This window comes from Bombina bombina, chromosome 3 (genome assembly GCF_027579735.1).
Source record: "Bombina bombina isolate aBomBom1 chromosome 3, aBomBom1.pri, whole genome shotgun sequence".
Lineage (NCBI taxonomy): Eukaryota > Metazoa > Chordata > Amphibia > Anura > Bombinatoridae > Bombina > Bombina bombina.
The window spans coordinates 451844696-452133053 of record NC_069501.1 but is presented as its reverse complement, the minus strand read 5'-3'; the positions used below and the strand labels follow the sequence as shown (position 1 = coordinate 452133053).

General features: G+C 38.6%; 1 protein-coding gene and 1 long non-coding RNA gene across 2 annotated transcripts in view; both read right to left on the bottom strand.

Annotated features, from left to right (window-relative positions):
• The window catches only part of LOC128653419 (myb-related transcription factor, partner of profilin-like), a 16667-nt gene extending 11763 nt beyond the window's left edge, over positions 1–4904 (bottom strand). The window contains exon 1 of the mRNA XM_053706689.1: positions 4858–4904. The gene's annotated coding sequence lies outside the window, so the exon portion shown is untranslated. The remainder of the gene's footprint in view (positions 1–4857) is intronic.
• Positions 4905–63451: 58547 nt separating this feature from the next.
• On the bottom strand, positions 63452–161973 carry LOC128653421 (uncharacterized). Its single transcript, XR_008401352.1, has 3 exons — positions 161639–161973; positions 98909–99001; positions 63452–63465 (listed from the first exon to the last, which is right to left on the bottom strand). It is a non-coding gene; the product is annotated as an uncharacterized LOC128653421 (long non-coding RNA).
• Between the last annotated feature and the right edge of the window lie 126385 nt (positions 161974–288358).

Sequence of the window (288358 nt, the reverse complement as noted above, 5' to 3'; positions counted from 1 at the left end):
GTAATATTTTTCTAATGTTTGTTTTTATTTTTTGTACTTAAGTTAGTTTATTTCATTGTATTTATTTGTAGATATTGTATTTAATTAATTTATTGATAGTGTAGTGTTAGGTTTAATTGTAGATAATTGTAGGTATTTTATTTAATTAATTTATTGATAGGGTAGTGTTAGGTTTAATTGTAACTTAGGTTAGGATTTATTTTACAGGTAATTTTGTAATTATTTTAACTATTTTAGCTATTAAATAGTTCTTAACTATTTAATAGCTATTGTACCTGGTTAATATAATTACAAAGTTGCCTGTAAAATAAATATTAATCCTAAAATAGCTACAATATAATTATAATTTATATTGTAGCTATATTAGGGTTTATTTTACAGGTAAGTATTTAGCTTTAAATAGGAATAATTTATTTAATAAGAGTTAATTTATTTCGTTAGATTTAAATTATATTTAATTTAGGGGGGTGTTAGTGTTAGGGTTAGACTTAGCTTTAGGGGTTAATCCATTTATTACAGTAGCATTGAGATTCGGTCGGCAGATTAGGGGTTAATACTTGAAGTTAGGTGTCGGCGATGTTAGGGAGGGCAGATTAGGGGTTAATACTATTTATTATAGGGTTATTGAGGCGGGAGTGAGGCGGATTAGGGGTTAATAACTTTATTATAGTAGCGGTGCGGTCCGCTCGGCAGATTAGGGGTTAATAAGTGTAGGCAGGTGGAGGTGACGTTGAGGGGGGCAGATTAGGGGTTAATAAATATAATATAGGGGTCGGCTGTGTTAGGGGCAGCAGATTAGGGGTACATAAGGATAACATAGTTGGCAGCGCTTTGCGGTCGGCAGATTAGGGGTTAATTATTGTAGGTAGCTGGCGGCGACGTTGTGGGGGGCAGGTTAGGGGTTAATAAATATAATATAGGGGTCGGCGGTGTTAGGGGCAGCAGATTAGGGGTACATAAGTATAACGTAGGTGGCGGTCGGCAGATTAGGGGTTAAAAAAATTTAATCGAGTGGCAGCGATGTGGGGGGACCTCGGTTTAGGGGTACATAGGTAGTTTATGGGTGTTAGTGTACTTTAGAGCACAGTAGTTAAGAGCTTTATAAACCGGTGTTAGCCCAGAAAGCTCTTAACTACTGACTTTTTTCTGCGGCAGGAGTTTTGTCGTAAGATTTCTAACGCTCACTTCAGCCACGACTCTAAATACCGGCGTTAGAAAGATCCCATTGAAAAGATAGGATACGCAAATGACGTAAGGGGATCTGCGGAATGGAAAAGTCACGGCTGGAAAGTGAGCGTTAGACCCTTTAATGACTGACTCTAAATACCGGTGGTAGCCCAAAACCAACGTTAGGAGCCTCTAACGCTGGTTTTCACGGCTACCGCCCAACTCTAAATCTAGGCCATAGTTCTCTAAGTGGTCAATTATAGAAGTGGTTCTGTTTTTGGAAAATGTAGGTACTGCATCCTTTAAGAAAGTAATTATTTTAGGGGTGTCATATACCTTATTAGACATATCTTGGGCTTTCCTAGGGACCTTATTTTTGGGTCTGGAGTGCCCCCTATCTGCCCTATATTTACTATGGGGAGACCCCCTACGTACATTAGTACTATGTGGGCTATTTGGATAGCTTGCTCTGCCCTCTGGCTCACTAATAGAGCTTTCCCCCTCATCTGAAGTATAGCAGTTCCCTGAATTTATAACATGAGGTGACTGTCTATTTGGGAAGTGTATTTCTTTGTTTAAATTCTTCCCTCATGTTCTGCAGTTCATTTCTCATCAATTCTTTAAGGGATTTAAAATGATCTGCATTTTCCTCATTGCTAATAGAGGGGTTTTCATTATTACAATATGGCCCTTTTAAACCACTTAACTCTCTTTGGCTTTGTGCAAGTTGTTTATGCAAATCTTCTATTTGAGCTATTAAACTCTGGTTATATTTTTGTAAGGTGGCCACGTTTTGGGCAAACTCATCCACTTTATCCTGGACTCGTTCTGCCTCTTCCTCATCTAACCTTAAGGAATAATTTTCACCCCTCAGTTGCTAAAACTATGAGTTTTGTACTTCAATCTTATTGTACATGTCATCGTTCACATAGAGGAGCAGACCCCAAGTTTTGAAAATTATTTTATCTTGTTTGCTCGGCTTTTGAGGTTGGCTAAATTTTAACAGCCCTTAAAATATTTCACTTTCGCCACACCATATATTTTACCTTAGTCTTCAGTATCTTAATGTAAGCACCTAATTCTCCCTTAATACTTAATCTATTTTTAAGGTGAGTAATGGCTTCTGTTTTAAGTGTTTCTGCCTGACTAACGGGTTATTTGGGGAACATATTTCAATACTATGTATAGATTCATTGGATTCACTTCTAGTAACAGACATTATTATTTTGGCTTAGTATTTAGTTAAATAAAAATGCTAATACAATTTTGACCAATAAGAGAAAAAAAAAATGAATATTAATTTTGAAAATTAATTTAAAAAAAAATTTATAATCTCTATTTACTACAAATATATTATATAAATGCGATAAATATTATAATCTCTTGAAGTGGCTCCAGATAATATGTCAGTATATAGCAGGGTTATAATGCCATCTATTTATTATTATTATTTAAAATAATTCCCAATTAAAATGTATATACGAAACAATTGAAATTAATATTTATTCCTAAATTCTTTAGATTAGTTAAAATGTATAAACACATTGAAATATATTAAGTAGAGACTAGCTTTGAATCAACTATGCACGCTTATTCCGTTACAATATTCTATACGGCAGATCATAAAAATTATACCTTTAAAATTAACCTTACTCACATTAAATCACATTAAAATACCACAATAAAATACCAGAATATGGATGTAACATATGCCTGCCTGATATCACTGTCCCTTAAAGACTACCTTCCCTGCTACTGACAATCATGCTGGTTTGGGCAGTATCTGCATTCAATTTACCTGCCTAATTAATCATTCATGTACCTGATTCCCTCAGCCTCTTTTTAAACCATCTCAGGCCTAATGTGCATTGCATTAGCATTAAAGTTGTGTTCCAGAACAACAGAGGTCTGTGACTGTCACTGCATGGATTTTACCAGCATATTCAAGCTACAGCCTTTCCTTTTAGCTATGCTTAAAATCATCTAATCGCAAGTATCCATATAATACCATTTTGTTTCCTGGATACTGCTACTTAACAAACTGTGAACTTTATTTTAAATTACAAATATGCATTTGGTTATAATCACTCACTAATTACTACAACAGAATCTTACTTAGAACTTTATAACTATTCTCTGTTACAAGTTTTGTCATAGCTGAATTATCCTCCTCCAAATATGTTAATATATTCAGAACTCTGCATCTATGTGTTCCGTTAAAAGCTTTCATGTGATTCTCCAATATATGCACAAACAGTATTTAATGCCTTAAACTTGCAACTTGTCTATCACCTGTGCTGCTCTTCCTATTACTGACATACAGCTCTATATAATATTATGTACTGTGAACCTGCAACAAACCTTAGTTTGCATCTATGAGTCAATCTTCTACCAGTTTACTCTGAAGCCTGAACAACCTACATTGCTATATTTTTCTCTCATGAATCCTGCAGCTACTCCTATTAACTAACTGTAAGTCGCAGTGAAGCCAGAATATATTGTATACATATGTTGCACTCTCCATGAATTCTACAATAACTTCTTGTAACTATGAATCACAGAATATAATCTATCCATGTCCAGGATACTCTTCCTTGGGTCAGGGTTTGGGGTCTCCAAATCCCTACCACTGCCCCAAGGATCTGTGTCCTGAGCGCATGTACACCGGAGCATGACAATGGACCGCTAACTTCACAGTGTTTAGGTAAACAATATACCAAGATACTTCACACAAATCTTACTGGGTCTCAATAGATTTAAGATAACTTTCAAACAAGTAAAATTAAGCAACATAACACACAAATAATTCTATATAACTTCAATTAAAAACACCAGAAATTATATATATTATGAATGCGAACCGCCAATTTATATGCCAATTCGGCTGACCTGAATTAACTTCTTATTTAGCTACAATAAGGAAAATTCTAATATATATATATATATATATATATATATATATATATATATATATATATAGCAATAACTGTAATTAATTTATGATATTAAAATACAAAATTATTTCTAAACATTAATATTTAATACCAGTATACCTACTACAATCTAACTAAAGCTTTAGAATATCTTTTATTTAAATATAAAAGTATGAAATAACCATATACATCACTTGTAAAGCCAATTTAAATGTTTCAGCTTTTTCACAAAGATCCAGGTCACCTAATATGAAGAAAGGTATTGCAATATGGATAAGGAAGTTAGGCACAGATTTGCTTTATAGAGACCGGATTCCATTGCAACAGTTTGTCAGTCAAAATTCAGCAGCAAAGCCCCTTCTTTCTCCTTGCATGAGGTTATATCATGTGATATACCCCACACATTTTTATTCTAATCTTTGGTGAATATGGGATGCACCCTTACTGAAACTTGTCTGCTAGGCCCTTTGGAGCTTGTCTCTTAATAGGTTTACTGGGAAAATATGGTCATTTGACACTATAATTCCCTTTGGTTGCAACTCTCGTACAAACCACCAGATGCCAGCAGACAACCAGAAAAACAGTTTTGCTATCAATTATTGTTACAGTTTATACAGTTTACTATATATCTTTTAATTGTATATTTAATATACTATAATTTATTGTATTAATAAATGTATCTGGTCAACATATATGTGTCCCATCTAATACAATTTAGCATGTATTTATAGAGACTAAACATGAGTATATTACTTACAGTATATTACAATATTTTAGAAGATGCCTTCAAAGCTACACTTGATCATTATCCCAAATTAATACAAATACAGAATATGTAGCATACATATCTCTTGCTGAGTGCACAAAAAATATGACACAATTTATGGGACAACCACACATGCATTTGTCAGATGCCTGAAAAATAAAAAAAAACAGGTTATTACATTTGAAATAAATTGGACATTTTAAATTGACTGTATAGCTACTTATTAAATTCAGCAAATATTCATATTTAATGTTATACAAATAGACAATCTCATATCTATTTATTTGTACCTATTATTTGGACAGTCTGAGGCACATATTTAATGTTTGAAAACTATATATATGATTTGTCCAAATTTCGAATCCTTAAGACTTCTATGTTTACAAAAATACATAGGTTAAGACATGTTGAAATCTTGATTCTTAGGCTTTCAGCTTCCCATATTATAATTCTTAGGCATAGACAATATCCCAGATTCATATGTTCATATTTAATATGTGTCTGAATATATATATATTCATTTGAGTATCTCAACCTACATGAAAATTAGGCACAATTCCTTTATCTGAGATCTAGTTTCTCATGTCATACAGAGACATGAAATGCCAGCTTGTCTAGGAGATGCATATTGGGGGCTCAGAATGGGACAACGTACACCTATATGCTAAGGGCTATTTCCTCTGAGTATGTTTGTATATTCCACTATTCTTACAGACGGACCGTCTGTTCCTTACAGGGGACCTGTAAGTTTTATTTCTCATCTTGGGCAGGAAACCCATATACGGGCATACATATCTGAGGGCTCCATAATGCTAATATTTACTTTGAAGTGGCCCATCTGTCTTATCTATACAAAGGTCTAAATCCTTTGTTCTCTCCTGTGTAACCAAGAAGAAGGGGGAGGATAGAATTTTGATGTGTAGTCGGCTTGCATCTCATATCTGACCTCAGAATTGCAATACACAGAATGTATTATATACAGTTGTATACAAAAGTTTAGGCACCCCTGACAATTTCCATGATTTTCATTTATAAATAATTGGGTGTTTGGATCAGCAATTTCATTTTGCTCTATCAAAAACCTGAAGGACACAGTAATAATTCAGTAGTGAAATGAGGTTTATTGGATTAACAGAAAATGTGTAATATGCATCAAAATGAAATTAGACAGGTGCAAAAATTTGGGCACCCCAACAGAAATATTGCATCACTATTTAGTAGAGCCTCCTTTAGCAGAAATAACAGCCTCTAGACTCTTCCTATAGCCTGTAATTAGTGTCTGGATTCTGGATGAAGGTATTTTGGACCATTTCTCCTTGCAAAACATCTCCAGTTCAATTAGGTTTGATGGTTGCCGAGCATGGACAGCCCACTTCAAATCACCCCACAGATGTTTAATCATATTCAGGTCTGGGGACTGGGATGACTATTCCAGAACATTGTACTTGTTTCTCTGCATAAATGCCAGAGTAGATTTTGAGCAGTGTTTTGGGTCGTTGTCTTGTTGAAATATCTAGCTCTGGCGTAACTTCAACTTTGTGACTGATTCCTCAACATTATTCTCAAGTATCTGCTGATATTGAGTGGCATCCATGCGACCCTCAACTTTAACAAGATTCCCAGTACCAGCACTGGCCACACAGCCCCACAGCATGATATAACATCCACCACATTTTACTGTGGCTAGCAAGTGTTGTCTTGGATTGCTGTGTTCTTTTGTCCCCATGCATAATGCCCCTTGTTATGACCAAATAACTCAATCTTTGTTTCATCTGTCCACAGCACCTTCTTCCAAAATGAAGCTGGCTTGTCCAAACGTGTGTTTGCATACCTCAAGCAACTCTGGTTGTGGCATGTGCAGAAAAGGCTTTTTCCCACATCACTCTCCCATATGCTGAATTGTTGAATGATGCACAGTGACACCATCTGCAGCAAGATGATGTTGTAGGTCTTTGGAGGTGGTCTGTGGGATGTTTTTGACCGTTCTCACCATCCTTTGCCTCTCCGATATTTTACTTCTGGCCTTAACAAGAACTGTGCCTGTGGTATTCCATTTCCTCACTATGTTCCTCACAGTGGACACTGACAGCTTAAATCTCTGTGATAGATTTTTGTAGCCTTACCCTAAACCATAATGTGAACAATCTTTGTTTTCAGGTCATTTGAGAGCTGTTTTGAGGCCTACATGTTGCCACTCTTCAGAGGAGATTCAAAGAGAACAACAACTTGCAATTGGCCACCTTAAATACCTTTTCTCATGATTGGACGCACTTTTCTATGAAGTTCAAGGCTTAATGGGCTCACCAAACCAATTGTATGTTTGAATCAATCAGTGCTAGGTAGTTACAGGCATTCAAATCAACAAAATGACAAGGGTGCCCAAATGTATGCACCTGTCTAATTTTGTTTTAATGCATATTGCACATTTTCTGTTAATCCAATAAACCTCATTTCACTACTGAAATATTACTGTGGCCTTCAGTTATTTGATAGATCAAAAACAAATTGCTGATCCAAACACCCAATTATTTATAAATGAAAATCATGGAAATTCTCAGGGGTGCCTAAACTTTTGCATACAACTGTATATATGTATTGTCTACAAACATTAACAGGTACCCTGACAGCTGGTTATTAAGGGTGTGTAACTCATAGACTAAGGTCTAATGTGGACATATAACTGACCGAGTGATCTTTAGTCTTATGTGGGTATATACCTGACAGGGTCAGCAGGATCATGGCTCTAGTTTGATATCTGTTGTGGGCATATAACAGATAGTGGCTACTGGGCAGAACAATGTGAATTTTCTAAAGTCTAATGTTGGCATAGTCATATATGACTAACAATGGGTATGATCTGAGGTCCAGAATAAGCCCTTGGCTTACATGAGCTGTAAGGCTATAGGGACCATTTCGGGATCCACTTATCTTAATCACTCACTAACCATCCAGTATTTTTGTGAAGGACAGGTGGCAAATTGCACACAAGTTGAAATAGTCTTTGAATTTTAGACTTGGCTCCAAAATCTGTTTTTTTCTGCTGCTCTCTAACATTACATTGCATTTTTTTCTTCACATTTGTTGTTTTCTTGAGTTTTTTTGTTGTTGTTTTTTTAATCATGAATAGAGGGCCCTTGGCAAAGTTTTGTCTACTTGATTTCTTCCCGTTTCCTGCACGCTGTTTCATAGGCTCAAGGGTAACCGTTTTCTTGAGAAGTTCAAGCCTCTAGACTAGTTAATGCTTCAGACTTTGGGCCTCATGATCTAAAGCTCTCCGCTCAGGCGAGATGATCTAAAGCATCTAGTCAGTACGGTGAGGTCCCTCTAACAATTTTGAAAACACAAACTTTACATTGAGAGATGTTTATCTCACTATGAAGGGTTTTGTATGTGAAGGAGAGCATCCTACTTTACAATCAGCAAGATTACGAGTTTTGTGGTAACAGGGTTGCGGTGCTAACGTGCAGTTTATTCTCACCGCTCACTTCCCTGCAGTGCTGGTATTACAGGTTTTTACAAACCCGGCAAGAAGTGAGCGTAGAGCAAAATTTTGCTCCATACCACACTCCAATACCAGCGCTGCTGAAGTGAGCGGTGAGCAGGTCGTACGTGCTCGTGCACGATTTCCCCATAGACATCAATGGGGAGAGCTAGCAGAGAAAAAGGCTAACACCTGCCAAAAAGCAGCGTAAAGCTCAGTAACGCAGCCCTATTGATTCTTATGGGGAAACACATTTTATGTTTTCACCTAACACCCTAACATGAACCCCGAGTCTAAACACCCCTAATCTTTCACTTATTAACCCCTAATCTGCCACCCCGACATCGCTGACTCCTACATTATACTTATTAACCCCTAATCTGCCGCTCTGGACATTGCCACCACTTACATTATACTTATTAACCCCTAATCTGCTGCCCCCAACATCGCTGACAACTACATTATATTTATTAACCCCTAATCTGCTGCACCCAATGTCGCCGCAACCTACCTACACTTATTAACTCCTAATCCGCCGCCCCCAACGTCGCCACCACTATATTACATTTATTAACTCATAAACCTAAGTCTAACCCTGACACCCCCTAACTTAAATATAATTTAAATAAATCAAAATAAAATTACTATCATTAACTAAATTATTCCTATTTAAAACTAAATACTTACCTGGGAGAAGTCTTCTCCCGGTAAGTGAATCTTCAGGGGTTAGTGTTATGATTTTTTTAAGGGTGTATTGGGTGGGATTATTTTTTAGGTTAGGGCTTTGGGCCTGCAATAGGGCTAAATGTCCTTTTAAGGGCAATGCCCATCCAAATGCCCTTTTTAGGGCAATGGGGAGCTTAGGTTTTAATAGTTAGTATTTTATTTGGGGGGTTGGTTGTGTGGGTGGTAGGTTTTACTGTTGGGGGAATGTTTGTATTTTTTTTACAGGAAAAAGAGCTGATTTCTTTGGGGCAATGTCTCGCAAAAGGCCCTTTTTTTGGGGGTGGGCTTTTTTATTTTGATAGGGCTATTAGATTAGGTGTAATTAGTTTAAAGATCTGTAATTTGTTTTTTATTTTCTGTAATTTAGTGGGGGGGTGATTAAGCTAATTTAATTTAATTTATTTAATTGTATTTAATGTAGGGAATTTATTTAATTGTAGTGTAAGGTTAGGTGTTATTGTAACTTGGGTTAGTTTTTATTTTACAGGTAAATTTGGATTTATTTTAGCTAGGTAGTTATTAAATAGTTAATAACTATTTAATAACTATTCTACCTAGTTAAAATAAATACAAACTTACCTGTAAAATAAAAAAAAACCCTAAGCTAGATACAATTTAACTATTAGTTATATTGTAGCTACCTTAGGGTTTATTTTATAGGTAAGTATTTAGTTTTAAATATGAATAATTTAGTTAATGATAGTAATTTTATTTAGATTTATTTAAATTATATTTAAGTTAGGGGGGGTTAGGGTTAGACTTAGGTTTAGGGGTTAATAAATTTAATATAGTGGCGGCGACATTGGGGGCGGCAGATTAGGGGTTAATAAATATAATGTAGGTGGCGGCGATGTTAGGGGCGGAAGATTATGGGTTAATATTATTTAACTAGTGTTTGCAAGGCAGGAGTGTGGCAGTTTAGAGGTTAATATGTCTATTCTAGATGTCCGGAGCGGCAGATTAGGGGTTAAAATTTTTATTATAGTGTTTGCGATGCGGGAAGGCCTCGGTTTAGGGGTTAATAGGTAGTTTATGGGTGTTAGTGTACTTTTTAGCACTTTAGTTATGAGTTTTATGCTACGGCTCTGTAGTGTAAAACTCATAACTACTGACTTTAGAATGCGTTAGTAATCTTGACGGGGTAGGGTGTACCGCTCACTTTTTGGCCTCCCAGGACAGACTCGTAATACCAGCACTACGGAAATCCCATAGAAAAAAGGGTTTACAAAGTTTACGTAAGTCGGTTTCCGGTAAGGCCAAAAAAAGTGTGCGGTGAACCTAATCCTGCAAGACTCATAATACCAGCGGTAGTGAAAAAGCACCGTTAGGACCTGTTAACGCTGCTTTTTCAGCTTACCGCAAAACTCGTAATCTAGCATGATATAAGGTCTAAGAACAAATCTCAAAGATTTTGTGTGATTTCACTCAATGGCGACAAGTTTTTGATCATTATGCCCGTTAAGCTAACAAAAAAGGCTGTAATGTTAGCTTTGTATTGTTCAAGGGTTTAAAGGTACACTGTACTCAAAAATTTTCTTTTGTGATTCACATAGAGCATGCATTTTTAAGCAACTTTCTAATTTACTCCTATTATCAAATTTTCTTCATTCTCTTGGTATGTTTATTTGAAAAGCAAGAATGTAAGTTTAGATGCCGGCCCATTTTTGGTGAACAACCTGGGTTGTCCTTGCTGATTGGTCAGCACCAATAAACAAGTGCTGTCCATGGTCCTGAAGCAAACATTTGCTGGCTCCTTAGCTGAGATGCCTTCTTTTTCAAATAAAGATAGCAAGAGAATGAATTAAAATTGATAATAGAAGTAAATTAGAAAGTTGCTTAAAATTGCATGCTCTATCTGAATCATGAAAGAAAAAAATTGGGTTCAGTATCCCATTAATAAAAAAAAATGATCCCTTACTTGTATACTTACTACTTGTATACTTACTTGGTGGAGCAGAATAAAGTACGTACCTTTAACACCATAGCTACATTTTAGATGCCAGCTTCACTGTAACAAGCAAAATTCTCTCATAACCATGTAATTTTGAGACATGGCTTTTAAATCTTTTTTCAATTTTTTTTATTTTTATCACTTTTAATCAACAGCAAATCTGTATACTTGAAGCAGAGCAAGCAGTTAAACGTAGATTACAAATTTGTGCTGCAATGTTTATGAGCCTTATTTATTTGCCAGCGATAGTTTCCAAGTAGTTAACTAGTATAAGATCAAGCTGATATATATTTGTTGCAACATATTCCAATTTTATTTAGGTGCTATAGTGCAGGCTTTAACCACATAGGGCCCGATTATCTAAAGGTCTCTGGGCTGTTGTGATTCCATAAGAATTCTCACCAGTGCTTCTATTTCCGAGGTGGAATTATCTAAATACACTCTTTACTCTGAAAACAGGGTGTCCCACTAAGGGGCGTACACTGCATTTTCTTATGGTACGGAGATGCAAACATAATTTAAAAATCATACAAAATAAATAATTAAACCATTTAGAGATAAATATGCAGGAATTTTTTTTTTTTTTTAAAGGTGCATCAAAAATCATAACAAAATTATTCACCAACAATCATATTTTATCAAAACCTTAAAATTTGTATGTAAAATACACAAGAATAAATTGTATTAAATATGCACAGCATAAATTGTAATTTAAGTACTCTGGATGTGCAAAACACACATAGAAATCTGTTCTGATATGTACAAAATACAAAGCTTAAAGGGGCAATATACACCAATTTTCATTTAACTGCATGTAATAGACACTACTATAAAGAATAATATGTACAGATACTGATATAAAAAATCCAGTATAAAACCTTTTTTAAAAAACTTACTTAGAAGCTCCCAATTTAGCACTGTTGTTGAGATTAGACTGGGACACCCACTGAAAGGGGCTGATAGCAGAACCTATCCCCCTCCCCTGCATATGAAAAGACCCATTATACAAACAGAAACAATATGAAGTCTGTATGCATCTACAATTTTGGGGCTTGGTTAGGAGTGTGAAAATCAGCACAATGCTATTTAAAAATAAGCAAAACTATACATTTTTACAAAAAAACAAACTCAGATGGGCTATACAAATGGATCATCTACAAAACATTTATGCAATTGTTGTTTTATCAAAAGAAAATGGGTGTTCCATGGGTGTGCATGAAATTTTCTCTCAAATCCAAGAGTACATATTTAAACATATCCACCCTACAACCTCACTGTTTTTTTCTCACAAACTAAAACTTGGAGAGGCTGTGACAAAATAAGCAAAATACTACAAGCTTACAAAAATAGAAGCAAATGTAAGATGCTATACGGAGAAAGCAGCACAATGTGTTTATTTTTTGATGCAGGATTTCATTTTTAAAGCGCAGGCCCCTGCTCACTGCTAACTTCACTCTACCCCGCAAAATTTCCCTTTCCAGCAAGCTCCATTACTTTCTATAGAAACTGCCCCTTTTTAAGATTATTCCACCATGGCAGCCCTTGTGAGCATTGTCATAAAAAAACATGTCAGAACCAGTGAAGTTTAGATAGTCTGGCCCATAGAGTAAAAGAGTCACTAATGCTAAAATGTCATACTCTAATATAATGTAATTTTTCCACTATAATGGCACTTTAATCTCACATGATCGGTCTGTCTAACTGTCTGATCAATATCCAAACTATGCAATAAAATCAAATTGGATATACAAAGTCGACATATCTTCCAAAATTAACATAAAATATACAGAAAGTAATTTCAATCTGGAATTAGAAATGGGAACTTTGCATGCTTGGCATGCTTGACAAATTTAAAGAGACATACAAGGAAAATAATAAAAGTATCTAATTTATTAGAGCATGGTAAAGGTCCAAAGCAGCAACGCACTACTTGTTTGGAGCTGGACACAGCCACTGAGCCAATCATGGTTGGCTTTTGTAAGTGCTCACCAATTATCATGTTCAGCTCAGGATCATCACAGCATTGCCAGTCTGAAGATAATTTTAATGATGTATTTAACCCGTGTAGGTGGCTTCAATTGATAAGAAACTGAATTTTTTTTATATTTTGTGATTCAAAGTGTAAACATTTTACAAATATTTTCCAATTAAATACTATTATCAAATTTGCTTACTTCCCATAGTATTCTTTGTGTAAGAGATACCTAGATAGGTGTGTTTAGCACTACATGGCAGGAAATAGTGCTGACGTCTAGTGGTCTTGCAAATGGATAATATTATTGTAAAACTGCTGCCATTAAGTACTCTACACACGTGCATGCTCCTGAGCTTACGTCCCTGCTTTTTAGCAAACGATACCAAGAGAGCATATAATTAAGTAAAAAAGTTATTTAAATTTCCATGCTCTATCCAAATCATGAAAAAAAAAATTGAGGTTTCATGTCAATTTAAACATATCGGGGGGGTTTTGCGCACGTCAAAAATATTGTGCTTGTTACAAGTTCGAAGTAAACAAAATCACATTTTACATTTGTTGGATTAGCACGACTGAAACCTTTGCTTAAAGGACTATCCTTAAAATATAATTGCAGTAAACACAACATAAATGCATTCAAAACATTGTCCTACGAAAGGTATTGAGACAGAGGTGTATCGGAAACCCATATCAGGCAACTCTCTCCTACATACCTCCAGCTGTCACCCACAAAGAGTATTTAAGGGTGAAGCGATAGGTCAGTTCATACGCATCAAAAGAAACTGTACCAGCAAAGCAATGTATGAAAAACAAGCCGAATGCCTGTCGGAGAGACTCAAGGAGAGGGGGTACAAACCTGCTACCATTTCTGAAGCCAGGTCAAGTCAATAGACCGGAATAATCTTTTGAGTGAGATTCGAAGGCAGAAAAAGATTTGTGAGGGTTTTAACAACAAAGTTGTATTTATTACAGAATACTCACAGCAATATTCCCAGATATGTAAAATCATAAGAAAACATTTTCCTCTACTCTCAGCCGATGATGGGCTACAGACCATGGTAGAGAGGGGTATAAAATTTGCTTACAAGAGAGGCAGGACAGTGGGTAATGTAGTGGCCCCTACCAGGCTCAAAACAAGGACAGTGAATGATTCTTCATGGCTAAGATTCAAGGGCATGTATCGATGCAACTATATGGCCTGTGTGGCATGTGCAAAGGCTAGGACTGGAGACAGCTTCAGTTCAATGGCTGCAGGAGAAATGTTTCAAATAAATTCATGCCTTAACTGTAGATCCACATATATAGTATATTTGATCACCTGCACATAATGTGCATTACAGTATGTGGGACTCAGTACAAGAGAGGCTCGAGTACGCATCAAGGAACATCTTTCAGACATTAGGGCAGGTACACTCACCACGTCACTAATAAGACATTTTTCTCATTTCCATGACAAGGATGTAAGTAGTTTGAGTTGGAGTATTATAGAAAAGGTGTTACCGGTTAGCAAGGGGGGGGGGATAGAGCTAGGAAACTAGCGGAGAGAGAGGCCTTCTGGATATTCAGGTGTAAGACCAGAATACCAGGGGCCTGAATTTGGAGTTTGATCTCATAAATTCTCTTGGAGGTGTCCACACAATACAAAATATAAAACATTGAATATTTAAAGTTAAAATACTGGCTCTCATATGTTTGTCCATTTTAACAAATAAGTATATCAGGTAGATCACTGGCCCTTTAAGAGTATTTTTATTGTGAGTCATTTGTTAATCTTTATATGTATATTAGATTATACATATATTAACACAAGAATGTGAGCTAATTTATAACACACTTTTTAAGCTACTTGACTCCTCACCTAGTTGGCTCTAGTTTGGTTAGTTCACTTTTTTTCACTAGTGAGGTTAGGTGCATCTCTTTGTTGGAATAGTAATTATATTCATTCACCCCTGCCCTTTATGACTGGTATATAATAAAGGGGACTAACATGACCTAAGTCTTTACAATATTATGGTCAAATATATCGTGAGTCAGGGATCTAACCAATCAAGGCTAGGAAACGCTTGGAGTTTGTGCACATACCACACTGCACCGTGGACAGAGGGGGGAAGTACCTCAGAGCGGAGCGCAGGAGGTTTTTTGTTATGCACAGACATTATAGCCTTTATCATCACTATGAGCCATCCATTCCTCAGTACTGGGTTTGACATTTGTAGCATTCATGTAATTTGTTAAATATAGGTCCCGGGAATCCTTCTCCTTCCCTTATCTTTATTTATCTCTATAGTTAACGCATTCCCCCTCCTAGGACAGTTCTTATGTGCAATGCAACTCTAGGGAAGCAGTACTTACACCAAATTATATGTGTGTTAATTAGCCCCGGATGGAAGGAGTGTTTATTATTACTGTTACTTTTTATATGTTAAGTAGTAAACTGTAGCCCTTTCTGAACCGCTTGCAACTAAAGGGTACAATATGATTGCAGCACACTCTCAGCAGTGCTTTGGGCAGAGGGAGTTTTAAGGCTGTAACACACTGCAAGCAGAGCGGTGCGAGTCGAAGCAGCTGCTTCGCTGCGCGTCGCATCGCTTCTGAAGTTCAAATATTTCATCTCTGAGCGCTCAGCTACGCGTCCTGAAGCAGCAGAGTGCTCAGAGATGAAAAGGCAGGACACACTGTTGCATGTACACGCTGCGTGTCGCTCCGCTTGCAGTGTGTCACAGCCTTTATTCTAGCGGTGTTTGAGAAAGTATCGCATTGTATATGAGCTACGGTTAACTACACACATTAGGAATGGGGAAGGCTTGTATGTTTACTCATTCGCAGTGGTGTGTGTTTGAGCGATAGTGCTCCCAATTGGTCTGTCTACTTTGTGGGGGTGTAATAACGTACCAATGGTAATGCAGTTGTTGCTTTTAAAAGTATGCTAACAATCGTTGTTTTTATGAGGCTAAGAGTACAGATGTATTAACGTATTTATGTGTTTTACTATATATTTGCTGCACATATTTAACATTCCAATGTTCCTCACATACAGGATAATGTCAATTTTATTGTAAATATATATTTATTTTTATATATATATATATATATATATATATATATATATATATATATATATGTTTAATAAAGAAAGGGAGAATGAGGTAATGTGGGAAATTCAGGAAGGCGCGACACTCTGAGTGAAGGACCCTAAATTGGAAGTACTAGGATCGATTGGTTTAAAAAACCAATTGGGCTGGAAAAGAACAACTGGTAGATAAATACAAAAGGGATATCAAATAATAGATATATTATAATTTAGAAAGAAAGGCAATTCTAATAGTTACTATATATCCTTCTAAGCTGTTGATTGTTAATTGATAGATGTCAAACAGTGACAGGAGATAATGTATACAGTATACATACAATAGACTAGATGGAATACAAGTAGTAATGTTAGTCAAAAAGCATAACTAGTGTGGTGCCCGCTGAATAATATGTGACAGATTATGTGCATACAGACATATAGCAAAATGCAGCCACCTATATATATATATATATATATATATACAGGAGCGGAACTTCCAATGTCGCAACGGTCGCGGCTGAGACCGGGCCCTGGGAGATCCGCCATTCTGGTGGCCGCCACCAGCCAGATTAGCTATCTGGGACTGCCAGCCTCAAGCAGCCACAGCTCTTAGCCAGAGGAGCAATGGAACAGCCACCTTAACTTTGCTAACTTTTAAGCAACAGTGTGTAGCAACACTGACCCTGGTGAGTGCTGCAGCTTGATTGGCAATGTAGCGTCATTGCCAATCAAGCTGCCGCACTCACCAGGGCCAGTGTTGCTACGCACTGTGGCTTACAAGTTAGCAAAGTTAAGGCAGCTGTTTTATCCATTGCTCCTCACAGTGATATCCTAGACTCCATCGCATCTGTGCAGAAAATCTCAGGACTAGGAGAGGTTGAGAGAATGGGTGCCGCTTGAGAAGAACTCTCTCCTTCTCAGTAGTTGTCAAGAGCTGTGCTTTTTACGTCTGTGTGAGCACACAGAGGACTCGGGAGTGATTTTACTCAAGGATATCTGCACTAGAGACGCTTGTAGTCTGTGTGAGATGCTACTTTCCAGAGAGCACCATCACTTTAAGGGAAGAAACTTTCAGTACTTTACAGATACCGCTGTTTAATGCATAAAGCCTTTGTAAGGTAAATTAATAGTTTGCTTTTTCCCAGAGCTTTAACACATTTGGGTAACTGAGTATCCTTGTACAATATAACTAAAAGCTGTTTAAATGTATTAAAAACTGGCATAAAGCTTGATCTTGCAGTCTATCACCAATATGGATGTGTCTTGATGATTGTGTAGAATTGGTGAAAATGAAAAAGTTCTTGTTAACAAGCATTGGGATGAGGCGTATGAAAGACAGCTTGTTTATTAGGCTTGACGTGCTTTGTGAGGGTGTTTTTATTTCTAGAAGCTTTGGGATATTATTTCAGTTAGATATATCATCAGTTGAATTGTAATAGTTTCATTGGCTTCCTATATTGTGGGTTTGAGACCCCAAATGTGGTTCCAGTTAATGTTATTTATTTTTTATTGTATTTTTAATTATGCTATTAATTTCTATTTTTAAGGCTCCTTTTATGAAAATATCTTAACAGCCCTCCGGGTGAAAAGTAAATTTAGATGCCCCTTGTCTAGAACACATATTCATAAAATTAGCATACTCTGACAGAAATGCAGACAGGGGCCGGTTGATAATAGCTTGACAGCTATATGATTTTGTTGTAAAACCAGCAAGTGAAAGCGGTAGCTGTGTACCTATAAAAGAGCACTTTGATTGGTTGTAGCAAATTTGGCTTGTTATGCCTGATGAAAATTGGTAAATATACACACACTTTGGAGCCCTTTCCACTCAAACACCTTTAAACATGAAAAATACTTTTTATTCATTTTTTACATATTGCAATGTTTTTAATAGAAATATTTAACATTCCACTGTTCTTCACTTCGAAGAAAATGTTAATTTTATTTTTTTACATGTATGTGTGTATGTATGTATGTATATATATATATATATATATATATATATATATATATATGTGTGTGTGTATGTATGTATGTGTGTATATATATATATATATATATATATATATATATCATACTGTTTAACCCCTTAATGACCACAGCACTTTTCCATTTTCTGTCCGTTTGGGACCAAGGCTATTTTAACATTTTTGCGGTGTTTGTGTTTAGCTGTAATTTTCCTCTTACTCATTTACTGTACCCACACATATTATATACTGTTTTTCTCGCCATTAAATGGACTTTCTAAAGATATCATTATTTTCATCATATCTTATAATTTACTATAAAAAAGATTATAAAATATGAGGAAAAATTGAAAAAAAACACACTTTTTCTAACTTTGACCCCCAAAATCTGTTACACATCTACAACCACCAAATAACACCTATGCTAAATAGTTGCTAAATTTTGTCCTGAGTTTATAAATACCCAATGTTTACATCTTCTTTGCTTTTTTTTGTAAGTTATAGGGCCATAAATACAAGTAGTACTTTGCTATTTCCAAACCATTTTTTTCAAAATTAGCGCTAGTTACATTAGAATACTAATATCTTTCAGGAATCCCTGAATATCCATTGACATGTATATATTTTTGTTTAGTAGACAACCCAAAGTATTGATCAAGGCCAATTTTGGTATATTTCATGCCACCATTTCACCGCCAAATGCGATCAAATACAAAAAATCGTTCACTTTTCACAAATTTTTTCACAAACTTTTGGTTTCTCACTGAAATTATTTACAAACAGCTTGTGCAATTATGGCATAAATGGTTGTAAATTCTTCTCTGGGATCCCCTTTGTTCAGAAATAGCAGACATAAATGGCTTTGGCGTTGCTTTTTAGTAATTAGTAGGCCGCTAAATGCCACTGTGCACTACACGTGTATTATGCCCAGCAGTGAAGGGGTTAATTAAGGAGCATGTAGGGAGCTTTTTGGGGTAATTTTAGCTTTAGTGTAGTGTAGTGTAGTAGAGAACCCCAAGTATTGATCTTGGCCAATTTTGGTATATTTCATGCCACCATTTCACCGCCAAATGCGATCACATTAAAAAAAAAAACGTTACATTTTTCACAATTTTAGGTTTCTCACTGAAATCATTTACAAACAGCTTGTGCAATTATGCTTTTTGGTAATTAGAATGCCGCCAAATGCCGCTGCGCATCATACGTGTATTATGGCTAGCAGTGAAGGGGTTAATTATGTAGCTTGTAGGGAGCTTGCAGGGTTAATTTTAGCTTTAGTGTAGAGCTCAGCCTCCCACCTGAAACATCAGACCCCCTGATCCCTCCTAAACAGCTCTCTTCCCTCCCCCACCCCACAATTGTCCCCGCCATCTTAAATACTGGCAGAAACTCTGCCAGTACTAAAATAAAAGCTATATTTGGGCTTTTTTTTTTTGTTTTTTAGCATATTTACATATGCTGCTTTGTAGGATCCCCCCTTAGTCCCCAACCTCACTGATTCCCCATCAAACAGCTCTCTAACCCCCCCCCCCCCCCCTCTGCCTTAATGGGCGCCATCTTGGGTACTGGCAGCTGTCTGCCAGTACCCAGTTTAGTAAAAAAAAAGTATGCTTTTTTTTAAAAAATTGCCCTTTTCTGTAGTTTAGCTTCCCCCCCCCAAGACCAACCCCCCACCCCTTCCAGATCCCTTAGATGCTTATTTAAATTTTAAAATAACTTTTTTTTGTACTTTTATCAACATGTTTTTCTGTAGTGTAGAGGTTCCCGCCCGCTCCCGCCCCGTGCACGCACCCGCCCGCCGCCCCATGCAAGCGTGCGTGCCCGTGCGTGCCCCCGTCTGTCCTGCCCACAATCCCACCCCCCTCCACTCCACTCGGCCCATCGATGGCCGCCCACCTCCCAGACTGGCACCCACCCACCAACGATACCGGCCATCGATGTCCGGTGCAGAGAGGGCCACAGAGTGGCTCTCTCTGCATCGGATGGCCCAGGGGGGTTATTGCAGGATGCCTCAATATCGAGGCATCACTGCAATAACCGGAAAACAGCTGGAAGCGAGCTGGATCGCTTCCAGCTGCTTTCCAGACCAAGGACGTACGCCATATGTCCTCAGGCGTTAAGTGTATTTTTTTTGAGGACGTATGGCGTACGTCCTTGGTCGTTAAGGGGTTAAAAAATATATATATTCTATGGGTTATTTAGAATTTTTTACAGTATGTATTACAATTTTTAATATTTTTTAATATTTAATATTTAATATTTCAATACCACGCATTGAAGTTATCAATTCTTCATGTGTGCTTACCCGGCATCACGTTAGACCTAAATAGTGAACCCTGATGCACATTACACATACATTACACATTGTGTGTAGTATGAGTAGCCGTATCCTCTGCTGGTTAAGCCTTAGTGCTGGCGGAAATTGCCACACCCAGATTCCTCCTTAGAGTGATGTCAGTGAGGCACGGAAGGTAGGTAGGTGAGGAGATTGTTGGGGGGTGCAGAAAAGTAGCACTGCTGGGAACAAAGCTGGGTGCTCGTTGCAAGGTTCCAATCCTCTGGGCTGCTCAGCCATACACATATACAAGAAAATAGGAAATCGAGGATACACAGGAACAGGTAACCAACGTGGTTTATTCAAGCAAACAAGTAGGACACTATACAGTGTACAAGGCAGGTGCACAGGATCTAATGCGTTTCGCGCATGTTCACATGTGCTTCATCAGAGAAAAAGAAGTAAAAAGAAGTAAAAGATTACTTCTAGCGAAGTTTACATTTGAGCAAAATTGCTAATTAACGCGCCACTTGTAATCTTCCCATAGTTCTCTGCAAGCAAAAGTGCCACAATAAAATGCTTTAACACATTAGTATATTTTATTATTGCATTATGTCCCTTTAATTCTGTCTGTTTTTAAACATATGCATTTTTGAAGCTGTATAGTTCCAGTCTTTCATCAAATAAAGCTAGGAATTCACTACCAGTACAATATAACACCTATCCCATCCCTGCCAAATATTTTCACATCTTAGTAACTCAAAAAGCACTGCACAATTATTTTCAGGGTTTTATGTCAACTTCCAAATTCAACAAAAGTACAGAGAAATGTGTATTTCCATTCAAAAGTTATAAGCATGTAAAACTCAATGTTTAACATGAAATGCAAAGGGTTTTTTTCCAATTCTGCTGCAGTTGCTTATTTTTTTTAAGATGACTGACTGACGTTGTGCTAAGACACTGGCAATGTTCCTATTTGCTTAGTGTTTTAGTAAATGCTTTTTCTTTTTTCTTGTTTTTTTTTTTTTCGTTTTTTTTTTAAACATCTCCAGGGCCTGTCATGCCCAATTTGTAAGCCGGGCATTGATTTTCTTAAATAGCATTTGCTATGCATTCGTTGCGTAGAGGATTTTTTTTTTCTTTTCTTGTTTTGATCCTCTGAGGTTATTCATTTGAAGTAAAGCATCCTTCCTGTAAGATCTTGATGTATTTGGTGAATAACTCTCTCCTGATGATTCAATTAGGAACCAAGAGGAAATCAGTGACTCGTTAACCTGGCCCTGGAGGTTAACTAATGAAAGACCAATGAGAATGAGCTTGCTAAAATAAGGTGAAACTAATCACTTTTATCTAATCAGTGCAGCTATGAGCAGCACATCTAAATGATATTAGAGAATAAGAGAATGAAAAGTGTATACGGTATTTTATCATAAACTGTGTAGAATTGTTCCTCTCATTTTTTTTATTCGAGAGAGTCATAACATTAAAGGGAGCCTTGGGGTCTCAAAATGCTTTGGTTTTATTTTAAGCCTGAACTAAGAACTAGATTACAAGTGATGCTCTAAATTTATTGCACGCGTGATATAGCAATATCGTGTCCACGTTAATTTGCCTGCATATTACTAGTTAAAAGTAAACATGATTCCTTGAGTGCAGTTTTATTTAACCTGCGTTGGGTTAACGTGACTGAAGACCTCGCGTAAAGGGTTAGGGCTAAAATAATAGTTGCACCAAACACAACATAAATACATTAAAATAAACATTTACACTCATAAAAACACTATCTGATAAAAAAAATATTAATATAAATATGAATAAAAATGATTTATAAGTGTTCAAAGGTATATGGTATATTAAAGTTACTGTAAATAATATTATCTTTTGATTGTTTAGAATATTAATTATTAATTAATATTAATTATTTACATTCATTATTAATAGTGCAAAATGAAATTCCCCATAAAAGGCCAGAATTAAAGTTGAGAGCAAAAATGCAAGCTTTGTGTCTATCAAAGAGAATTATTCTTAATTGTAGACTGGGCTGTCAACAATGGTATTATAACACAGAAAAAGGTGGATTTTTTTGATGATAAAACATCCTAAAATGGCAATATTTCATTACCTGCCCAAAATACATAAGAGTCTTCAAAACCCCCCCGGTCACCCTATTATGGCAGGGATAGGATCATTAACTGAACCTCTGTCAGAGTTGATTGATTGTTACTTACAGCCACTGGTCTTAAATCTTAAAAGCTACATCAGGGATACCAGTGATGTCATTAGACAGATTGAAACCTTAGAATGGCAAGATGGTTTTTCATTTGTATACGTTGATGTTGTTTCTTTGTATACTTCTATACCCCATGATAAAGGTATCAAGGTCATTGAGTTTTTCTTATATCGGTTTTCTGACTACAGTGAGGTATTAAAAGAATTCATCTTAAGATCAATAGATTTTTTGTTGACACACAATTTTTTCATGTTTGAGGAGGGCTACTATCTCAAGAGGCGCGGAACTGCTATGGGAGCAAAATTTGCTCCCTCTTATGCCAACCTGTATTTAGGTTGGTGGGAGCTTTTCCGCGTCTTTGGAGATAGTAGTCCTTTCCGTGAGAACATCCTCTTTTTTGGTCGCTATTTGTTTGGAAGAGCCCTGAGGAACTGATCCCTTCATTTATGAGTCATCTACAAGAGAATGACCTAAATCTTGCATTTACCTATACACATAGCAAAGATTGTATCGCCTATTTGGATATCTTGTTGAAATCAAATGTGAATAAGAAGCAAGTTGAGGTGGAATTGTATAGGAAAGATGTGGCCAGTAATACCGTTTTAAATGCTGAATCTTGTCATCCCAAGCATACTGTAAACGCAATCCCTAAGAGTCAGTACATGCGGATAAAGATAAATTGTACTACCACAGACAAATATGAAGTACATGCCAGTGAACTTACAGAAAGGTTTGTGAATAGGGGTTACAGGAAGGAAACTTTGTTAGAAACTAAAAAGCAAGTAGATCTTCTGGAGAGAAGTTCTCTCTTCATCCACAGAAAAAAAAGTCACAAGATGTGAGAAATCAACCTAAATTTATCACCACCTACAGTAGTGAATACCACATAATATGTGGAATTATCAGAGATTCACTATCTATTCTGGAAACTGATGATAGACTTAGGGAAATTGTGAACAATGGTTGCTGCTTTGTGTCTAGAAAGGCTAAAACCTTAGGGAATACCTTATCTCCATCTATGCTACCAGGGCAAAAAAAATCCCAACTGGCTCTCTTTGAAACCAGGTTTTTTCAAATGTAACAGCATGAGATGTAAGTCCTGCTCATATGCCATTTTTGGCACTGAATTTACTTCACAGGTTACTGGTAAGAAGTATCAAATGCAACAACATTCCATGTAAAATTCTTGCTTTGTAGTGTACCTTTTGACCTGCAGGGGGTGCTGTAAGCAGTACGTGGGTTTAACTACACAAGCTCTCAAGGATCGGTTTCTTGAACATTTGAGAGCTATTGATGACCCTGAGTCAACTACAATGATCTCCCTGCATTTCAAAAGGGAACACAATGCTGATAGTTCACTTTTGGCATTCCAATGCATACAAGTCATTCCAAGACACCCCAGAGGTAGGAATAGGGAAGAAGTCCTAAGACAACGTGAGGTCTTTTGGATCTTTCACTTGGATACACGAATGCTAAAAGGTTTGAATTCTGAGTGGGATGTCATACTTTTTGTATAGTGCATGTATAATATTAGCACTTACATTATTTCTATAACACAAATGTGTAAAGAAATGTATTGTTCCCTTCCTATTAGATTTTCAGATTTTTGATAGAAATGTATCCTTTTGCAACTATGCATTTAACATATGTACTATCATTTTGTAATTCATTTTTGTATTCCCTTATACTTTCTTTTTTTCCCCTTCCCCTTTCTAATTCATTTATGATAGATTCTATTTTACTCAGGTGTATGGGATAATGGTAACTAATTAGTGCTGGGGGAGGGATGTTTTAGATTATAAATTGAGAGAGCCAACAATTGTTAGATACAGGTCACTGGTGAAGTGCTATATGTGATAACCACGAAACATGTTTGACCTTTTTCCTTGATGTACTCTGTCAAATGGGTGCACATTAAATTTTGCATTTTTCTTTGAAGAGTCTGCTGAGTCTTTTGGATTTACGACTGCTGTTCCTTGTTCGTGTTACACATTTTGTGTCGCATTAATATTGGTCTAGCTGTAACTAGTACTAAAATGACAAGTAATTGGGATAATATTTCTTGCAACACTTTAAAGGGACACTGAGCCCAAATTTTTTCTTTCGTGATTCAGATAGATGTTTATAAATGGGTTGGTTGTTAGTGTAAGACAGGTTAGGTTTTATTTTACAGGTAAATTTGTATTTATTTTAGCTAGGTAGTTATTAAATAGTTAATAACTATTTACTAACTAGTCTACCTAGTTAAAATAAATACAAACTTGCCTGTGAAATAAAAATAAAACCTTAGATAGCTACAATATAACTATTAGTTATAAAACCTTAGATAGCTACAATATAACTATTAGTTATATTGTAACTAGCTTAGGTTTTATTTTATAGGTAAGTATTAAGTTTTAAATAGGAATTATTTAGGCATTAATTGTAATTTTTATTTAGATTTATTTTAATTATGTTAAAGTTAGTGGTGTTAGGGTTAGGGTAACGTTAGGGTTAGACTTAGGGTTAGGTTTAGGTGTTAATAACTTTAGTATAGTGGCGGCGACGTTGGGGGCGGCAGATTAGGGGTTAAAAAGTGTGGGCAGGTGTTGGCGATGTCGGGGGTGGCAGATTAGGGGTTAATAAGTGTAATGTAGGTGTCAGTGATGTCCGGGGCAGCAGATTAGGGGTGTTTAGACTTGGGGTTTATGTTAGGGTGTTAGGTGTAAACATAACTGTTCTTTCCCTATAGGAATCAACGGGGCTGTATTACGGAGCTTTACGCTCATTTATTGCAGGTGTTAGGCTTTTTTTTAGCTGGCTCTCCCCATTGATGTCTATGGGGAAATCATGCACAAGCACGTAAAACCAGCTCAAAGCAGCGCTGGTATTTGAGTGCGGTATGGAGCTCAACGCTGCCATATTGCCTGCTAACGCCGGGTTTTTGCAAACCTGTAATAGCAGCGTTATAGGGAGGTGAGCAGTGGAAATAACTTGCAAGTTAGTACCGAGCCGCTCATAACGCAAAACTCGTAATCTAGCAGTTTGAAAGTAAGTCCATCACACCAACATACGTATGGCATATGGAGTGTTGACCTCGTTTCCCAATTCAGTCAGAAATCAAAAAGTGTTTTCAGGAGCAGATCGCTGATAGCTTGTGATTAACGCCATAATGTCTAATGTTGGAACAAAAACATTAAAAAAAAAACTGCTCTCACCTGCTGAAACCTCCACAACTGAGCTATTATCCCATAAACTACCATAATCCCATTTGCATTAAACCTTTAAATAGCCCACCACAATTAACCACTAATCTGCTATAAACCCCACTGCAATAAATTCCCACAACACTGGGACCCTCACCACTATTAAATCTCTAACTACCATAACTCCCATCACAATAAATCTGCTCCACACTGCTAGGACCCTAACTATTAGCCTAACCTCTATTAATCCACTAACCACCATAAACCCCATTGAAAATAACCCTCACTCCTAGGTCCTACTAAACACTAAAGACTTGCTCAATGAGGAAAAAAAAGACAAGACCACCAAAATCCTTAAACCCTTTAAATAACAAAAAAAATATAAAATGAACAAAAAAACTATAAAATTTACAAAAAATATAAAAGAATGACACAAAAAATCTATTTTTTAAAAAAGCAACCCAATATACTTAACATCATAGCGGCTAGATTACGAGTTGTGCGTTAGGCTGAAAAAGCAGCGTTAACAGGTCCTAACGCTGCTTTTTCCCTACCGCTGCTATTACGAGTCTTGCAGGTTTAGGGGCACCGCACACTTCTTTGGCCTTACCGCAAAATGACTTACGTAAACTTCGTAAAGTCTTTTTTCCATGGGACTTCCATTTTTTGTCCTGGGAGGCCAAAAAGTGAGCGGTACACCCTCTACCTCCAAGATTCCTAACGCATTTAAAAGTCAGTAGCTAAGAGTTTTATGGTACAACGCTGTAACATAAAACATAACTAAAGTGCTAAAAAGTACACTAACACCCATAAATTACCTATTAACCCCTAAACTGAAGCCCTTCCACATCGCAAAAGCTAAAATAAAATTTGTAACCCCTAATCTGCCGCTCCGGACATTGCCGCAACTATAATAAACATATTAACCCCTAAACCGCTGCACTCCCGCCTCGCAAATATTAGTTAAATATTATTAACCCCTAATCTGCCGTCCCTAACATTGCTGCCACCTACCTACATTTATTAACCCCTAATCTGCCGTCCCCAATATCGCCTCCACTATACTAAATATATTAACCCCGAACACCCCCTAACTTAAATAAAATTACAATAAATCTAAATAAAAATTACTATCATTACCTAACTAATTCCTATTTAAAACTAAATACTTACCTATAAAATAAACCCTAAGCTAGCTAGAATATAACTAATAGTTACATTGTATCTAGCTTAGGGTTTATTTTTATTTTACAGGCAAGTTTGTATTTATTTTAACTAGGTAAAATAATTACTAAATAGTTATTAACTATTTAATAACTACCTAGCTAAAATAAATACAAAAGTACCTGTAAAATAAAACCTAACCTAAGTTACAATAACACCTAACACTACACTATAATTAAATAAATTAACTAAATTAACAACAATTAAATAAATTAAATTAAATTAGCTAAAGTACAAAAAAAACAACACTAAATTACAAAAAATAATAAACAAATTACAAGATATTTAAACTAATTACACCTAATCTAATAGCACTATCAAAATAAAAAAAAGCCTCCCCCCCCAAAATAAAAAAAACCCTAGCCTAAACTAAACTATCAATAGCCCTTAAAAGGGCCTTTTGCGGGGCATTGCCCCAAAGTAATCAGCTCTTTTACCTGTAAAAAAAAATACAAACAACCCCCCAACAGTAAAACCCACCACCCACACAACTAACCCCCCAAATAAAATACTATCTAAAAAACCTAAGCTCCCCATTGCCCTGAAAAGGGCATTTGGATGGGCATTGCCCTTAAAAGGGCAGTTAGCTCTTTTGCAGGCCCAAACCCTAACCTAAAAATAAAACCCACCCAATACACCATTAAAAAAACCTAACACTAACCCCCTGAAGATCGACTTACTGTTCTGAAGACTGGACATCCATCCTCAAGGAAGCGGCAGAAGTCTTCATCCAACTGGGCCGAAGTCCTCATCGAAGCCAGCAGAAGTCTTCATCCAGACGGCATCTTCTATCTTCATCCATCCAACGCGGAGTGGCTCCATCTTCAAGACATCCAATGCGGAGCATCCTCTTCAAACAAAGTCTTCTTACTGAATGACGGTTCCTTTAAGTGACGTCATCCAAGATGGCGTCCCTTAGATTCCGATTGGCTGATAGAATTCCATCAGCCAATCGGAATTAAGGTAGAAAAAATCCTATTGGCTGATGCAATCAGTCAATAGGATTGAAGTTCAATCCTATTGGCTGATCCAATCAGCCAATAGGATTGAGCTTGCATTCTATTGGCTGATTGGAACAGCCAATAGGATTTTTTCTACCTTAATTCCGATTGGCTGATAGAATTCTATCAGCCAATCAGAATCTAAGGGACGCCATCTTGGAGTTCATAAGTATAATGTAGGTGGCGGCGGTGTCCGGAGCAGCAGATTAGGGGTTAATAAATATAATGCAGGTGTCGGCAATGTCGGGGGCGGCAGATTAGGGGTTAATAAGTGTAAGATTAGGGGTGTTTAGACTTGGGGTTCATGTAAGGGTGTTAGGTGTAGACATAAATTGTATTTCCCCATAGGAATCAATGGGGCTGCGTTACTGAGTTTTACGCTGCTTTTTTGCAGGTTTTAGACTTTTTCTCAGTTGGCTCTCCCCGTTGATTCCTATGGAGAAATCGTGCACGAGCACGTACGACCAGCTCACCGCTGATTATTGGAGTGCGGTAAGGAGTATAATTTTGCTCAACGCTCACTTCTTGCCTTTTAAAGCCGGGTTTGTAAAAACCTGTAATACCAGCGCTGCATGTAAGTGAGCAGTGAGAGAAAACTGCTCGTTAGCACCGCATAGACTCTAACGCACAACTCGTAATCTCGCTATTAAAATATCATTTTTAAGATGGAAATAACAAAGAGAGATTCTTACTTATCTGAGCTATATGGCTGAGGTATTTTACATGAAAGGGATGAGACACAGGAATCAGCACTGTATATGGACTGAATGAGTCAGTCCCCCAAAATATGTTCTAGAAACAGATAAATCAAAACAGACAGAATCATTATACAAGTAAATTTATTAAAACAAGATAAATGTGTCTGTAATACAGCCATATGCAAGTAGCAGTATATGAATGGCTGCCTGTGTGTAAAGTGTATGTGTAGAGATGCTTGTGTATAGTGTGTAAGTATGTGTGTAAAGTATGCATAGATCGTGTGTGCAGTGTGTAATGTGTGTTTAGTGTGTGTGTGTACTCTATGAGGCCCATTTATCAAGCTCCGTATGGAGTTTGTGGGCCCGTGTTTCTGGCGAGTCTTCAGACTCGCCAGAAACACCAGTTATGAAGCAGCGGTCTAAAGACCGCAGCTCCATAACCCTGTCCGCCTGCTCTAAGCAGGCGGACAGAAATCGCCACAATTCAACCCGATCGAGTACCGCGAGTCTGCAGGGGGCGGTGTTGCACCAGCAGCATTCAGTGAGGTCTTGCGGACTTGATCCGCACTGTCGGATCAGGTCCGCAAGACCTTTAATAAATAAGCCTCTATATATTAAGAGTGTAGTGTGAGTGTGGTGTGTATATTGTGTGTGTGTGTGTGTGTGTAGTGTGAAGTGTAGTGTGCATATTATGTGTGTGTAGTTTAAGTTAAGTGTGTGTGTGTATTCTATATATTGTTAGTGTAGTGTGTTTATTATGTGTGTGTAGTATGTATATTATGTATGTGTAGTGTGAGTGTAGTGTGTATATTATGTGTGTGTAGTGAGAGTGTAGTGTGTATATTGTGTGTGTAGTGTATGTGAGAGTGTAGAGTACGTGTGTGTGAGTGTACTGTGTATATTTTGTGTGTAGTGTGAGTTTAATGTGGGTGCGTGTGTGAGAATAGTGTGTGTTTGTATTGTACGTAATGTCAGTGTAGTATGCATATCGTGTGAGTGAAGTGTGTATATCGTGTGAGTGTAGTGTGTATATCGTGTGAGTGTAGTGTGTATATTGTGTGTGTGCAGCATGTATTGTGTGTATAGTATAAGTTTAGTGTGTATTGTATATATATTGTGAGTGTAGTGTGTATATTGTGTGTGTGTTTTGTATATATTGGATGTGGAGTGTACTTTGTATATTGTGTGTGTGTGTGTGTGTGTGTCTTGTATATATTGGGTGTGGAGTGTACTGTGTATATTGTGTGTGTGTGTTGTATATATTGTGAGTGAAGTGTAGTGTGTATGTTGTATATATTGTGAGTGTAGTGCAGTGTGTATATTGTCTGTGTGTGTTGTACATATTGGGTGTGGAGTGTACTGTGTATACTGTGTGTGTGTGTGTGTGTGTTGTATATATCGTGAGTGTAGTGCAGTGTGAATATTATGTGTGTGTGTTATACATATTGGGTGTGGAGTGTACTGTGTATATTGTGTGTGTGTTGTGTATATATTGTGAGTGTAGTGTAGTGTGTATATTGTGTGTGTTTGATGTACATATTGTGAGTGGAGTGTACTGTGTATATTGAGTGTGTATTGTATATATTGGGTGTGGAGTGTACTGTGTATATTGTGTGTGTGTGTTGTATATATTGGGTGTGGAGTGTACTGTGTGTATTGTGAGTGTTATGTGTGTGTGTAGTGTAGAGTTAGAGTAATAATGTGTGTGTGTAGTGTAGAGTTAGAGTATAAGTGCATAGGATGGCTTTCACATTGGTCTAATGTTTTAAAGCATTTTGGAATGGATCATAATCCCTTAGAAAAACCTATCAAATGATTTATCTACAAAAATCCCTATAGACTTTAATGGTGTTTTTCTGTTGATATTAGATACATTTTTCTAGAGGATTGTGATCGACCCCTTTATTATGACACTGCTGCTTGCCTATAACTATGGGGGTGATTGCAATCCTTTAGAAAGATGTATCCGGGGGGTGGGTTGTTATAAGTATACCTTTATAATCTATATTATCAGCGACAGAAAAATGAAAAATTATCATCTAAAAAATGTGTCAGTGCTGCACTAAAGGGTGAAGCATTTGGATTAAAATGTTCTCTTAATAATTCTGTAATTTTTTTCTGAACTTGTAATCATAAGAGATCATAGATCATTCAAATAAGTTAATCACACATTGTCATTTAAATTCATTTGAGAAGATTCTCTACACAATGCAGTTTCATAACTGCATAGAAAGTGAATCATACAGGTCATGCTTAAACAAGTGAGCAGTAAATGTTCCTTGATTAAAAGAAGGGCACTGTATACTCAAACTTCAATGCCTTTTCATCCTTTATACTAAAAGAATCTGTGGTTTTCCAACTTTCTGTTCAATTTACTTTGATGCTTCAATTTAGTGAGTGTATCTCAGCATTAAAGACATACACCGTGTAATGTTGTGCTTTTGTAGACTTTGATGTCCAAATAACTAAAGCTGAGACTGAGAGCATTTTTTTACAAGAATAAAAAAATAACACAACAATAGGTCATGATCTTAAGATGGAGGGCATTAGGTTCAGTGGCAAGTGATCGACACACTTCATTATAAAAAAGGGTTGTTGTTGTTGTTCATGGAACAGAAGTACAACTCAAAAAACAAACAGATTCCTTCCTTAAAAGGACATGAAACCCAAAATGCAATTTTAAACAACTTTCTAATTTACTTCTATTAACAAATTTTCTTTGTTTTTTTGTAGTTTTTTGTTGAAAAGCAGGAACATAACCTTGGGAGCGCGCATATGAACGACTATATGGCAACAGTGTTGCAAGAGCACTAGATGACAGCACGATTTCCTGCCAAGCAGTGCTCGAGACACCAACCAATGTATCTATTCTACAAAGACTACCATGGGAACAAAGCAGATTTAATAATAGAAGTATACTGGAAAGTTTAATTGTATACTCTGTCTAAATCATAAAATAAATTGTTTGGGTTTTATATCCATTTAAGGTTTCCACTTCTTTTTCAGTCTATACTTGTTCCAATGTGTACAAAATCCCTTCTGTAAAAATGATGATAGTATACTGAGTACAACTTACCATTAAAGGCACGGTATACACCTATTTTCCTATAACTGCATGTAACAGACACTTCTATAAAGAAGAATATACGCAGATACTGATCTAAAAATCCAGTATACAATCTTTTAAAAATTCAATATAAAATCTTTTAAAAACTTACTTAGAAGCTCCCAGCTAAGCACTGTTGATGAGATTAGCCTGGGACACCCTCTGAAAGGGGCAGAGAAAGCAGACACTCCCCCTTCCCTGCATATGAAAAGACAGATAACATCAACAGGAGTCTGTAAACGCGTGTATACATGTTGAACTATGGGGCTTGGTTAGGAGTCTGAAAATCAGTTATTAAAAATTAAGCAAAAGCATAAATTATGCTTACCAGATAATTTAATTTCGTTCTGTATAAGGAGAGTCCATTCCTTACTGTTGGGAAAAACTGAACCTGGCCACCAGGAGGAGGCAAAGACAACCCGGCCAAAGGTTTAAATATCTCTCCCACTTGCCCCATCCCCCAGTCATTCTGCCGAGGGAACAAGGAACAGTAGGAGAAATATCAGGATATAAATGGTGCCAGAAGAAAAATATAATTTAGAGGGCCGCCCATCAGAGAACACGGTTGGGGGCCGTGGACTCTCCTTATACAGAAGGAAATAAAATTATCTGGTAAGCATAATTAATGTTTTCATTCTTAATATAAGGAGAGTCCACGGCATCATTCCTTACTGTTGGGAAACATACCCAAGCTCTAGAGGACACTGAATGAAAACGGGAGGGACAAAAAGAGAGGCAGACCCTAATCTGAGGGCATCTGAGGGCACCACAGCCTGCAAAACCTTTCTCCTGAAAGCTGCTTCAGCCAAAGCAAAAACATCAAACTTGTAAAATTTAGAAAAAGTATGTAAGGAGGACCAGGTAGCCGCCTTACAAATCTGATCCATAGAGGCCTCATTGTTAAAGGCCCAAGAGGAAGCCACTGCTCTAGTAGAATGAGCCGTAATCCTATGAGGAGGTTTATGTCCTGCTGTCTCATAAGCAAAGCGTATAACATTCCCTTACCAAAAAGATAAGGAAGTCGAAGAGACCTTCTGTCCCTTACGCTTCCCAGAATAGACAACAAAAAAGGACGAGGTTTGTCTAAAATCCTTAGTAGCCTGAAGGTAGCTTGGTATTGAGACGAAATGCCATGAGATCTATCTCTGGCAACCCCCACTTGTTGCATATCTCCGCAAACACTTCGGGATGGAGAGACCATTCCTCCGGATGAAAGGATTTTCTGCTGAGAAAATCCGCTTCCCAGTTGTCCACACCCGGAATCTGGATCACTGACAGCGAACAGCTTTTGGCCTCCGCCCACTCCAGAATTCGAGATACCTCCCTCATTGCTAGGGAGCTTCTCGTTACCCCCTGATGGTTGATGTAAGCTACCAAGGTTATATTGTCTCATTGGAATCTGATAAAGCAGGATGAACCCAGAAGGGGCCAGGCCTTCAGAGCATTGAAGATTGCTCGAAGTTCCAAAATGTTGATTGAGAGGGTGCATTCCTCCTGAGACTACAGACCCTGTGCCTTCTTGGCACCCCAAACAGCTCCCCATCCTGATAGACTTGTGTCCGTAGTAACAATCTCCCAGGATGGTCTTAAGAAGGATGTCCCTCAGGACAGATGACCTGGATAGAGCCACCAAGAGAGCGATTGGCTTTGTATTATATTCAATATTATGGTTGGCTTTGTATTATATTCAATATTCAAATTCGATATCTATATTTCACATTCGATTACGAAATGTAATATTTGAATTTGATTCAATATATCACATTCAATTTCGAAATGTAATATTCGAATTCGATTCCAATATATCAAATTTGATTTTGTTATGTAATATTCTAATTCGATTTTAATTTCAAAATAGTATTTCTAAGCTACTATTTTCTTTTGTAATGTAATATTCAAATTCAAATTAGTTTTTATAATTCAGTTATCTTATAAATATTAGAATTATTTAATATTCAAATTTAAATATTCAAATGAACTTATTCGCTCCCATATGTAAATGTTGTAGTTGTTAAAATTTCATTTGACAGGTTTAGTTTTGGAGAAAAGGGACGTACTGGTTTGGTGTTCATGTTGGAATATTTTGATACTGATTTTTTTCTATATACTACTATTATCTATCTATTTTCTCCTGTGGCATCTTTTATTTTTTATTTTTGTGTGGACACAACTGTGGAGGGTGGACTGCACACCATGAGAAGACACATTTTTTATCTTCATCTTCAATCAATTTCATATATTTTTTGAGAGGTACTATGTCTATTATTTTTTATAGGCAAAAATTAAGGTGATGATAGTGATAGGTGGCTACCTGCTTTTACTTTGTGCATTTATTTAGTTGTTTTTTTTCTAAGAATTTAATTTGAAAAAGTATTCATCTTTATATTCATTGTAATATTCTACATTAGTGTTTCTTAACCAGAAGTTGCCCTAACAGGCCATATTTTCATGATGTCTTAACTAGAGCACCGGTAAAATAATCAGTACCTATGGTGAGAGACAGGTTAGTTACCATGATTACTGATTATTTTACCTGTGCTCCAGTTAAGACGTTCTGAAAATATTGCCTACTAGCCTAGGTTTACTTGAAGACTATGGTTTAGAAGTACTGATGTTCATCATAGAGATGTTTTACTTGTAATGTAGTATGGGTTGTGTTTTACTGTGCTAGTCCTGCCTTGTATCTGGGTACTATTGAATGGGCATTGGCAGACAGTGATGCTGACTGACTAGGTTCTAATTTATATTTGTAGACTAGATTTTCTTTTAGATTTGTGAAGTATATGTTAAAAAGATACATTTTGATACATTTTGTATATTCGATTTCAATCAAATGTTATATTCGATTTTCAGAGTCATATTCGAAATAATGCAATACATTTTGATTTCAAATGTTCATAAAAAATCAAATATATACATTCGAATTTCGAATGTGTATATTCAATATTTTATGTACATTCGAAATAAAAAATGACAATCAAAATCTATATACACATTCGAAATCAAAAGTGACAATCGAAAACTGTAAATAACATTCGAAAATAGAATTTTTAAGAATATTCGTTCTTATCAACATTCGAATTTGTCATTCGAATTTCGGTAATAACATTCGTTCTAACATTCGAATTCAAAAATTTACACATTCGCCCATCCCTAGCAATGGCTAGAATAGCCCCTAGAACCTTCGTAAAAATTCTTGGAGCAGTAGCTAGACCAAACGAAAGTGCAATGAACTGGAAGTGCTGGTCAAGGAACGCAAACCTTAGGTACTGGAAGTGATCCTTGTGGATTGGAATGTGAAGGTGTCCTTCCTGAACTAAGGGAAGGATGGAGCTTATCGTCTCCATCTTGAAAGAGGGGACATTTAGAAATTTGTTTAAGCAATTTAGGTCCAGAATCGGGCGAAAAGTTCCCTCCTTCTTTGGGACCAGGAAAAGGTTTGAATAGTATCCCAAACCTCTTTCAGCGATAGATACCGGGACAATGACCCCTAAGGAGGAAAGATCCTGCACGCACCCCAAAAAGGCTTTCCTATTTTCTGGTCTGGAAGACAGGCTTGAGAGGAGAAATCTGCCTTTGGGTGGATGAGACTTGAAACCTATCTTGTATCCCTGAACTATGACCTCCAGAACCCATGGATCCTGCCCATCCCTGAACCAAGCTTCTGAAAACAGCGACAGTCTGCTTCCTACACGATCCAGCGCCAGATCGGGGACCGCCCCTTCATGCCAATTTAGTCTTGGCGGGCTTCTTGCTCTGCTTGGATTATTCCAGGACTGAGCCGGCTTCCAAGTACTCTTGGTTTGCTTGGGCTTAGCAGAGGGCTGCTGTCATTGGGATTTATCAGAACGAAAGGAACAAAAATTAGAACTTTGTCCCTCTTTTTATCTTGCGGTAGGAAGCCACCCTTGCCCCCGGTAACCATGGAGATAATGGGGTCCAGGCCTGGACCAAATAAAATCTTTCCTTTAAAGGGAAGGGAAAGAAGTCTGGACTTAGAAGTCATATCCGCAGATCAGAACTTCAGCCTGAGCGCCCGACGGGCCTGAATTAAAAAGCCAGAAACCTTAGCATTTAGGCGAATAACCTGCATGTTTGCATCACAGATAAAAGAATTAGCAATTCTCAAGGCTTTAATTCTTTCCTGGATAACATCGAGGGGACCCTCCACCTCGATCAATTCCGATAAGGATTTGCACCAGTAGGTAGCTGCTCCAGCCACCGTGGCAACGGCCACTGCTCGCCATCTTTACAGGCACAGGAAAAGTTAAAGGCACTACCCTGTCCTCGTAAACTCTGTCTAATTTAGGAATCAAAGGTTCATCAGGCAACTTGGCCTCTGGAACCTATAATGTAGACAGGACTTCCTTTAGAAGAAAACGTAAGTCTAATCTAAAATCTAAAGGCTGGTTCCTCCACAGCAGGAGGCTTAGAGGCAGCAGACTCCATCCCAGAAAGTTCACCCTCTGAAGCCTTAGAGTGCGACTCATCCTCGAATAACTGCGACAAAGCAGAGAAATCCAATAAATTGCATAATGACCCCTGGGCAGGAGAGCTATGTTTAACCTTCCGCTTGCATTTAGCAGGGTGAGGTACAGCACTGAGGGCCTCAGACACCACCATTTTTAACTGTGCTGTAAAATCTGATGGTTAAAGGCCCCCTCCAGATGGAGGATCAAGCGTGCTATGGGAAGCTGTGTGTGTAGAAGGAGATGACTGTTGGGTATGCACCTCACAGGATGGCAAGTCCTAAGAGGTGGATGGCTCAATGGTACTAAAGGAGTTAACCTTCTTTGACCTAATAACATTGTCAAGGCATGTGGAACATAGTTGAGAGGGCAGGCATACCAAGGCCTCCTCACAATATAAACAAGTATTACTATTTGGAAAAGAGGGAGTACCCTCTAGTATCTCAGAATCCTCCTAGACCCAGACAATACAGAGAAATAGCTCGGTCAGGAAAGAGGAAATGAAAGTGAGACCACTCTCGGTCACATGGTGTGCAAAGCAGGACCGCCCTTGCTATGGGAAAAAGCGCGTCAAGCTACAAGCTGCGCAGCACTCAAAGTAAAAGTAAAAACCTGTGCATTCCAGCCCTATAACAAACAGCCTATGAGCCCAATGAAATCTCACACATAAAGCAGCATAAAATCAAAGCATCATATTTGATTAAACCCCACTGTTCAGTAATCCCCCTCAGGAGATATTAACCCATGATTCTATTAAGATAAAAGGAGCCACACCGTGACCCTGTCTTCTAACGTTTTCAACATATGTAAAAATTTAAACGATCTTACCAGAATCCATGCTGTGGAACAGAAACACAGTCTCTCAAGTGTGACAATCTTGTAGCATCCCTCCTGACATGGACTTGAGTGAGAAAGACAAGCAGGCAGTGAAACTCATCAACACTGATTGCTTAGGAGTTGTTAGCAGGCAGTCTGGATGGGTTCGCAGAAAGACTCTCCCTGCATCTCCAGACTCAAACTTTCGTCAATGCTCTCACTGAGAGGCTGACAAGACTACTTAAAACTCCAGTCTCATATCGAAGGACAGATACCCCTCCTAAGGAACTACTCCGAAATCTTCTGACACTTCTCTGCCATCCTCCTGTGGCGTAAGGCAAAGAATGACTGGGGGATGGGGGAAGTGGGAGAAGTATTTAAGCCTTTGGCTGGGGTGTCTTTGCTTCCTCCTCATGGCCAGGTTCAGTATTTCCCAACAGTAAGGAATAATGCCGTGGACTCTCCTTATATTAAGAAGGAAACTATACATTGTTTCAAAAACACTCCCAGGTGGACTATATAAATGGATCATCTACAAAACATTTATGCAAAGAAAAATCTAGTGTAAAATGTCCCTTTAAAACAGCATTCTGCCACTCACCTGTCATCCGGTAATGGGAAAACAATAAAACACCAAGTTTGTCTCTGCCTGGTCCGCAGAAGGGTGAGATGTATATCAATCACCTGAAGTAATGATTGCTATGCAACAGTAAGGCCTCCATCTTCTTCAATCTGACTCTCTCTTTTCCTCCCTCTTTTGGACTACTCTAATGTGTATTGATTGCTGACATCATCCACAGTGCGGTATGGTGATTGGCTGGGCTTTAATTCAGGGAAAAATGACACTGGTGATCTGTGCACTTGTAAAATGAGCCTGATATGTATCTCCTGCTCTGTGCTCAACTCTTAAGCCACATATTCCAAAAGAAAAGAAACAATAGAGGTGCACAGGAGTTATGGATAAATGAAACTTCTCTTTTATTCATACTTGTGTTAAAAACACACAATGGTAGTGCTAGATTGCAAATTGGAAAGTGCCCACTCACCAACTATACAGCTGACGCATTTCGCTAGGTCTGTACTCTTAGCTGACAGCCCTAGTCGAAATGCGTCAGCTGTATAGGTAGTTAGTGGGCACTTTCCAAATTTGCTATATAGCACTACTATTATGTGTTTGTAACATAAGCATGAATAAAGATGAAGTTTTATTTATTTACTGCTCCAGTGCTCCTCTATTGTTTATTTTCTATTCCAATAACGGTTACAATGAACTTAAAGGGAAATGAAACTCAAATAATATATACTTTTTCTAGCTAAATCACAGTGTCTTAGACTATATCATCTTGCTTTTTTTTTTGCAAATTAGATGGTGATGTGCTGAACGAAACTAATGTTTTCTTTGTGAGTTGTCCCTATTAGCACCCAAATGTACACAATCTTGCACTTCCTGTTAGCTTTGCCATTAAAGGGACAATAAACACTAAATAAATGCTAGATAGAATGATGCATTCAAAGAAAAGATTGGTCTGAGAATAACATGTAGAGGTATTTTTTAAAATTCATTAGCTGTTTAAATATAGAAAAAATAAGTGTAAAGTTTTAGAGTCTATAAAACAATAGGAACCGCCATGTTGTAACTTAGGTTACCTGCTCTGCTGTGGCCAATTAGAGGCGGTTTTAAATAGGTTACTACGGTGTGCAGCCAATGGCTGTGTGGGATATAACAGTGTTCTTCCCTTCCTTTTATAACAGGTGCTGAAAAGCTCACAGTTTCAGAATGGAATTACAAGAAAAGGGGAAAAAATAAATAATGAAACTATATTGCAGATTTATTTTTATATATACAATTTGTCATTTTATATTGTCACCTCAAAGTGTTTAATGTCCCTTTAAAGTTAAACAGCTTTTATTTAACCATTTGAAGTGTCATGTTCTTTTAATAATGCCAGGCATTTTTTAGATATAATATACAGGCCTAGATTAGGAGTGGGTCGCAAAATTGCACATTCGTAAGCACGATATTTGCACTCGTATTACAAGTTGAGCGCAATGCGAACGTGACCTGGCATTCGCATTGAAAGGAAACTTTGCGCTTATGAGAGCACTCTCCACTAGGCTCCTATGGGAGCCTCGTTCTGATGCCGTCAGACATGGCAAAGAACCTAGCACAGCGCAGGAGGTAAGTTGCGCAGCATTAGGCAGCAAATTTAAAATATATATGTATATGAATATATGTTTGTAGAAAGGGTGTTTCTAACAGCGCTTTCACAGCAGGAATTCATATTTAAAAAAATATATATATATATATATTTCTATGTTATTAAAATTGTGAAAAAATGCCAATAAATCTATTAAAATACGTAGCTATTAAAATTCCATATTATTACAATTTCATACTATTATTAAAAAATGCGAAATACTGAGAAATAATTGATAATATATAATAAATATTTGCTATAGAGACAAGCCTCTGAGGAAGTGAGCTGAGACGCTCACGAAACGCATAAGGCATGTGACGCACGTTCGTGATGTCACATCCGGATATCTGATCACGCTGCTGGGCTCCAACTCGCTAGCGGTTAGTACAGCAGCTTTCTGCTCTGTTTTTTTGGGTACACCTTTTTTCCTAGAAGGATCATTCTCATGTTTATGATTATCACATGTGATCATAGCAATCATTTATTACATATTATTAATTATTTCTCAGTATTTCGCATTTGCATTTTTTAATAATAGTATGAAATTTTAATAATATGGAATTTTAATAGCTACGTATTTAATAGTTTTTTTTTTTATATAGTCTTTATTTACAACCAACAATATGTACAGAATACAAAAAAGAAAGAATTAGGTTTTTTTAGCCTTGTACATGGGACCACCAAACAAAAGTAGAAAAGTACTTAGCATGTATAAATAATCCACATACATATTTAGTTAATCAGAGGCGCATGTGTTTCCCATTTTGACTACTCCTTGTTGGGTTTTTATATTTTATAAAGGAAAGGGAAAGAAAAAAAAAAAAAGGGAAGGGAGAAGGAGGAAGAAAAAAAAAAAAAAAAAAAGGGGAAAGCCTTCACCATCTCCCCAGCAGAACTAGTTCAGAGTTACGTAGGGGATATATCAAATATTCAATCTCCGTGGGAGAAAGAAGTTTTATAAATGCTGACCATTTAAGAAAGAATTTAACAACCTGGACATCATTATCAACACTAATATTATATTGTTCAAGAATGCATTGTTTTTTTAAACAATTTTTAATTTCTGATATACTAGGGACCGTAAACGTTTTCCATTTTTTAAAAATAAGATATCTGACAGCCAATATAGTTATATTAATAAACTTCACATTGAGTTGTCTATCTTCTGGGTCAGAAAAAAGAAAAATTATATGTTTGCCTATCCAATTTAATGATGAGAGCTTTAGTATCTTACAAAGCCAAAATTGGACTTTGGACCATACGTTTTTAATTTTAGGGCAGGTCCATAACATGTGCAGGAGGTTTGCAGAGGGAAACGAGCATTTAGGGCATGTAATAAAATTCATGCTGCCGCATCTCGCTCCTTTTTCTGGTGTAAAATATGTCATATGTAACAACTTCAAATGAGATTCTCTCCATGTGGCAGAAAGGGTTGTTTGAGTAACCTTTCGAATTGAGAGAGAAGATATTTTAGATTCTACTTCCTGAGATATCAATGTGGCCCAGTTAATAGCAATTTTATCAAGATTAATTGTGCCCCTATCGGAGACAATAATCAAATAGCATGGAGAAATTGACATGAGTCTATTTTTTGCCAGAATGAACCAGTTTTCTATGCGCCCCAATGACCAATTCCAGCCATACTCGTTCACTAACTTCATGGCATAATGTCTAGCCTGAAGGTAGGCAAAGAAGTTTCTCTGGGAGATATTGAATTCCACCCTCAGAGCGTCAAATGATTTCACACATCTTTTTTCTATGTCAAGTATCTGAAGAACATTAGCAAGCCCTTGGGTCTTCCACTCTAAAAAGATTGAAGATGGTGTTCCTAGCTGAAATTGTGGGTTCCCCAAAAAACCTAGAAAGCTCGACACCCGATGTTCTATTCCTAACAAAGTACATATCTTCCTCCAAGCTAGAATTATATTATAAATAGATCTATAGCGTTTAACTTGGGGTGGGATATGAATAGTGTCGAGATGAATCAACGCAATTGGTGAATAAGGATACAAAATACTGCTCTCTAAGTCATTGTTTGTAACATAATTATGAGCAAAAAATTTTTTTAATATTAATAGTTTTAATAGTATGATATTTTATTAGCTATGTTTTTTAATAGATTTATTGGCATTTTTTCACAATTTTAATAAAATAGAAATAAAATTGTTTTTTTTTAAATAAACAAACACTAGCTCATATTAAAACAGAATACCCCTTCTATCTACCCTCTGTACATTTATACGGAGTGCAACCAGAAGGGGAGTCCCACAATACCCCTTCAGTCTTTAATTAGACTGTCTAGGCATCCTATTCCACCTGCGAAGGAAGATATATCTGGATGGGAATCTCCTAACCTTATTACATCATTGATCACTGGGCCCTGTGATCCTACAGGTGAGCAAATTAAGTGCACTATCACAACTGACTAAACACAGTTTAACTCATTTGGATATATATATTTTTTTGTATTCATATCTCCACATGCACATGAGGAATTCCTGCTGTGAAAGCGCTGTTAGAAACACCCTTTCTACAACCAGCAAAACACCCTTTTTTCTCACTAAGGAGGAAGTGAGATACCACTAACAGCAGCCTCCAGAAGGGTTCACTCATAGTGATTCTCTCTCCAAGGTTTCTCCTAAATTTAGGCGCAATGCCCAAAAACAAACAGACTGTATATGAATATATACATATATATTTATGTGTTTATATGTGTTTAAATACATATTAACACATAAATATATATGTATATTAGCATACACATATACTGTATATTTATAGTAATCACACAACGCAGTCCCCATAGACCGCAATGTAAAGGCACTTTTCAGTGCCGTTTTGTTTCTAACATCCCACATCCCCTCAGTTTGCAGTTATTTTTAATTTAAAAATGCTAATTTTTTTATTAATAAATTAACTGCATGGTTTATTTTTGGGGGAAATGGGGGACATTTCTTTCATTAACCAGAGATCTGATCTCTGGTTAAGGAGTTCTAGCGCAAAGTGCTAAATTAACCAGCCACTGTAATGGCTGGTTACTTAACATGCGCCCGTAAACGGGGAATTTTGCCCCTTTATGGGGCGCATTTTAAAATAGTGCTCCACTTGTAATCTAGTCCACAATTTATAACACTGTTACAAATAATGACAGAGTTTAAAAACTTGCCGATAACTAATTTTCGTAAGTCATTAACAGTCATAAGTGCTGTTTCCACCATTACCTTCTATTTTCTGTAGCGCTTACTAAATATTGGCAATCGATTAGTATTATCAGCGCCCACTGACATCAATGAAAACCGATAAATGATAATTTGCACCAAGTTTACAATGCACAAATTATAATTTTAAGGCTGCATATTTTGGCCAAAAATGTTGCACAATTGTGGTAAAAAAATTTAGTAAAACAAAATATAAATTATTAATGAATGAAAAGACATGATCCTCTCTGACATTTCACACATTAAATGATGGTAAATTTTAACTTTTTTAGTTACAATTTTGTTTTAATCATAAACTAGAAGATGGGGACTTTCACTCACAAAAGGCTTTGGAAACGCTTAATTTTTTTATTAATTACCCTTTCATATGTTCTTACATGTCGCCGTTCCTTCACCCGTAACGGATAGTCTATTTACTACTTCACTAACGATTCGTGCTGTAGAAAATCGTATCACGCCCCCTTTGGCATCCAGCAAAGGAAAATGCAGCACTTCACCAACTGGCACCTGTATAGGGTTAAGAAATGGAACTGCAAACACAAGAGGAAAAAGTATAGCACTGTAACCATTCTTATGAATTTATGTCCAACAGTTTCATGTCTCTTTAAATTCTCTTCTACCATAGCTATATTTGATGCTTATAAACAGATTTATGAATTTGTGTGACAGCTAAGTACATTTAACTGTCTGCAATGAATAATCATATTGTTTTGTAATGATATATAATGATATATACACTGCTATAACTCTAAATACTAATTTATGTCCTTTTAGAAAATAACTGGGAAGAAATCAGTACTAGGGGTCAGACTTATGTATCATCTCTTCATTGGTCTGAAGAAGACATTAACGCTTACTAGAAAGGCCCCAGGTGAGCTCATTCCCAACAACCACGATTTATCACCTTTTATTCTTGGCGCAATAAAAAGTTATCATATTTTACTTTAAGAAAGCAAAGTACAGACTGAGTTGGAACGTGTCTCATTGTTCTCTGCTTCCAAATCTTAATGTTCGCCGCCTTCCAAGAATATATGGGTCCATCTGTTATCTGTCGTGTTGGCAAAGTCTTCGTTCTCTTGCCATTTGTTTCTTTCCATCTCGTTAATGAACTTGTTCTCTGGCGTCCTGTCATCCCTGCTGATTTTGTCTCTTGTAAGAATGCAAAGAATTTTACTGTGTATTCAGCACTGAACAAGCAACGGAAGTATAGCTGTAAATCCACAGGTAATGTTAATTATGAGATTTTATTTTTAAAGGCACATGAAACTCAAAAAAATGTATTTTTGTGATTCAGATTTACAAGTTTCCAATTTACTTCTATTATCAAATCCGTTCTCATGGTATTCTTTTTTAGAAGAGCATACCTAGATAGGTACGTGAATGTTACCGGAGCACTACTTGGCAAAAAACACTGCAGCCATCTAGTTCTCCTGCAAATGTACAATATTATTAAAAGCGTTTTTTATTTGTACTATATCAAAATAAGGAGCTATATTGGGGTGTCTTCACGTCATGTAATACAACTTTAGAATTATCTTGAGCTTCTAATTGGTTTTTTTTGCACACTATGGTCCCCGTGAATTAATTTGTCTTAATGCCTTCACTGCATAGGGGCAGCGGATCTGTTTGTCAGCTGGCCCGTGTGCATCATTACATACTCCAGTGAGTGTCTAATGACCACCCCTTCTCTCACACGACCAATCGAGCAAGAGAAGGGTCTGTCAATCAACCTGAGCGAGTTTGGGGCGATTTATCTTCACCACCTCAGAGATGGTGAAGAATGTAAGAAGCAGCAATCTAATGACAGCTGCTCTTACATTGTGGGAAGCAGGATTGCATGTGCGTACCTATCCAGCATGGGCTCTGGAGCAGCTTATGCTGTTTCTTTCATGGAGCCCTCTGTCTCAGCCAATCAGAGCCAGCAGAACACATTAAAGGCTATCCCTAGCTAAAAATAAGTTTATCTTAAAGGCTAAAGACAGAAATGATGGCTTTGGACATAAATGATGGTTCTGGTGGAATTTGAGAATCATTTGTCTGGAACGGCCTACATTACAAATAATATTTTATTGTTTTGACTTAGTATTATTAATATTAATAATGCAATGATCTAGTGGTGAAGTGTATAGACCTTTCCATTGTTGCCCATACTAAAGATTCAAGGCAGAGGGTGATGCAAATTCTATTATATATATAAGGCTGAAAAAGACCTCCTGAGTGGTTTTCAAAAAGTCACGCCATAGCGTATTATTTCAAAAGTACCATGCACAGCCCAAATAGGAGTCAACAGTTTAAAAGTTCATAATTTATTTGCAATCAATAATAAAAACGGAACACTCACATAGCGGTTAACGGTGGCAGGTAGTAGGGTGGCTATGTCAGCTGACGTGTTTTGTGCGTGACTTGCGCTTTCTCAAAGATCTTTGAGAAAGCGCAAGTCACTCAGGAATTCTTTTTCAGCCTTATTGACCCTCACCTGCCTGTAACCAATGTGAAGGATCTCGTGCAGCTACAGGAGGTGAGTTTGGCGTGCAAGGACGAAACGCCTACTCTGATTAAACAAGGTATTTCCCTTGATGTACTTTAACTTCTTTTTGCTATACTCAGTGCAGCATAGTTGCACATTTTGCCATATATACAGTATATATATATATATATATATATATATATATACATATATACACACACATACATATACACATATATACACATATACACACACTATATTGCCAAAAGTTTGTGGACACCGTTACTAATTATTGTGATCAGGTGTTTCAGCCACACTGTTAAATTGTTATTGTCATTGTTAAAAGGTGCCTAAAATCTAACACTTAGCCATGATATCTCCATAGACAAAACATTGGCAGTACTCACTCACGCACAGATGATATTCACGCTCAAGAAAAAAAAACACTTTACTTTCAACTTGTAAAATGAGTGCACAGATGTTTATGGTATCAATTTCACACAATCTACACTATCTACACTATAAATCTTGCACTCCTCTTGTAATCTAGGCTCTTTTGGGGAATGACATTTTAAGTTCATTCAGCTAGATTACGAGTTTTGGGTTATGAGTGAAAAAGCAGTTATGCTTCGTAACGTTGCTTTTTCCCTAACGCCGCAATTACAAGTCTTGCAAGTATAGGTGTACCGCACACCTTTTTTGCCGTCACTTAACGTCATTACCGCACTTTTTAAAAAGTCCTTTTTCAATGGGTCTTCCATATCGCCGGTTTTACGAGTTTGCCTGGGAGGCCAAAAAGTGAGCAGTACACTTTATACTGACAAGATTCGTACCACCATCTAAAGTCAGTAGTTATGAGTTTTACGTTACAAATCTGTAACATTAAACTCATAACTAAACTGCTACAAAGTACACTAAACACCCATAAACTACCTATTAACCCCAAAACTGAGGCCCTCCCCCATCGCAAATACTAAAATAAAATTATTAACCCCTAATCTGCCGCTCCGGACATCGCCGCCACTATTAAAATGTATTAACCCCTCTTCCGCCACTCCCCAAAATCGTCGCCACTATAATAAACCTAATAACCCCTAAACCGCCGCCTCCCGCACAGCAAACACTACTTAAATCTTATTAACCCCTAATCTGCCGTCCGCCCACACCGCTGCTATAATAAACCTATTAACCACTAAACCGCAAGCCCCCCACTACGAAATATACTAAATTAAACTATTAAACCCATAACCTCTGGTCTCCCACATCACTACATAAATATATTAACCCCTAAACCTAACCCTAACGTAACCCTAAGCTCAAGTCTAACCCTAACACCCCCTAACTTAAATATAATTAAAATAAATCTAAATAAACCTTACAATTATTACCTAAATAATTAATATTTAAAAATAAAAAAAATAAAAAAAATAAGCAAGCTACAATATTACTAATAGTTATATTGTAGCTAGCTTAGGTTTTATTTTTATTTCAGAGGTAAGTTTTTATTTATTTTAACTAGATAGACTAGTTAGTAAATAGTTATTAACTATTTACTAACTACCTAGTTAAAATAAATACAAATTTAACTGTAAAATAAAACCTAACCTGCCTTACACTAAAACCTACCATTACAATCAAATCAAATAAATTAAATTAATCAAATACAATTATCTAAATTACAAAAAAAACACTAAATTACACAAAATAAAAAACGAAATTATCAAAAAAAATGAATGACTCCTAATCTAATAGCCCTAGCAAAATAAAAAAGCCGCCCCAAAATAATAAAACCCCTAACCTACACTAAACTGCCAATAGCCCTTAAAATCCAAGATGGCGCCCCTTACATTCCGATTGGCTGATAGAATTCTATCAGCCAATAGGAATTAAAGGGGAAAAAATCCTATTGGCTGATTCAATCAGCCAATAGGATTGAGCTCGCATTCTATTGGCTGATTGGAATAGCCAATAGAATGCAAGCTCAATCCTATTGGCTGATTGGATAAGCCAATACAATTAAAGCTCAATCCTATTGGCTGATTGGATCAGCCAATAGGATTTTTTTCCCATTTAATTCCTATTGGCTGATAGAATACTATCAGCCAATCGTAATGTAAGGGACACCATCTTGGATGACGACACTTAAAGTGAACTTCATTTTCCAGCGACGATCGGAAGAAGAGGATGCTCCGCGCCAGATGTCTTGAAGATGGACCCGCTCAACGCCGGATGGATGAAGATAGAAGATGCCGTCTGGATGAAGACTTCTGCCCGCTTGGATGAAGACTTCTGGCCGCTTGGATGAAGACTTCTGCCCGCTTGGATGAAGACTTCTGACAGCTTCGATGAGGACTTCTGCCCGCTTGGATGAGGACTTCTCCCGGCTGGATGAGGATGGATGTCCAGTCTTCGAAAACTGTAAGTGGATCGTAGGAGGTTAGTGTTATTTTTTTTTAAGGGTTTATTGGGTACGTTTTATTTTTAGCTTAGGGTTTGGGCCCCGTAAAAGGGCTAAATGTCCTTTTAAGGGCAATGCCCATCCAAATGCCCTTTTCAGGGCAATGGTTAGCTTAGGTTTATTTAGATAGAGTTTTATTTGGGGGGTTGGTTGGGTGGGTGGTGGGTTTTACTGTTGGGGGGGTGTTTGTAATTCTGCCCCGCAAAAGGCCCTTTTAAGGGCTATTGGCAGTTTAGTGTAGGCTAGGTGTATTATTATTTTGGGGGGCTTTTTATTTTGATAGGGCTATTAGATTAGGAGTAATTTGTTTTGTTTTTTTGATAATTTCCTTTTTTTATTTTGTGTAATTTAGTGGGGGGGTTTGTAATTTAGATAATTGTATTTGATTAATTTAATCATTTATTATTTGATTGTAATGGTAGGTTTTAGTGTAAGGCAGGTAAGGTTTTATTTTACAGGTAAATTTGTATTTATTTTAGCTAGGTAGTTAGTAAATAGTTAATAACTATTTACTAACTAGTCTACCTAGTTAAAATAAATACAAACTTACAAGTGAAAAAAAAATAAAACCTAAAAAAACTACAATATAACTATTAGTTATATTGTAGCTCGCTTAGGTTTTTTTTACAGGTAAGTTTGTATTTAGTTTTAAATAGGAATTATTTAGGTAATAATTGTAAGGTTTATTTAGCTTTATTTTAATTATATTTAAGTTAGGGGGTGTTAGGGTTAGGGTTAGACTTATGCTTAAGGTTACTTTAGGGTTATGGTTAGGTTTAGGGGTTAATATATTTATGCAGTGTTAGTGATGTGGGAGGCCAGAGGTTTAGGGGTTAATAACTTTAGTATAGTGGCGGCTACATTGGGAGCAGCAGATTAGGGGTTAATAAGTGTAGGTAGGTGGTGGCGATGTTAGGGGCGGCAGATTAGGAGTTAATAACTGTAATGTAGGTGGCGGCGATGTTAGGGGCAACAAATTAGGGGTTAATAACTATATAACTGTAATGTAGGTGGCGGTGATGTTAAGGGCAGCAGATTAGGGCTTAATAACTGTATGTAGGTGGTAGCGATGTTAGGGGCAGCAGATTAGGGGTTAATAACTGTATGTAGGTGGCGGCGATGTTAAGGGTGGCATATTAGGGGTTAATAACATTATGTAGGTTGCGGCGATGTCGGGGGAGGCAGATTAGGGGTGTTTAGATGTGGTTTTTATGTTAGGGTGTAAGGTTTAAGCATAACTTTTTCTTTCCTCATAGACATCAATAGGGCTGCGTTACGGAGCTTTTGTTTCCGTGATCGCAGGTGTTAGGCTTCTTTTTTGCCGGCTCTCCCCATTGATGTCTATGGGGAAATCGTGCACGAGCACGTCAAAGCAGCGCTTGTATTTTGATGCGGTATGGTGCTCAACGCCACCATATCGCCCGCACAAGCCTGCTTTTTACAAACTTGTAATAGCAACGCTATAGGGAGGTGAATTAACTCTGCTTTTGTGGCGGTCGTTAATTTCCCTATAGCACTCAAAACTCGTAATCTAGCTGATTGTACTTTAAAAACTGATAGCTCACTGACTCATAAGCAGATTTCCCACTGCTATTGAACAGTGACATAACCATCAAAATATTTCCTCCTCAGTGCAAGAACATTTATCCTATTAAAAAAAAAAAATTACTTTGCATTAGTGTTCCCTCTAAAGCCACATTTTATGAGCGCCCCAGCAGTAAAATAGTTAGGACTAGATTACGAGTGCACTCAACTGTGGCTTTTTGCACGCATTGGGTGGCTTGCGTACTACAAGTTGTAAGTAAAAATGTTTTGCTCGCGCGCTAACCCAACAAATGGAAAAAGCCACAGTTAGAATATCGTTACCGCATTAATATATTCCCACTATAGACTTCAGTGGAGCACAAAAATTGGATAAAAACCTAATACATAGAATTCTTTCACATATAATTATACATAGGTATTGATATTTAAAGCAATATCTATTTAAAATACTTAGAACGTATTAATCTATGTGAAGAACATTGGCATGTGAAATATTTACAGTACATATACAGTTAAACACTTTATTAAAAATTAACACCTAGATTACGAGTTTTGCGTTAGAGGCTATGCGGTGCTAACAAGCAGTTTTGTCTCACCGCTCACTTACCTGCAGCGCTGGTATTACGAGTTTTCAGAAACCCGTCGTTAAAAGACAAGAAGTGAGCGTTGAGCAAAATTTTGCTCATTAACGCACTCCAATACCAGCACTGCTTAAGTCAGCGGTGAGCTGGTTGTACGTGCTCGTGCACGATTTCCCCATAGGAATCAACGGGGAGAGCCGGCTGAAAAAAAGTCTAACACCTGCAAAAAAGCAGCGTAAAACTCAGTAACGCAGCCCCATTGATTCCTATGGGGAAATAAAAGTTATGTCTACACTTAACACCCTTACATGAACCCCGAGTCTAAACACCCCTAATCTTACACTTATTAACCCCTAATCTGCCGCCCCAACATCGCCGACACCTACATTATATTATTACCCCTAATCTGCCGCTCCGGACACCACCGCCACCTACACTATAGTTATGAACCCCTAATCTTCTGCCCCCAACATCGCCGACACCTACATTATATTTATTAAACCCTAATCTGCCGCACCCAATGTAGCCGCAACCTACCTACATTTGTTAACCCCTAATCCCAATGTCGCTGCCACTATATTAAAGTTATTAACCCCTAAACCTAAGTCTAACCCTAAACCTAACACCCACTAACTTAAATATAATTTAAATAAATCTAAAAAAATATTCCTATCATTAACTAAATTATTCCTATTTAAAACTAAATACTTACCTGTAAAATAAACCCTAAGCTAGCTACAATATAACTAATAGTTACATTGTAGCTAGCTTAGGGTTTATTTTTATTTTACAGGCAAGTTTGTATTTATTTTAACTAGGTAGAATAGTTATTAAATAGTTATTAACTATTTAATAACTAACTAGCTAAAATAAAGACAAATTTACCTGTAAAATAAAACCTAACCTAAGTTACACTAACACCTAACACTACAATATAATTAAATAAATTAACTAAATTAAATACAATTACCTAAATTAAATTAGCTAAAGTACAAAAAAAAAACCACTAAATTACAGAAAATAATAAACAAATTACAGCTATTTAAACTAATTACACCTAATCTAATAGCCCTATTAAAATAAAAAAGCACCCCCAAAATAAAAAAAACCCTAGCCTAAACTAAACTACCAATAGCCCTTAAAAGGGCCTTTTGCAGGGCATTGCCCCAAAGTAATCAGCTCTTTTACCTGTAAAAAAAAATACAAACAACCCCCCCAACAGTAAAACCCACCACCCACACAACCAACCCCCCAAATAAAATCCTAACTAAAAAAACCTAAGCTCCCCATTGCCCTGAAAAGGGCATTTGGATGGGCATTGCCCTTAAAAGGGCAGTTAGCTGTTTTGCCGCCCAAACCCTAACTTAAAAATAAAACCCACCAATACACCCTTAAAAAACCTAACACTAACCCCCTGAAGATCGACTTACCGGGAGACGTCTTCATCAAAGCCGGGCCAAAGTCCTCAACGAAGCCGGGAGAAGTGGTCCTCCAGATGGGCAGAAGTCTTCATCCAGATGGCATCTTCTATCTTCATCCATCCGCTGCGGAGCGGGTCCATCTTCAAGACATCCGATTCGGAGCATTCTATTGGCTGTTCCAATCAGCCAATAGAATGTGAGCTCAATCCTATTGGCTGATTGGATCAGCCAATAGGATTGAACTTCAATCCAATTGGCTGATTGCATCAGCCAATAGGATTTTTTCTACCTTCATTCCGATTGGCTGATAGAATTCTATCAGCCAATCGGAATCTAAGGGACGCCATCTTGGATGACGTCACTTAAAGGTACCTTCATTCAGTAAGAAGACTCCGGATGAAGAGGATGCTCCGCGTCAGATGTCTTGAAGATGGACCCGCTCCACGCCGGATGGATGAAGATAGAAGATGCCGTCTGGATGAAGACTTCTGCCCATCTGGAGGACCACTTCGCCCGTCTTGGATGAAGACTTCTCCCGGCTTCGTTGAGGACTTCGGCCCGGCTTGGATGAAGACGTCTCCCGGTAAGTCGATCTTCAGGGGGTTAGTGTTAGGTTTTTTTAAGGGTGTATTGGGTGGGTTTTATTTTTAGGTTAGGGTTTGGGCGGCAAAAGAGCTAACTGCCCTTTTAAGGGCAATGCCCATCCAAATGCCCTTTTCAGGGCAGTGGGGAGCTTAGGTTTTTTTAGATAGGATTTTATTTGGGGGGTTGGTTGTGTGGGTGGTGGGTTTTACTGTTGGGGGGGTTGTTTGTATCTTTTTTTTACAGGTAAAAGAGCTGATTACTTTAGGGCAATGCCCAGCAAAAGGCCCTTTTAAGGGCTATTGATAGTTTAGTTTAGGCTAGGGTTTTTTTTATTTTGGGTTTTTTTTTTATTTTAATAGGGCTATTAGATTAGGTGTAATAATTAGTTTAAATATCTGTAATTTGTTTATTATTTTCTGTAATTTAGTGTTTGTTTTTTATGTACTTTAGCTAATTTAATTTAATTTAGGTAATTGTATTTAATTTAGTTAATTTATTTAATTATATTGTATTGTTTGGTGTTAGTGTAACTTAGGTTAGGTTTTATTTTACAGGTAAATTTGTCTTTATTTTAACTAGGTAGTTATTAAATAGTTAATAACTATTTAATAACTATTCTACCTAGTTAAAATAAATACAAACTTGCCTTAAAATAAAAATAAACCGTAAGATAGCTACAATGTAACTATTAGTTATATTGTTGCTATCTTAGGGTTTATTTTATAGGTAAGTATTTAGTTTTAAATAGGAATAATTTAGTTAATGATAGGAATATTTGTTTAGATTTATTAAAATTATATTTAAGTTAGTGGGTGTTAGGTTTAGGGTTAGACTTAGGTTTAGGGGTTAATAACTTTAATATAATGGCGGCGACGTTGGGGGGCGGCAGATTAGGGGTTAATAATATTTAACTAATGTTTGCGAGGTGGGAGTGCGGTGGTTTAGGGGTTGATATGTTTATTATAGTGGCGGCAGATTAGGGGTTAAAAAGTGTAGGAAGGTTGCGGCGACATTGGGGGTGGCAGATTAGGGGTTAATAAATATAATGTAGGCGTCAGCGATGTTGGGGGCAGCAGATTAGGGGTTAATAAATATAATGTAGGTGGCGGCGGTGTCCGGAGCGGCAGATTAGGGGTTAAAATTTTTATTATAGTGTTTGTGAATGCGGGAGGGCCTCGGTTTAGGGGTTAATAGGTAGTTTATGGGTGTTAGTGTACTTTTTAGCACTTTAGCTATGAGTTTTATGTTACGGCATTGTACCATAAAACTCTTAACTACTGACTTTTAAATGCGTTAGGGATCTTGACAGGGTAGGGTGTACCGCTCACTTTTTGGCCTCCCAGGATAGACTTGTAATACAGGCGCTATGGAAGTCCCATAGAAAAAAGACTTTACAAAGTTTACGTAAGTCGTTTTGCGGTAAGGCCAAAGAAGTGTGTGGTGCCCCTAAACCTGCAAGACTCGTAATACCAGCGGGCGTAAAAAAGCAGTGTTAGGACCTCTTAATGCTGCTTTTTTACCCTAATGCACAACTCGTAATCTAGCCGTAATATTGCATAAATATGATTTTTCATGTTTTCAGCCATTTGACTGCAAAGGGCTTCAATGCACTTTTATATATGTCTATATATGTATACATATGTATTTATGTGTTTATATGTGTATAGAAGTCTGTAAATACATACAATATATACACATATAAATACATACGTACACACATATATACACACATATATACATGTATATACATATTTAGACATGTGTATGTATGTATTTATATGTTAAAGCCCTTTGCCTGCCTGGAAACCTCATATCTTGGAGCCCGTATAACTTTTTTATGCAATATTTGTTTCAATAATTTTTATTCGATTGTGTTATTATGATTGTAACTGTACTTTTCAATCTATTTTTATATCTTTTGTGCAACTTTTTAGTCAAGCGTAGCACTGCACCAGAGCTCTGAAGTCGCGATATCATGACGGTCGTAAAATTCAATTGCAATCAAGCGAACGTGTTTACTTGCAACTTGTAATACGCATGCTAGTTCCGACGTGCTCAAACACACACGATAAACCCCTTATTGCTGGTGCACTCAACTGTCAACTTGTAATCTAGCCTTAATTAGGGAACTACGCCCTGCAGTTAGCAAACACTACGCAATGCAGACCACAAGGTATAGTTCACTGCTGGGCTGCTCACAAAATGTGGCCTTAGAGAGAACACTCTTTTGCATCCCTTTAAGATAATGAACAGTTCTAGAAAAGCAGCAACCTATAATCTGACTTTTAATGGCACCTTGAGGGTTACAGCTCAGTAACCCTGCCCTAGTCTAACTAATATCACTAAAGGCTTACAATATAAAATAATAGTTAAAATAATGTAATCTACCAATTTATAACTTGCATATAAACCACAGCATAAATAATAAACTCTTGTGGTTCCACCTTTCACCCTTGGTAAATCATAGATTGGCAAAGGAAACCAACAAAAAAAAAATTCTGGTTGAGCTAAGAGAAATCTATCAGCTGCATTTAATTATCTTATAGAGAAGGATGCTTGAAAACTGTTTCTAGATGTATAGCTGAGCTTGAATTTATTTAATGCATTAAAAAAATGCATTAAACCCTTGTTTGCTGTAACTGCACCCACTACTTGGAGGAGCCAATCTGGAATTGTTACTAGCTAATTGTTCAGTGTTGTGGCCTTCATAAAGTTATAGGGGCATATTTATCAAATACCAGTTATGAAGCAGCGTTCTTTAGACAGACATCGCCGGAAATCAACCCGATCCAATACGATCGGGTTGATTGACACCCCCTGCTAGCGGCCGATTGGCTGCGAATCTGCAGGGGGCGGTATTGCACCAGCAGTTCCCAAGAACTGCTGGTGCAATGATAAATGCTGAGAGCATATGCTGTCTGCATTTATTAATGTGCAGCGGACATGATCCGCAATATCATATTATGTCCGCTCGCACGTTCTTAAATAGGCCCCATTGTCTCTGCTAATTCAATTAGGGATAAATATGTAGCTGGTTAGTGAAATCTACAATATGTTCAATTCAAATTCTCAGGACTGGAAAACCCACAATTTTCAGACTTAAATTACAGGGGCAAAATAAATAATGAAAGTTTGTTGCAAAGTTTTAACTACACATATAACTAGAAATGAGATATTACATTGTTTACTGTCCCTTTAAATTATATAGCTTCTATTTGTTTATGTGTACAGCAACCTTCTCACCTAAAGGGCCTCATTACAAGTTTTGTAAATTTGACCACAGAGAAAATGTTACACATAGCTTATATATATATATATATATATATATATATATATATATATATATATATATATATATATATATGTGTGTGTGTATTAGCAAACCACATATCAAAATATATCTGATAATCTAGATCATCTAGTATTGGCCAGTAATGAGGTGTAGTGTTTTATCTATAGTTGTATAGGCAGACTCATAGATGAGTTTCTATAATGTACATCCAGTTACAAGCACATTAAATCCCAAGCTAGACCGATCCTACTATAGCCCCTGAGAGCACGTACCAGACCCCAGAAAAAAGCAATGTCCCAGTAGTGCACTTATGTTAATGATAAACACACATGCAAGAAGTATGGAGAAGACAAGACTTGCTGTTATTATGTTAAAGGGACAGTCTACACCAGAATTTTTATTGTTTTAAAAGATAGATAATCCCTTTATTACCCATTTCCCAGTTTTGCATAACCAACACAGTTATAATAATATACTTTTAACCTCTGTGATTATCTTGTATCTAAGCCTCTGCAAACTGTCCCTTTTTTCAGTTCTTTTGACAGACTTGCAGTCTAGCCAATCAGTGCCTGCTCACAGATAACTTCTCGTGCACGAGCACAGTGTTATCTATATGAAATATGTGAACTAACACCCTCTAGTGGTGAAAAACTGTTAAAATGCAATCTGAAAGAGGTGGGCTTCAAGGTCTAAGAAATTAGCATATGAACCTCCTAGGTAAAGCTTTCAACTAAGAATACCAAGAAAACAAAGCAAAATTGGTGATAAAAGTAAATTGGAAAATTGTTTAAAATTACATGCTCTATCTGAATCATGAAAGTTTATTTTGGCCTAGACTGTCCCTTTAACAAACTCTCCATTGTTTGGCCTCAGCAAAAATGATAAGATAACAGCAAGCTGCAAAGTAGAGAAATACCCTACATGGCAAAAAGTATGTGGGTACCCCTGCTAATTATTGAGTTCTTGTGTTTTAGCCACAGCCATTGCTAACCTTTGCATAAAATACAGCACATAGCCATGAAATCTCCATACACAAACATTAGCAGTACAATGCGTAGTAATGAAGAACTTAGTGACTTTAAATGTGGCACTGTTATAGGATGCCACCTTTGTCACAATTTCTGCCCAAGTGGATTTCCCCAGTCAACTGTAACTGCTCTTGTGAGGTGGAAGCATCAACAACGGCCCTGCCAGGAAGTGTTAGACTGTAAGTGCTGAAACAGGTAGCAAGTAAAAATCTCCTATCATCTGTTGCATCATTCTCTACAGAGTTCCAAACTGCCAACATCAGGACATGAACTGTGCATCAGGAGCTTTATAAAATGGTTTTCCATGGTTACATAAATATACACAATGTCACGCATTGGCTGGAGTGATGTAAAGCATTCTGCCACTGGACTCTAAGAGCAGTGAAGAAATGCTTCACTATCTGGCAAGCTAATGGAAGAATCTGGATGTACAGATTAATAGAGATTAGGAAGCACCTAGGAAAAAGCCTCTGTCGCTCTAATATAAGGGTGTCTTAGCCCACCCTAGTAAAATAACCAAACAACAACAGAATATCAAAGCGCCTAAGAAGCTTAAACCATATTCATACAATATAAATAAAAAAAAAACAATATTTATTAAAACAATAATAAGATAGAGATCTCTATATATCAGTGAAAGTAAATCCTAGCGTTTTACAAACACTAGGATTGACTTTTGAAACAAATAAAGGGGACTTTTATTCATGAAGTATAAGATACTTCATGTAGAAAGCTACTTTATTTGTTTTAACCTATCGCCGTTTTTAGCTGCTACAGCAGCCCACGGCTAAAAAAAAATTCTGCTAAGAGGTGACGTTTTCACCTCGTAGCCAATAGCTGTGCAGTAAATCTGGCTTGGCGCCCATGGGAGCCGTATTTACCGCACGGCTATTGGCTAAGAGGTGAAAACGTCACCTCTTAGCAAAAAATTTTTTAGCCGTGGGCTGCTGTAGCAGCTAAAAACGGCGATCGGTTAAAACAAATAAAGGAGCTTTCTACATGAAGTATCTTATACTTCATGAATGAAAGTCCCCTTTATTTGTTTCAAAAGTCAATCCTAGCATTTGTTAAAAGCTAGGATTTACTTTCACTTTAAGAACAATGATGAATTTAAAAACATTAGAGACAACTGTATGTCTATTACGGCCCTCTAAGGCCAATCAGTACTAAGTGTTAGAAATCCCCAGTAGGGCGTAACTAAATGTCCAATCTCTAGGTGCACCTAAATAATAGTCACAGATAAAATCCAAATGAATTGGTAGGTGAATCTGTACCACAGGACAAAAGACAATGATTGTCTGTTATATTGATCCTAGCCTGGTGCGATGCAGTGAAGATGGTGATCCAGTGATTCCAATCTCAATTATAATAAAAAAAATATTAAAAAACGTGGATTGGTGAAAAAAAGGTCACAAATGAAAAATGTAAAAATGTGAAAATAAAAAATAATAAAATAGGTTAAAAGGAGAAGTATACGACTAAAAAGCACCTGAAAAAATGACCAGATGGGAGCAAAATATAAAGTTTGTGATCCTTAGTGCCTCGGTGTGATGTATGCACTCCTAAGGTAATGATTATTTAGGTGCACATAGAGATTGGATATTTAGTTACGCCCCACTGGGGATTTCTAACACTTAGTACTGATTGGCCTTAGAGGGCCGTAAGAGACATACAGTTGTCTCTAATATTTTTAAATTCATCATTGTTCTTAACTGATATCTAGGGGCCCATTTATCAAACTCCGAATGGAGCTAGAGGGCCGCTGCTCCATAACCTGTCCGCCTGCTCTGAGCAGGCGGACAGACATCGCCGCAATTCAACCCGTTCGAGTACGATCAGGTTGATTGACACCCCCCTGCTGGGGAATCTGCGGGGGCGGCGCTGCATCAGCAACTCACAAAAGCTGCTGGTGCAATGCTGAATACAGAGAGCGTATTGCTCTCCGCATTCAGCGAGGTCTGTCGGATCAGGTCCGCACTGTCGGATCAGGTCCGACAGACCTTTGTTAAATAGGCCCCATAGAGATCTCTATCTTATTATTGTTTTAATAAATATTGATTTATTTTATTTATATTGTATAAATATGGTTTAAGCTTCTTGGAAGAATCTGGATGTTGCAGATGATAGGAGAGGTCTACTATTTTTTCTTTCATGATTCAGATAGAGAATACAATTTTAAACAACTTTCTATTTGACTATCTAATTAGTTTCATTCTCTTGGTATCATTTGTTGAAGAAGCAGCTTTGCACTACTGGTTTCTAACTGAACACATGGGTGAGCCAATGACAATCAGTATATATATGCAGCCACCAATCAGCAGCTAGAACCTAGGTTATTTGCTGCTCCTGAGCTTGCCTAGATGGGTTTCATGTCACTTTAATGATGTAGGATGCAGAGACATTTTAGACAATTAGGGGCGCGATCTGATATACGGCGTAGTTCTCGGTGCAAGCGAGGGAACCCGCGCCGCCCGTAATTTCACCTCGCACATCGGGGTATTACATATACTGCGCCATTAGATGCTTAACTGGCGTAAGTAGGACAAACTGGCGATCTTCCGAAAAGTGCGCAAATACACATTTTAGTTGTCGCAAGTCACTTACGCCTGTATTTTGTCCACGTAAAGTCTCAATAAAGAGTAGTTATATGCAAATTAGGATAACACTCATAAAAATGAACCGCGATTTCAAATAAATGCGCCACGTAATTACGCTATTCAAAATTCATATATAAACCCATGCGCAGCCGCCATTTTCTTCAGTGTGTTTGGATGGTTCGTTGAGCTACAGCACACTACACTGGAGTGGAGGATTAGTCAGAGTAGAGAGAGAGGCACAAACAGAGGAGTTAGTTAGGTCGCATTGTTGGTTGTTTAAGCTTGTACACTTACACATATTTTTACATATTGCACACATTTTGCATACATACATATACAAATACACAACACTTTTTTTTATAACACCTCACACATTTTATTTAAATTTTACAGTGAGATAGGCTGAGTGTTTGGTTGTGATTGTGTGTGATTGAACTGGGAGTGAGTGTGAGTGTGTGAGTGTGTGTAGTGTGAGGATGGCAGGGAGAGGTAGGGCGGAGGGGAAGAGGGGAGAGGAGTATTGTAGAGGACAGAAGGAGCAGTGGGGTCCCTGTCAGGGAGTAAGTGGAGTGGGGAGAGGGAGAGCTAGAAGGGATGATGGGAGGGGAGATACCCGAGAGCCCCAGAGATAAGGCACATCTAGAAGAGGGACAGGGGGTGCACATGGGGACAGAAGGGGGGAGGAGGGAGAGGATAGGGAGGAACCCACACCAGGGACATCACAGGGAGCAAGCCAGCTGTCCACAGAGGATGAGAGGATGAGATGTCCAAACTTCTCATTCGATGAGAATGTTGCCCTTGTCCAGGCCATCATGGACAATCACAGTGCCCTCTTTGGCCAGGAGAAGGGCAAAGGCGTTGTCAAAAGGCGTAAAACAGCATGGTTGGTGGTAGAGGATGCCGTCAACAGTGTGGCCCCGCAGAGGAGGACTGTTGAGGGCCTTAAAAAAGGTGGAATGACTGTAAGAGGCGGGTGAAAGAAAAGATGGGCAGGAAGCCATGCACCAGAGGGGAACAGGTGGTGGTCCACCCCTGGACACAGAATACAACACCTGGCAGGAGATGATACGCAGGTCCCTGAGTATCACCGCAGTCCGTGGACTTCCAGGGGCTCATGACTCATGGGCTGCAACCACAGCACATCATGCTGGTGAGTAACATCCCACACACCAGTATGATATGTATTTGAGATATAACATCCTTTAATGTCACACATTCATGTACACAATGAGGAGCATGATATTTGGCCTACTAACAAAAACATCTACAATTATATTTGACATTAATGCTACTTAACACAATGCAATTCATCATATGAGGTGGAATAGTGCAATACTAACATGTCTCAGAGTAACACAGGCCACAAGCCACATGTAGAGTTTTCAGTAAATGGACACTATAGACATCACAATACTTGTAGCTCAGAAAGCAGGTTCTGTGCCTACATCAGGCTAAAGTAAATTGTGTGACCATAGTGTCACTTAAAGAACACATTTTTTCCATCATTGACATGTACACATAACTATTGTATGAAACACATACCTGTATACTGTGCAGATAAAAATCCCTCATATCACAAATCACAATGTGCACATGCATGTTTTAGAGTTTGACATGAGAATGAGTATAGGCCCTAGCATGTATCAATGTACATTGTATGCCCACATGGACATATATATGGCTGTACTAATCCCTCTCATCATTTGACTCCTCCACAGAACCTCCTGTCACGAGGATGCAAACAGGCATGCCGCCACCTCCACCACCACCACCAGTCACAGGCATGCAGCCACCTCCACCACCACCACCAGTCACAGGCATGCAGCCACCTCCACCACCACCACCAGTCACAGGCATGCAGCCACCTCCACCAATCTTCAGGCAACCATGTGAACATTATGCTCCCAGGCATGAGCAGGGTTGGATGGATTCAGTTGAGGACCCAGAAGTGATGCCACCACCATTGACATATGACCCTTGGCAAGATTCCTGGCCAGAGGAATATTCTTCTTTTGGCTTTGAGGGGGAGCCACGTCAGCCACAAAGGGTCCATGTCTTTACCCCCCAACACAATCTCAGGGCAGTCATGGCTTTTACACACAGGGTATGTCACAAGAAGTGCCAACTGGACAGGCTGAGTGGTCACACACTGGACATCCGTGGGACTATCAATCCACCCTGAGAGCTCCACCATCCTCTTCCCTTGGGAGAGCTCCACCATCCTCTTCACTTGGGAGAGCTCCACCATCCTCTTCCCTTGGGAGAGCTCCACCATCTGCAGATGAGCATATAGCTGAAAGTACTCAAGCACCAGCAGATGCAGCTGAAGATGTCCCACAAGCACCAGCAGATGCAGTTGAAGATGTCCCACAAGCACCAGCAGATGCAGCTGAACCTGCACCTCAAGCACCTAGAAGCCCTGCTGCTCAAGAGCCTGTGGATGCACTGTATTCTCCCCTGGGTGAGGAATACATTTCACTCCAGAGGAGGCTCATAACAAGCTGCGAGAGCAGACAAAGAGGCCAACAGAGGTTTCACAGGAGCCAAGAGAGGTTACACAAACGTAGCATAGAGCTGCATAGGGACATGGCAGCATGATTAAGTGGAATTGTTCAAAACCAGTCGCAGATGATGAGAATTCTGTCTGATATGCAGATGGACAATAGATGGCGGGAACAAAATCAACTCTTGGGTGTGTTGGTTGAGCACTTTACACACCAGCAGGACACTGCCTCCAGCCTATCATCTGTGGCCAGCACTCCAGCAGAAACATCTGAATCTTCACAAACCAGGAGAACAAGGAAATCCACTACAGTCACCTCAGCCCCCTCATCCAAGAAGCCTAAAAAGAAATAAATATTCTTATAGTTCACCATAAATCTTGTCCTCTGTTATTTACCATATAATTGTCATCCACATCCATGTGAGGGGTGTTTTAGTACACTAATATTGTTAAAACATATAATAAGGCCTGTGTGTAAATGGCCCAAAAAAGGTAATATTATCATGTTTATGACATATTCATGTTCTATAAACCACATCACATAGTTGTGTATGAAGGGTACATATAGTAATATTCACTTATAAGATGTAAATCAAGGTTTCTCACATCCAGTAGAAATTGACACATGGCTGGGTATATATATATATATATATATATATATATATATATATATATATATATATATATATATATATATATATATATATATATATATATATATATATATATATATATTAATGTATTTACAGAAGGTGTGAACATAAGGTATAAACATCCATTTTCATTCTTCTTAATGATAGTCAATAAATCATAGTGACCTAAACATGAATTAAACAAATGAGATATTTTCAGTAAATAGGGTGGTTAAGGGAAGGGGGGTGGGATGTAGTAGTTTCACTTACATGCAGTGGAAATCCACAGTATGTAATTCTATGACCAGCTGCAGCAGGGGCAGCACCATGACCAGGGACCTCAGCAGCAACTATAGATTCAGAATGTATAGATGGAATAACAGGGATTTGTAGGGCTTCCAGCACCCCTTGCGCCGCATGATGCACCCTTTTTTGTGCCCCATGATGCTGCCTCCCTATGGAAAGCAGGGGAAACATGGTGGCTAATGAGGTTCTGTGCCTACATCAGGCTAAAGTAAATTGTGTGACCATAGTGTCACTTAAAGAACACATTTTTTCCATCATTGACATGTACACATAACTATTGTATGAAACACATACCTGTATACTGTGCAGATAAAAATCCCTCATATCACAAATCACAATGTGCACATGCATGTTTTAGAGTTTGACATGAGAATGAGTATAGGCCCTAGCATGTATCAATGTACATTGTATGCCCACATGGACATATATATGGCTTTACTAATCCCTCTCATCATTTGACTCCTCCACAGAACCTCCTGTCGCGAGGATGCAAACAGGCATGCCGCCACCTCCACCACCACCACCAGTCACAGGCATGCAGCCACCTCCACCACCACCACCAGTCACAGGCATGCAGCCACCTCCACCACCACCACCAGTCACAGGCATGCAGCCACCTCCACCAATCTTCAGGCAACCATGTGAACATTATGCTCCCAGGCATGAGCAGGGTTGGATGGATTCAGTTGAGGACCCAGAAGTGATACCACCACCATTGACATATGAACCTTGGCAAGATTCCTGGCCAGAGGAATATTCTTCTTTTGGCTTTGAGGGGGAGCCACGTCAGCCACAAAGGGTCCATGTCTTTACCCCCCAACATAATCTCAGGGCAGTCATGGCTTTTACACACAGGGTATGTCACAAGAAGTGCCAACTGGACAGGCTGAGTGGTCACACACTGGACATCCGTGGGACTATCAATCCACCCTGAGAGCTCCACCATCCTCTTCCCTTGGGAGAGCTCCACCATCTTCTTCACTTGGGAGAGCTCCACCATCCTCTTCCCTTGGGAGAGCTCCACCATCTGCAGATGAGCATATAGCTGAAAGTACTCAAGCACCAGCAGATGCAGCTGAAGATGTCCCACAAGCACCAGCAGATGCAGTTGAAGATGTCCCACAAGCACCAGCAGATGCAGCTGAACCTGCACCTCAAGCACCTAGAAGCCCTGCTGCTCAAGAGCCTGTGGATGCACTGTATTCTCCCCTGGGTGAGGAATACATTTCACTCCAGAGGAGGCTCATAACAAGCTGCGAGAGCAGACAAAGAGGCCAACAGAGGTTTCACAGGAGCCAAGAGAGGTTACACAAGCGTAGCATAGAGCTGCAGAGGGACATGGCAGCATGATTAAGTGGAATTGTTCAAAACCAGTCGCAGATGATGAGAATTCTGTCTGATATGCAGATGGACAATAGATGGCGGGAACAAAATCAACTCTTGGGTGTGTTGGTTGAGCACTTTACACACCAGCAGGACACTGCCTCCAGCCTATCATCTGTGGCCAGCACTCCAGCAGAAACATCTGAATCTTCACAAACCAGGAGAACAAGGAAATCCACTACAGTCACCTCAGCCCCCTCATCCAAGAAGCCTAAAAAGAAATAAATATTCTTATAGTTCACCATAAATCTTGTCCTCTGTTATTTACCATATAATTGTCATCCACATCCATGTGAGGGGTGTTTTAGTACACTAATATTGTTAAAACATATAATAAGGCCTGTGTGTAAATGGCCCAAAAAAGGTAATATTATCATGTTTATGACATATTCATGTTCTATAAACCACATCACATAGTTGTGTATGAAGGGTACATATAGTAATATTCACTTATAAGATGTAAATCAAGGTTTCTCACATCCAGTAGAAATTGACACATGGCTGGGTATATATATATATATATATATATATATATATATATATAATAATGTATTTACAGAAGGTGTGAACATAAGGTATAAACATCCATTTTCATTCTTCTTAATGATAGTCAATAAATCATAGTGACCTAAACATGAATTAAACAAATGAGATATTTTCAGTAAATAGGGTGGTTAAGGGAAGGGGGGTGGGATGTAGTAGTTTCACTTACATGCAGTGGAAATCCGCAGTATGTAATTCTATGACCAGCTGCAGCAGGGGCAGCACCATGACCAGGGACCTCAGCAGCAACTATAGATTCAGAATGTATAGATGGAATAACAGGGGTTTGTAGGGCTTCCAGCACCCCTTGCGCCGCATGATGCACCCTTTTTTGTGCCCCATGATGCTGCCTCCCTATGGAAAGCAGGGGAAACATGGTGGCTAATGAGGATGTGCATTGGCGGGTTTTTTAGGCTTCATGTTGAGAGGTTGTGCTGTTTGTGATTGGTTTGACACACTTGCAGGGGCAGGAATAATAAATGCTTGGAAGAGGTTTAACTGTTTGAGATCATGCGGCTGATATGTATGTTATTGAGCATGCATTTGTTAGGCCTTCAGAGAGTTACGTTGTTTTTTTAGTCAGTGCAAGGGTTACTGCACCTGCAATTTGTGGCAAGATGAGAATGGAGTAGATTTTCTGAATTCAGCATGCGTAAGTCCTTACGCTGTGTATTGGATACCAAATTGCGCGTCTTTCTATGTCAGTCTATGGGTAAAAAAAATATGGGCAAAGGCTGAAATATACGCGCGTAACTTGTATGCTACGCCGTATATGTAATACCAAAATCGCGCAAAATCTGGCGTCGCCGGCTTTTGCAGGTGACGCTGCATATCGGATCGTGCCCCACGTGCTTCCAGCTTTGTTGCAAAAGTTTGGGGAAGGCCATTTCATGTTTCAGCATGACTGTGCCCCTATTAACAAAGCAACATACATGAAGACATGGTTTGTCGAGTTTGGTGTGGAGGATCTCAAGTGGCCTGCACAGAGCTCTGACCTCAACCCCACTAGACACATTTGAGATTAATTGGCATGATTACTGTAAGTCAGACCTTCTCATCCAACATTAGTCCCTGACCTCACAAATGTTATTTTATAAAGTTGTGAGGTGAGTCAGGAACCGCTCTATACTCACCCGGTGTCGAGTGCTGCAGTGCTCTGGAAGCCACACTGTTTTGGATAATGGAGCCGTCTAGCACGCTAGGAGTGGAGAGACTGCTCATGTGAGGGCCAGGGGCCCTGTTAAGGGAGTTTGGGCTTACCAAAGGCAGCTTTCAGAAGTGACCCTGACATTGTTTCTGGCACCAGGTCTGAATGGGGAGGTGTTAAAAGGTAATTTCAGACTAGGATTCAGGACTTAGTTATTTCACATGTAGACTGAAGCAATCTGGTTCCTGGCATGTCCTCCTGGTTTTGACCTTGGTAAAATTTCAGTCACATGCTACCTTTCTGATACCTTTATAAAGTTATATTACTTACAGATTGATTTACTGGGTAAAGACCCTTGGAACTGCTTTCTGGTTAGAGCTTGCCTACTAGTTTTATCCTGATGCCTAGTTTTGGTTGGTTCTTCTGTGGCTGACCTTTTGCCTTTTTACAGACTATTCTACAGCTTCACAGATAAGAATCTGCAGACCAATCTCTGACCATTTGGTTCCCAACACAAAATCAAGTAATTTTCTAATTTCCTTATAAATCTTTTGATTGAATGGGCACTTCAAAAAGAGAAAATCCTCCCCAGAAGAATTGCAGCTGTTATAGCCACAAAGGGAGGGGAAACTCCATAGTAATGCCCATGGTTTTGGAATGGGATGTCCAAAAAGCTCATATAGGTGTGATGGTCAGGTGTCCACATACTTTAGGCCACATAGTATATATGTTGCTGGGTCAGGTTTTGTGCTCTTCCAGATTACAGGACTGGAAAAATTACAATTTCAGACTTAATTCAAAAATGTTTACTGTCGGGGGGAACTTCCGGGTGGCGGCCATGATAGGTCGCAAGATTATCTACTTCTTCAAACCTTAACACTAATTTGCACACTACCTTCTATCTTACACCCCATAGAATACTGATTCTTGCAAAATATTGTGTGGCAAATGCAGCACTCACGAATACTACCACTTATCCTAGGTTTGACATCAGAACCAGCTCACCGGATTGCTTTGAAGGTTGCGGCCTATTAACTAACCCCCCGGCGGGACACTTATGTGTTCCTGTCGTTAAAAGGCAGTGTTATTCCGCAAGACACTGCAGGACCTTTTTCCTAGCTACATTACCTGCACAGACACTACCACAGAAGTTTAAAATGGAGGCTGTCAAGTTTATCTTGCTGGAAGTACGCGGTCTGCTTGACAACTACCAAGTTGAGTTTGACAAGAAGCTACGCATGGCATTTACTTACACTGGCGATTGTACTTCTACACAGCTTGCTCATGTGGAGCACACTCAGCTATCTGGCATGGAGGAGGACATAACGCTGGCTGAACAGGCACCGTACAGTGCTACTAATGCTCAATGGGACCCTGAGATAGCTCTAGTAGAACATGAAGAGAGGGGGAACAAAGTTAATCACAAGTCCTTCAGAAGCAGGGTGGAGAGATCTACTGTCTTACCGATGGCTTGCGACTGCTGGATGGAGACAAGCCTACCCACTCCCTCTCCTAAACAGGTACTTGTAGCGGCTGCTGCAAATGAGAGCGAAGAAAAAGCTGCTCCCCAAACTGCAGGCAAACAACTATCAACGTTAGCCACGACGGAGTCTAAGACAGCTCTAATCAGTAAGCGGCTTTTAACAGATGCAGTGTACATCGTGCAGCTAGATGCTGCTCTGCTATATGTGGACTCTGGGACCCGGTCTCTGGGCTTTGCAAGTGCACTATATTATTGGACGATGATGTCTGAGGGTGAGAGTGTTTGGAGCACTTTATGACTTACCAAAACCCACTACACCCCACTATGGTCTGTGCCGGAAGATCACCTTGGTACTTCGCATTGGAGTGGGTTAGATTTGCTGTAGTGTGAGGTGGAGGCCACTGAGCCTGCTTGCTATTTTCCAATGTGACTTTGCTTTCACCCGCATGACAAACAGACCTTGTAGTTTGCCTAAACATGCAGACCTAATCTGAAGTTTGATAGCTATGTTTTAACAAGTTGTGTTCATTTCCCTGTTAACCCATTGTTGATGGCCTGGTTAGTTGATTGCTGTTTCTTACCCACAGCATTATAGGAGATTAATGTTGGGTCATCTTTGATGATAGCTATATATAAAGTGGTTTTTGCACTATAGTATTCTACAGATCAGCTTTAATCTAGCTGGGAAAGACCACTTTTACGTACCCTTTATTCTATACTAGCCTGATCCAAGCATGCACTACCACTAGATAGTTTATGTGACCTCTAGTAATATATAGAATATAGTGAATTTAGCATTCCCTGAGATGGCAGGTTTCTGTCTCACCCTATATTGTAAAGGTTCCCATTTAGAGGCTTCATTAATATCTCAACAAGTGGTCCTCACTCTCCCCTTATCTTTAAACACTTAACGTGCAATTTATTTATTTTATAAGTTTACTTGTAAACAACCATGTACAATTATCTATGTACCCCCTTGATTTATAACTACAGTTTGTATTATATTGTCTCATATGTGGTCACCATATGCCAACTCAATATTTTTTTCTGTTTTCCTTTTATCACTCATAATGTTCTGTATTATCCCCAATTAACTCTGCTATTTTCTCATAAGGTAGTTGCCCAGGGTCGGCGGCCGAGACAGCTGGACTTATCTTGTTTATCCTCCCCCGGATGTATATAGCGGTTAAAAGATAGTGGAAATATGAGTAAATCTATACTTTTTGAGGAGAAACATATTTGCCCCTCTATTTATTATAAGTTTATTCTAATTTATATTATATTTTCAATGATGGGGCACTGGGCACCAGCGAACCACTAGATACAGGGGTTGCTAGGCTTAGAATTAATACAACTCACAAGGTTGTATATTAAACTGAAAAATAGAGATGGGCCCAGCACTCACCATCCAATTTGGGGTGCACGCTACAGGGGTTTCTGCACTAACCCCCGAAGTAGACAAATTGTAGAAAAGAGCAGCAGCACCACACTTTATGAACTTTTAACTGCTTTTAATGATGAAACATACAGGAAAGCAACAACGTTTCGGTCATCAACTGACCTTAATCATGTTGTATACAAAAGTAACTAAACACACTACTTAAATAGCTATATGGGGAGGGGTCACAGATACCTGTGTGGGTGTGAACCCATATAGTTAACAAATTACTGCAATCTGTGAACAGTAATATTGCAGAAATGAAGAAGGTCATTGAGGCACGAAAACGCCAAAAGTTCCAGAGGGACGAAGATGACTACCGCAGTGGTATGGTGTATCGATGGGCAACGGATCCCAATTACGATGATAGGAGGCGACAAGGGTCGACCAATTGGAGACGGCAACGTCGGATGCGCGACACAGGCGCATCTTCTACGTCATCCACAAGCGACACGTCGGGGGACTCCAAAGGAGACGCAGGGGCGGTCGGAAGCACCGCCGGAAAAACAATGGATACCAAAACGAAAGAAGCCAGGCCACAGAGGACGGCACGGAACAAGAACAAGCAGAACTGATGGTGAATATTTCCAAACATACTCTAACAGACATAGAGAAACAGGTAGTCAACAAAGGACTGTCATTCTGTCCCATACCGAAATGTGACTTTTTTCAGCTACAAAGAGAATTACATACTTTATTCCGCAATATTAAACTAAAGGCATATTTTGGACAATTACAGGGTGTTCAAGGACATAATACTAATGCGGACTTTGAGTATGGTAATAAACCTTTGTCTCTCAAAAATTTGGGTCTTAGATGTAAAAGTAATTTTAATCCTCAGGTGCATAACAACAGCATAGAAACTTTTATACAGCTAGTTCTGAGGGATATAGATGTACTTAAACAAAAACAGCTAGTCACAGATAGGGACAGGAAAACCCTACAGAGTAATTTCTCTAGATCTGAAAACGATGCACTATTAAGTTTGAAAAACAATAGTGAGATTATTTGCAAGCCAGCAGATAAGGGCGGAGCCACCGTCATTCTTGATAAGAAATACTATATTCAAGAGATTAGGGGCCAATTACAAGATAACACTGTGTATAAATTACTAGACAGAGACCCAACATTTGAGGTACAACGTGAGTTGGCTAAATATATTAATAAAGCAATGTGTAATGGGGTGATAACTGAAAAAGAACAAAAATTTCTGTTGATTGAAGAATTTGTTACACCTGTATTTTATACATTACCCAAAATACACAAGAACAGAGAGGCCCCCCCTGGCCGTCTAATTGTTGCCAGTACTAACTCGATCATGACAAATGTATCCAAATACCTTGACAAACTACTTAGACCATTAGCTATGGAATCTATGTCCTATATTAAGGACACAGGTGACTTCCTTGTGAAATTAGAGGAATTAAGTGTGTCAAGTGAGAAATTTATCCTTTTTACCCTTGATGTGAATAGTCTTTACACATCCATTACACATACAAGTGGCTTAGGGGCTATTGGACAGGCTATTCAGAGTAATGATAGATTTTCTAACATTCATTGTGAATTTATTTTAGGATTATTACAACTCATCCTCTACTGCAATTTTTTCCTTTTTCAGGATCAATTTTACCTACAATGTCAAGGTACCGCTATGGGGTCATATGTCGCCCCCACATATGCCAACATCTTTATGAATGTATATGAGGAGAGATTTGTATACACTAACCAGTTGTTTCAACAATATGGACTATGTTGGTTCAGATATATCGATGATGTGTTTGGCATATGGGGGGGCGACATTGACTCCCTACAGGAATTTGTGGCTGATTTGAACGTGTCTACTAGACACATCAAATTTAAGTTGACCTTCAGTGAAGAGTCAGTGGCTTTTCTAGATACTAAGGTAATCAAAGATGGGAGGACATTAAAAATTGACCTATATAGGAAAGAGAGTGACAGAAATAGTCTTCTGAGGTACGAAAGTGCCCACCCCCCTCATTTGATTAATAGCCTTCCTAGAAGCCAACTCCTGAGGGTCAAGAAAATTGTCTCAGATGACAGTATAGCACATACTAGATTACTTGAAATGGGTAAACTGTTTATTGAGAGAGGTTTTCCCAAACAACTTATCCAGAAACAGATAGAAGAAGTCAGTGAAATTCCTAGACATTCTATCCTGAGAGGCAATACAATGAGGCAGAAAAAAGATAATAAACGTATGGTCTTTGTCTCACAATTCAACCCACTTAGCAAAAATATTAACAACATTATTAGGAAACACTGGTCTGTTATTAAAGATCTTAACCCTCAAATTAAAGAATTTGAATTACCACCTATGCCAGCTTATAGAAAGTGTAAAAACCTAAGGGATAAACTAGTAAGAGCAGATTTAGGCTCTGGTAAAAAACAGACACAAACATATATATCTAAACCAAAATTCGGTTGTTTCCCATGCCTAGGGTGTTGTAATTGCAATAATGTAATTAGAGGTGACTATTTCCTACATCCCCTGACCGGTAAGAAATATAAAATCCCTGGTTACTTTACATGTAACTCAGAGTATGTGATTTATTTAATCAAATGTCCATGCTCAAAGATTTATATAGGTGAGTCTACACGTAGGATAAGGGATAGGATTGTTGAACACAAATCCAATATAAGATGTGGGAATAGGGACGCTTCAGTCTCTAACCATTTCTTACAGGCAGGCCACACTATCTCCCAATTGAGATTCCAGGTCATAGAACAGATTAAGAGGCCTAGGAGAGGTGGAGACAGGCAATCTATTCTCAAAAGCAGAGAGACATTTTGGATTTATACATTACAAACTCTTGCCCCTCTAGGAATGAATAAGGAAATAGACTGGCAAGTAACACTGTGAATATACTACATTAAGGTGTTATCTGGATATATTGTTATAAGTGTGGTAACTATGCACATACTTTGTTTTTGTAATATTTGCTTTTTGAGAAGTCAGAATATCTTAAATTGATATTTGTATAATATATATATATTTATATCTTGTCTTATAGGTCACTATAGAAGCTTAAAATGAAGTACCTCTATCCACTAGTGGGAGCTTGAGAACAATATTATGTTTGATATATGAAAGTGTTAACTATATGGGTTCACACCCACACAGGTATCTGTGACCCCTCCCCATATAGCTATTTAAGTAGTGTGTTTAGTTACTTTTGTATACAACATGATTAAGGTCAGTTGATGACCGAAACGTCGTTGCTTTCCTGTATGTTTCATCATTAAAAGCAGTTAAAAGTTCATAAAGTGTGGTGCTGCTGCTCTTTTCTACAATTTATATATTAAACTGCACATCATATGGTTGCTGCTTACCTACACTACACACAGATTATTACATTCTTAGGGGAGCTCTAACTCAGAACAGCATGTCACTTACACTTAGCACTTCTAGCCCCCACCTTAATGATCACCCAGTGAGTCTCTCACACCCGAGTATTAGAATTAGGTTTGCAACCCATTGAGTTACATGACTAGCCTATAAGAATGTGGTATTAGATCCCCCTATATTTCAGAACTCATCATAAGCTAGATATCCATACTACTTTTTTATTAGACAGCCTTATACAGCAGTCTCCTATTTTTTTCCTAGCAGGGGTTTGTGTTCTTTCAATTTAACAATAAAGGTATAAAACTCAAAATAGAGGTTTACCAGTTGGGACCCAAAAGTGGTCCCCTATTATTTATGATTGTCTTCTGTAGCTCCTTGTCCTATGTAACACAGTGAGGCCCAAAAGTGGCCTCTGGTGTCATTTAGAAGGCATACCATCATATAAATAAGCTTGATATGTACTGATCTCATCCAAAGAATGCCATATAGCTATTTTTTGTATATTATGGTTCTATTACTTCTGACTGTATTACTTGAAACAATTGTATTGAAAGGCATTGATTCTGTATTTTGAACTAAACCTCAATAAAAATTATTAAAAAAAAAACATAATTTATGTAAGAACTTACCTGATAAATTCATTTCTTTCATATTAGCAAGAGTCCATGAGCTAGTGACGTATGGGATATACATTCCTACCAGGAGGGGCAAAGTTTCCCAAACCTCAAAATGCCTATAAATACACCCCTCACCACACCCACAATTCAGTTTAACGAATAGCCAAGAAGTGGGGTGATAAAAAAGTGCGAAAGCATATAAAATAAGGAATTGGAATAATTGTGCTTTATACAAAAATCATAACCACCCCAAAAAAAAGGGCGGGCCTCATGGACTCTTGCTAATATGAAAGAAATGAATTTATCAGGTAAGTTCTTACATAAATTATGTTTTCTTTCATGTAATTAGCAAGAGTCCATGAGCTAGTGACGTATGGGATAATGATTACCCAAGATGTGGATCTTTCCACGCAAGAGTCACTAGAGAGGGAGGGATAAAATAAAGACAGCCAATTCCTGCTGAAAATAATCCACACCCAAAATAAAGTTTAATGAAAAACATAAGCAGAAGATTCAAACTGAAACCGCTGCCTGAAGTACTTTTCTACCAAAAACTGCTTCAGAAGAAGAAAATACATCAAAATGGTAGAATTTAGTAAAAGTATGCAAAGAGGACCAAGTTGCTGCTTTGCAAATCTGATCAATCGAAGCTTCATTCCTAAATGCCCAGGAAGTAGAAACTGACCTAGTAGAATGAGCTGTAATCCTTTGAGGCGGAGTTTTACCCGACTCAACATAGGCAAGATGAATTAAAGATTTCAACCAAGATGCCAAAGAAATGGCAGAAGCTTTCTGGCCTTTTCTAGAACCGGAAAAGATAACAAATAAACTAGAAGTCTTTCGGAAAGACTTAGTAGCTTCAACATAATATTTCAAAGCTCTAACAACATCCAAAGAATGCAATGATTTCTCCTTAGAATTCTTAGGATTAGGACATAATGAAGGAACCACAATTTCTCTACTAATGTTGTTAGAATTCACAACTTTAGGTAAAAATTCAAAAGAAGTTCGCAACACTGCCTTATCCTGATGAAAAATCAGAAAAGGAGACTCACAAGAAAGAGCAGATAATTCAGAAACTCTTCAGGCAGAAGAGATTGCCAAAAGGAACAAAACTTTCCAAGAAAGTAATTTAATGTCCAATGAATGCATAGGTTCAAACGGAGGAGCTTGAAGAGCCCCCAGAACCAAATTCAAACTCCAAGGAGGAGAAATTGACTTAATGACAGGTTTTATACGAACCAAAGCTTGTACAAAACAATGAATATCAGGAAGATTAGCAATCTTTCTGTGAAAAAGAACAGAAAGAGCAGAGATTTGTCCTTTCAAAGAACTTGCGGATAAACCTTTATCTAAACCATCCTGAAGAAACTGTAAAATTCTCGGAATTCTAAAAGAATGCCAAGAAAAATGATGAGAAAGACACCAAGAAATATAAGTCTTCCAGACCCTATAATATATCTCTCTGGATACAGATTTACGAGCCTGCGAGCCTGTAACATAGTATTAATCACAGAGTCAGAGAAACCTCTTTGACCAAGAATCAAGCGTTCAATCTCCATACCTTTAAATTTAAGGATTTGAGATCCTGATGGAAAAAAGGACCTTGCGACAGAAGGTCTGGTCGTAGCGGAAGAGTCCACGGATGGCAAGAGGCCATCCGGACAAGATCCGCATACCAAAACCTGTGAGGCCATGCCGGAGCTACCAGCAGAACAAACGAGCATTCCTTCAGAATCTTGGAGATTACTCTTGGAAGAAGAACTAGAGGCGGAAAGATATAAGCAGGATGATACTTCCAAGGAAGTGATAATGCATCCACTGCTTCCGCCTGAGGATCCCGGGATCTGGACAGATACCTGGGAAGTTTCTTGTTTAGATGAGACGCCATCAGATCTATTTCTGGAAGCTCCCACATTTGAACAATCTGAAGAAATACCTCTGGGTGAAGAGACCATTCGCCCGGATGCAACGTTTGGCGACTGAGATAATCCGCTTCCCAATTGTCTATACCTGGGATATGAACCGCAGATATTAGACAGGAGCTGGATTCCGCCCAAACCAGAATTCGAGATACTTCTTTCATAGCCAGAGGACTGTGAGTCCCTCCTTGATGATTGATGTATGCCACAGTAGTGACATTGTCTGTCTGAAAACAAATGAACGATTCTCTCTTCAGAAGAGGCCAAGACTGAAGAGCTCTGAAAATTGCACGGAGTTCCAAAATATTGATCGGTAATCTCACCTCCTGAGATTCCCAAACTCCTTGTGCCGTCAGAGATCCCCACACAGCTCCCCAACCTGTGATACTTGCATCTGTTGAAATTACAGTCCAGGTCGGAAGCACAAAAGAAGCCCCCTGAATTAAACGATGGTGATCTGTCCACCACGTTAGAGAGTGTCGTACAATCGGTTTTAAAGATATTAATTGAGATATCTTTGTGTAATCCTTGCACCATTGATTCAGCATACAGAGCTGAAGAGGTCGCATGTGAAAACGAGCAAAGGGGATCGCGTCCGATGCAGCAGTCATAAGACCTAGAATTTCCATGCATAAGGCTACCGAAGGGAATGATTGTGACTGAAGGTTTCGACAAGCTGAAATCAATTTTAGACGTCTCTTGTCTGTTAAAGACAGAGTCATGGACACTGAATCCATCTGGAAACCCAGAAAGGTTACCCTTGTCTGAGGAATCAATGAACTTTTTGGTGAATTGATCCTCCAACCATGATCTTGAAGAAACAACACAAGTCGATTCGTATGAGATTCTGCTAAATGTAAAGACTGAGCAAGTACCAAGATATCGTCCAAATAAGGAAATACCACAATACCCTGTTCTCTGATTACAGACAGAAGGGCACCGAGAACCTTTGTAAAAATTCTTGGAGCTGTAGCTAGGCCAAACGGCAGAGCCACAAACTGGTAATGCTTGTCCAGAAAAGAGAATCTCAGGAACTGATAATGATCTGGATGAATCGGAATATGCAGATATGCATCCTGTAAATCTATTGTGGACATATAATGCCCTTGCTGAACAAAAGGCAAGATAGTCCTTACAGTTACCATTTTGAACGTTGGTATCCTTACATAACGATTCAATATTTTTAGATCCAGAACTGGTCTGAAGGAATTCTCCTTCTTTGGTACAATGAAGAGATTTGAATAAAACCCCATCCCCTGTTCCAGAACTGGAACTGGCATAATTACTCCAGCCAACTCTAGATCTGAAACACAATTCAGAAATGCTTGAGCTTTCACTGGATTTACTGGGACACGGGAAAGAAAAAATCTCTTTGCAGGAGGTCTCATCTTGAAACCAATTCTGTACCCTTCTGAAACAATGTTCTGAATCCAAAGATTGTGAACAGAATTGATCCAAATTTCTTTGAAAAAACGTAACCTGCCCCCTACCAGCTGAGCTGGAATGAGGGCCGCACCTTCATGTGGACTTAGAAGCAGGCTTTGCCTTTCTAGAAGGCTTGGATTTATTCCAGACTGGAGATGGTTTCCAAACTGAAACTGCTCCTGAGGATGAAGGATCAGGCTTTTGTTCTTTGTTGAAACGAAAGGAACGAAAACGATTATTAGCCCTGTTTTTACCCTTAGATTTTTTATCCTGTGGTAAAAAAGTTCCTTTCCCACCAGTAACAGTTGAGATAATAGAATCCAACTGAGAACCAAATAATTTGTTACCCTGGAAAGAAATGGAAAGTAGAGTTGATTTAGAAGCCATATCAGCATTCCAAGTTTTAAGCCATAAAGCTCTTCTAGCTAAAATAGCTAGAGACATAAACCTGACATCAACTCTGATAATATCAAAAATGGCATCACAGATAAAATTATTAGCATGCTGAAGAAGAATAATAATATTATGAGAATCATGATCTGTTACTTGTTGCGCTAAAGTCTGCAACCAAAAAGTTGAAGCTGCAGCAACATCAGCCAATGATATAGCAGGTCTAAGAAGATTACCTGAACACAGATAAGCTTTTCTTAGAAAGGATTCCATTTTCCTATCTAAAGGATCTTTAAACGAAGTACCATCTGACGTAGGAATAGTAGTACGTTTAGCAAGGGTAGAAATAGCCCCATCGACTTTAGGGATTTTGTCCCAAAATTCTAATCTGTCAGACGGCACAGGATATAATTGCTTAAAACGCTTAGAAGGAGTAAATGAATTACCCAATTTATCCCATTCTCTGGAAATTACTTCAGAAATAGCATTAGGAACAGGAAAAACTTCTGGAATAACCACAGGAGATTTAAATACCTTATCTAAACGTTTAGAATTAGTATCAAGAGGACCAGAATCCTCTATTTCTAAAGCAATTAGTACTTCTTTAAGTAAAGAACGAATAAATTCCATTTTAAATAAATATGAAGATTTATCAGCATCAATCTCTGAGACAGAATCCTCTGAACCAGAAGAGTCATCAGAATCAGAATGATGATGTTCATTTAAAAATTCATCTGTAGAGAGAGAAGTTTTAAAAGATTTTTTATGTTTACTAGAAGGAGAAATAACAGACATAGCCTTCTTGATGGATTCAGAAACAAAATCTCTTATGTTATCAGGAACATTCTGCACCTTAGATGTTGAAGGAACTGCAACAGGCAATGGTACATTACTAGAAGGAGAAATAACAGACATAGCCTTCTTGATGGATTCAGAAACAAAATCTCTTATGTTATCAGGAACATTCTGCACCTTAGATGTTGAAGGAACTGCAACAGGCAATGGTACATTACTAAAGGAAATATTATCTGCTTTAACAAGTTTGTCATGACAATTAATACAAACAACAGCCGGAGGAATAGCTACCAAAAGTTTACAGCAGATACACTTAGCTTTGGTAGTTCCAGCACTAGACAGCGATTTTCCTGAAGTATCTTCTGACTCAGATGCAACGTGAGACATCTTGCAATATGTAAGAGAAAAAACAACATATAAAGCAAAATTGATCAAATTCCTTAAATGACAGTTTCAGGAATGGGAAAAATGCCAATAAACAAGCTTCTAGTAACCAGAAGCAAAGAAAAAATGAGACTGAAATAATGTGGAGACAAAAGCGACGCCCATATTTTTTGGCGCCAAATAAGACGCCCACATTATTTGGCGCCTAAATGCTTTTTGGCGCCAAAAATGACGCCACATCCGGAACGCCAACATTTTTGGCGCAAAAGGACGTCAAAAAATGACGCAACTTCCGGCGACACGTATGACGCCGGAAACAAAAAAGATTTTTTGCGCCAAAAAAGTCCGCGCCAAGAATGACGCAATAAAATGAAGCATTTTCAGCCCCCGCGAGCCTAACAGCCCACAGGGAAAAAAGAGTCAAATTTTAAGGTAAGAAAAAAATTGATTCAAATGCATTATCCCAAATATGAAACTGACTGTCTGAAAATAAGGAATGTTGAACATCCTGAGTCAAGGCAAATAAATGTTTGAATACATATATTTAGAACTTTATAAATAAAGTGCCCAACCATAGCTTAGAGTGTCACAGAAAATAAGATTTACTTACCCCAGGACACTCATCTACATGTTTGTAGAAACCCAAACCAGTACTGAAACGAAAATCAGTAGAGGTAATGGTATATAAATAAGAGTATATCGTCGATCTGAAAAGGGAGGTAAGAGATGAATCTCTACGACCGATAACAGAGAACCTATGAAATAGATCCCGTAGAAGGAGATCACTGCATTCAAATAGGCAATACTCTCCTCACATCCCTCTGACATTCACTGCACGCTGAGAGGAAAACCGGGCTCCAACTTGCTGCGGAGCGCATATCAACGTAGAATCTAGCACAAACTTACTTCACCACCTCCATAGGAGGCAAAGTTTGTAAAACTGAATTGTGGGTGTGGTGAGGGGTGTATTTATAGGCATTTTGAGGTTTGGGAAACTTTGCCCCTCCTGGTAGGAATGTATATCCCATACGTCACTAGCTTATGGACTCTTGCTAATTACATGAAAGAAAAAATGTTTACTGTCCCTTTAATTAACAATTTTTACCCACTGAAAAAATGAGAGCAGAATGCTTCACATGCAACACAATATACCTTTGCATGGCCAACTGTGGGTTCATTTAGCAGAGAAGCCTCTATCTGTGTGTGAAGCTGGTTGCAATGTCAGTCCACTAGTTTGCAGAGGTGTATGTGTATGTTAGCAATATTTGTGTATTAACACATTGCTTGGAAAAGGCGGCCACAACAAATTGCTATGTAGTACATTAAAGCTCTTTCTGTCGTCCAAAGGAATGATGTAGCAGATGAGTGGGTGAATGTACTTGGTTGGTTATGAGCGTGGATGATTTTCCTGTGTTAACCTATTGTTTGCTTAAGAGAGCAGTTCAATGTTATGGACTGCAAATCTCTCTGTAGACAAAGCATTTATTTAGCAGGGTTTGTGTGTTTGTTTGAACTCACTTTTAAAGAAGAGGGATAGATGATTACAGCCTTCTAGTATGAATTACTAGAACACAGAGTAATGCAGAAAAACAGAAAAAACAGAGGCAATTATAATATACAAGCCATTTTGTACTGTTCTGATGAATAGCTGTTTACATTGATGCATTATGTCACTATATATATATATATATATATATATATATATATATATATATATATATATATATACAGGTAGCCCTCAGTTTACGCCGGGGTTAGGTTCCAGAAGGAATGGTTGTAAATTGAAACCGTTGTAAATTGAAACCCAGTTTATAATGTAAGTCAATGGGAAGTGAGGGAGATAGATTCCAGGTCCCTCTCAAAATTGTCATAAGTAACACCTAATACATTATTTTTAAAGCTTTGAAATGAGGACTTTAAATGCTAAACAGCATTATAAACCTAATAAAATAACCACACAACACAGAATATATAATTAAAGTAAGTTAAATGAACAAAAACATTTGCTAAACAGCATTATAAACCTAATAAAATAATCACACAACACAGACTTCACTTGCATTTTTCTGCAAACAGTTCTTTCGATGCATTCCAATCTGGACTGATTTATAGACAGGAAGATCTTGTTCCTTTGAAATCTGCTCGATAGCTCAGGTCTGGTTAAACTGATTAATTTCAGCTTGCTTGGCTTTGCTGCAACACAAGCTGACAGCTCCACCTATTGGCTATTTTAATCAATGCACTGCTTCTCAATGCTTTTCAATAGCAGTCACATGACTGGAAAAAAAGGTTGTTATTCTGAAACGGTTCAAATTGAACTGTTGTAAATCGAGGGCCACCTGTATATATATTATATATTGTTTCAGTGTGAAATATATGCATGATTTTTTTAAATTCATTCTGATTTTAGCTTCATATGAAAGATCAATGTTTTATTGTGTGTAAATATACTGTATATATAAACTGAATATAAATCTTTATACTTGGTCATTTGTGACAGAAGTCCTCTCCTTTTTTCCTAAGATATTGCCAGAGGGGCATATTTATCAAGCTCTGTATGGAGCTTGAGGCCTCTTGTTTCTGGCGAGTTATCAAGAAGTTATGAAACTGCGGTCTAAAGACCGCTGCTCCATAACTTGTCCACCTGCTCTGAGTCGGGGGACAGAAATCAACCCAATCGAATTTGATTGGGTTGATTGGCACCCCCTGCTAGTGGCCAATTGGCCGCGAATCTGCAGGGGGTGGCATTGCAAGAACTGCTGGTGCAATGATAAAAGTCGACAGCGTATGCTGTCGGCATTTATCAATGGGCAGCGATGGGCAGCGGACATGATATGCTACTTTGTATCATGTCCGCTCGCACATTATTAAATATGCCCCAAAGGCTGTATTGTCCTAGCCATTATGGTACATGGCAAGCACATCCTGCATGTCGACTGGAGGAAACTTTAGCTGAAACATGATCTGTTAAAGGGATAGTAAAGCCCAAATTAAACTTTCATGAATCAGATAGGGCATGTAATTTTAAACAACTTTCTAATTTACTTTTATCATCAAATTTGCTTTGTTCTCTTGGTATTCTTAGTTGAAAGCTAACACTAAGTAAGTTTATTTGCTAATTTCTAAGCCCTTGAAGACCGCCTCTTATCTGAATGCATTTGACAGTTTTTCACAGATAGAGGGCATTAGTTCATGTGTTTCATACAGATAACAATGTGCTCAAACACATGGAGTTATTTATGAGTCAGCACTAATTGCCTGAAATACAAGTCTGTCAAAAGATCTGAGATAAGGAGGCAGTCAGCAGAAGCTTAGATGCAAGGTAATTACAGAGGTAAAAAGTATATTAATATAACGTATCGGTTATGCAAAACTGGAGAATGGTAAATAAAGGGATTATCTATCTTTTTAAACAATAAAATTTTTGGTGTTTACTACCTCTAAGTTTTATTATTATATAAGAGACAAATAATAAGAAAAAAAAATACAAACTATTCTCAAACCTAACTTGGTGCAGAGTCCTCAAACATTTCAGTCATCTGAAAGATTATTTTTTTTCTATGATAACTTTGTGTGTACAAATGTGGGAATATTTCAAGATTCAGTATATACAATTTGCATTTTGAATACTGAATATTTCACACCTTGCCTGTTACATCTAGATAATTACATGCAACATGTGAAGCCTGTTACACACAGAGGTCATTCATTTAAACCCTTGTGAGCTAAGTATAATATATCATGCAATGCTTTTACCATGTTTGAGCTATTAACCTTTTAACGCCGTTATGCCGTTCTATTCCGTCATATTTACACTGGGCTTTAAAGCCGTTATGACGGAATAGAACGTCATAACAAACGGCTGTCCTGAAGCCTTCTGTGCTTCAAGGACTTGATCGCGGTCTGGAGGGCGTTCCTAGGGTTGTAGGGACGCCCCCCAGATGCGATCCAATAATTGAATTCTCGCGATCGTATGCACGATTGCGTAGTTTCAATTTGTCTACATCGGAACAGGTGTTCCGATGTAGACACTTTAACCCTGTCATGAAAGGGTTAAGATATATATATAGTATATATAAATAGTGATATTTTTTACCCAGAAACACCCTCACATACACAATTACAACCCTTTTTGAGTCAGTAATACTGAGTGGTAATTCATCTTTTAATGATCTTGCAACAGATGTACAGTTTTTGCACCCATAATTTTTGTAGATAGGATTATTTCACCTGGCTTGTATCTCCATAAATGAACAGGAAAGTTTAAAATATTAAAGGGACACTGAACCCAAATTTTTTCTTTTGTGATTCAGATACAGCATGCAATTCTAAGCAACTTTCTAATTTACTCCTATTATCAAATTGTCTTCATTCTCTTGGTATCTTTATTTTAAATGCAAGAATGTAAGTTTAGATGCCGGCCCATTTTTAGTGAACAACCTGGGTGTTGTTCTTGCTGATCGGTGGATAAATTCATTCACCAATGAACAGGTGCTTTCCAGTGTCTGAACCAAATAGCTTAGATGCCTTCTTTTTCAAATAAAGATAGCAAGAAAACGAAGAAAAATTGATAATAGGAGTAAATTAGAAAGCTGCTTAAAATTGCATGCTCTATCTGAATCACGAAAAAATTGGGTTCAGTGTCCCTTTAAATGTGCTGATTTAGACAGAGCATACAATTTCAAGACACTTTAAAATTCAATTGTATTCCATTTTTCCTTGTTCTCTTGGTATCTTTTGTTAAAAGGCAGGGGTGTAAGCTTAGCAGCCGGACCATTTCTGGAGCACTATATAGCAGCAGCTTTGCAAGAATGTTACCCATTTGCAAGACCACTAGATGGCCAGCACTATTTCCTACCTAGGTATCTCTTCAACACAGAATATCATAAGAACAAAGCCAATTTGATTATAGAATTAAATTAAAAACTTTTTTTAAATGGAATGCTCTGTCTGAATCACAAAAGAAATTGTTGGGGTTTCATATCACATTAAGGAACATTTCATGTATATGCATAGTTTATTTATATCAGCAATTCAACAATATGTTACAAGATATATTTGTAAAAAGCATTTAAAACACTAAAATGTCCTACTTTCAACTTAAAGGGACATGAAACCCCATTTTTTTCTTTTGTGATTCAGAAAGAGCATGCCATTTTAAACAACTTTACTTCTAATATCTAATTTGCTTCATTCTCTTGATATCACTTGCTGAAAGGCATATCTAGATATGCTCAGAAGCTGCTGATTGGTTGCTGCACATAGTGGCCTTGTGTGATTGGCTCACACATGTGCATTGCTATTTTTTCAACAAAGGATATCTAAAGAATTGAGCAAATTAGATAATAGAAGTAAATTGGAAAGTTGTTTAAAATTGCATGCCCTAGCTGAATCATGAAAGTTTAATTTTCACTAGATTGTTCCTTTAACCATCACTTTAAGTTTCTAGAATACATCAAGCAAGCTTAAAACTAGGAATGTTCCTATATATTTCAGGGTCTGTCTATATTTGTTTCTGTCTATGGCTGTGGAAATGTATAAAGATTCTGTTTATGTCTGCTCTGCGTATGTAGAAGTTTATCTGTACTCCGTTTAAATAACGTACACAGAGCAGGCTAAAATCATTTTATCAGTCGCGAACTCTCATTTCCGCTGTGGAATAAATGTATATATTTGGGATGAATTAAATACTTCTGCTTCATTAAACCTTCAAGCTGGGAGAACTGAAATCATCACGCATTATAGCAATTAAAATATGACCTTAACAGCTCAGCATCTCAATGATGAAAGCATGAAATCATGTTCTTCTCGGATAAATAGGAGAGATACATTATTTTCCTAGTTTAATTGAATTAATTCAGACTTTAATTTCCTTCATCAGGCGTGAGTGATGAGAGGCAGATTCACCTGTCTATGCTATCATACTGCAGCAGTGAGATTGGTTGATGCTCCTTAGATTAATCACAGCGCTTTGCTACAAGATGCTGCCAAGAAGTTACAGGGATCAGATAGAAATCTTCTCTCTCATGATAAAATACCTCTAGAGAGGGCTGCTTCTCCTCGTTTTGGTAATAAGCTCAACATCTTTCAATGTCAACGTATTTTTTATCTTATATTCTAATAACCTATAGATCACAGCTTTGAAGTATACTTTAACTCATATTCATCTAGAAAGTTTACAAATATAAATACAATGATAACTCTGTGTAACAGTTAAAGTACTATGGAAAAAAAAACACACATTCACACGAGCACACTGACACACATATCAATATATCTATATAAATCAAATCAGGGGACACTTGTCCCCCAGGATGCAGATGATCACCATTATAATTGATGATCACCTGCCGCATTAGAAACCAGGTAGTTTCTAGTGGTATGAGATGAGGGCTACTACAGAGCTCCTATCTCCGCCTCTTATATAATTAGAGAGGTATTTGATCCCTTATGTGAAAGTGGGGATTCCCCTCTTTTAAATGAGAGGGTCACACCCACTTCCAATTTTCAGTTGATTACCTGCCTCAAGTGTATACTTGGCAGGTAGCTGCCATAAAAATGTCATTCATCTACCTAATATATTTACAGTATGGGGCCCTTATCCCCTGAAGACAGTATACAACATACACAGACAATAGCCCTAAAATTAAAAAGGGGTTCATCTGTTTTCAAATGAGAGGTCTTATGCCCTTTAGAAATGGCAATTACCTGTGTACTAGGTGAATTTTTACGGTCCGTCCGGCTTTAAAATGTACCTTAGCACCCCAAACTAAACATTGCAACCGGTCAAGTGTCCCCTATTTTCAAAGAAAGCCTGTTTCAAATGTGAGGTCACATGCCTAAGCATATGGAAAAACATTGGCTGTTTTCCCTAGGCATATGGAACAACATGGGGTTATGCCCTAGGCATATGGAACAACATCTAGAAAGGGGGAAATAACAGGGGGAGATATGCCCTATGCCAATGTTTTTCAACCAGTGTGCCGTGGCACACTAGTGTGCCGTGAGAGATCCTCAGGTGTGCCACGGCAGACTGACAACAGTGTGACATATTTTTTAAACTTTGCTTGTTTTTTACTCCCAGTGCAGGGGTAGTTTGTAGGACGCATGGCATAACAGCACAATACATACAGTATGTGTGTGTTTGTGTGTATGTGTATATATATATATATATATATATATATATATATATATATATATATATATATATATGCTGTATTAGGCTACAATGTGTGATTTTTTTAAAATTTTGGGATGGTGGTGTGCCACAGGATTTTTTTAATGTAAAAAAGTGTGCCACGGCAAAAAAAAGGTTAAAAATCACTGCCCTATGCTATACATATATTTTGCAATGCATTGATTCGTCTCTAAAGCATATATAAAAAATATTGCTTTGCTATTCCTTTAAAGGGACAGTCTAGTCAAAATAAAACTTTCATGATTCAGATAGAGCATGCAATTTTACACAAATTTCCAATTTACTTTTAACATTAAATTTGCTTTGTTTTCTTGGTGTTCTTTGTTAAAAGCTAAACCTAGGTAGGCTCATATGCTAATTTCTAAGCCCTTAAAGGCCACCTCTTAGAATTTTGACAGTTTTTCACAGCTAGACATCACTAGTTTATGTGATTCATATAGATAACTTTATGCTCACTTGCCTGGAGTTACCTAGGAGTCAGCACTGATTGGCTAAAATGCATGTCAAAAGAACTGAAATAAGGGGGTGGTCTGCAGAGGCTTAGAAATAAGGTAATCACAGAGGTAAAAAGTATATTAATATAACGGTGTTGGTTATGCAAAACTGAGGAATGGATAATAAAGGGATTATCTATCTTTCTAAACAATAACAATTCTGGAGTAGACTGTCCCTTAAATGGAATAGAAGGGTGCTTAAGATATTTTCTTCCAAAACAAAAATTGAGAATGAACTATATTATGATATCAGATTGTCTCAAAGCTTAATCCAATAAACAGGATGCAGAGCTGTTCATGGGGCTTTGAGACTGATTTCCAGATCTTGTTTGCTGAAGGTATGTTAAATTAAAGGGAAGTGCAAGGTGACATTGCAATAAATTGAATAAAGTCTGTAGATTATGAATTACAGTGAGCTGGGAATCCTATTGAGCTAATGACTCTCAGTCACTCTAAGATTCATAAAATAATGGGGCTAAAACCCCAGATCAACAGTGGGTTGTAAGGTCTGTATCACTGAAATGTGTTGACGTATTTTTAATCTATTTAAAACTCACTTGCCATTTTAGGTTGTGACATCAAACGATGTGTCTTTAAAATTTAAATATTAATTTTTAGTGCCATTAAATATTCATTATAAAATTTGATATTGCTTTAATAGTCTTTTGTTTAAGTAGTTTATACTTATAGATATTTAAAAGAACTTACCTTGCCAGTTTCTTTAAAGACCACTAAATACAATAGAATAGCAAAATGCACATGTGCATAATAAAAAGACAATGTTATAACACAATTTGAATTTCAAATAAGCAATAGATTTCTTTCTGACAAATGTATTTTTTTCCTTGATTTGCTGGCATCATGTGACAGACATCAACCAATCACAGACTAGTATACGTACACACTGGGAATTTGTGTATAGTAGTATAACTGGTGCCTCACAGTGCTCATATAAAAACACTGAGCACAATTTGATAATGGAAGCTAATTGGAAAGTATCTTAAAACTGCATGCTCTATCTGAATCATGACAGTTTAATTTTTACTTTAGTGTCCCTTTAATCGCCAATCCGCAAACCAACTTTTTCGTCAACACCTACATGTATATAATACGAGGTTTTTTCTGGGACCCAGTGATTTCTAATATCACCCCCTGCTGGTGACATTATTTTGAACATTACTGCTAGCACTTCACACACACTTGACTTACGTTCTACCAGTCATGGTCAATTTTTAAAGTTTTCCCTAAATTTTTTGCAACTGAAAGCACAATGAACTTTGCTTTAAATTTAAAATACACAGCAATGCTTCCTCGTGTACTGATACTGTGTTATGATCACAGGCAAAGTTGCAAGGTGTACAGTATTGAGCTGAACAGTCGAGTATCAGTATTTCCACAAAAAGGTCCACGGTATATTTGTGGACAATAGCTGGCTATCCTAAGCACAACTTCCTGAAGGCAATTGTGCAGTGCAACCCTCTCACTATCTCTATGAATGTAAAGCTGAAGGACAATTTAGAGGAGTGGCTGTATTTGTGTGTGCTGTAAAACAGCTAGTAACCATTTCTTTTTTTTAAGATTTGCTTTTTTAGTTATCTAGAAAAATGGAGCTACCACTAACCACTTAATTTTCATTTTTCAGGAAGGTCCCGGTTTAATACCTCTAAACATTTCTAGAAGGATTTTCGCTATAGGGGGCGTTATGGAATTTGTGAGCAATCGCCAAATAACATTTTGTGGGCACGGCCATGATAAGAGGGGTGAGGTTGCAGCAATGGTACTTTGCTCCATTTAACTCTTTCCTTGTCATGTTAGAAAAAAGGAACGGAAGTGCACGTGTGAGACTTTGTACTGCAACAGTAAGGATTGGTGATGCCTATCATCCTACAACACCCCCTAGAACTGCCTCTGCTACCTATCTCCTATGCTCTAGTATATATAATGCTTCCCCTCATAGGCCTAGATTGCAAGTGGAGCACAAATATATTAGCGCTATTGAGCGCTAACATCATACAACTTAAATCAATAGTGCTCCTATTTTTGCGCTCGTATTACAAGTTAAAAGCAAATATTTTGCACCTGAGGAAAGTCTCAGGCACGGTAACAACTGGCTGAATATCGCAACCCTTGTGCAAGGAATTATTTTGTTCTTTTGTTTATGTTAAAACTGTATTCCTGCAAATTGTCTGTGAATAACCGGGCTAAGGCTTTTACATCTAATTCAGTGTGTTTGAAGTGTTTCTCTGTTCTGAAGACTGTGGGGCATATTTAACAATGTGTGAGCGGACATCATACGAAGAAGCGTATCATGTCCGCCGCACATCGATAAATGCCGACAGCATACGCTGTTGGCATTTATCATTGCACCAGCAGTTCTTGTGAATCGGCCGCTAGCAGGGGGTGTCAATCAACCCAATCAAATTTGTTCAGGTTGATTTCTGTCCGCCGCCTCAGAGCAGGCAGATAACTTATGGAGCAGTCTTTAGACCACTGCTTCATAACTTCTTGATAACTTCTGTTAGGGGCCTCAAGCTCTATACGGAGCTTGATAAATATGCCCCTGTGTGTGAAGGCTGTGTCGTCACAGAGTTTCTCACTCTGGTGCTAATGACGGCTCAGAGCCGTCATGAGCACTCTCCCACCTTGAGGGAGATCTGGGGGCTCCTAACAGCTCCTACCCCTGCGATTGTTGCCTGTAGAGTGACAGGCATCGCCGGGGCTTCACGTGATGCACGGTGATGTCACGCACAATAACGTGATGATGTCACCATGCAACTTTATTTATACTTAACAATGTTAAAGGGCCACTAAACCCAAAATCTTTCTTTCATGATTCAGATAGAGAATAGAAATTTAAACATTACAATTTACTTCCATTATTTTTTTTGCTTCATTTTTTAACTATCCTTAGTTGAAGAAAAAGCAATGCACATGGTGAGCCAATCACACAAGGTTTCTATGTGCAGCAAACAATCAGCAGCTAGTGAGCATATCTAGATATGCTTTTTGTCAAATAATATCAAGAGAATAAAACAAATTAGATAATATAAGTAAATTAGAAAGATGTTTAAAATTGCATTCTCTTTCTAAATCAAAAAAGGAAAAATGTGGGTGGCATGTCCCTTCAAGTATAGGAGGAGGGGGCATGCTGTTTAGAAGCCTGTATCTCAGGCATCTAAGCAGCTACAGACCCCCAAGACCCACTGTTGGAAAGGGAATCGCCTAACCTTTCCAACAGTGTAAGTCCTGGGGGTCTGTAAAAACAATAAAAAAGTTAAAAAATGTTTCTTCAAAAATTAAATAAATTAAAAAAACCTTAGAAAATATTAGCACCCAGGTGGGAAAGTGCTTAGCACTCAAAGGGTTAATATTGTTTTATACACACACGTTTACACACACGCACTGTATTTGTATATATATATATAATTTATACACTTTGGTTAATGAAAGCAAATTAAAACTAATGAAGGGTTAAATAGTTGCCATTGGGCCTGAGACTCCTCCTCTGTCACAGAGTCTCACCCATTTAAAGGGACAGTGAATACAATTTTTTTCTTTCATGATTCAGATAGAGCATGCAATTTTAAGCAACTTTCTTATTTACTCCTATTATTATAAAAAAAATCTTCATTCTCTTGCTATCTTTATTTGAAAAGCTAGAATGTAAGTTTAGAAGCCGGCCCATTTTTGGTTCACAACCTGGGTTGTGCTTGCTGATTGGTGGCTAAATGCACCTACCAATAAACAAGTGCCGCCCAGAGTCCTGGACCAAAAATTGTCTGGCTCTTTAGCTTAAATGCCTCCTTTTTCAAATAAAGATAGCAAGAGAAAGAAGAAAAATTGATAATAGGAGTAAATTAGAAAGTTGCTTAAAATTGTGGACTGGCTATTTCAGCGTAACTATGTTACAAATAATGACCTTGAGATTAGCATTATGTATCCCACTTTACCGGTGGCACTCATACATATGGATACGACCGATATTCGATCTCAAATTAGAAAATATAAAACTATATACAATATAGTTCTGGCTTGGAAAAAAATATGTAATCTGTTAGGATTAGATCATCATGTATCACGATATTTGCCATTTTTAGGGAATCCACAATTTCAAGAGGGTACACCTTCATTAATTTTTTCAAAATGGAATACTCGAGGGCTTGCTAATGCCTTCCAGTTGCTTGATATAGAAGAAGGCTGTATCAAATCATTTGATACGCTTAGATTGCAATTTAATCTCCCACATAGAAATTTCTATGCCTATCTCCAAGCCAGACATTACGTCATGAAATTAGTGAATGAGCATAGTTGGAACTGGTCACTAGGGCAGTTGGACAAGTGGCTTATCTTGGCAAAAAATGGAATTATGTCAATCTCCCCTTGTTATACGATTCTGGTGTCAGATAGAGGTACAATTAATCTCGATAAAATTGCGGGTAGCTGGGCTAAACTGTTATCTAAAGAAGTTGATTCTAAAATACCCTCTCTCTCAATTCAAGAGGTTGCTCGGACAACTCTTTCGTCTACATGGAGAGAATCACATGTTAAGCTTCTACATAGGACATATTTCACACCAGAAAAGGGAACAAGATGTGGGAAAACAAATTTTACTATTTGTCCTAAATGTTCACTCCCTTCTGCAGATCTTCTGCATATGCTATGGACCTGTCCGAAAATCAGGAACGTTTGGTTTAAAGTTCAATTTTGGCTTTGTAAAATACTTGATCTCCCCTCGCTAAATCTCTCAGATATGAATGTAATTTTTCTTTTTGCCAAACCAGAAGACAAGCAGCTTAATATTAAATTGATAAATATAACTATACTGGCTGTTAGATACCTCATTTTTAAAAAATGGAAAATGAGCGTGGTTCCCAGTATTCCTGAAGTTAAAAATTGTTTAAAAAAGCAATGTATTCTTGAACAATATAATGTTAATATCGATAATGACAATGATATTACTAGGTTTTTCCTCAAATGGTCAGCATTTGTAAAAACATTTCCTCCTGCTGAAAGGGAGTGTTTGATATATCATTTACGTAACTCTGAATTAGTCCTCTTAGAGAGGTGGTGATGGGTTTTTTTTTTTCTTGGTTTTTTTTTTGTTTTTTCTTCTTTCTCTCTTCCGTCTTGTATTATTGTGTCTCGATTTATGTTGTTTTTGTTCGTTTTGTTTAGTCTTATTTTGTGGTAATTTGTGTGTCTAGTCTACGTCTGGGTTAAAATATTATAAAATAATCCAACAAGGTATAGATTATAAATGTAAAGAAGGAAATCTACCCTATTTTCTGGGCAGGCTTCAGCTAATAAATGTTATATATTGACATTGTTTGTTTGTTTTTTAAGCTGTAAAGGTCTGAGATTTCTATGTTCATGTATATTTTATGTTTTCTATTATGATGCTTAGACATAGGTGAATTATCTGAAACTTGCATAATTAGAACATAGAGCTGATTGTTTTTGTTTTTTTTTTCTTCTTTTTCTTGTTCTTACTTGTCAGTTTACTCTGTTGGATATAAATAAATACTTATAACAAAAAAAATTGTGGGCTCTATCGAATCATGAATGAAAAAAATTGGGTTTAGTCTTCTTTTAACCCTTTAAGGACCACAGCACTTTTCCATTTTCTGACTGTTTGGGACCAAGGCTATTTTTACATTTCTGCCTGTGTTTCTGTTTAGCTGCAATTTTCCTCTTACTCGTTTACTGTATTAACACATATTATATACCGTTTTTCTCGCCATTAAATGGACTTTCTAAAGATACCATTATTTTCATCATATCTTATAATTTAGTAAAAAAAAAAATAAAAAAAAAAGGAAAAAATGGAAAAAACACACTTTTTCTAACTTTGACCCCCAAAATCTGTTACACATCTACAACCACCAAAAAACACCCATGCTAAACAGTTTCTAAATTTTGTCCTGAATTTAGAAATATCCAATGTTTACATGTTCTTTGCTTTTTTTTTGCAAGTTATAGGGCAATAAATACAAGTAGCACTTTTCTATTTCCAAACCACTTTTTTTCAAAATTAGCGATAGTTACATTGGAAAACTGATATCTATAAGGAATCCCTAAATATCCCTTGACATGTATATATTTTATTTAGAAGACATCCCAAAGTATTGATCTAGGCCCATTTTGGTATATTTCATGCCACCATTTCACCGCCAAATGTGATCAAATAAAAAAATCGTTCACTTTTTTACAATTTTTTCACAAACTTTAGGTTTCTCACTGAAATTATTTACAAACAGCTTGTGCAATTATGGCACAAATGGTTGTATATGCTTCTTTGGGATCCTCTTTGTTCATAAATAGCAGACTTATATGGATTTGGCGTTGCTTTTTGGTAATTAGAAGGCTGCTAAATGCCACTGCGCACCACACGTGTATTACTCCCAGCAGTGAATGGGTTAATTATGGAGCATGTAGTAGACAACCCAAAGTATTGATCTAGGCCCATTTTGGTATATTTCATGCCACCATTTCACCGCCAAATGCGATCAAATAAAAAAAAAAACGTTACATTTTTCACAAACTTTTTCACAAATTTTAGGTTTCTCACTGAAATGAATTACAAACAGCTTGTGCAATTATGGCATAAATGGTTGTAAATGTTTCTCTGGGATCCCCTTTGTTCAGAAATAGCAGACATATATGGCTTTGGCGTTGCTTTTTGGTAATTAGAAGGCTGCTAAATGCCGCTGTGCATCACACGTGTATTATGTCTAGCAGTGAAGGGGTTAATTAGGTAGCTTGTAGGGAGCTTGTAGGGTTAATTTTAGCTTTAGTCTAGAGATCAGCCTCCCACCTGACACATCACACCCCCTGATCCCTCCCAAACAGCTCTCTTCCCTTTTCCACCCAACAATTGACCCTGCCATCTTAAGTACTGGCACAAAGTCTGCCAGTACTAAAATAAAAGGGTTTTTTTTTGTTTGTTTTTTTTAAAAAAAAACATAATTCTGTTGTGTAGGATCCCCCTTAGCCCCCAACCTCCCTGATCCCCTCCCAAACAGCTCTCTAACCCTCCCCCTCTACATTATTGTGCGTCATCTTGTGTATGTTTTATTAAAAAATAATTTAATGTTTTCTGTAGTGTAGCTGCCCCTCAACATCCAACCCCCCACCCTCTCCCAGCTGACAAACGCGTTGCATATTTTAAAATAAAACTGTGATTTTAAGTAGTTTGCCTTTTAACTACTTTTTCACTTTGGAGCACTTTACACCACTTACTCAAACCGTTTGAAAGAACAATCCAGGGAGACCTGATTCAGAGAGCTGGTGTCTGTAACATCCAGCCTGTCTTGTTTGCACGATTTCATTGTACAAACTGGAATGCTACAACATCCAGTATCCAGTCTATTATAATCTGAGGGCGACCTTGCCCCAAACAGTCAGCTGGAGACTACAAAGTCCAGCCTGCACATATTGCACTTTATTATGGCACACTCCCTTGAAGTACAAATCAAGACTACATACTCCAAGAGGTGGCTGGCATATATATATATCCTGGGAGAAAATCATTGGATGAAACTCTCTACATACTCCAAGAGGTGGATGAGACTCTAGAAGCATATACTGGCATCTTAGTTCTACCAACATCAGCAACTGAGTACCCCTTCCAGTGCGTCAACTTACCTCATATGATTGAGGTAAATTCTGGTAAGGGGATTTACTTTACTAAAGATCATTTAATGGGTTTCTTGGGACATTTTCCATACTAATGAGAAAATTGGTTCTCTACATTTAATCACTGTTTTGTATTGAAACAACATACAGATTAATTGCTTAATTTCACTATTTCATATTCTTCAATAGATATAAGGATTTGTTAACGCTGTTATCCCCTTGCACATTTGTCTTAACTTTTACATCACTGGGGGTAACCCTTTGAAGCATTTGTTTTTTACAGCTGCCCTCTATTTCCTTCCTTTTGACTAGCGCAAATCTGAGTACCGCTTGTTTGCAGATCAGTGTCCCCGAGCTGCTGCATTCTACTTGCTTGCTCCATATATATATATATATATAAATATATATAAAATGAAGATGAAGAGCGCACTCCCACTCGCTTTTGGAATAAGGACCAAAGTGCAATAGAATCCTAATACCACAGTCCAATGATTGCACTCTCTGGATTTAACTCAAAACTCTAAACCTATAGACTGTGAGCTCCTAAACCTATAGACTGTGAGCTCTCCGGAGCAGGGCCCTTTTCCTCCTTTACTAGATTTGTTTCGTTTTGTTATATTTTGTATTTTATCACCAATCTTTGTCATTGTATACCCCTATCACTGTACCCAGCGCTACGGAATTTGGCGGCGCTATACAAATTAATGATAATAATAATAATAAAACAAACTTTAGAACATATTCCTCTATGTGAAGAACATTGGTATATAAATATATATAATTATATATATGTACAAAAATACCATCAGATATATGTACTTATGAAAAAATAGAACAAATTCTTCTATGTGAAGAACATAGGAATGTGAAATATTAATATTTCATGTCGTGTTTGCGCACTTGAGAAAATGCAACGGGTTTGCGTGAGTAAGGATGTTAGGTTTCTGATTTTTCACTTTTCGCGCTCCTATGTGAGTCCATGTGGGAATACGTTAACACAGTCGCAAAATTCGGTCTTCAGCTTTTTGCACGTGTCAGGTTAGCACGCAAGTGAAATCCTTTTGCTTTAAACTTTAAACTTGTAATATGTGCAATACCCGACGCGCGCAAAAAGCAAAAACTAGCAGAGTTAATGCGCAAGTGATAGAGCAAACAACTGCTCCACTTGTTATCTAGCCCTTAATTAAAGGGACTTTATACACTCAAATTTTCTTTGCATAAATGTTTTGCAGATGATCCATTTATATAGCCCATACGGGGTTTGTTTGTTTTTTAAATGTATAGTTTTGCTTATTTTTAAATAACATTGCTCTGATTTTCAGACTCCTAACCAAGCCCCAAAGTTTTAGAAGAATATCGTCGTATACCTACGCCAGCTTGATACTGTGTAAAGAGTCTCTTTCATATGCAGAGGAAGGGGGAGGGGGGAGTGTCTGTTTTTCCCACTTGCAGTGGGTGTTCCAGCTAACCTTTTTAACAGAGCTAAATTGTGAGCTTCTAAGTAAGTTTTTAAATGGTTTTGTACTGGATTTTTATATCAGTATCTGTGCATATTATTCTTTATAGTAGTGTCTATTACATGCAGTAATATGAAAATTGGTGTATACTGTCCCTTTAAAGCCTGTTCTATTCCTGAGATGAACACAGGTGGTGAGACAATAAGGAGAGGCATATGTGCATAGTCCTCAGTCACCCACTTTATCCTGCTCAGGAGTAGATGTGCATTGCTACAGTATAGTGGATTTTAACTATGTGTTTAACCCCTCTGTACAGGTTAAACACACAGTATTGCAACAATAAAATGTTTTAATACATTCAAGCATCTTTAGAATTACACTATTACTACCCTATAACACCATTTTTTATCATAGCATATATAAGTAAATAAGCACAATGTTGTAAAGATTAGTTCATGAGAAATGTATAATCTTTTAAAATTGTAATCAGGATTTCAAGGTTACACCCCTTGAAATCCATGGTGGAATTCATGTCCCTGGTCTCCATTGTTGCGGCCATTTAGAGCAGATACATTGCCTTGCAAAAGTATTCACCCCCCTTGGCATTTTTCGTGTTTTGTTGCCTCACAACCTGAAATTAACATGGATTGTTTGAGGATTTGCATCATTTAATTTACAGAACATGCCCACAACTTTGAAGATGCTTTTTATTTTTTTTTATTTTGAAGAAAACAACAAATAGGACAAAATAACAGAAAAAGTCAATGTGCATAAGTATTCACCCCCCTAAAGTCAATACTTTGTAGAGCCACCTTTTGCAGCAATCACACCTCCAAGTCGCTTTGGATAAGTCACTATGAGGTTGCCACATCTTACCACTGGGATTTTTGCCCATTCCTCCTTGCAAAACTGCTCCAGCTCCTTCAAGTGTGTGTTTTGCGCTTGTGAACAGCAATCTTTAAGTCTGACCACAGATTTTCTATTGGATTGAGGTCTGGGCTTTGACTAGGCCATTCCAACACATTTACATGTTTCCCCTTAAACCACTCAAGTGTTGCTTTAGCAGTGTGTTTGGGGTCATTGTCCTGCTGGAAGGTAAACCTCCGTTCTAGCCTCAAATCACGCACAGAGTGGTACAGGTTTTGTTTAAGAATACCCCTGTATTTAGCTCCATCCATCTTTCCCTCAACTCTGACCAGTTTCCCAGTCCCGGCTGCTGAAAAACATCCCCACAGCATGATGCTGCCACCACCATGTTTCACTGTGGGGATGTTGTTCTTTGGGTGATTTGATGTGTTGGGTTTGCGCCAGACATAGCGTTTTCTTTGATGGCCGAAAAGTTCAATTTTAGTCTTATCAGACCAGAGCACCTTCCTCCATACATTTTGGAAGTCTCCCACATGCCTTTTCGCAAACTCAAAACGTGCCATTTTGTTTTTTTGCTGAAAGTAATGGCTTTCTTCTGGCCAGTCTGCCATAAAGCCCAACTCTATGGAGCATACGGCTTAATGTCGTCCTATGTACAGATACTCCAGTCTCTGCTGTGGAACTCTGCAGCTCCTCCAGGGTTACCCTAGGTCTCTGTGCTGCCTCTCTGATTAATGCCCTCCTTGCCCGGTCCGTGAGTTTTGGTGGGCGGCCGACTCTTGGCAGGTTATGATAGATTTGATGGTGCTCCTGGGGATCATCAAAGATTTGGATATGTTTTTATAACCTAACCCTGACTTGTACTTCTCAACAACATTCTCCCTTACTTGTTTGGAGAGTTCCTTGGTCTTCATGGCAGTGTTTGGTTAGTGGTACCTCTTGCTTAGGTGTTGCAGCCTCTGGGGCCTTTCAAAAAAGGTGTGTATATGTAATGACAGATCATGTGACACTTAGATTGCACACAGGTGGACATCATTTCACTAATTATGTGACTTCTGAAGGCAATTGATTGCACCAGAGCTTTTTATGGGCTTCATAACAAAGGTGGTGAATTTATACGCACATGCCAATTTTATGTTTTTTATTTCTAAAAATAGTTTTATGTATATATTTTTCTCATTTCACTTCACCAACTTAGACTATTGTGTTCTGATCCCTCACATAAAATTCAGATTAATAAAACATTGAACTTAAGGCTGTAATGTAACAACATAGGTAAAAAGTCAAGGGGGGTGAATACTTTTGCAAGGCATAGTATATATTACTTTGAGCCTTAATCTAACCAATCAATATATAGCATGTTACAGGGTTTGGTTCAGTGTACCATGCTTATGATGGAGAGAAACACCGTATTTTAGAACAAAATCAGGCAAAATAAGTCAGGAATCTATATTGTAATGTTGTTTAATTTCTCCAACTTCTAATGAATGTCCCTTTAATACATTATGCTGTATCTACTATATGCACTATAATGTCCCTTTAAATATAGAAAAGTATCCAATTATAAAATCAATCACCTGAGATAAAATATTAATATAAAAATTAGATTTTAGTGGATTTTCAAGCATTATTACCAATTCTAATTTTTACTTAATGAACAAAAAATATGGACTGTAAAATAAATGTAGATTAAGCTGATGGTTGATTGATTTGATTAGATATAAAATAACTATAAAATGTTGATGCTTATTATAGAAATGTGTCCTTTTGTGTGCAGGGAAGACATAGTCAACAAAATCTGTGTGTTAACATAAAAATAAAGCTGAGATCATTTTTAACAAATTAATCTGACTGCTCATTAACATTAGTGATGCGCAGACTCTGCCTTCAAATGTCAGAATCTGTAAAAGTTAAAAAGTTCAGTACACAAAAAAAGCTAACATGCAGTAATTATCTTGAGGGGAAAAAAGTACATGCTACTTTAAACTATATATTCCAAAACATTTAGATGTGAAGTAACGTTAGTTGATGTACAGTGTGTGACAAAAAATTTAAATATCCTTAACATGTTTTGGAACTACATTTCCCCTCTTTAAGCTGATTGAGCATCATGGGAAATGTAGTTTCAAAACATCTGGGGGCCCAAGGTTGCTGATCCCTGCTATAAAGTACATAATGCTCTGGTTTTTGGCAGGTAACAAATTCTGGCATTTTCAGCATGTTTTTCCAGTGATCACAATCAAAAATATTTCTGTAGATAATCAATCCCTTAAAAGGGACATAAAAAACCCACATTTTTCTTTCATGATTCAGACAGAGCAAGTGATTTTAAACAACTTTCCAAATGGCTTCTGCTATCTAAATTGCTTTATTCTCTTGGTATCCTTAGTTGAAAAACATATCTAGATAGGCTCAGGAGCAGAAATGCATTACTGGGAGCTAGATGCTGATTATTGGCTGCACAAAAATGTCTCTTTTCAATGGTTCACCAGATGTCTTGTGATAGCTCCCAGTAGTGCATAGCTGTTCCTTCAAAAAAAGACACAAAGAGAATGAAGCAAATTGGATAAAAAAAAGTAAATTGGAGAGTTGTTTAAAATCATATGCTCTATTTGAATCATGAAAAATAGGAAAAAAATGTGGGTTTCATGTCCTTTAAGTTTAAAATTGTTAACTCTTGAAAACAACACAAAATCATTAGTTGCATTGTTAAAGGATTATTAAATACAGTCAAATTGTAAAATCAACAAGTGCATAATGAAAAAAAACATTGCACTTTTTGAATATTAAATGAGCATATTTTTTCTGCTAAATTTCATAATTTATTTAAATTTGACAACCTCCTGTATCATTTGGCAGCCATCAGCCTACCACCAACCTATATACCTATAAACGTTTGCACATGCTCAGTAGGAACTAGTGCCCCAGAAAGCGTGCATATAAAAAGGCTGCACAATTTGATAATAGACGTAAAATTGGAAGTCTGTTAAAACTGCATGCTCTATCTGAATCATGAAAGTTTAATTTTTTTTCTTTAGTGTCCTTTTAATCTTGTGAAAATTAAGAAAAACAGATGTATATGATAATATACATTTTGGCAATATTGGGGGTTTATCGATTTCCTCACAGGATAAAGGGCCTGTATGTTGATTAATACCTTTCATTAGTGTGTAGCGATGTTAATACGTGACATGTGTGAAATTAACCTCTTATACTCCAAAACCAGAGCTATATGTGTATGTCTCTTTAAGGGATTTAAATATTTTTTGTATAATTGCATTTGTTTGTTGGTTTATTTATTTTACTAATTGTATTATTCATTTTTTGTTGATTGAGCATATATTGTTTATATCTGGTGACAGTGGGATTATATCAGTGTATCTAGTGCATGCCAAAAACCAGTGTTATATTCTAAAGCTTTTCGGGGTACCCAATTGTAACTAGAAAAGTGTCTGGGGGTATAAGACCTTTTAGCTGTGGAAATTGAAAAGTGAAAAAAGGGCCCTCTAAACTTGCTGTTAAGTACTGAAAATTTGGATTGTGATCAGAATATGTTAATTAAATGGCTATTTTTTACAAAACCAGTGATGCAATAATTGCTGCCGATAAAGGTCCCGATTATAAGTGGAGCGCTATTTAATGCTCTGATTCATGCGTTTATTACATGTTGAAAATAAAATGTTTTCGCTCCAGCACTAACCCGACGCGTGCAAAAAGCCAAACTAAGAATATTGTTAATTTATTCCCCCAAAGACTTCAATGGAGGGCGAAAAGTGGAAAAAACTAAGACCCTACTAACCTAATCGCATATTCTCAAGTGCCTCAACCCAACATGAAAATATGAATATTTTGCATTACGACGTTCATCACATAGCAGGATATGTTATATTTTTCCATAAATAAATATTTCTACATATATCTGATAGTATTTTCGTACTATATATATATATATATATATATATATATATATATATATATGTATAGATATTTACAGATATATATATATAGGAATATCTATTTAGAAATACTTAGAACATATTTCACTATGTTAAGAACATTGTAATGGGAAATATTAGTAAAGACATAGTTAAACTCTTTATTAAATATGAATATTGCATAAATATGATTTTCCATATTTTCATCTGCTTGACTGCAAAGGACTCCAATGAACTTCTATATATGTCTATATATGTGTACATACTGTATGTATTTATGTGTTTAGATGTGTATATATGTCTGCAAATACATAAATACACATATAAATACATATGTACACACACACACACATATATATATATATATATATATATATATACATATACATACATATATATATATATATATATATATATATATATATATCTATACCAATAATACCAAAGAAGGCACTCTCCATTTACAAAGCCGTTTAATGGTAAACGTTTTCGGGGTCTCCCCCGTCCTCAGACCACTTACAGACATTAACAACACATCACCTTAAATAACTACTTACCCCCACCGTGAGATACCGCCATCAGTCTCCCAGCCTCCGTGTAGCGCAACTGCGCATGCGCGCCCGGAAATAGGGAGAGCCAACGGGGACAAACTGAAAAGCAAAAGTGAAAATAGTAATCCTAATCACATACAAGTAAAACAATGCAGCCATCGATACATAACTATAGAACTAATGTCAGTGCTGATCAACATATTAGTTTTCCTGCCTTAGGCTAGACACACTGTCACTTATACTAATCGTCATTACACCCCTGCACTGGCTAATATACTAAACGTTTACTAATTACCTAAACCCCATCCTGCTAGCCAAAATGTTTTAAAGGGGTTGACCACATGTATTCAAATAACTACATATGTAGTAATCTATTACCACCGTCTGTAATTAAGCACATAGTTCAAGCTGTCATATAAGTAAGCATCATACAAAGTTAAACACATAGTTAGCACAAACAGACCTGATATGTCATCTTTTGAAACCTATATTCAGACCATCGACACTACTTGGTTAGACATATTCAATTCATGACACCTGATAACCTGCTCCTTAGATTGACATAAACATTACTGTTAGGAGCCCTAGGTTGAAGAGTACCCCAACTAGTGTCAGAAACTCAATAACTGGGATGGCCGACTAAAACTGTGCCCAAACATACTAAATAAACAATATCCCTATCATCTAGACTAAACGATAGGAGTCAGAGAGCATATATCTACCACAACCCTTATAGAAAGCACTGATAGTCCAACTGGACATTGAGTCCCTTTGGATACATGGTATCCAAATTAAAAATCCACTGGGACTCCCGTTGTAGTAGACGTCTGCCCCTGTCGCCACCTCTAGAGTTTTTTGGTATATGATCTATGATGATATAACGAAGATCAGACACAGCATGGCCACTGGTACAAAAATGGCGAGCCACCGGTTGGTCTGAATCACCATTCTTAATTGCCAGTCGAATTGCTGACCGGTGGTTCGCCATCCTCGTCCTGAGATCATCCTGGGTCTTGCCCACGTAGAACCTGTCACACGGACAATGCAATAAATAGACAATGTACGTGGTTGTGCAAGTAACCCTATGTTGAATGTAGTACTTTTTGTTAGACCATGGATGTAGAAATGTGTTGTTCTGGGTTAAACCACCACAGGTAGTACATCCACTGCAGCGGAAGCAACCCTTTTTGGTGGTGCTTAACCATGTACTTGGCATGTAACTCTCAGTATTATCAGGTCTTAGCAGCATATCCTTAAGTGATCTCCCACATTTGAAGCCAACAAGTGGTGTCACACAGGATGCAAAGGGTAAGGATTTATCACTCTCAAGAATGTCCCAATGTTCCTTCAAGATCTGGGAGAATTGTAGTTTTTCAGGTGAGAAAGTGGTGGGGAAAATCATTTTATTCTCACTCTTATCCCTCTCCACCTTAATAGGTGCTTGTTCCTGCGTAAGTCCCGATGCCTCCAATAATGACTGATCAAGATATTTAGATCCATACCCACGATCTTTAAATTTCTTATACATATCATGTAATTGTTGTTCCTTTTTCTGCTGATTGCTGTTATTACGTACCACTCTCTTAAACTGTGACCTCGATAGTGATTTCTTCAAGCTTGTAGGGTGACAGCTTGTGGCGTCCAGTAGCGAATTTCTGTCGGTTTCTTTATGGTACAGGGTGGTGCTGATACCTGTACCCTCTTTGTAAATCCTTAGGTCTAGGAAATCAATGGTGCTTACATTGTAGGTCATCTTAAATTGCATTTGTGGATTTACACCATTCAATTCGGAATACCACACCAACAGGGCGACATGGGTCGCAGAACAAGGGGGAGACCTCCCCGGCAGTGGCGCAAGTAGAGAAATCTGATGAGACTGATAATATCATTATGAATTTAAGCTCCTATATCTTGACTAAGTCTGAAGAATCGCTACTGCAGAAAGGTTTGAAATTTATACCAACTTTATATGCCAATTAATTTTTCCTCAATGTTGATCTCTTTAAGTTCCAGAGATCCCTGAGGTTGAAGGAACACTTTGGGATTTCCAAAGAAGATCCAGGATGTCTTCATAAAAAAGGCAAATTTGATCCAAAAAGCACGAACGCAAGTATTGCGACATACTCAAGAATGATCAGGGGGGACATGAAGAAAATGATTTTCCCCACCACTTTCTCACCTGAAAAACTACAATTCTCCCAGATCTTGAAGGAACATTGGGACATTCTTGAGAGTGATAAATCCTTACCCTTTGCATCCTGTGTGACACCACTTGTTGGCTTCAAACGTGGGAGATCACTTAAGCATATGCTGCTAAGACCTGATAATACTGAGAGTTACATGCCAAGTACATGGTTAAGCACCACCAAAAAGGCTTGCTTCCGCTGCAGTGGATGTACTACCTGTGGTGGTTTAACCCAGAGCAACACATTTCTACATCATGGTCCAGGATGGGGTTTAGGTAATTAGTAGACGTTTAGTATATTAGCCAGTGCAGGGGTGTAATGACGATTAGTATAAGTGACAGTGTGTCTAGCCTAAGGCAGGAAAACTAATATGTTGATCAGCACTGACATTAGTTCTATAGTTATGTATCGATGGCTGCATTGTTTTACTTGTATGTGATTAGGATTACTATTTTCACTTTTGCTTTTCAATTTGTCCCCGTTGGCTCTCCCTATTTCCGGGCGCGCATGCACAGTTGCGCTACACGGAGGCTGGGAGACTGATGGCGGTATCTCACGGTGGGGGTAAGTAGTTATTTAAGGTGATGTGTTGTTAATGTCTGTAAGTGGTCTAAGGACGGGGGAGACCCCGAAAACGTTTACCATTAAACGGCTTTGTAAACGGAGAGTGCCTTCTTTGGTATTATTGGTATTTGACTATTTGGAAGCGCACCCCGGCAGCTGAATGAGAAAGTGTGCTTGTTCCCTGCTTGTGCTTGTATATATATATATATATATAAAATAGAAAAAGAATACCAGCTGTGGGTGACACTAGTGTATGTATCTCCCACAGATGGTTTAAGTATACCCTTATCTGGCACTTAACCTTAGAATAGTCCTAATTATAAATAATCTGAGGTCACAACCTATAAATGCATTCAACCAAATTTTTAATTTTACAGTGATATACAAAAAATAATAATAAATTAAAGAAAAAGCCACAAAAGCGGTAACTCATACAATAGTCCAGACAGGAAAAAATAAATAAGGGTACCCTTAATAAAGAATTCTGGGAGCTCCCTAAGTAGTATAGCACCAGTTATGGGTTATTTCCATCCGTTATGCATTATGCAGTCCCTTGGTTAATAAGCATTGTACATTTGAGGGTTATTTCCCCCCAATATGTAGTCCCTTGATTAAAAAGCAACATACAAGCATTCAGGTCTATTGCTTCTTGCGGTGTGTGTATATATATATATATATATATATATATATATATATATACAGGAAGTGCAGAATTATTAGGCAAGTTGTATTTTTGAGGATTAATTTTATTACTGAACAACAACCATGTTCTCAATAAACCCAAAAAACTCATTAATATCAAAGCTGAATAGTTTAGGAAGTAGTTTTTAGTTTGTTTTTAGTTATAGCTATTTTAGGGGGATATCTGTGTGTGCAGGTGACTATTACTGTGCATAATTATTAGGCAACTTAACAAAAAACAAATATATACTCATTTCAATTATTTATTTTTACCAGTGAAACCAATATAACATCTCAACATTCACAAATATACATTTCTGACATTCAAAAACAAAACAAAAACAAATCAGTGACCAATATAGCCACCTTTCTTTGCAAGGACACTCAAAAGCCTGCCATCCATGGATTCTGTCAGTGTTTTGATCTGTTCACCATCAACATTGCGTGCAGCAGCAACCACAGCCTCCCAGACACTGTTCAGAGAGGTGTACTGTTTTCCCTCCTTGTAAATCTCACATTTGATGATGGACCACAGGTTCTCAATGGGGTTCAGATCAGGTGAACAAGGAGGCCATGTCATTAGATTTTCTTCTTTTATACCCTTTCTTGCCAGCCACGCTGTGGAGTACTTGGACGCGTGTGATGGAGCATTGTCCTGCATGAAAATCATGTTTTTCTTGAAGGATGCAGACTTCTTCCTGTACCACTGCTTGAAGAAGGTGTCTTCCAGAAACTGGCAGTAGGACTGGGAGTTGAGCTTGACTCCATCCTCAACCCGAAAAGGCCCCACAAGCTCATCTTTGATGATACCAGCCCAAACCAGTACTCCACCTCCACCTTGCTGGCGTCTGAGTCGGACTGGAGCTCTCTGCCCTTTACCAATCCAGCCACGGGCCCATCCATCTGGCCCATCAAGACTCACTCTCATTTCATCAGTCCATAAAACCTTAGAAAAATCAGTCTTGAGATATTTCTTGGCCCAGTCTTGACGTTTCAGCTTGTGTGTCTTGTTCAGTGGTGGTCGTCTTTCAGCCTTTCTTACCTTGGCCATGTCTCTGAGTATTGCACACCTTGTGCTTTTGGGCACTCCAGTGATGTTGCAGCTCTGAAATATGGCCAAACTGGTGGCAGGTGGCATCTTGGCAGCTGCACGCTTGACTTTTCTCAGTTCATGGGCAGTTATTTTGCGCCTTGGTTTTTCCACACGCTTCTTGCGACCCTGTTGACTATTTTGAATGAAACGCTTGATTGTTCGATGATCACGCTTCAGAAGCTTTGCAATTTTAAGAGTGCTGCATCCCTCTGCAAGATATCTCACTATTTTTGACTTTTCTGAGCCTGTCAAGTCCTTCTTTTGACCCATTTTGCCACAGGAAAGGAAGTTGCCTAATAATTATGCACACCTGATATAGGGTGTTGATGTCATTAGACCACACCCCTTCTCATTACAGAGATGCACATCACCTAATATGCTTAATTGGTAGTAGGCTTTCGAGCTTATACAGCTTGGAGTAAGACAACATGCATAAAGAGGATGATGTGGTCAAAATACTCATTTGCCTAATAATTCTGCACTCCCTGTATATATATATATACACACATACATATTTAGACATGTATATGTATGTATCTTTGTATCTTTATGTTAAAGACTTTTGCCTGCCTGAGACCTCAGATCTTTGAGCCCTTATAACTTTTTTATGCAATTTTTAAAATATTTTTATTAGATGGTGTTATTATAAATGTAACTGTACTTTAAAATGTATTTTTGATGTGTTTTGTGACACTCGCGTAACAGTTAATCATAGCTCCGAAGTCGCGCTAAATTCAATTGGGCTCAAGCAATCACGTTTAATTTCAACTCGTAATACACGCATTACTTATGGTGCAGGCAAACAGATGTTATAAACCCGATATTGGTCGTGCGTAGCAGTTATCGCGCCATTCATAATTTAGCCCAAACAATGAAAATGCCTGATTGTGATCACATTGACACTGAAATGGATTCATCTGCAGCCATTAATAAAACAATAATTATCAAATGATATTCTGTGATCAACCTATTGTTAGTAATAAATAGTAGAGGTAAGCAAACACAAAACCACATATTTAACTCCTTAATGACAGCCAACATACTCAGTACTTCAGCTTATTGTTTCACTTCAAGGGTATAAGAGTGGGGGTCTTACCAACAGTGCGGTCTCAATGTTTTCTGCGAGGCCCGTGCAATTACAATCCCGGAAACTCCTTGTGACAGGCGACATTCAGGGTATGTCAATGTCATTAAGGGTTTCATTAAATTATGACAATAATAATAGTATTAATAACAACAATAATAACATTAATAAAATACTAAATAATCGTATAACAATAATAATAGTATTAATAACAACAATAATAATAATATACTAAATAATCGTTTAACAATAATAATAAAAATATATTAAAGAATCTATGTATATATTGTAGTATTCACAATTCAATCTATAAAATAGTTTGCTTCAACTCACATATAATGGAGCAAGGACAACCTACTCAATGTTTATCACGACACATTAAAAGGATAATCATTGTTTCACAGCTTCTGGTTGCTTGTTAAAGGGACAGTAAAATCCTTGTAATTGCAAGACACTGCAATGTGTGTTGTTATAAAATAAAATATCAGCCAAGTGTTATTGTTTTTAAAACAAATTAAAGGGACAGTCTACTCCATAATGTGTATTGTTTAAAAATATAGATGATCCTTTTATTACGCAACCCCCCAGTTTTGCATAACCAACACTGTTATATTAATACATTTTTATCTCTGTGATTACCTTGTATCTAAGCCTCTGCATCTGCAGACTGCTCTCTTAACTCATTTCTCTTGACAGACTTGCATTTTTATCAGTGCTGACTCATAAATAACTCCACAGGAGTGAGCACAATGTTATCTATAAGGCACACATGAACTAGAGCTTTCTAGCTGTGGAAGAAACTGTCAAAATGCACTGAGATAAGAGGCAGCCTTCAAGGGCTTAGAAATTAGCATATGATCCTATCTAGGTGTAGGTTTCAACAAAGAATACAAAGAGAACAAAGCAAATTTGATGATAAAAGTAAATTGGAAAATTGTTTAAAATTGCATGTCCTGTCTAAAACATGAAAGTTTCATTTTGACTTGACTGTCCCTTTAACATCCTTTTTACTGCAATTAGTTTTCAACAGCCAAACTCCATCAAGCATTTGCCTTATTTGGAGGAGCAGTTATTATCTGATAAAGCCAATAAGGGACATGCATGTAGCAGGGCTATCCTTGAAAAGTTATCAGGGTGCATTTTAAGCTCTGAGAATTAGAAATTGCTAAGATATAAATCACATGAAATACATAATGAAAACGGATTGCAAAGGTGCTTAATTATGTATAACAAAATATTTTATATAAAAAAAATTCTGTCCCTTTAAATCTTTTACATAGAAGCCACACTAAAAGGCAAATATTTTCAACATTTCACAAGATGAAAGTTCAGTCTTAAATTCTAGTTCTGATATGAGTCACTGGTTCTGTGTTTCAGCATTTGGACAGCTCCAGTTCACTATATTTCGGCTGCCTATAGGAGGCGATGCCACCAATGCATTTTAAAGTATATTGTCAGGATCTGTTTCGAAAATTACAGTGACAGTAAGAAGATGTAATTGTAAAACATAATGTTGCTATGCAATCTTATTTGAAACATACCATATTGCTTTGTAACTACAAGATACAAAACAAAACATAATTAATAAATCAATATATACAACACAGATAACCCAACATTAATAAAGGCAAATTGTTTATTTTAAAATTCTAAATATTAATAGCAACATTTTGTAAATAATTGTTAAAGCTTCATCTGCAATGTACTAATGTTATGCAAAAATGTCAATGTTTAAACTTCATATTTTAATGGTAAAGGGACAGAATTTGTTCCCCATGACTGCAGCGTATTAAATGTATAAGAAATGGCACATGTATGCTCCATTTTTGCAAAAGAAATAGCTGGATTTGCCCATCGAAACTACAGCCCATCAAAATAGGCTTGGCTTGCTGACAGATCAGATCTTGTTATCTTATCAATTAAATGCTTCCCTTTCTTATCTCTGTCTCTGTACAATACCTAGAAAGAGCAAATGAAAATTAACATTTTAGAGCTTCATCTCTTCCACCTCCCACTGTGAGAGGAATTTCTTCTTCTGGCTGTGTTTACATAGTTTATCAATAGCCTAAACCTAGGCTAAATCAACTATTTCAAGTGCCAATATAAAGGCTAAGGAGCTATTTATAAATAATTTAATGCAGTACAACAGGTAAAATGGATCATTGAGAACAATTTAAAGTAGAGAAAGTTTTTGGGTAAACTTTCCCTTTAATGCATTCAGCTTTAAAAAAAAAAATCTCACTCTGTTTCTAAATCTTCCACATTATTATGTTATTTCAGCTATGTGTATCATATCCTATAAAATTAAAATATTTATGGTAGTGTTTTTTATAGAGGTTGTGTTCCACAACTATAGGCTGGCAATGCTGTAGAGAACTGGCATGGAACAAGAAAAGGGTGCCCCAAATAGGATTGTTTTACATATATTATAGAGACATTAAACTACATACAAAATGATGGAGCATCAATTAAACATGTCAATGTATTTGAACCAAATAAGTTTTGGTTTAAGCGAGTTAAACAAATATTGAAATCAATGGGAAATGCTTGTTAGTACCCTGAGAAATCAAGTGCTCACTGGCTAGTAAGGATGATTCCCAAAGTTATTTTGGTGGAAAGGAGTTAGCCTTCACTGGCATAAAAACTGGAATGGGGACGGTGCATGTTGGGGAGGATGGCAGGGAGACCGAGACCCTCCTGAATAGATCTTTAGGACTACTTATAGTAGACACAAATGTCATTCTTTTTTTCTTTTCAATATGGCTGTATGATTATATATGTATGCCTCCCAATCGTTAACTCTGTATCCTTGCATCTTGTTAATTAAAGTTTTTGTATGTCAATCTATACTAAAAAAAAAAAAATTGGAGAGAAACAAAACTGGCATAAGAAGCACAGAAACATCAATTAAAAAACGAATACATTTTAAAATGCTACCTTAAAGGGACAGTCAACCATAGAATTGTTATTGTTTTAAAAGATAGATAATATCTTTATTACCCATTCCCCAGTTTTGCATAACCAACACTGTTATATTAATATACTAGGAACCTTCTTCCAGCCCCCTGATCACATGACTGTGACTGTTCATTATCTATTGTCTTAAAATTAGCATTGTATTGTGCTAGATCTTAAATAACCCCCTGTGCCTGAACACAGTGTTATCTATATAGCCCACGTGTACTTTCTGTCTCTTTGTGTTGAAAAGAGATTTTAAAAGCATGTGATAAGAGGCAGCCCTCAAAGGCTTAGAAATTAGCATATGAGCCTACCTATGTTTAGTTTAAACTAAGAATACCAAGAGAAAAAAGCAAATTTGATGATAAAAGTAAATTGGAAAGTTGATTAAAATGAAAAGTCCTATATGAATAATATAAGTTTAATTTATACTTGACTGTCCCTTTAATAGCTATTTCGATATTACAGGATAATGTATAAAAAAAAATCATAAAACCAGAGGTGCAGCCATTTCCTATGTACCCATAGAGGAATTTGGTTGCTCCTCACTGAACAGGTACACATTAGGCCAAAACTTACTTCTGGGGTCTCTTGTTTATAAAGGGATTGTCTGGACAGTACTTTCTAGACAAGAGCAGACTGATATACAACAGGAAAGCTTTTCTCTGTAAAAGGCACATGCTGGGCAAAAAGTGTCTGATCCTGAGGTGGAACAAGCTATTATGCTATTGTTTGTTACCTGGTTTGAGCATTCTCTCTTTGTTGTGTATTATATACATAAAACTGCACCATCATTCGATCTGGTTGATTGACACCCCCTGCTAGCGGCCGATTGGCCGCGAATCTGCAGGGGGCGGCATTGCACAAGCAGTTCACCAGAACTGCTTGTGCAATGTTAAATGCCGACAGCGTATGCTGTTGGCATATAGCGATGTCTGTCGGACATGATAAGATACAGTGTATCATGTTGGACAGACATTAATAAATTAGCCCCTAAGGATACATTCCAGTTAAGCTCTATTTTCCTACAAGTACAATGCCAAATTATGAAACATAACTGTGTTTGGTTTGGGCAAGAGTGGGGTGTTAGGTTTTTTTCCACTTTTTTTCTCCATTGACTTCTATGGGGGAATACGTGAGTGCACACGATATTGTAAGTTCAGAATTTTGTCTTGGGTTAGTATGCAGGCGACAACGGTTTACTTTCAACTCATAATACTAGCGCAACCCGAAGAGTGTAAAAACCTTACTTCTATCACAATTAACACTCGAGCGGGAACTTTATCTAGCACTCCTTTGGTAATTTGGCCCCTTGTCATAGTGTTGAATGTCCCTTTAAGTATTGGCCAGAAGTTTAGCTATGCTTTAAAATTCGAGTAAAATCAAAACAACTTGGGCCACCATAACGGAGTGAAATTTAACAGCCACAAACAAACAGAAATGTGTTTTGTATTCAACAAAAAAATATAACTGTTTAACTTCTACAAAGTTCTTTAAAACTGACTTGAAAACAAATTTAAGGCCAGATTACGAGTGGCGCGCTGTTACGTACAAGCGGAAAGGGGTTTATTGCTCGTGTTTGCGAGCATCAGGTTACCGCGCAAGCTAACACTTTTTACTTTAAACTTGTAATACAAGCTCTACCCGTCACAGGAATTTTTTTTACTTCTAGTGGAGTTAAAGTGAAAGTAAAGTTTTCCTCATTTCAAAATATCCTAATACTCTATATGTTCAATATATAATTTTCGCCTGTTTTGTTTGGTCTTTACTTAGATCTAATCATTTATATTTACCTTATTTATTTCCCTACCGTTATTGGCTTTACTCCTCCCACCCTCCTCTTCCTGGATTTTGTAGTCATTTCGTATAGAGCGGTCCCACCCGCTCTACACATAGTCTTCAAAGCTCGTTCCCGATATTGCTAACAAATGCGCATGCGCTAATCGGCTATCGGCGTCCAAATGCGCATGCGAAGTTTCTCATTCCCCTATCGAGTGGCAGAAGCCGTCTTGGACGCTGAAAATCTTGGCAGCAAATGATCGTCTGGAATACGCATACGGGAATTGTGAACGTGCGACTGACATCAATGAGCTTTTATTGGACTCCGCGCATGCGCATTCGATTCAAGCAGGCTGTGACGTAGCTTTCTGGCCACCGATCAGCCAGAAAGTCTATTGGTAAATACAAACAACGTGACCAGGAAATAAAGTGACTGAGCAGAGACGGGCTGAATTGAAGAGGACAAAAATATGCAGCTACATGCGGCGAAAAGGGTATTTAGGTGCACAATATAAAAAACTCATGAATGAAACTGCTAATGATTTTTAATCATTTATGTCAATCTGCATAGCTGAAGAGATAAGTTTACTTTCACTTTAAGGCAAGAGTGGTAGCGTTAAATACCGCTCCACTTGTAATCTGGCCCTTAGTATACAGCACACAGCTAAAACCCAATTACATTTTAAATAACATGATAATATTTTATTAAAATAATAATAATAAATTCAAAATGCAATTATATTGAATTATAAACTAGATAAACATAATATGACATGTTTAAATCTCATATCATTTTACATATTTTATTTCAATATAATTTATTTGATTAATAATGTAGTATTACATTATAAAATGAATATTATATATCTATAACAATTGTAGGTTGATGTTTACATTTTATTAATTCTGTTTAATTAGCTCCTACTTTTCAAATTGCCTAATGATAGCTGACATCTTTATTTGTTAACACCTAACAATAATAAATGTTGATTGATAAAGATATTGTGACTGGTTCAGTCTAGTTATACGTCTGTGCTTTGTGGAGAAGCACCCTTTCAAATGGCTGGGCTCTATTTCGCCTACTACCTCCTACCTCCACCCCCTCCACAGGGCTTTTATTTCTGCTGCTGCCTCTTCTTTATATAGGTATTCTATAGCCAATACAGTAGAACTGCTATTTTAAGTATAAATGGTGGTTTCAACAGGCAAAATGGTTTGATGTGGATATAGGCTGTCACATGGGCTGCATGGCCTTTTGGATAATATGAGGTCTGATGTGAGTATGGACTGCATGGCCTTTCGGCTAACATGAGGTCTGATGTGAGTATGGGCTACATGAAATCTTGACTATTATGAGGTTACAGGTGGGTATGGGCTGCATGGCCTTGTGGCTAAAATGAGGTCTGATGTGGGTATAGGCTGCATAACCTTTTGGCTAAAATTAGGTCTGATGTGGGTATGGACTGCATAGCCTTTTGGCTAATATGAGGTCTGGTGTGGGTATGGGCTGCATGGCCTTTTGGCTAATATCAGGTCTGGTGTGGGTATGGACTGCATAGACTTTTGACTAATATGAGGTCTGATGTGGGTATGGGCTACATAGCCTTTTGACTAATATGAGGTCTGGTGTGGGTATGGGCTGCATGGACTTTTGGCTATTAGGTCTGGTGTGGGTATGGGCTGCATGGACTTTTGGCTAATATTAGGTCTGGTGGGGGTATGGGCTGCATGCACTTTTGGCTAATATGAGGTTTGGTGTGGATATGGACTACATGGACTTTTGACTAATATGAGGTCTAGAGTGTGTATGGGCTACATGGCCTTTTGACTAATATGAGGTCCAGTGTGGGTATGGGCTGCATGGACTTTTGGCTAATATCAGGTCTGGTGTGGATATGGACTGCATGGACTTTTAGCTAATATGAGGTCTGGTGTGGGTATGGGCTGCATGGACCTTTGGCTAATATCAGGTCTGGTGTGGGTATGGATTGCATGGACTTTTGACTAATATGAAGTCTGATGTGGGTATGGGCTACATGGCCTTTTGACTAATATGAGGTCTGGTGTGGGTATGGGCTGCATGGACTTTTGGCTAATATTAGGTCTGGTGTGGGTATGGGCTGCATGGACTTTTGGATAATATTAGGTCTGGTGTGGGTATGGACTGCATGGACTTTTGACTAATATAAGGTCTGATGTGGGTATGGGCTACATGGCCTTTTGACTAATATGAGGTCTGGTGTGGCTATGGACTGCATGGACCTTTGACTAATATGAGGTCTGATGTGGGTATGGACTGCAAGGCCTTTTGACTAATATGAGGTCTGATGTGGGTATGGACTACAAAGCCTTTTGACTAATATGAGGTCTGGTGTGGGTATGGACTGCATGGACTTTTGGCTAATATGTGGTCTGATGTTAGTATGGACTGCATGGCCTTTTGACTAATATGAAGTCTGATGTGGGTATGGACTGCAAGGCCTTTTGACTAATATAAGGTCTGGTGTGGGTATGGGCTGCATGGACTTTTGACTAATATTAGGTCTGATGTGGGTATGGGTTAAATGGCCTTTTGGCTAATATGTGGTCTGATGTGAGTATGGACTGCATAGCCTTTTGACTAATATGAGGTCTGGTGTGGCTATGGACTGCATGGACCTTTGACTATTATGAGGTCTGATGTGGGTATGGACTGCAAGGCCTTTTGACTAATATGAGGTCTGATGTGGGTATGGACTGCAAAGCCTTTTGACTAATACAGGGAGTGCAGAATTATTAGGCAAATGAGTATTTTGACCACATCATCCTCTTTATGCATGTTGTCTTACTCCAAGCTGTATAGGCTTGAAAGCCTACTACCAATTAAGCATATTAGGTGATGTGCATCTCTGTTAGGTGATGTGCATCTCTGTAATGAGAAGGGGTGTTGTCTAATGACATCAACACCCTATATCAGGTGTGCATAATTATTAGGCAACTTCCTTTCCTTTGGCAAAATGGGTCAAAAGAAGGACTTGACAGGCTCAGAAAAGTCAAAAATAGTGAGATATCTTGCAGAGGGATGCAGCACTCTTAAAATTGCAAAGCTTCTGAAGCGTGATCATCGAACAATCAAGCGTTTCATTCAAAATAGTCAACAGGGTCGCAAGAAGCGTGTGGAAAAACCAAGGCGCAAAATAACTGCCCATGAACTGAGAAAAGTCAAGCGTGCAGCTGCCAAGATGCCACTTGCCACCAGTTTGGCCATATTTCAGAGCTGCAACATCACTGGAGTGCCCAAAAGCACAAGGTGTGCAATACTCAGAGACATGGCCAAGGTAAGAAAGGCTGAAAGACGACCACCACTGAACAAGACACACAAGCTGAAACGTCAAGACTGGGCCAAGAAATATCTCAAGACTGATTTTTCTAAGGTTTTATGGACTGATGAAATGAGAGTGAGTCTTGATGGGCCAGATGGATGGGCCCGTGGCTGGATTGGTAAAGGGCAGAGAGCTCCAGTCCGACTCAGACGCCAGCAAGGTGGAGGTGGAGTACTGGTTTGGGCTGGTATCATCAAAGATGAGCTTGTGGGGCTTTTCGGGTTGAGGATGGAGTCAAGCACAACTCCCAGTCCTACTGCCAGTTTCTGGAAGTCACCTTCTTCAAGCAGTGGTACAGGAAGAAGTCTGCATCCTTCAAGAAAAACATGATTTTCATGCAGGACAATGCTCCATCACACGCGTCCAAGTACTCCACAGCGTGGCTGGCAAGAAAGGGTATAAAAGAAGAAAATCTAATGACATGGCCTCCTTGTTCACCTGATCTGAACCCCATTGAGAACCTGTGGTCCATCATCAAATGTGAGATTTACAAGGAGGGAAAACAGTACACCTCTCTGAACAGTGTCTGGGAGGCTGTGGTTGCTGCTGCACGCAATGTTGATGGTGAACAGATCAAAACACTGACAGAATCCATGGATGGCAGGCTTTTGAGTGTCCTTGCAAAGAAAGGTGGCTATATTGTCACTGATTTATTTTTGTTTTGTTTTTGAATGTCAGAAATGTATATTTGTGAATGTTGAGATGTTATATTGGTTTTACTGGTAAAAATAAATAATTGAAATGGGTATATATTTGTTTTTTGTTAAGTTGCCTAATAATTATGCACAGTAATAGTCACCTGCACACACAGATATCCGCCTAAAATATCTATAACTAAAAACAAACTAAAAACTACTTCCAAAAATATTCAGCTTTGATATTAATGAGTTTTTTGGGTTCATTGAGAACATGGTTGTTGTTCAATAATAAAATTAATCCTCAAAAATACAACTTGCCTAATAATTCTGCACTCCCTGTATGAGGTCTGATGTGGGTATGGACTGCATGGACTTTTGACTAATATGTGGTCTGATGTGAGTATGGGCTGCATGGACTTTTGACTAATATGAGGTCTGATGTGAGTATGGACTGCAAGGCCTTTTGACTAATATTAGGTCTGATGTGGGTATGGGTTACATGGCCTTTTGACTAATATGAAGTCTGATGTGGGTATGGACTGCAAGGCCTTTTGACTAATATTAGGTCTGATGTGGGTATGGGTTACATGGACTTTTGACTAATATGAGGTCTGATGTGAGTATGGGCTGCATGGACTTTTGACTAATATTAGCTATGGTGTGGGTATGGGCTACATGGCCTTTTGACTAATATGAGGTCTGATGTGGGTATGGGCTGCATGGCCTTTTGACTAATATTAGCTATGATGTGGGTATGGGCTACATGGCCTTTTGACTAATATGAGGTCTGATGTGGGTATGGGCTGCATGGCCTTTTGACTAATATTAGCTATGATGTGGGTATGGGCTGCATGGCCTTTTGACTAATATGAGGTCTGATGTGGGTATGTAGTTGACAGAGGGGCTGCTGAGCCAGGCTACTGGTCTGAGGTCAGATGTGGACATGTAGCTACTAGTGTCTGAGGTCTCATGTCTGTTTGTGGTTGACAAATGGGTTGTGTAGGGCAAGATTCTGATCTGAAATATCAACATATTTGCACTTTTTTCTATTATTAATAATAATATACACCTTCACTTTCATAACTATACATGTTTTATTAATTATCAAATGAGATGTGTGTTACATATTATTCATTTGGCACAGCCAGTTAGCCAGTATCCTCTTAAAAAAAATCTTTCCTATGAAACAGCTTGTTGATGAATGACACAGAGCATGTGTGCACACTCACAAAGTAAGATGGTTTTCAAGTGAGATTTATTTTATAGGTAATTCTGACATCAGACAACAACAGATATTTGCAGAATGAGATGTAATTTTCCAGTAAGTGACACTGTAAAATAAAGATTGCCATCCAATAAGTTTCAAGAACCATGTTTACTATGGCAAAGAAGAAGTTAATCAGGGGTTCCTTACTGCTTTGCCCGTGGCTCTAAATGAATTTTACCCCAGGGTGACATAAATGCCTTTATATTGTTATTTCCAATATGAGTTTGTTGTTCTCTGGCGGAAACTGATTTATATGAAATGTTATTAGTCGCAACCTCCTAATCTCTTTGTAATAATTCATATAGTGGAGATTACAGCTTTGGAGCACTGCCCAGCTCCGTTCAAATCCTATTTATGGATTAAAGGATTTAAACAGTCTTTCCAGACCCAGCTCTAAATGATTGGATAATATGAACGTGGTTCCATGTGAAATACTTTACCACCAGTATAGATATCCTGTTTAACTCTTTAAATGATGTATCACTGTTACAGGTAGTGTAGCACCTGTGATAATCTAAAAGTCAGCCATGTATACCTTTCATGCCTATAAGAGAATAAACTACATTCCCTCAAGCAGCATAAACACTGTCTTTTAGTGTAAAGGTAAATTTACATCAACAGCTTTAAAGAGACAAAATTCTCAAAATTAAAATGTGGATAAGCACAGATACATTTTAAACAGGATCGTTTGCAATCTACTGGAATGAGTAAAAATGATTTTAGTAAAATCTATTATTGCTTCCATATACAGAGCTGGTGTTTGAATGTATCATGTTAGCAATTACTTAGACCAAGATTACGAGTGGAGCGCATAATTGAGCTTTCGCGAGCGTGATATTTGTGCTCCACTCAATAATACTCAAATGTGTGCTGGTATTACAAGTCAGGCACAATGCGAACACGACCTTGCTTTCAGATTGCCTTGAAGCCCGCCCAATGGGAGCTTCGTTTTCATGCCGAGAGACATGGCAAACCACCTAGCGCAGCTCCTGGGGCACATCACGCAGCATTCGGAAGCAAAATAATAATATATATATATGCATATGAAAATATACATATATATGTGTTTATTTGTGTATATAGACATGTAAACACATACATATATATGTATATAAGCATATACATATATATTTACAGTAAAAACACAGTCACCCATTCACCTCAATGTAAAGGCACTTTCAGTGCACTTCCCACATGCCCTCACTTTAACCCCTTATAACTGCTTTGTGCATTTTTTATTTTTTTTTAACTAAAGATGCACATATTTTTATTTTATTTCGGGGGATTTGTGGCAATTTTCTGACCTCTGATTAATTGTACTAAGCGCAAAGTAAAACCACAAGCTTGCGGAAGCATTATCAAGCCACTTGTAATGGCTGGTTATATAGCTTGCGCTTGTAAAGGGGAAAATTTGTCCCTTTATGGGCGCACGTTTAAATAGCGCTCCACTCATAATCTAGCCCTTAATTTGCATCATAGAAACCAAAACATCTGAGCAGAAGGTGTTTTTAATTTGCGTATACTGGCTACATACCACATATGTACATATGCCCCAGAAACAGTTATAATCTCTACTAAGATTTTTGTTAAAGGGCCAGTCAACATAGTATATTTGCATAATTAACAAATGCAAGATAACAAGACAATGCAATAGCACTTAGTCTGAACTTCAAAAGAGCAGTAGATTTTTTTTTCTGACAATTTTAAAAGTTATGTCTATTTCCACTCCCTCTGTACCATGTGATAGCCATCAGCCAATCACAAATGCATACACGTACCATGTGACAGCCATCAGCCAATCACAAATGCATATACGTTTATTCTGTGAATTCTTGCACATGCTCAGTAGGAGCTGGTGATGCAAAAAGTTTAAATATAAAAAGACTGCACTTTTTTTTTAATAGAAGTAAATGGGAAGGTTGTTTAAAATTGCTGCTCTATCTGAATAATGAAAGTTTAATTTTGACTTGAGTGTCCCTTTAATACAGAAATGTTGCAAAAGCACGTCTTTTCAATATTGCAATTGCTCATGCAATTTTTGATTTTGACTATATTCCTATAAGATCCATTCAAAAACAATAGAATATGACTGGTATTGATAGTATTATTGAGAAAAAAATACTGCTGTAAGGATTTCTTCTTAGTGTGATAAAGGAGGGAAATACTTCTGATGTAGTGGTTTATGGTTAAATAATTTCAATATTTGCAGCAACATAAAATTTCAGCACATTTGATTTGAATGAAAGGGAAATAGAATGTATTTGGCTGCTTTTCTTCAGGCCTGGTTCAATATGCTGTAAATCCTGTGTTCTGCATTGGGTGAGATTGTGATCTCTTTCATTCTAATAGAGCTAATCTCTTTTTTCAGCATGTAAAATACAACTAAAGAGTATAAAGAGGTCCCTATCATACCCATACCTCCCAACATTTCAAAATTCAAAAGAGGGACACCCCCCCCCCACCGCGGCAAAAAAATGATGGTGGGCGGGGCTTAAAAATCATAAGACCAAAGTAATATAAATAAAATTCTTAATAAAGTCATAGGTTTTAATACACTTAGGCAGCAAATCAAACACAAGCTCAAACCACTGGTATGGCTATGTGAGCTATGTATTTAATGTCCTTTGCAAAGACATTGCTATATATTTTCATCTTAATTGGACATTTAATAATAAATTCTTTAAAACTGCTCTCTGCATTCCCCATTAATATTCTAAATGTTGGCCTTTAAAGTCAGCAAAAATGCACAGTAGCACACTACATAGCATACACTTACACATGCAGATACACACACTACATAGCATACACTTATACATGCAGATATACACACACTACATAGCATACACTTACACATGCAGATACACACACACTACATAGCATACACTTACACATGCAGATACACACACACACACTACATAGCATACACTTACACATGCAGATACACACACACTACATAGCATACACTTACACATGCAGATACACACACACACTACATAGCATACACTTACACATGCAGATACACACACACTACATAGCATACACTTACACATGCAGATACACACACACTACATAGCATACACTTACACATGCAGATACACACACACTACATAGCATACACTTACACATGCAGATACACACACACTACATAGCATACACTTACACATGCAGATACACACACACTACATAGCATACACTTATACATGCAGATACACACACACTACATATTATACACTTATACATGCAGATACACACACACACTACATAGCATACACTTACACATGCAGATACACACACACTACATAGCATACACTTACACATGCAGATACACACACACACTACATAGCATACACATGAAGATACACACACACTACATAGCATACACTTACACATGAAGATACATACACACTACATAGCATACACTTATAAAGGCAGATACACGCACACACACATTACATAGCATAAACTTATACATGCAGCATACACTTATACATGCAGATACACAGACACTACATAGTATATACTTATACATGCAGACACACACACACTACATAGCATAAACTTATACATGCAGATACACATACACACACACTACATAGCATACACTTATACATGCAGATACACATACACACACACTACATAGCATACACTTATACATGCAGATACATATACACACACTACATAGCTTACATTTATACATGCAGACACACACACACACACACACACTACATAGCATACACTTACACATGCAGACACACACACACATTACATAGCATACACTTATACATGCAGATACACAGACACTACATAGTATACACTTATACATGCAGATACACACACTACATAGCTTACATTTATACATGCAGACACACACACACACACACACTACATAGCATAAACTTATACATACAGATACACACACACAGTTATGGATACAGATAGACACACACACACTACATCATATATGGGTATCTGTAATTCATTGTATGGGGTCCTGGGATTTGCAAGCACATTAGCTGGCAGTCTGCGGCTGCCACTGTTTGTTACCCTGGTATTAGCACTGCTCATTGTATAAAACTGAAGGCATGCTACTATTATCATCAGGAGTTAGACATCATCACTACCAGAGGTAGGTTAGAGAGGTCACCATTACCCGTGGTCAGAGTGTATACAGCCTTCTTACTCCTGCTTACCCTACACACCATTCCTTTTCCACAGGGAATCTAACAGGTATCTAACCCTGTGAGAGCAAAGCCAGCTGCTTCTGAGTATGGGCCCAACAGAATTTAAAAAAAAAAAAAAAAAAAAAAATTTTAATGCCTACGGCAAATCGGGACAGATGCCTAGCAACCCGGGACAGCGGGACAGACCCCTAAAATCGGGACTGTCCCGCGAAAATCGGGACAGTTGGGGGGTATGCATACCATTTATAAGCATTGACATAGCAGACAGTATATAGAAATATATCAATAATATTAAATTAATGTTTAGTAGTAACTAATGGGTTTTTTTTGCTTAAAGTATTTATATTTTTATATGGATTGTGATTGATTTTGTGGGTTTTATTAAAACAATTTTTTTCTTTATTTTTTACTAAATAAATTGTCTAGATATGGGCAATCTTAATGTGTTATATTTGTTATGGGTTAAAGCCCAGAGTGTGTTTGCAGTTGGTCTTAAAGGGACAGTAGTATACAACAATTTTCATTTAACTATATGTAATAGATACTACTATAAAAAATAATATGCACAGATACTGATCTAAAAATCCAGTATAAAACCTTTTAAAAACTTACTTAGAAGCTCCCAGTTTAGCATTGTTGAAAAGGTTAGCTGGAACACCCACTGCAAGCGGTACTATAGCAAAAAAAGCAGACCCTCCCCCTTCCTCTGTATATGAAAAAACTCTATACACAAACAGGAGCAAGCTGGAATAGGTATACATCAGTATTCTCCTAAAACCTTGGGGCTTGGTTAGGAGACTGAAAATCAATGCAGTGTTATTTAAAAATAAGAAAAACTATACTTTAAAAAAAAAAGCTGTATAAGCTATATAAATGGATCTACAAAACATTTATGCAAATACAAATCCAGTGCATAATGTCCCTTTAAATGTATTTAGGACTTTTCCATTGTAAAATCCAATTTATCCAGGGAGGTACCATGTCACACAGAGGAAGGAGCATAGTGTGTGGCACAGAACAATATATTTTTTGGGGGGGAAAGTTAAAGTAAAGGTTTTACTTCAAACTTAAAAGAGATCCATCTCTAAAAAAATATATCAGAAAGCTTTATTAAGACAAAAATAAATATATGCCACTGAGGTTATAAACAGCTATCAAGCTACTTGGGTGTCTGACGTATTTTGGCTTGATGGGCTGTAATCATAGACAGTGGGTGGCATAGATTAGTATTTAAAAAAAATGAAATACATGTTCTTTACTTTTACATTGGGAATGGTAAAAGTGGTGCTTGAGAATAAATTATAACGGTACTGGCTTGTCTGATTTGTACTGCATGTGCATTTCAAATGGAAATTAAATACCAAGGTCTGGTGTGTGTGTGTGTGTAAATGCATCTGTATGCATGTGTGCATGTATATGTGTGTGTGTGTGTGTGAATGTGCCTGTATGCATGTATATGTGTGTGTGTCTGTGTGTGTGAATGTGCCTGTATGCATATGTGCATGTATATGTGTGTGTGTGTCTGTGTGTGTGAATGCGCTTGTATGCATATGTGCATGTATATGTGTGTGTGAATGTGCCTGTATGCATGTGTGCATGTATCTGTGTTTGTGTGCGTAAATACGTCTGTATGCATGTGTCCATGTGTGTGTGTGTGTGTGTGTGTAAATGCGTCTGTATGCATGTGTGCATGTATGTGTGTGTGTAAATGTGTCTGTGTGTGTGTGTGTGAATGCACCTGTATGCATGTGTGCATGTATGTGTGTGTGTGTGAATGCACCTGTATGCATGTGTGCATGTATGTGTGTGTAAGCACCTATATGCATGTGTGCATGTAAATGTGTGTGTATGTGCCTGTATGCATGTGTGCGTGTGTGTGTGTGTGTATATGTGCCTGTATGCATGTGTGCATGTATGGGTGTGCGTGAATGTGCCTGTATGCATGCATGTGTGTACACATTTTTGTATATCTCTATTATTAGATAGGAATACCTGTTTTATTCTAAAAGCATAGGCGGTTATATGTAGCCAACGTTTTGCAGCATTTTAAAATGTTTTTGTCTATATTTGTATGTGGATGTGGCTAATACCCCCTGTTTTGTGTAACTATTTGATTTTATTGCCAGCACTCCTGAATATGTATTTAAACTCTTTTACTAACTAACTCTTAATTTTATGCTTTTATTCAAAATATGTGCATCTAAGTGAGTGCTGGCTCTCCTGAGAGCTGTGTATGATATTTATAATTGATTTCTCAATGCACTATGCACCTAGGCATGTCTGGGTTAATGGTCTCGATCAATGTGAGTGCCAGATGAGCACCTAGAGCTGTGAGTTTTGCCAGTGGCATGGGATAAGGGCCAATCTAAGCATTTGTGGGGCCCTGGGCAATATACATATGTGGGGCACCTTAGCCCGGTGCCCTTATTCCCGTCCCTTGTATGCCCACCCCTGTGCCAACATACAGTGATACCTATATAAAGAATATAACAAAATATTAGACCTCCTGAAACCAAAAACACTGCATAAACTAAATACAACATATGATTGCATCATCTCATAACTTCACCACTGACATTCCGGGGCCCCCAAAGAGCGGGGCTCTGGGCGGTTGCCCCTCTCGCCCTGCCCAAAGGGCAGGCCTGCATAGGATTTGTATCCACTCTGGTTTCAGGGTGCAGTCTACCTTGCATGGTTGTTCTTATATGTGGCGCTACATGGTACATAACTGACATATGTATGTAGGGTTTCATGTTATATAACTGATATAAGCATATGGGATTATATACAATTTTATCTGGAGAATAACACATGGAAAGGGCTGGAATGTATTAAGGGCCATAGAGTTACATCATAGGCTCGGCTCTAGCCACAGATCTTTTGGAAACTCAGAAATTATTCTGTTATTGGAGATGTTTCAAGGACTCCATTTCTATTTTTGTCTCATGTCCTCTAAAAATCAAGGACTATAGATAATCATAGCAACAGAGAGTTTGTTTTCCATGTAAGAATGTGATTCCTGTCTTTGGTCACCAAGACATAGGGTGAGTTAGTGAGCGTACTGCAAGTAAATTGTTTGCGTAAGAGTGAAGCCCAATGCACGTTAACTGCAGGATATCGCGATTGTGTTAACTTCTCCACATAGACTTTAATGGAGTGTGCTGAATAAAAAATGTGTACACTTCTTTAGATTTTCAGTGCTAAACCCAAAGGTAGTAATAAATACTTCACAATCCAATGTTCTTCACATACATGTTTAATTATTTATTTCTGTATATTTATGATTTTGTTTTTGTAAAATATATTTTATATGCTATATATCTGTATGGATAGAAAATATTTCAATTGATTTAAAATTATTTTTCAATTTTTAAGGTTTTTGAATGGAAAGGGCTCCAAAAGAATATTTTTAAGTGTATATATGTATATACATGAGTATATACAGTATGTGAAAATATGTATGCATATACATATATAAAAAAATTTCAAAGAAAGACGGCTCCAGCTGAGGTTAAAACGAAAGTCCTTTATTTGAAAAGTTTAATACATGTGAAACACAGCAAGCGAGTGAAAGGTGCTGAGGGCGCAGCACTGTCTGGCTTACATGTTTCGGAAATAATCCGTAGTCATAGCCTACAGTGCTTTGCCCCACACCTGTTTAAAAAGAGAGTAAAACAAATGTGATTTGCTATTGAAAAAACCCGCCCTCTGACCTAACCTAACACACCTGATTACTACATACTCCCTAAAGCAGAATTACTGATTATGCATAGAGACGCAAATAAACACTATATATGTAAGTACTGCATCTATCTAAATATACACTATAAGAATCGAATAGAGATCCACAAAAGAACAGCAATGTGCAAAAAGGGGAGTAAATATAAATATAGTTACATCCAAAACTGATGTTACACACCTAATTGATAAAAATAAAAAACATTGCGTATAAGATATACATATACATAATACACAAAATTACTATCAGTCTAATAATAATGATATACATGAGAGAAGGCTAATTCATCATAAGAACCTATGTGCATACTGACCTCTCGCTATATCATATACCATTACCAAAGGACACAAGAATGCTGTATATATTAATAATAGTGCAATACATTTGAGATACATTTGAAAACGCTAAAGCACATTATAACCTTCGGACTTACTGACTCCTAATATTGTCCTAGACCTTTATTACTGAATCGACTATGAGCTATTCAAATATCAGCATCTAATAGTAATAATGTGAATCCTCTTATACTTAGTGCGGGCATAATGTTATAATAATCAAAGTAGGCTAAAGGCAACAAACCATTATTCAGGGGACCCAAGTCTCAACCTAATATTATAATACAACAAAACCAAATGTAAAGTGTAGAAAATATGCTACATTAAACTATACTAACTGCAGCAAAAGAAATAAAGTTAATCTAAAGAATATTAAAATATAATACCTAGGAGGGGAAAAGTGGGGGGTGGGGGAGGGGGGTTGGACCATATAGAAAAGAGGACCATTATTCCCAGAGATTAAGGACATCATACCTGGAGTTTAACCCATCGGGCACCCGAGTGCCCATGGTAAAAATCCAGTAGGCTTCCCGTCTAGCGAGAAGTATGTCAATATCACCTCCCCTGATAGGTCTACTAACTTTTTCAATGCCACACCAAGTGAAGCCCTGTAAATTGTTGTCATGAAAAACCCCAAAATGTTGGACAATAGGAGTTGAGGACCTCTTTGTATTGAATGAGGATAAATGTTCTCTTATCCTAGTATTAAGGTCACGTGAAGTGAGTCCTATATACTGGATTTTACACAGGGTGCATTCAATTAGATAAACCACTGACTCGGTCTTGCAATTCATGCAAGCTCCAATTTGATTCAATTTGTTTGTTTTTTCACTTTTTAACTCTTTAGTGATATTAACAAACTCACAGGGCTTACACTTTCTGTGTCCACATTTGTACATACCAGTGTGTTTTAACCAGGAACCCTGTATGGGTTTATCAGATTCCAGTAGTGTTGGCGAGAGGATAGAACCTAAAGTGGGGCTTTTCCTGTATGAACATCTTAGTCCTGTTTTAACCGTATCCACTAGTTTATCTTCCGCCAATAACACTGGAAAATGTTTGCGTATAATGTCGCACACCTGGGAATATTGTACACTGTGTGTAGTTACAAATGTGACTTGTTGTTCCTTTTGTCTTCTGCTCTGGTGACTGCCCAAGAGTTTCTCCCTAGGGATGGTATAAACTTGCTCCCTAGCCCTTCTTATTATCTTGGGGGAATAGTTTCTGTCCTTAAGTCTTTTCTCGAGAACCCTTGATTCAGTCACAAAATCTGCGTGTGCTGTGCAATTTCTCTTAAGCCTGGTCTATTCACCTTTTGCTACCACAAAGGGAACATGCTTAGGATGGCAACTAGTGCCCAAAAGTAGAGAATTCCCCGAGATAGGCTTCCTGTAAATCGTAGATTTTATGGTGCCCTCTCTAGTTCCCTCCAAAGTGAGATCAAGATAGTTAATATAACTTTCATTGAATTCAAAAGTGAATTTAAGCCCAATCTCGTTATTATTGAGATAATCCAAGAACTGAGGGATACTGGCATGGTCACCTGTCCACACAAATAAGAGGTCATCAATGTATCTCCTATAAAAGGAGATACATTCTTTAAATGGATTACTATCTCCAATGATGTGGTAAAACTTCCACCATCCAAGAAACAAATTGGCAAAAGATGGAGCAAATTTTGCTCCCATGGCGGTACCACATCTCTGGAGATAGTAAACCTCTTCAAACTTGAAAAAATTGTGTGTGAGTAAAAAAGTGGTGACTCTCAAAATAAACTCAATAGAGGTATCACTATACTCAGTCCCTTGTTCTAGAAAAAAGGCAATGGCTTGTACTCCCACTTGATGTGGGATACTAGAGTATAATGAAACAGCATCCACTGTAAGCCATTTGGACTGCTCAGTCCATTCCATTTCCTCAGTCAAATTTAGGATATGTTTGTTGTCTCTCACATAGGAATGTAGAGACATCACAATGGGTTGGAGAATAGCATCCAACCATTCAGAGAGGTTTCCTAAAAGGGAATCAATCCCACTCACGATGGGTCTCCCCTGGACATTGTCCAGGGATTTATGAGTCTTGGGTAAATGATGGAATAACGGGGTTTTAGGGTGATCTACTAGCAAGAAGCCTGCTGTAGCTTGGTCCAGGATACCCAGTTCCAAACCGTCATCCAAAAGCTGTTTAAGTTCTGCCTGAAACATTGTAGTGGGATCCCTGTTTAAAACCATATAATCCGTATCATTTTGTAATTGCCTTAAGCCTTCCTGGACATATTGTACCCTATCCATAACCACGACCATTCCACCCTTATCAGAGTTTTTAATGACAAGGGATCTGTTGTCTCTCAATGATACCATAGCTTCCTTTTCAGAAAGAGATAAATTGAATTTATGTTTAGGTTGATTATTCTTGAGAGTCAGCAGATCCTTCTCCACTCTGTTATAGAAGGTTTCTATGACATTACCATGGCTATGGATAGGGTAAAATTTTGATTTCTTTCTGAAACAAGGACCCCTTTTGTCAACACCAGTGGCTCCCGATGCTTCCAGTTGTAATTGTTGGAGCATAACCACATCACATGTATGCTTAAAATCTTGGGCCTCAATACTAGTGTTACCAAACTGGGTCATTGTTTGTTCATTATTACCTTCATAGGAAAAATGTTTCTTAAGAGTTAGATTGCGTATGAGTTTGTTAACATCTAGAATTGTTCTGAAAAGATCAAAATCGTTAGTTGGTGCAAAGTTAAGGCCACGGTTCAACACTTGATATTGTGCCTCACTAAGAAGTTGTGTTGACAAATTGACCACATTGCCCACTACTCTGGAATCCTTTACTTGTACCTGGTCAGTGGCCTTGGCTCCCTGAGTTGGTACCTGTCCTGACCCTGGTTGTAATGGTACGTCTCCCTCCCCCCGTGGGTGCAGCCCGTTCCTGGGGAAAAACCTGATTAAGAGAAAAAGAATCAACCTTATTTTGTATATGAGTTACAGGTGCCGACTCTAGATATGCACTTTGTGCAGAGCTAGCTCCCAGTGTTACCATACCATCCCTGTTAGTAAATGTGGAAATATCTGTGTGTGGGGCTTGTATCGGTATGAATGTATTATCCATGACAGTGGTGGGGGTTGTTGTTGCTAATATACTGAGTGTTTCTCCTTCACTAGACCCATCAGATTCACTTCCTGAAAAAGTGACATTTTTGGTAGTATTATTACCTTTGCCATTATTATGGCTTCTATTTATGTTTCTATTGCCCCTTCTCCTTCTGCCAAATCTGGGTTGATTAGCCCTAAAATTACCTCTGGAGGTCTTATTCCAAATATACACAGAGTTACTAGAATAGTCAAATTTGTCCCTTATAAACTTGGTGTGTTTAGTTTCCATTATATTAGATCTACCCTTTGCCACTAACTCTCTAAGGGTTTTATCAAATCTGGCAAAATCAGTATTACTACTCCTCCTATTCATTTCAACTTGCAGATCATCTATATCTTTTCTAATAATCTCTAACAGTTTATTCTTGTATTGTATGAGCAGTTTCATGAGTCTCATTGAACAGTCTGTGAGTACAGCATTCCAGGCTTCCACAAAATCTTTGTCCTGGGTGTCAACCTCAAAAGTGGGAAATTTGTATAGCCTCAAGCCCCTGGGTATCATGCTTAGACTCAGATACTTCTCCAGTATCCATATATCCCACTGGATTTTGGACTCCTTCAATAAAAGATTTTCCATTTGCTCAAATAGGGTGCCTAATGTCAATACCCCCTTGTCCTCTGAAGACTCATAAATCCCTGGACAATGTCCAGGGGAGACCCATCGTGAGTGGGATTGATTCCCTTTTAGGAAACCTCTCTGAATGGTTGGATGCTTTTCTCCAATCCATTGTGATGTCTCTACATTCTTATGTGAGAGACACCAAACATATCCTAAATTTGACTGAGGAAATGGAATGGACTGAGCAGTCCAAATGGCTTACAGTGGATGCTGTTTCATTATACTCTAGTATCCCACATCAAGTGGGAGTACAAGCCATTACCTTTTTTCTAGAACAAGGGACTGAGTATAGTGATACCTCTATTGAGTTTATTTTGAGAGTCACCACTTTTTTACTCACACACAATTTTTTCAAGTTTGAAGAGGTTTACTATCTCCAGAGATGTGGTACCGCCATGGGAGCAAAATTTGCTCCATCTTTTGCCAATTTGTTTCTTGGATGGTGGGAGTTTTACCACATCTTTGGAGATAGTAATCCATTTAAAGAATGTATCTCCTTTTATAGGAGATACATTGATGACCTCTTATTTGTGTGGACAGGTGACCATGCCAGTATCCCTCAGTTCTAGGATTATCTCAATAATAACGATATTGGGCTTAAATTCACTTTTGAATTCAATGATAGTTATATTAACTATCTTGATCTCACTTTGGAGGGAACTAGAGAGGGCACCATAAAATCTACGATTTACAGGAAGCCTATCTCGGGGAATTCTCTACTTTTGGGCACTAGTTGCCATCCTAAGCATGTTCCCTTTGTGGTAGCAAAAGGTGAATAGACCAGGCTTAAGAGAAATTGCACAGCACACGCAGATTTTGTGACTGAATCAAGGGTTCTCGAGAAAAGACTTAAGGACAGAAACTATTCCCCCAAGATAATAAGAAGGGCTAGGGAGCAAGTTTATACCATCCCTAGGGAGAAACTCTTGGGCAGTCACCAGAGCAGAAGACAAAAGGAACAGCAAGTCACATTTGTAACTACACACAGTGTACAATATTCCCAGGTGTGCGACATTATATGCAAACATTTTCCAGTGTTATTGGTGGAAGATAAACTAGTGGATACGGTTAAAACAGGAAAAGCCCCACTTTAGGTTCTATCCTCTCGCCAACACTACTGAAATCTGATAAACCCATACAGGGTTCCTGGTTAAAACACACTGGTATGTACAAATGTGGACACAGAAAGTGTAAGCCCTGTGAGTTTGTTAATATCACTAAAGAGTTCAAAAGTGAAAAAACAAACAAATTGTATCAAATTGGAGCTTGCATGAATTGCAAGACCGAGTCAGTGGTTTATCTAATTGAATGCACCCTGTGTAAAATCCAGTATATAGGACTCACTTCACGTGACCTTAATATTAGGATAAGAGAACATTTATCCTCATTCAATACAAAGAGGTCCTCAACTCCTATTGTCCAACATTTTGGGGTTTTTCATGACAACAATTTACAGGGCTTCACTTGGTGTGGCATTGAAAAAGTTAGTAGACCTATCAGGGGAGGTGATATTGACATACTTCTCGCTAGACGGGAAGCCTACTGGATTTTTACCATGGGCACTCGGGTGCCCGATGGGTTAAACTCCAGGTATGATGTCCTTAATCTCTGGGAATAATGGTCCTCTTTTCTTTATGGTCCAACCCCCCTCCCCCACCCCCCCTTTTCCCCTCCTAGGTATTATATTTTAATATTCTTTAGATTAACTTTATTTCTTTTGCTGCAGTTAGTATAGTTTAATGTAGCATATTTTCTACACTTTACATTTGGTTTTGTTGTATTATAATATTAGGTGGAGACTTGGGTCCCCTGAATAATGGTTTGTTGCCTTTAGCCTACTTTGATTATTATAACATTATGCCCGCACTAAGTATAAGAGGATTCACATTATTACTATTAGATGCTGATATTTGAATAGCTCATAGTCGATTCAGTAATAAAGGTCTAGGACAATATTAGGAGTCAGTAAGTCCGAAGGTTATAATGTGCTTTAGCGTTTTCAAATGTATCTCAAATGTATTGCACTATTATTAATATATACAGCATTCTTGTGTCCTTTGGTAATGGTATATGATATAGCGAGAGGTCAGTATGCACATAGGTTCTTATGATGAATTAGCCTTCTCTCATGTATATCATTATTATTAGACTGATAGTAATTTTGTTTACTATGTATATGTATATCTTATACGCAATGTTTTTTATTTTTATCAATTAGGTGTGTAACATCAGTTTTGGATGTAACTATATTTATATTTACTCCCCTTTTTGCACATTGCTGTTCTTTTGTGGATCTCTATTCGATTCTTATAGTGTATATTTAGATAGATGCAGTACTTACATATATAGTGTTTATTTGCGTCTCTATGCATAATCAGTAATTCTGCTTTAGGGAGTATGTAGTAATCAGGTGTGTTAGGTTAGGTCAGAGGGCGGGTTTTTTCAATAGCAAATCCCATTTGTTTTACTCTCTTTTTAAACAGGTGTGGGGCAAAGCAATGTATGCTATGACTACGGATTATTTCCGAAACATGTAAGCCAGACAGTGCTGCGCCCTCAGCACCTTTCACTCGCTTGCTGTGTTTCACATGTATTAAACTTTTCAAATAAAGGACTTTCGTTTTAACCTCAGCTGGAGCCGTCTTTCTTTGAAAAAAATTTGCCTTCCAGTTTTCCAGCCGAGGATCTGTTGCCATTGGATGTTTAAGGAGCATGTGTGCGGGGCGTGTTTACTGAGCAGCACTTTCAACTAACATACAGCGTCGCAAGTCTCACCGAGGGACGTAGGAGAGGGGAGGAGTGTTTCCACTAGCTGTGAGGACTGTAGCCGGGATAAGTTGAGGCGGGTGGCGGTTTCCTCCGCTTCGTCCCAGGCTGTTTTCTTTCCCCAGAGTGGCGGTTTTCCTGTTGGAGCAGTGAGATGGGCATAGGTACCAACACTGTCTTGAAACCCCGCACGTACCCTCTTCTGGTGAGTGAAGTTTACAACGCAGATTTGTTTTGATTTACTTGCTGCCTGGTCATTCGTGGACACACGATCTTGTTTCACTTATTGCTTATTGCTTGTTTGCATTACACGCCAAAGCACACATTATACTAAGAAGGACTTTATACCTTGGATTTCATATACTGATATTGGGTTTCTCTTTGACTTATACATATATAAAGACATAAATATAGATATAAATACATATATACACACACATATATATATATATATATATATATATATATATATAAACACATACACATATTTAGACATCTATATATACATTATAGCTCTTTCCAGACCAGCAACTTGTCCTATACCATATACCTTTTAACCCTTATAAAAAAATATTTATATGAATAATTTTATTCAGATAGTGTATATATGAGTGTATCACTTTATTTTAATGTACATATGTTGTGCTTTTTTTTAACCCTTAAATTTTACGCAAGGTCTTCACTTGCAAACCCAATGCACGCTAATTTAGTTTGCTTTCAAGCAAACGCGTTTACTTTCAACTTGTAGCTTGTAAAAGTTACAGCAGTTGCAATATTGGTTATCACGGCCATCATAACACCTCAACACTTGTAATCTAGCCCATAATATGGTTGATCACAATCACCACAAAAACATATCAAATGAATTATAAAAAAAACTCTAAAGACTTTAATGGTGTATCATTAGATGGTTTGCAGCACTCGTTCAGAGGACCTTTTGCCTGACTGTGGTCTACCCCTTGTCTAATCCAGAAGATTCAGCGTCTCAGGAGCTACGGTTAAGGGTAGAGCAACCGCGTGAAAAAGACAGGTATTCAAATGAACTGTTATTTATCTGCACTATATATATGCCTGTGAAAAAGACGCGGCGAGGTTAAGCTCCCCTCGACTCCTGACGACCTCACGCTATTACTTGCATTTAGACACGAAGGGGTTAAGACTGTATTCACCTGGTCCGTGTATCTCTGGGGACACGCACTACACTTTTGGATTACAAATATATGCAATCTATACATGCATTAATGTGATGAACATTTGCCTATTTTTGTATACTGGTGCACCAGTCTCCTTCACGGCCCATCTGTCATTTTTATGCATCCTTGATATCCCCTGTATGTATGTGACTTGTATGTTTGGATGTATGAATTCATATAGCGTAGTTTTATTAAACTAATTTGTATTTCAAGAATTCGCCTTTTGTCTCCTCTTTTATTGCATACAGTTGTGCTCTTTTTTGCCTAGACTTTTAGTAACCTGTATTTTAGGTTTCTACTCCCTTTTTCACGTTGTTACACATTTACCATTCTAGGATGCACCTGTAATTACATGCTAGCTTTCATTAGTCCATTGCTATCCTGAGCCTACCTAGGCATGCTTTTCGACAAAAGATACAAAGAGTACAAAGCTAATTTGATAATAGAAGTACATTGAAATGTCTGTTAAAATCAAATGCTCTGAATCATAAAAGTTCTATTTTGACGGACATGAAACACGAAATGTTTCTTTCATGATTCAATTTTAAACAACTTTCTAATTTAATTCTATTATCAATTTTTCTTTGTTCTCTTGTTATCTTTTGTTGAAAAGAAGGGACATAAACGTAGGAGCTGCCCCATTTCTGGAGCACTAGAGGGCAGCACTATTTCCTGCATAGTGCTCCAGACACCTCCTTAGGTACTGTATCTCTTCAAAAAAGAATATCATCATGTGATCATCATGTGATCATCATGTGATCATCATGTGAACGAAGCAAATTTGATAATAGAAGTAAATTGGAAACATTTTTCAAATTGTAAGCTCTGTTTGAATCACAAAAGAAAATGTTTGGGTTTCATATCCTTTTAAACAGATTATAGCAAAAGAAAGTTGAACTGTGTTTGAAGAGGACTGTTTTTTTATAGTTCTTTCAAACATAAATTTTTCAGACCCCTGGAAAATTATATATTTTTCAGTATTACAAATGACACATACATTTTACCAAACAATATTTTTATTGCAAACTTATCTGCTCTAAGAGTATATTTTAAAAATGAGGTATTTCTGAGTAGATATTTAAAAGAAAACGAAAAACTGAAATATGCCACTTGCATAAATATTCAAACCTATTCATATTATAATTTAAGCAATATAATGTACCTGTGTAGCACACTGGCTGGGAGTAATATTTGCCTAATCTTCTTGGCAGGTTTGTAGTAGGTGGCTCAGTTTGGCTGGGTAAACTCTGTGGACTGCATTTTTCAAATAGTGGCACAGATTCTCAAAAGTTTTGAGATCAGTAATTTGACTAGACCACTGTAGGATATATTCATTTTTATTCTTGAGCCATTCCACGGTTGCATTTGCCTTGTGACTGGGCAGTGTTTGTTTGAGTCACAAATTTCTTTTTTAATTTTTATCAAATCATTTACCTAATGCCTATACAGGGAGTCAATTGGGTCTCTATTGCCCCTGATCCAATCTGGTAGGCTGCAACATCAAAAGAATGTCAAATGCCAACAAAAAAAAAAAAAACCCAGTCCCTATGCAATCTTATGCAGTAGCAATTTCTTCAATTACATGGGGGGGGGGGCAAAAACTTACCATGCAGTGGCCAGGAAGCTGGGGAGGCATATAGGCATAGTTACAGGTCTTACATAGATGGAGCCATAAACACGGAAGCTGTCCAACCTTCAACATATATCCACAAACAGTAGCACTTTTGAAGATAAAAACAACCTTTATTACCAATACAACTGGGTCATGTTTAAGGCGATGTTTCGGACACCTAGCCCTTAATCATGCATAGCTGACATCATACAATTTACCATTATATAGCCCAACCCTCACTGAGGCCACCAATACGTATTTGACAATACACATGCCCCCTAGTGTCTAAAACAATGCAATTTAAATATACAAAGACACAGACAAGAATGGATGGAGTCAGGGCAGGAGGAGGTGTTGTGTGTTGTCTGGGGTGCAACTTAAAACATTTGGGTCCTTCCAGATAATCCCCACTCTTTCATATTTTCTAAAAAATTTAGCATATGAACAGACTGGATTCATAGATGTTTGTGTGTGAGCCAAGGGGCCTTATTATAAAGGAGGGAGGGATCATGTTCCAAATTCATTGAGCATTACTTTGTCTATCTTTTTTTAGCACTTGGTTAGTGAGTATTCCTGCCATTAACATCTATAGCTGCGCCAATAGCCTAATACATAAAAGCTGCACATCAAATACGAACCGCTAACAACAAGGAAAAACAATAATTACACCCACTATACGCTTGCAAAAAGGTTTCTATAAATCTTTGTAGTTTTAAATTATTCACGACTGTATTGTTATAGCAACTCTTTAACTGCTTTCTTTTTTGCATGGGATGGGCGAATGTACTGAAACTGCAATTCGCTTGGTTAAACAAATAGTCCTGTTGTCATTCGTTTTGGACAATTGAATGTTCAATTACCATTAAAATTTGGTAATCAAATGTTATTTCTGGTTTTTGAATGTTACTTTCAATTTTTAATGTTCATAATTAGATTGAATATCCGCATTCCAAATTTCAAATGTAACATTCGATTTAACAAATACTATTCAGAAGTTCAATAATTCATGTGGTAAATTGATACATAACAGATACAAATATATTGATTTATTTTGAATATTGCATAATTTGTATATTACATTTAAAGAGAGCATTAGAAATGGTATTAGAAATATATTGATTCAAATATTGTATTATTGAATGTTAGATCCAGTTTTGAAATGTTACTTTTGTTTTTGAATGTTCATAATTAGATTGAATATCCACATTCAAAATTTAAATTTAAAGGGACAGTCTACTCTAGAATTTTTATTGTTTAAAAAGATAGATAATACCTTTATTACCCATTCCCCAGTTTTGCATAACCAGCATTGTTATATTAATATAATTTTTACCTCTGTGATTTCCTTTTATCTAATCCTCTGCAGACTGCCCCTTATTTCAGTTTGTTTGACAGACTTGCATTTTAGCCAATCAGTGCCATCTCATAAGTAACTCCAAAGGCATGAGCACAATGATATCTATATGGCACACATAAACTAACACCCTCTAGCTTTGAAAACTGTCAAATACATTCAAACAAGAGGCAGCCATCAAGGGCTTAGAAATTAGCATATGAGCCTACCTAGGTTTAATTTTCAACTATGAATACCAAGAGTACAAAGCAAATTTTATGATAAAAGTAAATTGGAAAGTTGTTAAAATTACATGCCCTATCTAAATCATGAAAGTTTAATTTTGACTAGACTGTCCCTTTAACAAATACTATTCAGAAGTTCAATAGTTCATGTGTTAAGAAATTTAGTAAACTGATGCATTAAAGATACAAATATATTGATTAAAATTACAATTTAAATATTACATTTAAAAATAGCATTAGAAATACTACTTCATAATTCGATTCAAATGATGCAATATTCGAATTAGAAAAGTTTTAATTGATTATTACATTTAAAGATAGCATTAAAAATATTATTACATCAAACAAATGTTACAATGTTGTACAAACATTTTAAGTTTCTATCGAATGAACAAATGTGTTAAAATTTGTTTCATTTTACGCTTGTTGCAAAACATTCGCTCATCTTTATATGTTACATACATGGGGGCCGATTTATCATTTGTCAGACGGACATGATCCGCTGTAGCAGATCATGTCCGCCCGACATCGATAAATGCCGACAGCATACGCTGTTGGCATTTATTATTGCACAAGCATTTCTTGTGAAATGCTTGTGCAATACCCCCCCTGCACATTCACGGCCAATCGGCCACTAGCAGGGGGTCTCAATCAACCCGATCCAATCTGATCGGGCTGATTGCTGTCCGCCGCCTCAGAGGTGGCGGACAAGTTAAGGAGCAGCAATCTTATGACCGTTGCTTCTTAACTTATGTTTCCAGCGAGCCTGAAGGCTCACGCGGAAACTGCTGCATTCGCAGCATAATAAATCAGCCCCATGGAGTTTATTTTTCGGTTTTAGTTTTTTTCTGTAATGGTTAGAAGTTGTTTTTTTGTGATGCCCTCAAGGTCCACTGTACACAGGGAATGCACTTCCGGTTAGCTTCAAAATAAATAGCTTTTATATAACCTTTATTTTCTTGCAAAAAAATAGTTAAAATTCTTTAAATAGTTATTAAACCAAAAAAATATATATATATATTTCATGATTTAGATAGAACATACAATAGAAGATAAAAAAAAATTCCAATATCAAATTTGAATCATTCTCTTGGTATCCTTTGTTGAAGGAGCAGCAATGCCCTATTAGAAACTACCTAAGCACATCAGGTGAACCAATGACAAGAGGAATTTTTGTACAGCCAGCAATCAGCAGTGCATTGTGGCTCCTGATCCCATCAAGGTATGCTCTCAAACAGAGGATAACAAGAGAACAAAGATAAAAAAAAATTCCAATATCAAATTTGAATCATTCTCTTGGTATCCTTTGTTGAAGGAGCAGCAATGCCCTATTAGAAGCTACCTAAGCACATCAGGTGAACCAATGACAAGAGGAATTTTTGTACAGCCAGCAATCAGCAGTGCATTGTGGCTCCTGATCCCATCAAGGTATGCTCTCAAACAGAGGATAACAAGAAAACAAAGAAAATTGGACAAAATATGTAAATTAGAAGAAAAAAAAATAACATGCTCTATTTGATTCACAAAAGTTTAATTTTAATTTTACTGCTCCTTTAAATAGTGCTCTTTCATTGTGTTTCTATCATTGTAAATATTAAATCAGGCTACTTATTTTTATATATATACACATTATTAGCTTGGTACTTGTAGTAAGAAAACATAATCACACTGTTACATAAATAAAAAGCAGTGGTACCCTGTGTACTCATGGACCATGGCAATTCATCCTGTCAGTGTGCCTTTGAATCTGCGGTTCATATAACTCAGTGTCTCCAGGCTCTGCAAATTTACGCTTGTTTTTCTCACACAATGCACATTTCCAGTGGTAAAATCATGAATAAATGTATAAAATTCACTGGGTGGAAAACCAAGGAATGGTTTGTATATATTCCGATGAGAGCTATTAAAATACTATACAATGCTATTACCCACGAACATAACATTGTTTGAACTGGAAGATAAATTCTATGGGGTTGCTTTTCTGGCATTAAAGTTGACAGGGTTTTCTGCTCTGATTAGTATATGAAACAAATTGTATTAAAAAACATGATAGGCTAAAGTGTTTGTTTTTCAGAACAAAAGTAGTATTAAATATGAAAATAAAGTGATCCACAGTGTAACGCCTTATTGAGTGTATGCAATGTACAGATTGTGATAACGTATGTATACATTTTTTTTGCTACATAAGGCATTCTCTCAATAAAACATAATGGTAATCTCAGTACACTATAACATGCATTTATTCATTCATTGAGAATGACTCATTTTTCTCTTAAAGGGACACAAAACTACAATAAGAATATATTCTAATGCATTAGAGCATATTGGACTATTTGTTGATTATACCTAAGAGTTTAACCATCACCAAAGGGCCAATCATGCACGGCATATGTGAGTAGCCACCAATTCCCAGCCTTTTATTGCTAATTTGGAATTGACTAATTATGAGATGGATAAATCCTTTGAAAAGCTTTTCTAAAGGATTGTGATAACCCCTTATATGTTTAACCCCATTGCGGAGAATAAAAAGATGTGGTTATATGCAAGCAATAGTAAAATAAGTAAATCTTTAAATTCTTACAAAAATAAATGTAGAGCAACTGTTATTATAACACATTGCAATTTATGACTCTAGGATAGTGACTCCAATTTCTACCATATCAACTATAGTATTGATTGCGGAGTGGTTCTAGACTTTACAAATTCTGCATACTACTGCAAATAGTGTATGGAGATACTATGGGGGGTAGTTATCAACGTGTCAACTTTCCTGCCTTCGCCGGCCCAATACGCCCGCCTAAGCTCACCTACCTTCGCCGCCGCGGACCTGAAAAAATACGCCTAAGTTATCAAATAAAGCTGTCAAAAATCCGCGGGGCGATGAGCAGCGGACTGTGAGAGTTATCACTCATCCGATCTCGCTGCTCTTCTGCTTTTTCCCAGCTTTATTGCTAGCCTGTCACTAAGCACTCACACTAAACTACACTGTTCTACCCCTATACTGGCGCCCCCGGAGCCCCCCGCAACTAAATAAAGTTACTAACCCCTAAACCGCCGCTCCTAGACCCTGCCGCAAGTCTTATAAATGTATTAACCCCTAAACCGCTGCTCCCGGACACCGCTGCCACCTACATTATACCTAGTAACCCCTATCCTGCCCCCCCATACCGTCGCTCTCTATAATAAAGTTATTAACCCCTATCCTGCTGATCCCGCACCTCGCCGCAAATAAATAAATAGTTTAACCCCTAAACCGCCGCTCCCTGAACCCGCCGCAACCTATATTAAATTTATTAACCCCTATCCTGCCCCCCCTACACCGTCGACACCTATAATAAATTTATTAACCCCTATCCTGCCCCCCACTACACCGCCGCCACTGTAATAAAATTATTAACCCCTAAACCTAAGTCTAACACTAACCCTAACACCCCCCTAACTTAAATATTAATTAAATAAATCTAAATAATATTTCTCTTATTAACTAAGTTAATCCTATTTAAAACTAAATACTTACCTTTAAAATAAACCCTAATATAGCTACAATATAAATAATAATTATATTGTAGCTATCTTAGGATTTATTTTTATTTTACAGGCACCTTTCAATTTATTTTAACTAGGTACAATAGCTATTAAATAGTTATTAACTATTTAATAGCTTACCTAGCTAAAATAAAGAGAAATTTACTTGTAAAATAAAAACTAACCTAAGTTACAATTACACCTAACACTACACTATACTTTAATAAATTATTCCTATTTAAAACTAAATACTTACCTGTAAAATAAACCCTAAGATAGCTACAATATAATTAATAATTACATTGTAGCTATCTTAGGATTTACATTTATTTTACAGGTAACTTTGTATTTATTTTAGCTAGTTAGAATAGTTATTAAATAGTTATTAACTATTTAATAACTACCTAGCTAAAAGAAATACAAAATTACCTGTAAAATAAATCCTAACCTAAGTTACAATTAAACCTAACACTACACTATCATTAAATAAATTAAATAAACTACCTACAAATAACTACAATTAAATACAATTACATAAACTAACTAAAGTACAAAAAATAAAAAAAGCTAAGTTACAAAAATTAAAAAAAATAAGTTACAAACATTTAAAAAAATATTACAACAATTTTAAGCTACTTACACCTAATCTAAACCCCCTAATAAAATAACAAACCCCCCAAAATAAAAAAAATGCCCTACCCTATTCTACATTTAAAAAGTTCAAAGCTCTTTTACCTTACCAGCCCTTAAAAGGGCCTTTTGTGGGGGCATGCCCCAAAGAGTTCAGCTCTTTTGCCTGTAAAAGAAAAATACAACCCCCCCAACATTAAAACCCACCACCCACATACCCCTAATCTAACCCAAACCCCCCTTAAAATAACCTAACACTAATCCCCTGAAGATCATCCTACCTTTAGTTGTCTTCACTCAGCCGAGCCACCGATGGAACTGAAGAGGACATCCGGACCGGCAGAAGTGATCATCCAAGGGGCGCTGAAGAAATCTTCCATCCGATGAAGTGATCCTCCAAGCGGCGCTGAAGAAATCTTCCATTCGGGCGAGGTCATCTTCCAAGAGGCGCTGAAGAAGTCTTCTATCCGGGCGAGGTCATCTTCGAAGCCGGGTCTTGAATCTTCATCCCGCCGACGCGGAACATCCTTCTTTCCCGACAGACTACCGACAAATGAAGGCTCCTTTAAGGGACGTCATCCAAGATGGCGTCCCTTCAATTCCGATTGGCTGATAGGATTCTATCAGCCAATCGGAATTAAGGTAGGAAAAATCTGATTGGCTGATGAAATCAGCCAATCAGATTCAAGTTCAATCCGATTGGCTGATCCAATCAGCCAATCAGATTGAGTTTGCATTCTTTTGGCTGTTCCGATCAGCCAATAGAATGCAAGCTCAATCTAATCTAATCTAATGACGAATCTGTAAATGAAGTATGAAATATGAGTTGTGGCCACAACTATTTGTATTATCCTAAATTCTGCATACTGTAATATCCCTCGTTCAAATGGCCATCATCCTTGGACCCCCATCAACATAGAGTAACCACCCAAGGGACAAACCCAAACCCTAACTTATTTAGACCACATTTTTCTTCACATTTACCTTTATTTCATCATCTTTCCCCTACAGTCTTTTGTGTTGATTGAAACAGTCCTCAGTTTATAGCCGCCTGTTCCAGAAGTCTCTAAAAATAGTAGATCTCCTCTTTTAAATTAGATGTCTTACTTTCTACTATGCATAAAATCACCCCTGTGGCTGTGTCCAAACTCTTCTAATTCCTGTACATGTTGTTCACATAATAATCATCTTGGCTTTTGAGGGTCTTTTCTATAATTAGAGAGTCATGACACAACCCACTATAATTAGGAGAAACACCCCTATTTACAACATGAGTCTCATGTCCCTTTTAGAACTTTATGTGGTAAAGAAAAAGCTCTTAAAAGACCCTCTTGCCCTATATGAAGCTCACTCTTGTTACCTCTTATAAACATAAGAGAACTAATTTCCCTGTGATTTATACTAGGGGAACTGAGGGATCTAGTTATGCATAACCCTCCTGTAGCTATTTGCCCTTAAAGGGACAGTCTACTCCAAAATTGTTATTGTTTAAAAATATTGATAATCCCTTTATTACCCACTCACCAGTTTTGCATAACAAGCATGGCTATATTAATATAATTTTTTATCTCTGTGATCATTTTGTACCTAAGCTTCTGCAGACTGCCCCCTTATTTCTGTTTATTTGACACTTGCATTTTAGTCAATCAGTGCTTATTCATAAATAAATCCACAGAGGCGAGCACAATGGTATCTATATGGCACACGTGAACTAGCGCTGTCTAGCTGTGAAAAACTATCAAAATGCACTAAGATAAGAGGCAGATTTTTTTTAAGGGCTTAGAAATTAGCATATGAGCCTACATAGGTTTAGCTTTCAACAAAGAATACAAAGAAAACAAAGCAGATATTTGATAATAAAAGTAAATTGGAAAGTTGTTTAAAATGGCATGTCCTATTTGGATCATGAAAGTTTAAGTTTGACTAGACTGTCCCTTTAATAATGACCCTATTATTTATATATATACACTTACACACATATATCTAAAATCAGTGGTTGAAAATTATCTCAGAATGCTACTAGTCCCAGTAGAAAGTATACTAGTTTACTAGTACACTAATGCCTAGCATACACACATTTATTCAAACTAAAATCTATCCAGACTCCTAACCTATAAATAAAAATAGAAAGAGCATATTGTTTTATTTATTTATGCATTTATGCTTTTTTTTTATTATTTATTAATTATATTGTGTTTATTTTATCAAAATTCTGTACCCTATAGAAACATAGAAACATAGAAACATAGATATTGACGGCAGATAAGAGCCATAGGCCCAGCAAGTCTGCCCGACCTTACCTAACAGTATAAACTTATCTAGTTCGTAGGATAGCCCTATGCTTGTCCCATGCATTTTTAAAGTCCCCCACAGTGTTTGTTGCTACTACCTCTTGAGGAAGTTTATTCCATAAATCAATCACTCTTTCTGTAAAGAAATGCTTCCTCAAATTACTCCTGAATCTACTACCCTTTAGCTTGAGCTCATGACCCCTTGTTCTTGAATTTTCCATTTTATGTAAAATACCCACAGCCTCAGTTTTACTAAACCCTTTAATGTACTTGAAAGTTGCTATCATATCACCTCTTTCCCTTCTCTCCTCTAAGCTATACATATTTAGGTCATTGAGCCTATCCTGGTAAGTTTTATTTTTTAGACCATGTACCATTTTGGTAGCCCTCCTTTGCACAGATTCAAGTTTGTTAATATCCTTCTGAAGATATGGTCTCCAGAACTGCACACAATACTCAAGATGAGGCCTAACTAATGATCTATAAAGTGGCATAAGAACCTTACTATTTCTGCTGCAAATACCTCTACCAATACATCCAAGCATTCTGCTAGCCTTACTCGCTGCATTACTACATTGTTTACTAAGTTTTAAATCATCTGAAATAATAATTCCCAAGTCCTGTTCCTCGTCTGTAACAGTCAGTAAAGTGTCATTGAGTCTGTAATCAACATTTGGATTTTTCTTCCCTAAATGCATTATTTTACACTTTGCTGTGTTAAACTTTAGATCCCAGTCGTTTGTCCAATCCTCCAATTGTTGTATATCACTTCTCATTTTGTCTACCCCCCCTGGAACATCCACTCTGTTGCAAATTTTTGTATCATCTGCAAAGAGACATACTTTCCCCTGTAGCCCTTTGCTGATATCGCAGATAAATATGTTAAACAAAACAGGCCCCAGAACTGACCCCTGAGGAACACCACTAGTAACAGCCCCCTCTGCTGAATGAACTCCATTTACTAAGACACTTTGTTTTCTGTCCTTAAGCCAGCATTCCACCCATTTCACAATTTTTGAATCTAGCACAAGTAGATATAGTTTGTGAATAAGTTTATTGTGTGGGACGGTGTCAAATGCTTTGCTGAAATCTAGATATGCTACATCAACTGCTCCTCCCTTGTCTAATACTTTTGTTACATAATCAAAGAAGTCAATTAGATTAGTCTGACATGATCTCCCTGAAGTAAAACCATGCTGATTTTGGTCCTCTAAATTGTTTGTCTTTATGTAAGTCATAATTCTTTCTTTTAAGAGGCTTTCCATTAATTTCCCTACTACTGAAGTTAAACTAACTGGCCTGTAGTTGCCAGATTCTTCTCTACTGCCCTTTTTATGAAGGGGTATTACATTTGCTATTCTCCAATCATCTGGGACAGCTCCTGTTAATAGTGACTGATTAAACAGATCAGTTAATGGGACAGTTAGCACTGATCGAAGTTCTTTTAAAACCCTTGGATGAATATTATCAGGACCCACTGCCTTTGTAACATTTATTTTTGATAATGCTAACAAAACCTCATCCTCTGTAAAAATATTACTGTTAAGCTTGTTTCTATTTTGCGTAGCATCCCTTAATGTAGACATTGTATCTTCACAATCTTTAGTGAAAACAGAACAGAAGTAATCATTGAGACAGTCTGCAATCTGCTTATCTCCTTCTATTATTCTACCATCAACTGATTTCAATTTTACTATTCCTACCTTATTTTTTCTTCTTTCACTGATATATCTAAAGAATGTTTTGTCCCCATGTTTTACTGACTGTGCTATCTTCTCTTCTGCATGAGCTTTAACCTTCCTAATTAACTGCTTAGTCTTTTTTTGTTGGAGTCTCCATATTTTCATATCATCATCTGCTTGTGTGTGTCTGTAATTTTTATAAGCTATCTTTTTTGTCTTTACAGCATGTGCTACTTCTTTGGAAAACCAAATTGGTTTCCGCTTTCTTTTACTTTTACAGACATGTCTAATACAGTGTGCGGTTGCATCTAAAATGGCACCTTTCACAAATTCCCACTGTTCTTGAACCCCTGTAATAAGAGTTTTCCCCTTTAAATAGTTTTTTAGGTATTCTCCCATTAATGAAAAATCTGCCGTCCTAAAGTCTAAAACTTTTGTTTTAGTCTGGGTGGACAGTTCCTGAACATGAATACTAAACCAAACAGATTGATGATCACTGGATCCTAAGTTCTCACCTACAGACACATCTGAAACTGTATCACTGTTTGTAAGTATTAGATCTAATATAGCTTCCTTACGAGTTGGTTCCTTGACTAATTGTTCAAGTGATTCCCCTAGCAGAGATTCAAGAATATACCTGCTTCTAGCCGATCTAGCAGAAGGAATCTTCCAGTCTATATCTGGCAAATTAAAGTCCCCCAGTACTATAACCTTACCCTTCATGGTCATTTTGGTTATTTCATCTAATAACAGATTGTCCAGTTTTTCATCCTGCAATGGAGGCCTATATACAACCCCTATTCTAAAAACATTTTTATCTCCAATTTGCAAAGTCACCCAAATACTTTCCACCTCAGTTTATAGAGTTTATAGAGGGTACATCCTAACTCATATAGTCAAGGAACCAACTCGTAAGGAAGCTATATTAGATCTAATACTTACAAACAGTGATACAGTTTCAGATGTGTCTGTAGGTGAGAACTTAGGATCCAGTGATCATCAATCTGTTTGGTTTAGTATTCATGTTCAGGAACTGTCCACCCAGACTAAAACAAATTTTTAGACTTTAGGACGGCAGATTTTTCATTAATGGGAGAATACCTAAAGAACTATTTAAAGGGGAAAACTCTTATTACAGGGGTTCAAGAACAGTGGGAATTTGTGAAAGGTGCCATTTTAGATGCAACCGCACACTGTATTAGACATGTCTGTAAAAGTAAAAGAAAGCGGAAACCAATTTGGTTTTCCAAAGAAGTAGCACATGCTGTAAAGACAAAAAAGATAGCTTATAAAAATTACAGACACACACAAGCAGATGATGATATGAAAATATGGAGACTCCAACAAAAAAAGACTAAGCAGTTAATTAGGAATGTTAAAGCTCATGCAGAAGAGAAGATAGCACAGTCAGTAAAACATGGGGACAAAACATTCTTTAGATATATCAGTGAAAGAAGAAAAAATAAGGTAGGAATAGTAAAATTGAAATCAGTTGATGGTAGAATAATAGAAGGAGATAAGCAGATTGCAGACTGTCTCAATGATTACTTCTGTTCTGTTTTCACTAAAGATTGTGAAGATACAATGTCTACATTAAGGGATGCAACGCAAAATAGAAACAAGCTTAACAGTAATCTTTTTACAGAGGATGAGGTTTTGTTAGCATTATCAAAAATAAATGTTACAAAGGCAGTGGGTCCTGATAATATTCATCCAAGGGTTTTAAAAGAACTTCGATCAGTGCTAACTGTCCCATTAACTGATCTGTTTAATCAGTCACTATTAACAGGAGCTGTCCCAGATGATTGGAGAATAGCAAATGTAATACCCCTTCATAAAAAGGGCAGTAGAGAAGAATCTGGCAACTACAGGCCAGTTAGTTTAACTTCAGTAGTAGGGAAATTAATGGAAAGCCTCTTAAAAGAAAGAATTATGACTTACACAAAGACAAACAATTTAGAGGACCAAAATCAGCATGGTTTTACTTCAGGGAGATCATGTCAGACTAATCTAATTGACTTCTTTGATTATGTAACAAAAGTATTAGACAAGGGAGGAGCAGTTGATGTAGCATATCTAGATTTCAGCAAAGCATTTGACACCGTCCCACACAATAAACTTATTCACAAACTATATCTCCTTGGTCTAGATTCAAAAATTGTGAACTGGGTGGAATGCTGGCTTAAGGACAGAAAACAAAGTGTCTTAGTAAATGGAGTTCATTCAGCAGAGGGGGCTGTTACTAGTGGTGTTCCTCAGGGGTCAGTTCTGGGGCCTGTTTTGTTTAACATATTTATCTGCGATATCAGCAAAGGGCTACAGGGGAAAGTATGTCTCTTTGCAGATGATACAAAAATTTGCAACAGAGTGGATGTTCCAGGGGGGGTAGACAAAATGAGAAGTGATATACAACAATTGGAGGATTGGACAAATGACTGGGGTCTAAAGTTTAACACAGCAAAGTGTAAAATAATGCATTTAGGGAAGAAAAATCCAAATGTTAATTACAGACTCAATGACACTTTACTGACTGTTACAGACGAGGAACAGGACTTGGGAATTATTATTTCAGATGATTTAAAACTTAGTAAACAATGTAGTAATGCAGCGAGTAAGGCTAGCAGAATGCTTGGATGTATTGGTAGAGGTATTTGCAGCAGAAATAGTAAGGTTCTTATGCCACTTTATAGATCATTAGTTAGGCCTCATCTTGAGTATTGTGTGCAGTTCTGGAGACCATATCTTCAGAAGGATATTAACAAACTTGAATCTGTGCAAAGGAGGGCTACCAAAATGGTACATGGTCTAAAAAATAAAACTTACCAGGATAGGCTCAATGACCTAAATATGTATAGCTTAGAGGAGAGAAGGGAAAGAGGTGATATGATAGCAACTTTCAAGTACATTAAAGGGTTTAGTAAAACTGAGGCTGTGGGTATTTTACATAAAATGGAAAATTCAAGAACAAGGGGTCATGAGCTCAAGCTAAAGGGTAGTAGATTCAGAAGTAATTTGAGGAAGCACTTCTTTACAGAAAGAGTGATTGATTTATGGAATAAACTTCCTCAAGAGGTAGTAGCAACAAACACTGTGGGGGACTTTAAAAATGCATGGGACAAGCATAGGGCTATCCTACGAACTAGATAAGTTTATACTGTTAGGTAAGGTCGGGCAGACTTGCTGGGCCTATGGCTCTTATCTGCCGTCAATATCTATGTTTCTATGTTTCTATGATATATACTGTCCTTATGTCATTATCTTACACAAAAGAACCAACCAACATAAATTAACATAAATTAAGATATACTGTACAAATAAGTCAAAAGCCGCTAACATTACATTATCTTAGATATGCAAAAATATGCATTTTCTTATTTGTGCTAAAAGCAAAACTTTTACCAAACCATTCCAGTATGTGAGTTGGATGACTCTTCAAAAAAATATAGCACATTGCCAATAATTATATATTGTAGTGTTTGTTTATTTATATATATATATATATATATATGGTCATGGTGCAGTTTAATTTCACTGGCACTTGTTTGCTGTGAAATATAGTCCAGAACTGCGGTAGTACAATACTATGGACTAGAATACAACTGGTGCGCTATTTAGAGATTTTGCTCAAGCGTACACTTCTCTAAAAGTAAGCTTTTTGTGGCTGTCGGGTAGTACGTGTATTACAGGTTGAAACTAAAAAGTTTGAACTCGAGCCAAATCCCACTCATGCTAACCAAAGGTCTTAGAATATTGCGACCGTGTTAACTTATTTTCCCCCCGGTAGACTTCAATGAAAATCACAGAAGAAAAAAACACTTAACGCTCATGCGCTAAACCAAAAGGAGTTAATATTGTAAGCTTAGAAGGAATCAGAGCTGGAACCAGAAAGCTTGAAACATATTCAGTATATTGGCTGTGCCACAAGGTAACATAAGTGAACACACTTAAACGTCTGACGCGTTTCGCACATGCGTGCATGCCCTTCATCAGAGGCTGAAGGTTCTATGGGAAATGTGGTCTTTTATGTGCTGCAGTGGCCAACAGCGTAACAAGTTTAACCCCTTAACGATCAACGACGTACAGGGTATGCCCTACAAAAAAACGCTTGTTGACGACCAAGGACGTACCCTGTACGTTGTTGGTGTTTTCATGCGGTTGATGTGATCCTGATTGTTTCCAGTCGCTTTCATGTTATTGCAGTGATGCGTCGATATTGAGGCATCCTGCAATAACATTTTGTAGCCATCCGATGCAGAGAGAGCCACTCTCTGCATCGATCGTTGGTGGGTGGGAGCCATTACAGGGAGGCGGGTGGGTGGTCATCGATGGGGAAAGTGCATCAGAGGGGGGCGGGATCATCTGCGGGGGCGCCATGCATGTGCACGGGGGGTGGGTGTGAGAACGGGGACGGGAGTGGGTGGGAACGCTACACTATGGCGCAATTTGATTTTTATTTGGATAAGGTGAGAGAGAGGAGGGTGGGGATTTTTATCTAAGGGATCTGGGAGGGGGTGGGGGGTTGGTTATTGAGGGGGCAGCAACACAACAGAAAACTATTTAAAAATTTAAAAAAAAACATATTTTATGGCAAACTGGGTTCTGGCAGACAGCTGCAAGTACCCAAGATGGTGCACAATAAGGTAGAGTGCACAATAAGATAGAGGGGGAGGGTTAGAGAGCTGTTGGGGGGGGGTCAGGGAGGTTGGGGGCTAAGGAGAGGGTCCGACACAGCAGAATATGTTTTAAAAAAAAAAAAACTTTTGTTTTAGTACTGGCAGACTTTCTGACAGTACTTAAAATAACGGGGACAATTGTGGGATGGGGAGAAAAGAGAGCTGTTTGGGAGGGATCAGGGGGTGGGATGTGTCAGGTGGGAGGCTGATCCCTAAACTAAAGCTAAAATTAACCCTGTGATCTCCCTACAAGCTGACTAATTAACCCCTTCACTGCTGGGCATAATACAAGTGTGGTGCACAGCGGCATTTAGGGGCCTTCTAATTGCCAAAAAGCAACAACAAAGCCATATATGTCTGCTATTTCTGAACAAAGGGGATCCCAGAGAAGCATTTACAACCTTTTGTGCCATAATTACACAAGCTGTTTCTAAATAATTTCAGTGAGAAACCTAAAGTTTGTGAAAAAGTTTGTGAAAAAGTGAACGATTTTTTGTATTTGATCGCATTTAGCGGTGAAATGGTGGCATGAAATATACCAAAATGGGCCTAGATCAATACTTTGGGTTGTCTACTACACTACACTAAAGCTAAAATTAACCCAACAAGCTCCCTACAAGCTCCCTAATTAACCTCTTCACTGCTGGGCATAATACACGTGTGGTGCGTAGTGGCATTTAGGGGCCTTCTAATTACCAAAAAGCAATGCCAAAGCCATATATGTCTGCTATTTCTGAACAAAGGGGATTCCAGAGAAGCTTTTACAACCATTGTGCCATAATTGCACAAGCTGTTTGTAAATGATTTCAGTGAGAAACCTAAAGTTTTTGAAAAAGTTTGTGAAATAGTGAAATATTTTTTTTATTTGATCGCATTTGGCGGTGAAATAGTGGCATGAAATATACCAAAATGGGCCTAGATCAATACTTTGGGTTGTCTTCTAAAAAAATATATACATGTCAAGGGATATTCAGGGATTCCTGAAAGATATCAGTGTTCCAATGTAACTAGCGCTAATTTTGAAAAAAAAAATAGTTTGGAAATAGCAAAGTGCTTCTTGTATTTATTGCCCTATAATTTGCAAAAAAATGCAAAGAACATGTAAACATTGGGTATTTATAAACTCAGGACAAAATTTAGAAACTATTTAGCATGGGTGTTTTTTGGTGATTGTAGATGTGTAACAGATTTTGGGGATCAAAGTTAGAAAAAGTGTGTATTTTTTCCATTTTTTCATCATATTTTATCATTTTTTTCTAGTATATTATAAGATATGATGAAAATAATGGTATCTTTAGAAAGTCCATTTAATGGTGAGAAAAACGGTGTATAATATGTGTGGGTACAGTAACTGATTAAGAGGAAAATTACAGCTAAACACAAACACCACAGAAATGTAAAAATAGCCTTGGTCCCAAACGGTCAGAAAATGGAAAAGTGCTGTGTTCCTTAAGGGGTTAATTAAATCAATTATACCAATCATCTATTCTCTGCAATTCATGTTGGAAAATGTCTTGTCTAAAGTTACACTGCACAGAAAGGACCACAACTTCTTCATAATCTGTTAATTATATATGAACAAAAAGAATATTGTTTGGTCTAATGTTGAATAAGTACAATAGACAATGAATGTAAATCTGAACAAACATTATGATTATTACTATTATAACACTATGAAAAAAAATAGATTAAATCGTAATCAATAATAACAACGAAGTTAAAACAAAATAAAAATAGAGCAAATAAAGGAAGCATAGAATAACTAAAATTCACATATTATTTTGTATAAAACTAAATTTATCTTATTCTTTCATCAAATTAGTTGCTTTTTCAGATGTTTTTGTCTTCTTGTACTGTTTCCTATATATGTATGTGTGTGCAAATGTATTTAGCTGGATAATAGGAAACAAAAAGGATAGATTATATTTGGGTAGTAGGTGTAAGGTATATTGTTCAATATCTATCAGCTAGATTACGAGTTTTGCGTTATGAGTGGTGCGGTGCTAACTTGCACGTTATTGTCACCGCTCACTTCCCTACAGCGCTGGTATTACAAGTTTATAAAAACCCGGCGTTAACAGGCAAGAAGTGAGCGTAGGGCAAAATTGAGCTCCATACCGCACTCCAATACCAGCGCTGATGAAAGCTGCGGTGAGCTGGTTTTACGTGCTCGTGCACAATTTCCCCATAGACATCAATGGCTGAAAAAAAGTCTAACACCGCAAAAAAGCAGCGTAAAGCTCCGTAACGCAGCCACATTAATTCCTATGGGGAAACAAAATTTATGTTTACACCTAACACCCTAACATGAACCCCGAGTCTAAACACCCCTAATCTTACAATTATTAAAGGGACAGTCTAGGCCAAAATAAACTTTCATGATTCAGATAGAGCATGTAATTTTAAACAATTTTCCAATTTACTTTTATCACCAATTTTGCTTTGTTCTCTTGGTATTCTTAGTTGAAAGCTTAACCTAGGAGGTTCATATGCTAATTTCTTAGACCTTGAAGCCCACCTCTTTCAGATTGCATTTTAACAGTTTTTCACCACTAGAGGGTGTTAGTTCACATATTTCATATAGATAACACTGTGCTTGTGCACGTGAAGTTATCTGGGAGCAGGCACTGATTGGCTAGACTGCAAGTCTGTTAAAAGAACTGAAAAAAGGGGCGGTTTGCAGAGGCTTAGATACAAGATAATCACAGAGGTTAAAAGTATATTATTATAACTGTGTTGGTTATGCAAAACTGGGAAATGGGTAATAAAGGGATTATCTATCTTTTAAAACAATAACAATTCTGGTGTAGACTGTCCCTTTAACCCCTAATCTGCCGCCCCCGACATAGCCAACACCTACATTATACTTATTAACCCCTAATCTGCCGCTCCGGACATCGCCGCCACTATAATAAACATATTAAACCCTAAACTGCCACACTTCCGCATCGCAAACACTAGTTAAATATTATTAACCCCTAATCTGCTGACCCTAACATCGCTGCCACCTACCTACATTTATTAACCCCTAATCTGCCACCCCCAACGTTGCCGCCACTATACTAAATTTATTAACCCCTAAACCTAAGTCTAACCCTAACCCTAACACCCCTAACACCCCCTAACTTAAATATAATTAAAATAAATCTAAATAAAAATTACTATCATTACCTAAATAATTCCTATTTAAAACTAAATACTTACCTATAAAATAAACCCTAAGCTAGCTACACTATAACTAATAGTTACTATTGGCCATATTACGAGTTTTGCGTTAGAGGCTAACGAGCAGTTTTCTCTCACCGCTCTCTTACCTACAGCGTTGGTATTACGGGTTTTTACAAACCCAGCGTTAAAAAGCAAGAAGTGAGCGTTGAGCAAAATTGTGCTCCTTACCGCACTCCAATACCAGCGCTGCTTAAGTCAGCGGTGAGCTGGTCGTACGTGCTCATGCACAATTTCCCTATAGGAATCAACGGGGAGAGCCGGCTGAGAAAAAGTCTAACACCTGCAAAAAAGCAGCATAAAACGCAGTAACGCAGCCCAATTGATTCCTATGGGAAAATAAAATTTATGTTTACACCTAACACCCAACATGAACCCTGAGTCTAAACACCCCTAATCTTACACTTATTAACCGCTAATCTGCCGCTCCGGACACCGCCGCCCCCTACATTATATTTATTAACCCCTAATCTGCTGCCCCCAACATCGCCGCCACCTTCATTATATTTATTAACCCCTAATCTCCCTCTCCCAATGTCACCGCAACCTACCTACATTTATTAACCCCTAATCTGCCGCCCCCAATGTCGCCCAGCCACTATACTAAATGTATTAACCCCTAAACCTAAGTCTAACCCTAACCCTAACACCCCCTAACTTAAATATAATTTAAATAAATCTAAATAAAAATTCCTATCATTAACTAAATAATTCCTATTTAAAACTAAATACTTACCTATAAAATAAACCCTAAGCTAGCTACAATATAACTAATAGTTACATTGTATCTAGCTTAGGGTTTATTTTTATTTTACAGACAAGTTTGGTGTAATTAGTTTAAATATCTTGTAATTTGTTTATTATTTTCTGTAATTTAGTGTTTGTTTTTTTTGTACTTTAGCTAATTTAATTTAATTTATTTCATTGTTTTTAATTTAGTAAATTTATTTAATTGTAGTGTAGTGTTAGGTGTTATTGTAACTTAGGTTAGGTTTTATTTTACAGGTAAATTTGTATTTATTTTAGCTAGGTAGTTAGTAAATAGTTAATAACTATTTACTAACTAGTCTACCTAGTTAAAATAAATACAAACTTGCCTGTAAAATAAAAATAAACCCTAAGATAGATACAATGTAACTATTAGTTATATTGTAGCTAGCTTAGGGTTTATTTTATAGGTAAGTATTTAGTTTTAAATAGGAATAATTTAGGTAATGATAGTAATTTTTATTTAGATTTATTTTAATTATATTTAAGTTAGGTTAGGGTTAGGGTTAGACTTAGGTTTAGGGGTTAATAACTTTAGTATAGTATAGGCGACGTTGGGGGAGGCAGATTAGGGGTTAATAACTGTAATGTAGGTTGCAGCGATGTTAGGGACAGCAGATTAGGGGTTAATAATATTTAACTAGTGTTTGCGAGGCGGGAGTGCAGCGGTTTAGGGGTTAATATGTTTATTATAGTGGCGGCAATGTCGGGAGCGGCAGATTAGGGGTTAATTATTTTATTTTAGTGTTTGCGATGCGGGAGGGCCTCGGTTTAGGGGTTAATAGGTAGTTTATTGGCGTTAGTGTACTTTTTAACACTTTAGTTATGAGTTTTATGCTACAGCTTTGTAGCGTAAAACTCATAACTACTGACTTTAGATTGCGTTACGAATCTTGCGGGATAGGCTGTACCGCTCACTTTTTGGCCTCCTAGAAAAAGCTTGTAATATCGGGGCTATGGAAGTCCCATTGAAAAAAGACTTAAGCAAATTGCGTAAGTTAATTTGCGTTACGGCCAAAAAAGTGTGCGGTACAGCTTTTTTGACAAGACTCGTAATAGCAGCGGTAGTGAAAAAGCAGCGTTATAACCCATAACGCTGCTTTTTCACTCATAACGCAAAACTCGTAATCTAGCCGTATGCTATTTAATATAATTAAAACAGACACTTTCATAAATAAACCATATCGACTATCCTAATTCCTATAACCCATCCAATATAAAATAATCACTAACAGAAACCATAATTTTAATTCATTAATAGTGAGGCACTCATAAAAAATATAGTGTTACCCACTAAAACCCATAAGAATTCTGTATTAAAGGAGGTATTTTTCCTAACATTTACAATAATACCTTAATGGTATATCTAACAATCAAAAAGGAACTACTCTGTGAATAAGTCTACATCCAATCTTTTGTTCATTCCTTCTGGATACCTTGTTTGGAGTTTTATTATCCAGAAGACTTCTTTTTTAAGTAATTTATTCAATCTGTCACCCCCTCTTGGGCCTTTTTTAATCCAATCTATGGCAATAAATGAGAAATTATTAGTACCTTGCCAAGTGTTTAGCTACCGGGGTTCTAGGTTCATCGTTCACGTATCCTATCCTTAAGAAGTCGTGTGGCAACCCCTACATACTGTTTTAAACAAAATTTGCATTTAATCAAATATATTACATATTTAGATGTACAATGCAATCTATGTCTTATATGAAAGACCAGTCCTGTAATGTGGGAATGTATTAGTTTTAGTAGTGTAACAGCTTTTACATGGTGTTCGACCACATTTAAAGGAGCCTCTTATGGTATTTAGCCAATTTTTATCTCGCGGTATGCTGGGAGCAAAGATTTTACGTGTAATATTTCCTATGGGGGGGGCTATTTTGCTATGAATTTTTTTCCCTTTGAGATGATATCTGTAAAGAAACTATTTCCTCTAAAGATTGTCAAATTCCTCCTAATTATGTTACAAACTTGATGGCATTGTCTACTAAATTGTGTTATAAACAAAGTGTTCTCCATTTTATTTCTAAATTTGTTTGTAAATAATTCTTGACTCTCCAATTGTGAAACCTTGATTTCTAATTTTTTGAGAGATTTCTTATAACCCCTTTCTACTAACCTGGAGGTTAGTTCTTGTGCTTGTATATTGTAAGTTGATAAGACGTAAACGTAGATATTGTTCCTTTGGTATTCCCTTTCTTAGGTGTGGTATGTGGCATGAGTCTGCTCTTAATATTGTATTCCTAGCTAGCTCTTTGCGAAATGAAGATGTTAAAATGTTGCCACAATTCATACTATACAAGCTGCTCTACATAATGATAATCCAATTGCTGTGTGCCCCCTTTGGCGTCCAGCTCGTAGGACATGCAATAATTGGATGAAGCCGGATTCATCATCGATCAGTTAAATAAAGTATGAGATGCGGGTGGATGAGCGGTGCAATGTTTACCATCACTAAATGGTAATAATTTTACATATGAAGTGTCTTTAAAAAATTTAATAAATAAAATTGCCCCTGTTTTTAAGAATAATTTTATATACTGTACTGGGCTGATTGGCTCCTAGCTATGATAAACCTGCACTTTTGTTTTTAAGGCTTGTTGCCTAAGTTTGTATGTTTTCAATTTTTCGCATATGGAGAAAATAAAGGAGAAGCTTTTTTGAGGATCGCTGTGTTCTATTGTTTTTTTCAGTAAATTGATAAACTTTGAAATCACTTTAAGATTAAAATTAGGAGTTAGTGTTGGAATTATTGTTACCCCAGCCTATACCAGAAAGCTCTGCAATTGATTGTAAAGGCCCCATTGCACTTCTGGCAGTATTTAAAATGTGATTTAAAACTAAAAAAAAAAAATCATAATACAAAATAAGATAATTAATGGGACAGTCTACACCTTAGTCATCTTAAAGTCTTACCTTATATTAAGCTGCAAATAGACTCCTGCACCCATTTCTATATTATGCAGCAGGAACAGTAAAATGTTATTTTAAAATGAATATTGTTTCTGGCCACTTTGAAATGGATGCCAAGCTCTCCCCACTGATGACATCATGATCTGGGCTGCATCTAGGCACTCTGCTGAATAGCATTGACAGTCTGTTGAATTCAACTAGTGAACCTTTTGTGATTGGATGTCATATGCAGCCCAGATCATGATCTCATCAGTGGGCTGAGGTTGGCAGCCATTTCAAAGTAGTCAGAAACAATATTCATTTTAAAAAAACTTTTTTTTTTTATCATTCCTGCTGCATGACATAGAAAAGGTGCAGGAGGCTGTTTGTTTAAGGTAAGACTTTAAGATGACTAAAGTTTAGACTGACCCTTTAATCTATGTAACCCATAGAAAAGTCAGTGTCACCTTTTAAAACTCTGCATTTTGCATTAAAAAACCTATAATTTAATCCCCAGCTTCCATGCTGCCTTAGCCCCACCTACTTTATGTAATTTCTATAGCTGCTGCTAGTTGCTAATATTAGCCCAGTAGGGCTAGTGCTGCGTCTTCTATTGGCTATACCACCCCCTGTCAATTACTAAAAAAAGGTAGTGATTAAACAAAGGGATTAACATTTTTTTTTCCAGAATACTGTGTTTAAAAAAGTGACAATCCAATGGGCCACCTAGATTAATTTATTTATTTCATATTAAAAAAATATTAGTATTATTTTTAAGTTTACCGTTGCTTTAACCCAAGCATTCTCTTTTCATTTGTGCCCAATGGCATATTTCTACTTAAAGGCCAAAGAGGAAACTGGCAGTGATGCAATCAGCACAGGCAGTTACACACAGCTGAGTTGTGCAATCACCACTACTAATTGGAAACCATGGGCAAGATTATATATACGTTGCAGGCTTCAGAGCAAGCGCTGCAACCCACACCGCCTGTTATTTCACCTCGCACATCGGGGTATTACATATAGGGTGCCGGCAGTTCATAAAGTTCCATAAAATGGATAAATTAGTGATGTCCAAAAATGACCGTAAATACAAATTTCTGGAGTCACTAGTGACTTACGGCACTTTTTATTTTTGATAATGTGTTTATTATTTTCTTTAATTTTTTTTAGATTTTTTTATTTTATTTTCTATAATTGTAGCTTAATGTAAACTTAGATTTGTTATTTTTAAAGTAATCTTAGGATTTTTATTTTAAAAGTTAGAAACTTTAGAATTTTTTAATTTAGGTAATTTTGGTTAATTTAGGGGGTGTTAGGTTAGGGGGTGTTAGGTTAGGGGGCTTAGTAATTTAATTATTTATTTGTGTTGTGGGCTTTGGAGGTTTAGGGGTTAATAGATTTATTATCATTGTGTTGTGTGGGTTTGGCGGGTTAGGGGTTAATACTGTAATAGGTTTATTGCGTTGTGGGTTAATAGCAGATTAGGGGTTAATAGTTTTATTAGGTCATTTGCAATATTGGGGTTAGCAGATTTAGGGGTTAATACTTTAATTATTAGTTGCGATGTGGGTTTGATAGCGGATATAGGGGTTAATATACTTTATAAGTGTTTGCTGTGGGGGATTGCGGTTGACAGGTAGATAGATATTGCTCATGTGTTAGGTGTTAGTTTATATTTTCAGACAGTTACGGAAGTTACGATGCTCACATACTCCGCGCAAAGCTTGCTGCAGCTGCCTTATTGTGGCGAGGTGAAAATGGAGTAAAATGACTCAATTTTCACCACGTAAGTCCTTGCGCTGAATATTGGATACCGATTTGCGACGTGATCCCATGTTAGCTTATGGGAGTAAAAATAACAGCCGATGGGTGAAATATCCTTGCCGCATTCATATGCGGCGCTGTATATTGGATACCAAAACCGCGTAAAAAACAACGTCGCCGGCTTTTGCGGGTGACGCCGCATATGTAATGGAACCCCACATGCTTTATCTCAGGACTAGCATTTCTCTTCAGCTCCAGAACAGTACTTTAACTACAAAGGGGTTTAACACATACAGTTGAGAGGTTGCTAGTGCTAAAATTACATGCTATAACGAGTTAGAGCATGTCATTTTTCCACTGTAATAGTCCTTTAAAACGGCTGTAAAACTTTATTTGCAGACACGTTTATAGCACGCAGCATTTAACTATGAGATTGTTACGGTTCATCACTAAACCAGCCAATAAAAGGAACTTCTAAGAGACAATACCTATAAATAGGACTCTGTGCACTAGACCTAGGTTTTTTTCTACACTGACTGGTTTACTAGTAAACTATAGTGATATATTTCCAGATTTGTCTATGGGCATCTGCGTGCTATACCTAAGTATCATCTCTATAGGTTAGATTATGAGTAGTGTGCTAACTGTTGCACGCAAGCGATCAGGGGTTTTTACTTTCAACTTGTAATACACACTCACCCCGACTAACTGAGTTAATGCGTGATCGGGAGCAATAAATAGCGCTCCACTTGTAATCTAGCCCTATGTTGGTTACAGATATTATAAGAAAGCAGTCACACTGCATGTGCTAAATGTTTTACATATTGTAAACAAATACTACAGTTCTTCAATTTGGTTTACCCTCCATTACATTAGCTTCACAATGGCCTAAAGTGATTTGGACAGGAGCCATATGGACCCAATCTTCCTAATGAATACTTTGATTGGCAGGCAGTACTGTAGACAGCAATATGCAATACCATGGCTGATTGGCAGGCAGTACTGTAGGCAGCAATATGTAAAACCACAGCTGATTGGCAGGCAGTACTGTAGGCAGCAATATGCAATACCATGGCTGATTGGCAGGCAGTACTGTAGGCAGCAATATGCAAAACCACAGCTGATTGGCAGGAGCTGTCACATTTGCCCATGACTCTCTGTAATATCTATACCACTTTGCTGGGAAAACATTTGCATTTCTTTACATTCCTTTTCTTAATGTTCCTAAGTTTCAGCATGAATGAGAAAATCAATGATCCTTCTCATGTAAAAAGCACAGATACTGCGGATGAGATCTTTATTCTATATAAGTGATTCTTTCTGTATTTCAGCATTATTTCCTGCGAGTTATGCCATTGTTTTAGTAAATGAGCTGTACAACAGCATAGATTTCCTAACAATAAAAAAACTCTAGTGTTAAAATATATTCCATTCCTATTATACCCTTAGGGACTTATTCAGGAAGATTTAAAGAGATCTCTTATGGTTTAATGGCCTAGTGTTGTAGAATTTGGAGAGCTCTTCAAATAATCAGTAAATCTAGGCATCAAACCCAGAATTAATAAACCTCAACAATGGTAGCAAGGGATGAATTCAGTTGCATTCTTATACCATTCACCATATACTGTCTTTAGGAGATTTTTTTTATATTTACTCCAGGGAGAACTTGTGGCACAAGTGCTGAAGATAGCATATCTATAGATATATCTATATATGCATATACATACACACAATTGCTTGCGCTGGTATTACGAGTGGAGTATAAATATCACCTTTGTGAAAGCGCAGTTTTGCGCTCCACTCGTTTTCTGGCCCTTTATATGCTGCAGCTGGAATGCCAAGTCATGAGGAACACATTCAGGGAAAACTATTTTACAGTGAACTATCCATTTAACTGCACCTAAGCAGCAAGACGATATTTATGAATCTCCCCATCACAGAGCTAAGACTTGCTTTTCAGTTGCTCCACTGCAAATTTCTAAACTGCCACATATTACAACAACAAAAAGTCACAAATATAGATATAAACACCCCTTAAAGAAAAACTAAAGATATTTCTTTTGTCTTGCTATAGAATAACCTATCAGCCAAGTCTAAACATTTTAAACAAACAAATATCTTGTTTGCTGCAATTATTTTTCAATAGCCATATTTTACCCACCACTTATTAGTTGGAGAAACCAATTCAGGTGGGCTTCTGGAGAAGATAAGGCTAGCCACAGTCATTATGTTAGTAAATACTGCCTTGTTTTGCACTTATCTGCTGGAGTTAATTAGGGATAGATATGTAGCAGGGGTAGTCTTGAGAAGTCTGCAGTGTGCATTTACATCTTTGAGAATTTAATTTTTTAGAGCTAAATTACATGAAAATGGGGCAAAATAAATAATGAAGGTATTTTGTAAAGTTTCTTTACTATGCATGACTAAAGATTTTTTTTTAAAAAAATATCAGTGTTTTACTTTCAAGGGTCATTGTGAAGAATATTTATTTAGGACAGGAATATTCATTGAAAAGAAATAATAAAAAAAAAAAACATTACGTTATATAATGCCCTCTTTAGGATGAATCAAAAAATGACTGTTCTTTCCCTTTAAAATGACCTTACCTTAAAGGGACAGTTTAGTCTAAAATTAAACTTTCATGATTCAGATAGGTCATTAATTTTAAACAATTTACTTTTATAAACACATTTACTTGAGATCATGACCCCTTGTTCTTAAATTGTTCTTAGTATTTTACATTAAAAAGAAACATTTAAGAACAAGGGGTCATGATCTCAAGCTGAAGGGTAGTATATTCAGGAGTAATTTGCAGAAGCACTACTTTACAGAAAGGGTGGCGCCAGTCGGCGCCAAGCCGGATTTCCTGCATGGCTATTGGCTAAGAGGTGAAAACGTCACCTCAGCCAAATAGCGTTCTGCTGTGGGTGGGCTTATCAGCTCAGCACGGCAAATGCTGCAATAAATAAAGGAGCTTTCGGCATGAAGTATTTTATGCTTCATGACTGAAAGTCCCCTTTATTTGTTCCATGTCCCCTTTATTTGTTCCAATGGTAAATCCTAGTGTTTCCCAATTTATTCAAATTCAAATATTTTTATTGTTTAAAAATATAGATATTCTCTTTATTACCCATTCCCCAGTTTTGCATAAACAACACAGTTATATTAATATACTTTTTACCTCTGTGATTACCTTGTATCTAAGCCTCTGCAGACTGTCCCCTTATCTCAGTTCTTTTGACAGACTTGTATTTTAGCCAATCAGTGTTGACTCAGAAATAACTCCACAGGAGTAAGCACAATGCTATATATATGACACAGATGAACTAGCACTGTCTAACTCAGAAAAACTGTCAAAATGCACTGAGATAGGAGGCGGTTTTTAACAGTTTTGAAATCAGTTTGAGTCTACCTAGGTTTAGCTTTCAACAAAGAATACTAAAAAAACAAAGCAAATGTTATGATAAAAGTAAATTGGAAAGTTGTTTAAAATTGCATGGCCTATCTGAATAATGAAAGTTTAATTTTGACTAGACTGTCCCTTTAAGTAACAGCATTAAGATGTTCTCACTGCACAATTTGAAACTGTTATCTCATGAACTATATTTCATCCTCCACACGTCCCAAGTTACCAGTTTGTCATATGGAGATTGCTTTCTTTTCCTCTGGTACTAAATTCTTGAGTTTTAATATAGAGTTTATGAAATGGGGGGAATGGATATGTAAAGGGGGAATGGACATGAAATGGGGAGGAATAGACATGAAAAAGGGGGGGGGAATGGACATAAAGGAGGAATGATGGACTGTGGAGATGAAAAGGAGGGATGATGGGCATGAGAAGTGTATGGAAAGGGGTGAAATGGACTGTCAATTCTGTAGTTGAAAAGTTTGCACAAATTGAAACCAGGCGATTTTAAATAAATTTGAGTATACTAGCATTAAATGTATTTTACTACATGTGCATTGCTATGATAGTGCTATGCTGCAGGTAAATATAGCATGGATTTTAAGAAGTATAATTGAACAATGGGGTTATGACCAGGGGAGGGCTGCAGTCTTAGGCCTAGGGGGCAAGTCCAGCCAACACAGGCGACAGTGAATTTTTCCACACAAACACCCCCCAAAAAACATATATTAATCCCTTAGGGTTGCAGATATTTACTGTTAGGGGTTAATTTTTTTATTACATTTATGGTTTTTTTATTTATTTAAAAACATTTTACAGTTCAACTTTTCTCTCTGTCAGATAGTGCTAACAGGGAAAGAAGGGGATTTGGCACAGCCCGTGTATTTTAACATTGGCTTGCCATTCATATCAGGTAGTGATTATGGCATGTAGTCATATCCCAAAAAAATCTAAGTATTTTTTTTTTTAATCTCATGGGCGAAATGTGAGAAATTATGTATATATCATACAATCACTCCATAAACACATACCAAATACACTGCATATATAATCTGAGGACAATATGCTAATAAAATAGTTTTTTTACCATTTGCCAATAAAATAAATGCCAGATTTAATTTTAAAAATATGGTCACCTTACATTAGGAAGCCTATGTAGAGAGTGGGTAGGATAATAAATCTATCTGTATTATATATATATATATATATATATATATATATATATATATATATATATATATATACACTTTATTTTAAAAAAAAATAATGATGTTGTTTTGCTTGTAACTAATATATTTTTCATTGCGACATTCTTAACATCTGAAATGTACCATCACTTTTACAGGAAATCTAAACGCACATAGCAAATTGTACAAATAATAACTTTAGGCCAAGAAGATAAGGTGCAATAATAACCCTCATTTTTCTACCTCCTAAAACAGATTTGAGGTCACTCCAGGACCTTTAACACAACATTAAAATTGGGTAACAAGAGGATTATACTATAATAGGCAAGGCCGCTCATTCATGGACCTTCCCAAAGGGAGATATTAGTGGAACGCATTGCTTGTGGATAACACTGGCTCATGAAACAAAACAAGATATCTATCTGCTTATATTGAGAGCAGCATTATCTATAATAAAGGGCTAGATTACAAGTGGAGCGCTATTGTGCACGAGCGATATCGGATTTTCGAGGCCATTTGCATGCAAGTTAAATTTCACCAGTATTACAAGTTGAAAGTAAATGCAATCGAGAGAGCGCAATTGTGATTTAGGCTAGAATGATTACAGCAACTTCAGAGCTGTGGTTAACTCTTACGCAAGTGAAAAAGGTGTCACAAAACACATCAAAAATTCATTTAAAAGTACAGTTACACTCAAAATAAGTTATAACACTATATAATAACAATTATTATAAAAAAGATGCAATAAAAAGTTATAAGGGTTCAAAAATATGAGACCTCAAACGGCTTTAACATAGATATACATACATACACATGTCTAAATATGTGTATGTATATATATATATATGTGTGTGTGTGTGTGTGTGTGTGTGTGTATGTCTTTATGTGTGTACATATGTATTTATATGTGTACATATGTATTTACAGATATATATATACTGTATATATATATATATATATATATATATATATATATATATATATATATATACACACACATAAAGACATAAATACATATGTATACATATATAGATATATCTATAAGTGCATCGGAGCCCTTTGCAGTCAAGTAGATAAAAAAAAATAAAAGATCATATTTATGCAATATTCATATTTAATAAAGTTTTTGTATATTTACTGTAAATATGCACATATGGGAATATGTTCTATATATTTTTAAATAGATATTCCTATATATAATCATGTATATATATATATACACAACATTTTCTATTTATTCTTAAAGCAATATTTAAATATATGATGGATTTTTACACAAATATATATTTATACCTATATATTATATAGGTATAAATATATATTTGTGTAAAAATCCATCATATATTTAAATATCGATTTAAGAATAAATAGAAAATGTTGTGCTATGTACAGAACATTGGATTATGGAATATGCAATATTATCTTCTTATGTTGTGCTTTTAAATAAATGTGATCATGTTTGTGCAACTTGTGGATGTTAGGGTGTTTTTTCAACTTGTTCCGCTCCATTGAGGTATGGGTGGATGCGATTTTGTGTTCGCAACTTCTCAAAGTCTATTTGTTACTGCAAAATTGCGAACGCAAGAACACAAACTTTTTATTTTCAACTCGTAATACGAGAGCAAATCGCCAAGCTAAAACAAAAAAAATTATTCTAGCTGTTTTAAGTCTTGAATGAGAGCACAAACTACTGCTCCACTCGTTATCTAGCCCAAAATAGTAAAATAGTAGAGTAGTGACTAGTTAAAGGGACATTATACACTGAAAATAAAAAAAATTCAAATGTTTGTATGTTAAATGTAAAAGTGCTTGCACTGTGTCCCATCTATAACAACTGCTTGTATATATATATATATATATAAGTAAAGGTTCCGATTTAGAAGGCACTTACCACACCCTTCTCTCCTCTAGGAATACGTTCATAGAAGTTAGTCTCTCGGCGTGACTAGTACAAGTGCACATGCGCAGGATTTGCCAGTACTGTTTTATCACATGCCAACAGGAGAGCCGGTCATTTACATTTACTCCAGAGACCAGCAATTTGTGATCTATGAATCAGCGGCGCATCACAAACAGGAGAGCCACTCATTTATATTTAAACCCTAGCCCATTGCAGCATCCTATGGCAGATGGTGATTCGCAAGATCTGGAGACCGACAATGTGTGCTGTTATGAATCAGCGGCGCATCACGTATGGCACAGCTAAGATGAGAACTATGATTTACATTCTGTGGGCTCATTGCACAGACCTGCCCCTGCATCAGTGTACACAACAGCATGGTGACTTGCAAGATCTCATATACCGGAGAAATGGTGTGGAAGTGGATGATGAGGTTACTCCATACTGTACACTGATGCAGGGGCAGGTCTGTGCACTGAGCCCACGGAATGTAAATTATAGTTCTCATCTAAACTGTGCTGTAGGCGATGTGCCGCTGATTCATAAGAGCTCACATTGCTGGTCTCCTGATCTTGCAAATCACCATCTGCCTCTTGCTTGATTTATTTTAGTCAAAAGTATTTTCCACTACTCACAGTATAAAGCGTTTAAGGAGCAAAGAGTGCCCTGAGCCTCTGATCTCTCTTCCAGGTTATTAAATCTGCTCAAACCTGGTACCAATAACTTTTACTATTCCAAGGCAAGACAGAATCCCTTTTGTAAATGCCAAAACGTGTTATAAAATTGGGTTATTAGCATATTATGGGCTAGATTACAAGTGGCGCTCTATTTTGTGCTCCCACTCAAGTGTAAACTATGCAAGAAGTAAGTTACTTGTGCACATCGGGATGCTCATGTTTTACAAGTTGAAAGTAAAAAGTTTGCACGCGAGTAACTTCCAGAATTTGCTATATCATACCCACATTAATGTATTCTCCCCATAGATGTCAATGGAGAGCACAGAAGAAAAAACACCTATCGCTTGCATGCTAACCCAACCGGAGTTATTAATATTTCACATTACAAAGTTCTTCACTTACAGAAAAACTTTATAGTTATTGTAAATACATATATACTGTGTGTATATATATATATATATATATATATATATATATATATATACACAACAACATTTAAAATTAGGGAGAGGTAAAATGTGAGTTTAAAATCCTCCACTACGCACAAAATATAGAGAAAATAACTCATTGTGTAGTTCATTAACAAATCTAGACAGGCCAGAAAGCTTGTTTTTCCCACAGAAAACCTCTGGAATGCATTGTTTCCAATGCAGCAAATGATTCTGGGTAAGATATGCAAATTAAGTTCACAATGACACACCTTTTTACTTCAAGTCTGCTCTTCAGCAGATTCAGCATCGATGCGTGAATAGCGATGCTTTGGCGTTAAGGGAATCTGCTGAAAAGCAGACTTGAAGTAAAAAGGTGTGTCATTGTGAACTTAATTTGCATATCTTGCCCATAATCCTTTGCTGCATTGGAAGCAATGTATTCCAGAGGTTTTCTGTGGGAAAAACAAGCTTTCTGGCCTGTCTAGATTTGTTAATGAACTACACAATGAGTTATTTTCTCTCTCTCTCTCTCTCTTTCTCTCTTTCTCTCTTTCTCTCTCTTTTACATTTAACACAGAAAAAAATGTGAATTAGATTACATGTCTGCAAAAGGAGGTACCCTGTGCCCACAGTCTGTGAGATGGTCTGACCCCCTATTACTGTATATAGTGACACTGTTTAACCCACCAGTACTGTATTTAGTGAGTCAGTGACACAGTCTGTAATCTGCCGGTGAGATGGCTGGCCCCAGTACTTTATAAAAGTGACCACAGTAGTCTGTGACATGGTCCAGCCCCCCCCGTACTGTATATAGTGGTACTGTATAGACTGACACTGTTTGCCCCCCATGCTGTAGAAACAAGGTCTGTAATTTGCTGGTTCCACAAACATACACACACACACATACATGCATAAATACACACACAGTCACATACATACACACACGCACACACATAAACACCAATGGGGAAAACAGAAACACTAACCCCTGTAGTCAGAGACACTAGTGAAGCATCATGTCACACTCACATGATATCAGTGCAGGCAGTGGCAGGTCAACGTTTTTTTATTGTAAAAAAAAATTGCAACCTCTGCACCCCCTGTAGTTTCGCCCCTGGATGATAATATAAAATGATAAATTGTATATATAAAAATAACTCTACAATAAACGTTTATTATTTATTTTGCCCCCTTGCCCTATAATTTCACCCTGAAACTGAACTGGGATTTTCAGTTCCTGTTAGAAATGGATGTGCAGGACACAGTCATTGGCTTCACATTCTAGTGACCTATTTATAACTGTCCCTAATTGGCCACAGTAGAGAAGGTAACCTAAGTTACAACATAGCAGCTTCCATTGTTTTATAGACACTAAGGGGCATATTTAACAATGTGCGAGCGGACATGATACGAAGTAGCGTATCATGTCCGCTGCACATCGCTGCCAATCCACTGTGAGCATTTATCATTGCACCAGCAGTTCTTGTGAACTGCTGGTGCAATACCGCCCCCTGCAGATTCGCAGCCAATCGGCCGCTAGCAGGGGGTGTCAACCAACCCGATCGTATTCGATCAGGTTAATTTCTGTCCGTCGCCTCAGAGCAGACATGCAAGTTAAGGAGCAGCGGTCTTTAGATAACTTCTGTTTCCGGTGAGCCTTTAGGAAGCAAGGGGCCTCAAGCTCCATACGGAACACTGGAAATTGTATACACACACACAAATATATATATATATATATATATATATATGTATACACATACTTAGACATGTATATGTATGCATATATACAATATAGCCCTTTGCAGTCAAACACCTTGTCATATTCCATATACCTTTGAGCCCTTATAACTTTTTTTTTATATTTTATGAATAATTTTATCAGATAATGTTTATATGAGTATAACTGTAATTTTGAATGTGTTTATGTTGTGATTAGGGCAACTTTCTTTTAATGCACTACCCTCTAAGCAAGGTTTTCAGTAGCGCTAACCTGACAAGCATAAAATACGATTGTCCTCTAGCGATCTGGTTTTCTTTCAACTTGTAATATGAGCGCAACAGTTAGTGCACCACTTGTAATCTATCCCTATGTGTCTAGCTATATCTAGAGGGAGTCTAAGAAATAGAAGAAGCACAAAACAAAAACACAGCCCTAAGGAGGTGGAACATTACTATTCATATTTACAAGTTTGAAGAGAGAAAATAGGCACATTCCTTTAAATTGCATTAGTAAATGGCCATTCTCTAAAAATCAGGAGCATTAGAGAACCTGCAAAACAAAAGGAATTCAAAAGTTCTACCATCAGATATCCAAAAATATTTACTTCCAATCAACCAGAGTCCAAAACACCAAAAAACTGGCTATTATTCTGCTAGAATCTTAACCAATGGCAACAGTAAAGTTGTAATGACGGTTACCAAAGTCATGCAAGAAACTGTGTCAGGCCTGAAAGTATATAAACATTAACAGTAGGAAAATGACAACGTGAGCTTATATGCAAAACCCTGCATCTTAGGCCATGTAGATACCGTGCTATACAAGAGGTATTGGTTTACATATATGGCTATAAATTAGCAAAAATAAAGGGCTAACTATTGAAGGCTTAGGGTCCAACCTTATCAATAAAATAAACCGTAAGAGATCTGATGACATCATCAGCATTAAGAGGGGTAAAGCAGGATTCTGTTCAAAGTTCAGATCATATGTCCTCACTGATACAGAAAGCTGCATTCTATATTATGCTAAGTCCTTGTTGTATAAGAAATATTAACTCACATAGAAAAGTAAAGAGTAAATGAGCAATAACTAGACTAAAAGGTCAAAGGCAAAGTTACGAAGGTTGGATATAATTATCCTACTCAGGTTTTAATGAGGACAGTTGATCTACATAACTGTCTATCCTATATATACATGGTCAGATTGATATCCATTAGGCTCAGTATGTGTTAAGAGATTTCTCTATCATTCATGCCAGCCATTGACAACCATAGTCTCAAAAGGTTGGCTTTGTGATTATCTTCTTGCATATTTATATAATCAGGCCAGACAGGATCAAGCACAAAGTCCTGTAGCTTACTCAGGACCCAGATGACATTAAATTGCTGGGTACAACTACAGTATCAGGGTTACTACTCACCATTGTATTATTTTTCCTTCTGTGCTTGCCGCTCTCTTGAATGCTATTCTCTTATTTTAACCCTTAAAATCCTGGTTAATGGTGTTCTGCATCCTCACAATGCAGAAAAGTAACGCCTCTGCTATTCCTTTAAAGAGTACATTTGTGAAGCTGCATTTCCACTTTTTGAAGCTATACAGAGCAGACACATGAGCAAACCTGCAGCTACAAAGTAGAATCTGCTTCTTGGGCTCTTCAGAGATGGCAAGTTCAATCACCGGGACACTCACTTGTTTGTGTGATTGACATGCCCTGCTCTCGAGCAGCCAATTGCAGCAGCATTTGGGGTGACATTGAACAATAGAGCTCTTGTGCAATGCTAATTTTCACTACACAATGCAGCATTGCAGTTGGTGATTGCAAATGGACAGGCTCTGCATGATACATTTTGCACTAAGTATTCCTTAGAGGAAGACATAAAGACAAAACATTTTCAAACTTAGTTGTTAGAATATATGTGTGAGATTTCTTCGGTATACACAAGAAAGGAAGACCAATGGAAGAGATATTGAAACAAACTAGAATATAGAAGCCCATGCCGATAACTGGGTAATTTCTAGATGATATCAGGAAACAACCTTGTAATATCAAGGTAAATAAAGCTCCAGGTCCAGATGGAATACACCCAAGTGTTCTAATGGACCTTAGTACTCTCATAGCCAAACCTCTACTCTTTCACATAGATTGCGAGCTCTGCGCTATGAGCTGTGCGGTGCTAACTAGCAGTTTGTCTCACCGCTCACTTATAGACAACGCCGGTATTACGGGTTTTTACAAACCCGGCGTTAAAAGACAAGAAGTGAGCTTTGAGCAAAATTTTGCTCCACATCTCACTCCAATACCAGCGCTGCTTAAGTGAGCGGTGAGCTGGTGTAATGTGCTCATGCACGATTTCCCCATAGGAATCAATGGGGAGAGCCGTCTGAAAAAAAAGTCTAACACCTGCAAAAAAGCAGCGTTTAGCTCAGTAACGCAGTCCCATTAATTCCTATGGGGAAATAAAATGTATGTTTACACCTAACACCCTAACATGAACCCCAAGTCTTAACACCCTCTAATCTTACACTTAATAACCCCTAATCTGCCGCCCCCGACATCATTGACACCTACATTATATTATTAACCCTTAATCTGCCGCTCCGGACACCGCCACCACTATAATAATCATATTAACTCCTAAACCACCGCACTCCCGCATCGCAAACACTAGTTAAATATTATTAACCCCTAATCTGCCATCACTAACATCGCCAACACCTACCTACATTTATTAACCCCTAATCTGCCACCCCCAACATCGCCGCCACTATATTAAAGTTATTAACCCCTAAATCTAAGTCTAACCCTAACCCTAACGCCCCCTAACTTAAATATAATTTAAATAAATCTAAATAAATATAACTATCATTAACAAAATTATTCTTATTTAAAAATAAATACTTACCTATAAAATAAACCCTAAGCTAGCTACAATATAACTAATAGTTACATTGTATCTAGCTTATGGTTTATTTTTATTTTACAGGCAAGTTTGTATTTATTTTAACCCCTATGTTATATTTATTAACCCCTAATCTGCCGCCCCCGCTATCGCTGACCCCTGCATATTATTATTAACCCCTAATCTGCCGCTCCGTACACCGCCGCAACCTACGTTATCCCTATGTACCCCTAATCTGCTGCCCCTAACACCGCCGACCCCTATATTATATTTATTAACCCCTAATCTGCCGCCCCCAACGTCGCTTCCACCTACCTACAATAATTAACCCCTAATCTGTCGACCGGATCTCACCGCTACTCTAATAAATGTATTAACCCCTAAAGCTAAGTCTAACCCTAACACTAACACCCCCCTAAGTTAAATATAATTTAAATCTAATGAAATAAATTAACTCTTATTAAATAAATTATTCCTATTTAAAGCTAAAGACTTACCTGTAAAATAAAGGTTTCAGGGTTTCTTAGGACTCCCTGTAGAGGTGCGCTCACGGAAGGTTATAACAAATAATATCAAATGAACAGTCCAATCAATTCCAAAAAACGGCAGCTCTTCCAATTGTTTGTAGTACGATGAGCGAATCTAGATTGAAAATAAACCCTAATATAGCTACAATATAATTTATAATTATATTGTAGCTATTTTAGGATTAATATTTATTTTACAGGCAACTTTGTAATTATTTTAACCAGGTACAATAGCTATTAAATAGTTACCTAGTTAAAATAATTACAAAATTACCTGTAAAATAAATCCTAACCTAAGTTACAATTAAACCTAACACTACACTATCAATAAATAAATTAAATAAAATACCTACAATTATCTACAATTAAACCTAACACTACACTATCAATAAATTAATTAAATACAATACCTACAAATAAATACAATTAAATAAACTAACTAAAGTACAAAAAATAAAAAAGAACTAAGTTACAAAAAATAAAAAAATATTTACAAACATTAGAAAAATATTACAACAATGTTAAACTAATTACACCTACTCTAAGCCCCCTAATAAAATAAGAAAGACCCCCAAAATAAAAAAATGCCCTACCCTATTCTAAAATTAAAATAGAAAAGCTCTTTTACCTTACCAGCCCTGAAAAGGGCCCTTTGCGGGGCATGCCCCAAAGAATTCAGCTCTTTTGCCTGTAAAAAAAAACATACAATTCCCCCCCCCAACATTACAACCCACCACCCACATACCCCTAATCTAACCCAAACCCCCCTTAAATAAACCTAACACTAAGCCCCTGAAGATCTTACTACCTTATCTTCACCACGCCGGGTTCACCTATCGATCCAGAAGAGCCTCCGATGTCTTGATCCAAGCCCAAGCGGGGGCTGAAGATCTCCATGATCCGGCTGAAGTCTTCATCCAAGCGGGAGCTGAAGAGGTCCATGATCCGGCTGAAGTCTTCTATCAAGCGGCATCTTCAATCTTCTTTCTTCCGGATCCATGTTCATCCCGCCGACGTGGAACATCCAATTTCACCGACGACTTCCCGACGAATGACGGTTCCTTTAAGGGACGTCATCCAAGATGGCGTCCCTCGAATTCCGATTGGCTGATAGGATTCTATCAGCCAATCGGAATTAAGGTAGGAAAATTTTGATTGGCTGATGGAATCAGCCAATCAGAATCAAGTTCAATCCGATTGGCTGATCCGATCAGCCAATCAGATTGAGCTCGCATTCTATTGGCTGTTCCGATCAGCCAATAGAATGCGAGCTCAATCTGATCGGATCAGCCAATCGGATTGAACTTGATTCTGATTGGCTGATTCCATCAGCCAATCAGAATTTTCTTACCTTAATTTCGATTGGCTGATAGAATCCTATCAGCCAATCGGAATTCGAGGGACGCCATCTTGGATGACGTCCCTTAAAGGAACCGTCATTCGTCGGGAAGTCGTCGGTAAAGATGGATGTTCCGTGTCGGCGGGATGAACATGGATCCGGAAGAAAGAAGATTGAAGATGCCGCTTGATAGAAGAATTCAGCCCGATCATGGACCTCTTCAGCTCCCGCTTGGATGAAGACTTCAGCCCGATCATGGACCTCTTCAGCTCCCGCTTGGATGAAGACTTCAGTCGGATCATGGACATCTTCAGCCCCCCGCTTGGGCTTGGATCAAGACATCGGAGGAGCTCTTCTGGATCGATCGGTGAACCCGGCGTGGTGACAAGGTAGGGAGATCTTCAGGGCCTTAGTGTTAGGTTTATTTAAGGGGGGTTTGGGTTAGATTAGGGGTATGTGGGTGGTGGGTTGTAATGTTGGGGGGGTATTGTATGGTTTTTTTTTTACAGGCAAAAGAGCTGAATTCTTTGGGGCATGCCCCGCAAAGGGCCCTTTTCAGGGCTGGTAAGGTAAAAGAGCTTTTCTATTTTAATTTTAGAATAGGGTAGGGCATTTTTTTTATTTTGGGGGTCTTTGTTATTTTATTAGGGGGCTTAGAGTAGGTGTAATTAGTTTAAAATTGTTGTAATATTTTTCTAATGTTTGTAAATATTTTTTTATTTTTTGTAACTTAGTTCTTTTTTATTTTTGTACTTTACTTAGTTTATTTAATTGTATTTATTTGTAGGTATTGTATTTAATTAATTTTTTGATAGTGTAGTGTTAGGTTTAATTGTAGATAATTGTAGGTATTTTATTTAATTAATTTATTGATAGTGTAGTGTTAGGTTTAATTGTAACTTAGGTTAGGATTTATTTTACAGGTAATTTTGTAATTATTTTAACTAGGTAGCTATTAAATAGTTATTAACTATTTAATAGCTATTGTACCTGGTTAAAATAAATACAAAGTTGCCTGTAAAATAAATATTAATCCTAAAATAGCTACAATATAATTATTATTTATATTGTAGCTATATTAGGGTTTATTTTACAGGTAAGTATTTAGCTTTAAAGAGGAATAATTTATTTAATAAGAGTTAATTTATTTCGTTAGATAAAAATTATATTTAACTTAGGGGGGTGTTAGGGTTAGGGTTAGAATTAGCTTTAGGGGTTAAAAAATGTATTAGAGTAGCGGTGAGCTCCGGTCGGCAGATTAGGGGTTAATGCTTGAAGTTAGGTGTCGGCTGTTAGGGAGGGCAAATTAGGGGTTAATACTATTTATTCTAGGGTTATTGAGGCGGGAGTGAGGCGGATTAGGGGTTAATACATTTATTATAGTAGCGGTGCGGTCCGGTCGGCAGATTAGGGGTTAATAAGTGTAGGTAGGTGGCGGCGACGTTGGGGGCGGCAGATTAGGGGTTAATAAATATTATGTAGGTGTCGGCGGTATTAGGGGCAGCAGATTAGGGGTACATAGGGATAACGTAGGTGGCGGCGGTGTACGGAGCGGCAGATTAGGGGTTAAAAAATTTTAATAGAGTGGCGGCGATGTGGGGGGGCCTCGGTTTAGGGGTACATAGGTAGTTTATGGGTGTTAGTGTACTTTAGAGCACAGTAGTTAAGAGCTTTATAAACCGGCGTTAGCCCAGAAAGCTCTTAACTACTGACTTTTTTCTGCGGCTGGAGTTTTGTCGTTAGATTTCTAACGCTCACTTCAGCCAAGACTCAAAATACCGGCATTAGAAAGATCCCATTGAAAAGATAGGATACGCAAATGGCGTAGGGGGATCTGCGGTATGGAAAAGTCGCGGCTGCAATGTGAGCGTTAGACCCTTTCCTGACTGACTCCAAATACCAGCGGGCGGTAAAAACCAGCGTTAGGAGCCTCTAACGCTGGTTTTGACGGCTACCGCCAAATTCTAAATCTAGGCCTTAGGGTTTATTTTATAGGTAAGTGTTTATTTTTAAATAGGAATAATTTAATTAATGATAGTTATATTTATTTAGATTTATTTAAACTATATTTAAGTTGCAGCGATGTTGGGGGCGGCAGATTATGGGTTAATAAATGTAGGTAGGTGTCAGCGATTTTAGGGACGGCAGATTAGGGGTTAATAATATTTAACTAATGTTTGCGATGCGGAAGAGCGGCGGTTTAGGGGTTAATATGTTTATTATAGTGGCGGCGATGTCCGGTTCGGCAGATTAGGGGTTAAAAAAAAATTGTGTTTGCGATGCGGGAGGGCCTCGGTTTAGGGGTTAATAGGTAGTTTATAGGTGTTAGTGTACTTTTTAGCACTTTAGTTAAGAGTTTAATGCTACGGCGTTGTAGTGTAAAACTCTTAACTACTGACTTTAAAATGCAGTACCAGTCTTGACAGGAGAGGGTGTACCGCTCACTTTTTGTCAGACTCGTAATACCGGTGCAATGCAAGTCCCATTGAAAAAATAGGATACGCAATTTACATAAGTCAATTTGCGGTATTTACAAGTCTGGCCAAAAAAATGAGCGGAACACCTGTACCTGCAGGACTCGTAATACCAGCGGGCGTTAAAAAGCAGCGTTAGGACCGGCTAATGCTGCTTTTTAAGCAAAACGCACAACTCGTAATCTAGCCGTTTATTTTTCAAGACTCGTTATCCTCAGGCATAGTACCCCAGGACTGGTGTAAAGCTGATATTGTGCCACTTTTTAAAGTGGGAAGCAAGGCTGATCCAGGAAGCTATAGACCAGTAAACCTGATATTAGTAGTGTTGGTTATACAAAACTGAGGGAATGGTTGGTAAATGGATTAACTATCTTTTTAAACAACAGAAATTCTAAAGTTGACTGTCCCTTTAACTGTCTCTTTAAGAAATGTATTATTAACAGGAGATGATCAAATATAGAAAAGTATTGATTAGAGTGGATACTCATGTCCAGATAATGAAAGGCTTTGATGCAACCAACTCAGAGTGTGACTCTTTACAAGACAGAGAGGAGCCTCTTGGGTACTGAATTGACTCTAATGACAGTGAAAGCTTTTGGGTCAGCTTGGCTTTCTCATTCAGCTGTCAGTAGCTGTTCCTTGTGTAACAGATGTGAAGATCCACAAGGGACAACCAGTGAAGCAGCTGAGATGCCCTGGTTTGACAGCTCTGTGAAAACTTTCAGTGTGCATTGGATTTAATCCATTTCCCACGTCACACATTCCAAGCATCATCCATGTAACTTGTGTGCAGAGAATAACAGAGGCTTTGTCTGAATACAGAACTCAAACACCTGTTTGCTCTCACACTGTAACAACAAACACTGTCCTATCTTAACCATTTCACCACCATCATGAAATGCAATATAATTACTATCATATCATTTGTACTGAAATGGAGGCAAAAGAATTAATATTTAAGGGTTGTGAATGTCACCATTAAACTTTCTTTGTGCAATTTTAAGAGACTTTTTTTACTACTGTTATCAAATTTACTTTATTTTCTCTTTATCCTATTTTTTTTTTTTAAATATATACCTGATTAGACTCAAGGGCAGCAGGCGGAGCTAGCTGCTAATTAGTGTCTACACACTTGTGCCTCTTGTCATTGGCTCACCATATGTATATGGCTCACATATGTATATGTATGTGTATATATATATCTATATATATATATATGTGTGTGTGTGTGTATGTGTATGTATTTATGTATTTATATGAGTTTATATGTATTTACAGATATGTCTACACAATTTAACACATAAAAACATATGTATACAAATATAGACATATATATATATATATATATATATATAAGTGCATTGGAGCCCTTTGCATTCAAGTAGCTGAAAATATGTAAAATCATATTCAAATTGGAATGTGAAATATTCATATTTTATGTCAGGTTTTTTAGCCCACTTTTGTTAAACGTGATCGGGTTTGCGTGTGAGTAGGGTGTTAGTTGTTTTTTTCCACTTTTCGCTCTCTATTGGAGTCTATGGGTGAAAACATTAACCCGGTCTTAATATTCAAAAGTCAGCTTTTTGCGCACAATGGGTTAGCGCTTGTGCAAAAACCTTTTACTTTCAACTTGCAATATGTGCGCTACCAGACACGCACAAAAGCTTACTTCTAGCTAAGTTAACAAGCAAACTGGGGTGATAATTTGCCCTCCACTCGTAATCTAGCCCAAAGTGGCTATGATAACTCAGCTTGTTATGGCCAATTGTAATCAAGCACTTTTTCTGGGATTAACATTTTGCATTTTATGTACTGCCTTCCTATAATTTAGGGACAAGCAAGTCAAAATTAAACTTTCATGATTCAGATAGAGCATGCGATTTTAAACAGCTTTCCAATTTACTTCCATTAACAAAATGTGCAAAATATTTTTATATTTACAATTTAGTCACCAGCTTCTACTGAGCATGTGCAAAAATTCAAATATTTTTTGTACATACACTTGTGATTGGCTGATCACTGTCACATGATGCAGTGGGAGTGGAAATAGACATAACTGAAAAATGTCAGAAAAAAAATCTACTACTCATTTGAAGTTTAGACTAAGTTCAAAACATTGACAGACCGTTGGGAAACTGCATCGATTGCCTCATCGGCATCGCAGCTCGATGATCCGTCGGAATGTTAAAAAAAGGGGCATGCCCGAGCTTATAAATTAAAATAATAATACAAGTTTTGTTAACAAACAAACAGTTGCAAGCATTTCTACTCCAGAAACTAGTTTTAATTGGCTAATGAAAACCAATAGCAGCAAACAAGGCGCTGATGTATTCAAATTTTTTATTTTTTTTTTGCTGTATCTAAAGGAGGGCATTTTAAAAATATGATAACTTGTTTAAAGCCGATTATCACCTAGGGCTGGTACTACAATAGATTCAGACTAGAGCAAATGTAGGTAGGCTCAGGAGCATACAAGTGTATTGAGCAGTTTATGGCAGCAGTGTTTGCAGCAATGTTTGTGACAATGTTATGAATATAGACCTTTAAGATATGTGCATTCTTCTGATCTTACTTAGGAAAACTTTTCAACAAAGGATACTATAGGGGAAAAAAAGGAAATTTGACAAAATATTTTTTTAAATTGCATTCTCTATCTGTGTGATAAAAGTTTAAAGGGACGTGACGACAAAAATAAAATGTAAATAGTTCAGATAAAGAATTCAATTTTTAGAGCCTTTACAATGTACTTCATTCTCTGGGTATCCTTTGTTGAACAGTATACCTAGGTAGGCTTTTGAGCAGCAATGCACTACTGGGAGCTAGCTGTTGATTAGTGGCTATGCACATATGCATTCCTGTTCTGGATCTGACTTTAAAGGAACATTAAACATTAAGGGCTAGATAACAAGTAGCACGCTAAAATTAACGCGGGTCGCTATAAGTAATGTTGTGACCACGCTAATTTGCGTGCGTATTACAAGTTGAAAGTAAAAGCGTTTATTTGAGCGCAAACAAAATTAGCATGTGCATTGGGTTTGCGTGACTGTAAAGTGTAAAGTGTAAGGGGTAAAAAAAATGTTCACCAAACACAACATAAATAAAATAAAGTGATACAATCATATATACACATATATACATATACATATATGTTTTTTAAACAAGCTTTATTAGATGAAAACATTTCTCAGGGTACATATACAATACAATTACATTGTTTAGGTGTAAAGGTTATCAAACTCCATCAAAGTCTTTGAAATTTGCTTATGATATGTTCTTTATTTATTCTTTTGTAGGAGAGAAAGTCTTTGTACCGGAACTTTAGATACTTTGTAACGCATATATAGGAAATGAGCAGTCCGTTCCTTTCTGCTTAATTTACTCTATTGTAACTGAAGTAGTCAATAAAGGAAATAGGAGTCCAGATATAAGCTTGTTTTTTTGTTTATTTTTTAAAATTAATTTTCTCTTGTTTTTAAAATGATCAAGCACAAGAAACGTCTCAGTAGAGTCATTCCGAACAATATTTACATAACAATAAAAAATAGGGCTTTAAAATGAAAAGGTAACTTGCAGATATTTTGATTTAAAGGGACAGTCTACACCTTAGTCATTTTAAAGTATTACTTTAGATTAAGCTGCAAATAGCCTCCTGCACCCCTTTTTATATCATACAGCAGTAACAGTAAAAGAGTTATTTTAAAATTACTATTGTTTTTGGTCACTTTGAAATGTCTGCCAAGCTCCGCCCACTGATGACATCATGATCTGGGCTGCATCTATGCACTGTACTGAACAGCATTGACAGTCTGTTGAATCCAATTAGTGAGTCTTTTGTAACTAGTGAATCCTATAATGCAGCCCAGATTGTGATGTTATCAGTGGGCGGAGCTTGGCAGCCATTTTAAAGAGACCAGGAACAATATAGTCATTTTAAAATAACTTTTTTTTACTGTTACTGCTGCATGATATAGAAAGGGAGCAGGAGGATATTTGCAGCTTAATCTAAAGTAAGACTTTTTAAGATGACTAAGGTGCAGATTGTCCCTTTAACTCTGATTCTAGAATTTATGATCCTAAATTCATCTACTAATAAACAACTAAAACATTGAGGTTTAAAACCAGTCACTGTATAATAGAGTGGATGAATAAATATTTTAATCACTTGTAGCTCTTTACGTGTGTATTCAGTGAGTCACTAAACCCCCAAATGAGAGTTTTGGGAAATATGTAACAATGCACTCAGCAAGCTCAACAAATGTTGAAATGAGAATTCTTTCCTCCTCTTAACTTTTAATAGTCTGACCTTTAAATTCATTCTTATTCATGTAACACAATCTGTTATATAACCTTGCATTCACTCCCACACGCCTGTGTGATCCTACAAGCCAAAAGCTACCATCCACCTCTTTTCGTTTATTTCACAAAGCGCAGGGATGCATTTTTTCTTTCAGTTCACATATGTCTACCTTAAAGGGACACTGAACCCAAATTTTTTCTTTCGTGATTCAGATAGAGCATGCAATTTTAAGCAACTTTCTAATTTACTCCTATTATCATTTTTTCTTCGTTCACTTGCTATCTTTATTTGAAAAAGAAGGCATCTTTATTTGAAAAAGAAGGCATCTAAGCTTTTTTTTTGTTCAGTACTCTGGACAGCACTTATTTTATTGGTGGATGAATTTATCCACCAATCAGCAAGGACAACCCAGGTTGTTCACCAAAAATGGTCCGGCATCTAAACTTACATTCTTGCATTTCAAATAAAGATACTAAGGCCTAGATTTAGAGTTGGGCGGTAGCCGTCAAAACCAGCGTTAGAGGCTCCTAACGCTGGTTTTGGGCTACTGCCGGTATTTGGAGTCAGTCAGGAAAGGGTCTAACGCTCACTTTGCAGCCGCGACTTTTCCATACCGTAGATCCCCTTACGTCAATTGCGTATCCTATCTTTTCAATGGGATCTTTCTAACGCCGGTATTTAGAGTCGTGTCTGAAGTGAGCGTTAGAAATCTAACGACAAAACTCCAGCCGCAGAAAAAAGTCAGTAGTTAAGAGCTTTCTGGGCTAACGCCGGTTTATAAAGCTCTTAACTACTGTGCTCTAAAGTACACTAACACCCATAAACTACCTATGTACCCCTAAACCGAGGTCCCCCCACATCGCCGCCACTATATTTAAATTTTTTAACCCCTAATCTTCCGCTCCGTACACTGCCGCCAACTACGTTATCCCTATGTACCCCTAATCTGCTGCCCCTAACACCGCTGACCCCTATATTATATTTATTAACCCCTAATCTGCCGCCCCCGCTATCGCTGACCCCTGCATATTATTATTAACCCCTAATCTGTCGCTCCGTACACCACCGCCACCTACATTATAGCTATGTACCCCTAATCTGCTGCCCCTAACACCGCCGACCCCTATATTATATTTATTAACCCCTAATCTGCCCCCCTCAATGTCGCCTCCACCTGCCTACACTTATTAACCCCTAATCTGCCGAGCGGACCGCACCGACACTATAATAAAGTTATTAACCCCTAATCCGCCTCACTCCCGCCTCAATAACCCTATAATAAATAGTATTAACCCCTAATCTGCCCTCCCTAACATCGCCGACACCTAACTTCAATTATTAACCCCTAATCTGCCGACCGAATCTCGCCGCTACTGTAATAAATGGATTAACCCCTAAAGCTAAGTCTAACCCTAACACTAACACCCCCCTAAGTTAAATATAATTTTATTCTAACGAAATAAATTAACTCTTATTAAATAAATTATTCCTATTTAAAACTAAATACTTACCTGTAAAATAAACCCTAATATAGCTACAATATAAATTATAATTATATTATAGCTATTTTAGGATTTATATTTATTTTTCAGGTAACTTTGTATTTATTTTAACCAGGTACAATAGCTATTAAATAGTTAAGAACTATTTAATAGCTAAAATAGTTAAAATAATTACAAAATTACCTGTAAAATAAATCCTAACCTAAGTTACAATTAAACCTAACACTACACTATCAATAAATTAATTAAATAAAATACCTACAATTACCTACAATTAAACCTAACACTACACTATCAATAAATAAATTAAATACAATTCCTACAAATAAATACAATGAAATAAACTAACTAAAGTACAAAAAATAAAAAAGAACTAAGTTACAAAAAATAAAAAAATATTTACAAACATTAGAAAAATATTACAACAATTTTAAACTAATTACACCTACTCTAAGCTCCCTAATAAAATAACAAAGACCCCCAAAATAAAAAAAATGCCCTACCCTATTCTAAATTTAAAAAGTTCAAAGCTCTTTTACCTTACCAGCCCTGAACAGGGCCCTTTGCGGGGCATGCCCCAAAGAATTCAGCTCTTTTGCCTGTAAAAAAAACACATACAATACCCCCCCCAACATTACAACCCACCACCCACATACCCCTAATCTAACCCAAACCCCCCTTAAATAAACCTAACACTAAGCCCCTGAAGATCTTCCTACCTTATCTTCACCCTGCCAGGTTCACCGATCCGTCCTCGGAAGTCTTGATCCAAGCCTCGGAAGTGTTGATCCAAGCCCAAGCGGGGGGCTGAAGAGTGACGTCCATCCTCGGGCTGAAGTCTGGATCCAAGCGGCGACTGAAGAAATCCATCATCGGGCTGAAGTCGGAAGTCCATCATCGGGATGAAGTCTTCTATCAAGCAGCATCTTCAATCTTCTTTCTTCCGGAGTAGAGCGGAGCGGAGCCATCTTGTTCCCAGCCGTCGCGGATCCATCCTCTTCTAACAACGCCTACTAGCCGAATGACGGTTCCTTTAAATGACGTCATCCAAGATGACGTCCGTTGAATTCCGATTGGCTGATAGGATTCTATCTGCCAATCGGAATTAAGGTAGGAAAATTCTGATTGGCTGATGGAATCAGTCAATCAGAATTTTCCTACCTTAATTCCGATTGGCTGATAGAATCCTATCAGCCAATCGGAATTCGACGGACGCCATCTTGGATGACGTCATTTAAAGGAACCGTCATTCGGCTAGTAGGCGTCGTTAGAAGAGGATGGATCCGTGTCGGCTGGGAACAGGATGGCTCCGCTCCGCTCCGGAAGAAAGAAGATTGAAAATGCTGCTTGATAGAAGACCATCCCGATGATGGACTTCCGACTTCAGCCCGATGATGGATTTCTTCAGTCGCCGCTTGGATTCAGACTTCAGCCCGAGGATGGACGTCACTCTTCAGCCCCCCGCTTGGGCTTGGATCAACACTTCCGAGGCTTGGATCAAGACTTCCAAGGACGGATCGGTGAACCTGGCAGGGTGAAGATAAGGTAGGAAGATCTTCAGGAGCTTAGTGTTAGGTTTATTTAAGGGGGGTTTGGGTTATATTAGGGGTATGTGGGTGGTGGGTTGTAATGTTGGGGGGGGGTATTGTATGTGTTTTTTTTACAGGCAAAAGAGCTGAATTCTTTGGGGCATGCCCCGCAAAGGGCCCTGTTCAGGGCTGGTAAGGTAAAAGAGCTTTGAACCTTTTTAATTTAGAATAGGGTAGGGCATTTTTTTATTTTGGGGGTCTTTGTTATTTTATTAGGGGGCTTAGAGTAGGTGTAATTAGTTTAAAATTGTTGTAATATTTTTCTAATGTTTGTAGATATTTTTTTATTTTTTGTAACTTAGTTCTTTTTTATTTTTTGTACTTTAGTTAGTTTATTTCATTGTATTTATTTGTAGGAATTGTATTTAATTTATTTATTGATAGTGTAGTGTTAGGTTTAATTGTAGGTAATTGTAGGTATTTTATTTAATTAATTTATTGATAGTGTAGTGTTAGGTTTAATTGTAGGTAATTGTAGGTATTTTATTTAATTAATTTATTGATAGTGTAGTGTTAGGTTTAATTGTAATTTAGTTTAGGATTTATTTTACAGTTAATTTTGTAATTATTTTAACTATTTTAGCTATTAAATAGTTCTTAACTATTTAATAGCTATTGTACCTGGTTAAAATAAATACAAAGTTACCTGTAAAATAAATATAAATCCTAAAATAGCTATAATATAATTATAATTTATATTGTAGCTATATTAGGGTTTATTTTACAGGTAAGTATTTAGCTTTAAATAGGAATAATTTATTTAATAAGAGTTAATTTATTTCGTTAGATTTAAATTATATTTAATTTAAGGGGGTGTTAGTGTTAGGGTTAGACTTAGCTTTAGGGGTTAATCCATTTATTACAGTAGAGGCGAGATTCGGTTGGCAGATTAGGGGTTAATAATTGAAGTTAGGTGTCGGTGATGTTAAGGAGGGCAGATTAGGGGTTAATACTATTTATTATAGGGTTATTGAGGCGGGAGTGAGGCGGATTAGGGGTTAATAACTTTATTATAATAGCGGCGCGGTCTGGTCGGCAGATTAGGGGTTAATAAGTGTAGGCAGGTGGAGGCGACGTTGTGGGGGGCAGATTAGGGGTTAATAAATATAATATAGGGGTCGGCGGTGTTAGGGGCAGCAGATTAGGGGTACATAGGGATAATGTAAGTAGCGGCGGTTTACGGAGCGGCAGATTAGGGGTTAATAATAATATGCAGGGGTCAGCGATAGCGGGGGCGGCAGGTTAGGGGTTAATAAGTGTAAGGTTAGGGGTGTTTAGACTCGGGGTTCATGTTAGAGTGTTAGGTGCAGACGTAGGAAGTGTTTCCCCATAGAAAACAATGGGGCTGCGTTAGGAGCTGAACGCGGCTTTTTTGCAGGTGTTAGGTTTTTTTTCAGCTCAAATGGCCCATTGTTTTCTATGGGGGAATCGTGCACAAGCACGTTTTTGAAGCTGGCCGCTTCCGTAAGCACCGCTGGTATCTAGAGTTGCAGTGCCGTTAAATTATGCTCTACGCTTCCTTTTTGGAGCCTAACGCACTGAAAACCCAGCCATTCTGTGAACTCTAAATACCAGCGGTATTTAAAATGTGTGTGGGAAAAAAAGCACGCGTAGCTAACGCACCCCTTTGGCCGCAGAACTCTAAATCTAGGCGTAAGAGAATAAAGAAAATTTGATAATAGGAGTAAATTAGAAAGTTACTAAAAATGTCATGCTCTGTCTGAATCACAAAAGAAAAAACTTAGGTTCAGTGTCCCTTTAATTCTTTAGTTCATACATTTTTTAAAAGGTAAGTAGCAATTTAAAGGAAAATAAAACATAAACACCTTATAAATGCATTTGCCTTGAAATACATTTAAATATGAGGTATAAGGGTTAGGCTTGTGAAATCTACAGTGTGCACTTCCAATTCTCAGAAATGAAAAACAACAATTTAATTACTGAAAAATGGAAATATATTGCAAAAGTTCTTTTTTAACTTCTCATAATTAAAATTTTATATTCTCCTTTCAAAGTGTGCAATGTACATTTAAAGTGTAAAAAAATATAGTATGATCCAAAAATCTAAATACCCATAGCATACCCAACAAAAACATTTGGCCAGATTACGAGTTGTGTGTTACAGTTTTAACGCTGAAAAAATAGCCATTTCAGCGTAAAAACAGTAACACAGCCATTACAAGTTGTGTCGGTATAGCTATACCACAAGTTTTTTAGCCTGTAACGCAACGTTAATCCCGCACTCCAAAAAATGACGTTTTTGCGTGGGATTTCCATAGCGCCGGTATTACAGGTTGTGCGGTGAGGCTAAAATGCTTGCGTTCCAGCCTATACCGACACAATCCATTCTGTTATCTGAAAGCAGTAGTTATGAGTTTTGCGCCACAAAAATATTTCACAAAACTCATAACTAAACTGTTACAAAGTACACTAACACCCATAAACTACATATTAACCCCTAAACCACAGCCCTCCCGCATCGCAAACACTATATTAAACCTATTAACCCCTAATCTGCCGCCTGCCCACATCCCCGCCACTATAATAAAGTTATTAACCCCTATTCCACTGCTCCCCGACATCGCTGCCACCAATAAAAGTTATTAACCCCTAAACCTCTGGCCTCCAACATCACCGCTACTAAATAAACCTATTAACCCCTAAATCGCCAGCCCCCCACATCACAAAAAACTAAATTATATTATTAACCCCTGAACGTAACAACCCCCTAACTTTAGATTAAAATTACAATATCCCATTCTTAAAATAAATTTATTATACTAAATTATTATACTACAATTAAAATAACTACCAATTAAAAAAACTAAATTACACATTAAAAAAAACTAACACTACTAAAAAAATGTAAGTCTAAAATTACAAAAATAAAAAATACTAAATTATGAAAAATAATAAACACTAAGTTATGAAAAATAAACTAAATTATCAACAATAAAAACAATTACACCTAATCATTGGCCCTATAAAAATAAAAAAGTCCCCCAAAATAAAAAAAAACTCGTAAGTTTTTATTTATTTTAAGATAGGGATATTGTAATTTTAATTTAAAGTAAGGGGGTTGTTAGTTTTAGGGGTTAATACTTTCATTTAGTTTTTTGCGATGTAGGGGGTTAGCAGTTTAAGGGTTAATATGTTTATTTAGTGGCGATGATGTGGGAGGCCAGAGGTTTAGGGGATAATAACTTTATTTAGCAAACGATGTTGGGGTGCGGGGGAATAGGGGTTAATATCTTTATTAAAGTGGCTGCGATGTCGGGGAGTGGCTGAATAGGGTTTAATAGCTTTTATTAGTGGCGGTGATGTCAGGAGCGGCATATTAGGGGTTAATAATTTTATTTAGGTGACGCGATGTCGGAGGCAGCAGATTAGGGGTGTTTTAGACTTGGGGTTTATGTTAGGGTGTTAGGTTTAAACGTAATTTTTTTTTCCCATAGACATCAATGGGGTTGCGTTACGGAGCTTTTCATTCCGGTAGTTTTTTTCCTAACACTCTCTTCCCATTGATGTCTATAGGGAAAGTGTGCATGAGCATGTCAAAGCAGCCCTTTGATTTTGTGTGGTATGGAGCTTATCGCAACCATATTGCAAGCACAAGGAGGCTTTTCAGAAACTTGTAATGGCAGCGCTATTTAGGGTGAAATAGCACCCTCTATAGAGCAAAACTCGTAATCTAGGCGAATGTATCTCCCAAAACACTGTAAAATAAAACAAAAAAACACAGATGGGAAGCGCTAAAAGCAAGAACTAAAAAGAGATATGACACAGTCTCACTTCAATATATAAAATAGAGATTAATACCAACAAAGTAAAAAAGTTGTGGCCACAACATAAATAAAATAAAAGTTCATATAGGAACTTGAGTTCATCAGATAACATACTGACACTTATAAGTAATCCGAAAATAGAGCGTCTTTCATTGAGTTTGTTGCCAGCTGGGCTTTACCCGGCAAATCTTACCGGACCTCCTATGTGGTATTGACAACCTTGACTGCAAGAAGATTGTTACAGAGCTGCCGGGTAGTTGCGTTATGACCCTCCGTGCAGGCTCAGCATCTTCCAATTCAGCAGTATCTTGTTCCTGTATACTCTCACATATGTTACCTTGATCATGTGACTACTATGTACCAATCAGGTTACCGGGTTTTTGATTCCTCACCTCTGTGCACTCCAAAATGAAAAACAGTTTGTCAACAGTTTGTCAATGTTCACAAATTGTATCGCTACTGTCTTGCCAGTCAATCAGAATTTTCCTACCTTAATTCCGATTGGCTGATAGAATCCTATCAGCCAATCGGAATTCGACGGACGCCATCTTGGATGACGTCATTTAAAGGAACCGTCATTCGGCTAGTAGGCGTCGTTAGAAGAGGATGGATCCGTGTCGGCTGGGAACAGGATGGCTCCGCTCCGCTCCGGAAGAAAGAAGATTGAAAATGCTGCTTGATAGAAGACCATCCCGATGATGGACTTCCGACTTCAGCCCGATGATGGATTTCTTCAGTCGCCGCTTGGATTCAGACTTCAGCCCGAGGATGGACGTCACTCTTCAGCCCCCCGCTTGGGCTTGGATCAACACTTCCGAGGCTTGGATCAAGACTTCCAAGGACGGATCGGTGAACCTGGCAGGGTGAAGATAAGGTAGGAAGATCTTCAGGAGCTTAGTGTTAGGTTTATTTAAGGGGGGTTTGGGTTAGATTAGGGGTATGTGGGTGGTGGGTTGTAATGTTGGGGGGGGTATTGTATGCGTTTTTTTTACAGGCAAAAGAGCTGAATTCTTTGGGGCATGCCCCGCAAAGGGCCCTGTTCAGGGCTGGTAAGGTAAAAGAGCTTTGAACCTTTTTAATTTAGAATAGGGTAGGGCATTTTTTTATTTTGGGGGTCTTTGTTATTTTATTAGGGGGCTTAGAGTAGGTGTAATTAGTTTAAAATTGTTGTAATATTTTTCTAATGTTTGTAGATATTTTTTTATTTTTTGTAACTTAGTTCTTTTTTATTTTTTGTACTTTAGTTAGTTTATTTCATTGTATTTATTTGTAGGAATTGTATTTAATTTATTTATTGATAGTGTAGTGTTAGGTTTAATTGTAGGTAATTGTAGGTATTTTATTTAATTAATTTATTGATAGTGTAGTGTTAGGTTTAATTGTAGGTAATTGTAGGTATTTTATTTAATTAATTTATTGATAGTGTAGTGTTAGGTTTAATTGTAATTTAGTTTAGGATTTATTTTACAGTTAATTTTGTAATTATTTTAACTATTTTAGCTATTAAATAGTTCTTAACTATTTAATAGCTATTGTACCTGGTTAAAATAAATACAAAGTTACCTGTAAAATAAATATAAATCCTAAAATAGCTATAATATAATTATAATTTATATTGTAGCTATATTAGGGTTTATTTTACAGGTAAGTATTTAGCTTTAAATAGGAATAATTTATTTAATAAGAGTTAATTTATTTCGTTAGATTTAAATTATATTTAATTTAAGGGGGTGTTAGTGTTAGGGTTAGACTTAGCTTTAGGGGTTAATCCATTTATTACAGTAGAGGCGAGATTCGGTTGGCAGATTAGTGGTTAATAATTGAAGTTAGGTGTCGGTGATGTTAAGGAGGGCAGATTAGGGGTTAATACTATTTATTATAGGGTTATTGAGGCGGGAGTGAGGCGGATTAGGGGTTAATAACTTTATTATAATAGCGGCGCGGTCTGGTCGGCAGATTAGGGGTTAATAAGTGTAGGCAGGTGGAGGCGACGTTGTGGGGGGCAGATTAGGGGTTAATAAATATAATATAGGGGTCGGCGGTGTTAGGGGCAGCAGATTAGGGGTACATAGGGATAATGTAAGTAGCGGCGGTTTACGGAGCGGCAGATTAGGGGTTAATAATAATATGCAGGGGTCAGCGATAGCGGGGGCGGCAGGTTAGGGGTTAATAAGTGTAAGGTTAGGGGTGTTTAGACTCGGGGTTCATGTTAGAGTGTTAGGTGCAGACGTAGGAAGTGTTTCCCCATAGAAAACAATGGGGCTGCGTTAGGAGCTGAACGCGGCTTTTTTGCAGGTGTTAGGTTTTTTTTCAGCTCAAATGGCCCATTGTTTTCTATGGGGGAATCGTGCACAAGCACGTTTTTGAAGCTGGCCGCTTCCGTAAGCACCGCTGGTATCTAGAGTTGCAGTGCCGTTAAATTATGCTCTACGCTTCCTTTTTGGAGCCTAACGCACTGAAAACCCAGCCATTCTGTGAACTCTAAATACCAGCGGTATTTAAAATGTGTGTGGGAAAAAAAGCACGCGTAGCTAACGCACCCCTTTGGCCACAGAACTCTAAATCTAGGCGTAAGAGAATAAAGAAAATTTGATAATAGGAGTAAATTAGAAAGTTACTAAAAATGTCATGCTCTGTCTGAATCACAAAAGAAAAAACTTAGGTTCAGTGTCCCTTTAATTCTTTAGTTCATACATTTTTTAAAAGGTAAGTAGCAATTTAAAGGAAAATAAAACATAAACACCTTATAAATGCATTTGCCTTGAAATACATTTAAATATGAGGTATAAGGGTTAGGCTTGTGAAATCTACAGTGTGCACTTCCAATTCTCAGAAATGAAAAACAACAATTTAATTACTGAAAAATGGAAATATATTGCAAAAGTTCTTTTTTAACTTCTCATAATTAAAATTTTATATTCTCCTTTCAAAGTGTGCAATGTACATTTAAAGTGTAAAAAAATATAGTATGATCCAAAAATCTAAATACCCATAGCATACCCAACAAAAACATTTGGCCAGATTACGAGTTGTGTGTTACAGTTTTAACGCTGAAAAAATAGCCATTTCAGCGTAAAAACAGTAACACAGCCATTACAAGTTGTGTCGGTATAGCTATACCACAAGTTTTTTAGCCTGTAACGCAACGTTAATCCCGCACTCCAAAAAATGACGTTTTTGCGTGGGATTTCCATAGCGCCGGTATTACAGGTTGTGCGGTGAGGCTAAAATGCTTGCGTTCCAGCCTATACCGACACAATCCATTCTGTTATCTGAAAGCAGTAGTTATGAGTTTTGCGCCACAAAAATGTTTCACAAAACTCATAACTAAACTGTTACAAAGTACACTAACACCCATAAACTACCTATTAACCCCTAAACCACAGCCCTCCCGCATCGCAAACACTATATTAAACCTATTAACCCCTAATCTGCCGCCTGCCCACATCCCCGCCACTATAATAAAGTTATTAACCCCTATTCCACTGCTCCCCGACATCGCTGCCACCAATAAAAGTTATTAACCCCTAAACCTCTGGCCTCCAACATCACCGCTACTAAATAAACCTATTAACCCCTAAATCGCCAGCCCCCCACATCACAAAAAACTAAATTATATTATTAACCCCTGAACGTAACAACCCCCTAACTTTAGATTAAAATTACAATATCCCATTCTTAAAATAAATTTATTATACTAAATTATTATACTACAATTAAAATAACTACCAATTAAAAAAACTAAATTACACATTAAAAAAAACTAACACTACTAAAAAAATGTAAGTCTAAAATTACAAAAATAAAAAATACTAAATTATGAAAAATAATAAACACTAAGTTATGAAAAATAAACTAAATTATCAACAATAAAAACAATTACACCTAATCATTGGCCCTATAAAAATAAAAAAGTCCCCCAAAATAAAAAAAAACTCGTAAGTTTTTATTTATTTTAAGATAGGGATATTGTAATTTTAATTTAAAGTAAGGGGGTTGTTAGTTTTAGGGGTTAATACTTTCATTTAGTTTTTTGCGATGTGGGGGGTTAGCAGTTTAAGGGTTAATATGTTTATTTAGTGGCGATGATGTGGGAGGCCAGAGGTTTAGGGGATAATAACTTTATTTAGCAAACGATGTTGGGGTGCGGGGGAATAGGGGTTAATATCTTTATTAAAGTGGCTGCGATGTCGGGGAGTGGCTGAATAGGGTTTAATAGCTTTTATTAGTGGCGGTGATGTCAGGAGCGGCATATTAGGGGTTAATAATTTTATTTAGGTGTCGCGATGTCGGAGGCAGCAGATTAGGGGTGTTTTAGACTTGGGGTTTATGTTAGGGTGTTAGGTTTAAACGTAATTTTTTTTCCCATAGACATCAATGGGGTTGCGTTACGGAGCTTTTCATTCCGGTAGTTTTTTTCCTAACACTCTCTTCCCATTGATGTCTATAGGGAAAGTGTGCATGAGCATGTCAAAGCAGCCCTTTGATTTTGTGTGGTATGGAGCTTATCGCAACCATATTGCAAGCACAAGGAGGCTTTTCAGAAACTTGTAATGGCAGCGCTATTTAGGGTGAAATAGCACCCTCTATAGAGCAAAACTCGTAATCTAGGCGAATGTATCTCCCAAAACACTGTAAAATAAAACAAAAAAACACAGATGGGAAGCGCTAAAAGCAAGAACTAAAAAGAGATATGACACAGTCTCACTTCAATATATAAAATAGAGATTAATACCAACAAAGTAAAAAAGTTGTGGCCACAACATAAATAAAATAAAAGTTCATATAGGAACTTGAGTTCATCAGATAACATACTGACACTTATAAGTAATCCGAAAATAGAGCGTCTTTCATTGAGTTTGTTGCCAGCTGGGCTTTACCCGGCAAATCTTACCGGACCTCCTATGTGGTATTGACAACCTTGACTGCAAGAAGATTGTTACAGAGCTGCCGGGTAGTTGCGTTATGACCCTCCGTGCAGGCTCAGCATCTTCCAATTCAGCAGTATCTTGTTCCTGTATACTCTCACATATGTTACCTTGATCATGTGACTACTATGTACCAATCAGGTTACCGGGTTTTTGATTCCTCACCTCTGTGCACTCCAAAATGAAAAACAGTTTGTCAACAGTTTGTCAATGTTCACAAATTGTATCGCTACTGTCTTGCCAGATAATATGTTATATATATTATCTGGAAAGACAGTAGCAATACAATTTGTGAACGTTCCTATAGTGAAGGGGGGATAATCATTAGAGGGTGGGTAAATGATCTGGGAGGGGGAGGGTAATAAGGGGGGCAGCTACACTACAGAAAAAAGATTTTTTTTTATTATTATTATTATGTAAAAATAATTAAAAATGATAAGATAGCTAGGTACTGGCAGACAGCTGTCAGTACCTAAGATGGCGGAAACTAGTTAGAGGGGAGGGTTAGAGAGCTTTTTGGGAGTGATCAGGGAGGTGGGAAGGTAAAGGGGTAATCCTACACTGAAGAAAATATTAATAATAATAATATAAGAAATAAAACAAAATGTCTAAAACTGCATACTGGCAGACTGTCTGCCAGTACTTAAGATGGGGTGACTAGTGGGGGGAAAAGTTAACAGTTTTTTTTTGTTTGTTTTTTATCCCATTTGGTGGTGAAATGGTAGCATGAAACATACTAAAATTTGCCTAGAGCAATACTTTGGTGTGTCTTCTAAAAAAAATATATATAGTTTTAATAGGTAAATAAAAAATTATTTCTGTTTAAATGTAGTGATAGCAAAAATGCAAAAAATAACTGGTCCTTATGGGGTTAAATCAGGCTGTCAGAAGTATTAACTGTCACGGATACCAGGCTGCAAAGTCTAACTCCAGCCCCTCTACTACCTGACTCACTTCTTTTTACACCAGTTTTGGCCTTTTCAAGGTTTACAGGATCTCCCAAACTCATCCTGTTTCTTGTTTTGCTGTTTGCACCTCCTCATGGAAGAACTGGTTGCTTACCTTCGCCTTTCCGGTCGGCCGAGCTCCTGGAACTACTGGCAGTCTGGCTTACCCCGGATGCCCGCTAACCTTTACCCCAGGTCACTCCAGTGGCCCTTTTCCCTAGAGCTCAGCTCTTTTGGGGATTGATACCCCGTAGGGAGGGCAATAGGTGGGGGAATGCTGGAAGGGAGCTCCCTTGGGAACTTGGGGTTTCGGACCCCCCAGCAACCCCTACTCCACAAGCACTTACCCGGGCAACCTTTGATCCACTGCTGCTCCGGCCCCCAGTGACTGATGATATTGCTTTTTGGACTGGAACCCCTTGGGGCCCGGAGCTCTCTATTGGTACCTGGGAATAGCTGCTGCTCCCTCAGGATCACCACGAAATCACCACCTCTGTGTTGTGTAGACTGTATGGGACTATGAATTCTATGGGGGGGCGCCAGCCTGTCTGGAGGTGCGGGAATGACAGGAGATCTGAGGGTCAGATAAGACCCTTATCATGCTGAGCTGGGTGTATATAAGTGTGTGTGTTTCACAATAAAGTCTGTTCGTGTTTCACCTGAATACTGGTTTTGTCTGGTTATTTGGGTGGACTCTAACTATAATCACTTCTCTCCACTCTATAGCTTCAAGTTCCAGTCATAGGAAGGACCTTCTTGGTGGAGCTACCCAGTCGGGGTAGCCAGTGTCCGTCACAACTTGTAGGCAGCGGAGGGATGCTTCCTTCTACCTGGGACATCCAAACCACCAACTAAGTCCTCTTCGGATGGAGCAGCAGTACTCGGAGCTCAGAAAGAGTACTCTCAAAGACTTGCTGAAAGCCTGAGGGCAAGTGGCCGGCAACAAGTCAAAGGCAACAATCATCGCCGAGCTAATGGAAGGTGATCGAACTAGCGAGCAGACTAGTGAGCCCAGCAGCAGCCGAGGCAGCAACCGGCCCAGCGAGGCATCCAAAGGAGGGACAGAGATGTCTGAGATCCAGCGGGAAGTCCGGTGGCAACCGGCCCTCTACCAGACCACACCACCACAGGAAATTATTACTTAGATAATTGCCCACGCCACCCACCTCAGGATGTTGGAGGCCCAGAAGTCTCTGGGGGGAGTCTTCCTCCTCCAAAGAAGCTACCTCATGAGGCTTTCCATGCCTTTAAAGATGGAGGCGAGGAGATAGACAGATACCTCCAAGTGTTTGAGACACAATGTGAACTACAGGGCATTGCCAGTGCTGACCGAATCACCCAACTAATTGGGAAATTATCAGGTAGAGCCTTAGATGCCTTCAAAGCTATCCACTCGGAGGACAAGAGGAACTATGACTGGGTGAAAGAAAGCATCCTAGCCTGATATGCCATCACACCGGAGGCTCACCGGCTGAAGTTTTGAGGGCTAAGGAAGCAAGAGGGGCAGCCTTTCATGGAGTGGGAGCACCAGTTCACACTCTTTGTGGACTACTGGTTCACAGGCTGCAATGTAACCACCCTGGCCTCTGAGCTTATCCTTCTCAAACACTTTTATGACCACTCCCCGCCGGAGGTACGAGAATTGGTCAGGGATAGGAAGCCAGAGACAGTTGACCAAGCTGCCGTCCTGGCCAACCAATTGCTGGATGCTCTGCGTCAGGTATGACCCAAGCCTCATCTGACGGGTTGCTCCACTGCAGCTCTGGCTCACCCACCAGTGGCTCCCCAGTACCCTCAAGCCAGCAGGTTACCCCCCCACTCCTCGGGGCCCAGTCCACCCTGGAAGATGGGGATCAGATGTTACAAGTGCGACCAAGTGGGCCATGTTCGGTCCAACTGCCCGAGCAACTCGCCCCCAGCTCAATGGACAAGAGCACCCGCTGGGGGCTTCAGGGCCTCCACTCACTGCTTGGAGGCAAAGGGCCCCACTGACCACACCGCCTGGGCAGAGGAAGAGATTGGGGTCCTACATGAGTTGGACCCTGTACAGGCAGCAACAGGCAACAACCGCCTGCAGCACCGCCTCCTCCTTTTTATTGGATGGTACCACTGATGCTTTCCCAGTTACCACCCACCAGCAAGTCTGAACTCAGGCCACTGCACATGATCTGGGCACCCAGGTAAGCCACTACTCCCCAACTCCTACTCTGACAGCTGACCCGATCTCCTGGGCGTCCCCACCGATTTCACCCAGGAGACATTAAGGGACCCGACCTTAGCTCCCTACCATGCCCGGGCAGGGACTGACTCAGGGGGGTTAGGAGGGGACCGTTTTGAGTGGGACAGAGAGCTCTTATTAAGGGTTACAGAGGGGGGGACAGACAGATGCCCAAGCGCCAGCTGGTGGTACCGCAAAAGTATCAGTATGACCTGCTGCGCATAGGGATCACTAGGACCCGACACCCACTGACTCAGACCTTCTTCTGGCCAGGGATCACATGGGACATTAGGCAGTACTGTAGGACCTGTGATATTTGCCAGAGAGTAGGCAAGACATGTGATTTCCAAAGCCTCCCTGCATCCCCACCCCATCATCGATGAACCCTTCCGCAGAATCACTGTTGACATTGATGGTCCTTTGCCCCGTCCCAGTCCATCAGGGAAAAAGTATATCCTGAAAGTATTAGACTATGCCACCCGATACCCGGAGGCAATCCCCCTGGCTAATATCCAGGCAGAGACAGTGGCCAATGCGCTGCTCCGGATATTTACCAGGGTGATTTCCCCCGGGAGATTATCTCAGATCAGGGGACCCAGTTTACTGATGAACTCATCCAGCAGCTATGGAGGCTTTGCGGGATAAGACCCCTGCCAAGCTCTCCATACCACCCCCAGACTAATAGGCTGTGTGAGAAGTTTAACAGGACCATGAAGCAGCTGCTTAGGATGTTCTTGGCCTCTCACAAAGATTGGGAAAGATACCTGCCACACCTCCTGTTCGCTTACAGAGAGGTGCCCCAGGAATCCACTGGGTTCTCCCCCTTTGAATTGCTGTATGGCCGGAGGTTGAGGGGGCCTCTAGACTTACTTAGCCTACTGGGAAGGAGCAGTTGGGGAAGGATGCTCCATTATGGGGTAAGTCCTGGAGTTCAGGGACATACTGAAGGACCTCGCCACTACCTTCAGGTCGCTCAAGGTAGGCAGAAGCGGTGGTATGACAGGAATGTTTGTAACCACACCTTAGATGTAGGGCAGAAGGTCCTGGCCCTGAAGCCTCTCAAGACAGACAAGCTACAGGCTTCCTGGCAGGGACCCTATCGAGTGGTAGAGCAACTCTGAGATACGACCTACCGGGTAGCCAAATGCTCAGATGAACGGGTATGCCGGACCTTTCATGTGAACATGCTGAAGGCATACCAGGAGAGACCGGATTAGGTAGCCGCCATATGGGCTCCAGCCATGGAGAACTCAGAGAGTCTCCCCATGCTGGAGCTACCTGGGCGGAATAGGGTGCCCACAGGCATAGGGGACATAAAGCTAGATGAGAGGCTAAGGACTGTGCAGATGGAGCAAGTCAGGCAGGTATTGGAGGGCCCACGAGACATGTTCTTAACTGACCCTGAGTACACCACGGTAGCAGTGCACCGAGTGGAGACCCTGGGACAGTTACCCCTGCTGCAGCCAGCATGCCTGGTCCCTGAGTCAGTTAGAGAAAATATGCTCAGCGAAATCAGGGAGATGCTGGACACAGGCATTATTGAGCCATTCAACAGTCACTGGGCATCTCCGGTGGTCCTGGTAACCAATCGGGATAGAACCACCAGATTTTGTGTAGACTATCTTAGGCTCAATGGCCAAACTACAACCTATGTCTACTCCATGCCCCAGATGGATGACCCTCTAGACCGCATCACCCGTGGCAACTTCCTGACTACTGTGGACCTCTGCAAAGGGTACTGTCAAATCCCCAAGAAATTAATCTGTTCCGAAGTCAGCATTCATCATCCCATTCGGCTTCTACCAGTTTAAGGTCATGCCGTTTGAGATGAAGAATGCTCTGGCGACCTTCCAGAAGATGGTAGATTGCCTCCTGGATGGCCTCTAGGACTATGCTTGCGCATACCTGAACGACATTGCGATCTACAGCGATACATGGGAGGATAACCTGGTCCATCTAGGTACTGTTCTGGACCGCATCAACGGCCAGAACCGGCCAAAATTGAGGCAGTCGGGAACTGGCCAACACCCAAGACCAAAAACTAGGTCTTAACTTTCCTATGGACAACAGCAGGCTACTACCGCAAGTTTGTCCCCATCTATAGTGCCCTGGTCAAACCCCTGACTGACCTGACCAGAAAACAGTTACCCCGTCAAGTCCTGTGGTCCCCCAAGTGTGAGGCCGCCTTCCAAAGCCTTAAGACAAATCTAACTTCTGACCCTATCCTGGCCGCTCCTAACCCATCCAATCATTTTTGTGACCATACAGATACCTCTATGTTTGGGTTGGGAGCAGTGCTAAGCCAGGTGGATGAGGAAGTCCAGGAACACCCCATAGCCTATATCAGCAGGAAGCTATTGCCCAGAGAAGTGGGCTACGTGGCGATGGAGAAAAAATGCCTGGCTCTGGTGTGGGCCCTTAAAAAACTACAACCGTACCTATATGGAAGGACTTTCCCCGTACTCACAGACCATAACCCCCTGGTCTGGCTCAACAGAGTTTCTGGGGACAATAGACGACTATTGCGGTGGAGCCTAGTCTTGCAGCCCTTCACTTCACTATTCAATACTGGCCGTGGAGGAGGAATGGGAATGCTGATGGACTTTCCCGGCAAACTGAGTTGGTAGACTTTTCAGGGGGAACACTGTCATGGATACCCCCAGCCCCCCTACTACCTGGATCACACCTTTTTAAACCAGTTTTGACCTTTTCAAGGCATACAGGATCTCCAAAACTCGTCCAGTTTCTTGTTTTGCTGTTTGTACCTCTTCATGGAAGAGCTGGGGGTCGATCCGATAAAAATCGTCGCCCGCAAAATCCGGCGACGCCAAGAATTGCGCGGATTTGGTATCCTATATACGGCGTAAGCTAGAAGTTACGCGCGTAGATTTCTGGCGTCGCCCGTAGTTTTTTGGCCCATAGACTGACATATAAAACACGCGCAATTTGCTATCCTATATACGGCGTAAGGACTTACGCGCGCAGATTTTTCTAAATCTACGCCATTCTCAGCTCGCCACAAATTGAAGGCGCAGGTACCCTTGCACTGACTTAGAAACCAACGTAACTCTCAGAAGGCCTAACAAATGCATGCCTAACAATATACATAGCAGCAGCTTGTTCACAAATAGTTAACCTCTTAAAAGCATTTATTATTCCTGCCCCTGCAAGTGTGTCAAACCAATCACAAACAGCACAACCCCTCACCTGCAACCTTAAAACACCTGCAAATGCACACCCTCATTAGCCACCATGTTTCCCTTGCAGTATATAGCATTTAGAGTGAGACAGCGTCGTGGGGCACAAGGGGTGCTGGAACCCCTACAAGCCCCAGTTTTGGATGGTATCCCTGCTGCTGAGGTCCCTGGTCATGGTGCTGTAGCTGTCCCTGCTCCAGCTGCTGCTGCTGCCCTCCCTGATCCTCCTGCTGTTGTCCCTGTTCCTGGTGCTCCCCATGCTGCTGTTGCTGCAGCTGCCCATAGGCCAGCAGGGCCTATAAGACGAAGGCATCAGCAGAGGGGAAGAGCACCAAGGGTACACAGGGTTAGGGTCACCCTGTTTGGGATGACAGAAGTGGAGGTCAGGGAAAAATATCGCTTGACATCTGCAAGCCTCATTAACCTATATGAGGTGTTGAAGGATGAAATTGACCCTCAAGCGTATAGGAACCGAGCTCTGACTGGTATGCAGAAGCTGTTGTGTGTTGTACACTTCCTGGCAACTGGCTCATACCAGTCAACAGAGGGGCTTGTGTCTGGCCTAGCGCAGTCTACCTTCTCCAGGATTCTAGGGGAGGTTCTGACTGCTCTAGATAACCAGACACAACGATACATTCATTTCCCCCATACCCCCCAGGAATGGAACCGTCTTAAACAAGGCTTCTATCGACTGGGGGGTATTCCTAATGTCATGGGGGCAATTGATTGCACACATGTGCGTATTGTGGCCCCACATGAGGAGCCAATCCTCTATATTAACAGGAAAGGGTTTCACTCATTGAATTGCCAGATGGTCTGCGATACCAATCTGAAATTCTTACATGTGTATGCAGGCTTCCCAGGGAGTGCACATGATTCCTACATCCTGCGCCAGACCTCCTTATTCAATATGTTTGAAAATGGAACACTTTCGGGAGGATGGCTGCTTGGTGAGTACCTTCATTCTGTCTGTATATTTCTAATAAAGGGACACTAAACACATATTGTCATCTCATGTGTCAGATAGAGAATACAATGTTAAACAGCATTATAATTCACTTCTCTTATATCATTTTATTCATTCTTTAAATATATTTATTGTATAAATTATAATTCACATATATGAGCCAATCATATGAGGCTTCAATGTGCAGCCACCAATCAGCGGCAATTGAGCATATCTAATATGCTTGTCATCACGAGTTATCTATAGAATGGAGAAAATGATCTAATAAAAGTTAATTATCAAGCTGCTCACAATTGCAGGTTCTTATTAAATGGACAGTCTAGTATAAATCTCTCTTCCATTATTCAGATAGGCCTTTTAATTTTAATTAACTATCCTGATTACTTCCATTAATATTTTGCTGAAATGTATCTTTTATCTGTGATTCATGTTGTGACCCTTTTTAAAGCACATGATGTACCTGTAGTAATCCAAACACATATGTTACATGACAGGTGACGCAGGGTACGGCTGCAGACCATGGCTATTAACCCCCTTGGTGCACCCCATTACAGAGCCACAACTCAGGTACCAGGAGGCACACATAAGAACAAGGAATGTCATTGAAAGGAGCTTTGGCCTATTAAAAACCAGGTTCAGGTGTCTGGATGTTACAGGCGGAGCACTACAGTATAACCCCAACAAAGTGTGTTCCATTGTCAATGCTTGCTGTATTCTACACAACATTGCTGTGGACACACGTTTGTTGGGGGACATTGACCCAGAGCAGCAGCAGCAGCTGGTTCCTGTACTTGAGGATGTGGACAGGGGGACACTGAGGGGGAATGAAGTGAGGGATTATGTCATCCGGGAATACTTCACCTGTAAGTTACTTATTCATAATTACAGTAAACCGTAACATTCACATGTATTATGATGTTTGACAGTACCTCACCAACCATTGCATGTGTATATACCATGTCTTGCAGAATGTAAAGGTTTGGATTTCCACTGCATGTAAGTGAAAGTACTACATCCCAACCCCCTTCCCTTAAAGGGACACTATACCCAAACATATTGTTTCATGATTAAGGATAGAGAAGATAAATTATAACAAACCTTATAATTGACATCAATTACCTATTTTCATTATTAATTTAGATATACGTTAATGAAGACATAGAAATGCACACAGTGAAGAAATTGCAGGAGGCATCTATATACAGCTACTAATCATCAGCTACCAAACACATATTGATATTATTTACAGCAAAGAATATCAATAGAATGAAGCTACAGAAATAATAGAATGAAAATATAGTATAATTTAGAAATTATCTTCACCTTCAAAATCATGAAGTCAAATAATTTGCTTTAATGTCCCTTTAACAACCCTAATTACTGTATATTTATAATTTGGTTAATTCATGTTTAGTTCACTATCATTAAGAATGAGGATAATGGATATTTATACCTTATGTTCACACATTCTTTAAATATATTATTAGTTATATATACCAACATGTAAATTTATATTGGATGTGAGAAACCTTGATGTACATCTTAGAAGTTAATATTACTATATGTACCGTTGAGACACAACCATGTCATGTTGTTTATTGAGCATGAATATGTCATAAACATTATAATAATACCTTTTTGGTCCATTTCAACACAGGTATTATTATATGTTTTAACAATATTACTGTACTAAAACACAACTCACATGGATGTGGATGACAATTAGATAGTAAATAACAGAGGACAAGATTTTCAAAGAAATTGAATATATTTTTTTTTTTTTTAGGCCTCTTAGATGAGGGGCCTGGTGTGGGTCTTCTGCCTCTCCTGGGTTGTGTGGATACACTAGGAGTGCTGGTCACAGAGGAGATACTTGATGCCATGTCCTGCTGTTGGGTGAAATGCTCCACCAAAGACCCCAACAGTTGATTCTGTTCCCTCCATCTTTGGTCACTTTGGATTTGCATGTCCGAGATTACACGTAGCATTTGGTTCTGATTTTGGACCATAGCTGATAGCGATGCTGCCATGTCCCTCTGCAGCTCATTCGACCTCTGTTGCAAACGGTGTTGTGTTCTATGGAACCTGTGTTGTTCCCTCTGCATATTCTGACATGCTTCTGTTAGAGTCTCACAGGTCACAGTTTGCCTCCTCTGTAGTGAGATATATTCATCACCCATGGCAGATGTCAAATTATCCATGGGCTCTTCATCAGCAGGGACAATATGCTCTCTTTCAATGACGTGTTCCTCAGCTGGAGGTGCCAGAACAACAACCTCAGCTGGAGGTGCCGGAACATTAACCTCAGCTGGAGGTGCAGCAACTATAACCTCTGATGGAGGTGCAGCAACTATAACCTCTGATGGAGGTGCAGCAACAATAACCTCTGATGGAGGTGCAGCAACAATAACCTCTGTTGGAGGTGCCGGAACATAAACAGCAGCTGGACGTGCAGGAAGAGATATCTCAGCAGGAGGTGCAGCAACAGGGATATGAGGTGGAGGTGCAGGGCGATGTATTACAGTTGGTGGAGCCCTTCCAGCTGAAGATGATGGTCCAGATGTCGGGATGGACCGATAGTCCCAATGTCCGCTGGTGTGCATCCACTCAGCCTGCTGGTATACTCCTGTGGTTCCCTGATATGCTTGGGGGGGGGGAAATACATCTACCCTTTGGGGCTGGTGGGGCTCCCCCTCCAAGCCATAGGAATATTCCTCCTGCCACGGGTCCTGCCAGGTATCCTCCTCTAATGCAGGTGGCATGATATGTGGATGTTCAATGGACGCAGTCCAAGACATCTCATGCCTGGCATACTCCTGCTGTTGTATCTGTACCGGTGGTTGTGGTGGACATATATTTAGAACCGGTGTTGGGGGATTCATGGGCATAGGCACCCTGGTGACTGGAGGTTCTGTGAAGGAGTCAAATGATGAGAGTGATTAGTACAGTCACATATCTATCCATGTGGGCATACAATTTACATGCTAGGGCCTATCCACATTCTCATGTCTAACTCTATAACATGCTTGTGCACATTGAGATTTGTGATATGAGGGTTTGTAATATGCTAATTATACATGTATGTGTTTCATACAATAGTTCTGTGTACATGTCAGTGATGGAGAAAATGTGTTCTTTAAGTGACACTATGGTTGTGATGACTATGGTGTCCATTTACTGAAAGGTCTACATGTGGCTTGTGGCCTGTGTTACTCTGAGACATGTTAGTATTTCACTATTCTACCTCAGATCATGAATTTCAATGTGTTAAGTCACATTAAATGGACATGCAAAACATATTGATTATTTAATGATTCAGCTAGACAAGCATGGAATTCAAAAAATATTGTAATTTACCTCCAGTAGCTAATATGCTTCATTATCTTGATATTCTTAGATGATATGCATTTATTGATAGGCTCAGAAGCTGCTGATTGGTGGTTGTACATCAATGCCTCGTGTGATTGCCTCACACAGGTGCATTGATATTTAATAAACTAAGATGTTCAAAATAATAATTAAATATAGATAATGGAAGTAAATATGGATGTTGTTTAAAAGTATATTCTCTATCTGAATAATGAAATAAGATCTTTGTGTTTCATGTCCCTTTAATGTTAAATATCATTGTATATTTAGTTGTTAGTAATCAAAATACCATGATCCTCATTGTGTACATGAATGTGTGACAATATAGGATGTTATAACACAAATACATATAATACTAGTGTGTGGGATGTTACTCACCAGCATGCTGTGCTGATGTTGCAGTCCCTGAGTCACGAGCCCCTGGAAGGCCACGGACTGCTGTGAGGCTCAGGGACCGACGAATGAGCTCCTGCCACTCATTGTATTCTGCCTCATAGTGAGGCCCACCTCCAGTTGCCCTCTGGGAGATTGCTTCCTGGCCCATCCTCTCCTTGACCCTCCTCTTGCAATCATTCCATCGCTTCTTAAGCCCGTCAACATTCCTCCTCTGTTGGGACACTCCGTTGACGGCATCCACCACCTTCTGCCAAGCATCCTTACGCCTCCGGGCAACTCCTTTGCCCTTCTCTTGTCCAAAGAGGGCATTATGGTTCTCCAGGACAGCCTGGACGAGAGCGAGGTTTTCTGCAAAACTGAAATTGGGACACCTCATACGCTCCTCGTCCTGGGCTGCCTGGCTCCCTCCCTGGGATGTCCCTGGTGTGGGTTCCTCCCTATCCTCTCCCTCCTCCCCCCTTCTATCCCCATGTGCACCCTCTATCCCTCTTCTCAGTGTGCCTGGCCTTTGGGCAACCCCACTCCCATCCTCCCTTCTGGCTCTCCCTCTCCCCACTCCGCTCACTCCCTGACGGGGACCCTGCTGCTCCTCCTGTACATAATCCTCTCCCTGCGACTCCCCTTCCCTCCTCCCCCCAGCCCTATCTCTCCCTGACATCCTCACACTACACACACTCACACTCACTCCCACTTCAATCACACACAATCACAACCAGACACTCAGCCTTTCAAACTGTAAAAGATAAATAAAGAGTGTTGGGTGTTATCAAAAAAAAGTGTTGTGTATTTTGTATATGTGTGTATGCAAAATGTGTGCAATATGAAAAAAAGTGTAAGTAAATGTACTGGCTTAACAATCCAACCAACAATCCGACCTAACTAACTTTTGATGATGCTCCTTTCTCACTACTCTTACCACTAATCTCTCTACTCGCTGTAGTGTGCTGTAGCTCCAAGAACCAACCAAACACACTAAAGAAATGGCGGCTGCGCAGGGGTTTAAGTATGATTTTTGAATCTCGTCATTACGTGGCGCATCTCTTAGAACTTGCGTAATTTTTTACGAGTCGTAGGGAAATTTGCATAAAACTACACTTTATTGAGACTTTACGTGAACAAAAAACAGGCGCAAGTACTTGCGACGACTAAAAGGTGTATTTGCGCACATTTTGGCTGCTCGTCGGTTTTCATGACTTACGCCAGTTTAGCATCTGACGGCGGTGAATATTGGATAGCTCGAGTTGCGAGCTGAAACTGCGGGCGACGCGGGTTACCTCGCTTGCGCCGAAAACTACGACCTATATCGGATCGCGCCCCTGGTCGCTTACTGCCTAATATCTTTTCGGCCGGCCGGGCTCCTAGAACTACTGGCCGGCCGTCCGACTTGCCCCGGACACCTGCTGACCTTTACCCCAGGTCACTCTAGTGTCCCTTTGCCCCAAAGCTCTTCTCTTTTGGGGATTGATACCCCCTAGGGAGGGAAAGAGGAGGGGGGGATGCTGGAAGGGAGCTTCCTTGGGAACGTGGGGTTTTGGACCCCCCCCAGCAACACCTACTCCACTAGCACTTACCCAGGGTACATTTAATCCACTGCCGCTCTGGCCCCCAGTGACGGATCATGTCTTTTTGGACTGGAACCCCTTGGGGTCCGGAGCTCTCCATTGGAACCGGGGAATAGCTGCCGCTCCCTCAGGATCACCCCAAAACCACCACCTCTGTGTTGTGGAGACTGTATGGGACTATGGATGCTATGTGGGGCGTCAGCCTGTCTGGAGGGGTGGAAATGATGGGAGATCTGGGGGTTAGATAAGACCCTTATCATGCTGAGCTGGGTGTATATAAGTGTGTGTGTTTCACAATAAAGTCTGTTCGTATTTCACCTGAATACTGGTTTTGTCTGGTTATTTGGGTGGGCTCTAGCTATAATCACTTCTCTCAGCTCTATAGCTACAAGTTCCAGGTATAGGAAGGACCCTCTTGGCAGAGCTACCCAGTCGGGGTAGCCGGTGTCCGTCACATTAACTAATAGCTGACATAAGTCCATAAGTGCCTAATATCACATTGACGATGACTCCGTTCACTACTGGCTCTCTGAGCTATCTAAATATGCTCTACATGCATGTGTACAGTAAAAAGCTCTCACTGAAACAGTGATAGCTTTTACTATAAGCATGTTTGTATTACAAGTATATTGCAAAGGTTTCTGTCCAAAATTGTAATGCAGTGATGTGCACTTCAGTTTTTTTCTTTTATGTCATTAATATAAATAAAGTTGGTTGAAGCAATAGTTTTATATGGCTTACTAAATAGAGAGACAGTGTAAGCTTTTAAGAGTATTAAGTCTCAACACTAATGTTACATATTTTATACAGTTTTGGTATAAATATTTATATCTGATAGAATAATCATAGTATAGGTGATGTAAACTGTTTTGATAACACAGTTGTGTGAAAGGGAATTGTAAATTCATAGCACATTTAGAACAGACTTATGAAGTCGAGCAGATTTTTTACAGTCCCTCTGAAGTGCAAAATGTCCTTTGGTAACAAGACTCCCAGTGAGATCAGAGAGAGCATTGATTCATTGATTTATGTTGTATAATGGTTATGGAGTGGACAGGGAAAGATGACGTTTATCTTTTTAAGAAGGGTCAATATTTAATCAGTTTTCCAATGTATGAAATGCATTTATTCACTTATATGCTCATGTTTTCCTTCTTTTTCAGTGCAAATGTTGACCAGCTATAGTCTCAATACATGTATGTGTAAGTAGGGATATTATTATTATTATTATTATTATTATTATTAAAGAGACTTTAAACACTAAATAAATCATTGCTTGAATTATGTATTCAGAGCAAAGATTAGCCTGAGAATAATCTTTACATGAATTTTTAACAATTATATTAGTTTTTTTAAATATTGAAAAAATAAGGGTGAAGTTAATGTTCATAGCAATGGGCACCGCCATATTGTAACTTAGGTTACACTGAGGCCAATTAGGAATGGTTATAAACGATTTACTAGAGTGTGCAACCAATGACTGTGTGCGGAATATAGTGTGTCGGCACTTCCATGTTTAACATGAATTGGAAAGCACACAATATTCAGAATTAAATTACAGGACAGGAGAACAAAATAAATAATGAATGTATAATGCAAAGTTGTTTTACTACATGTGATTAAACACTTTACAATAATATCTTAATTTCCCTTTAATAAACACAACACTCAGAACTAATGATAATGGATGCCGCTCACTAAACTACCAAATGGGTTAAACGATTTAATGGAGTCTGTGAGGCCTATTTATCATAGGTCTTGCGGACCTGATCTGACAGTGCGGATCAGGTCCGCAAGACCTTGCTGAATGCGGAGAGCAATACGCTCTTCGTATTCAGCATTGCACCAGCAGCTCACAAGAGCTGCTGGTGCAACGCCACCCCCAGGGGGGTGTCAATCAACCGGATCGTACTCGATCGAGTTGAATTCCGGCGATTCCTGTCCGCCTCATCAGAGCAGGCGGACAGGGTTATGGAGTAGCAGTCTTTGTGACCGCTGCTTCATAACTGCTGTTTCTGGCGAGTCTGAAGACTCGCCAGAAACACGGCCCTTCAAGCTCCATTCAGAGCTTGATAATTGTGCCTCTATGTCTGTGTTTTCCAATTGGATAGAGTATTTTTATGATGTGTTAGACAATTTGAATGCCATTTGTATATGCGCTTCATGAGTATTACTGGGCATGTTTGTTCAATTATGTTTTTTAAACTTTTAGGGCTAGATTATGAATGGAGCGCAAACGTTTGCGTCCAAGCAATAAGGGGTTTATCGCGAGGGTTTGCGCTCCTCGGGCTTACCGCTCATATTACAAATTGAAAGTTAACACTTGAGCACAATTGCGATTTATGTAGGGTGACCACACTGCCGCTTTAAAAAGGGACACTTATGAAAAATCCATATGTCAGGGCTATTTTCAGGGCTGTTTAAAGAAATGTTTTGCATAAGAACCCTGACATATTTATTTTTCATATGTGTCCCTTTTTAAAGCGGCAATATGGTCACCCTAGATTTATGCTAGAATGATTACCGCAACTTCAGAGCTCAGGTTAACTGTTTTGCAAAACATAAAACTCACAAAACACATCAGAAATACATTACAAAGTACAGGTACACTCATAATAACACATCTAAAAAAATATTCAATAATAATATTGCACATAAAACTTTTAAAAAGGCTCAAAGATAGAAAAAAGATAGAAAAAAAGGCAAAGGCCTTTAACATACATGTATAGATATGTATTTATGTATTTGTATATGTGTATATATGTATTTACAGACTTCTATACACAAATAAACACATAGATATGTATACATATATAGACATATACTGTAAGTACATTGGAGCCCTTTACCGTTAAGTAGATAAAAACATGTTAAAGCATTTTAATGCCATATACAAGGTGCCCTTGCCTCAATTTTGTACTTGACTATCTGTCTGTTTTTAAACATGACTTGGAAATAAACGTTATGTTTTAATTTAAAGACTAACGCTCTTTCGTACCGTTTTTTGGGATTGTATAATTGGCCTGTTAGAGCGTAAGCACCCTGCCATGTCCCTTTACTGATGTACTCCGGAAAGTTACAAGGAAACTAAAGGACAGCTATACACACTTCAAGTCTAAGGTTAAAACTGAAGCCTGTGGTGACGCACAAGTGGTACACTGATGTCCGAGGAAGTGGAGCAACTTTTGAGCTAGAAGAATTTTACAGCGGTGACTGTTCTCCCCTGCTTGCTGAAATTGCCAGAATAGCTGCTGCCTGATTGGAGGAAGCTCATGTGTGACGTCATTATCGTCACTCAGAGTCGGCTTTGGAGTACGCCCCCCTTGTGGATGGACCGGATTCTGGTGAAGCTGCAAACAGCCTTGCATAGGCATAAGCATTGAGGATTCTTATGGAGAGTTGGCATTTGGTTATAAGCCACGCATGGAAAGGGGATAGCTCCATTGCTCTCACACCAGATAGACATACCCTCCCAGGACCTTTAAGACCCGGGAGTATACGGAACTATTTAAAGGAGGAGGTGAGATACGATTTATTTATACACATATGTTAGTCCTTATCAGTGACTGTCATCCATACTAAAGAAACTGGCCTAAACTTTGTGCACCCTACTCCCTGTACTTCCTGTGTGATAGCACTTAAGCAAAGAGGTGCTATACTTGAGCTGGGACATTTTAAAGTTTATCATTAGGTACCCTCCCACTTTTATTGGTTCATTTTCCAAATCTTACTCTCACTGTAAAACCGTGATTTCCACTCTCACTATACAAACCGTGATTACCAAACCTCACTCTAACTGTACAAACGTGATTTCCAAACCTCACTTTCACTGTACAATACGTGATTCCCAAACCTCACTCTCACTGTACAATACGTGATTTTCAAACCTTACTCCCACTGTACAATACGTGATTTCCAAACCCCACTCTCACTGTACAATACGTGATTTCCAAACCTCACTCTCACTGTACAATACGGGATTTCCAAACCTCACTCTCACTGTACAATACGTGATTTCCATACCTCACTCTCACTGTATAATATGGGATTTCCAAACCTTACTCTCACTGTACAATACGTGATTTCCAAACCTTACTCTCACTGTACAATACGTGATTCCCAAACCTTACTCTCACTGTACAATAAGTGATTTCCAAACCCCACTCTCACTGTACAATACGTGATTTCCAAACCTCACTCTCACCGTACAATATGTGATTTCTAAACCTCACTCTCACTGTACAATAAGTGATTTCCAAACCCCACTCTCACTGTACAATACGTGATTTCCAAACCCTACTCTCACTGTACAATAAGTGATTTCCAAACCCCACTCTCACTGTACAATACGTGATTTCCAAACCTCACTCTCACTGTACAATAAGTGATTTCCAAACCCCACTCTCACTGTACAATAAGTGATTTCCAAACCTCACTCTCACTGTACAATAAGTGATTTCCAAACCCCACTCTCACTGTACAATAAGTGATTTCCAAACCCCACTCTCACTTTACAATACGTGATTTCCAAACCTCACTCTCACTGTACAATATGTGATTTCCAAACCTCACTCTCATTGTACAATACGTGATTTCCAAACCTCACTCTCACTGTACGATACGTGATTTCCAAACCTCACTCTCAATGTACAATATGTGATTTCCAAACCTCACTCTCACTGTACAATATGTGATTTTCAAACCTCACTCTCACTTTACAATACATGATTTCCAAACCCCACTCTCACTGTACAATACGTGATTTCCAAACTTCACTCTAAATGTACAAACGTGATTTCCAAACCTCACTCTCACTGTACAATACGGGATTTCCAAACCTCACTCTCACTGTACAATACGTGATTTCCAAACCTCACTCTCACTGTATAATATGTGATTTCCAAACCTTACTCTCACTGTACAATACGTGATTTCCTAACCTTACTCTCACTGTACAATACGTGATTCCCAAACCTTACTCTCACTGTACAATACGTGATTTCCAAACCTCACTCTCACCGTACAATATGTGATTTCCAAACCTCATTCTCACTGTACAATAAGTGATTTCCAAACCCCACTCTCACTGTACAATACGTGATTTCCAAACCCTACTCTCACTGTACAATAAGTGATTTCCAAACCTCATTCTCGGTTTTCTCTTTGATGCATTTCTATAACTGCAAGAAGATTGTGCTTTGAAACAAAGAGCTTAACTCCCAATCATGACTCATTACGCTGTTTGTTTAAAAGCGCACACTTGACAACATAATTGCCAAGAGAAATCCCGTTTTGAACCAAAAAAAGTTAAAATGTTAAACATAATGCCTCATGTGACATAGTGGATAATAGCATACCATACTTCTTAATGTCACCACTGCTAGGGTTAGGGTTGGGGTTTGGGTTTAGTGTAAAAGGACCATTTAATAAAGTAGAATCGCATAATTAACAAATTCGTAATAGAAAAACAAAGCAATAGCACTTAAAGGGATACTAAACCCAATTTTTTTTTCTTTTATGTTTCGGATAGAGCATGCAATTTTAAGCAACTTTCTATTTTACTCCTATTATCAATTTGTTTTCGTTCTCTTGGTATCTTTATTTGAAAAAGCAGGAATGAAAGTTTAGGAGGCGGCCCATTTTTGATTGAGCACTCTGTTTAGAGCTTGCTAATTGGTGGTTACATTTAGCCACCAATCAGCAAGTGCTACCCAGGTGCTGAATCTAAAATGGGTTGGCTCCTAAGCTTTCATTCCTGCTTTTCAAATAAAGATCCCAAGAGAACGAAGAAAATGTGATAATAGGAGTAAATTAGAAAATTGCTTAAAATTGCATGCTCTATCCAAATCATGAAAGAAAAAATTTGGATTTAGTATCCCTTTAACTCTGAATTTCAAATGAGTAGCAGAATTTTTTTTCACCAATACCTAAGTTAGTTAAAGTGCCAGTAAACCTAAAAAATAATGTTATATAATTCTGCACATAGTGTAGAATTGTATAACATTATATTAGTTCTAGTTTTTTATTACATAATATATCCAGTGATTTTTTTATTACAAAAGAGGGTTTTCCAGACTCGCCCTCTGTGCTCTACTGAGCGGGTCTGGTTTTCCCTCAGAGCGCATCTGGGCAGCTGTTTAGTCACAGCCCGGCCCGACCGCGCCATTACATTCAATGCAGCTCACTTCTGCTGTCAGACAGAGCAAGAGTGAGCGGCATTGAATGTAATCGCGCGGTCGGGCCGGGCTGTGACTAAATAGCTGGCCCGATGCGCTCTGAAGGAAAACCAGACCCGCTCAGTAGAGCACAGATGGCGGGTCTGGAAAACCCTCTTTTGTAATAGAAAATCACCGGATATATTATGTAATAAAAAACTAGCACTAATATAATGTTATATAATTCTGCACTATGTGCAGAATTATATAACATTATTTTTTAGGTTTACTGTCCCCCTGCATCATGTGACAGCCATCAGCCAATCACAAAATCCATATACCTATATACTGTGAATTCTCGCACATGCTTAGTAGGAGCTGCATATAAACATATTGTGCAGATTTTGATAATGGAAGTGAAATGAAAACTTGTTTATAACTGCATGTTGCATCTGAATCAAGTTTAATTTTGACTTTAGTGTTCCTTTAAGACTAGGGTTAAAGTTAACTTCTTGGTTATCAAAGAGTACTACAACCTAAGGAGTTAAATGGAGTGTTTCTGAAACACAATTCAAAAACCACTTCACAACAGCAGCATTTTATATGATCTATAGCAGAGTTCTTCAAATCACGAGTCAGGACACATTACAGGGTCGCAACACCGCATTTACTGGGTCACGGCATGTGTGTGTTTTATTACACTTTGTGTGCTATGTGTGTTGTATGAGAGTGTGTGTGTGTGTTATATGAGAGTATGTGTGTGTGTTGTATGAGAGGATCTGTTTGTGTGTGTTGTATGAGAGTGTGTGGTGTGTGTGTGTATTATTAGGGTGTGTGTGTGTCTTGTATGAGAGTGTGTGTATGTTGTATTAGAGTGTGTGTGTTATTACCTTTGAATACAATCAGGAATAAAGTATGCACGCATTTTAGCCACTTTGCCAAAAATTGCAGCTATATATTACTTCAGAAATGTTTAGACCAAACATAAAAATAGGGTTGCAAAGTTATGTGGTATCATGGCACTGGATCTTGGGGAAAAAAGTTTGAAGAACCCTGATCTATAGTATATGAAATTGGGTGATATGATAGTGAGATTGTTTTGTCACTAGAGACATTCTGATATCAACATTCTAATTTTCTATATTTCAGCCCTGACAGCATTTCAGCTCCCTTAAGCAGTCCTCCCACATTCCTTCCCTTCCTCCCTAGCAGTGCAGAGACAGACAACCCCTCACAGACTCACACAAGGAAACTGTAACCCTCAGTGTACGTGAACATTTAATACACAGAGTGGGAGAACATGGGAAATAAGTGAGAAGGGATTCATAGAGAGTGATTAGTAGGTTGAGGTAATTCACACAGAGCTGCACTGTTTCCCCTTTTCTTACCACTAACATGGTCTCCTGATAAAAGGGCTGGGTAACAAAACTCTATTGGCCCACCCCACATCCAATCAACACGTGTGTGTGTGTGTGCGTGTGTGTGTGTGCCTGTGCGTGTGCGTGAAACATAAGGGTCCGTCACTCTTTATAATAAGTTCTGTTTTATAGCCTGTTTACATTATGGGCTCAATTTATCAAGCAGCTGTCATGAACCAAGCCTCCAGACTAAAAAGAAAAAGAAAAGGTCTGGGAGGCATTCTGCTAGAAAGTGCTGCGTGGGGATTTGAACCTGTGGCTCTGTGCTTACCAACCTCTTTGCTTGCTTGTTGAGCCACAGCCAGTTCTAGCAATAGAATGGAACTTAAAATATCCAATAAATTACTATTTGGCTTACTTGTAATTACACCTGTGCAACACACAGGTGTTCTCAATTCTGAAATTACTCAGAACAAATCCTGTGCAAAACCTCCCTATTTAAGGATGGCTCTTAGACTGCATGTTGTCTTCACATTGGATCTGTTTTGTCACAAGTCAGAACCTGTTTCCTGTACTTCTGTACTTATTTGGAGAAAGACTACACCTTTGCACCTGTTTACAAGGTATTACCAGGAGAAAGACTTTACCTTTAAACCTTTTACCAGTTTACAAGTTTGTTTCCTGCCTTCTGCAATTCCTGCACTCAGCTATTACCAGGAGAAAGACTTTACCTTTAAACCTGTTACCAGTTTACAAGTTTGTTTCCTGCCTTGTGCAATTCCTGCACTCAGCTATTACCAGGAGAAAGACTTTACCTTTAAACCTGTTACCAGTTTACAAGTTTATTTCCTGCTTTGTGCAATTCCTGCACTCAGCTATTACCAGGAGGAAGACTTTACCTTTAAACCTGTTTACAAGTTTGTTCCCTGCCTTGTGCAAATCCTGCACTTCAGTTATTACCAGCAGGAAGACTTTACCTTTAAACCTGCTACCTGTTTGCAAGTTGTTTCCTGTCTTGTGCAAATCCTGCATTTCAGTTATTACCTGGAGAAAGACTTTCCTTTTTAAATCTGCATCTTTGCTTACTTTGTTTATTTCCACTCCTGCCGTATGTGGACTTAACATACCTGAGTAGCACATTTAAATATACCCTGCAAGTATTTGCTTAATCAAAGTATTTTGTTATTTTAATAAATCTGATAAATTTTCAATCTATATGGCTTCTACTAATCTTCCTTTAAAGCAACTGTTCCAGACAATGAGGCTCTCACAAGATATCCTGAGACAGAACATGACAGCAGCAGATGCTGCTCCGGAAGCCCATCATTTCAGACTCCCCTGAATCTAAAGTTAATAAGCAGTGGTTGTAAGACCGCTGCTCCTCAACCTGTCCACCACCTTTTAGGTGGTGTATTGAAATCATCCCAATACGATACAATCAGGATGATTGACATCGTATGTTCCAATCAGCCAATAGGATTTGAGCAGCTCTCATCCAATTGGCTGTTCCAATCAGCCAATAGGATGAGAGCTCAATCCTATTGGATTGGAACCTTTCAGCCAATAGGAATGCAAGGGACGCCATCTTGGATGACGTCACTTGCATTCAAGTTCCAGTTTACGGTGGTGACTGTATTGAAGAGTAGCTCCGCGCCGGATGTCTTCAGAAGAGGCCGCCCGGATGAAGACTTCTTGCCGGCTGGATGGATCCTTCAAGTGGAACTTCAAAAACTGTAAGTGGGAGGGGGCGGAGCCAACCGCCGTGTTGAGAGGAAACACATCTACAGAGCTCCGAGCTCCAAACTTAGAGAAATCGAACAAAAGTCCTTTAAATTGAGCAAATCTTATCTAACAGGAGGCTTGCACTTGACCTGTTGCCTATACCTTTGCCTCTGAAGCCTGAGAGACAATATCTAGCAGGGTCTGATACTTACCATATACTACGTCTGATGACAAGGAACCAGACTAGCATCAGAGGGTGAGCCTAGCTGCCCATGCTACAGAGGTTAAGTCCTCTAGGCTCCGGAGGGTTGGGGATCTGCTCCGGAGCTGAAGATTAGGCTGAGCTGTGCAGCGCCACTGTTCCCGATTGGGGAGAGACTGATAGCGGGCCCGAGGAGTCAGCTGAGGCCTAGTTCTACCCCGGGTGACAGTGCCGGTCCTCACTGGAGCTGACAGCATTTCAGCTCCCTTAAGCAGTCCTCACACTCTCCTTACCTTCCTCCATAGCAGTGCAGAGACAGACAAACCCTCACAGACTCACACAAGGAAACTGTAGCCCTCAGTGTATGTGAACATTTAATACACAGAGTGGGAGAAAATGGGAAATAAGTGAGAAGGGATTCATAGAGAGTGATTAGTAGGTTGAGGTAATTCACACAGAGCTGCACTGTTTCCCCTTTTCTTACCACTAACATGGTCTCCAAATACCCCATCTGTGTCACATCCCAGCAGCCATACCAAGCAAGAAGCATCCTTGGGAAAGATAAAAAAGGGTACTTGTTTTGAGGCAGCAGGGAGACACAGTAGCAGCTAAGAATATGTCTACATCTACATTCTCTCCTTTCTTTCTTTTTCCTTATCTTAAACATTCTTCCATTTCTCTTTCCAGTTGTCTCTTTTCCTCCCTTCTCTACTTTCGTTATTTTAATCTTGTCTTAAATTCTATCATTCTATACCTTTCTCTTTGCTTCTGCTATTTTTTTTTCTCAAAACATATACAGCTAGATAACGAGTTTTCAGCGATATAGGGAAATTAACGACTGCCACAAAAGCGGCGTTATTTCACCTCCCTATAGCGCTGCTATTACAGGTTTTTAAAAGGCAGGCTTGTGCAGGCGATATGGTGGCGTTGAGCTCCAAACCGCACTGAAATACAAGTGCTGCTTTGACGTCCTTGTGCACGATTTCCCCATAGACATCAATGGGGAGAGCTGGCAAAAAAAGAAGTCTAACACCTGCGATCGCGGAAACAAAAGCTCCGTAATGCAGCCCCATTGATGTCTAAGGGGAAAAAAAAGTTATCTTTAAACCTAACATAAAAACCACGTCTAAACACCCCTAATGTGCCGCCCTCGACATCGCCGCCACCTACATAATGTTATTAACCCCTAATCTGCCACATAAATAAAAATATTTACCCCTAATCTGCCGCCCTTAACATCACCGCCACCTACATTAGTTATTAACCCCTAATCTGCCACTCCCTATGTCACATCCACTATACTAAAGTTATTAACCCCTAAACATCTGGCCTCCAACATCACTAACACTAAATAAATATATTAACCCCTAAACCTAACCCTAACGTAACCGTAACCCTAAGCATAACCCTAACCCTAACGTAACCCTAAGCCTAAATCTAACCCTAACCCTAACACCCCCTAACAAATATAATTAAAATAAATCTAAATAAACCTTACAATTATTAACTAAATAATTCTTATTTAAAACTAAATACAAACTTACCTGTAAAATAAAACCTAAGCTAGCTACAATACTACTAATAGTAATATTGTATCTATCTTAGGTTTTATTTTTATTTCACAGGTAAGTTTGTATTTATTTTAACTAGGTAGATTAGTTAGTAAATAGTTATTAACTATTTAATAACTACCTAGCTAAAATAAATACAAAGTTCCCTGTAAATTAAAACCTGTCCTGCCTTACACTAAAAACTAACATTAAAATAAAATTAATTAAATTATTAAAATACAATTTTCTAAATTACAAAAAAATAAACACTAAATTACAAAAAATAAAAAACGAAATTATCAAATATAAAAACGAATTACTCCTAATCTAATAGCCCTATAAAATTAAAAAGCCCCCCCAAAATAAAAAAAACCCTAGCCTACACTAAACTGCCAATGGCCCTTAAAAGGGCCTTTTGTGGGGCATTGCCCCAAAGAAATCAGCTCTTTTACCTTCTTTGCTAACTGATGACTGTAACAATCCTGGAACACCCTGATAAAAGGGCTGGGTAACAAAACTCTATTGGCCCACCCCACATCCAATTAACACGCGTGTGTGTGTGCGTGCGTGTGTGTGCGTGTGTGTGCATGCGTGTGTGTGAAACATAGGGATCCGTCACTCTTTATAATGAGTTCTGTTTTATAGCCTGTTTACATTATGGGCTCAATTGATCAAGCAGCAGATGCTGCTCCGGAAGCCCATCATTTCAGGCTCGCCTGAATGTAAATTAATAAGCAGTGGTTGTAAGACTGCTGCTCCTCAACCTGTCCACCACCTTTTAGGTGGTGTATTGAAATCATCCCAATACGATACAATCAGGATGATTGACATCGTTTGTTCCAATCAGCAAATAGGATTTGAGCAGCTCTCATCCTATTGGCTGATTGGAACCTTTCAGCCAATAGGAATGCAAAGGACGCCATCTTGGATGACGTCACTTGCATTCAAGTTCCAGTTGACGGTGGTGACTGTATTGAAGAGTAGCTCCGCGCCGGATGTCTTCAGAAGAGGCCGCCCGGATGAAGACTTCTTGCCGGCTGGATGGATCCTTCAAGTGGAACTTCAAAAACTGTAAGTGGGAGGGGGCGGAGCCAACCGCCGTGTTGAGAGGAAGCGCATCTACAGAGCTCCGAGCTCCAAACTTAGAGAAATCGAACAAAAGTGCTTTAAATTGAGCAAATCTTATCTAACAGGAGGCTTACACTTGACCTGTTGCCTATACCTTTGCCTCTGAAGCCTGAGAGACAATATCGAGCAGGGTCTGATACTTACAATATACTACGTCTGATGACATGGAACAAGACTAGCATCACAGGGTGAGCCTAGCTGCCCATGCTACGGAGGTAAACTCCTCTAGGCTCCGGAGGGTCGGGGATCCGTGTGCAGTGCCGCTGTTCCCGATTGGGGAGAGACTGATAGCGGGCCCGAGGAGTCAGCTTAGGCCTAGTTCTACCCCGGGTGACAGTGCCGGTCCTCACTGTAGCTAGAAGTGGCCACATGAAGAACATCTGAGGAGCAGCAGCGGACTTCGACAGCGGGCACAGGAGCCCAAGGAGAGTTGTTGGTAGGCGAGAACCACTTCACTAGCTGCCAGCTGTTTTGGCGCGAACCAAGGCCATTTTGGAGTTTCCCAAGGAAGAAGGTGACTCCGACAGGCGAGGACAGAGTGCCGGTGTGGGGATTGAGGATTCCCCATTCTTGAAAAAAAAATTAAACTGCTGTCAGCCTCGGAGTCATTTAAGGAGCTGTCGGAGTGGAAGCTGTGGAGCTTGAGGGTGCCTATAGCTGTCTGCGTGGGTCCAGTGCAACCTACACTGGCTACATTTACAACAAATCCTACTGAGCTGAGGGAATTGCCTACGAAGTCTGTATGGGTGAGATCAATGCCTTTGGCTACCCCTTTTTCTGTTTATAAGCTTTTCCCTATAGCTACTAAGTATAACGGCCACTAGGCATAGCCCCACGCTTATACACTATTATTGGACCGTAGTGGGTTTGTACCCCCCCACAGGTTCACCGCTATCGCACAGTATTTCGTATGTCTGGGCCTACCCCTCCCATCCCAGCTACATCTGCATGACCTGATCCCCATGTCAAAGGCAGAACTTAAGCCTACATCACAGCCTTTGTGTGTCCCTGACCACTTCTAACCTATACCACTAGCAGGGGGGCACCCTTCAGGAGAAGTTTTTGGGACTATTACCTACTTTCCCAATTAGATACTCTTACTGTCTGTGAACCCTGTAGAACCTCCCATAGAGCTGGGGGTACTAACTACCAAAGCTACAATAGACTATCTCTGTCCACATTGAGCTACCCAGGGCTTTTTGTACAAAGACCCTCCATTACAATATAATTGGGAGCGACTGCCCATAATTTTCACCCATATTAGACTGCAAAAGACTGTGTTTCCCCTCAGTGCTACCAGCAACAGCCCCCATTAAGGGTTAAGTGCCTTCAGGCGAGACCTTGTCCATAATACCCTGAGAGGGATAAGAGAAATTTCAGTGGAAACCGTGAGGATATTAACCCTACACACACTTAGGGACTGTGGGAATTGAAAGTTGATGGTAGGGGATAACCCCATTTTACTAACCTGTGTCTGACCCAAGACATATGACACATATCTCCCTGCCAACCTATTTTCAAGAAATTAAGCTGGACTCTGGAAACTTACCGGGGGAACTGTATTTCACACTTAGCCTGAAAGTACCACTCACATAACATTGGCCCAGCACACACCCTTTGTTGCACATTCCCACAAGCAAGTTACCTTACGTTCCACTCCAAGCAACACTCCAGATTACATTATTGACCCATAGCCTCCCTCACACAATATATAGTCTTCGCATAGCTTAGTGGGACTTTTCCCGCCTCATCACTTTTTGGCCATTGGGTTTACCCCCCTGAAGGGTACCTAAACCCTAACTTTACCATCCACTCACTGTGGGCAGTAACAACTTCTCACCTGACATTGTAGTGTTATTCAACTGTATTTTCTTCCTGGTCTACTGTGAATTGTATTGCTCTGCTGCATATTTTACCTGCATTGTGAATTGTAAGTGTAGATTGGGAGTCTCGCAGGTGGAGACGGGTTGTTGTGGGCCCCCTTGTACCTCCTCCTTTCCGGCCCAGCTTGTCTGGGTTGGTCACTTCCCCTACCCTTTTCCCCTTCCTTACAGTCGTATCCCCTTTTCCCTGAGGTGTGCGGGGGTCGGGTATTTGCAACCGCCCTTTCCCCTGAGGTGGAAAAGCCTTTTGCCTAACTGTTGATTTAACCAAAATGTTTTAGGGCCTGAAGAGATGTCACCTACCCCTGCTCCGCAGTGAATATATGTAATTTGGCATAACTAGTCCTGGCTAGGAGTGTTTTCTGTTTTCAGGATAACTTTATAGTACCTTTGCATAACTACCTTTTTAACCAGCAACTCAAATTCAAAATATCGACAACATTCCTCATACATCTAGGAGACAAGTGAAGACTCCTATTATCACTAAAAAGACGGTATATGATAATTTTACTCAATCTGGAAAAGAGCCTATCGCAGATCCAAACACAGAACTAAGTGACCCTGAATCATTGGATGCAGAATCTCAATCGAGCATGCACTCGGTGACACCGTTACATCACTACATCACAAAGTCCACTCTACAGAAGATGCTCGCCAATCAGACGCGCTCTATCACACAAGAGATTCAGAGTTCCTCTGCAGAATTGAAAAAAGATATCTCTGAGATAGGCGAGAGAGTAGATGCACTTGAGCAGAAACAAGATGATCTAGCGGTTGATCAGACCAGCTTGCTATCTTACACTGAAAAACTGGCAGAACAGTTAACCCAGCTGGAATTTAAAATGGCTGACATTGAGGACAGATCCCGTAGAAACAACATACGGTTCAGAGGTATCCCAGAAAGCGTTGGGACTCCTGATCTACAGGCCTTCTTAAGATAACTCTATATGGAGTTGGTGGGCTCCCTGGAAGGTCTGGTAGATACTATGGAGAGAGCCCATAGAGCCTTCAAATCTAGATCTGTTCCCATGGAAAAACCACACAACGTAATAGTCTGCTTCCATAATTATATCTACAAAGATAGGTTGATGCAGGCCGCCTTCTAGAAACCGCCCCATCGGAGAAATTCAGTGACATACAGCTCTTACCAGATCTATCAGGGCATACTCTACAATACCGCAAAATTTACCAACCAGTCACTTTGGCCCTCAGGAAAGCCAACATTAAATACTATTGTCGGCACCCCACAAATTTGGTGGTCACAAAAGATAACCAAAGTCATGTAATCTCCACTCTTCCTCAGGGTTTGGCTCTCCTCACTTCTTGGGGTCTTCACTCGGGACTCTCTCCTCCACCACAGGTTACTAACCCAAAACTGAGAGCTTCGGCTCCTAAATGGTCCATCAAAGAACAAAGAGCAAAAAGGAATAAAACAAACCCACCTTAGGCCTTAACTTGAATGTTATTACTCCTGATTCTCTCTTTGTAGAATCACTGCAGATCTGAGTATCTGACCCATTTCTGGCAATGTATATTTAAAGTTAACGTTAATTTACAGGTTTATATGCACTTTATCAAACTCACCTTATGTGAGTTTGCCTTCTGTATTATCAATCTCTTGTTATTCCTCTTGCATTGTTCTCTCCCCCCCCCCCACACCAGAAGCCCATGCTAGGGTTCCACTGAGGCGGACTATTTCCTCCAAACCCTCTTCCTTCTCATACCTGATTCTCCCCACCCCTACTTTCCTCCTACCCAACCCCCCTTCTTGATCCAAACACTCTCCAACAGATTCCCATGTCCTCCCTTAAGATTTTGACACACAATATCAGGGGCTTAAACTCCTCACATAAGCGCAGCCTACTAGCCAGATCACTCAAACACCATAATCCTGATGTGGTCTTTCTGCAAGAGACACATTGGACACCTGACAACCCTCAACACATGATATCTACGGACTATACCATACTAGACTACACCCCCTTCTTAAAGAAGGCCAGAGGTACCGCAATCCTGATTCATAAAAGAATAGCTTACAAGCAAATTCAGGACCTAAAGGACACCCAAGCCAGGTTCCTAATTTTAACCTGCAAACTAGACCATATCAGTTACACATTAGTTTCCATCTACCTCCATAACTCCCACAAACCAAGTACAAGTACCACCAACAAATTCTTCTTGCAGCCGACCGGGTGAAAATAGGCAGAGTTATACTGGCGGGAGACTTCAATATGATCTGGGACCCAACTCTTGACAGAAAAACCACTGGGCACACAAAACAGACTCCCCACACTACACAACTCTCGACCAAATTCAAGCAAGTTATTGCTCAATTTAATTACTACGACATATGGAGATCATTCCACCCCAGAGACAGAGACTGCACTTATTTTTCCCACCCACACAAAACGTATACTAGACTAGATCACGTTTTCTGCTCAGCAGAAACCCTGGACCTGATCAAGAGTTCCAACATATTCCTGTGTCCATGGTCAGACCATGACTTTGTCATAGCAACTCTCCGTTCGACGGAGAACAACAGCACAAAGTTCTCCTGGCGCCTTCCCCACCAGGTCCTATTAGATGTCCCTTTTAAAGTAGACCTTAGAAAAGATATAATTTTCTACTTCCAAACAAATGACAACAAACAGGTCCGAGATGACACACTCTGGGGTGCTATACTCTACCCCCATGGTGACGGTTAAAGGACTAGGATTTCACTCACTCCCCTTCCTAATTTCTAACGGCACAAACAGGGATGCCCCCTCTAACTCTTGCTATTTGCTCTGGCAATTGAACCTCTCGCGGAACAAATCAGGTCAGATAAAAGGATAGATGGGGTTACCCTACATGACACAAATCACAAAATAGCATTATTTGCCGATGATGTCACAATCTTCTCTTCGGACCCATTATCCTCATTCCCTAGGTCAAAAGACGCCCTTGAATCCTTTGGTCATATGTCTCTTTACAAATTAAACTTAGACAAAACTGAATTTTTTACATGGGGTTTATCCCCAGAAGTAGTTGACTCTCTCAAAGCCCAATATAAAGTTAATTGCGTTAATAACTTTGTCTCACATTTAGGAGTTAAGATATCAAATAACACATCACAGATGATAAAAGACAAATACCTATCCCTGCTATCTGAGCTACGCACATTGAAAGACAGACGGGATTACACTTACATATCATGGATAGGTAGACTAACAGTCCTCAAAATGTCATTCTTGCCCAAAATCACGTACCTTTTCAGGTGTCTTTCAATTAGAGTTCCAGGATACCTGTTACACCAATTCCAAAGTGAGTTCACAAAATATATTTGGCAACATAAATCTCCCAGTGTGGCCCACAAAATTCTACAGAGCCCCCCCACATCGTGGAGGGATAGCCTCCCCCGCTATCTCCCGCTACTATGAGGGGGCAATGCTAACACATGTCACACAGTGGGGAGCAATAAAATCTCCCAGCAAATGGAAAGTTATAGAACAGGCTTTGCTATAACACCATACATACCTACCTGATCTAATCTGGATCCCCCCACTCACATCGAACCCTGATCATTACTAACCCCATAATATGTGAATGCCTCGCGATGTGGGACAAGATTAGGCATTATCCCATATTGCCCCACACCCCTCACCGGTCACTTCCCTAACTGGCCTGCTCCTCGGTCTGCCCGACTCCCACCCTCAGAGATGGGCACAACTAGGAGTACAAGTAGTCTCAGACCTTTGGTCTCCCTCCCCAACCCTGCGCTTCTATCCCCTAGAAGAACTGAAGACCGAATATTTACTGCCCTAATACATGAGATTCGAGTACACTAGATTGAGGAGCTTTCTAACCAGTTGGGGTTTTAAACCTGAATTATCTTGCCCCCGCACACTGTGGGAAACCACTTGGCAACAGGGCAATAGACTACGTAGACCCCTATCTCTACACTACTCTCTAATAGGAAACACAGACAGTGAAAATAAATTACATCATTTATTTAAATGGGAACTATATCTAAACACCATTATCTCCCCACAAATATGGCAACATACAGTTACACTTACCAGAAAGGCCTTACATTGTGTCACGCTGTTTGAAACGTATTATAAGCTATTAACACACTGGTACTACATCCCCACAAGACTTAATAAAATGTACGGATCTACTTCACCTCTGTGTTGGCGTAACTGCGGGAGGATGGGGGACACTTTGCACATATGGTGGGACTGCCCCAAACTAACTCCCCTATGGAATACCTGCTTCCGGGCATTATCTGGCCTAGGTATAACATTCCCCAAATCCCCTTCCAATGCTCTTCTTCACATTGGTATTCATGTCTTACCTAAACATCAGACATATTTATTTATATACCTTTTAATGGCAACCAAAGCGGCAATAGCCAAGTCCTGGAAAAGTACGACCCCTCCAAGCTAGCCCATGATATTAAACTCGATGGCGTACATCTACACAATGGAAAAGTATATTCTACACCTTAAACAAATCAGATTTATTTGAACTAACCTGGGCAGACTGGAGTACACGTTATGACACTACATGGTTACCTAATGTCATGACTAAACCATGACGGACAACTTTGGACTGACCTCAAACACCTCTACTATGGCTGATTTCTCTCTCCCCCCCCCCTCCTCATCCCATCCCTTCTTCCTTCCCTTTCCCATTTCTCCACACCTATACCAAAATGACTCAAGCTGTTACCACTGTGTACAACATGTGTAAATATGGGTGATATCTGTTTATCATTTATATTGTTTATATACTTGAGCTGTAGGGGCCTGTGCACCCCACATACCTTTGTTCATGCTGAATAGCAATGGGATCAATGACTGTTAGTTAACAACAGTCCGATGCTCATTGTCCTGTACTTGGTGCGCAGCTTTTTGCCTGCTTTTCTTATAAATAAGGAGAGCGTATTCAGGTCCACGACCGTGATGTTAGGCGATGTTAGGCGAGCGTATTAGTGTCGGCGAATGCAGCATAGTTGAGGCTTTGATAAATATCCCCCTAAAGCTATCTAGCTACTACTCTGTCTGTAATTATAAAGTCCTTGCTTGCACAGTTAACTTTAGCACAGCTATTCAGTGTAATAGATTCTGTCTGCTTAAGCCCCTTCTATAATTGCAGGGGTAAAGTAGTCTTTTTTTTGTTACAGACTTTGTAACTCATTTATTTATGGACACCGTATGCTGTCTGCATTCAGTGATGTCAAGCGGACATGATTTGCTATAGGGATCATGTCCGCTAGACCAATGATAAATCAACCCCTATGTGTTAAACTGTCACAGGACAGTGCTTCTTTTAACCCACTGGCTGCAGGTCTTCTCTAACAAACCATGGGGTTAAATAAAGAAGATCAAGTCATCTGATCCCTGCATTTTGGAGTAAATATGACAATAATTGTCCCCTCTGTACGTGTGACAGTGAAGGTCCCTAGTTCTCACCCCATCCATTCGGTCAGTACTGGTGCCCAGTAAACCGCTCAGCTCCAAAACATTCTATCTGTATCACCCTGTAGTAAAACCTATTGTACCTAGTCTTTGGATGACAGCAGCTACGGGTCCTCATGCAGGTCTATGTCCACACTTGCGATGACATCCCCATGAGGGGTGGCACATGCTCTATGTGTGGGAAGGAGTGAAACTGGACTGACTGCACATATAGAAAAGATTATATATAACTATTGAAGCACTTTGGTTTAAAATATATTCACTTTTGAGTAAACTGTCCCTTTAAAGATCTTGAAACATGAAAAACAGTAAGAAAATCAATATCCCCTAGAAGCTTGCCCTAAATTCTCAACATGCCCCTTCCACACATAAAGAGGCCTACTTATCAAGCCGTCAATCGCAAGTATGCTGGAATTCCGCAGCGTAATTGTGGCGAGCTTGATTCCCCTTAGTTATCAAAGCCTACAGACCGGCAAAAGTAGAAATTTGTGACGTAACATACGATCCGCCGATCTCAGTCCAACACAGATCGATGCTTACATCACTACAGATGTTCCGAATGCAAATTCGGCACTATCTGACTACTTTTGCAAGTTAACAAATATCTACCAGGTACGTTCGCCACTATTCCGGCCCAGCGTACCTGCTTTTCCATCTGCCTCCCTGGAGGCCGCAGATGCCATAGGAATCAATGGGAGTCTGAAAGCAGTGAAAGCTCATGTTCGCTGCTGCCCGATATCCCATTGATTCCTATGGGAGAATAAAAGTTACGTTTACACCTAACACCCTAACATGTACCCTGAGTCTAAACACCCCCAATCTGCCGCCCCCTACACCGCCGCCAACTAGAAATTATACTTATTTACCCCTAATCTGCCGCCCCGACACCGTCGCCACCTACATTATACTTATTCACCCCTAATATGCCGTCCCCTACACCGCCGCGACCTACATTATATTTATTAACCCCTAATCTGCCGCCCCAACACTGCCGCCACCTACATTATACTTATTAACCCCTAATCTGCTGCCATGACACCGCCGCCACCTACATAAAGTTATTAACCCCTATCCCGCTGCTCCCGGAGCCCACCACAAATAAATAAATGTATTAACCCCTAAACCGCCACCCACCACATCACCATAAACTAAATTAAACTATTAACCCCTAAACCCAACAACCCTCTAACTTTATATTAAATATTAACTCATCCCTATCTTATAATAAATTTAAACTTACCTTTAGATTTAAATTAAACTATATTAAACTAATAATTAACCTACCCTAACTATTATACTAAAATTACATTAAACTATATTAAACTAATAATTAATCTACCCTAACTATTATACTAAAATTACATTAAACTATATTAAACTAATAATTAATCTACCCTAACTGTTATACTAAAATTACAATAAACTACAAATTAAATTCAATATATTATGCGGAGTCAACTTCCAAAGCAGCAGGACGTGTCTTAGTGAAGCTCCTGACCTTAAACTTGTTCTATTCCATGCAATAATATACTTATCATGCTAACTATACTTATTTAAGGGAACATATCTACAACTTTTTACTAGCAAGAGTTTGGAGCTGATTCTACCTATGCTCTGTGGTAAGCTAATCTGGAGATATTTACGCCACATTTAGTCTACCACGTGTCTGGGGCTACCACATAAATCTGCCCCCCAGACCGCGGGATACAAGGGAGTTCATAACTACCACATCTGAGACTTAATTACTCCAGCAAAGTGGGAACCAACTACTCTGAAAACGAGCTTTACCACCTCTGTCTTGATTAAACCCTGCTCAAATCATGGAGGCCCTGGAAATGTGGGAAAGCAAGATGACGCGGCTGCTAGAGAAACATTATAAAAGTCTGAAACTTGAGCTATACAATCTACTCCTAATTCCAAATCCTGCACAGATATCTCTATCATCAAAAGCGAACGAGATAATGATGGAACATCCTCATAGCTCTCTACCAACAAAGTCAGCACACCAAAGAGCAGATCATATACCGGAGGAAGTCCTGAGGTACGGACAAATATCTGATGCCGATCCAGAGCTGACTATGCACCATAGTGGTATCGCAATACAACCCTCACCTGAATGCACAGAGGAAAAGGTCCTATTGTGTAACTCCAGCCCAAGCGTAGCACCCGATTCCAAGATCAGAAAAGGGACCCTACTACAACCTCAGTCCTGGTTTTACCTAATCTAAAGTTTGTAGTTGACCCTGCTTATCCAAATCTCTGTTTACTGATTGCTAACAGGATGCATGGCAGTGGGCTCTGCTGCGTGCCTGAGTCCAAGAGATTTAAGTGTGGGGATGGACCACTGGTGACTCTTAGCAGACGGGGTCTTCCCAAGGAACAGTGTAGTCTAGCCAGCACCCACCTGCTTCAACGAATCGGTGTGGGATAGAGTCAACTGCTCTTCAACAGTGGAGATGGCTCCCCTATCTACATGGGATCTATCTGACTACCGATGACACCGGAGCTTAAAATTACTCGCAATGCTCAATCCCTGGGCTGAATCCCTAATGCCGTTTTGTTTACCTTTGCACAGTACCCTTTACTTTTTCTAGATTCCTCCATTAGTGTTTATAAACTGGCCAATACTGGAATCCTGGACTAACCTCCTTTTTTTTTTTAGGTGTAATTAGTTTAAATATTTGATCATTTCTTTTTTATTTTGTGTAACTTAGTGTTTGTTATTTTTTGTAATTTTTTAATGTAGATTTAAATTATTTGAGTAGGGTTAGGTTTTTAACTATATAATATATTTTATTTAATTTGTAGTTTATTGTAATTTTAGTATAACAGTTAGGGTAGATTAATTATTAGTTTAATATAGTTTAATGTAATTTTAGTATAATAGTTAGGGTAGGTTAATTATTATACCAACTTGTAAATTTACAGACGATATCGGCACCAATTCATTCCCAAAAGTATCTGTGAGCATTTAACAACTATGATTCTAGTGTGAATAAGCTCATCAAGTCCGCTTCTTCACCACTCACCTCTGCTTCGGGGCGCAAACGACAGTGTAAACGTACTTCAAAGATAGACCTTACCTCCCACAGGCTTCAGAGTTTCCCGACACCACGGTACCTTATTCCGCTGGTGTGGTCCTATATGCGGACTGCAGAAATCAAACCAACTGCTCCGCTAGGCTGTGCTCCGTTTTCCAGCCTCGAGGTTTCTCGGCGTCTGACGTCACTATCTCTCCCCAATGTTTCAACTCTCGCGAGAGGTGAGTGGACTATGCTTACAGGAATAATCACCTGTAACTCCGTGCAAATCCTCAGTTTCTTTAACATGTAGCAATTGAGGGATTCAAGGATGCACTGGTAGCTGATAGATGTTGCAAAAACTTTATTGAAGAAAACATTAAAAGTTCATCACAGAACAAACTTCATTCCATAGACAAGTGAGAGGTGCTTGTTCCACCCCAGGGACTGCTTGCTGACGCGTTTCGGCTCCAAGGGCCGTAATCGTAGCTGCAGTCACTTGCCTTAATGATCCTTAAATATCAGTTAAAGCCAGCTAATAGGTTAAAAATAGTTACACCCTTCTTTTACCTGGGGCGGAACAAAAATACACCTGTTAAAGTCTGAACTCTATATTGCATATATGGACACATAGTGAGTATTATACTAACATAGACCATATAATGACTAAAGACCATAAAGCTCACTAAATTTAGCTAAAAATAGCCCATATACCTACATTAACAGTATGAAATAACAAATATATATATATATATGTACATAGTGCATACAGCAATGATTGCAACTTTCATTTAAGATAGATACATATATACAAAATAGCGATATTACAAATGCAAATGTCAATACACAAAAGGAAAAGAAAGTGTAAGTCTATTTCGTTCCCTTGTTATAACCTAAGTTTAAGTTTAATGCCCTAAATTTGATCACTTCCCAATTAATGTGAAAACATATATAGAGGATTTAATCCAATCATGGGGGATTAGAAGGAAAAAAGGTTATAAACCATGTTTAGAATTCATGGGAAACTCAATCACACTATCAAGTCCCTTTCTTCTCAGTAACACAGGGAAAATTTACAACAGAATGAGAAGTTGTCCAAGATTTTTGTCCAAGAATCATTACGTCAGCTCACAGACCCCACACAATATCAAATTCTTGAGTTTAATCTCTCCAGCCGTTTCAAATATGAAATTAGTCATTTAATCGATGAGGGTCATGAAGCGGGCTATATAGATGAAAAAACAAGCTCTTTTCTATTAGTGACAAATCCAATTATACCTATATTCAATTTTTTCCCCAAGGTTCATAAATCCTTGGTAGAGGTGAAGGGCAGACCCATCATCAGTGGGATAGGCTCTTTAATAGAGCCGTTATCAAAATGGTTAGATGAAATCTTGCAACCACTGGTGGTGATGCTGCCCAGTCACCTCTATGACACAAAACAGTTGTTGACGGAGATGGAACGGATACAGTGGCACAAAGAGTATGGATGGCTCATAATAGATGTCACCTCACTGTATTCGTCCATCCCCCACAACAAAGGTTTGGAAGCACTAAGTTTTTTCCTGGAGAGGTACACAACGTATGAACAAGGATTTCGTTCTTACATATTACAAGTTACCCATTTCTTGCTCACACATAACATGTTTCTCTTTGAAGGTGTCCATTACCTGCAGAGATGTGGGACAGCTATGGGGGCCAAGTTTGCCCCCTCCTATGCCAACCTATTTATGGGTTGGTGGGAGCTGTCCCACATCTATGCATGTGATGGACGCTGGAAAGAGAGAATTGTTTATTATAAGCGCTACATAGATGACCTGTTGGTCATCTGGAAAGGTAGTGAGACAGAAGCAATTGATTTTGTCAATGTTTTAAACAACAATGACGTGGGTATAAGATTTACATATGATTTCAATCCGGAGAGTATTAATTATTTGGATGTGAATTTGTCAGGTACTGACCAAGGACGAATTGTAACCAGGATTTACAGGAAACCCATAGCGGGAAATTCTCTTCTCCATGCCCAGAGCAGCCATCCAAAAAGGGTATTTAGGTCTGTCCTCAATGGGCAGTTTATAAGGCTGAAAAGGAACTGTACTTTAAACACAGAATTTGAAAGACAGGCTCGGGATCTGGAGAGGAGATTTCTCACTAGGGGTTACAAACAAAAGGAGATCACAGCATCTAGAGAGAGAATTGCAGGGATAGATAGGAAGGATTTACTAAAGACAAGAATGAAAACTGATATGAAATTTGAAGGTGTGACATTCATAACGCAGTATAGCCAACAATATCACAACATCTGCAATATATTAAGGAAACATTTTCCAATGCTTAAGGCGGATGACAGCCTAGCTAATGTTATACCCAAAGGCTGCAGATACGCCTTTAAAAAAGGGAAAAGTATAGGTAATATATTGGCACCCACTCAGTTGAGGCCAGATACACATACTCAAACCTCATCATGGCTAAGATACAAGGGCACATATAGGTGCAGTTACACACAGTGCACAGCGTGTATGTACTTACAACAAGGTAATGGCTTTTCTAGCACAGCGACAGGAGAGCATTTTGAACATCTATCTTGTCTAAATTGCAGAACCTCTTATGCTGTGTATCTCCTGACTTGTACTGAATGTGAAATTCAGTACACAGGACTCACGACGAGAGAAACAAGGGAAAGAATAAGGGAACACCTTACTAACATAAAAGCAGGCAAATTAACCACACCGCTAGTGCGGCATTTCAAGGAGAGGCACAACAGTAGTCCCCATTCCTTGAAATGGACCTTAGTTGAACTGGTGAGATGCAAATCAAGAGGAGGAGATAGGGATAAATTATTGTCCAAAAGGGAGGCATACTGGATACACAGACTAAAAACAAGGATCCCTTATGGATTAAATTCAGAGTTTGATCTCATTAATTTTTGGGAGTAATAACCCTTTGGCCTGTGTATCCAGCATCCTGAAGATGCTATTATCTTCGCATCATTATCTCAGTCTTTTTGACTTTGAAGATACCTTTTTTAATCCCTGTGTTACTGAGAAGAAAGGGACTTGATAATGTGATTGAGTTTCCCATGAATTCTAAACATGGTTTATAACCTTTTTTCCTTCTAATCCCCCATGATTGGATTAAATCCTCTATATATGTTTTCACATTAATTGGGAAGTGATCAAATTTAGGGCATTAAACTTAAACTTAGGTTATAACAAGGGAACGAAATAGACTTACACTTTCTTTTCCTTTTGTGTATTGACATTTGCATTTGTAATATCGCTATTTTGTATATATGTATCTATCTTAAATGAAAGTTGCAATCATTGCTGTATGCACTATGTACATATATATATATATATATATATATATATATATATATATATTTGTTATTTCATACTGTTAATGTAGGTATATGGGCTATTTTTAGCTAAATTTAGTGAGCTTATGGTCTTTAGTCATTATATGGTCTATGTTAGTATAATACTCACTATATGTCCATATATGCAATATAGAGTTCAGACTTTAACAGGTGTATTTTTGTTCCGCCCCAGGTAAAAGAATGGTGTAACTATTTTTAACCTATTAGCTGGCTTTAACTGATATTTAAGGATCATTAAGGCAAGTGACTGCAGCTACGATTACGGCCCTTGGAGCCGAAACGCGTCAGCAAGCAGTCCCTGGGGTGGAACAAGCACCTCTCACTTGTCTATGGAATGAAGTTTGTTCTGTGATGAACTTTTAAGGTTTTCTTCAATAAAGTTTTTGCAACATCTATCAGCTACCAGTGCATCCTTGAATCCCTCAATTGCTATAGGTTAATTATTAGTTTAATATAGTTTAATGTAATTTTAGTTTAATAGTTAGGGTAGATTAATTATTAGTTTAATATAGTTTAATGTAATTTAGTATAATAGTTAGGGTAGGTTAATTCATAGTTTAATATAGTTTAATTTAAATATCAAGGTAAGTTTAAATTTATTATAAGATATGGATGAGTTAATATTTAATATAAAGTTAGCAGGTTGTTAGGTTTAGGGGTTAATAGTTTAATTTAGTTTATGGCGATGTGGGGGGCTGGCGGTTTAGGGGTTAATAGGTTTAGTAAGTGGTAGTGATGTGGGAGACCAGAGGTTTAGGAGTTAATACCTTTAGTTAGTTGCGGCGGGGTCCGGGAGCAGCGGGATAGGGGTTAATAACTTTATTAGAGATGTGGTGGGCTCCGGGAGCAGCGGTTTAGGGGTTAATAACTTTATTAGAGTTGCGGTGGGCTCCGGGAGCAGCGGTTTAGGGGTTAATAACTTTATTAGAGTTGCGGTGGGCTCCGGGAGCGGCGGGATAGGGGTTAATAACTTTATTTAGTTGAGGCGGGGTCCAGGAGCGGCGGGATAGGGGTTAAAGATTTTAGTATAGTGGCGGTGTTTAGTGACAGTATACAAATAAAGCTGTGAAAAAGCCGAATAGCAGCGAGATCGATGACTCCTAGTTAACAACAGTCTGCTGCTCATCACCCCGTACTTGGTGCGTGGCTTTTTGACAGATTTTTATATAAATATGGAGAACGTATTCAGGTCCGCGGCAGCGATGTTAGGCGATGTTAGGCGAGCGTATTGGTGCTGTCGAATGCAAGTAAGTTGACGGCTTGATAAGTAAGCCTCATAGGCAACTCCCCATTTAAATATCCACAATCACTGAAACCTCATCAGGAATTACATCCTAAACCATCCCAATTATCTTCTACCAAGGGCAAGCACCCCACCAAAGTCCACATTATTTCAGGGAGGGAGGGCGGTATCTTTTCCTCACTGTTCAGATCCAGAAGCTAACAGCCCCTCCTCTGTATACTTGCTACACAGTATGCACTAACTCCACTCACCTGCCCTACATCTGACTCCTTCCACTATGCCAAAGTGGGGTCATATACCCCTTACTTCCATGCTCTCTGTGATGAGAGTGGGAGGTGACGTCACCAGATGGGGGCGTGACTTATAGCCGTTATTGTCTATGTGGCAGTTACTAAGTTAGATGTGTTGTAAAAGTGGTATCCTTCTATGTTCTGCAATAAAATAGCGTTGTACCTTCTATGATGTGTCCTGCATCTCATGACATGGTGTCAGAAGTACTTGCCTGCGCTTCTGTTTCCTGAGTAATGACGAGGACGAAATTTACCCCCACCTGAGCCTTTTGATTTCCCTCAGCCTGCAGCTTGCCCCATATGGCATCACATCAGCGGTTTCAACTCTTCAGGATTGCTTCCAAGCTGGACAAGGAGAGTGGTAAAGTACAAGTTAATTCTATTAAATACTCTATGGGAAAAGATGTGGAGCCAGTGTTCAATGCCTTTACTTTCCAAGAAGGGGAAGAATTTGACTTTGAAATAGTCATGAACAAACTCAGTGCTCACTTTGTGCCCAAAAGAAATGTGATTCATGAGAGGGCTTGTTTTCACAAACATGCTCAGCGTGTGGGAGAATCTGTGGAGTCATTTGTGCGCAGCCTGTATGAACTAGCTAAATTCTGTGAGTTTGGTGTTGCTAAAGAAGAGCAAATCAGAGACAGAATAGTCATAGGAATTGCAGATGCTGAGGTCTCACTGAAGATACAGTTGGAGGCTGAATTAACATTAGATGGGGCTATTAGGATGGCCCGCCAGAGTGAACTGGTGAAAAAGAGTGCTGATCTGAGGTCTGAGAGTATTGTGGATGAAGTGCAGCAGTTCAGCAGTTCAGGAGAGCTGCAGGTAAAAGGCACAGTGTGAGCGGTAGATCAAGGGCAACAGATAGGCCCAAAAGCAGATGGGCGCAACCGGCTCGCTGCATGATCAGAATGTCGTATGCCCCGCTAAAGATATAAAATGTAGAAAGTGTAACCGAATGAAGTGTCATGTAAAACTGAATACATTAAGGAGATGCAGGTGGATAGTGACCAGGAGGGTCAAGAAATGTCCTTTGTAGGGTCTGTTGTTGAACAGTCTGGTTAAGACAAAGATTGGCGGGTTACCCTTACTGTAATGGGAGCCAAGGTTACCTTAAAGATTGACACGGGAGCAGACATCACTGTTATGTCCCTTGCAGCATTCATAAAACTGCTTCGACAGCCTCAGCTGACGAAAGTTACAATGAAGGTTCATAGTCCTGGTGGCTGCATTAATTGTGTGGGGAAATACAAGCAGAGGAAATTCACCATGTGGGTACATGTAATTAGAGGTCAGTGTGTTAACAACCTATTGAGCAGGAAAGCAGCCTGTGGTTTGGGCCTTCTCGCCAGAGTAAATGAGATTTCGGAAGACATGTTTGGTGAATTGGGCCTGCTGAATTGCAACCCAGTCTGAAAGTGATGCAGTCCCATACAGCATTACCACTTCTTGTAGAAATCCATTCCCGCTCATGCCTCAAGTGGAGAAGGAACTTCTGTGTATGAAGAATATGGGAGTTATTGAAGAGGTTGTTGAAGCAACTGACTGGTGTGCCCCCATTGTGCCTGTTGCGAAGAAAAACGGAAGGTACCCATCTGCGTAGACTTGAAAAGGCTGAATGAGGCAGTGAAGAGAGAGAGATATGTGCTGCCGACGCTTGAAGACACAGCTTCGAAACTGGCTGGGGCAAAGTTCTTCTCTAAAAAGAAATAGACTGCTCAGTCATAAATGCTGTAATATATATAAAGTGAAAGTTCAGAGGTGAAACCGACTCTATCCAAGAGTCCCACTAATGCGGATGTCACCTAAACACTGTAAAATATCCAAGTAAAATAGATCAAACAAGAGGACTCACCCGATTGTAACCCTCTCGGTGCGGTATTGATTCCTTGTATCGTTTTGCAGGTATTCAAAGCAAACATGTATCCACCGGGCATTAGTATGCATACAGGGCTTTAATCCAGGGCCTCACAAAATATCAGTATAATTCCGGTCTGGCTGCTAATACTAACACTGTTGCTGGGGGCTCTCCATACCCCTATATAAGCAAAGTCACAAATAGAAACAGGTATCGCAACAGTGTAGTAATAATATGGAAGAGAGATGTGCAGGTAAAAACGTAATTTAATACATGTTACAGAGCGTACATACAAAATTTCAGGCACAGCAAACAAACCCCGCTGACGCGTTTCCCGCTTCACAAGCGGTTCATCAGAGCTGGGAAAGAAGTGTCATAGGCAGCTGTTAAATCTCAGGTAGCAAATCTGAATAGCCAATTAGCAGACAGAAGTCTCACCTCTGACCTAACCTCCTACACTCCATATACTTCTAAGCATTAACTTTCTTGCAGCAACATAAGAAATGTTACAATATCATTATAAACATCACATAATAGCATCACAAGTTAAGACTAAATAGAACACCTCTATTAAAATGAGTTAAATCAAAGTAAAGAATATCGGAACCCTGAAAACAAAATGTTAAGCGAAACTTGTTACATTTAAATCACATGTTACACATTAAAGTGGCCAAAGAGATATAAAAGTTAAATGCAAACTTAATTATATTACGGCAAATGTGGATACATGTCATAATGTCACAACTTAGCAAAAATAAGGAGAGAAAACACATTGAACTAACCTTAATAATAAAAGAACAATCTTTGTTTAGTAGTTCCTATATTAAATGGACATATTCATAAAACTAAGCATCTATAAATAATTTGATGTCACTAATTTTATTTATTCCTAGTGGGGAACCCGTTTTGAGGGTGTAGATCCAATAAATTTCTCTTTTGCTCAGGATCTTATATCTATCACCTCCTCTGATGTTAGTTTTAACCTGTTCAATACCTTGAAACCGAATGTATAATGGTGAGTTCTATCTGCAACTTAGAGGGACAGCGATGGGGGCAAAATTTGCCCCCTCGTATGCCAACTTATATCTAGCTGATTTTGAAACCAGAAAGATCTTTGGAAATGAGAACTCTTATAAAGATAATATTAAGTTATATACCAGATATATCGATGATATTTTGATAATTTGGAGAGGTGAAGAAAGTAATTTTAAGTACTTTGTTGATGATCTTAACTCAAATGACAACAACTTAAGTTTCACTTATAATACATCTAGAGATAATATACCATATCTAGATGTACTGATAGGACACAAAGATGAATCAATTATCACTGAAGTTTATAGGAAAGAAATATCCGGGAATACCATTCTCAGAGCAGATTCATCACATCCCAGACATCTGAAAAAGGGGATTCCTAAAGGACAGTACATCAGGTTAATGCGTAATTGTAGCTCTTTGGATATGTATTGGAAACATGCTGGAGATTTGACTTCACGTCTGGTAGAAAGAGGTTATAATGTAAGAGAGTTGGAAGATATTGCTACTTTGGTGTCTGGCTTTGACAGAAGTAAATTACTCAAGGATAAACAAAAAACTAGATACAATGCCAGAAATCAGAGTAGCAATGTTGTTAACTTTATAACCAAATACAGCAATCAATATCATGCAATATGTAATATTATCAAGAGAAGGTTACCCCTTTTAGATATGGATGATGATTTGAGATATCTGTCGAAAAATTGCAATTTTATCTCCTATAGGTCAGATACCATAGGTGATAGAATAAACAAAAACTCAGGTTCACACTCCAACACTAAAGCAACTATACAGACGGGTAAAACCAACAATTGGCTTTCCAAAAAATGTGGCTTTTACAAGTGTGGTGTGAGGCCTTGTAAAAGTTGTGATTTTGCTATGGTAGGAGACACTTTTCAGTCCACGAACACTAGTAAAATATACAATATTCAGGGACGTATTAATTGCAGTTCAAACTTTGTTGTCTACCTTATCACCTGTTTACACTGTAATTTTCAATATGTAGGTCTTACCTCTAGGGGCTTGAAGGACAGGATTCGGGAACATCTTTTGTCCCTAGAGGCGGAGGTACCTAAAACTCCAGTGGCCAAGCATTTTTTTGAACATATTGATAAATTCAGGTATTTTCGGTTTCAAGGTATTGAACAGGTTAAAACTAACATCAGAGGAGGTGATAGATATAAGATCCTGAGCAAAAGAGAAATTTATTGGATCTACACCCTCAAAACGGGTTCCCCACTAGGAATAAATAAAATTAGTGACATCAAATTATTTATAGATGCTTAGTTTTATGAATATGTCCATTTAATATAGGAACTACTAAACAAAGATTGTTCTTTTATTATTAAGGTTAGTTCAATGTGTTTTCTCTCCTTATTTTTGCTAAGTTGTGACATTATGACATGTATCCACATTTGCCGTAATATAATTAAGTTTGCATTTAACTTTTATATCTCTTTGGCCACTTTAATGTGTAACATGTGATTTAAATGTAACAAGTTTCGCTTAACATTTTGTTTTCAGGGTTCCGATATTCTTTACTTTGATTTAACTCATTTTAATAGAGGTGTTCTATTTAGTCTTAACTTGTGATGCTATTATGTGATGTTTATAATGATATTGTAACATTTCTTATGTTGCTGCAAGAAAGTTAATGCTTAGAAGTATATGGAGTGTAGGAGGTTAGGTCAGAGGTGAGACTTCTGTCTGCTAATTGGCTATTCAGATTTGCTACCTGAGATTTAACAGCTGCCTATGACACTTCTTTCCCAGCTCTGATGAACCGCTTGTGAAGCGGGAAACGCGTCAGCGGGGTTTGTTTGCTGTGCCTGAAATTTTGTATGTACGCTCTGTAACATGTATTAAATTACGTTTTTACCTGCACATCTCTCTTCCATATTATTACTACACTGTTGCGATACCTGTTTCTATTTGCAAAGTTCTTCTCTACACTGGATGCTTCCAGCAGCTTCTGGCAGATACCTCTAAATCCACAGTGCCACAAACTGACTACCTTCATTACACCAGTATATTGGTTTTGCTTCTGCAGTCATGGACGACATTTTAGTGTATGGGTCTACATTGGAAGAACATGACCAGTGATTGAGCTGTATGCTGCAGACAATTAGAGAGTCCGGGCTGAAATTAAATAAAGAGAAATGCCATTTTAGAAAATCTGAGTTATGTTACTTTGGGCATATCATCATTGGAGATGGTATCAAGCCGGACTCTGATAAAATCCTTGCTATTGAACAGTGTTTCTGATGTACACGAGCTGAGACAAATATTGGGCCTTGTGAATTATGTGGTCAGTTTCCTTCCAGATTTATCCACAGTACTACACCCTATCACAGAGTTGTTGAAGAAAGATGCTGTCTGGGTCTGGGGTCCTTCACAGGAGGAAATGTTTGTACAGTTCAAGTCCTTGCTGGGGTTTGCCCAAGTGTTAGGGTTCTATGACCTTTCTAAACAGCTGATGTGAGCAGTTATGGGCTAGGGGCCGCCCTCCTGCAGCTGAATGAGAACAAACTACAGCCCATCGCCTACTGTTCCCGTACACTGACGGCTGCTGAGTCGAAATACGCCCAAATTGAAAAAGAGTGCCACTTGGGCATTACAAAATGCAGAGAAAGGGCAGCAACGGCAGTATGGTGGCCTGGGATCAGTTAAGACACTGTAAGCCACATGTCAAAATGTGCCTTTTGCCTGGAACACCGGCCTACTCAGAGAAGGGAGCCATTGATTTCTACTCCGCTGCCTGCAGGCCCATGGCAGAAAATAGCTGCTGATTTGTGTGAACTGCACAGGAAAAATTACCTAGTCGTGATTGACTACTATTCTAGGTATTTGGAGATTGCACCCTTGAATGAGATCAACAGTCAAGCCGTTATCACTCGTCTCAAGAGCTTGTTCACCCGGTGGGGCATACCAATAAAGTTAGTGAGTGATAACAGAATGCAGTTTGCTTCCATGGATTTCAGTTCTTTCAGCAGTGAATATGATTTTGTCCATTCTACATCAAGTCCACATTACCCGCAGGCCAATGGAATGGCTGAAAGGGCAGTTCAAACAACAAAGTTAATTTTGAAGCAATCTGAGCTGTACCTAGCTCTCTTGGCCTATAGGGCGACTCCCATCCAAGCCACGGGTTTTAGCCCGGCACAGCTGATGCTAGAACATCAGATTCGCACCACTTTACCCTCTGTGTGTGTCTTCCAGCCGACCAGCTCTGTTCCTCGGAATGAGGTCCTTAAGAGGGATGAAGAGGCTAAAAGAGGTTATCGATTCTTCTACAACAGAAAACACTTTGCAAAGCCCTTGCAGGAGCTGAATGTGGGGCAAAGTGTCAGATTTAAACTGGATGATGAGAAGAAATGGAAGACGCCTGCTATGGTAATTGGACGCTCTCCTGAACCAAGGTCTTATGTAGTCCTTACTGATGGAGGGACAGTCACACATCGAAATATAAGACATCTTCAGCCAGTACCTGAGAGTTTGGGACTGGATGCCTCGGAGCCACCACCAGTGGGATCCCCTGTTTTAAGAGGGGTGCCTTCCCCTCAGCAAGATCACAGCAGGGATACGTCTTTGCTTCCAGACTCTCAATCACCTTCTTCTGTATCAGAGGACAGTCCATGTAAAATGACATCAAGTGGAAGAGTCATTTTAGTAACACTAGTTAGTAACACTAGTTAGAGCAGTGACCAGAAGAATGGGCAGAATAATCCCATCGTCACTGTGGACTAGGGTAGTATACCCCGATGTTCAAGTCAGGATTGTATTTCTTGTTTTTCATTTATATTCTCTTTATACACTAAACAAAACTATTTTTATATGCTTCTTGTATACCTTGTTATTTGTTGTATGCTTTGTCCTTTGAAAAAAGGGAAGATGTGATGAGAGAGGGAGGTGACGTCACCGGATGGGAGCATGGCTTATAGCCGTTATTGTCTATGTGGCAGTTACTAAGTTAGATGTGTTGTGCAAGCTGTATACTTATATGCTCTGCAATAAAATAGTGTTGTACCTTCTATGCTGTGTTCTGCATCTCATGGCACTCTCATCCAGGGGTTACACTTAAATCAAACACCTTTATCTAGTTGCTTTTTGATTTAATTGATTATGTTTGTTCTTGCACCAATATTTCTAGCTCCTCTTAAACTATTCCTTTGTAAAGCCTCAGCTTACTATTATAAGGACACTTTGAGATGCAAAGTGCGTTTAATTATTTAAGAAAAAAAAGCTGTTTTACCCTGATTTTACACTGTAAGCATTGACTGAAAAATAAGCTCTCAGTGTAAACTCTAACGGCTAGATTTGGAGTTTGGCGGTAAAAGGGCTGTTAACGCTCCGCAGGTTTTTTTCTGGCCGCACCATAAATTTAACTCTGGTATCGAGAGTTCAAACAAATGCTGCGTTAGGCTCCAAAAAAGGAGCGTAGAGCATTTTTACCGCAAATACAACTCTCGATACCAGAGTTGCTTACGGACGCGGCCGGCCTCAAAAACGTGCTCGTGCACGATTCTCCCATAGGAAACAATGGGGCTGTTTGAGCTGAAATAAAACCTAACACCTGCAAAAAAGCAGCGTTCAGCTCCTAACGCAGCCCCATTGTTTCCTATGGGGAAACACTTCCTACGTCTGCACCTAACACTCTAACATGTACCCCGAGTCTAAACACCCCTAGCCTTACACTTATTAACCCCTAATCTGCCGCCCCCGCTATCGCTGACCCCTGCATTACACTTTTAACCCCTAATCTGCCGCTCCGTAAACCGCCGCCACCTACGTTATCCCTATGTACCCCTAATCTGCTGCCCTAACATCGCCGACCCCTATGTTATATTTATTAACCCCTAATCTGCCCCCCACAACGTCGCCGACACCTACCTACACTTATTAACCCCTAATCTGCCCCCCACAACGTCGCCGACACCTACCTACACTTATTAACCCCTAATCTGCCGAGCGGACCTGAGCGCTACTATAATAAAGTTATTAACCCCTAATCCGCCTCACTAACCCTATCATAAATAGTATTAACCCCTAATCTGCCCTCCCTAACATCGCCGACACCTACCTTCAATTATTAACCCCTAATCTGCCGACCGGAGCTCACCGCTATTCTAATAAATGTATTAACCCCTAAAGCTAAGTCTAACCCTAACACTAACACCCCCCTAAGTTAAATATAATTTTTATCTAACGAAATAAATTAACTCTTATTAAATAAATGATTCCTATTTAAAGCTAAATACTTACCTGTAAAATAAATCCTAATATAGCTACAATATAAATTACATTTATATTATAGCTATTTTAGGATTAATATTTATTTGACAGGTAACTTTGTATTTATTTTAACCAGGTACAATAGCTATTAAATAGTTAAGAACTATTTAATAGTTACCTAGTTAAAATAATTACAAATTTACCTGTAAAATAAATCCTAACCTAAGTTATAATTAAACCTAACACTACCCTATCAATAAAATAATTAAATAAACTACCTACAATTACCTACAATTAACCTAACACTACACTATCAATAAATTAATTAAACACAATTGCTACAAATAAATACAATTAAATAAACTATCTAAAGTACAAAAAATAAAAAAGAACTAAGTTACAGAAAATAAAAAAATATTTACAAACATCAGAAAAATATTACAACAATTTTAAACTAATTACACCTACTCTAAGCCCCCTAATAAAATAACAAAGACCCCCAAAATAAAAAATTCCCTACCCTATTCTAAAATACAAAAATTACAAGCTCTTTTACCTTACCAGCCCTGAACAGGGCCCTTTGCGGGGCATGCCCCAAGAATTTCAGCTCTTTTGCCTGTAAAAAAAAACATACAATACCCCCCCCCCAACATTACAACCCACCACCCACATACCCCTAATCTAACCCAAACCCCCCTTAAATAAACCTAACACTAAGCCCCTGATGATCTTCCTACCTTGTCTTCACCATGCCAGGTTCACCGATCCGTCCTGGCTCCAAGATCTTCATCCAACCCAAGCGGGGGTTGGCGATCCATAATCCGGTGCTCCAAAGTCTTCCTCCTATCCGGCAAGAAGAGGACATCCGGACCGGCAAACATCTTCTCCAAGCGGCATCTTCTATGTTCTTCCATCCGATGACGACCGGCTCCATCTTGAAGACCTCCAGCGCGGATCCATCCTCTTCTTCCGACGACTAGACGACGAATGACGGTTCCTTTAAGGGACGTCATCCAAGATGGCGTCCCTCGAATTCCGATTGGCTGATAGGATTCTATTAGCCAATCGGAATTAAGGTAGGAATTTTCTGATTGGCTGATGGAATCAGCCAATCAGAATCAAGTTCAATCCGATTGGCTGATCCAATCAGCCAATCAGATTGAGCTCGCATTGTATTGGCTGATTCCGATTGGCTAATAGAATCCTATCAGCCAATCGGAATTCGAGGGACGCCATCTTGGATGACGTCCCTTAAAGGAACCGTCATTCGTCGTCTAGTCGTCGGAAGAAGAGGATGGATCCGCGCTGGAGGTCTTCAAGATGGAGCCGGTCGTCATCGGATGGAAGAACATAGAAGATGCCGCTTGGAGAAGATGTTTGCCGGTCCGGATGTCCTCTTCTTGCCGGATAGGAGGAAGACTTTGGAGCACCGGATTATGGATCGCCAACCCCCGCTTGGGTTGGATGAAGATCTTGGAGCCAGGACGGATCGGTGAACCTGGCATGGTGAAGACAAGGTAGGAAGATCATCAGGGGCTTAGTGTTAGGTTTATTTAAGGGGGGTTTGGGTTAGATTAGGGGTATGTGGGTGGTGGGTTGTAATGTTGGGGGGGGGGTATTGTATGTTTTTTTTTACAGGCAAAAGAGCTGAAATTCTTGGGGCATGCCCCGCAAAGGGCCCTGTTCAGGGCTGGTAAGGTAAAAGAGCTTGTAATTTTTGTATTTTAGAATAGGGTAGGGAATTTTTTATTTTGGGGGTCTTTGTTATTTTATTAGGGGGCTTAGAGTAGGTGTAATTAGTTTAAAATTGTTGTAATATTTTTCTGATGTTTGTAAATATTTTTTTATTTTCTGTAACTTAGTTCTTTTTTATTTTTTGTACTTTAGATAGTTTATTTAATTGTATTTATTTGTAGCAATTGTGTTTAATTAATTTATTGATAGTGTAGTGTTAGGTTAATTGTAGGTAATTGTAGGTAGTTTATTTAATTATTTTATTGATAGGGTAGTGTTAGGTTTAATTATAACTTAGGTTAGGATTTATTTTACAGGTAAATTTGTAATTATTTTAACTAGGTAACTATTAAATAGTTCTTAACTATTTAATAGCTATTGTACCTGGTTAAAATAAATACAAAGTTACCTGTCAAATAAATATTAATCCTAAAATAGCTATAATATAAATGTAATTTATATTGTAGCTATATTAGGATTTATTTTACAGGTAAGTATTTAGCTTTAAATAGGAATCATTTATTTAATAAGAGTTAATTTATTTCGTTAGATAAAAATTATATTTAACTTAGGGGGGTGTTAGTGTTAGGGTTAGACTTAGCTTTAGGGGTTAATACATTTATTAGAATAGCGGTGAGCTCCGGTCGGCAGATTAGGGGTTAATAATTGAAGGTAGGTGTCGGCGATGTTAGGGAGGGCAGATTAGGGGTTAATACTATTTATGATAGGGTTAGTGAGGCGGATTAGGGGTTAATAACTTTATTATAGTAGCGCTCAGGTCCGCTCGGCAGATTAGGGGTTAATAAGTGTAGGTAGGTGTCGGCGACGTTGTGGGGGGCAGATTAGGGGTTAATAAATATAACATAGGGGTCGGCGATGTTAGGGGCAGAAGATTAGGGGTACATAAGTATAACGTAGGTGGCGGTCGGCAGATTAGGGGTTAAAAATTTTAATCGAGTGGCGGCGATGTGGGGGGACCTCGGTTTAGGGGTACATAGGTAGTTTATGGGTGTTAGTGTAGTTTAGGGTACAGTAGTTAAGAGCTTTATGAACCGGCGTTAGCCAGAAAGCTCTTAACTCCTGCTTTTTTCAGGCGGCTGGAATCTTGTCGTTAGAGCTCTAACGCTCACTGCAGAAACGACTCTAAATACCAGCGTTAGAAAGATCCCATTGAAAAGATAGGCTACGCAAATGGCGTAGGGGGATCTGCGGTATGGAAAAGTCGCGGCTGTAAAGTGAGCGTTAGACCCTTTAATCACTGACTCCAAATACCAGCGGGCGGCCAAAACCAGCGTTAGGAGCCTCTAACGCTGGTTTTGACGGCTACCGCCGAACTCTAAATCTAGGCCTTAGATTGGTCACATCCAACCTTAGCTCAACATAACCGGAACATTTCTAATTAAGGTTATTATAAAATCCATAAAATATTAAATATTCCTTACATTTGTAAAGAGAAAGTAAAATTGACAGGGTTTTCAGCCTAGCCAGGAAATATTATGCCGGCATTTATTATCTGCCGGGCTGACTGAGTTTGATTACGCAAACCTGTCTGCCCGGGAACGCAGAATGTTGGCAGCGTATTGCAGCAATATGCAACAATAGACCAAGAAACACCAAATAAGGTGGCGCTATAAGCAGGAAGTATAGTATTTATGAAATACTACGTTTTACACATGGTAAGAATAATGGAACTAAAAAGCAAAACAATAAAAACTAAACAGCACAACACAATCCTATAATATAAAAGGCCAAGTGTGTTTGTCCGAAGCTGTCATGCGCAAAAGAGACAGTGCAAGGACAAACACACCTGGCCTTACACAAACTAACCTGATCTGCTTTCCGGAGGCAGGACCGTCTTTAACACAGGGCAAAAGGGGCAGCTGCCCTGGGCCCAGTCTCTGTTGAGGGGCCCAAGAGTCCTAAAAAAAAAAATGGTTCATACCAGACTGCTGATGTGACATGGGGAACACACACATTCAGTCCTAATACTGTCACAGTCAAAAGTACTCTGCTTATATTTTTTTTTAAAACTGTGCCAGACCGTGCCGGTGTCATGTGACATGCCAAGCTAGTGCCATGTGCTGTTTTAGATGTGCACTGTGCAGCACTGAAAGCAAAGCCCTAACTCGGCATCCAGCCATTTCCCACTGCATCAGAAAAGGTCTTACTGGGGTTACCACTGTTACCAGGTAACTGCTCTGGTGGTGGGGATTGTTTCTGGGTAGGGCTGACTGTAGGCGCATGCAGCAGAAAGCTGGAGCGGCAGGCACATGAGGATTTGAGCATCTGTGCAGCTGCATACACTGCTCTCTTCAGTCTTGAGGCTGTGTGACTCATCTCACACTGTATCCATGCAACCTTGGACAGACAGCATCATGTCTACTGGTCCCCTTAGCCCCGCTCTTTCTGCTGTGGCCCTAAGATCAACTAACTGAAGTTTCTTAGGGGAATAGTGCTTTGTAGAAAGGTGTCAGTAGGAATAATAAGTGAGTGCACACACGCCCCTCCCCATGCAGCATTGTCTAGTTCAGGGTGAGAGGGAACTTGTTCCTACATGTTCTGGTGTGGCTGATGTATGGCGTCATGCTGATACTTCACACATTAATGTAAGGTTTATTTTTATAGTTTTTATTTTCTCTCTGTCTCAGATTTTACAGCTTCCCATAGTAGTTCTGCTGTTCCAGTCAGTAAACTTATATTTGTCTGCACCTCAATGCTTCCTCCTTTACCTTGCTTTGCTCCTGTTGGCTGCCCTAAATCTCTTTAACCAGCTAACCTCACACCAGAATCACATTCAAAAGAATATTAAATGAATCCACAGTGGAGGAATTTATATATTTATTTACTTATTAGTTCTGCTTAGGTCCAGTTTCACATATTGCAATTTTTTTTTTTTTTTTTTTTTTTAAATGATTAGCCCAGCAGTGGATGATCCACTGCTGGGCTAATAAAAAAAAATGGATTTAGTTGTTTTTTGGGATGTTGGGGTGGAGAGCGAAATTGCATGGGGTGGGGGAGGGGGGGCCCAAGAAAATTTTTGCCCAGGGTCCAATCAATATTAAAGACGGCCCTGTCCGGAGGGAGTGGGCGGGGCCGGGAAAAGTGTATGGTGGCGGGGCGTGGCGGGCGTGGGGGCATGACTGTGCAGAGCGAGCAGCGCAGGGCGTGGTTGGGGCGTGGTCTGTAGAGAGCGTGCGCAAAAGAGGCTGGAGACAGAGCAAAAGAGAGGGGACAGAAAGAGTACAAAAGAGAGGGGGGAGAAAGAGCACAAAAGAGAGGGGGGAGAAAGAGCACAAAAGAGAGGTGGGAGAAAGAGCACAAAAGAGAGGGGGGAGAAAGAGCACAAAAGAGAGGGGGGAGAAAGAGCACAAAAGAGATGGGGGGAGAAAGAGCACAAAAGAGATGGGGGCAGAAAGAGCACAAAAGAGATGGGGGCAGAAAGAGCACAAAAGAGATGGGGACAGAAAGAGCACAAAAGAGATGGGGGCAAAAAGAGCAGAAAAGAGAGGGGGTCAAAAAGAGCACAAAAGAGATGGGGGCAAAAAGAGCACAAAAGAGAGGGGGCAAAAAGAGCACAAAAGAGAGGGGGTCAAAAAGAGCACAAAAGAGAAGGGGGAGAGAGAGCACAAAAGAGAAGGGGGAGAGAGAGCACAAAAGAGAGGGGGGAGAGAGAGCACAAAAGATAAGGGGGGGAGAGAGCACAAAAGATAGGGGGGGGAGAGAGAGCACAAAAGATAGGGGGGAGAGAGAGCACAAAAGAGAGGGGGGAGAGCGAGCACAAAAGAGAGGGGGGAGAGCGAGCACAAAAGAAAGGGGGGAGAGAGAGCACAAAAGAGAGGGGGAGAGAGCACAAAAGATAGGGGGGAGAGAGAGCACAAAAGAGAGGGGGGAGAGAGAGCACAAAAGAGAAGGGGGAGAGAGAGCACAAAAGAAAGAGGGGGAGAGAGAGCACAAAAGAGAGGGGGGGAGAGAGAGAGAGCACAAAAGAAAGGGGGGAGAGAGAGCGCAAAAGAGAGGGGGCAGAGAGAGAGCACAAAAAAGAGGGGGACAGAGAGAGAGAGCAAAGAGTGAGACCGCTGTACTGCAAAAAATGGCCCGTGTACACAGGCTTTAGTACTAGTCCTATATTATAAAAGGCCAGGTATGTTTGGCTAATGCAGTCATGCAGACTGCAACGCGAGACAAAGATACCTGGCCGTAAGTAAGGATCAGCCGTGACCACTGTAAAGATCAGACAGCAGAGAAGGTGGGCGGGCCGGGTGGCAGCAGGAGTGGCGGGGCATTGCTGAGTGGGTGGGGTCGGCGAGACCGCTGCACTGCAGAAAATGGCCCATGTACAAGGACTTTAGGACTAGTATGCAGTAAAGTAATCCAAAAAATGAGATTTAATAATGAATACAATCTTATAGCTTTTGCATCATATAAAGATCCTAAAAATCTTATAACATAAATGTCCACTCATAAAAATGTAAAGAGTCTCTGGTCGGGACGTCTCCCAAAAAAGCAAAAAGAAATACCACCCTAATTTAAAAATAAAATAATGTTTTCATCTGTCTCAGAGAGCATAGAAACAATAAAATACTTGAGGGCTATAAAGAGGCTCTGTGATCCAAACCTCTTATACCTTAGTCAGTCTCCATGTATCATAGGAGTAATCCGGTCTGCAGTCTGACTGTGTACCGGTAGTCAGACCTCTGGTCCCCGGTCCTTACCTTATTTCTCCTTCATGGGTTCTGATGGAATCTGGTCTAGGAGTATAACCCCTGGTGAGCTCACTTAACAGGTTTGTTCACCCAAGTCTGGGCTGCTGATCCTGTCCATACCGCTCACTTAATTCTGCTTGGGACCTGGTGTAATGTTCTGTTCTGGAATCCCCCAGACATGTGGGTTATGACGTCACACTGACAATAGTCAGCTGCTGCACTTCAGTACTGTCCGTAAGCAGTATGCCTGTTCAGACTATGTCAACAATGTCAAATTACTGGAATTTTATAGATGTTGCTTTCAGTGCATAGACGTATTGCACTTCCACTTTGAGTCACTTCCACTTCTACGCATTTCACCCTGTTACAGGACTTTATAAAGATTCATTTTATGCTCTCTGAGACAGATGAAAGCATTCTTTTCTTTTTAATTTAAGGTAGTAATTATTTTAGCTTTTTACTGTTTTGGGAGACATATGTATGTAGCCAGTAATCACCATTTAGATACCGGTAGTGCATTGCTGCTCCTAAATCTATCTAGATATACTTTAAAACAAAGGGTACTAAAAGAATAAAGTAAACAGTCTCTTAAAAATGCATGCTCTATCTGAGAGATAACATTTTAATTTTGACTTTTATGACCAATCACCCCTTAAAGGACCACTCAATGTAGTAGGTTTGAATAATTCACAAGTGCATAAAAAAAGGAAAAAATTGTAACAACTACTCTGAATTTCAAATAAGCAGTAGATTTTTTTTCAGACAAATTTATTTTTTTCTCCCATTTTCCGGCCCCCTGTATCATGTGACAGACATCAGCCAATCACAGACTAGTGTACCTATAAACCTAAAAAACGAAATAGCAAAAAGAGCTGAAATAAATGTAGGACAATCTCCCTACACTATATAGTGGTAAATTAGTGCGTGTATAATTTGTGCATATAAATATATAGATCACAATTTCATATAATTAAATGAAATGCAATAAAAAGTACACACATAAACAAACCTACATTGTTTAACATTTGCACATAGAAAAAAACTCTTTTACTCTTAGTCCCATATAGAGTTCTGTTTCCAAAAGATTCGATTTGTCTTTTCCTCTCAGTTAAAATCTGCTGCTCCCTTTCAAGCACTGGTGTAGTGCCTATCAATATCCACTCCAAAACAGAAAAGCAACCTAGAGCGCAGAAAAAAACACAGAAAAAAGAACACGATCTAAGTGCAGCATTTAGTGTTAAAAAATATATGTTCCTTTATTCCCATACAAAATTGCACTCACAAGCTCCAACCTCAAACATATAAGGTATGATAACAGCAGAAAGCTGGATTCTCCACGGCAAATAGTGTCTCTCCCCGCCGGCATTTTGACAGACACGCCAAGTTGCGATAGTAAGGGTTTTCTTTTATATTTCTACTGGCAGCTGGAATCAGCACCCGCTCTGGTTGAGCATTTTGCTTTGCAAAAAGACAGTGGAATCAGTTGAATAAACTGTTAAAGACCGGAGGGGAGAGACACTATTTGCCATGGAGAATCCAGCTTTCTGCTGTTATCATACCTCATATGTTTGAGGTTGGAGCTTGTGAGTGCAATTTTGTATGGGAATAAAGGAACATATATTTTTTAACACTAAATGCTGCACTTAGATTGCATTCTTTTTTCTGTGTTTTTTCTGCGCTCTAGGTTGCTTTTCTGTTTTGGAGTGGATAGTATACCTATACCCTGTGAGTTTCTAAACATACTCAGTAGAATCTTGTTCCCCAAAAAGTGTGAATATAAAAAGACTGTGCAAAATTTGATAATGGAAGTAAATTAGAAAGTGTCTTAAAACTGCATGCTCTGTCTTAATCATAAAAGTTAATTTTGACTTGAGTGTCCCTTTAACGATAGTGTTTTTCACTGTAAGGGGTTAAATAGCGCAGTATAGCCAAATGCCTCCTGGAATGACGCATGTAGAAATTGCACATCTTTCCACTTTCAGCAAGACCCATGCTAAAATAGGGCTGAAAACCCTTTAAGAATGCATAATGTGCAGTGTACGTCCGTGTCGTTAAGGGGTAAATTATTTTGTATATGATTGCATTATCAACACCATAGGGTGGCACAGGGGTTTAACCGTTTGGCTCCGTGTTATTGAATATTAGTTAAAAGTGCACTACTGATACTGGCATGTTAGTTTTTATTTCAATTTGAAAAGATTTTACTTAAAGGGATTTAAAACCCAACATTTTTCTTTCATGATTCAGAATAGAGCATGCGATTTTTAACAAATTTATTTACTTCTATTATTACATTTCCTTCATTCTCTTGGTATCTTTTGTTGAAATAGGGGATTGTGTGGGATTGTAAGCTCAGGAGCATGCATGTGTCTGGAGCACTATATAGCAGCAGTTTTGCAAAAATGTTATCCATTTGCAAGAGCACGAGATGGCACTATTTCCTGCCGTGTAGCGCTCCAGACACCTACCTTGGTATCACTTCAACAAAGAATAACATGGGAACTAAGCAAATTTGATAAAAGAAGTAAATTGGAAACTTTTTTTTAAAATTGTATGCTCTGTCTGAATAACAGGTTCAAATGTTTGGTTTTCAAATCTATTTAAAGGGGCACTAAACACTAAACAGATTTTATGCACCTCCTTCTAATCATGGCTGCTGCCATTATGAAACCTAGGTTACATTGCAGGTATCTGAGGGAGAGTTACTGCACATACGCAAAAAGGTCAGCACGGGAATGTAGTAAAAGATAGATTTCAAGATGGTGGTACCTGTGACTAGAGGGGGCAGGGAAAAACCTCAATAATATATAGTGAAAGATAGATTTCAACATGGTGGCAGGCATGACTAGAGCGGGGCGGGGAGTCACCTCAATACTATTCTTATAAAATGCATTTAGCGTTAAATGTCACTTTAATATTTTTTCAAGCAATAAAATGTCTAAACACTGCACTTCTATATAGAACACAGAATGCTTTTTTGACCACAGTTTCCCTTTAAGTAAACACACATAAAGCTGCACTGTGTGTGTTTATATAAAATAAAAAATAAGTGTACATCTATCAATAGTTTATTTCCCTGTTCCATTAAGAGTCTTTTTGCCTTCAGCAAAGCTGAACATTCTGTTCTGCTTATTGGTAGCAATTAAAACAACAATAATCTTATCTATAAAAATAGCCCAAATTCTGAGTCCTCTGCCAACAACAGCAGAATTACAGCCTCCTAATTAGGATATCTTAACAGGATTTATACAACAACAAAAAAAGGTTTGTCTCCATGGTCTGCCAACAAAAGATGCTGTTTTTATCCCCTTTTAAACTCCTTTTTCTCCCACTACAGCAAATATTGGGGGTCTGACAAAATTAGTGGAGTTGTGTTTATCCTGCTTATTTTACACACTTAGCTGCCAGACTAAATACAATCCACTGATATGTCATAATCCAGAGAAAGAGTTAGACTCTGTTAAACCATCTAATACACATTTATAACCATGCAATTAAAACATCATATTTTGTCAGTTGAAAATAATTTTTTGCTCATGAAAAAAAATCATAAAAATACTATAAAAACAGGGGCACTTTCATTGATGAAACTTTACATTGCACCATATTTGTAGAAATACTTACTTCTTCGTCTTGAAATCCACTCCAGCCCGTCGCAAGCCTCTTCCTACGTCAGCAATGACGATTTCGGCATCCTTCAATCACGGCTTTCCCCCCCCAGGGAAGCATTGCCTAAAGCAACGCCGTGATTGGAGGAAGGCTGGATTCGTCATTTCTGACTTCAGAAGAGGCTTGCGACAGGCTGGTGAAGTGCTGGAGCGGCTTTCAAGACGAAGAGGTAAGTATTTCTACAAATATGGGGCAATGTAAAGTTTCATCAATGAAAGTGCCCGTTTTTAATAGTATTTTTAAAAACCGGGCACTACTTGATGAAACTTTACATTCACTCTAAGTCAAGTAATTTTACAATTGTATTTAAACACATTGCTAAATAAAACAATAAAGATCATTCATATATTATCTATGACTTCAATCCAAAATAGTGCACTTTTAGATTTAATGTAAAACATATTTTTAACATATTTAAAAAAATGTTCTCTTTTAATATGTTCCCAATATCGATTTAACCTGCCGGAGTGTATTCAGTTGTTTACAAATAGCTCCTTTACTATTATTTTGTTATTTGAAATAGCTGCTTTTGCCTGTTGAAATATGAGAACTGAAATATTGTTAATAGAAAAGCTAAATAAACAAAAAAATCATGGTAGCGCCAATGAGATACCAGCGATCAACATGGACGGGGAAACATAGGCGGCCCAAGCATTAGGCCAAATAGGCGACCACCTAAAACCTCACTCATGATGGTGCCTTGCAGAGGGGCATAGGAAAAGATGTTTTATTTGTTTTATTTTTCAATTCCTGGTACGTTAGTTTTTGGTATAGGTACTCTGCATTAATTGTTGTTACTATAGTGGCCCTGCCGATCAACTTTCTCCTGGCACTACTATATATTCTAACTCTCAAAGCATATTACACATCTGCAAGTTTTCTGGCTCTCATGTGCAGACTCCTCATTTCCCTCCACCTTCTGCCCTTGTGTGGTGCTGTAAGCTTCAGTATAATCAGGAGGAAGAGGGGACACGAGCAACAATAAACATGTAAAAGGGAAAGGGGGATGGATTTTAAGCATTTAACCCATTTGCAACTAGAGGTAATAAGCTGCTATTAACATTTTATTATATTATCTCTCTCCTCTACCTCTTCTCTTATACTCTCCTCTCTCATCCTCTTCTTTCTTTACACTTTTCTCTCTCACTACCATCTTTTCTCTCTTCTCTCCCTCCTCTATTGCCCCCTCCTTTGTCTTGCTCCTCTTGCTCTCTTAAATCTCTCACTGCCTTCTCTTCATATCCTTTCTCTTACTCCTTCCCCTCTCTTCACTTTCTTCTCTCTTTACAATCTCTCTCCCTCTCACCTTTCTCCCACACTCTTTCCTCTCTCCCCTCCTTTGTCTTCTCTCATGTCTCTCTCTCCATTCTCTCTTCTGACTCGTTTCCCTCTCCTCTCTCTCCCCCTCTCTTAGTTTTCCTTCTATTTTTATCTCCACTTTCTGCATTCTCTCCTTTAGACAATACTATGTCTTCTCTTGTTGTCCTCTGTCTCCCTATTCTTTTCCCTGGTATATCTCCTCTTTCTTTCTCCCTTCTCTATGCACTCTATATTCTCTCTCTCTCTCTCTATATATATATATATATATATATATATATATATATATATATATATATATATATATATATATATATATATATATATATATATATTATCTTTCTCTCTGGCTCTCTGCCCCTCTTTCTCCCTTTTATAGCCACTCTCTTTATTCTCTCTACCTTGTTTTTACACTCTCTCTTTTCTCTCATCTTTCACCATTCCACCTCTCTTTTCAATTACTCCTTCTTTCCCCCTGTCTGTTTCTCCTTCCACTCTCTCTCTCTCTCTCTCTCTCTCTCTCTCAACATGCTAGTTTTTTTCTCTTTTCCTTGCATTATTATTGAGAGATTTGCTACAATGGAAGACCAAAACATAAATTATTAAAAGAAAAACTACAGTTCAAGACATTATAGGTCATAAAAATTAATCATAAGAAAATCCTCATATTTGGATTTTGCCTAAGGCCTCACCAACTCTAGAGTCCCCTCTGAGGGGAGAGGCCAGATCAATAAGTCCTACCTTGTAATTCTGCCCATATAGGTCTAGCTACAATTTTACCAATGCCAGGAAGCGGCTCTCAGCTATTTAAAGCCTGTGAGAGTAACCCAGGACAGGGAAATTAGCAACAAGTGGTGCATTTACCTTGGTTGGGGGTCAGTAAAGGGTCATCTGGTTGGCTATTGTGCCTTAACGGTACCATTACTGGTAGAGTGACCATATTGCCGCTTTAAAAAGAGACACATATGAAAAATACATATGTCAGAGCTCTTATAATGGAAAATTATTAAAAAACGTTTCTTTAACCCCTTAACGACCGACGACGTATGCCATACGTCCTCAAAAAAAAAGCACTTAACGACCGAGGACGTATGGCATACGTCGTCGGTTTAACAGAGCACTGGAAGCGATCGAAATCGCTTCCAGCTGCTCTAACAGTATTGCAGGCTTGCCTTGATGTCTAGGCATCCTGCAATACTGTTCCCGAGTGCCGGGACCGGATTGATCACTCCCCCACGAGTGATCACTTTCGGTTTCGCTCCACGTGGAGCCCGGCAGTGTTTCAGAGCATCGGAAGCGATCGGACACGCTTCCGATGCTCTGCTTGTGTGCTAAGTGCCTCGGTGGGTCGAGGCACTTAGTTAGTTGTAAAATAAAAGTTAAAAATTAAAAAAAAAAAAACTAATAAAATAAAAAAAAGCCCTAAATAGCCCCCCCCCCCCTCCCCCTTCACTAGGCATCCAAGATGGCGATGCCCAGTGCATCATGGGGCCTCTGGGGGTGTCCCTAGCCTGCATCATCATAGGGGCAAGCTAGGGTCACCCAATCTGAGCCTCCCACCCTAAAAAAAAAAATAATAATAAAATACCCCATTTGTCTGATCATGTCAATATTTGTAAATATTGACTATGATCAGTGTGGATCTCCCTCCCTCTCCTCACTTGCCATTTTGTTGGAGAGAGAGAGAGACCTGTATTTAGCAGAGAGAGGGATTTATTTCTTTTATTTGTTAAAAAATATAGAACCAAAGGCTCTTTTCAGAGCCATTAACCCCTAGCTTGCCAGTGATCACTATATATCACTGGCAGTAACATAGGTGCACTTTTTTTTTGCTGCATTTTGCTGTCTGTGCGTTTTTTTAGGGGTTAATTTTGTTGTTGTAATTTTTTAAAAACCCAAAGGCTCTTTTCAGAAACATTTAGTTAATTTAATTTAATTTTCAGAGCCATTAACCCCTAGCTTGCCAGTGATCACTATATATCACTGGCAGTAGCATAGGTGCACTTTTTTTTTGCTGCATTTTGCTGTCTGTGCATTTTTTTAGGGGTTAATTTTGTTGTTGTAATTTTTTAAAAACCCAAAGGCTCTTTTCAGAAACATTTAGTTAATTTAATTTAATTTTCAGAGCCATTAACCCCTAGCTTGCCAGTGATCGCTATAAATCACTGGCAGTTGCATAGCTGTACTTTTTTGCTGTCTGTGCATTTTTTTAGGGGTTAATTTTGTTGTTGTAATTTTTTAAAAACCCAAAGGCTCTTTTCAGAAACATTTAGTTAATTTAATTTAATTTTCAGAGCCATTAACCTCTAGCTTGCCAGTGATCGCTATAAATCACTGGCAGTAGCATAGCTGTACTTTTTTGCTAGTTAATTTAGTTAATTAATTTAGTTAATTTAATTTTTTTTAGTAATTGTTTTCTGTGACAGATACAAAAATGTCACAGAAAAGATATAGTGCTGAGGAGGCGTATGCCATCCTTGCGTCAGAGTCAGATGCCTCTATTTCTGACTCAGACCCCAATTTTGACCCTGCCATGTGCTCAGATACATCACTAGATGCAGTCTCAACTGATAGTGATGTATCTGTGGCTGCTAGCCCCCCTGCCAGCCCCCCTGCCAGCCCCCCTGCTAGCCCCCCTGCCAGAAGGAGGCGTGTTGCTGCCATTGCTGCTGAAGAGTGGGTAACGCCTCATCTCCAGAGGCCAGATATCCCACCCTTCACAGCAAATGCTGGCATAAATATAGATGTGGCAGGTTTTAGCCCCCAGCAGTTTCTGGAAGTGTTTCTGGGCGATGATATATTGGGGAACATTGTCGCCCAAACTAATTTATATGCCCATCAGTTCCGTGCTGCAAAGCCTGGAACATATTTGGCAAAGCAGCAATGGGCCCCCATCAATGTGCCAGAATTCAAAAATTTCTGGGCATTGACTATGCTGATGGGCATCATAAAAAAACCCTCCATTCGCTCCTACTGGAGTACTAGCCCCATCTGCTCTACCCCCATTTTCTCCCAGACTATGTCGAGGAAGAGGTATGAAATGATTCTGCATTTCATGCACTTCAGCGACAACAGCCTGTGCCCCCCTAGGGAGCATCCCCAATTTGACAGGCTGTATAAAATCCGCCCCCTGATAACCCACTTTTCTGCCAGGTTTGCAGAGGCTTATACACCTGGAAGGAATATATGCGTTGATGAATCCCTAATGAAGTATAAGGGAAGGCTGGGATTCAAGCAGTATATTCCTTCCAAACGCTCCAGATATGGGGTAAAGGTGTATAAGCTCTGTGACAGCGAGACTGGGTATACTCAGGCCTTCCGGGTGTATGAGGGAAAGGATAGCCACCTTGACCCTCCAGGTTGCCCAGAACATATGGGAACCACTGGCAAGATTGTCTGGGACCTGATATTACCCCTAATGAACAAAGGGTATCACTTGTACTTAGACAATTTTTATACAAGTGTCCTTTTGTTCAAGCTACTGTATTGCTTTGATACAGTAGCTTGCGGTACAATTAAAAAGAACCGCGCAGGTTTCCCAGGACAGCTTGTACGCACCCGGCTACGAAGGGGGGAGACCTCAGCTCTGCGCCAAGAGGAGCTGTTGGCACTGAAGTACAGAGACAAGAAGGATGTATACCTTCTTACCACCATCCACACAGAGAGGACGGTGGCGGTTTCTGTACGTGGCAGAGCTGAGATCATAAGGAAGCCAGTGTGCATCAAGTCTTATAACCGGCATATGGGTGGGGTTGATCTGGCTGATCAGCTGCTGCAGCCCTACCTAATTATGCGGAAGACAAGGGCCTGGTACAAAAAGGTTGCAATTTACCTAATGCAGATTGCAACCCACAACGCTTTTTTGTTGTTCAAAAAAGCAAACCCCAGAGTTAAAAAGACTTTTTTACAGTTTCAGCTCCAGATTATTACGGGGATTTTGTACCATGATGCACCTGCTCCCCGGGCGGTGATGGGAGAGAGCAGAGTTGGGGCTACCCATTTTATTTTTAAAATCCCCCCTACTGCCACAAAGCAGAAACCACAAAAAAAATGCAGAGTCTGTACCAAGAGGGGGAAGAGAAGGGACACCATATATTACTGTCCTGATTGCCCTGGACAGCCTGCACTCTGCATTGGGGACTGCTTCAAGCGGTACCATACAATGGTCAATTTTTAAAAAAATAAATACATTTGCTGTTACATATATATATTTTTTTTTTTGGTTATGTTTACAGTTAGATGTTTTTTTGTTTTTTTTACTTTTACTGTGCCAGATTTTTACATTTCACTACTCTATTTTTTTCTAAAATTGGGCCTGTTTTTTTTTTAACCAAAACCCCTGTCAAACCTATGCATGGGGGACATAGGTGTTCTCAGGGTGCCTTGCAGAAAACAACCTGAAGTATGTTTTTGTAATAACTTACAACAGTCTCTCCTAAATTATAGTCAAAAAGCAATGTGTCTGTAAAAATGAAAATTGAAAAATTACCACCATACACTTTCTCCAATTTTTTGGGCTAAAACGGTTGCTTCAAAGGCATCAAAGCACACCATATACAATACCTTGGGGTGTCAACATTTAAAAAATATACACTTTGAATGCAATAAATAAAAGTGGGGTATGCGATAGGCCCCAAACTAAAGATAGGCCTATCAGAAGAAATACTCTCATTTTTAATAACTAAAATCACAAGTCATAAAATTGTAACATAACCTTCCCAAAATCCTGGCAAACCTATGCATGGGGGGCATAGGTGTACTCAGGGTGCCTTGCAGAAAACAACCTGAAGTATTCTTTTGCAATAACTTACAACAATCTCTCCTAAATCATAGTCAAAAAGCAATGTGTCTGTAAAAATGAAAATTGAAAAATTACCACCATATACTTTCTCCAATTTTTTGGGCTAAAACGGTTGCTTCAAAGGCATCAAAGCACACCATATACAATACCTTGGGGTGTCAACATTTAAAAAATATACACTTTGAATGCAATAAATAAAAGTGGGGTATGTGATAGGCCCCAAACTAAAGATAGGCCTATCAGAAGAAATACTCTCATTTTTAATAACTAAAATCACAAGTCATAAAATTGTAACATAACCTTCCCAAAATCCTGGCAAACCTATGCATGGGGGGCATAGGTGTACTCAGGGTGCCTTGCAGAAGACAACCTGAAGTATTCTTTTGCAATAACTTACAACAATCTCTCCTAAATCATAGTCAAAAAGCAATGTGTCTGTAAAAATGAAAATTGAAAAATTACCACCAAATACTTTCTCCAATTTTTTGGGCTAAAACGGTTGCTTCAAAGGCATCAAAGCACACCATATACAATACCTTGGGGTGTCAACATTTAAAAAATATACACTTTGAATGCAATAAATAAAAGTGGGGTATGCGATAGGCCCCAAACTAAAGATAGGCCTATCAGAAGAAATACTCTCATTTTTAATAACTAAAATCATGTAACATAACCTTCCCAAAATCCTGGCAAACCTATGCATGGGGGGCATAGGTGTACTCAGGGTGCCTTGCAGAAAACAACCTGAAGTATTCTTTTGCAATAACTTACAACAGTCTCTCCTAAATCATAGTAAAAAAGCAATGTGTCTGTAACAATGAAAATTGAAAAATTACCACCATATACTTTCTCCAATTTTTTGGGCTAAAACGGTTGCATCAAAGTCATCAAACCACTCCATGTATAATACCTTGGGGGGTCAACTTTTTAAATATAATCACATTTATGGAAAACAAATAAATTGGGGTATGTTAAAAGACCCCCAAAAAAAGACGATAGGCAAAGAAAATATGTTAAATGTGAAAAAAAATCACAAACACATGTCAGACATTTGGCATTGCACCGCCCAAACAAGCCACCAAACCTATGCATAGGTGGTATCACTGAACTCAGGAGATGTTGGTGACCACATATTGGTGTCTTCTTTGGTAGTAACACATAACAGGAGCTGTGAATCCATGTCTAAAGTACAATGTATGTGAAAAATAACACAAAGAAATGAATGCCCAATAGTTTGACAAAGACTAGTGGTTGAATTAGTGTATGGAAAGTGTTAAAACACCTGCATTTGAAATACCCTAGGATGTCTACTTTTCAAAAATATATGGTTTTATGGGGGTAAATTACATTGGCCGGCTTCAGAAATGTCTTAAATAGAACATGGGTGCATGGGATGTGAAAATGGGAAGTGTAAAAAATGGAATGCGCTTCCTAAAAATAAGGCCTTCTAGCCCCCAGAGAACCCAACACACCTATACATGGGTGGTATCACTGTACTCAGGAGATGTTGTTGAACACATATTGAGGTGTTTTTTGGGAGTAACACATAACAGGAACTGAGAATCCATGCCTAAAGTACAATGTGTGTGAAAAATAACACAAAAAAATGACTACCCAAAAGTTTGACAAAGACTGGTGGTTAAATAAGTTCATGGAAAGTGTGAAAATACCAGCATTTCAAATACCCTAGGGGGTCTACTTCTCAAAAATATATGGTTTTATGGGGGTAAATTTCATTGACCGGCTTCAGAAATGTCCCAAATAGGACATGGGTGCATGATGACCGATGTGAAAATTCCAAGTTGAAAAACTGGAATGCGCTTCCTAAAAATAAGGCCTTCTAGCCCCCAGAGAACCCAACACACCTATACATGGGTGGTATCACTGTACTCAGGAGATGTTGTTGAACACATATTGAGGTGTTTTTTGGCAGTAACACATAACAGGAACTGAGAATCCATGCCTAAAGTACAATGTGTGTGAAAAATAACACAAAAAAATGACTACCCAAAAGTTTGACAAAGACTGGTGGTTAAATAAGTTCATGGAAAGTGTGAAAATACCAGCATTTCAAATACCCTAGGGGGTCTACTTCTCAAAAATATATGGTTTTATGGGGGTAAATTTCATTGACCGGCTTCAGAAATGTCCCAAATAGGACATGGGTGCATGATGACCGATGTGAAAATTCCAAGTTGAAAAACTGGAATGCGCTTCCTAAAAATAAGGCCTTCTAACCCCCAGAGAACCCAACACACCTATACATGGGTGGTATCACTGTACTCAGGAGATGTTTTTGAACACATATTGAGGTGTTTTTAGGCAGTAACACATAACAGGAACTGAGAATCCATGCCTAAAGTACAATGTGTGTGAAAAATAACACAAAAAAAATGACTACCCAAAAGTTTGACAAAGACTGGTGGTTAAATAAGTTCATGGAAAGTGTGAAAATACCAGCATTTCAAATACCCTAGGGGGTCTACTTCTCAAAAATATATGGTTTTATGGGGGTAAATTTCATTGACCGGCTTCAGAAATGTCCCAAATAGGACATGGGTGCATGATGACCGATGTGAAAATTCCAAGTTGAAAAACTGGAATGCGCTTCCTAAAAATAAGGCCTTATAGCCCCCAGAGAACCCAACACACCTATACATGGGTGGTATCACTGTACTCAGGAGATGTTGTTGAACACATATTGAGGTGTTTTTTGGCAGTAACACATAACAGGAACTGAGAATCCATGCCTAAAGTACAATGTGTGTGAAAAATAACACAAAAAAATGACTACCCAAAAGTTTGACAAAGACTGGTGGTTAAATAAGTTCATGGAAAGTGTGAAAATACCAGCATTTCAAATACCCTAGGGGGTCTACTTCTCAAAAATATATGGTTTTATGGGGGTAAATTTCATTGACCGGCTTCAGAAATGTCCCAAATAGGACATGGGTGCATGATGACCGATGTGAAAATTCCAAGTTGAAAAACTGGAATGCGCTTCCTAAAAATAAGGCCTTATAGCCCCCAGAGAACCCAACACACCTATACATGGGTGGTATCACTGTACTCAGGAGATGTTGTTGAACACATATTGAGGTGTTTTTTGGCAGTAACACATAACAGGAACTGAGAATCCATGCCTAAAGTACAATGTGTGTGAAAAATAACACAAAAAAATGACTACCCAAAAGTTTGACAAAGACTGGTGGTTAAATAAGTTCATGGAAAGTGTGAAAATACCAGCATTTCAAATACCCTAGGGGGTCTACTTCTCAAAAATATATGGTTTTATGGGGGTAAATTTCATTGACCGGCTTCAGAAATGTCCCAAATAGGACATGGGTGCATGATGACCGATGTGAAAATTCCAAGTTGAAAAACTGGAATGCGCTTCCTAAAAATAAGGCCTTCTAACCCCCAGAGAACCCAACACACCTATACATGGGTGGTATCACTGTACTCAGGAGATGTTTTTGAACACATATTGAGGTGTTTTTAGGCAGTAACACATAACAGGAACTGAGAATCCATGCCTAAAGTACAATGTGTGTGAAAAATAACACAAAAAAATGACTACCCAAAAGTTTGACAAAGACTGGTGGTTAAATAAGTTCATGGAAAGTGTGAAAATACCAGCATTTCAAATACCCTAGGGGGTCTACTTCTCAAAAATATATGGTTTTATGGGGGTAAATTTCATTGACCGGCTTCAGAAATGTCCCAAATAGGACATGGGTGCATGATGACCGATGTGAAAATTCCAAGTTGAAAAACTGGAATGCGCTTCCTAAAAATAAGGCCTTATAGCCCCCAGAGAACCCAACACACCTATACATGGGTGGTATCACTGTACTCAGGAGATGTTGTTGAACACATATTGAGGTGTTTTTTTGGCAGTAACACATAACAGGAACTGAGAATCCATGCCTAAAGTACAATGTGTGTGAAAAATAACACAAAAAAATGACTACCCAAAAGTTTGACAAAGACTGGTGGTTAAATAAGTTCATGGAAAGTGTGAAAATACCAGCATTTCAAATACCCTAGGGGGTCTACTTCTCAAAAATATATGGTTTTATGGGGGTAAATTTCATTGACCGGCTTCAGAAATGTCCCAAATAGGACATGGGTGCATGATGACCGATGTGAAAATTCCAAGTTGAAAAACTGGAATGCGCTTCCTAAAAATAAGGCCTTATAGCCCCCAGAGAACCCAACACACCTATACATGGGTGGTATCACTGTACTCAGGAGATGTTGTTGAACACATATTGAGGTGTTTTTTGGCAGTAACAAATAACAGGAACTGAGAATCCATGCCTAAAGTACAATGTGTGTGAAAAATAACACAAAAAAATGACTACCCAAAAGTTTGACAAAGACTGGTGGTTAAATAAGTTCATGGAAAGTGTGAAAATACCAGCATTTCAAATACCCTAGGGGGTCTACTTCTCAAAAATATATGGTTTTATGGGGGTAAATTTCATTGACCGGCTTCAGAAATGTCCCAAATAGGACATGGGTGCATGATGACCGATGTGAAAATTCCAAGTTGAAAAACTGGAATGCGCTTCCTAAAAATAAGGCCTTCTAGCCCCCAGAGAACCCAACACACCTATACATGGGTGGTATCACTGTACTCAGGAGATGTTGTTGAACACATATTGAGGTGTTTTTAGGCAGTAACACATAACAGGAACTGAGAATCCATGCCTAAAGTACAATGTGTGTGAAAAATAACACAAAAAAATGACTACCCAAAAGTTTGACAAAGACTGGTGGTTAAATAAGTTCATGGAAAGTGTGAAAATACCAGCATTTCAAATACCCTAGGGGGTCTACTTCTCAAAAATATATGGTTTTATGGGGGTAAATTTCATTGACCGGCTTCAGAAATGTCCCAAATAGGACATGGGTGCATGATGACCGATGTGAAAATTCCAAGTTGAAAAACTGGAATGCGCTTCCTAAAAATAAGGCCTTCTAGCCCCCAGAGAACCCAACACACCTATACATGGGTGGTATCACTGTACTCAGGAGATGTTGTTGAACACATATTGAGGTGTTTTTTGGCAGTAACACATAACAGGAACTGAGAATCCATGCCTAAAGTACAATGTGTGTGAAAAATAACACAAAAAAATGACTACCCAAAAGTTTGACAAAGACTGGTGGTTAAATAAGTTCATGGAAAGTGTGAAAATACCAGCATTTCAAATACCCTAGGGGGTCTACTTCTCAAAAATATATGGTTTTATGGGGGTAAATTTCATTGACCGGCTTCAGAAATGTCCCAAATAGGACATGGGTGCATGATGACCGATGTGAAAATTCCAAGTTGAAAAACTGGAATGCGCTTCCTAAAAATAAGGCCTTCTAGCCCCCAGAGAACCCAACACACCTATACATGGGTGGTATCACTGTACTCAGGAGATGTTGTTGAACACATATTGAGGTGTTTTTAGGCAGTAACACATAACAGGAACTGAGAATCCATGCCTAAAGTACAATGTGTGTGAAAAATAACACAAAAAAATGACTACCCAAAAGTTTGACAAAGACTGGTGGTTAAATAAGTTCATGGAAAGTGTGAAAATACCAGCATTTCAAATACCCTAGGGGGTCTACTTCTCAAAAATATATGGTTTTATGGGGGTAAATTTCATTGACCGGCTTCAGAAATGTCCCAAATAGGACATGGGTGCATGATGACCGATGTGAAAATTCCAAGTTGAAAAACTGGAATGCGCTTCCTAAAAATAAGGCCTTATAGCCCCCAGAGAACCCGACACACCTATACATGGGTGGTATCACTGTACTCAGGAGATGTTGTTGAACACATATTGAGGTGTTTTTTGGCAGTAACACATAACAGGAACTGAGAATCCATGCCTAAAGTACAATGTGTGTGAAAAATAACACAAAAAAATGACTACCCAAAAGTTTGACAAAGACTGGTGGTTAAATAAGTTCATGGAAAGTGTGAAAATACCAGCATTTCAAATACCCTAGGGGGTCTACTTCTCAAAAATATATGGTTTTATGGGGGTAAATTTCATTGACCGGCTTCAGAAATGTCCCAAATAGGACATGGGTGCATGATGACCGATGTGAAAATTCCAAGTTGAAAAACTGGAATGCGCTTCCTAAAAATAAGGCCTTATAGCCCCCAGAGAACCCAACACACCTATACATGGGTGGTATCACTGTACTCAGGAGATGTTGTTGAACACATATTGAGGTGTTTTTTGGCAGTAACACATAACAGGAACTGAGAATCCATGCCTAAAGTACAATGTGTGTGAAAAATAACACAAAAAAATGACTACCCAAAAGTTTGACAAAGACTGGTGATTAAATAAGTTCATGGAAAGTGTGAAAATACCAGCATTTCAAATACCCTAGGGGGTCTACTTCTCAAAAATATATGGTTTTATGGGGGTAAATTTCATTGACCGGCTTCAGAAATGTCCCAAATAGGACATGGGTGCATGATGACCGATGTGAAAATTCCAAGTTGAAAAACTGGAATGCGCTTCCTAAAAATAAGGCCTTCTAGCCCCCAGAGAACCCAACACACCTATACATGGGTGGTATCACTGTACTCAAGAGATGTTGTTGAACACATATTGAGGTGTTTTTTGGCAGTAACACATAACAGGAACTGGGAATCCATGCCTAAAGTACAATGTGTGTGAAAAATAACACAAAAAAATGACTACCCAAAAGTTTGACAAAGACTGGTGGTTAAATAAGTTCATGGAAAGTGTGAAAATACCAGCATTTCAAATACCCTAGGGGGTCTACTTCTCAAAAATATATGGTTTTATGGGGGTAAATTCCATTGGCCAGCTTCAGAAATGTCCCAAATAGGACATGGGTGCATGATGACCGATGTGAAAATTCCAAGTTGAAAAACTGGAATGCGCTTCCTAAAATTAAGGCCTTTTAGCCCCCAGAGAACCCGACACACCTATACATGGGTGGTATCACTGTACTCAGGAGATGTTGTTGAACACATATTGAGGTGTTTTTTGGCAGTAACACATAACAGGAACTGAGAATCCATGCCTAAAGTACAATGTGTGTGAAAAATAACACAAAATAATGACTACCCAAAAGTTTGACAAAGACTGGTGGTTGAATTAGTGCATGGAAAGTGTTAAAATACAAGCATTTGAAATACCCTAGGGTGTCTACTTTTCAAAAATATATGGTTTGATGGGGGTAAATTCCATTGACCAGCTTCAGAAATGTCCCAAATAGGACATGGGTGCATGATGACCGATGTGAAAATTCCAAGTTGAAAAACTGGAATGCGCTTCCTAAAATTAAGGCCTTTTAGCCCCCAGAGAACCCAACACACCTATACATGGGTGGTATCACTGTACTCAGGAGATGTTGTTGAACACATATTGAGGTTTTTTTTTGGCAGTAACACATAACAGGAACTGAGAATCCATGCCTAAAGTACAATGTGTGTGAAAAATAACACAAAATAATGACTACCCAAAAGTTTGACAAAGACTGGTGGTTGAATTAGTGCATGGAAAGTGTTAAAATACAAGCATTTGAAATACCCTAGGGTGTCTACTTTTCAAAAATATATGGTTTGATGGGGGTAAATTCCATTGACCAGCTTCAGAAATGTCCCAAATAGGACATGGGTGCATGATGACCGATGTGAAAATTCCAAGTTGAAAAACTGGAATGCGCTTCCTAAAATTAAGGCCTTTTAGCCCCCAGAGAACCCAACACACCTATACATGGGTGGTATCACTGTACTCAGGAGATGTTGTTGAACACATATTGAGGTTTTTTTTGGCAGTAACACATAACAGGAACTGAGAATCCATGCCTAAAGTACAATGTGTGTGAAAAATAACACAAAATAATGACTACCCAAAAGTTTGACAAAGACTGGTGGTTGAATTAGTGCATGGAAAGTGTTAAAATACAAGCATTTGAAATACCCTAGGGTGTCTACTTTTCAAAAATATATGGTTTGATGGGGGGTAAATTCCATTGACCAGCTTCAGAAATGTCCCAAATAGGACATGGGTGCATGATGACCGATGTGAAAATTCCAAGTTGAAAAACTGGAATGCGCTTCCTAAAATTAAGGCCTTTTAGCCCCCAGAGAACCCAACACACCTATACATGGGTGGTATCACTGTACTCAGGAGATGTTGTTGAACACATATTGAGGGTTTTTTTTGGTAGTAACACATAACAGGAACTGAGAATCCATGCCTAAAGTACAATGTGTGGGAAAAATAACACAAAATAATGACTACCCAAAAGTTTGACAAAGACTGGTGGTTGAATTAGTGCATGGAAAGTGTTAAAATACAAGCATTTGAAATACCCTAGGGTGTCTACTTTTCAAAAATATATGGTTTGATGGGGGTAAATTCCATTGACCAGCTTCAGAAATGTCCCAAATAGGACATGGGTGCATGATGACCGATGTGAAAATTCCAAGTTGAAAAACTGGAATGCGCTTCCTAAAATTAAGGCCTTTTAGCCCCCAGAGAACCCGACACACCTATACATGGGTGGTATCACTGTACTCAGGAGATGTCGTTGAACACATATTGAGGTGTTTTTTGGCAGTAACACATAACAGGAACTGAGAATCCATGCCTAAAGTACAATGTGTGTGAAAAATAACACAAAATAATGACTACCCAAAAGTTTGACAAAGACTGGTGGTTGAATTAGTGCATGGAAAGTGTTAAAATACAAGCATTTGAAATACCCTAGGGTGTCTACTTTTCAAAAATATATGGTTTGATGGGGGTAAATTCCATTGACCAGCTTCAGAAATGTCCCAAATAGGACATGGGTGCATGATGACCGATGTGAAAATTCCAAGTTGAAAAACTGGAATGCGCTTCCTAAAATTAAGGCCTTTTAGCCCCCAGAGAACCCAACACACCTATACATGGGTGGTATCACTGTACTCAGGAGATGTTGTTGAACACATATTGAGGTTTTTTTTGGCAGTAACACATAACAGGAACTGAGAATCCATGCCTAAAGTACAATGTGTGTGAAAAATAACACAAAATAATGACTACCCAAAAGTTTGACAAAGACTGGTGGTTGAATTAGTGCATGGAAAGTGTTAAAATACAAGCATTTGAAATACCCTAGGGTGTCTACTTTTCAAAAATATATGGTTTGATGGGGGTAAATTCCATTGACCAGCTTCAGAAATGTCCCAAATAGGACATGGGTGCATGATGACCGATGTGAAAATTCCAAGTTGAAAAACTGGAATGCGCTTCCTAAAATTAAGGCCTTTTAGCCCCCAGAGAACCCAACACACCTATACATGGGTGGTATCACTGTACTCAGGAGATGTTGTTGAACACATATTGAGGTTTTTTTTGGCAGTAACACATAACAGGAACTGAGAATCCATGCCTAAAGTACAATGTGTGTGAAAAATAACACAAAATAATGACTACCCAAAAGTTTGACAAAGACTGGTGGTTGAATTAGTGCATGTAAAGTGTTAAAATACAAGCATTTGAAATACCCTAGGGTGTCTACTTTTCAAAAATATATGGTTTGATGGGGGTAAATTCCATTGACCAGCTTCAGAAATGTCCCAAATAGGACATGGGTGCATGATGACCGATGTGAAAATTCCAAGTTGAAAAACTGGAATGCGCTTCCTAAAATTAAGGCCTTTTAGCCCCCAGAGAACCCGACACACCTATACATGGGTGGTATCACTGTACTCAGGAGATGTTGTTGAACACATATTGAGGTTTTTTTTGGTAGTAACACATAACAGGAACTGAGAATCCATGCCTAAAGTACAATGTGTGGGAAAAATAACACAAAATAATGACTACCCAAAAGTTTGACAAAGACTGGTGGTTGAATTAGTGCATGGAAAGTGTTAAAATACAAGCATTTGAAATACCCTAGGGTGTCTACTTTTCAAAAATATATGGTTTGATGGGGGTAAATTCCATTGACCAGCTTCAGAAATGTCCCAAATAGGACATGGGTGCATGATGACCGATGTGAAAATTCCAAGTTGAAAAACTGGAATGCGCTCCCTAAAAATAAGAGCTTTTAGCCCCCCGAGAACCCGACACACCTATACATGGGTGGTATCACTGTACCCAGGAGATGCTGCTGAAGACATATGAGGGTGTTATTTGGCAGTAACCCTTAATATTATCAGTAAATGTATTCTTAAATTGCTATTTTGTCAAAAAATCAAATTATTTTTTTTTCCCCCCCAAACTTTGGCATAGATTGGTGGTAAAATGGTTGCATGAAAAAAGTCAAAATACCCCAAGTTTAATACCTTAGGTTGTCTTCTTTTAAAAAATATATACATTTGAAGGGTTATTCAGGGATTCATGACAGATATTGGTGTTACAATGTAACTATCGCCAATTTTGAAAAAACATGGTTTTGAAATAGCAAAGTGCTACTTGTACTTATTGCCCTATAACTTGCAAAAAAAGCAAAGAACATGTAAACATTGGGTATTTATAAACTCAGGACAAAATTTAGAAACTGTTTAGCATTGGTATTTTATGGTGGTTGTAGATGTGTAAGAGATTTTGGGGCTCAAATTTAGAAAAAGTGCATTTTTTTTCATTTTTTCCTCATATTTTATATTTTTTTTATAGTAAATTATAAGATATGATGAAAATAATCATATCTTTAGAAAGTCCATTTAATGGCGAGAAAAACAGTATATAATATGTGTGGGTACAGTAAATGAGTAAGAGGAAAATTACAGTTAAACACAAACATCGCAGAAATGCAAAAATAGCCTTGGTCCCAGATGGTCAACAAATTGAAAAGTGGTCTGGTCACTAAGGGGTTAAACAGCCCTGACATATGTATTTTTCATATGTGTCCCAAAGGGCTATCCATCAGCTGGGGCGGAGTTTAACTTGCTAGCACTCTATATTTATAGGGAACTAGTGGGTGTTCACAACCAGTTGTGTGAGCTGCTCTTTAATTTCCCACGGGCCAAAATTGTGGCAATTAGTGGGTTATAGTTATTGTTAAATAATATACCCTGCATAAATGTTTGCCGTTCAAAAACTGTGGGCCAGATTACAAATTAAGCGCTAAATAATGATTTAATGAAAGCACTGTTTGCGCTCCACTGTGTAATACCAGCGCACGATAATATGCGCTGGTATTACAAGTTCACAGCAATCGCTGGGAAGCATTGCGCTCACGAAAGCGTGCTTCCATATGCGCCTATGGGAGGTTCGTTCTGATGCCGTCATAGACGGCATCAGAACTTCAGTACCAGTGAAGGGGGTAGGTTGCACAGCGATGGCAGCAAATATAATTATATATGTATATGCTGATATAAATATATATTTGTGTTAATATGTGTATATATATACACATTAACACATACATATACTGTATGTATATAAGCATATACATATATATTTACTGGGAACATACAGTTCCCATAGACCGCTATGTAAAGGCACTTTTCAGTGCCACTCCCACCAACTTTAGACCCAAAAAACTGCGTAGTTCAGTAATTTTATTAAAAAATAAATATGCTGCCATCTTTATTTTTTAATGAACTACACTAGACAGTATTTTGGGGCCATTTGAGGCAGAATTATAAAATTAACCAGAGATCTGATCTCTGGTTAATCTTATAAGCGCTAATTGCTACCAAGTGCTCGCAGTAACAATAGCCAGCCACTTGCAATGGCTGTTTAATTATTGTGCGCCTGCAAAGGGGCCAATTTGCCCGCTTGCAGGCACACGATAATTTAGCACTCCATTTGTAACCTAGCCCTGTGCTTTGTGTTTATTTCACGTATGTTGGCTGAAAGTATTCAGCTTGTTATAGTTGTAGAATAGTGGTTAAGTAACGTAGATTTTAATGGTTAATGACTATTTTATTATTTTAAGTTATAAATGATGTGTGCAGTTCACACCGAGCATTTGAGGGTTAGACCCTTACTACCTCTTCATAGTAGGGGAGTAGAGTTATGCAGAGCTCCCAAATTACCTGTATTTTGCATGAATGCCACAATTTGCAAGCTTTGGACAATTTTTTTCTTTTGCAGCACTCTCATCCTTATATATGTTTCATCTTACTGAGCACAGCCTAGTAATGCTCCAATTCTGCTCATATAATGTGAATTCTGCCCACATCGCACTCAGCTCCTCCTCTCTTCTCATGATTTCACCCACTGATCCATGCCTTAGCACCCAGCTTCCCAGTTCCAGATACTCCATGGGAAATGTTTAGAGATTTGAGCTATGGGCTGCATAAAAGCTACTTCCAGGCACATTACCAACAATTAGGACATGACGCTACCTCAGCGTGTGTGATGTCATCGCCACACACAGCAGGATAAACATTACAGGACTCTGAGTTGCTGGGAATGAGAAGGAAACTTGTCCTTACATATCCCCTAACGCCATGTGCAGCAAATCATATCTCTGTCAGGCAACTATACTGTGCAATGTTCAAGGCATATTTATAAGGCGGTCATCTGTCCCAAATTGTCTGAGTGACAAGAAAAGGTGGATGCATGGCCTAGGTTACCCAGCTACCCTGTAGCGTGGCACTGTCTGCCCTATGCTCTCTCTATAAGTATTCTTTCATGCATCAAGGGCTGTACCGGAGTCCACCCACTTCCACCATGGAGCCACATTCAGCATTCCTATTAAGGAGACAGGTAAGAAAACATATGTAGGGATAGCCAGGGAGAGAAGGGACAGTGTAGACTGGGTAAGATGGCAAATGCCCTTTGTGTACTGCTTTTTTTTCTTTTGGTCCCCAGCCTTTACAGTCTCTCTTTACTCACTTTTAGGTATCTCTCACCACTCCCTATTGACTAAATCTCTTATCACCAATTTATCTCCCTTTCTCTCCTTTCTTTCTCACCTCCTTTCTAACCCCCATCTTTTTTCTCTTTGTCTCCCTGATCTGTCTGTCCCACTTTTTTCATTATTTTGCTCCTTACTCTCCCCTATCTCTCTTTTCTCTACACTATGAGGCCAAATTATCAAGCCGTCAACTGTGCTGCATTCATCGTGACCAATATGCTCGCCTAACATCACGGCCACGGACCTGAATACGATCTCCATATTTATAAAAAAAGCTGTCAAAAAGTTGTGCACCAAGTACGGGGCGATGAGCAGCGGACTGTTGTTAACTAACAGTCATCGATCTCGCTGCTATTCGGCTTATTTTCCAACTTTATTTATATCCTGTCACTAAACACCGCCACTATACTAAAATGTTTAACCTGTATCCCGCCGCTCCCGGACCCCACCGCAACTTTAATAAAGTTATTAACCCCTATCCCGCCACTCCCGGACCCCTCCGCAACTAAATAAATGTATTAACCCCTATCCCGCCGCTCCCGGACCCCACCGCCACTAAATAAATGTATTAACCCCTAAACCCCTGGCCTCCCACATCACTACCACTTACTAAACCTATTAACCCCTAAACCGCCAGCCCCCCCCACATCACCATAAACTAAATTAAGCTATTAACCCCTAAACCTAACAAGCCGCTAACTTTACATTATAATTACCTCATCGCTATCTAATAATAAATTTAAACTTACCTTTAGAATTAAAATAAACTATATTAAACTATTAATTAACCTACCCTAACTATTATACTAAAATTACATTAAACTATATTAAACTATTTATTAACCTACCCTATTATACTAAAATTACAATAAACTAACAATTAAATTAACTATATTACATACTTAAAAACCTAACCCTACTCAAATTATTTAAATCTACTATTAAAAATTACTAAATTACAAAAAAATAACAAGTAAGTTACAAAAAATAAAAAACACTAAGTTACAAAAAAATAAAAAACCACAATATCAAAAATAAAAAAGAATTACACCTAATCTAAGAGCCCTATAAAAATAAAAAAGCCCCCCAAAATAAAAAAAACCCTAGCCTACACTAAACTACCAATGGCCCTTAAAAGGGCCTTTTGCGGGGCATTGCCCCAAAGAAATCAGCTCTTTTACCTGTAAAAAAAAAATACAAACACCCCCCAACAGTAAAACCCACCACCCACACAACCAACACCCCCAAATAAAACCCTATCTAAAAAAAGGGCGTTTAGCTCTTTTACTGCCCAAAATCCCTAACCTAAAATTAAATCCCACCCAATAAACCCTTAAAAAAAAACTAACACTAACCACCGACGATCCACTTACAGTTTTCGAAGACCGGACATCCATCCTCGTCCAAGCGGCAGAAGTCCTCAGCGAAGCCGGCAGAAGTCTTCATCCAAGTGGGCCAAAGTCTTCATCCAAGCGGGCAGAAGTCTTCATCTTCTATCTTCATCCATCTGGCACGAAGCGGCTCCATCTTCAAGACATCCAGCGCAGAGCATCCTCTTCTTACGATGGTCAACGACGAATGAAGTTTCCCTTTAAGGTACATCATCCAAGATGGCGTCTCTTACATTCCGATTGGCTGATAGAATGCTATCAGCCAATAGCAATTAAAGGGGATAAAATCATATTGGCTGTTGCAATCAGCCAATAGGATTGAGCTTTCATCCTATTGGCTGATCCAATCAGCCAATAGGATTGAGCTCACATTCTATTGGCTGATTGGAATAGCCAATAGAATGCAAGCTCAATCCTATTGGCTGGTTGGATCAGCCAATAGGATGAAAGCTCAATCCTAAAAGGGAAACTTCATTCGTCGTTGACCATCGCAAGAAGAGGATGCTCTGCGCCTGATGTCTTGAAGATGGAGCTACTCTGCGCCGGATGGATGAAGATAGAAGATGCCGTCTGGATGAAGACTTCGGCCCGCTTGGATGAGGACTTCGGCCCGCTTGGATGAAGACTTCTGCCGGCTTCGCTGAGGACTTCTGCCCCTTGGATGAGGAATGATGTCCGGTCTTTGAAAACTGTAAGTGGATCGTCGGTGGTTAGTGTTAGGCTTTTTTAAGGGTTTATTGGATGGGTTTTAATTTTAGGTTAGGGACTTTGGGCAGTAAAAGAGCTAAATGTTGTTAGGTTTAGGGGTTAATAGCTTAATTTAGTTTATGGCGATGTGGGTGGCTGGCAGTTTAGGGGTTAATACTTTTATTTAGTTAGCGGCTGGATAGGGGTTAATATATTTTATGTAGGTGGCAGCGATGTCGGGGCGGCATATTAGGGGTGTTTAGACTCAGGGTTATGTTAGGGTGTTAGTTGTAAACTTTACTGGTTTTTCTAGCATAGAAATCAATGGGATATCTGGCAGCATTGAACATAAGCTTTCGCTGCTTTCAGACTCCTGTTGATTCCTATGGAATCCGCGGCCTCCAGGGTGGCGGATTGAAAACCAGGTACGCTGGGCCGGAATAGTGGCGAGCGTACCTGTTAGAAATTTGATAACTTGCAAAAGTTGTCAGATAGTGCTGAATTTGTATTCAGAACATCTTTAATGACGTAAGCATAGATCTGTGTCGGATTGAGACCGACGGATCACAGATTTCAACTTTTGCCGGTCTGTAGGCTTTGATAACTAGGTCGAATCAAGCTCGCCACAATTACGCTGCAGAATTCCAGCGTATTTGCGGCTTGATAAGTATCCCTCTTTCTCTCTACCTTCTTTTTTTCTGTTCCCTACACTATTTTTCCCTTCTTTCTTTCCTATTTCTCTCTACTCCCCCTCCTCTCTCTTCTTCCCAAGGTAAACAGCACGAGAATCTGTGGAACAACCACCCCATGGTATAATATTATCGCCAGTGTGTGCGTGTGTGTTTGTGTGTCTATGTATGTGAGGGTCTGTGTGTGGGGGGGTGTCTTTGTGTTATTGTGTATGTGTTTGAGTGTCTGTGTGAGTTTCTGTGTGTGGGAGTATCTGTCTGTGGGCCTGATGATCAAAGAGTCTCCTGCTTGGAGAGAAATTGTAGTGTGGACTTCACGGAGGCTGAACTCACTGAATGCTCATAAGGAAAATGGTGGAACGCTGTGGGATCTCTCTGATTATTGAATATGAAAGGAGAGACAAGCCCAGTGCAATATAGCACTGCATGATATGAGAGTTTTGTTACATTTTGTGCATTATATTTTATATTACTTTACAATTCAGATTGGGTCCTTTCAGTATTATTACATTCAAGCTTTGCACTTTCTATATTATATTTTAGAACATTTTGATTTAGATCCAGCAGTGATTTTACAAATGCTGATTATATTTTGAAAGTTTCTGTTACTTTAACAAATTAGGATCATACTTTGTATATTTCTGTGTATCTTTTACAACTTACTTTGCACTTGGTATTTTCTCTATTGTAAAATAAAATACAGCTTCAGAAATTGGAAGGAACAGGGGAGTTTTCAGGGTATGATTGAAGATCTCTTTTGATAAAAGCTTGTTTCTGATGAAATACAATTTTTGTTGAACAATTTTGTTACAATTTTTAGCAATACATTTTTGTAAATATTTTTGTTGAGAATGGTTCAATTATTAGTTTTGTATGATAATAAAATTATGATTTTCATTGTGCACTTTTGCAATGTATGCGTCTCCTTCCCATACAAAAATGCAAGATACACCCCTTAGTGAAACCTTTAGAGCATCGGGCCCTAAGTATTTTCTAAAAAAAATCTATAATTGTTTAATACAATCTTCTTTGTAGGCTATTAAGAAATCTGGAAGGAAAGGGTTTATATTGTTTGTTATAACATTTACAAGTAGGGCTTATATGAAAGAATAAAGCTAGTAATGTTAGGTGTAAATATGTTCAGATAATGATCTGCTTACTACAATTTTTTTTTTATTAATGGATCATTAAAGTATTTGTTCAGTATGTGCATAATATACATCAGAAACGCAGCACTCCGTTGCAAAACGTCTATATGGCTCCTAAGTATTTAAACCTTTTTAACTCTGTAGTAAAACTTGCACGTTTTTGTAAATCTAAAGTATTATTATTATTGTTATTATCATTATACTTTATTTATAAAGTGCCAATATATTCCACAGCGCTGTCCAAGGGTACAATAAATTAAAATAAAACAATAATAAAAAACGTAAGAGACAAGACAAAATTTGACAAACACATACAGGAGGAGTTGAGGGCCCTTATCTAGTGGGAACTTACAATATAGAAGGGATGCTTTGAGTATATTTACTTGCGCCTAGATTACGAGTTTTGCGGTAACAGGGGTGCGGTGCTAACAAGGCTTTTTTTCCACCGCTCACTGAAGACAACACTGGTATTACAAGTTTTCTGAATGGCTGCGTTAGCCTCAGAAAAGGGAGCGTTGAGCAAATTTTGCTCCACTCCTACCTGTAATACCATACCAGCTATGCCTACGGTAGCGGCGAGCTGGCTAAAACGTGCTCATGCACGATTTCCCCATAGGAAACAATGGGGCTGAGCTGGCTGAAAAAAAACCTAACACCTGCAAAAAAGCAGCGTCCAGCTTCTAACGCAGCCCCATTGTTTCCTATGGGGAAACACTTTCTAAGTCTGCACCCTAACATGAACCCCGAGTCTAAACACCCCTAACCTTACACTTATTAACCCCTAATCTGCCGCCCCCGCTATCGCTGACACCTGCATTATACTATTAACCCCTAATCTGCCGCTCCGGACACCGCCGCCACCTACATTATCCCTATGAACCCCTAATCTGCTGCCCCTAACATCGCCGACACCTATATTATATTTATTACCCCCTAATCTGCCCCCCCAACATCGCCGCCACCTACCAACACTTATTAACCCCTAATCTGCCGACCGGACATCGCCGCCTCTATAATAAATGTATTAACCCCTAAACCGCCGCACTCCCACCTCACAAACACTATAATAAATTGTATTAACCCCTAATCTGCCCTCCCTAACATCGCTGCCACCTACCTACAATTATTAACCCCTAATCTCCCGCACCCAACGTCGCCGCTACTATAATAAAGTTATTAACCCCTAAACCTAAGTCTAACCCTAACACCCCCCTAACATAAATATAATTTAAATAAAACGAAATAAATTTACTATCATTAAATAAATTATTCCTATTTAAAACTAAATACTTACCTGTAAAATAATCCATAAGATAGCTACAATATAATTAATAATTACATTGTAGCTATTTTATGTTTTATATTTATTTTACAGGCAACTTTGTATTTATTTTAACTAGGTACAATAGCTATTAAATAGTTAATAACTATTTAATAGCTACCTAGTTAAAATAACTACAAAATTACCTGTAAAATAAATCCTAACCTAAATTACAATTACACCTACACTATCAATAAATTAAATAAACTACAATTATGTAAACTAAAATACAATTAAATACACTAAACTAAATTACAAAAAAAAAACACTAAATAACAAAAAATAAAAAAAGATTACAGGAATTTTAAGATAATTACATCTAATCTAAGCCCCCTAATAAAATAACAAAGCCCCCCAAAATAAAAAAATGTCCCTACCCTAATCTAAATTACAAAAAGTAATCAGCTCTATTACCAGGGCCTTTTGTGGGGCATTGCCCCAAAGTAATCAGCTCTTTTACCTGTAAATAAAAATACAACCCCCCCAACATTAAAACCCACCACCCACATACCCCTACTCTAACCCACCCAATCCCCCCTTAAATAAACCTAACACTAACCCCCTGAAGATCTCCCTACCTTGAGTCGTCTTCACTCAGCCGAGCCGAATTCTTCATCCAAGCGGAGCAACAAGAGGTCCTCCATCCGGTAGAAGTCTTCATCCAAGCGGAGCAAGAAGAGGTCCTCCATCTGGTAGAAGTCTTCATCCAAGCGGCAAAGAAGAGGTCCTCCATCTGGGCAATGTCTTCTTCCAAGCGGCATCTTCTATCTTCTGTCTTCTGGATCCATCTTCATCCCACCAACGCGGAACATCCTCCTTCCCCGACGGACTAATGACGAATTAAGGTTCCTTTAAGGGACGTCATCCAAGATGGTGTCCCTCGAATTCCGATTGGCTGATAGGATTCTATCAGCCAATCAGAATTAAGGTAGGAAAAATCTGATTGGCTGATGGAATCAGCCAATCAGATTGAAGTTCAATCCGATTGGCTCATTGGATCAGCCAGTAGAATGGACCTCGCATTCTATTTGCTGATCCAATGAGCCAATCGGATTGAACTTCAATCTGATTGGCTGATTCCATCAGCCAATCAGATTTTTCCTACCTTAATTCCGATTGGCTGATAGAATCCTATCAGCCAATCGTAATTCGAGGGACGCCATCTTGGATGACGTCCATTAAAGGAACCTTCATTCGTCGTTAGTCCGTCGGGGAAGGAGGATGTTCCGCGTCGGCGGGATGAAGATGGATCCGGAAGACAGAAGATAGAAGATGCCGCTTGGAAGAAGACATCGCCCGGATGGAGGACCTCTTCTTTGCCGCTTGGATGAAGACTTCTACCGGATGGAGGACCTCTTCTTGCTCCGCTTGGATGAAGACTTCTACCGGATGGAGGACCTCTTGTTGCTCCGCTTGGATGAAGAATTCGGCTCGGCTGAGTGAAGACGACTCAAGGTAGGGAGATCTTCAGGGGGTTAGTGTTAGGTTTATTTAAGGGGGGATTGGGTGGGTTAGAGTAGGGGTATGTGGGTGGTGGGTTTTAATGTTGGGGGGGGGTTGTATTTTTATTTACAGGTAAAAGAGCTGATTACTTTGGGGCAATGCCCCACAAAAGGCCCTTTTAAGGGCTGGTAATAGAGCTGATTACTTTTTGTAATTTAGATTAGGGTAGGGACATTTTTTTATATTGGGGGCTTTGTTATTTTATTAGGGGGCATAGATTAGGTGTAATTATCTTAAAATTCCTGTAATCTTTTTTTTATTTTTTTGTTATTTAGTGTTTGTTTTTGTAATTTAGTTTAGTGTATTTAATTTTATTTTTGTTTACATAATTGTAGTTTATTTAATTTATTGATAGTGTAGGTGTATTTGTAACTTAGGTTAGGATTTATTTTACAGGTAATTTTGTAGTTATTTTAACTAGGTAGCTATTAAATAGTTATTAACTATTTAATAGCTATTGTACCTTGCTAAAATAAATACAAAGTTGCCTGTAAAATAAATATAAAACATAAAATAGCTACAATGTAATTATTAATTATATTGTAGCTATCTTATGGTTTATTTTACATGTAAGTATTTAGTTTTAAATAGGAATAATTTATTTAATGATAGTAAATTTATTTAGGGTTAGGGTTAGACTTAGGTTTAGGGGTTAATAACTTTATTATAGTAGCAGCAACGTTGGGTGCGGGAGATTAGGGGTTAATAATTGTAGGTAGGTGGCGGCGGCGATGTTAGGGAGGGCAGATTAGGGGTTAATACAATTTATTATAGTGTTTGCGAGGCGGGATTGCGGCGGTTTAGGGGTTCATACATTTATTATAGAGGTGGCGATGTCCGGTCAGCAGATTAGGGGTTAATAAGTGTTGGTAGGTGGCGGAGAGGCTGGGGGGGGCAGATTAGGGGGTAATAAATTTAATATAGGTGTCGGCGATGTTAGGGACAGCAGATTAGGGGTTCATAGGGATAATGTAGGTGGCGGCGGTGTCCGGTCGGAAGATGAGGGGTTAAATAATTTTATTATAGGGTTTGCGATGTGGGGGGGGGCTCGGTTTAGGGGTTCATAGGTAGTTTATGGGTGTTAGTGTACTTTGTAGCACTGTAGTTAAGAGCTTTATGTTCCGGCGTTAGCCCATAAAGCTCTTAACTACTGACTTTTTTTTGCGGTAGGAGTCTTGGAGGTAGAGGCTGTACCGCTCACTTTCTCCAAGACTCGTAATACCAGTGTTAGGCAAATCCCATTAAAAAGATAGGATACGTAATTGATGTAAGGGGATTTGCGGTAGCCTCGAGTTGCGGAAGAAAAGTGAGCGGTGAGTCTCTACCTGTCAGACTCGTAATACCAGCGGGCATTAAAAAGCAGTGTTGGGACCTCTCAACGCTGCTTTTTAAGGCTAAAGCAAAACTCGTAATCTAGCAGTTGGTTTCTTTTAGTGTAGCCAATCAGAAGTCAGATGTAAATGAGAATGGGGAGAGCAAGTTTATCGAATCAACTGCCTGGGATAACATTTTGGCCTATATTTATAGATGCTCATTATGCTTCCAAGAAGCCTTATTGTCAAGAGGAGATTATATTTAAAGGGACAGTCAAGTCCAAAAAAAACTTTCATGATTCAAATAGGGCATGCAATTTTAAACAACTTTCCAATTTACTTTAATCATCAATTTTGCTTTGTTCTCTTGGTATTCTTAGTTGAAAGCTAAACCTAGGAGGTTCATATGCAACACCAGAATTTTTGTTGTTTTAAAAGATAGATAATCCCTTAATTACCCATCCCCAGTTTTGCATAACCAACACAGTTATAATAATACATGTTTTACCTCTGTAATTACCTTGTATCTAAGCCTCTGCAGACTGCCCCCTTATTTCAGTTCTTTTGACGGACTAGCATTTTAGCCAATCAGTGCTCACTCCTCGGTAAATTTACGTGCATGAGCTCAATGTTATCTATATAAAAACACATGAACTAACACCCTCTGGTTGTGAAAAACTGTCAAAATGCATTTAGATTAGAGGCGGCCTTCAAGGTCTAAGAAATTAGCATATGAAACTCCTAGGTTTAGCTTTCAACTAAGAATACCAAGAGAACAAAGCAAAATTGGTGATTAAAGTAAATTGGAAAGTTGTTTAAAATTACATGCCTTATTTGAATCATAAAAGTTTTTTTTGGACTTGACTGTTTCTTTAAAGATGAAGGAAGAGGCTTGTGTGGCCTCTGAAGTAGGAGACTTGTCATGAATTTGGTAGACTGTGTTGCGTGTAGCAGGTTTATCTAAACTGTAGCATACTTAAGTATGCAATATGCATTCCAACATTTTAAGAGGAGTGTTTTTAGATGGAAATGATAGCAATCGTTTGAAAAATAATATATATATATACTGTTGTTGTCTTTTACTGTACTAAACAGTTTAGATGGATCTTATGTCTCTGTTTATTTAAAATGTATGCAATGTTTTACATTAACTATATTTACCACTTTAGCACAGCTTGTTGATAGAAAGCTTTAGATTTAAAGTTTTAATTATAAATATATTTTCAAGCTTTGGCCTCTAGCAGGTCAAACATTCCTATAAATGCTTTTGTATCTAGTGAAATGTTACCCACAATCTGCTGCAGTGCCGGCGTTATGCTAATAAAAGCTAGATTGTCACACAGCCAGATAAACCACAATCCCACACACACAAGGAGAAGATACAAGCACCAGAAGCTGTGCACAAACTGAGATTGGCCAGGGCTCGTATTGTCTGTGCATTTTGTACCCATTCTGGGATGACAGAAGGAAAGAGGACCAGACAAAGACTGTTAAAGACAGTGAGGGAGACAGTCGTTTGGGAAGGATGTGGCAGTAATAATTCTATGAGAGAAACAAAAATAGAACTAAACTTGAACATACTGCAGAGATATAGAATAGATATAGAAAGATAATAGATATTTAGAAAATAAACAGAACGATCATATCAAGAAAATGATAGATACAAATAGACAGAAAGAAAAAGAAAGACATGATAGATAAATGACAGCTATATGACACATAGACAGATTATAGGTGATATATAGACACACAGGCAGACAGACAGACAGACAGACAGATAGATAGATAGATAGATAGATAGATACATACATACATACATACATACATACACACATACATACATAGATAGCTAGATAGATAGATAAAAACATATGATAGCTAGATGGACAGATAGATAGACAGACAGACAGACAGACAGACAGACAGACAGACAGATAGATAGATAGATAGATAGATAGATAGATAGATAGATAGATAGATAGATAGATAGATACATACATACATACATACATACACACATACATACATAGATAGATAACTAGATAGATAGATAAAAACATATGATAGCTAGATGGACAGATAGATAGACAGACAGACAGACAGACAGACAGGCAGATTAGATGGATAGACAGACAGACAGACAGACAGACAGATAGATAGATAGATAGATAGATAGATAGATAGATAGATAGAGGCAGATGATAGTTAGATGGAGATAGATAGATAGATAGATAGATAGATAGATAGATAGATACAGTAGATAGATAGAGGCAGATGATAGCTAGATGGACATAGATAGATAAATAGATGATAGATAGATAGATAGATAGATAGATAGATAAATAGATAGATAGATACAGTAGATAGATAGAGGCAGATGATAGCTAGATGGACATATATAGATAAATAGATGATAGATAGATAGAAAGATACAGTAGATAGATAGAGGGAGATGATAGCTAGATGGACATATATAGATAAATAGATGATAGATAGATAGAAAGATACAGTAGATAGATAGAGGGAAATGATAGCTAGATGGACATATATAGATAAATAGATGATAGATAGATAGATAGATAGATAGATAGATAGATAGATAGATAGATAGATAGATAGGTAAAAAACCACATACATAACAGCACATAACATTTTTTAATAAAGTCTACAAATAAAGAGAAAAACATATTTTAGTAACTGAAAATGATATAAATGTGTGTGTATATAACTAATGGAAAACAAAAATGTATATTAATCTATAACAATGTTTATTTACCTAAATGCCATGTTGTTTACTTGTACATTGTGTAGTATAATAAATAAATTGCCTTCAATTGTTCCCTTTGATGTTCTGTATCTTTTGGTAAACAAACAGAATGCTCCCTTTTGCTTCTATTTTTTTCTCTGAACTCCCTTTGTGACTAGCAATATCATTATTAAATATGGTTGGGGGTTTATTTTATTATACAAACAAATTAAATTATATTTTTATACTGTATTTCTCTATAAAATGATTTCATTGTTGCAGAGCATCTCACATTGGTCTTTCTGTTTTTCCTTTTTATATTAATGTTTCAGCCTTAAAATAAATCCATAAATACATTAAATATAAAATAAACATTTCTGAGACTTACTATGTATAAAGAAATAGAAGAAGTAGGGTGTTAAAAAAAGAGTATATTGAAGGGATATTAAAGTATTTATTTCTGTGCTGAATATTAAAGAAAGTATTTTTGTACTGAGCATAAGCTTTGATTTTATGCTTGTGAGGTGTGTCACTATTCACATTCATCTAGATTACAAGTTTTGCGCTATAAAGGGTGCAAAACGAACGCAAGAAAAGTTGCGTTATTTCACCCTCCATAGCGCTGCCATTACGAGTTTTTGAAAAGCTGCCTTGTGCGTGAGATATGGTTGCGTTAAGCTCCATACCGCATAAAATGCAAGCACTGCTTTGACGTGCTCGTGCACGCTTTCCTCATAGACATCAATGGGGAGAGCATGTTAGAAAAAAAACTAACACCTGCGATCGCATGCGATCGCGGAATGAAAAGCTCCGTAACGCAGCCCCATTGATGTCTATGGGGTAAAAAAGTTAAGGTTGAACCTAACTCACTAACATAAACCCCTAGTCTAAACACCCCTAATCTGCTGCCCCCGGCAATGCCGACACCTAAATAAAGTTATTTACCCCTAATCTGCCGCTACTGACATCGTCGCCACCAAAATGAATCTTTTAACCCCTATTCCGCCACTCCCCGACATCGCCGCCACTAAATAAAATTATTAACCCCTAAACCTCTGGCCTCCCAAATTACTGCCACTAAATAAACTTATTAACCCCTAAACCGCCTGCCCCCACATCGTAACAACCTAAATTAAACTATATTAACTCGGGGGCGGAGCCTGGAGTGCCCGAGAATGGCTGCACAATTTGTCTGCTCTGACTCTGGTTGCATTATAAATGTCTTTATTTGCTACTTATTGATGAGATGAGCCCTGCAAAGCTACTCAAGTATATCCTGGACTTTGGTCTAATAGCTGATGCAGCCAAATTTAATGCAGGGTGTCACCTCCTTGACTTAGAACCAGAGCTTAATCTTGGAACCTACATGAGCGGTGGCCATTTTAACAACCTCGTGGCTACAATATTTTCCAACTGCAACCAGGCTTCCAATTTATGAGGACTGTTACCATCACTAAGACCCCCCGGCGGGTACCCTTTGTGGGCCTGTCATTAGGACGCAGTGTTACCCCACCAATTACTGCAGTACCACAAAGCACAAGAGTGTGTACATCTGTATGATCTTATTCAGCGTGCTGACTTTCTGATCTATATAAAGTACCATCATGGACACGGAGGGTGTCACTACCTTTTTTGAAGCACTGAGAGGCCTCCTGGCAGATCATCATACTGCCCTAGAGGAAACGTTAATGGCAACATTCAAGCCTGGAGCTCTCAGAGTACCCCAGCAACCTGCACCATCCGGACCTGTTGTGGCGACACATGTTAGTGGTAGCACTCTGGGGCCCCAGTGCTGGGTACCTATCTTAGTGGAGGAAAGCAAGGCTTTCACTATTCCGGGACCGGTAACTGGTGCTAGGATGATTGCAGAAGCTATTACTTACCGAGTAATCATAGGAGGCGCAACCTGTATGGGGATTAGCAGTACCGGCATAACAGAGGCCCAACCAATCTCTCTGCTTACCGCGGAGGGAGCCCTTGCTGAGAACTCAGTCCAGAGCCGAGAAGATAAAAGGTCAAGATCGCAATTCTCCTCAGTGACTAAGAGAGCCCCAGCAGAACGATTGCCCCAAGACTGTGGAGATTCATGTGTAAAATCTGGGGGACTCGTGATGACTTTAGTAATCTGGAAAACCTCCTGTTGCGCCGTTGTAAGGTTGGTAACTTAGAAAATTACTCAGAGACATTATCTTATCGTTACTGCCTATGTAAGGCTCAGGCTGTGGGCTACTCGGCGAGTATCTAGAAAAAAAGACTCTGCCAAAAGGACTCGCACTGGAATAGGTTAAGCTGGTGGGTTTAGTTAGAATTACATTCAGCACTGTATTTACACTCATCCAGTTGCGTTTGTAAGCTTTTCTGATGTTATTTTCAGCGTTTATATTGTGTCGTATGGCTTGATTGTTTCAGTGATTTCCTATATTTGTGCTATTTCACATATAATTGCATAAATAGGGGTTAACCAGTTAGTTTAGTGAGACAGGCAGGGTTCAGGCAACAAGGTATCAGTCCAGCAGAATAGGGGTTAACCAGTAAACGATCAGTCACTCCCAGGAGCACAAGAAAGTAGCACCTATACTTGGGCAGTGACAGATCGTTCACTGCCCGCTTACATACCTGTGAATGGCGCCAAGGGACCGGCCAGCATCAGGAACGTGCGGCGATGACGTCAGCGATGCACGCTTCCTGAGCCGACACAGCCCTAGGCAAGGAGCATGGAGAGGAAGCCGCGCCCCTAGCAACGGCGCGGCGTGACAGGAACCCCTTGGCAATATATCATAAATGAGGAACAGTGGAAGGACTCTTATATTTACCTTTACCATTATGGTGAGTTATGAGTAAAGTCAGACAATACTAAGGGATTGTAATGGAGTGCACTGGATACCCCAAGCTCAGTCTTGTGCTAAGAACAATGTGCATTACAAGTGGATTATTATTTTGAAGAGTAGCTTAACACAGCTAAAAAAAAAATTAGCACACCCAATATTTTTAATTATTAAGTGCTGAGTCAAGTTCTACTGTAAAATGTAGAGCTTTTTGAGACCAGGAGTAAACCATCTTTAAATGTATAGCACAGAATTACACGAAGCGCTCCACAACTTGTGCAATATCTGCTTAGTGCACCATAAACTGAAATATGCCCCTCTACAACTAGACTTGATCAATTTAATGCCAACAGATCTACAGCTCTTGGAATTTTTAAATAAATGTAATTTTTTGCATATGTCCTCAAAGCCCAAATGTAATCCATCTCCAAAAAAAGGAAGTTGGTCTGCTCCTTCAAGAGGTATTTACTCATGTATTGTATAGAAAATGATCAATCTGCCCCACAGGAAAAAAATTTAAAAAAAAAACATACTACTCAACTATCTTCCATCATGCATGTGAAAAAGCAGCTGTTAAACACTTTATAAATATATATAAAATAAATAAAGTAAAAGCTGTTTAACCCCCCTCATGCCGGGGGGGGGGGGAGTCAAGTGCTTAGGTTGGAACGAAGCTCCAATGTAAACACTTCCTGCAAAATTGAAATCACGAGATCATCAATGTGATCAGATGATTTCAAGGCCGGGATCGTATCATGGGGGACCGCCTAGTCTGCTAGGCATGCCCCTCAGTCTGATTTGCATTAACTAAAAGCAGGAGGCTTCAGTACGCCATATAAGGACCTTGCTAAAGGAGTTAAAGCCCAGTGCTGTTAGGATGGCATGGAATGACCTAACAGCATAAACTGGTTACATTCAAGGTGAAACTAACAGGGAAGTGCTGATTGTTTGCATCAGTGTGCTGGGACTCTAAAGCTCATTGGCTTATAGGTATAGGTTTTTTAAAGAAACAGTTTTAAAAATGTTCCATTATAAGCACCCTGGTATTTTACATAAGGGTACTCTTTTTAAGTTGCAATATGGCAGCGCTGTTGATAGGAACAGCTCCTACATATAAAAGTTAGTTTTCAGTGCAAAAAGTCAATTAAAAAAAATATATTTTTTGGAACAGAACATAAATGAGTATAATGTTTCTTTATTAATAAATATAACCCTCACACACAACGTTAATCTTGCACTAGACAAAATGATCATGTGCCCCACCTCCACATTAACTAACGGCTAGATCCAATCAGCCAATCGGATTGAACTTGATTCTGATTGGCTGATTCCATCAGCCAATCAGAATATTCCTACCTTAATTCTGATTGGCTGATAGAATCCTATCAGCCAATCGGAATTCGAGGGACGCCATCTTGGATGACGTCATTTAAAGGAACCGTCATTCGTCGTTCAGTCGTTGGCCAGGATGGATGTTCCGCGTCGGAGGTCTTCAGGATCCTGCCGCTCCGCTCCGGATGGATGACCATAGAAGATCCCGCTTGGATGAAGACTTCAATCGGATGGAAGACCTCTTCTGCCCCGCTTGGATGAAGACTTCAGCCGGATCATGGACCTCTTCAGCCCCCCGCTTGGGTTTGGATCAGGACATCGGAGGAGCTCTTCTGGATCGATCGGTGAACCTGGTATGGTGAAGATAAGGTAGGAAGATCTTCAGGGGCTTAGTGTTAGGTTTATTTAAGGGGGGTTTGGGTTAGATTAGGGGTTTGTGGGTGGTGGGTTGTAATGTTGGGGGGGGGGTATTGTATGTTTTTTTTTACAGGCAAAAGAGCTGAACTTCTTGGAGCATGCCCCGCAAAGGGCCCTGTTCAGGGCTGGTAAGGTAAAAGAGCTTTGAACTTTAGTAATTTAGAATAGGGTAGGGCATTTTTTTATTTTGGGGGGCTTTGTTATTTTATTAGGGGGCTTAGAGTAGGTGTAATTAGTTTAAAATTGTTGTAATATTTTTCTTATGTTTGTAAATATTTTTTTATTTTTTGTAACTTAGTTCTTTTTTTATTTTTTGTACTTTAGATAGTTTATTTCATTGTAGTTATTTGTAGGTATTGTATTTAATTTATTTATTGATAGTGTAGTGTTAGGTTTAATTGTAACTTAGGTTAGGATTTATTTTACAGGTAATTTTGTAATTATTTTAACTATTTTAGCTATTAAATAGTTCTTAACTATTTAATAGCTATTGTACCTGGTTAAAATAAATATAAAGTTACCTGTAAAATAAATATTAATCCTAAAATAGCTATAATATAATTATAATTTATATTGTAGCTATATTATGATTTATTTTACAGGTAAGTATTTAGCTTTAAATAGGAATAATTTATTTAACCCCTTAATGACCGCAACACTTTTCCATTTTCTGTCCGTTTGGGACCAAGGCTATTTTTACATTTTTGCGGTGTTTGTGTTTAGCTGTAATTTTCCTCTTACTCATTTACTGTACCCACACATATTATATACCGTTTTTCTCGCCATTAAATGGACTTTCAAAAGATACCATTATTTTCATCATATCTTATAATTTACTATAAAAAACATTATAAAATATGAAGAAAAAATTGAAAAAAACACACTTTTTCTAACTTTGACCCCCAAAATCTTGTTACACATCTACAACCACCAATAAACACCCATGCTAAATAGTTTCTAAATTTTGTCCTGAGTTTAGAAATACCCAATGTTTACATCTTCTTTGCTTTTTTTGCAAGTTATAGGGCCATAAATACAAGTAGCACTTTGCTATTTCCAAACCACTTTTTTTCAAAATTAGCGCTAGTTACATTGGGACACTAATATCTTTCAGGAATCCCTGAATATCTATTGACATGTATATATTTTTTTTTCAAAGACATCCCAAAGTATTGATCTAGGCCCATTTTGGTATATTTCATGCCACTAATTTCACCGCCAAATGCGATCAAATAAAAAAAATTGTTCACTTTTTCACAAATTTTTTCACAAACTTTAGGTTTCTCACTGAAATTATTTACAAACAACTTATGCAATTATAGAATAAATGGTTGTAAATGCTTCTCTGGGATCCCCTTTGTTCAGAAATAGCAGACATATATGGCTTTGGCTTAGCTTTTTGGTAATTAGAAGGCTGCTAAATGCCACTGCGCACAATACGTGTATTATGCCCAGCATTGAAGGGGTTAATTAGGGAGCATGTAGGGAGCTTCTAGGGTTAATTTTAGCTTTAGTGTAGTGTAGTAGACAACCCCAAGTATTGATCTAGGCCCATTTTGGTATATTTCATGCCACCATTTCACCGCCAAATGCGATCAAAGTAAAAAAAACGTTAATTTTTTCACAATTTTAGGTTTCTCACTGAAATTATTTACAAACAGCTTGTGCAATTATGGCACAAATGGTTGTAAATGCTTCTCTGGGATGCCTTTTGTTCATAAATAGCAGACATATATGACTTTGGCGTTGCTTTATGGTAATTAGAAAGTCGCTAAATGCTGCTGCGCATCACACGTGTATTATGGCTAGCAGTGAAGGGGTTAATTATGTAGTTTGTAGGGAGCTTGCAGGGTTAATTTTAGCTTTAGTGTAGAGATCAGCCTCCCACCTAACACATCCCACCCCCTGATCCCTCCCAAACAGCTCCCTTCTCTCCCCCACCCCACAATTGTCCCCGCCATCTTAAGTACTGGCAGAAAGTCTGCCAGTACTAAAATAAAAGTTTTTTGTTTGTTTTTTAAGAAAAAAAAAAAAAGCATATTTACATATGCTGTGTTTAGGATCCCCCCTTAACCCCCAACCTCCCTGATCCCCCCCAAAACAGCTCTCTAAGCCTCCCTCTCAGCCTTATTGGGGGCCATCTTGGGTACTGGTACTACCCATTTTGAACAATCAAATGTTTATTTTTTTTTATTTTTTCTGTAGTGTAGCTCAATCCCCCACCCACCCCCCCACCCCCACGGACCAACCCCCACCACCTAAATCACACCTAAGGGCTTTTTTATAGATTTAAATTTTGTCCCACTTTTATTGTTTTGGGACACATTTTTTTCCGTAGTGTAGCGGTTCCCACCCGCTCCCTCCCCGTGCACGCGCCCGCCCCCGCCCCCTCGTGCACGTGCGCACGCCCCGCCCCCGGACTTACCCGCCCACGATCCCGCCCCCCTCCACATGACCAGGGCCAACGATGGCCGCCACCCCACCTCCCACACCGGCTCCCACCCACCAACGATACCGGCCATCGATGTCCGGTGCAGAGAGGGCCACAGAGTGGCTCTCTCTGCATCGGATGGCCGTAAAAGGTTATTGCAGGATGCCTCCATATCGAGGCATCACTGCAATAACCGGAAAGCAGCTGGAAGCGAGCAGGATCGCTTCCAGCCTCTCAGGCGTTAACTGCCTTTTTTCTGAGGACGTACCCTGCACGTCCTCGGTCGTTAAGGGGTTAATAAGAGTTAATTAATTTTGTTAGATTAAAATTATATTTAACTTAGGGGGGTGTTAGTGTTAGGGTTAGACTTAGCTTTAGGGGTTAATACATTTATTAGAATAGCGGTGAGCTCCAGTCGGCAGATTAGGGGTTAATAATTGAAGTTAGGTGTCGGCGATGTTAGGGAGGGCAGATTAGGGGTTAATACTATTTATTATAGGTTTAGTGAGGCTGATTAGGGGTTAATAACTTTATAATAATAGCGGTGCGGTCCGCTCGGCAGATTAGGAGTTAATAAGTGTAGGCAGGTGGAGGCGACGTTGAGGGGGGCAGATTAGGGGTTAATAAATATAATATAGGGGTCGGCGGTGTTAGGGGCAACAGATTAGGGGTACATAAGTATAACGTAGGTGGCGGTCGGCAGATTAGGGGTTAAAAAATGTATTCGAGTGGCGGCGATGTGGGGGGACCTCGGTTTAGGGGTACATAGGTAGTTTATGGGTGTTAGTGTACTTTAGAGTACAGTAGTTAAGAGCTTTATAAACCGGCGTTAGCCCAGAAAGCTCTTAACTACTGACTTTTTTCCTGCGGCTGGAGTTTTGTCGTTAGATGTCTAACGCTCACTTCAGACACGACTCTAAATACCGGAGTTAGAAAAATCCCATTGAAAAGATAGGATACGCAATTTACGTAAGGGAATCTGCGGTATGGAAAAGTTGTGGCTGAAAAGTGAGCGTTAGACCCTTTTTCTAATGACTCCAAATACCGGAGGTAGCCTAAAACCAGCGTTAGGAGCCTCTAACGCTGGTTTTCACGGATAAACGCCAAACTCTAAATCTAGGCCTAAATATGCACACACAAAAAACATCTATCTAATATGCCCCCACACAATATGATCTAATCTCCGCAAGCTCAAAATCAATTAATCTGATCACAAACAAAACAAATAAATTTCCTTTCTGTTCTGTCACTTTCCTAAATTTGTCTTATCACTCATTTTCATGCCTTCCTTTCTCACATCTCATATTTTTTTCTCCAAAATGTAAATTTTAGTTTGTCTCTCACCTCATTTATATAGACCAGTTAACTTTGAGAAAATGTTTATTGTCCATTCATTTGCATGTCTAATTACAACCTAGAAAGCAGCATCTACAGTATATTTCTGGAGTAATGTTTTAAGGTTATAGTCTCTATCCCTTTAAAATAACTTAAAGGGACATAATACTCATATGCTAAATCACTTGAAACTGATGCAGTATAACTGTAAAAAGCTGACAGGAAAATATCACCTGAGCATCTCTATGTAAAAAAGTAAGATATTTTACCTCACAATTTCCTCAGCTCACAAGAGTACGTTCTGTGTAAAAAGCTATACTTCAGCTGCTCCCCAGCTGCAGATTTAAAAAAAAAATAAAAAATGAAGAAATGAACAGCAGCCAATCTGCATAAACAGTGCTGAGGTCATGAACTCTTTTACTGTGATCTCATGAGATTTCACTTAACTCTCATGAGATTTCATAGTAAACTTCCTTCAACTGAATAGGGAAATAAGATGAGAGTGCACAATGCTCACTCACAGTTTTTCCACCACTAGAGGGTATTCGTTCATGTGTTTCATATAAATAACACTGTGCTCATGCATTTGGAGTTCCTAGGAGCCAGCACTGATTGGCTAAAATGCAAGTCTGTCAAAAGAACTGAACTAAGGGGGCAGTTTGCAGAGGCTTAGATACAAGGTAATCACAAAGGTAAAAAGTATATTAATATAACTGTGTTGGTTAAGCAAAACTAGGGAATGGGTAATGAAGGGATTATCTATCTTTTAAAACAATAGATATTCTGATGTAGACTATCCCTTTAGGATTGTGATTTTACAAATTCTAATTATGCTTTCACAGTTTCTGTGTAACATTCACAAATTAAGATCATAATTTGTATATTTATGTGCATATTTTACAAATTACATTGCACTTTGTATTACTGCTATTTCAAAATAAAACTGAGAAACTGACAGCTTCAAATTACCAGAGAGCTTCATTACTTTCTATGGGCCCAATAAGCAAACATTCTCTAGTTTGGAGAGATAGAGTGCAGACTTTACAGGGGCTGAACTCACTGAAGAAAAAGAGCAGAATCTGGAAGTCCCAGAGTGATGAGAGATGCCTTCTAAATAAAGTAAGGCATCTATCTGTGATACAGAATTTCACAGGGCAGAGAGAATGTAACTGGAGAACATTTGGGGCTGATATAAAGGCTCGGTTTGCATCAATTACAAATTAACCTGAAATGTTTTCACTACAATTTAACTTGCTTTTGCCTATAGTTTAGTATATATATTACTTTTCTGTCAATTAAATAAGTGTATTGGGAATTTAAAGCAATACAGCATACAGCTAGCGAGAAAAATCAGTGAGATCAGCTTGTGTAAACTGCTTAGAACATTTCACAAGACTTCTGAGAGAGCTTCAGACATACCCTGGGAATTCTGCTGTTCAGCCCAGGGAACACCCCTGTCCCTCCCATTTCTGAAGCTGTGTTTTATTTTACAATAAAGAAAATAACAAATGTAATGTGCCATCGCATTCTCAATATTATAAAATATGAATATTGAGAACACGCATTTGTGTTCTCAATATTATATCTAAAATGTGATTGCACATTCGCATTCTCAGTATTATACGTAAAACGCAATTGCGCATTTGTGTTCTCAATATTATACGTAAAACACAATCATGCATTAGCATTTTCAATGTTATATTAAACATGATCGCGCATTTGTGTTCACAATATTATATGTAAAACGTAATTGCACATTCACGTTCTCAATATTATGAAATATTAATATTGCAAACATGCAATCGAGTTCTTAAAATAAGTAAATAAACACACCTAAGGACACAAATAATGTTTACAATAACGACTAAAGTTTACATACGTATTCTAACACTATGCTACAGAATTCATATACATTAAACAGTGTACAGACATACCTCATTTTATACCTATTTTGCTCATTAAAAAATGCTATTCATTTTAATGGGCTGAACTTGCAGAAGGAGTAGACGTCATATATTTTTCCCTATACACACACATGATTAAGTTCGAGGTTGTGCGCTATACAAGTATCCAATTATTATTATTATTGCGCTTCACAAATATTGCTCTTTTTACAAATTGAAGGTTTGTGGCAACCATGTGTCAAGCAAGTCTATCAGCTCCATTTTTAACATATACGGCTATAAGCACATAAATACACATGAATACACATGTATATTTGCATCTTTATATACACACCACCAGGAAAAAGACCAAGGACTTACTGAAGGCTCAGATAATGGTAAGCATTTTTTAGCAATAAAGTATTTTTTTAAAGGGACAGTCTAAACCAAAAGGGTAATTGTTTAAAAAGATAGGCAACACCTTTGCTACCCATTCCCCAAGTTTGCACAACCAAATATACTAATATATTTTATAATATTTAAACCTCTAATTTTCTGCCTGTTTCTAAGTCACTACAGACAGCCTCTTATCACATGCTTTTTTATTAGCTTTTCACAATAAGACACTGCTAATTCATGTGTGCCATTTAGATAAAATTGAGTTCACTCCTGTGGAGTTGTGCAGGACACAGCACTAATAGGCTAAAATGCCAAGAGAATAGATAATAAATAAATAGCCATGTAATCAGGGGGCTGTCAGAAGAGGCTTAGATACAAGGTAATCACAGAGGAAAAAAGTATATTAATATAATCATGTTGGCTGTTCATAACTGGGGAAATGGTAATAAAGGCATTATCTATCTTTTTAACCTTTGAGTGCTAAGCTGAATTCTATATTTTTCTGTTTTTTACTAATTTAAAAGAAACTTTTTTTTTTTATTTTTCCCCCCAGATCCCCAAGACTTATACCATTGGAAAGGATAGACGATTACCTTTCCAATGGTAGGTCTTGGGGGTCTTTAGCTGCTTAGATCCCTGAGATACAGGTTTCTAAGCAGCATGCCCCCTTTCCCTATACTTTGTATGGACAATTTTAAATAAAGTTGCACGGTGACGTCATAACGTCATTGCGTGTGACGTCACCGCACGTAACGGGAAGCCCCGGCGATGCCTATCACTATGCATGCCCGATCGCCGGGGTAGGAGCTGGTGGGGCCCCCAGATTGGAAAAAAGTAGTTGAGTGCTAATGACGGCTCTGAGCCGTCATTAGCACTCAAGGGTTTATACAATAACAATTTTGGAGTAGACTGCCCCTTTAATTAAGGTATGTACATTTTTTTTAGACATAATGCTATTTCACTCTTAATAGACTACTGTATAGTGTATATATCACTTTTATATGCACTGGGAAACAAAAAGATTAGTGTGACCCACTTGACTGCTAAATTGTTTTTTTCAGGGGGGGTTTTGTCTTTATTAACAAGGTAGATCAGACATGACAAATACCTAGGAGTTTTAAGGGCGTTACATGGGAGTAACCTGTATTTTAATGGGGAAACATTGCCCTAGGTTTCTAATATTCAAAACACTGTCCTCCTCCCTTTTAGCTATACCTTTTCATCCATATCAGTCTCGCCTGCTTTTCAGTGGCAAGATTGTTCAGTTGGATAAATCTTGTGAATGTACAGTGAAACTGAATATACCTATGCATAATATGAAGTGTTACTACACAGAAATAATTTTTTATTTTCACGAACGGTCTATTTTGTGAAAACACGCTTTAAAGACAATGCCCCACCCTGCTGCCTACATCCTGTGGGAGACACATCGCCACTCGTCAGCACATCAAGGTTCGGCCCATTTTTTTAGAATATATGTCTTTGGTCTGACAACGTATTGAATATTGGGGCCCTTGTGTGTTTCATGCAGCTTATTAGGGCGTCCATGTGATGCTGGTGTTGAATTTTACTTGCATACAATCTACACTTATACAGTGTACTACCACTTTAATTGTCTTTCGTTCTTCATTTATAATATTTTTATATTGATCTTAAAGGGCCAGTAAACCTAGAAAATAATGTTATATAATTCTGCACATAGTGCAGAATTATATACCATTATATTAGTGCTAGCTTTATATAACATAATATTGCCTGTGAATTTTTATTAAAAAAGAGGGTTTTTCAGACCCGCCCTCTGTGCTCTACTGAGCGGGTCTGGTTTTCCCTCTGAGCGCATCTGGCCAGCTGTCTAGTCACAGCCCGG